General features: G+C 38.5%; 1 protein-coding gene across 15 annotated transcripts; it reads right to left on the bottom strand.

Annotated features, from left to right (window-relative positions):
* Positions 1–131,614: 131,614 nt before the first annotated feature.
* STAG2 (STAG2 cohesin complex component) lies at positions 131,615–271,738 on the bottom strand. Of its 15 annotated transcripts, XM_085007206.1 has the most exons (35): positions 269,433–269,583; positions 269,184–269,211; positions 223,675–223,818; positions 218,359–218,437; positions 212,814–212,978; positions 203,296–203,392; positions 198,485–198,561; positions 195,380–195,584; positions 191,609–191,760; positions 188,075–188,148; positions 186,821–186,944; positions 185,918–186,016; positions 185,743–185,822; positions 180,874–180,981; positions 178,559–178,670; positions 175,750–175,867; positions 175,249–175,352; positions 172,548–172,640; positions 172,323–172,412; positions 171,467–171,670; positions 169,647–169,717; positions 168,752–168,839; positions 168,581–168,661; positions 165,392–165,484; positions 162,441–162,615; positions 155,783–155,922; positions 153,921–154,022; positions 150,405–150,553; positions 148,941–149,069; positions 145,293–145,516; positions 142,546–142,735; positions 142,345–142,455; positions 138,928–139,054; positions 137,618–137,695; positions 131,615–133,544 (listed from the first exon to the last, which is right to left on the bottom strand). In XM_085007206.1, exons 3-35 carry the CDS (start codon positions 223,716–223,718, stop codon positions 133,521–133,523), a joined length of 3,807 nt encoding a protein of 1,268 aa, XP_084863332.1. In that variant the 5' UTR covers positions 223,719–223,818; positions 269,184–269,211; positions 269,433–269,583; the 3' UTR covers positions 131,615–133,520. The 15 variants fall into 15 exon arrangements, with proteins under 15 accessions (XP_084863332.1, XP_013841857.1, XP_005673941.1 ...); XM_013986403.3 differs by lacking the exons at positions 269,184–269,211; positions 269,433–269,583 and adding an exon at positions 271,673–271,738; XM_005673884.4 differs by lacking the exons at positions 269,184–269,211; positions 269,433–269,583 and adding an exon at positions 270,425–270,762.
* Between the last annotated feature and the right edge of the window lie 16,620 nt (positions 271,739–288,358).

Genomic DNA, 288,358 nt, shown 5'->3' with positions numbered 1-288,358 from the left:
CTGCCCCCAAATGTCAACAATGCGAAGGTTGAAAAACCCTTTCAACTTAATCTAAGAGATCAACTGAGTTGCCAGAGGTTCCAGAGAGATTTGATAGGATGGACAGCTGTTCACAGATCTGATCACTTTGACTATCTTGAAACTGCAGTTATGTATAAGACATTCATGCTCAACATACATGTACTGAGCACCTATATATAAGCCAGACTCTGGCCTGCCTCAAAGTATTCACAACCTAAGCTTCATATAAAACCATTCATTTATGTAATACATATGATGCACAAGATGCTATAAAGCCAACAAATTTGCTTCCTAGAAGTGTGAGGTTTTTGATCCTAGCTTTTTAAATTGTGGAAACACTGAGAAACTACTTTCTACATCTCCAATGTATTGTATTAGTATCATTTCAACATAATAAACCAACTTATTTAATTTGGCACCCCTCAGTTTACCCATTCCCACTCCTGTGGCTTAGTGCTCCAGGTCCCAGCTAATTATATAAGAGATTCCATCATGGGCTCTATAAACCTTAAATCCCATCTTTTTCTTTTTTTTCTTTCTTTTTTTTTTTTTTTTTGTCTTTTTGCTATTTGTTTGGGCCACTCCCGTGGCATATGGAGGTTCCCAGGCTAGGGGTCCAATCGGAGCTGTAGCCACTGGCCTACACCAGAGCCACAGCAAAGCGGGATCCGAGCCGCATCTGCGACCTACACCACAGGTCACGGCAACGCCGGATCGTTAACCCACTGAGCAAGGGCAGGGACCGAACCCGCAACCTCATGGTTCCTAGTCGGATTCGTTTACCACTGCGCCACAACGGGAACTCCAAATCCCATCTTTTTCAACTGAGTGATTCTTTCATTTCTTTTAAACAGAAAAGCCGTGCTTTCTCATGCCTTTTCTTATTCTTGTTGTGGTGGTTTTGTATGTTTTGAGCTATTTGGTATTTGTTTATTTAATGGCAAGAAGGGGAAATTCAATGGCAAGGAAGAACAAGGCATTATGTGAAAACCCAAACTGTTGACATAGGACATGTCGAAACCCACCTCTCCACCCACTGTGAAAGACAATTACATATATGGTCCCCAGGAAATGCAAGATGTTAACATCTACTACCTTCCCTTTGCCTAGCCCATGCCACATTTGTTTATGATTAAGAGGAAATTTTGACTGTCTAGGCCATACCCTAAGTGTTATTGCAAAGCAGGCAGTTGGTCCTGTTGAGATTTCTATCATTTATTTTACTGCTGCCATGGGAGATTAAAAATTAAATCATAATTTTAAATATTTTCATAAAGGTTAGGTAGGCATGTTTGATTTCTTTATTGCTCCATTGAATGTCAGAGGCTAGAGCATTCACAGCGGACTGACAGTGAAGAATGATGGTATTTATAAAACAAATGTCATTAAGTTTACCTTTGAAGAAGATGCATTCTTGACTTTACCTAGAAAATTATGCACAAATTAATTCCTATGATAAACTGGTTTTTTTCCACACTGAGATTGTTATACTCTGATTTAAAAACCGTGACAGCAAATATGTCTAAAGCGATGAATGATTCCCATTACAGGATTTCATTTAAGCTAGGCACATATGTAGGCAGGACCACAAAACCTCAGAAGGTTCCTGAATGGCTCTGACTTCCTCACACAGCTGAGGATAGCAGCAAGACCCTAAACAAGACTATAAAATTTTTCTTTAGGGCCCAGATCTCAGGTTTCTTTGCCCCCATAAGGAAAGGTAAAGTCAGCCAATACAAAACCTTGCCCTATGACAGAGCCAAAACATTCAGCAAAGCTGGTCACATGACATGAGGATGGGACTCTCAAGGAGAGAGAATCCAGGGAGAGAGTGTGGAGCCTTAAAATGGAAGCAAATTCGGGGGATAGTGTATGTATGTGCATATCTTTCCTGTAGGACTTCTCAGCACCTTTAATATCCTAATCTGCACTGTGACTCTCTAAGAAAAGGGACAGTTTATTCTGCAAACATATTTGGCCATTTATCAAGGTATGGTCACATCCTGTGGGTCCCTCTGGTTTCGTGGAACATGTTTGGGGAAATGTCACAGGAACATTATATCCAAAAGTCAGCAAGGCATCTGATAAAGTTCTTATTTTTGTGAATACTATAGAGTAATGAGAACTGGATGAAAACTCTCTTGTCAGATTGCCACATAAAATACAGGACACCAGATATTGCACAGCACATATTAAAAATGTATTCACTGTTTATCTGAAATTCAAAATTCAAATTTAATTAGGCATCCTGAGTTTTTTGTTTTGTTTGATTTTGTTAAATCTGACAACCCTACATTGATGAGGTTCGTGAGTCTCCTAAACAAATATATTTTTTTCTGTCTTTACGAGATACATTTCATCCTTAACCAGCAACTCATTGTTCTTCTACCATGAGGCACAGTCCAGAAAATTAGATTCTGCTCAACATTATAAATGTAGTCAACTGTTAATTTCCTGTATCTTCTGTTCTCTGCCAAGGTTATCCCTTTCACTCTATGAAAGAAATAAAAAAGGCTACCTGTAATTCCCAAGCCCTTCAAGTTTCACATCCAATTTTAAAATCACTAACTAGCCAGTTCAGTCTCTTGATTATATCATTTGTTCCATATGAATCAGCAAATGTAGATAGAGGTCAGTGAGCTTAACAATCTTGGCAGAATCTATTTTGTGGCTGTACATTCCAGGAAGAAGGAACGTTGTAGCGATCCTGCATTGCCCTCTATCCTCCTTATTCATTCATTGAACAAATAATAGCTCTTGATTACACAGAATGCAGCAGGTGCTATGCTAATCATTGTCTATTTACAAAGGCTAAACATGAGGGATGTGGTCCCTGCCTGCATAGAAGTTATAGTCTAGTGGGGAAGGAAGAGGGGAAAAATAAGTAATAAACCAGATTATTTCAGACAATGATAAGTTGCTTTGAAAGAAATTAGAGGAATAGAGGAATATGATACAGAGTGAATAGGCTGAGGAGATGCCAGCTACATTAGATGGGATGGTCAGGGTAGGCCTCTTTGAAGAAATAACATATGTATAACCTTAGGCATAAAGAACTAGAAGCTTAACATGCCAAGGACCCAAGGAAGAGCACTCCAAGCAGAACACAGGACATGATTCTTGTTCCCAGAGTTAGAAACAGGACCAGTGCTAATATGGCCTGGTAAATCCATCCTGTAACCTCCAAGATGTCAATCCTCAGCCCATGCTTGCTTGCACACTCTTTCCACTGAAGGACAGCAACTGAAAAGGCTGAGTGAAGGAAATAGTATTGAAAATAGGTCAGGAAGGAACAAAGAGGCAAATGGCATTTGGCCTCTGCTGCCGTTTAATACAGGAGAGAAAAAACAGAGGCAGTGGCTGGAAAACAGTATTTTTATCACATGTAGCCTTTATTTTCAAGGAAGTTCTGGAAGTTCTCACCTAAAACCTACTGTGATCTTTCAGATTCTCTTTCCCTGGCTTGTTCCTTGGGGACACTATGCAGCAGTGTTTTTTTGGACTCAGCACACTAACCAGATGATTTGGCTCTGAGGAACAGAATGAAAATGATTCTCAAATCATTTTGAGAACTTTCCCTCCCTAGACTAAGTAGCAAAACAGTAACTGGTCCTCAAGCCCATCTTGGGCTTGAGTTTTTTACATATATTTTTAAATGACTCCCAAATTACCTGCCTTCTGAGGTGACAGAATGATCAACTGTTTTATCATATTTTGGTGTGGTTTACTATGAAGTTGCTAAAAGTGAAGGCGGCGGCTAACTGAAAATTCAAGTGTCAAATACCACAAGTAAGAGATGCAGACTGACTAATGTAGGTTGTTTCAGGGTGGTATTTACAAAATGTAACACAGTGAACGTAGGCCAGATATGGAAAAGAAGATAAACTAAGATTAAGTGTTTTAATTATATACGAAAAATGCATCAAGTTACTTTAGCTTGCAGATGAGAGGAAAAGGTGTTATTACCAACAAAAGGTGCTTTTAGGGACATTTCGAATAGAAAAGGGGCACTTCAGGAACCTGGCTGGGTGTTTTCTAAGAACCCTTTTGGGGCAACAGCAACTTAGTGAATTTAACATTGCCTAACCATCAGCTTTATGATCCCAGGAGTCTGATTTTGTCAGCTCACCCAGAGTAAACTCAATTTTCCAGAAGTCTCAACTTTAGTTATTCAGTAGTGTTCATTAAGAGGCTTCTGTGTGCCAAACTCTGTTCTAGGCCCTAAGATGTAATAGTGAGTAATACTAATATTTACAAATCCCTTCTGATGGGTACATTCTTTTTTCAACTAGGTTAGTACACTTACAACCTAATTATCTCTGATTTCACTGATCTCCGAGGTCATACAAACTTAACGACCAAATATGAGCAATATCCCACTTAACTTCAGATAATCTCATCTTTTACCAAATTCCCCTCCCCAGGAATCTTTGAGAATCCCTACAGAATAGTTACACATTCCTTAGGTCTATCCTGGTTATCCAGCACAGCAGGTATTCAGTAAACCATTATTATATGCGTGAATGAATTTTGATAATTCCTTATATTTAGGTTTAAAAGCAATTTTGTGGTTCTTTCATCTTAATCACTTACTGTGTGCTCTGCAGAATATATGGCACTACGGGCAATAACTCCCCCTTCCTTCAAGGGGGTCAAATCTCTTTTGTGGGAAACAAATATACAACCCACAACACTTAGGGAGCTAAGAATCTGAGCAGTATAGCTAGTGTACATTGTAGAAGAACTTAGTGGGCATTTAGTTGCTAGGCGAAATGTCACATTTAGGAATGGGAGAGCCTAACATAGCAAGAGGAAAAGATAAGAATTTGGGTTGTGCATAGTGCCTCGAGTCCAATGGTAAGAAAGACCCATCTGGCTGGAGCAGGATGCATAGTAGAAAATAGATTTGGATAGGTCAGATGGGCCAAGTTAAATGTCAGCCTTTCAGTGCCAGATTCAGGACTTTGGGGTTCACTAGCAAATAGGGAAGAGTCATTTTTGAATGGCGTTTGTGCAGAGAGAAGCATAATGATATTGCTAGCATTGGTCTATTATGGTTGAAAGAGAGAACAGAGCTAAGTGTTTCAAACATTACTGATAAAAAGTGATACCACTGAGGGAAATGGGAAGATTTTTGTTTTTCCCCTAAAGGGATGAAACTTGTATAAATCTATAAAAAGAGATGCTGCACCAAGATTTGAGGTTAGAAAAAAATTCAGAATGCTGTTCCAAAAGAAGTTATTTTTGCAGGGAAAAGGAGGTAAATTGGTTGAAAGTCTCTAATCTCAGCTTGTGCTATTTCTAAGTCAACCTTGTCCTGATATGTCTTTCCCACTAATTCTGTTACGTTCAACAAGTACTAACTGAGCACCTAGTATACACTGATCTCTGTGTTAGGCATTTAGGTATAGGAAAAAAGCACAGAGCGTATAGCATTGTCCCAACCATCAGGAGGTGACAATCTGGTGGATAACACTTTTGTTACTGACTACCTGCTATGTGCCAGATTCCTTACTAAATGCTTTCCATGAATTCACATGAATTTAATACTTTCAACCACCCTGTAAGGCAAGTTTAGTACAGTCGGCCCTCCATATCAGTAGTTACCAAATCTGCAAATTCAGCCAATTTCAGATCCAAAATATTCGAGGGGGGGGGAATTCCAGAAAGTTTCAAAAAGCAAAACTTGAATTTACTGTGCTTCAGCAACTATTTACATAACATTTAAATTGTAATTACAGTTATTTATATAGCATTTACACTGCATTAGGTATTAGAAGTAATCTAGAGCTGATTTAAAGTATGCAGGAGGATATGGGTAGGTTATATGCAAATACTACATCATTTTATATAAAGGACTTGAGTATCTACAGATTTTGGTATCCCCAGGGGTTCTGGAACCAATCCTCCACAGGTACCAAGGGATAAACATATCTTCATTTTGTGGATGAAGGAACTAAGATTCAAAAAAAAAAAAAAAGATTAACCAAAAAATTGGTTAAATTGCTCGCCTTATGTCACAAAGTCCACAAACAATCAATGGAACCAGTATTCAAATTAAGGTCTGTCTAATGTTCTTGCTTTTAACTACTACTCCACTATCCAGGGCTTACATGCATAAAACAATTAAGGAACAATACCACTCGTCACTCCTCATTCCTCTTTATGGTCTTGTGTGCTTTGTGTGACTGGAGGCAGGTTCATAAGGAGAATGAGAGGTGCTGTGGAATATTATCTTGGAATAACCTTTCTAAGGACTAAAGGCGAATCAAGCTGGAATGGAGAGTCACAAAATTTCACTCTTGCCAGCCCTCAGTTTATTTCTCCCTCTGACTGCTGACCTACATTCATTCCCTAGGATCTTCCCAGCTTCTACTCTTTTGCCTTAACCCATCTTTAGACCTCCTATATGTGTAGCCTTTTAGTGGTCTACCTTGAGTCAAGGATAGAACACATAATACCCATAGGAGTGGGGGGTGGGTGGGGGGGAGGACATGTTTCTTACTTAAATATCAGTTATTTCAACCAGGCTCTTGATAAGCGATAGGGCACACAATTCAAGGTTATGTTCACTGTCAAGTGTCTGGAACAAGTAGGTTGTCTAGTTCAGAGGCCTCCAAATTTTTAACATGGTTTATAAAAAAGGGTGCCTACTCCAAATAAAAGTAAATATAAATTTATTTACAAATGGTATATACATACTACAACTATACAAATGTGTTGCATATGATATAAACCTACATAAAAATATGAATTAAAAGGATGAGAAAAGGATTTCCCATCATGGCTCAGCAGAAATGAATCCAACTAGGGATCATGAGGTTGCCAGTTCAATCCCTGGCCTCACTCAGTGGGTGAAGGATCCGACATTGCCATGAGCTGTGATGTAGGTCCCAGATCTGGCATTGCTGTGGCTGTCGCATAGGCCAGCAACTATAGCTCCGATTAGACCCCTAGCCTGGGAACCTCTATATGCTGCAAGTACGGCCCTCAAAAGACAAAAGACCAAAAAAAAAAAAAAAAAAAAAAAGAATGAGAAAAGACAAAATCAGTAGTATTTAAAATAAAACTTTAGGGGGAAGGGGCACGATAGGGATAAGGGAATTAAGAGGTACAAACTACTATGTATAAAATAAATAAGCCACAAAGATATATTGTACAGTACAGGAAATATAGCCAATATTTTGTAAAACTTTAAGTGTAATATAAACTACAAAATTTCTGAATCACTATTTGTACACATAAAACTAATATAACATTGTAGATCAACTATACCTCAATAAAAATAAATAAATACAAGACTATTTTTTATTAATGGTACAAAAATAATTTTGATTTTACTTAAAAGTTTTATTCAGCTTAATTTATTAAATAAGAGCAATATGGCAACACACTTCCTTAATTTGTCAAATCTCATAATATATCCATTTGAAGGACTGATTCTAAATTTAGGTTACTTCAACACTAGATTTTACTGGATATCTTGGTTAAAAAAGAGAGAATACAAAGATAGATCCAAACAGTAAAAGTACATCATTGTCTATGCTTAATTGAATCATCACAAAAGGATTTTTTAAAATTTCAGATTCTTTCCTCATATAGATTTCCCCATGCTTGTTACCCATTAATTTTGCATAGAGTAGTGTGTATGTGCCAATCTCAACTTCCCAGTCCATCCCTCATTTCCCTTTTGGTAATATTTTCCCTTTGGTAACCATAAGTTTGGTTTCGAAATCTTTGAGTATGTTCCTGTTTTGAGAATGGATATATATGTATATGTACGGCTGATTTACTTGGTTGTGTAGCTGAAACTAACACAACATTATAAATCAACTGTACTCCATAAAAATTTTTTTAATTTCATACTCCAATTATTCAAGGGTTTTTGTTGTAATTTGTCCAGCAGAATTTCTGCTTCCTAATGTTAATCAGTTATGCCTGCAAACTAATCAGCAGGTGTGATACCTTAATATTTTGAACAAATGGGGTCAAATTTTACTAAAATTCTTCATTTGGAAAAGTTTTAAAGAGGTAAGAAATATTTTTTCAATGCTTAGAAATCATGCAGATACCAGAGATTTTTCTTAGGTGACAAAGCAACAAAACCACATAAAAGACAGAAACATTTTCCAGTATCCATTTTTTAAAATACACTTTTTTTTAAAGCAGTTACTTTTCACTCGTTAAAATTCACCTTGAAGGGATAGATTAAGTCTTATATATACATATATAGTATCTTCTGGGTATCATACTATTGCCAACTACTTAGCAAGTAAAAGTCAGCAAATTTAGAATACTTATTTTTGATTAAAAGAAAAGAGTGTAACTTATCTCTAAGTTCAACAACTTTTAAAATCTTTTCCTCAAGATAACTAGTGAACCCTCTGGGTGGTACAAAATGTTTCCATAGTCATTCTCCCTACCAAGTATTCAAAAGATTTTATTATTTAAGATTCTATAAGCTATTGCCTTCTCCCTGCACAGGTAAACCATAGTATGTTGCAATATACTAAAAACAAGAACAAGTGAGGCACTGCTGAGAACCACTTTGAACTGTGAAACATTTATTCTTCCTTTGTGGTGCTGATGGGCATGTATGACACATCTAAACCAGAGATCCAAGTGAAGGGGCAGTGTCAATCCAAAGATTAAACTTTAGCACAGCTCAATTTTCTTTCTTTTTGAGATAAAAAGTCAATATAAATTTTAATGTTTTCCCCATAATCAAATAGATCATCTTGCCCACCCCCTGGGGGTCCATACATCTTCCACTTTGGAGACCATTGGCCTAGGTTACTGATTAAGGGCAAGCCATGAACTTTGAAGCCAAACAAGTAAGTGAGTGTTAGGGAGAGCAATTAAGAGAGTTGAGAAGCTCACATAGTGTCCTCAATCAAGGGAAAGCCTTCCTAGGTTGCTCAGAAGTGGGCTGAAGGAGTAGCTAAGACGAAATAGGAGTAGTGGCTAAACTTCATACTATCAAGGTGCTAAAACAATATTTCAATTCCATACTGTGAGACATTCTTGGGAAAGTACATTTCTGAGAAAGAAAAGCTAATAAAGAAATATCATATAGAATACGACATGTCTAAAATATAATTAGTAATAATTACTAACATTTCTAGTGCTCTCTATAGACTCAAAACAGTCTCCCATTTATTAACTTGTTTAATTACCACAAGCCTATCAGGTATATATAGTCTCATGCCCACTTTATAAGCAAGGAAACTGAGGCCTAGAGGGAAGAAGACTTTACTTGCCCAAGGTTGCACACCTACAAAATGGCAAAGCCAAGCTTAGGATTCAAGTCTTACTCCTCTTCCTTCTGCCCACAGCCTGACATGGCACCCAGCAGTGCCAATCTGGGGCCAGCAGCTCAATTCCAATAAAGAATTGATGAATTCCACTTCAGAAACTCTTCTACTGCTCCTTGGGTACTTGCCTTCAAGTCCTAAAGCAAATGCCTTATCCTAGATCCCTGACTTCTCAGACACTATTAAATCCCCTGAAAATGTCTACTTTGCCATCTGTATTCCTCAGACCTCCAAGGACCAGGAGCAACTCTAGAAGTGTACAAAAGCCACGTGCAGCATGGTATGTTTTCACCTATGATACATGTGAAAGTTTATTCCTTCCACCAGACTATAAAGGGTTTCAAAGTGGCCTGTGGTCCATTCATTGGGCTTACGCAATGGTTCCTCTTAGTTACCATCTGACATTCCCTAGGACAGGGAGGCAAAGCACAGAGTAGGAGTTACTGTAAAATTTTATCAACTATGACATATGTGGATAGAATAAAGGTGAAAATATTAAAATTCCTTTGGCTTTAGCACTTTGAAACTTAATGTAGCATCCTTCATAGAACTAATTTGTTCTTCAAGGTGGCTTATTAAGGGAAAAAGGAAATGTAATATTCCTAAGGGAATAATTTCCGTACAGATGAAGGTTAGCTAGTCTTTCCTTTAAAAAGTGTTAATACCTCAGCAAGGCACAAAGTAGCATGGCACTCATTTAGCAAATTTATACGCATGTACATATGAATACATATATTTGAAAAATAAACACACAGGAAAATCAGAGTAATCTTTTTTTTTTTTTTTTTTGCTTTTTAAGGCTGTACCCACGGCATATGGAGGTCCTAGGTTAGGGGTCAAATCGGAACTATAGCTGCTGGCCTGTGCCACAGGTACAGCAGTGCCAAATCCAAGCCACGTCTGCAACCTACACCACAGCTCATGGCAACACTGGATCCTTAACCCGCTGAGCAAGACCAGGGATCGAACCCACAACCTCATGGTTCCTAGTCTGATTCGTTTCTACTGCACCACAACTGGAACTCCCAGAGTAATCTTAATAATTAGAGAAGCTATAAAGCATGGCAGAAAGATATGAGTTAAACTGAAAGTGTGAACCTGGGCAAATTAACTCTCAGTCTCACTTTCCTAATCTTAAGTGGCAAAATAATAATTTCTACCCCTCTTAGATTATCAGGAGGACAAAATGAACTAATACATGTAAAATCCTAGGGACACTACCTGGCAATTAGCACTCAGTAAATGTTAGCTTTTTTAAAAATGATGAGGAGTTCCCGTCGTGGCACAGTGGTTAATGAATCTGGCTAGGAACCATGAGGTTTCAGGTTCAATCCCAGCCCTTGCTCAGTGGGTTAACGATCCGGCGTTGCCGTGAGCTGTGGTGTAGGTTGCAGACGCGGCTTGGATCCCGCATTGCTGTGGCTCTGGTGTAGGCCAGTGGCTACAGCTCCAATTCAAACTCTAACCTGGGAACCTCCACATGCCGTGGGAGCAGCCCAAGAAATGGCAAAAAGACAAAAAAATAAAAAATAAAAAATGATGATTATTAACTATTATTACTATCATTATTATAAAAGGATACCTAAAGATTCATTTCTTCTGGAGTGAACTGAGAAAAACCTATGTTGTCACTGCAGAAAGTTATTTAGCCTAGAGAAGACTTGAGGAGTATGGTCCAATAGTCCATAAAGGGATTCGATGGGGACAATGCTGAGAAATTATTCTCAATGAAAATGAAATGGTGATCAAGGAAAAATGGGAAAAATTCAAGAGAGACATGATTGGAAATAAAGTTTTTTGACCTCCCTGGAAATGGAATGGGCTGCTGGAAAAGCCAGTGAGGCCCCAACCCAGGATACCACCTAAAAGGTACAAACACCCATTCACCTGGCAGAAAGTAGGTCTCAGGTCCCAAGAATTCTATATGAATCTTTTATACAACAAATGCCCATCAGTTGTAGTGGGAAATTTCCATTATCAATCTATTGGGGAAACCATACCGGAACCCTGGCTTCTGCCTTTGACAAAGCCAATTCACATGACCACAGTAGTAGCTCTCTGCCCCAGCACCATTAAAGATCGTGATCCCCAGACACCTTCCCAGCACCATTATCACTTTCACCTTTAAATGTCATCGTCTGAAGAAATTAATGGGCACATTAAATTTTCCACCTGCAAATGAGCAAATCCAATTTTTTCAGATGACTCAAACTGAGAAGTAATCTGAATTTTCCATCTAACATTGAACACAGAAAAGCTAACACCACACCCACATGGGGTTTCGTTGATTTTTTTTTACCCCAAACTAATCTGAAAAGTACATTTCTTTCTGAATACAAAAGGCTCCATTGTAGAATTAACAAATGAGATGGGATTGTGAGATGATAAATTAACTATTTTGTGTCAAATAGGTGTCAATAAACATGGCGTTCCATTTGGCTCTAGATTTTAAGTTTAATAAAGCTCCTTCTTTGTAGGCCCAATGCTTCTTCTGTATTCTGAGGGTTAGATGACTCTAGACTGATTTTACTTGTACATGTCAAATAGTTAAATCCAACATTCATTGACATCCTTCCCTTCTTCATAGCTTCTTAGACTACATGTTCCTTCACTTTCAAGAGAAAAGGGAGTTTTATGTTTCCCAACTTAGGTAGGTTGGACTGGTTGCTAAAAATAGCTTGGAAAGAGGACCCAAAAGGCAATTTTGTTTTAAGAAGTAGAGTCAGTTTTCAGGATGTAAGCCTGGACCCATATCCTAGGGTGCAGGGTATAGAAAACACATTCAGAAAGCTTTGCTTGGAAAGAGTGGGGCATCTTGCACACATCACACACACCAGACAGTCCTAGCTTCTAACTTAAAGTATCTAGGTTATTTCTAGAGAGGTGACAACTTCTGTAACAGCTAATCTCTTCATTCACGTCATAGGCATCACACTCCTGACATTGCCCCCACTTTTTGTGGGGGCCAGCAGAAGAGTTTTTAAGAAAGCTCTTTGAGATGTTCAGGCCAGGGATGCTTCAGTGAGCCATCTTCTTGATCATTTCTTAGCAAAACCTCTGTGATCAACCTGATATCTCAGAGATTAAACCATTGCAGACACCAAACATACAGCCAATGAACTGAGAGATGTACATGTGCACTAAATACTACCATTCTAATCTGTAAGGGATCAGGTTTTTTTCTGTTTCTGTTTTTGTTTGTTTGTTTGTTTGTTTTTTGGCTGCTCTCTTGGCATGCAGAAGTTACTGGGCCACAGATTGAATTCATGACACACCTGTAACCCAGAGCCATAGCAGTGACAATGCCAGATCCTTAACCTGCTGAGCCATGAGGGAACTCCAGAGGTCAGCTTTTTGCAAACACACTGACTCCCAACATACACACACGTGTGCACAGATACACACACACACACACACACACCCTATCCCATGGGTCCTATTATTCCCTCTAGTTCTGCTAGGCTAATTGGATAAATCACTCCACAGCAAGTCTCTGATAACTGTTTCCAGCTTAATGTGTTGATGTCCCTCCCTATCAGCTCCCTATATTCTTAAAGGGGGCTACAAAAACATAATGGAAATTGTTTCTTTCTCTAATGGAAAGTTCAGGCCTTGGGGCTTGCCTGCAGGGGAAGAATTTGGCAAAGGAAGATCCTTTCCCCACACCCTACAAATCACGAGGCTTGGGTGACTGCCTACTCCCTCGACATAAAGCTGGCTCCAAGTCCAAACACACACATATGGTGTCCAGCTGCCTCTCACTTCAGAGTCAGAGACTTGGCCTTCCTCTTGTCTTCCCCAACCTACATTCCATCACCTCCCCATAGATCACTGATGGGAGCCATATGTTCAGAATTTACATGCACTGTATTCATAACGGAAAATTCTAGTCAGACTTCTGCAATAGATATCTGGATGTCAGCTTTGTTAAATTTCTCTGGACACAGAGCAAAGCCATTTGGCAGTCATATGTCTCTCCACGTCTTATAAAAGTAAAATAATAATTTTTTGTACTTAGGTAGACTTCCTTGACTGTAGAGTCTGAAGACTTTTGTAAATATTCTCACAAGCATGTGATTTCCTTTCATCTGTTTAGACCATTACATCACTTTCAGAGGCAAAACTTAACTCTTTACATTTCTAAATACATTCCAACCTGTCCTCACACAGAAAGATATATATACTTACAAGTAGTGTGTTATCCAGTTGCAGAACCCTATATCCAGCCTAGACAGATGTTTCCCCATCTTCTGATCTATGCCAATTTTGCACTTGCTTGTACAGTGTTTTACATGGTCCTCTAATTGCTTCCAATGTGTTAAGCTGATCTTACCAACCATATTGTAACATCCTTGCAGCCCTGCTCTACATATTATACTCTTTAAATAGCCTGCAGAACTTACCACAGTGGTGAACATCCGGTAGGCACTCTGGAGTAAATGAATGGTTGAATCAAATTCATCTTCTTAATGTAGTCTCTTAAAATACTGAGTAGAACATTTTAAAATAAAATCAAGGCATATGAGTAGGAAGAGAGTGTGACTGACTATAAAATGATAGCACAAGGAAGCTTTCTGGGGAGATGGTTTACATGCATCTATACATGTGCTAAAATTCACAAAACTGTGAGCTTTCCCAAAATTCAATATTACTGTATGGTAATTTTAAAAATTAAAAAGAAACTTTAAATCAAAGCAAAGTGAACACATTTCACTCAAAGTACTGTTTTCTCACTAATCTTAAAACATTCTAATCCTTGTTTCCTATCCAGAATTGAGTAAAATGTTTCTTTCAAATCACACACACACACCTTTTATAAATCAGGGACAGTCATCAGATAGGTTTCAGATACCACTGCTCATTAATAATCATCTGAATCATGCCAGAGTTTACACTATCCAAGCTGATCAAAGGAAACTGAAGTTCTAAGAAGTCTATTAAAGTGATAGAGCTTAGACTAGAAGTTATTCCAAATCCAGTGCTTTTTCACTGTGCCACAAAGATCGAATAATATAGGATTCCTCTGTTTATATGTTAACATCCTCCCTCATGCCACAAAGGATTTGAGGCAACTTATACATACTTATATATACTCTTATATATACAACACGTTACCTGTAAAAACTATACTAACTAAAAATCAAGACCAGGAGAAAAAAAGCAAAAAAGCCAGAAGGCAGAGTAGGACATAGATATTCAGGCTATAGAGTCCTACATGGTTAATAGAGTTGGAGCTTCAGATTTGGCTCTGAATATCCTGGCAGTCAAAGCAAAATGATCATGTTTCCACATGATCATTTACCAGATTTGTATTGTCCATGAGGAATAAAAGCATACCAGTTCCTCAGGATAAACAAAGTTTTTCCTGGCATTTAGTTCTAAAATTTCTCACGTGGGGGTGTCATATGGAGGACACTGGATAATAGTGTGGATAATAGCCTTCAACAACATCCTTAAAATATATTTAACTTCTTCTGCAAGATTCTTAAAAAAAAAAAAAAAATCCGTCCTGTAAAAAAGGTTCCTGGGTCAAACAAGTTATGACCTTAGCAAATTATCTGACCCCACTCTGAGCCTCAGTTTCCCCATCTGTGAAAATTTGGGGCTGGACTAGTTGAACTCCTAGTTCCCTACCAGCTCTGACATTGTTAGACACTATGACTTAATTAAATTTTGGCTTTCCACCAACCTATGTGATTCTTTCCAATCTATATTGCATGTGTATATGCATATATGCTGGATATATCTTCAATGGTCTAGGTCATTCCATTTCTCTTTTACACCCTCAAACAGGGACAACCTCAAGTGCAGACATTAAAAGACAGCTTGCAATCTGATACAATTATTTTATGATAAAAAGTCCTCCTCACAGCCCCCCAACACCACTCCCCCCAAAAAAACTCCAAAATAATAAAAGAATAATAAGCCCTGATGCCTGAAATTGTGCCATCCCTTGGCCAAAGGGTAGTCAAAAGAAAAAAAATTGACAAGCCACATACACTAGATACTTTTACACAGATTTTATCTCATCTATTCTTTTCATCAATCCTATGAATTAGATATTATTATCTCTATTAAGAAATAGGCTTGTGGTGGATTTGTATTCTGTCAACCTAGCTAAACTGGAACTGGGGTCTCTAGAATTCCCTTCTCTATTCCAAATAATTCCAATTTAGCCAGGGCCATGAGAGATATTTTGCATGAAAATTGAAAGGTGGCAGTGAAGTGGCGGCCATCATTTTCTTATGCCCAGATGGTGGGGGCAGGGCGCCAGGTGCTATTGCAGCCTAAGCATGCTGTCTCTTCTCTCCTGGCTCTTGTTTTTGGCATGGAGCAATGTCTGAGCTCCCAGCCATTATTAAACCTCCTCCTTCAGCTTCTCTGAATTTGGGGGCAACACCCATAGGCCACAACTCCTGCAGTTTCCATGGAATCTCCTCTTACTCAGGGGCCAGGTATGAGTTCGGTTCCATAGTGAAGTGCATCTCCTTCTCCTATAAGACACCCCCATCTTTGAATTTGGAGTCTTAAAGGCTGTGAGACATTAATGTGCGTTCCAGTTTGTTTCGTGGGTTCCAGCTGGGCCTTATAAGTTCTAGTTTGACCTTGCTCTCCTCTACTTCACATTCATCTTTCCTAACTGTCCAGCTGCCTTCAGGTCCAGCACCAGATGCAGAAGCAACAGCCTGATGTGAACTGTCTAACTAGCTCTGACAATTGTTTAAGGTCAAATCCCCATGATATGTCCTTTGTGTTATATCACTCCTAATGGTTCTGCTTCTCTAATTCAACACTGACTGATACAAGGCTCAATGAAGTAAAATTATTTGCCCAAAGTCATGAAACTGGGAGCAGAGTTATAAATTCAAATATGTTTATCTGACTCCAAAGCCCATGCTTAATTGCCTAGGTTTGGAATTTCCTATTACCTAAGTCCCGATGAGAACCAGTACTGATTTTCCCTTGGAGATAGTAAGCAACTGTACTCAGAACTCCAAACCCTCTATCCTGCTTTATTTTCTGCCATAGAACTTATTATTTAACATACTAGACACAGAACTACTATGTTTTGTTTATTGTTTGTCCAGTCTACTAAAATAAAGCTCTATGAGAGCAGAAATGTGTATTTTTTTTGTTCATTGATATATCTCCAGTACCTAGAAAAAATACTTTGTGCATAGCAGATGCTCAACTAATGTGTGGCTGAATGACTGAAACTATGTCATACCAGCCAATAGGGATAGCGCTTTGGGATAATAAGAAGCATTAAAGGAATCCAAACTTAGTCAAGAAAAGTGTTATTAGAAATGTTCTGGAGTTCCCGTCGTGGCGCAGTGGTTAACGAATCCAACTAGGAACCATGAGGTTGAGGGTTCGGTCCCTGCCTTTGCTCAGTGGGTTAACAATCCGGCGTTGCCATGAGCTATGGTATAGGTTGCAGACGTGGCTCGGATCCTGCGTTGCTGTCGCTCTGGCGTAGGCCAGTGGCTACAGCTCCGATTCGACCCCTAGCCTGGGAACCTCCATATGCCGCGGGAGCGGCCCAAAGAAATAGCAAAAAGGCCAAAAAAAAAAAAAAAAGAACAAAAAAAGAAATGTTCTGAGTGTCAATCTCTGTTAAAACAAAGCTACTGGTGAGAACAAAGCATTTTAATAATGTCAAGAACTCATAGCAACATAATGGAAAACCACCACTAATAACAACCCCAAAACCTAAACGAACATACTGTCCATGGTAACCTTCTCTGACACTAGCTCAGTTGTATAGTAAAGCTACATTTTGAAATATTCCTACTTGCCTGTTAGTCATCATGGACTTCCAGCCTTTACCTCCTTAGGAACCAATATCTAGAAAAGAGTAGGAAGAAGTATAGGCACAGAATCATAGACCGTCAGAGTTAAAGTACTTAAAAGATAATCTTTCCTTTTGCAGATGAGGAAACTGAAGCCCAGAGAGAAGTGACTTGCCTAAGGTCACACAGTGAGGTCTGGGTCCGGGTCTCCTGCCACCTTGAATCAAATTTCTACTGTACTGTGACTCTATAAGCAGCAAAAGGAGACTAATAGTGTCCACCTCAGAGTTTATTTGAGAATTAAATAATACATGAAAAACACTTAGCACAGTGCTTCACGTATAGTAAACATGTTAGTTACTTCTCCCTGCCAGACACGCACACCCCATAGCCCATCAGTATAAACCTTTCCTCTTCTCTCTTTCTGGGTCCCTTATACCTTACGCCATGTAAATAAGCTTTTCTATTTACTTTAACTCTCTTTTGTGATGACAATTCTGGAACCACTTTAAGAATCTACAGAACCCAAATAAAAATGCAAATATCAGAAACAGGGACAGTTATTTGCTGAATAAACAGATTCATAGCTGGGTTTCTTTAGCTAGCATATTCCACCGGCACATTTAAAATTGGAATTGTTCACCAAAAGTGCATTTACTGACTACCATTTCAGGATTAGGAGCAATGGCAGAGTTCCAGGCACACCTGCATTCATTTCAAGCCATCTGGAAAATTCCTGACGTCCTCATTTCCCTTAGTGTAAGTTTGACAGTTCCCATGCTGTTGTCTGCCCTCCAAAAGTTGATGAAAAGGAAAAGAAGTCACTTTTCAGGGGGTGGGGCAGTATACTCCAAAAAGGCTTTAGTAGAATCTCTACCAAATTTGGCATGTTGCTAGGTGCAAATAAATTGAGAAATGGTGGAATGACTGGCAGAATTGGGGAGAGTAATAATGAATTGCCACTGTTGCCTCAAATTTCATTCAGTAAACGACCACATCTTCCACCACCTCTTAAAGCTAACTCTGTGGAGCTAACTTCAAGATGGTACTACAAAGCTGAGTATGAGCCCCAGGACAGTGGAAAGTCTGTCCAGAAAACTATAGTGAGAGCATATATCTGTCTTATACTTTAAGGGCAAAACTGAATTCATGTTCTTATATCCAGTCATCTATCACTAATAATCTATCCTAAAAAACTGTCCTTCTCCATGTCTATCAAACATAAGTGCATCTCATCTTGTGTATGATCCTAAGGCCCTGTGACAGGCAAGAGGATCTAAAATTCTGAGCAGGCCCTGCTGTACTTCGGTGGCAGGGCAGAGGTAAAAAAGAAAGCTAGGCTCAAGTCCAACTCCTCGTCCATTCCAGGACCACACAAGCATAAAGCCATCACTAGAGCCTCCCAGACACCCCCAACAGAGACTACTGCTGCCATTTCCCATAACCTTTCTTTGGACTTGAGACTTGCTATGCAGTAAGCATCTAAGAGGACCAAAGGCAGGTAATAAAGTCAGCCAGTCACATTCTACCTATGGGCTAGCCTCCATCAACATTTGGTGTTCAGAAAATTTTAAAAGCATTCTTCACATGACCAAAATACCATAAAATAGATGCTTTGGTCATAGAGTAATACTTAAGAGATGTAGAGTCTCAAAGAGCTGGGTTAAATTTCGAGCTCTACCACTTACTGTCTGGGCACCCCTAAACAAATAATTTAATTACAGTTTCCTCATCTATAACATGGAGGTGATAACTATAATGCTACTTCACAGTGTTGCTGTGAGTGTTAAACAACATATGTTACAATGTCTGCCATTAACTTTATAACACTTCAGTATACACAGGGTGATATACATCTATGACAGTGAGTTTTGGCTTTACTTCTAGGGTCAGTCATTTGCCCACATCAGGGTACAAATGGGGGAAGGGAGCCAGAGTTATGCCAGAAAGGGCCACAATCTGGAGGTGATGACCACAAGTGCTTCTGTTACCTATATCTCAGACATAGAACCTGTACTTTGCTAATTAGCATAACAAATGTCAAAAATGTGTTTCCTTAAAGCCTGTTAACTTGCATGATAAATATTAAAAATGGACTCTAAGTGGTTAAAAAATATCTTAGAGATAATCCCACCCTTGCATAAACAGGATACAAGAATCTAGCAAAGCTTGTAACCTCTCTGTACCCTTAGCAGAAGACTTGAAAATTAATATCTAAAGAGCCCTATTCTAGCTATGGATTTAAAACCTTTTTATTGATTGCCTAATGTCTACTATAAGGCCACAAAAATCATACTTCTGTGAGGGGTATCACTGAATATAGAACAGGAGACTATAGAGATCCTCCCCAGAAGCAACTAATGACCTAGCAAAAACTGCCAAAATCAACTTTTAAAGAACTCTTGAACACAAAATTGAAAACTAACAAAAACCAGGGAAAGATTTTTTTAAAAGAAAGGGCTGCTTTGTGGTAATAGAGTGTAGTGTTATTTTAAATAACCCTCCCACCACCACCCCACATATCACACTGGCAGTGGCTGTGCAAACCACAGCCTGCACCTCTAATGCAGATTGCTAGTGCCAGAGGGAGCAATACAAACCTTATTCTCAAAAATTGGGTCCTAACCTGTATGGCATTTCTCTCAGAGTCCGAACTACCCTTTGTTTTGCCTAACACTGAGTTCCCAGTGCTAGGGTAGTTTATTGAACAAAAGCAGTCAAAAAAGGCACAGGTATTAGCTAAAGCAGTCTGTGGAAAGGAACAATATTTGCAACAAGAAATAGACCAAGAAATCTTGGAAGGAAGAGGTTGGGAAAGAATGTACATGTGGAAATAAGGACTTTAAATAGCTCTCATGTATACCAGGGAACTGAGAAATGCACACACATGCCCTATTTGGATGCACATTCAGAAAAGGCCAGAGAAGACCCTAAGCTTCAATCTCTAGCTACCCTTCAGGCTCTATACAAGTAGGAAGTAAAGACTAAGACTTGTAAACAGCCTGGTTAAGCACTGAAGTAATACCCCAACCCAGAACCAATCTACAAACACTAGAAAAATAGTCTTTTTCCTTTTTTCATTATTTTTTCCTCATCTTTTCTTGGCCATAGGCATTGAAGGTAATTCTGTCAAAACACCAACTGACCACTAAGCTAATAGAACAGAGGCTTCAGAGGCCACAAATAACAAAAATACAGACTTTACAAAGTAGTTTAGAAAAACCCACAACAGACAACAGCAACAAATTCTGGGCAGGATGGAAAATCTGGTTTCCAGAATTGCCACACTATATAATATTCAAAATGCCCAGTTTTCAACCAAAAAAAAAAAAAGGAATACAAAGATACAGGAAAGTATGGCCCATCCACAGAAAAAAAATTCCTTTGGAAGCCCAAATATTGGACTTACTAGACAAAGACTTTAAAGGAATTGTCAAATATGCTCAGAGATCTAAAGAAAACCAGTAGAAAAATGTCTCAACAAATAGAGAATATCAATGAGGAGATATAAATTATAAGAAACCAAGTAGAAACCGAAATGAAAAAGCCACTAGAGGGTTTGAGCAGCCGATTAAGGAAGAAGAAAGAATCAGCAAACTTAAAGATAGGCAAGTTGAGATTATTCAGTCAGAAAAGCAAGAAGTTAAAAGAGTAAAGAAAAATGAATAGAGCCTAAGAAGCCTGTGGACACCATCCAGTATGTACTAACATATGCATAAACAGATTCTCAGAAGAAAAGTAGAGACAGAAAGAAGCACAAAGAATATTGGACATAATGGACAAAAACTTCCCAAACTGAATGAAAAACATGAATCTGTATATCCAAAAAAAAGCATAATAAAGCTCAGTCATGGTAAATTCAAGGAGCTTCACACTAAGACACATAATAGTCAAATTATCAAAAGACAGAGAGAATCTTGAGAGAATCAAGAAAGAAGCAGCCCATCACATATGAGGGATCTTCAAAATATTAACAGCCAATTTCTCTTAAGAAACTATAGAGGAAGTAGGACAACATATTTAAAGTTTTACAAGAAAAACAAAGTAAACTAATAATTCTACATCTAGCAAAACTTTCCTTCCAAAATGAAGGTAAAATTAAGGTATTCCCAGGTAAATAAAAACTGAGGGAGCTCATCACCAATAAACCTGCCATACAAGAAATGTTAAAGTGAATCCTACAGAATGAGATGAAAGCACATTAGACAATAATCCAAAGATGTATGAAGAAATAAAGAAAAATACTAAAGGTAGCCACATAGGTAAATATAAAAGCCAGTGATATTGAATATATGATTTCTACCCCCTTTTTATCCTTTTATCATATTTTTGTCCCTATATGATTTAAAAGACAAATGTGTAAAATAATAAATACAAAGCTATGTATGCCCACACAATATATAAATATGTAATTCGTGAAAATAACACAATGCAGAGGCACAGAGATATAAAAGAGCAGTGTTTGTATTTTATTGATTTTATTAATACTAAATTAGTATTAACTAATTCAAATGATTTATAAAATTCAGATATTAATTATAATCTCCAGGGTAACCCCTAAGGAAAAATACTTTACAGCATACAGGGGGAAAAAGCTGAGAAGGGAATCAAAATTGTACTCTAGAAAAAAAAATTACTTAACCATAAAAGAAGGTAGTAATGGAGGAATTGAGGAGCAAGAAAGGTCTAACCCAACAACCAAAGGAGAAAAACAAAATGAAAAGAAAGGGCAAAGGATCTGAAAAGACTTTTCCCCAAGGATGATACACAAATGGCCAACAAGCACATGAGATGGTGTTCAACATAATTAATTATTAGTGAAGTGCAAATTAAAACCACAATGAGATACCACTTCACACCCATTATTATAAAATAAAATAAAAAACAGAGACTAACAATTGTTGGTGGGGATGTAGAGAAATGGGAACCCTCAGACATTGCTGATGGGAAAGTAAAATGTCATAGTCCAGTGGAAAGCAGTTTGGCAGTTTCTCAAAAAGTTAAACATAGAATTACCATGACCCAGCAGTTCCACTCCTATGTATATACCCCAAAGAATTGTAAACAGGTACTCAATCAAATACATGAACAAGAATGTTAATAGCTACACTATTCACAATAGCCAAAATATAGAAACGACCCAAAGGACCATATCAATGGGTTTTTAAATGTGGAATATATATACAGTAGAATATTACTCAGCCATGAAAATGAATGAAGTATTGACATATGTTACAATATGGATGAACCTTGAAAACATCATGCTAGGGAAAGAAGCCAGACATAAAAAGCCACATATTGCTTGATTCCATTTATATGAAATTTCCCAGAATAGGTATACCCATAGAGATAGTAAGTAGGTTAGTGATTTCCAGGGGTTAGGAAGAGGGGAAGGAGAAGGTGAGAGGGGAATTACTTCTTAATAGGTATAAGATTTTTTTTGAGGATGACGGAATGTTCTGGAACTAGTGCCAATGTTTACACAGTATCATAAATGCACTAAATGCCTCTAAATTGTACACTTTAAAATGATTAATGGTTAATTTTATGTTGTGTGAATTTTACCTCAACAAGAGGAATAATTTTTTGAAATCCTGCTTCTGAAATGTGGTTGTGCCTTCTTCCTATGACCTTTCTTAGGCATATTATGGTCAAAGCCTTTTAAATGACAGGAACATTAATTGCTGGGACATTATCAAGCTTACAGAACAGGTTGCATAAAATGTTTTGTCACTGCTATTAATGAATATTCATTTAATAAATGTTAACGTGTATGACAAAATTTCGTCCAAGACTTGCTCTCATTATAGCCTCATAGAGAGATTGTGAAAAAGTAAATAAGACCCTCACCCATCTCAGACTTAAACTTCTTTGACAGCTACCATTATCTCCAAACAAATAAACACAGATACAATTAAATTGACTAAGGCCAGTTTACAATACATGGTAATTGTTCAAGGAATGCTAATTGTTATTATATTTCAAAATGAATTTAATTATGACATTAAAACCTGCAAGAACAGTGGAGAGGGATGGGTGTGATTTACTTATAGCACAAATAGAATTCCTAAATAAACCACATATGTCTGACCAGACAAAGTAAAATCATATGGAGTACAGGTTTCCAAATCTGACCACTACCACCACACATGCACTACAATAAACACTGTAAAAAAGAGTTGGAAAGCCATAAAATACCTTTAGGCAATATTATAAATCTTATGCTTAATCACACAAGCAAATTTACCAACTCCCGGTGGTTAAAGAATATTCCCTCAAAGCCAGATTGTGTTTACACTCCATTTAAAATAATACATCCTGAATTTGTGTTAAGGCTTTTTCACTTTCTTAAGCATACTCACACAGCTAATCATCTTATTCTCTCCATATCAGTGTGAGATATATAAGGCAGGCATTATTCTTATTTTACTGTTGAGGAAACTGAGGCACAACAAAAGGGAGTAACTTGGCTAACAAAAGGGAGTAACTTGGCAGATCTTTTAATTCTCTGCTCAGAGCTTTTTTCAATTCAACTTCCAGTTATGTAAATTTAGGTTCAAACGGGTTCCATGCAAGGAGAATATCACAATTGAGACAAAGAACCAAGTGACAAAACAAAAGAAACCAAACAGTGTAAAAGCCACAGAGCAAAATACATGACATACTTTTCTCCAACAGAGTCACACTTTTCTTAATCCCCATTTGCAATATCATCTTGCAACAACTTTGGTAACACTGAGAGGCAACAGCCAAATAGAGATTCAAATGAGAAAAACATACCACCACCACTATACAACTACCCCACCCTACCGGAAGCCTTTACTGATATGATGAACGGACCACTGAATGCCAAGCACAGAGCCACAGCAAGTCAGGCTTCCATTTTGCCCCTAGAAACTAGGATGGAGATTCTTCCATCCAGATAAGATCCTGGCCTTGAAACTCAGTGACGGGAAGCAAGCATGAAAGCTGCTGACTGGAAGAGAGGTAGCAAAAAGGAAGTAATTCTGCCTGGAAGTTCCATCTCTGTAAGCTGCAGAGAGTTCTTTCCTCCCCACTCCTATAGTACTTTTAGTTTGTGCTACATAATACCTAAAATTGGCAGGCATGTTTGAAATACTTTTCATATTGGCTCAGTGTACAATAAGAGAATTCAGAAGGCATAAGAGAGAAGTGGTAAGCATGGTCCCTGCCCTTAAAAGAGCTTTACTATCAAGTTGGGGGGAAAAGATACTCACATCCATGAAATAATGAGACCAAGGTACAGGACATTAAATAATAAAGGGCAAAGTTACGTAGTAAAGAATAGGCAACATAAGAGGTCAGAAAAGAGACAAGGAGAAAAGGAACTCATTTTAATGCTAATAATAACCCTATAAAGTAGAAACTAGTATTATTCTCACTGTACAGATGAGGAAACTGTAACTCAGGTTATGCAAATTTCCCAGGATACATAGGTAGTAAATAGCAGAGTCAGAAGTTCAACCAAAAGTTGTTTGAATGTAAGAGGATTGAAATAAAAACAGAATGCTTCCTGGAGGAGTAGGGCTCGAATCAGGCCTTAAAAGATGGAGAGGGCTTGAAATTTGGTAACCATCAAAAGGCATCATGCAGAATCATCATGCAGAATCACATGATGAAGAGAGTATGGTAGGAATATGAGGCTACAGTGATATGCAGAATGACCCAAAAGAGTGCAAGACTGGAATCAGGAAACCAGTTAGGTAGCTGTTGCAGAAAGCAAGCATGCAATGCTTTAGGGCAGCCTAAACCAGAAGGGACAGTGATATGGTAAAATAAAATTAAAATGTTTCAGGGAAAAAAGAAAAAAAAAAACAAGGTGAGGTGACTTTAAAAACAGAGATAAAGGATGAATAAGAAGAGTCCAAGAATTTGAGCCTGATATACCCTGAGAATGCTGCTACCACATGATGTAAATAATGTCATCAGAAGGAAAAGCAGGCTGGAACGTTTGGTCTGGAACAAATTGAGATTGAGGTGCAGACCAAAAATCCAAGTAGAGATGCCAGGAGACAGTTGAAGAAATAGATCAGGAGCTCAGATCCAGAAGCATCAGTCTCCACATAAAAGTGCTAGTTGAAATCATGAGTGTTGATTAGTTACTGTGGCAGACAGACAGTGTGATCTGCCTACCACAAGCTGTTCCTCATTTCTACCTTACAGAATTCCAGTTTTGTCCTATAGCAGACACTTGTGTTCTTAATCGAGGCTAGATGCTGCTCTGCTCCAGAGAGAAAAATCAGAGGGAGTTATCCAGGCCGATGATTCTCAACCTTGGTTGCACAGGGGAGTCACCTGGGGAACTTTATGAACATTGATGCCTGTATCCTACAGTCAGAGATTCAAATTTAATTGCTCTAAATGTGCCTGGGCAAGGACTTCTAGAAAGCCCTCCAAGGTGATTCTCATGTAAAGCCTAAGTTGAGATCCACTTGGCTAAACCAATCATGGTAATTTCATTCCCCTTGCCAGTAATTGACTTAGGTAATTCTAACTTAAGAGAAGTTAGGTGGGGGTATGGAAGCCAGGTTTTCCTTTTTTTTCTTTTTCTTTTTTTATTATAGTTGATTTACAGTGTTGTGTCAATTTCTGCTGTACAGCATAGTAACATAGTCATATATATATATATATATATACGCATTCTTTTTCTCATACTATCTTCCATCATATTCTACCCCAAGAGAATGACTATAGATAGTTCCCTGTGCCCTACAACAGGACCTCATTGCTTATCTATTCTAAATGTAATAGTTTGTATCTACCAACTCCAAACTCCCAGTCCATCCTACTTCCTTCCCTCTCTCCTAGGCGACCACAGGTCTGCTCTCCCTATCTGTGATACCATAGTTTTTCTTATTCATAAAACTAAAGACGCTGCAGGAAACACCTTTTTTTTTTTTTTTTTTTTTTTTTTTTTGATGAACACCATCATTTCTACATGTGATGTGTGGAACTGATATGACCATCTTGCAATTCTGAAAGGGAAATGCTAAAGATAACAGATGAAAAGGTGGAAAATGCCTGCATTCTTAATGAGGTTCTTGAATTGACCAATTCAGGGATCTCTCTAGCTTTAGATATATTTTTATAAGAAATAATATTTGTCCTTATGGTTTTAGGTCATCTTGAGTTTTCTGTTACTTGCAGCTGAAAGCACCCCACTTGGAAACATATAGATTTTAGGGCCGCAACCATGGCATATGGAGGTTCCCAGGCTAGGGGTCGAATCGAAGCTACAGCCGCTGGCCTACACCACAGCAACACCAAATCCAAGCTGCATCTGCAACCTATACCACAGCTTATGGCAATGCCAGATCCTTAACCCACTGAGTGAGGCCAGGGATAGAACCTGCATCCTCATGGATGCTAGTCAGATTCATTTCTGCTGAGCCACGACGGGAACTCCTGCCATGGATTTCCATTAAAATATTTCACATACATTTCATAGTAAATATTGCACTATATCATGTTCATTGATTTCCTGTTTTCCCTAGTTTGAGTTCTCAGAAGACCAGGACTATGTCTAATATATTTCTGTATCCTCAGAGCACAATATAAGTCTCAAACATAAATATTTCAACATTAAAAATGTTTGACAGGAGTTTGGCTCAGCAGTATTGAACTCAACTAGTATCCGTGAACACACAGGTTCAATCCCTGGCCTCAATGAATGGGCTAAGGATCCGGTGTTGCTGTGAGCTGTGGTGTAGGTCACAAATGCAGCTCAGATCGGGCATTGCTGTGGCATAAGCCAGCAGCTACAGCTTCAATTCAACCACTAGCCTGGGAACTTCCATATGCCGCGGCTGTGGCCCTAAAAAGATAAATAAATAAATGTTAGATGGATGGAAGAAAGAGCGCATAAAGTAGAAGAGTGTGTCAATGACTCTGTCTTCAGGGGAATCCACAGTTAGAATGAAGAAAAGAGAACTGGGAAATAAAAGAGGTATGGTCAAGGAATGTAAGGAAAATTAGCATAGGACTTTCTCCCTGAAGCCAAAATATTTTTAAAATCAAAAAAGTTTGATGAGTCAGTGGGAACAATAAAAACATGGAAGTGAAGAAAAGGCTACTGAGATTTAGTAGGAGAAAGATGCCTGGGATCCTCTAGTATGTGTTTTCCCAAGCAGGCTCAAAGCCTCACGTGGAATTATTTCTCAACAACATGGAGTTCCTGTCATGACGCAGCAGAAAAGAACCCAACTAGGAACCACGATGTTGCAGGTTCAATCCCTGGCCTCACTCAGTGAGTTAAGGATCTGGCGTTGCCATGAGCTGTGGTGTAGGTTGCAGACATGGCTCGGATCCAGCATTGCTTTGGCATTGCTTTGACTGTGGTGTAGGCCGGCAGCTACAGCTCCGATTAGACCCCTAGCCTGAGAACCTCCATATGTTGTGGGTGCAGCCCTAGAAAAGACAAAAAGACAAAATAAAAAAAAAAGAAAACACAATCTAAATTGGCACAATCAGGTGCTTAAGCTGAAACTACTAAGTCAAAGTAGTGTTTAACAGAATCTCAGTAACTTCATCTTCAGTTTGGTTTCTGATGACATCATCAGCTTTGGGGACCCCATACCCAACAGAAACTAGATTAAAATCAAGAGTTATTACCATCATCATGCAATGTGTTAAAATATCCTTAGAGGAAGCAAAAAAGAGATCAAATTTTCTCTGCAGGAAAGTGAAGAACTGAGTGTCAATTTCTTCAAGCACAGAGCAGCACCTGTCACAAATATGTTGGGGTAGCATGAAAAGGTCACCTGCTTGCAGCCTTACTTTCTTGCTCACAAGTCAACAGGGGGTTTCCCAGCATGGTAACACTCTCATTTAAGACATTCTGGAGCCCTAATTTCCATTTCAAATGATAGGTTATCTCTACTTTCGATTAAACCAATAACTTTAACTCATTGCCATGGAATTCCTCTGCATGACTTTGGTCTCTGAGAATGGCATGTTTCTGGGAAGGAGTCTTGGGGAAAGTCCCCTTCTTCAGTGCACAAGCCCTATTCTTTTTCCATCCAGGAGCTTTGCCACTGCCCCTCAAGAAGAGAGCGTTAGATCTTGTAGTTCATTAAGTACTCTGAATTCTAGGAGATCTATAGGCTCCCATTCTAACCTGTTAAAACAGTTAGCTGAGAAATGTTAGAAACTCCCCAAATCCAATGAAGTTTGACCTTAGCATAGAATCCAAAGATTATGGGTGTATTAGCATGTTTAATACCGTAATCCAGTGTTTCCCATTGTTCCCTGTGATAGATAAAATAATGACACCCCACCCACCCAAAGAGATCTATATCCTAATCCCCAGAATTTATGAAGTGTTAGGTTACATGGCAAAAAGGACTTTGCATGTGTGATTAAGTTAAATATCTTGAGAAGATTACCCTGGATTATCTGGGTGGGTCCAGTGTAATCAGAAGACTCCTTATAAGAGTGAGGCAGGAGCATCAGAGTCAGAAAATGTGAGGACAGAGTAGAGGAGAGAAAAGAGGAAGGGGGGATTTAAAGATGCTATGCTGCTGACTTTGAAGATGGAGAAAGAATGTGGATGGCCTCTAGATGCTGGAGAAAGCAAAGAAAGAGAGTTTTCCCCAGCCTCCAGAAGGAACACAGCCCTGCTGACGCTTTGATTTTAGGGGTTCTAAACAACAGAACTCTAATAGATATTGTTGTTTCAAACCCCCAAGTTTATGCTGATGTGCTACAGCAATGGTAGGAAACCAATCTACTTGCCATCGTGATTTCTTTTGAACAATACAACGAAGTGGTCAAATAAATTTGTGGTCTCTCGCCTTCTTTTGGAAATTCACAGTGTACATTGGTTCACTAAAGGCTCTGAGAAGTGCTATGGAAAAGAAACCTATTTAAATTTAACCCATGTTGACCATGGAAAAAATTTTTAGCTGCAACCCATCGGTTATTCTGCAGAACAATGTTCCTTTCTCAGAATGCTGGTTTGAGGTAACTATCGCATGATGATTTGAGGCCGAAGGTAGATGTGTTAACCAAAGAAGAAATCTAGAAGGTGGTGAGTCAAAGAACAAGAAACTCTCAATTGTTGTTCAACTGGTCCAGGAAGGCTCATTCTCATAAACAAATAGGAGTACTTTGTCTTTGTTCTCTGATCTATCCCTCGAGTGGGGCTATCACAGATGGCAGAGATAATCCAAGGAATTCCCCCTTGTTCTCATTTCTTGTTCCCCAAACAACCTTCTACTATTACGAAGCTTCCCTTTCCAGTCTGACCTTACAGGCTGACATGCCAACTCCAGTCTGATTAACAGTTATCCGGGGAGTTCCTGTTGTGGCTCAGCAGGTTATGGACCTTACTAGCATCCATGAAGATGTGGTTTGATCCCTGGACTTGCTGTCCTTAGCCTGGAAACTTCCATATGCCATGAGTGCGGCCCTAAAAAGAAAAAAAAATATTTAAATTAAAAAAAAAAAAAAAAAAAACAGGAGTTCCCGTCGTGGCGTAGTGGTTAACGAATCCGACTAGGAACCATGAGGTTGCGGGTTCGGTCCCTGCCCTTGCTCAGTGGGTTAACGATCCAAGCATTGCCATGAGCTGTGGTGTAGGTTGCAGACGCGGCTCGGATCCCGCGTTGCTGTGGCTCTGGCGTAGGCCGGTGGCTACAGCTCCGATTCAACCCCTAGCCTGGGAACCTCCATATGCCGCTGGAGCGGCCCAAGAAATGGCAACAACAACAACAACAAAAGACAAAAAAAAAAAACAAACACCAGTTATCCATATCCTTGAAAATGAGTAAATTGGAATTCTGGCTTTGGATCTCTATTGCTTGCAATTTAGATTTGGTTACCATGAGTCCATCCCCAGATTACTGACCTCTAAGTATCTCTAACAAAATTCAGTTTCTCAGCTTAGCTAGTACCCTTTGAGGTCCTGTCTGAATTGCCAGACAGGCAGGCAATTTTTTTTTTTTGGCCACACCTTCAGTATATGGAAGTTCCCAGGCCAAGGACTGAATTCAAGCTGCAGCTTCGACCTACACCACAGCTGCAGCAATGCCAGATCCTTAACCCACTGTGACACAGCAGGAACTTCCAGGCCAATGTTCTTAATGACACCTCCACTCTGCCTCACTCATCTAATTACCATATCCCTATCTAGGCTAATTTCCTTGTCCATAACAGCTCTGTCGCCATGTCTAGGAAAAGCTCATTGAAAGTTCATTCAGGGGAGTTCTCATTGTGGCTCAGTGGGTTAAGAACCCAACTAGTATCCATGAGGATACAGGTTTGATCCCTGGCCTCATTCAGTGGGTTAAGGATCCAGCGTTACCACAAGCTGCGGCATAAGTCACAGATGCAGCTCCGATCTGGCATTGCTTTGGTTGTGGCATAGGCCAGCAGCTGGAACTCCGATTTGACTCCTAGCTCCATATGCCACAGGTGCAGCCCTAAAAAGATTCAGTCAACTGAGTTCACCTGCAGGGTGAGATCAAACAATATTGGATATGAACAGAAAAGGGCTACAGGAGCTGAGAACAGGGGCAACTTGGGACAGATATGACGATCCTCTCTTTGAACCAATGCAATGAGTATAAATGAAGCTACCACATCCATTATCTGTACTAGAGAGAGGCAGTCAGAGATGACAAATAGTACTATATACCAGTTCTGATCACTTGGTAGAAGGCATATGGGATGGTGAGTTAAGGTTTTGTGGACAGCTATTATCTTCCCAACACTTCAAGGACTTTTCCCTTCCCATCCTCTATCCACTACCTGTTCCTACAATGTGACTTGCAGCACTCTGTCCATGGTTTTATGTATCCCTCTTTTATGAATTACATTTGCTTAGCAAAAGTTTATCCCCAGAAGACTGAATCCAGGGCTGGACACCTAAGCCAAACTGAGCTAATAAATTCCCTCCTAGAGGATCTGTGAACTAAGAGAGAGAGATCAGTTTCTCTTTCTGGATGGTCAGATCCAAAACATGTGAAACTTGGGTGGCTATAGCTACCATATTTTTTTCCATATGGACTACAAAGAGAAAGCTGATCTAATGTAAGAGAGAAGAATGAAACACAGTATAAAGAGGTAGGGAAACAAATGGTAGAGAGAGAATCCAGATAGCATTTATCCCATAGTCCCTGTTCATCTCTGAAGTTCACTTACATTCACTTGGGAATTCCATACTAAAAAAAAAAAAAAAAAAAATCCCCTTTTTGTCTAATCTGTAAAATTGAGATAATAACTCTACCTTCTGTGGTTCATTTAAAAAAATCTATAAATTTTAAAATTTATAAAACTTTTAGAACACTGCCTGGCACATAGTAAATGCTAGATAAGGATTTAAGTTTTTCTGTCACTTGCAACCAAGAATGCCCTAATAACAGAAGGATCCAACAGGCATGCCCAGGCTCAATAGGAAAGAGGGCTGTGATCAAATAACAGTGTCTTTCATGAGAGCAAAAGAGAGAGGCAACTATATGTATGTATGTGTGTGTGTGTGTATATATATATGTATATATATATATATATATATATATTATGCATAAGTACATGCCACTTCCCCAACTCAGAATACAAATTTTAACATTTTTTTTAATGTTTAATTATTATGACTTGAGTTTTTTAGACAGTAAAGTCATCCTTTATTTGTAGTCCTTTAGAACACAGGGTATCAAATACACTCCCTGAGACACTATGTTTGGCCCTCTGTATCAGCGACTTCCACATCTGCAGATCCAACCAGCCACATATTGAAAATATTTGACTAAAAATTACAGAAAGTTCCAAAAATCAAAACTTGAAGTTGCCACATGCTGGCCACTGTTTACATAGCATTTACATTATATTTACAACCATTTACATAGCATATAAATTGTATTAGATATTATAAGTAATCTACAGATAATTTAAAGTATCGGGAGGATGTGCATAGGTTATATGCAAATACTGTGTCATTGTATATAAGGGACTTGAGCATATGAAATTTTTGTATCCATGGGGGTCCTGGAACCAATCCCCCATGGATACTGAGGGATGTATAAAACCTTGACTGCTGAGCCAGTCATATTCCATAAGAACAATGGGACATGGTTGCCCCAGACAAATGTTTCTAGATAAAGTAGGCCATGACACTTCCAACTTTTTTATACACATGCATCTTTGGTTTGCGGCTTAAACTTGCCCCCAGGAGGTGCTATGTTGAGGTAGATTTTATATCAGTGGCTTCAAAGACTCAGCAGAAATGTCTCCCAACTCCCCTTGTACCACAATACCCCCCAAAGCAGAGGCCAGCCACCTGGTCCTGTCTGCTTCTACCTTGATAGTGCTTTTTATCTCTGGAGTTTTGCTGTCCTATCCCAACTCCTGGAATGGGCCAGGGCCACCTGAGTCCATCCCAGTTATGTTGCAATAACTTTGGGCCTCAAATTGAAAAAGTCATGATCTCAGAGAGAAATTCAGGATCTCAGATAGAAGTCCTGCTGCCCCCCCCATTCTCTCCTAACAAGTGTCAGTATCCTATGACAATGGGCATGTTGTCATCCATAGTTTTGTAACTAAAGGGCCATTCTGGTGACTTGCCCAGAAGAAAGTAATAAAGTCCTAAAGTAATCAATGTGTTCACTAAAAATAGCTAGTAACCTCCAAATGGCAGCTTCCCAGCTTAGGAAATAAATAAGCAGAGCCTCTCTTCACCGGGACCAAGCATAAGTTTGCCATCCCTGGGTTAGAGAATGGAAAGACACTGGCACCTAGAGGAAGGAACAGAGGTGGAAGAGTTTAGGTAGAGTTCAAGAGTTTGATGTAGGTATAAACAAGACTGGAAGCAACACATCCAAACCACAATTTTGCTTACCATCCACTTAACAGTCAGGAGGGATTAGGCAGGAAGGTAACTGAGGGCAGCATGACTAGGTGCTCCTTGAAGGAGCACTGCTAGGGAGCCCACAGACTCTGCTGCGAGAGATCTGCAACGCTTCCTGCTTGCTCATTATCAGCTTGGCAGCAAGAGCTTCATTTCCACTGAATCTATGTATGGAGCTTGTGCTAGGGTGTGGTCCCCAGACCAGTGGCACCCAATCATCTGATGACTTGTTAGAAAGGCAAAGTCTGAGGAGGCACCTCAGAATCAGAAACTCTGGGGGTGGGGACCAGCAGTCTGGGTCTTAATCACCTCCAGGTGATTCTGGCACACATTCAAATGTGATAGCCACTGGCCTAGATCTATTTTAATCCATAAACTCTGTGCTCTGTGCTGGGGTGATGTTTGCCAGATTAAACACAGAACACCAAGTTTAAATTTGAATATCAGATAAACAACACTAGTTTTAGTGTAAATATGTCCAAAATATTGCATAGGATATATTTGTTTTATGTTTATAAAAGTACTTGTTGTATATCTAGATTTCAAATTACCTGGGCATTCTGTATTTTTATTTGCTAAATCTGTCAACTCTAGATGGGAAGACTTCAGGCAGGATGATGATGGCACAAGCCTAGCCCTTGAAGGAGAGCACCATTTGCCTCCTCAAAATATGCCTTTTTGGCACAAGGACTATTTTAGGCTGATTATTAAACAGCAGACACTGGGCAAGCTCTGAAAACTGAGAAGTTGCCCTTTTGTAAGAGATATTTACATTTAATAAGGGAAATCTCCATTTATAAGTGTGTCTCCCTCTCAATCATAAGAAGGGAAGAATGACTAAATCTCTAGAAACTCTTATCCATGGAGAAGGAAGGACTTAAATCTGCATAACAGCCATACCCTCATTTAGGACTTAAATCTGCATAACAGCCATACCCTCATTTACTGTGCTTTTCCTGATAGCCTCTCCTAACTGGCCTCCCTCCCCAACCAACATCTTTTTTCTTTACCTGGAGGTGGTATTTAAGGTGATGCCTTGGGCCCTTTCAAGGAGTTACTCGGTTTTCTTGGGTCTCTCTCATGTATACAGGAGGTACACGTGTTATTAAACTTTTTTTTCCTGTTAATTGTTTTTGATTGCAGGGTGTCTCCGCCAAGAACCTAGAGTAGAGGAAAAATGATTTCTTATACACACACACACACACACACACTCATACACACAACATACTCTCGCACCCTTGAGTCCCCCAGCTCAGCTGGGTGTGCAAAGCTTTGATATGAATCAGATTGCAGTCACAAAGAGCAAGCACTCCAGAGTGCAAAACTTAGATCCCGGGGAATTCTCAACAAGGGCAAGGGGTGGGGGGTGGAGTGGGAGGGAGGCTGTAGGATAAACCAGAAATTTTAGGAATTAGATTCAAGTTCACAGTTCAGACTTCAGAGATCCCAGCTTCTATGGTTTCTAGCAATGAGACTTGTAATTTTTCCCCCTGTCTTTGACCAAACTCCCATCTTGTACCCGTAAGTCACCTTTGTTTGAATTAGAAAAAGTCATCCTTTCTTTGAGTCGCCTGGGTGTGCAGCTTGGTACATGGATCCTGGGCTGGAGTTCAACCCCCATGGGGCCCCTCAGCTAAGCACAAGTTACACAACCCTTTGTGGCATCTCTGAGCCTACTGCCATTGTGACAGGTCCACCTATTTGTTGGCTAACTTGGATCTATTCCAATTGCTTACTTTCTGTCTGCTTTGTTTTGGGGTCCTGGCTTGGGGGGGGCAGCCTGCCCCCCACCACCCAAGGCTTGCTTTTCTAAAGCCATGTTTGTCAAAAGCATCCGTGTGCAAATTCCTTTGTTCATAATGGTGGCATTCAAGTTGAATTGTTCATAAAATTGTCTTGCTAAAGAAGCAGCTTTCTCTATATAAAAGGGGGCAAGAGAAATTGAAGGATCTGATTAGTTAATAAGAATTCTGAGTAGTGAAATTCTAAATTAGCATAAAACAATTTCTCGTGCAGAGCACGTGCAGCACCAGAGTAAAGAGAATTCTTTTCTTCCTCTTTTTTTTGTTAAAGCATTTTGTTCTAAAATAGAATAATCACAATAAGACATTCCAATGTGTGAATTATAGTATATTAAGTCATGACTAATTGCATTGATTTGCATTCAGCGTTTTTTAACATCTGTGTGGTAATTATCCTAATCCAATTTGTTATGCAGAATACAATCAATGTTATGTATGTTAGTGTTTAGGGCCCCGGCACAATTTCCTGTAATAAAACAGAATGAAATACAAAGGTAGCTCAGGTGGAAATACAGGCCCATCTTTTATAGATATCAAGCTCCCTTTCTAGATCTCGAAAATTAGCTGGGGGGTGGGGGCCAGCAGAGATCAAACAAATTTAATTAGCAATTTAAAAAGAGGCCCAAGAAAAAGAGAGAAAGAATACGTGCACGCAAGAGCAAGAGCAAGCTGTATTAAACCCTCAGGAAGAAGACTTTTTTCTAACAGGCTGTGGCTTTCAGAAGCTGCCAGAAATAATGTCCTGACCTCACTTGATAATGAGCCAATGAGACTGTGTTCTGCTGACATAGTGCTATTTCAGTAAGGACTGCATCTTACCTGAGAGTCAAGTGTTTAGCTTTAAACCTTTCATTTCTGTTCTTTTAGGAAAAAGATAGAAGTCTGCCTGATATCTCCCAGAAAGTCCTAGGAATCTGGGGCACAGTATTTGAGCTGACTTTAGGCAAAGCAAGCAGCTTTGTCTGTATAAGTTGTAGGGATACTAAAGAGCCTTTTCCCTCACCACCTCTGGACACACACACACCCTTGTGCTGCCCCCTCTCAGATGTCTGAATTTCCTACTTTGGGACATCCAGTTCTTCCACTTCAATCTGGCCCCTTTAAAAAATGCCATTCTGCCTCATCAAAAGTACAAACATTAGCGAGCAGTACTTAAGCAGCCTCTAAGAAAGAAGAGAGAGAAGGTCGGGGCACCAGACCTCAGAAGTCCGAGGGTACAGAGACTCTGAAGGGGTTAAAAAAACAAAAAAGCCTGAGAAGCAAAAGTGGCAGACATTACAATGTTCACTTACTTTGCTATTTTGCCAAATACACAAGTCCTGGTAGTCTCCAAATGCAAAGAGAACCCACGTCTATGGGGAGAGGGAGCAAAGTTGACATCGGATCCCCTCCAGCATCCCCAACTTCTCCCCACCCCCTTCCCAACAATCAATTCCATTCCCTTTCTAGCACCCTCTTGGTCAATTCGTAGTGTAAACCTGTGTGTCTCCAACCTGGCTGATAATGAGAGTCACCAGGAAAGCATGTGAAATATTTAGATGCCCCATCCCCTCATCAATTCAGATTTAATAGGTATAGGACCCAGGCATAGATAAGTGTTAAAGCTGCTCCCCAGGTGATTCTAACGGCACCTTCCCCCCACCACTTACATCAACTTAGGGTTCCCACCAGATGTGCCTGCCTGTGCAAATGAGGATCACACAGGGGTGTGGCAGATGCCAAACATAATGAGCAAAACTATGCCAACTAGGCCTGAAAGAGTTTCCCTCCTTGACTAAAATTTAGTCAGTCTCCAACAAGCCCTCTTTTCAACCAGGCCTCCTCTTTAGCCCTGTCCTTGGCCTGCCTTTGGCAAAGAATCCTAAGTCACCTTAGCAGAAAATTCCCCACCTGAAATATCTGATCACCCTTGATATCTGATCATGTTCCTCATCCCTCACCTTTGATGTCTAAGTCTTTGGCTTGCCTTTAGCAATAATCTTGGTAAGCCAGTTTAGCAATGTCTGTCTTAGTCAGATAGAGCCGCTGTGACAAATACGACAGACTAGATGGCTTAAACATTAATCTCTTATAATTTTGGATGCTGGAAAATCCAAGGTCAAGAGGCTGGCAGACTCAGTTCTTGAAGAGAACCCACTTCCTGGCTTGCAGATGGCTTCCTTCTCACTGTGTCCTCACATGGGAAAGGAAGAGAGAGAAGGGGACAGCGGGAGGGGGCTCTGGTGTCTCTTCCTCTTCTTATAGGGACACATCCCACAGTGAGGGCCTCACCCTCATGACCTCATCTAAACCTAATCACCTCCTAAAGGCCTCACCTCCAAATACTCTCACATTAGAGTTTAAGGCTACAATATATGAATTCGTGGGGGGAGGGGTGGCACAAACATTCAGTCCATAACATCTAATCAACTTCCTCTTAGTAATTTTGCACCCACTTGCCCCCCTCACCCTTCTCATTGGGCTATAAATCCCCACTTATCCTTGTTGTATTAAGAGTTGAATTGAGTTTTCCTCCCCTATTGCAATAGTCTTGCAGAAAATCTTCTTTACCATTTTGTCAAGCATCAGAATAACTTTTAATGGGCACTTAAGGGAAAAAACTACCTCTGCCAGACACCAGGACTCCATTTAGCTAACTAGTCTCTAGCTAGTCAAGGCCTTCTTCAGCCTACTAAACAGGAACCAATGGTTCTACCCAGGTGCTTAATATATAAAGAGAAAAGACTGCTAAGGATTGGCAGTCCTTGATGGGAATTTGATGGCAGTATCTGTGAACAAAGTTAGGAAATTCCCATCATTCAAACAAGCATTTACTCTAGGTCTTTCCCTGTGCTAGGAACTGGGGAATAAGACTAGGCCCCTTCGCTCTCATAAACACATAGTAAAGCAGGGAAGGGAGACAAGTAAACAGATAGTTACAGCACACATGAAGGCTATAACCAGCTTTTTGTAACCATTTGCTGGAAGGTGAGGAACCAGCTATCCCGATTAATTGGCACAAAATCTTCCTTTGATCACACTTCTGAGGTGATTCCTTCATCTTGTTTGCCTTGCAGAGCTGCTCCTGCTTCCTGCTTGTCTTTCTACAACAATATCCCAGAGCACACCTTTTCCCCAGGGTTTACTTCTAACCCCCCAGCACACTGACCTTCCATGGCTAACCTCTGCCTACAAAATGAAGCCCAAACTTGTCAACCTGCAGGCACCACATGGTCCTGAGAAGATGGTTTCTTCCCCCAAAGCAACAGCAGCCAGCAAGGCATGCTGGACATCTAGCTCATGAAGTTAGAAGACAGAACAGTGTAGAGCATTCCCTGGATTCTTGTGTCTCCTCTGTCTTCGCTGGACCTTGGTCAGTGGAGGGAAAATACTGGAGGAATTTTCTAACCCCAGAGAAAAAAGAGAGACTGGGCTCAAAAGTGGGGAGCTAAAGAACGAAAGTGGGCAGAAGAGAGCCTATAGAAGCTACTAGTACGTCAACTCCCGTAACTACCTCAACGCATAGTTGAGGAACACATCATGCCAGCTGTGATATCTCCCCTTCCCAGCAACCAAATTTCTCTACCTTCTCCCAAAAGTAGACAGCAGGATGGGCTACTAGAACCTTCAAGAAGCAGCAAGATAGCCAGATATTTCATTCAGGCACTGCTCAAACACTACCTTGCAAAGAAACCTTAAGGCCTCTCTTAGCCTCCATCTCTTCACCATTAAAATTGAGATGATACAGCCACCCTCCCTACTTCCTAGATAGCAGGTGAGAGTAAAGGCATTCCAAAGGCTCAAAAATGCTCTATCAGCTGCAGCCAGCCATTCAGGCATGAGGGCTTGTTATTACTATTCAGATGGGACTTGTCAGGCAATTTGAAAAAAAATTTAAGATTTATTTTTTTATTGGAGTTCCTGTTTTGGTGCAGTGGAAATGAGTCCAGCTAGTATCCATGAGGACACAGGTTCGACCCCTGGGCTCACTCAGTGGGTTGGGGATCTGGTGTTGCCATCAGCTGTGGTGTAGGTCGCAGGTGAGGCTCAGATCCCGCATTGTGTGGCTGTGGTGTAGGCTGGCAGTTCTAGCTCTGATTCAACCCTTACCCTAGGAACTTTCATCTGCCATGGGTGCGGCGCTAAAAAGCAAAAAAAAAAAAAAAAAAAACTTTTTTACTGTGGTAACATTATATATTTCATGTGCACATTATTTTTCTACTTCTGTATAACCTACAGCATACTCACCACCAAAAATTTTGTTTCCATGCATCACCACACAGTTGATCCCCTCTACCCATTTTGCCCTTGCCCTTCCTCTTCTGATAACCACTACTCTAGTCTCTGTATCTATGCCTTTGTTTTTGTTTTGTTTGACTTGTTTTATATTCCACATGTAAGTGAAATCATACAGTATTTTTCTCTCTAGGTCTGACATTTCACTTAGCCTTCTAGATCTATCCATGTTGTTGCAAATGGCAAGATCTCGTGGATTGTTTTTTTTCTTATAGCTGAGTAACGTTCCATTACATATATATACATCTTCTTTATCCATTCACCTGCCAATGGGCACTTAGGTTGTTTCTATGTCTTGACTATTGTAACTTATGCTGTGATAAACATAGAGGTGCATGTGTCTTTTTGAATTAGTGTTTTTGCATTCTTCAGATAAATGCCTGGGAGTAGAATCGCTGGATTGTATGGTAATTTTTTGAGGAATCTCCATGCTATGTTCCATACTGGCTGCACCAATTTACATTCCTGTCAATAGTGCATGATAATGCTTGTTGTTTCTTTCCTTGCAAGATTTTATAACAATACATATGAGGGCAACAGGTTGCTTCCAGTAATAGGAAGAAGGAGAGGGAGCAACACTGACTCAGGCATGGGCTCTCCAAGTCACCTCTCACCAAGGGGATGGGTACTTGGTGGGATAAATAGCCTCCGCCATCACCCTCCTCCACCTCTGGTCAATAAGGCAGCAAAGCACATGCTGTGTCAATTATACACTCCAAGACCTACCCACAAATAACCACTTGTTGGCCTCCTCATTCTTTCTGAAAACTTGTTGTTATCATTCTCAAAGTCCTGGTCTTGGCATGCTCTGAGAAACATCCATTTAGGAGAGGCATGGTGCAACCTCCTTGCAAACCTCCCTTCCAACAGAATTTGAACTTGCAGAGAGGACCACAGGCTAAAGAGAGTTGTAACTGAAATGTTTCTGGCATATTTGCAACTTTTCAGCAAACTACTCCCCATCCATTCCAAACCTCCCACCCTCATCTCAGGGCCCCAGAGGATGAATGGGCAACACTCTGCCGCACTGAGGTTGACATGTTGGCCAACAAGTAAACAGCACACTTTCACTTTGAAAGGGAGGAAGCATCGCAGAGTTCCTACTAGGTCCAGAGGGAAATTTATTTTAGAGGTGGAGGGGCATAGGATTTTGTCAGTTTCCCTATAGATAACCACCTACAAATAAGGAGGACCCTCCTTTGTTATACCTCAGAAAACCCACAAAAATATCCTTTGGTAATCACTGTCAGTCACTGGGCTGCTGGCCTTGGTCATGGGGAATGTTATGGTAGTGCCTATAAATCAGTGTAGCCAAGGAGAGCTGCTCTTATTTGGAAGCTCCTTTATTTTTTTCTCTTCCAGCAGACAGCACATAGGACTAATTTGATGAGGGCCAATGTCTAGAGACAGAAGTAGCAACAGGTTAACAGCCAATAACCCTAAGCCTATTTTCTTTCCCTGCCATGACTTGAGGCTTCCAGAGGGGTCTGCAGGCTTAACACCAAGTCCTGAGCAGAGTCTGTGGCTTTCCAAACATCAAAGCATCAGCCAAAATCTATGGTCAGGTGGGGCGGGTTGGGGCAGTGGTGGTGGGGGGAGCAGGATGAGTTAGCAGATTCGACTTAGGCCAGAGTTTTCAAAAGGGATGAAAATGCTCTCCTGTTCACCAATCAATCTTTAAAAAAGAGAATGGGGAGTTCCCATCGTGGCTCAGTGGTAACAAACCCGACTAGTATCCATGAGGATGAGGGTTCGATCCCTGGCCTCGCTCAGTGGATTAAGGATAGAGCATTGCTATGAGCTGCAGTGTAAGTCCCAAACACGGCTCAGATCCAGTGTTGCTGTGGCTCTGGTATAGGCCAGCAGCTGTAGCTCCGATTTGACCCCTAGCCTGGAAACCTCCATATGCTGTGGATGCGGCACAAAAAAGACCACAAAAAAAAAAAAAAAAAAAAAAAAAAAGCGGGGAGGGGGAATGGGACAGAACATTGGAAAGAAAGTTAAGTGGAAACAACCCAGGAGCAAAGGGAGCTGTGCTCAGGCTGTTCTCTGAGAGGGCCATACCAGATAAGTGCCTTCTAACCTTTTAAAAGCACAGAATCTAGCTGAGCACTACACAGTATAATTCTGTGATGGTGGCAAGGTGCTATAAATACACTATTCCATATGGTAGCCACTAGCCACATGTGGCTATTAAGCACTTAAAATGTGGCTGGCATGACTGAGAAACTGAATTTTAAATTGTATTTCCCTTTAATTCATTTAAATTTCTACTTAACTAGTTATGTGTGGCTAGTGGCCACCATATGGACCAGCGCAGGTCTAGAATTACCATACTTTCTGGGTTTAATTCCCAGATCTGCCTCTAATTAGCTGGGAGGCTTTGGCAAATTATTTAACATCTCTGTGCCTCAGTTTATTCTTCTATGAAATGGGAATAATAGGGATTCTCACAGGACTGTTGTGAGGATTTTTGGAATTAATATGTATAAAGTGATCAGAGACAAGTTTGGTGCATAAGTGCTATATATAATTTTTTTCCAATTAGACTCAGTAGAGCAACTTTCCCACAGCCACTGAAAGGCCTCTGCAGAGATAGAAGGACCCTTTTCTGCTACAGAGATAGCAGGTGGAATTCACATACTCTTCTTAAGCCAGACTTCAGAAGAGATGCAATTCAAATCATGGCCCTTCTCGTGAAAGCCTGGGAGCAGTGTGTGTGTGGTAGTGCTCAACCCTAGTCACTTGTCTGCAAGGAGCTCCTCATCATGGACACAGAGAATGCTCTTTGTCCCTCCAAGCTCATTGGTATCTGAGAATTTAGACAGATGTCACATTCATCAGTAGTGGGAGACAGTGAAGTGTAGCCATGGACATCTGAATTTGAGTCCCAGCCTAGCCATTAACTTGCAAGGTGAGGTTAGGCAAAGGACAGATCTTCTCTGAATCTCAGTTTCTACATCTGTAAATCAGGGGTATATTAATTCCCCTCTTCCAAGACAGGTGTGATGATTGAAGGAAATAATATAAGCAGAGCAATTAGCACAGTGCCTGGTAGCTGCTATTTTTATTATTCATCCCTGTATGCTGGATTGAGAACCGATCTAAAGTAAATAATTGAGTGAAGTTATTTCGCAATCCACCATCAACAATTATCTGAGCTCAGTTGGGGATAAGGAAGTCTACTTCCTATTGCCCAAAAGAGTGAAAATCAACTATAAAGCCGGGGCTAAAACCCAGTCCCACTGCCTCCTAGCCCCAGGCCAGGCAGCACCACAGGGCCCATTCCCAGGGTCTGCTAGCTACTAATTTCTAATGGTGTTATTGAGTGGGGTTTTTGGTTTGTTTTTGTTTGTTTGTTTGTTTGTTTGTCTGTCTTTTTTGCCTTTTCTAGGGCCGCACCTCAGCATATGGAGGTTCCCAGGCTAGGGGTCTAATCGGAGCTGTGGCTGCCGGCCTTCGCCAGAGCCACAGCAACACAGGATCCAAGCCGAGCCTGGGACCTACACTACAGTTCATGGCAACGCCGGGTCCTTAACCCACTGAGCAAGGTCAGGGATCGAACCCGCAACCTCATGGTTCCTAACTGGATTCGTTAGCCTCTGAGCCATGACGGGAACTCCGAGTGTTTTTTTTTTTTTTTTTTTTTCATCAAACAGTGTAGGAAACAGAAGTGCAAGTTACTTCATTAAAAGCACTCACACATAACTGGATACATTTACATATTAAGCAGGCAACTGAGACTCTAATCTTTCTATTTTATGTACAGATGTAATCATTACTCAGCATCAGAATGCTTGTTAAATACTCAAGGTACTATAGAGAACTCTCAAAACTTTGCTAAGTACAGGTGGCAATTTGAAAGTGCTCCCATTCGCAAGCAGGATGCAATCTCCCCTGGGCACCATGGTGACCATCTGTACAGGTGCTCCTGGAGCTCATTCAAGTTGACCCAAAGCATAGACAGAGATATGTAGACAGAAATATGAGTACAGGTCTGTTGGGTCCTGAGGTTTGATGTATCTGATAAGGTAACTATTACATACAGGGAACAGGTCTCTGTTTTGTGCATCATGTTGTTGGTTTGGAAATAGAGCAGAGAGGGGAGACAGAAAATTCCAGCACTCTGAGCAGCAGAGGGACTATGGACAGTCCAGCACCATCTGCACTTGTGGAAAGAAAGGTCAGTAATATAACTCAGTAGAAGAAAGGAAGGCAAACTGAGTGCCTCTGAGAAACTTCTTATTTCACTGTTGCCTCAGACTAGCTCTAAATTCAGCCTCTCTACTTGAAAAAATAACTCCAATTCAAAACCTAATCCACACAAATACCAAACCAGACAAAGGCATTATAAGAAAACTACAGACCACTATCTTTTGTGAACGCAGACCAAAAAATGCTCAGCAAATTATCAGCAAATTGAATTCAGCAATACATAAGAAAGATAATACCGCATGACCAAGTAAAGTTGATCCCAGAAATGCAAGATTGGTTAAATATTTGAAAATCAGTGTAATTTGCCATATCAAGAAAATGAAAAATAAAACTCACATAATCATCACAATTCATGCAGAAAAGGCATTTGACAAAATGCAGATCCATTCATGATAAAACAAACAAACAAGCAAAAAAACTTTCAGGAAACCAGGAACAGAAGGTAACATCCTCAACCTGATAAAAGGAATCTATGTAACCCCCACACCTAACATTACACTAAATGGTAAAAGACTGAAAGCATTCCTGTTAAGATCAGAAATAAGACAAGGATGTCTGCTCTTGCCACTTCTAATTTTTTTTTTTTTTTTTTGTCTTTTTTGCCATTTCTTGGGCCGCTCTCGCAGCATATGGAGGTTCCCAGGCTAGGGGTCAAAACAGAGCTGTAGCCCCAGGCCTACGCCAGAACCACAGCAACGTGGGATCTGAGCCGTGTCTGCGACCTACACCACAGCTCACGGCAACACTGGATCGTTAACCCACTGAGCAAGGGCAGGGATCGAACCCGCAATCTCATGGTTCCCAGTCGGGTTCATTAACCACTGCGCCACGATGGGAACTCCATGCTCTTGGCACTTCTATTCAACATTGTACTGGAGGTTCTAGCCAGGGAAATTAAGCAAGGAAAAAGAAATCAAAGACACAAAGATTGAAAAGGAAGAAATAATACGGCTTTATTTATTTTCTATTTTTTTGTCTTTTTAGGGACACACACACACACACACACACACACACCGCATATGGAGGTTCCCAGGTTAGGGTCTAATCGGACCTATAGCTGCCAGCCTACCCCAGAGCCACAGCAACGCGGGATCCGAGCCACGTCTGCAACCTACACCACAGCTCACGGCAACACCGGATCCTTAACCCAATGAGCGAGGCCAGGGATCCACCCGCAACCTCATGGTTCCTAGTCGGATTCGTTTCCATTGTGCCACAACGGAAACTCCTGGAAGTTGAAATTTAACAAGCAGGACAATTTTCAGTAGCATAACAAAAATGAAATAGTTAGGGATAAACCTAACAAAATATGAAACAAAGAAAATAAACAAATGGAGAGGCATATCGTGTTGATGAATTAGAAGATTCAATAGGGTTAAGATGTCATTTCTCTCGAAATGGGTCTATAGATTCAACACAATCTCAATCAAGATCCCAGCAGGCTTCTTTGGAGGGATTGACAAGCTGATTCTAAAATTTCTATGGGAGTTCCCGTCGTGGCGCAGTGGTTAACGAATCCGACTAGGAACCATGAGGTTGCGGGTTCGGTCCCTGCCCTTGCTCAGTGGGTTAACGATCCGCCGTTGCCGCGAGCTGTGGTGTAGGTTGCAGATGCGGCTCGGATCCCGCGTTGCTGTGGCTCTGGCGTAGGCCGGTGGCTACAGCTCCGATTCAACCCCTAGCCTGGGAACCTCCATATGCCGCGGGAGCGGCCCAAGAAATAGCAACAACAACAACAAAAGACAAAAAGACAAAAAAATAAAAAAATAAAATTTCTATGGAAACACAAAGGACATATAATAGCGAAAACAAGGATGGAGAGGGAGTTTAGGGTTGGTAGATGCAAACTATTACATTTAGAATGGATAAACAATAAGGTCCTACTGTATAGCACAGGGAAATATATCCAGTCTCTTGGGATAGAACATGATACAATATGAGAAAAAGAATGTGTGTGTGTGTGTGTGTGTGTGTGTGTGTGTGTGTGTGTGTGTGTGTGTGAGAGACTGGGTCATTTTGCTATATAGCAGAAATTGACAGAACAATGTAAATCAACTATACTCTAATAAAATTTTTAAAAAGAATTTAATTTTAAGGTTAAAAAAAGTCAAAACATATTTTTAAAGAATAAAGCTGGACGCACCAACATCAAATGCTTTCACTGACATGTGGAATCTGAAAAAAGGACAGAATGAACTTCTTTGCAGAACAGATGCTGACTCACAGACTCTGAAAAACTTATGGTCTCCAAAGGAGACTGTTCGGGGGGTTAGGGGGATGCGCTGGGGTTGTGGGATGGAAATCCTATAAAATTGGATTGTGATGATCATTGTACAACTATAAATGTAATAAATTCATTGAGTAATAAAAAAAAAAGAAAAAAAAAGAATAAAGCTGGATGTCCTATTCTCTTTGATTTCAAAACTTACTATGAATCTATAATAAGCAAGGCAGGACTTCCCGTCGTGGCACAGTGGTTAACGAATCCGACTAGGAACCATGAGGTTGCGGGTTCGGTCCCTGCCCTTGCTCAGTGGGTTAAGGATCTGGCATTACTGAGAGCTGTGGTATAGGTTGCAGACGCGGCTCAGATCCCGTGTTGCTGTGGCTCTGGCGTAGGCCAGTAGCTGCAGCTCCGACTCGACCCCTAGCCTGGGAACCTCCATGTGCCGTGGGAGCAGCCCAAAGAAATAGCAAAAAGACAAAAAAAAAAAAAAAAAAAAAAAAAGCAAGGCAATGTGGTATTGGCATAAAGAAAGACATAGATCAATGGAACAGAATAGAGGGCCTACAAGTAGACCGACCTATGTATGATCAGTTGAGTTCTGCAAAATTGCAAAAATAGTACACTGGAGGAAAGATAATTTTTCAACAAATGGCACTGGGTCATTTTGACATCTATGTGCCAAAAAAATGAACCTCGACCCTTACCTCATATAATTTACAAAAATTAGCTCAAAAAAGAGAGTTCTTATCGTGGCTGAGTGGTTAGCGAACCCAACTAGCATCCATGAGGAGGAGGGTTTGATCCCTGGCCTTGCTCAGTGGGTTAAGGACCCGGCGTTGCCATGAGCTGTGGTGTAGGTTGCAGACTTGGCTCGTATCCTGCATTGCTGTGGCTCTGGCATAGGCCGGCAGCTACAGCTCTGATTGGACCCCTAGCCTGGGACCCTCCATATGCTATAGGTGTGGCCCTAAAAAAACAAGAAGACCAAAAAAAAAAAAAAAAAAAAAGCTCAAAATGGATCATAGACCTAAATGTAAAAGCTGAACATATAAAGCTTCTAGAATAGGAGTTCCCGTTGTGGCACAGTGGTTAACGAATCTGACTAGGAACCATGAGGTTGCAGGTTCCATCCCTGGCCTTGCTCAGCGGGTTAAGTATCCAGCATTGCCGTGAGCTGTGGTGCAGGTCGCAGACACGGCTCAGATCCCACGTTGCTGTGGCTCTGGCGTAGGCCCTCAGCTATAGCTCCGCTTAGACCCCCTAGCCTGGGAACCCCCATATGCCATGGGAGCGGCCCTAGAGAAAGCAAAAAGACAAAAAAAAAAAAAAAAAAAAAAGCTTCTAGAATAAAACATTTTTTAAAAAGAATACTCTGTGACTTCTGGTTAGTCAAAGATTTCTTAGATATGGCCAAAGAAAGAACGAATAGAAGAAAAAAATTAATACATTGAGTTGTATCAAAATTATAAACTTCTGCTCTTCCAAAGACAGGCTTAGCAAATGAAAGGTGAGCCACTGAGTGGGTGAAAATATTTGCAAAACAAACATCTGATAAGGGACATATACCCAGACTATATAGAAAACTCAAAACTCAATCATAAGAACACAAAAAATCCAATTGAAAATTGGGCAAAATGCTTGAATAGATACTTCACCAAAGAAGAGGCACAGGTGGCAAATAAGCTCCTGACAGGACACTCAACATCTCATTAGGAAAATGCAAAGTCAAGTTACAGTGAGATAAAATACGCATCTATTAGAATCACTAAAATTGAAAAGACTGTCCAGGAGTTCCCACCATGGTGCAGTGGGCTAAGAACCTGACTGCAGTGGCTTGGGTCACTGCAGAGGTGCAGGTTTGATCCCGTGGCAGATGCAGTGGGTTAAAGGAGCTAGCATTGCCACAGCTGCAGTGGCATGTGTTGCAGCTGCGGCTCAGATTCAATTCCTGGCCCAGGAACATCCATATGCCACAGATGCGGCCATAAAATGAAAAAAAAAAAAAGAAAAAAAGATTGACCAAGTATTAGCAAGCATGCAGTGCAACTAGAAGGTTTATCTATTTCTAGTGGGAATTCAGAATGGTACAGCCACTTTGCAAACAGTTTGGCAGGGGTTTCTTTTTAGTGGTTGTTCAGGATACACTTAGCCTATGACCCAGCAACCAACTCCTAGTTACATACCCAAGAGAAACAAAGATACATATTCATGTAAAAACCTGTACATAAATATTCATAGCAGCTTTATTCATTATGCCTACAAGCTGGAAAAACCCAAATATCTATCAACTGATGGATTATATCATCGTGTGAAATATTACTAGGCAATAAAAATGAATGAATTAAAACATGGACCAATCTTGGAGTTCCCTGGTGGCCTAGCAGTTAAGGACTCAGCATTGTCACTGCTGCAGCTTGGGTTATTGCTGTGGCTCAGGTTTGTTCCTGGTCCAGGGACTTATGCATGATGCAGGTGTGGCAAGAAAAAAAAAGAAAAAACAAAACCACCATAGATGAATTCCGAAAGCATTAATGCTAAATAGAGGAGGTCAAACAAAGGCCTACATAATATATGATTCCATTTATACAACATTCTAGAAAAGGCAGAACTACGGAAATAGAAAATTTATCAGTAGTTGCTAAAGGGGTGGGTATAGGAGCAAGGGATTGACCGCAAAGGAACTTAGAGAACTTTTGGCAGGTAATGAAAATAGTCTATATCTTTATTGTGTTGGTGGGGACGCAACATTAGACATTTGTCAAAGGTCATTGAACAGTACTTTAGAAAGGAGAATTTTACTGTATTAAAATTATACCTCAATAAACCTCACTTTAAAAAACATGAATCAGGGATTCCCATTGTGGCTCAGTGGGTTAAGAATCCAACTAGCATCCATGAGGAGGTAGGTTTGATCCCTGGCCTTGTTCAGTTAAGCATCTGGAGTTGCCTCAAGCTGCGACCTAGGTTTCAGATGCGGTTAGGATCCGGTGTTGCTGTGGCTATGGCTTAGGCTGTGACAGCTGCAGTTCCAATTCAACCCTAGCCTTGGAACTTCCATATGCCACAGGTGCAGCTCTAAAAAACAAACAAAAATGAATCATATTGTAAGCCTATGGTGGAGAAAAGATCTACCAAGCTTGTTTTCCTTAGCTTGTCTTCCATCCTGAAGATAATACGTGTTTGAGGGGAATGTCTCACTCTTTCAAGAAGGATCTCCAGGGAATTCCCATCATGGCTCAGCGGTAACAAACCCAACTAATATCCGTGAGGACACTAATTGGATACCTGGCCTCGCTCAGTGGGTTAAGTATCTGGCATTGCTGTGAGCTGTGGCATAGGCCAGCAGCTACAGCTCTGATTTGACCGCTAGCCTGGGAACTTCCATATGCGGCTGATGCAACGGTAGAAAAGCTAAAATTGGGAGTTCCCACCCTGACGCAGTGGTTAACGAATCCGACCAGGAACCATGAGGTTGTAGGTTCTACCCCTGGCCTTGCTCAGTGGGTCAAGGATCCGGCGTTGCCGTGAACTGTGGTGTAGGTCGCAGACGCGGCTCGGATCCCGCGTTGCTGTGGCTCTGGCGTAGGCCGGTGGCTACAGCTCTGATTCGACCCCTAGCCTGGGAACCTCCATATGCCACAGGAGCGGCCCAAGAAATGGCAAAGAGATTAAAAAAAGAAAGAAAGAAAGAAAAAAGAAAAGCTAAAATTAATTAATTAAAGAAGTCCCTCCATCCTCGCCCTGCTTGCCAGAATGCCAACCTTGGGGAGTTTGCCTTTTGAGTGACAATTAGGCAAACACTATTTAGGGAAGGAGGAAAGGATGGAGGAGAGTCTGCTTCGCACAGTAGTTTAGGGCACAGGTTTTGACATCATACCGATGTGGGTTCAAATCCTAGCTTTGCTATTTCCAACTTGTGTGACTTTGTGTAACCCACTTAATGTCTCTGAGTGGGAGACAGAGTTTCTAAGACAGGAGCAGTAATACCAAGTTATCTCGCTGGGTACCTGAGAAGCTCAAATAAGTAATGTAAGCAAAAGTGCCTGGCACCCAGGTGTAACATAGTGATAGGGGAGAACATAAGAAATATTGTATATGAAAGTGCTTGATAAATGATAACCAATCTTATCCCTAAATCAAAAGATGATGTGGGGTAAAAGGAGAGCAGTCTGGCTGGTAGGAAAGATATGTGGGAGGGGTTGGTCCCTCCCACCCCAACCACATTGAACCCTGCTCTCCACTTGTGATATTTCCCTTTCAGGAGGTGACCTATATTCTGGAATTTCCAGGACAGCCACAGTTCTAGTCCATCCCCTCAGGGGACCACATGTCAGAGCTGGGGAAATAAGGGGGCTCTAGTTAGGGGACACATTCTTAGCCTCTCCCTCCTCCACTCTCTTCATTTCTCTTCTTTCCTCTCCTGCCCCATCAGTGGAGATTTGCTCAGACTTCTTTCACATGAAATCAAGCAGAATTAGGAAGGTAAATCTCCTGAGTGTGGCGGGAGGGAGGGAAAGCAACCAAAAAATCACCAGCTCTGTAAAATACATTCCAGCACCAAATAGAAATGGTTGAGAGGTCACCGCTCTTCTAGTTGTCTGTGACACCCCTCCTCTCCGCGCCCATGCCTTCTCGCGTCCTTCCTCCTCCTCTGCCCTCCCCTCCTCTTCTCCAGAGATGGCTCCGTTTGAAAAAAGCAACATTTGTCTCCCAGCTGATCAACTGGGACAGAGAGGAAGGCAAATGAATTATTTCGGTTCACCAGCAAGTGCGAGCTTGGGTTTTTAAGCACCCGCAAACCCCCCCCCCTTTTTTTAATTAATGAACAATCTGGCCCATTGCCGCTCCCGTAGGTATGCAAAATAGCTTCTTCATTTGAAATCCCTGTTGTTGAATGTACTCCATGGGGCACAATCACATTGCCGCCCCCTGTTTTGCATAAGAAACCGCTGTTTCCAAGATAAGAATCTTTTCATTTAGCCGTCATGAGCTCATCCTTTTTCCTGTGCATTGTGGCTCCAGCTCCTTTGAGTCAATACCCAAACAATGTCTGCTCTGCACGCTCGCTGGCTCTCCCACTCCCGCATCCTCCTGCCCCCAGCCCCTAAAGACAGAAGGCTGTGGCCCCCGGAAGCCTGCCTAGGCAGACAACCCAAGATCTTTTCAGGCCTCAGATGTCAAGAGGGCAAGAAAGAAGAAGATTCAAGACCTCTGAAAATCTTCCACTGGCTTCAAAGCAGCTCCTGGGAAAGAAACCCTGAATGGCATAGTGTGTGTGGCAGGGGGCGGACAGGCAGTGCCCTGGGATCATGAACTTAAAACAGCCTGGGAACTCTAAGGATGGGGAGTGAGGCACCCACAAATGTGCAAAGCTGCTCAACCACTCCTCCTCTGTCCCTGATCGTCAGACTGCATCCTGTCCCTGCCCTTTGGTGTGGAACAACCACGCCCACAGCAAAAACCACACAATGGCAGTGCACTCCAATTAGAAACTGGAAGGGGCCTCAGATTCTATAGAATCCAAACCCTCTCCTCTTTCTGCTTGTAGGTAAATTGAGGCCCCGACAGGGGAAGCAACTTGTGTAGTAACACTCAGATAAAGAGGTAGGTGCTCAAACTCCAGTTTTAATGCCATTTATTCCACCACACGTTATGCCTCTGGAGGGAATCAATAACATTTGTATACAAAGCGCTGAGGAAAAAGCTAAGATAGAAGATTAACTGAGATTACAGTAAAATACAAAGCCTATACAAACAGTAGGGGTTTTATTGTTAGCCTCCTCATTTGTAGGAGATCTTCTCAAAAGATCTAGGAGAATAACGAAATTTCACCTTTACCAGAGAGAAAGAATTCTGCAGAAGACCGTGAGTTTCTAGACAAAATATATGAAGTCACTTTATTTGGCAGAATGGGGCTGCACCATTGCATCCACTCAGCATTCATTATTTCCCCTTTAGGGAAAGGAAATGATGCGACAAAGACACTTTAATCAAACCAGAGATAACTAACACGTATCCAGAAGGAGGCCAGGTGCACTGAGGCCCACAAGAAATGGGGAAGACAAAGGCCACGCCTTCAGAGAGATTGAGAGGATGGAATGTTTTGTGTCTGCAATTTGCTCATAAATCCCTTCAGGGCAAAGCCCATGTATCCTTGGTAACTTCTAGCCTAGAGGAACTCACAGTAGGAGTCTAATCTATCTCTGCTGATTGGTTGGTTGACTAGGACAGACAAGACCTCCCGTGCTGGCTCTGAAGTGTTCCCAGCTTTTTCTTTTTCTTATGTTTGGTGGAGAGGAACCTTTATTACATTTCAAACAGTTTCCCGGAGCTCTGAGAAAGCTCCAGTGATTCCCAGTGTGTTTAGCCCTCTGTGGTCCTCAAGATGAGAGGGAGGCGGTTTCCTCCTAGGGAGTAATGTTTCAATGCCATGAAGGATATTGCTGAGAAAAAAATACCGCATGTGAAGGAAAGAGTTCCCTCACCTGCTCATCAGTTTTGGGGGAGCGGGGACGTTAATCTTCCATCGTAGATCTGAAAGGAGCACCAGAGCACAAGCTGGGAGATCTGGGTTCACATCTGAACTTGGCCCCTCACTGGTGTCAGGGAGGGGAAAATTTCCCCCTTCCCCTCCTGATTCTTTTAGTTTGGTTCTTTTGTGTAAAACACTCTAAATGACATAAAACAAATTAAAAAGAAAAAACAAATTTCATTTTGTGCATGTGGGGGCTCCATAAAACCATGAGGCCCATAGAAGAGTGAAGTAAAATAGGGTACATATATATGTCATCCTGGACTAACAAGAAGCAGGTAAGTGTCTGGGACTTCAAAGGGAAGGAGGGCAATTCACAAGACTATGAAAAAGAAGAAGTGTCTGTTAAAAATTTTTTTTAAAAAAGTGTGCTGGGCCATACAGAAACAAGAGGAGACACAGGAGAATTTTAACAGACTTTGCTAGGTTTCCCCCTGTCTACCACATCTAGTTCATATTATACTGTAGTTATCTATAGTGACAGTTCCCTTCCTAGAACAGGTCCACTATCTACATTCTTTCAGGCAGTTGGGGGAAGGTCCAAATTTCTTCTTAAGTCTTTTGGGCCTTGATTGTTTTCAGCTCAAAATAATCTGCATGCCAAAGTGTCACCTCTCGGGGTGGCCTGCCCTGAACCCCATTGCTAGCTGTGAGATTTTTGGCAAATCACCTCTCCTCTCTGGGCCTCAGTCTCCACATCAATAAAATGAGGGCCCTGACTAAACCAAAGTTTCTCAAACTGAGTTTTGGAAGTCTAAATCTTTTCAAATATGGGGATTTAGTGAAGGAGGGGGAATATATAATAAAAGAGGTACCTGGTGATACAAAGACAAGGAGTAGTACATCCAGACAAGGGAATATTGTTCAACACTAAAAATGAATGAACTGTCTAGCCATGAAAAGATATGGAGGAAACTTAAATGCCTATTAGTGAAAGAAGCCAATTGAAGACTACATACTGTATGATTCTAACTACATGACATTCTGGAAAAGGCAAAGCTATGGAGACAGTAAAAAGATTAGCGATCCTTGGAGGTGGGGGTGGAGACAGATGAACAGGTAGAGCACAGAGGACTTTTAGGACAGTGAAAATACTCTGATTGATACTGTAATGATAGATATATGTCATCATACATTTGACCAAAGTCAACTATGGACTCTGGGTGATGACGTGTCAACATACTCATCACTTGTAACAAATGTACTACTCTAGTGGGGGATATTGATAATGAAGGAGGTTATACATGTGTGGGGGCAGGGAGTATATGGGAAAATGTTGTATCTACTCAATCTTGTTGTAAACCTAAAACTGCTCCAAAAAACAAATGTTTTTCTTAAAAAAAGAAACACTGGACTGGATAAGTGTTTCTAATTATAACATTCCATGATTCTATGAAATCCAATTTTTCCTTCATGGGATCTGCTTTAAAAGGAACCAGGGTGTTTGCTATTTAAAAACAACACCACTTCCAGTTAATTTCTGCAGATTTAACACATGCACTTAGCTCCTTCCTGAGACCCTACCAAAAAAAGTCAGTAAAGGAATTAAAAGGCCAAACACCATGAGGACAAAGGAATCAGGAAGAGAAGCTACAACAGGCAAGACAACGCACACCCACCTACCCCCCACAAAATGTGGAAACTAGAAAATAGATAAATGACTAGCAACTGATTAGCAGACTTTAGAAAGCTGAAACCTAAAGAAGCTGTTTGTACTACAGACCCCAAAAGGCTCAGGAATTAAAAATACCAGGTATTTCTGAAAGTGAGAGTATGGCACTGAAATCTGCATGATTGATGGAACATCTTTATGAGAAGCAGATAGTTCCCAGGTCCCTCCACCACCTGAGTAAAGGATGAGACATTTAAATCAAACACAGCTAAGCCCAGGAAGATGCCATTGTGAAAATGTGGAGTAAGTTAAAGTCCACATTCTGATCATTGAGACCTGCAGTCCCTTTCCTTGGCTCAGTTCCCAAAATACTGGCAGCCAAGGTTTACACACTCCAAGTTGGGGACTGGAAGATTCTGCTCTGGGAAACCGACTGAACTGAGAGAAATAAAACAGAGATTCTACTGGAAAAGTAAGAAGGTTGTCAAAATTTTTAGAGTCTTTAAGATCATGGTAGAGTTTTTGGGGATTTTAGCCTAAGGGCCAGAAAGTCATCCAAGGGAACAGCAAGAGCAATTTTGTATTTTTAAATGATTAAAGGAGCTAGGGTGGATGTTCAAAGACAGAGGACTTTGGACCATGTAATGGCCAGTTTCAATCATGATAAAATACAATTGCTGCTTTCCCTTTCCATCTTTCCTTCCAAGCTTGGAGGAGTCAGTGGCAGTGAAGAGAGCTGTCATGTGGAGGCACATCAGTGATATAACTGCTGGTACCTGAGGCTATAAAGTGCTAGGGAGGGAGACAGGATGTTCTATATGGAAGGATGTCAGTATAAGGCCCAGTGCACCCAAGAACATGAGATGATAAGGGGGAGAAGAGGGAAGCCGCCCAGAAACACATGGGAGGTGTGCCCGTTGGTGCCCAAAGATATGAGTTGCTGAAGCAGTACAGGAAGTCACACAGAAGCCCATTGGTGATGTTCCTGCTAATATCTGAGAATGTGGAGTGCTGTTGATAGGGTGGGTGCAGGGGTAGCAAGTAGAGGAGAAATTCTTACTTGAAATTAGAGGTTTTGATATGAACCCATACTTTTTTAATGTCTATACTCAGATGGAGAAATAGTTATAGATGCATTTGTGTGTGTGTATGTGTTCTAGGCCCTCTTACAGACTAGCTCTGTCTTTAAGAGGCCCTAGAAGCAATGACAGCCCATTAACAATGAGCACACAAAGTACCCAGATCATGGTTTATATGTACCACCTTCCACCAAAGGATGTGCTCAAAGAATAATGAGAACATGTCAGAAGAATACAGATACTACCTTAAAAGGAGCTCGCAATAGTCAAATCTGGGACAATTTGAGCATCAAAATAAATAATGATAGTAACAGATTACAACCGATTATATAAAATTGGAATCCATGTAATATAAACAAAGGAATAAATAAATAAATGGGGAGTGGGGCAGACTGAATTTTACAAAGATGCCCCTCACCATATATTCTATCCTACATGCTGCTCTTACAATGCGCTGTTGATGATTTTCCCATTGAGTGGTAAATGCTACTTCTCCGCATCTTGAAACTGAGTGGATCCTTGTAACTTCTTCAATCCAAAGAGTACAATGAAACTGAAGCTGTGTGACTTCTGAGGTTGTGTCAGAAAAAGGTGAGGAACTTCCACCTCACTCTCTTGGGATGCCTGCTTTTGAATTTCAGTCACAATGCTGGGATGAAATCAAGCAGCTACCGAGAGAGGCCTCATGTAGTGGTTCAGACTGACCATCTGAGGTCCTAGCCAAAAGCACCAACTTGTCAGCCATGTGAGTGAACCACCTTGGAAGTGGATCCTCCAGACCCACTTGACTGCACTGGTTGATCCATCACCTTGCCCATATGCAGATTCATGAGCTAGATAAATGATTATTTTTTTAAGTTACTAAGTTTGAGACCATTTTGATACAAAGCAATAGATAGCTGTAACAGGGGAGAATCCCTTTTCTTATTTATTGCCAATTAATAAATGCACAAAGACTTATGGAAACAGAAAATCACTATTCAGCCACCAGGAGGGTAGTGGTTGATTCAGGAGGCTAAGGGTGGTTGGTGGAGGACTGACAAGGAACAGGCATTGGCATAATCTGGGAATATCCCCCCACAATATTCTAATTAGTTACAAAGTGAAAAAATGGTGTCTTTATGGTGGAGAAATCTGCAGACACCAACATGACCAGGTTTTGAAGGTTAACAGTATCAGTGACAGGGACAGGTTGGCCTTGTGTGCCCTCTGATGTGATGCAGTGAGAAGAGTATTCCTGCCAAGAAAATGGGGCCTGCATCTAGTCCCAAGGAAATATGTGGGTCATCCTACAAAAACGTAACACCAATAGTTTCTAAAGCCCCTAAGGACAGGAAAGGTAGGGGAAAACTAGGAACTATTTTAGTTTGGAGGAGGCTGAAAGCTATGACAGATCAAGGTAAACACATGTTCCAGGATGGAATCCTGGACCAGAAAGGAAAAAGAAACCTTGTTGAGGCAGTTGCCACAATTTTCATGGGGTCTGGGGATTGGAGAGGGAGAAAGAGAGCAAGCAAAAGACAAAAGCAGTGCATGTTAACACTTAGGAAACTAGATGAAAGGGATAAGGAAGTTCTTTGTACTGCAGTTGTAACTTTTCTGTAGGTTTGAAAATATTTCAAAATACATTATTTTTCAAAACCACACAATTGCTTATTTTACCAAACCATTTCAGATCAAAGTTTCATGGCTTGATTTCAACCTCTCAACCAATTCTATTCTTCAGGGCAAAGAGGTAAAGATATGGCATACCTAACCCCAAACCACAGGTATGCAAATCACGTTGCTAACCAGGCCCCAATTCATACTAATTCATCAACGTTTCCATGCCCAGTGCTGCATCAGCGCTCTCAAGTCCAACTGAGATAGCAGGGTTTGCACACTTCACTTCCAATGTCGCAGGTGCTCACTTCACAAAACAGGCCCACCCCCCGGATGTGATGCAACAAAGAGGTACTCCTTTGTGGTAATAGTCTATCTGTCATTTGTTAGTCTTTGGCAAACATTGGACACATCTCTTCAGTGTCCCTCTGATTAATTTTCTGCATTGCTCTTTCTCTGTCACCTCATTCTATGTTCCTGCTGCCCTGATGGATCAGGGAGGAGTTTTGAGGTTGCCCTTGTCAGTTAGCATCCTACAGGTAGGCCCTCCCCTGTCTTCCCTCCAAAGTGTCCCACCCCACAAATGCATGAGTTTTACAACAGGGAAAGCCAAGGAGCAAGTGACTATATGAAAGAAATCAGAGGATATAAATAACTAAAGAATACAGATCAAACTACAATGTATAAGTCATTAATTGTAAATTAGTGCAGGCTTCATAGCAGCATGATGGTAATATGTATTGAGGATCATGAAGATATTCATGTCTTGTGTCATGCGTGTTGATACAATAATCCTACTTTTAGAATTTTTCCCAGAAAGATTATTCAAAGATAAAAAGAGTATTGTTCGCAGTAATGAGAAGATGCAAATAATATGTGTGTTATATTCATGCATTCTTTCAACAAATACTGAGAACCTGCAATGAACCAAGTAACAGTAGAACAGTCATGTTTAAGTATTATGATAAACTGACACAATGAAATGTTACATAACTATCAAAATATTGAGTAGAAATACTCATAGGAAAATGTTCACAAAACTATGTAAAGAAAAATGAATTTTAATAAACACTATGTAAAACTGTGTAGACAGTGTAAATTATAACAAATCCAGAAACTTCATTAGATGCATATCTCATTTAAATGCTCACAGAAACCCTAGTATTATTGCCCCCATGGTACTGATCAGAAAACTGAGGCTCACAGAGATTATGAAAATACAATACTAGAATGTTAGTTCCGGAAACTAATATTTTTGTCTGTCTTATATCCCGTGTCTAGAACAGCACTTCGCATACAGCAGACACTCAATAAATAGCCCTTGACTGCCTGAAGTGACTAAACCATGACTTATAACCCAGTGTCCCTATGTAAGGCAACAATTTCATTCAAATAAGCTAAGCCCACTGGGATGATGGGAGAATGGGTTCTGAGATGGGTTTAGATAGCTTGTATCCTTCCTTGTGTTGCCAGGGCCTCACAGCTTGGCCCCTTCTTTCCTCTCTGCCTGCCCCCTGGCAGAGGTGCTAACAAGTAGCAGGACACAAGGAAGAAAGGGCCAGGGTCATCACTGACTGGACAGATTACCTATATCTTATCTATGAGTAATTAACGTCCAGTTTCCACAGTATAGATACAGCTATACTGATTTTTCACCAAATTTGAAGATTTTGTTTGAGATAGTGTGATTTAGAATACATTATATTGGAGTTCTCTGGTGGCCTAGCATTTAAGGATCTGACATTGTCACTGCTGTGGCTGGGGTCTCTGCTGTGGCATCCATTGGATCCCTGGCCTGGGCATTTTTCACATGTTGCAGGTGCTACCAAATAAAAAAAAGACATTGTATTGACAAAAAGAATTTTGGGGACCCTGGAGGACACCTTGGTTATTTTTTCCTTTCTTAGTGAGTTGTATGGCCCATCATTTTAAAGGTTTGTATGAGTTAAGAAATGAACACTTTATGAATTTTGCTAAAATGTTATGGATAAAGAGGACATTCCAAAATTTCATCATTTTTTCAAACCTATTAATTTTTATTTTTGCTTTTTCTCTTGAACACAAAGAAATTAAAATACCACAAAATTCACCCCAAAGGTTTTGAATAAATATTACTTTGCGTCACCAAGAGCATTTGTAAATGAGAATTTTGAGAGGAGATGGAAACCTAGTTTGAAAGGCCCACCCATGTAGGGGCCCAGTTGCAAAGATAAGCTCTTTCAAGAGCACAGGAAAGTGCAATGAGAAGAATGCCAGGTGGATGATCAGAAGAATCCTGTTCTTTCACAGGCAGTTGAAACCAAAGTCCAGTTCAAAGAAACACTTGGTTGCTGATCATTTGAGCTCCAAATGAATCATGCCAAGGAATCTACATCAGTTCTATGTCTGGAATCTAAAAGGAGAGCCTACATGTTCCAATGAAAAGGTCATGTCGGAGCCAATTTACTAAGCCCCCAAAGTTGCTAAAATCTTTAATAATGGAGCAGCATCCAGAATCCCAAGATCTTTAAGATAATATCAGAACTTAAATGTATATTTCCTTGGGGATGCAGTAGAGAGGAATCAGTATTTAACTCCCCCAAATCACCCCCTCATCTTTTAAATGCCTGAAATACTAAGGGAGTATCTTTTCCCTTCATGGCTATTTATAAATCACATGTGCAGATGCTTCAAATAATTGGCATTATTTTGTGATGAGCTGCTTCTCACATGGGCAACACTATGTAATGTGTTCCTGAGTGGTTAGCAACAGGGATCTACTCAAACCTGCACCAGAATATAATGATACACATGACCTCCAATGAAACTTCTTACAAAGTTAAAAATTATTACAGCTCTGAATTAATTATTTCAATTAGACAAAAGTATTACAATTCCAACATTCATGTTTTTATTGTTTCTATTAAACTTTATTTAATGATAGTTAATCATTAACTCTCAGCAAAGTGCTGGGAGTTTCCTAGAGTCGCTTTCTTTATTGGCATTTATAATGAAGGATTGTAGAATTAACCCTTGGTTCTCTCTCTTACTGACAAAAAGAGATCAGCTTATTAAGCACTTGGAAAGCCCCCACCCCCACTCGGTGACTAGCACCGTGCTTGGCAAATGGCAAATACTTAATAAATATCTGCTGAATGAATGAATGAATCACTTTTACCATATGAGTTGGGGTTTTTTGGTTGTGAATAAGACAGTCCAACTCTGGTTAACTTAGGGAAAAGTTTGTATTTGAGGGATACAAAGGAGCAAACGAGTTTAAGATTGTCAAACCCAGCTCTTCAGAAACCGGGGCAGAAACCAGGCAAGTCCAGAAGGTGTTGAGCAAGAACTGCTTACCGTTTCATCCAGCCTTTATCACTCCACGCATGAATCAAATTCAAGTGGGAAAAAAAATTCAAGTGGAAGCTTCTAATGGACCCAGTTTGAGTCCACGTCACTGCTCATGAGTTGGGAAAGGACAAGTTCTCTTAACATTCCTGCCAGACTTTATCCTGTACCTACAGAGAATTTCCCAAAATGCAGTTGGGGTCCTCTCACCAAAAGAAGGCCGAATGGATGGAGGAAAGAAAGGAGGAAGGAGAAAGGAATACAGTATTTTTCTAAGAGCTAATTAAGAAAGTACTTACAAAGAACGTACTTTTTAAGAAAAATTACTAAGTAACATTTTTAAGTATTGCCCTAGAGGTTAAGTATTGCCCTGAGACTCCCAGTGGGAGATAAGTCACAGACTCTGGAACAGAGAAATTAGTTTTAAGGGGATATTAAGGTGAGGGGGGCCTATTGCTATCCACTATTAATATAATGAGGAACTGAAAGGTTTTGTTGAAGAGTTGATAAAGTATAAAAAGTAGGCAGGTGACAATGACCTTCAGCATGTGCATTCTCAGTAGAGATACAGAGTAGACAAGAGGTTGTGGTCTGAAAGACCTAGTCCTAGTTTGTAACTCACTTAATGATCTTTATTTAGTAAGACTTAGCCACTTTTGGGCTTCAAATTCCCCCATCCCCAAAATGGGGTTAATAATACTTGCTTCCACCACTGTATTGTTCAGCGTTCACCAGAGAAACAGGACCAATAGAGTATGTGTGGAGAGAGACAGAGAGAGAAAGAGAGAGGATGAATGACACAGAGAGAGAATGATTATAAGGAACTGGCGCACACAATTACGGAGGCTGAAAGTCAGCAGGCTCAAAACCCAGCAAGAGTCAGTGTTTCAGTTTGAGTTCAAAGGCAGGAAAAAACAGATGTCCCAGCTCAAAAGCACTCAGGCAGGAGGATTTCCACCTTACTCACAGAAAGGTCAGCTTTTTTTTTGGTTCTAGTCTATTCTTTAATTGATTGGGTGAAGCCCACCCACGTTTAGGGAGAGAAATTTGTTTCTGTTTCTCTGGAGAATGCTGACTAATACGGATTTTGGTACTAAGAAGGAGGGCGCCTCTGTAACAACTATCTGAAAATTTGGAAGTGGTTCTGGAACTGGGTAATGGATAGAGAGGAGGAGTTTTGAGGTACAAACAAGAAAAAGCCTAGATTGCCTTAAAGAGACTGATGGCAGAAGTGTGAATGTTAAAGGCGATTCTGGAGAGAGCTCAGAAAAACAGGAGAGCTGAGAGAAAGCCTCTGTCTTCTTAGAGAATACATACATATTCACAAACAGAATGTTGGGAGAAATATTACTAAAGTTCATTGTGCTGAGGTCTCAGGAGGAGAATGAAACACTGGTTATTGGAAATTAGAAAAAAAGTGATCCCTGTTATAAAGTGGCAAAGAATTCGGCTATCTTGTGTCCTAGTGTTTTGTAGAAGACAGAATTTATGAACAATGAAACTGTCTATTTAACTGAGGAGATTTCTAAGCAAAATGTTGAAGGAAGGTGGGGCCTAGGTGCTCCTGAATGCTTATAGTAATATGTGAGAGGAGAAAAAGAAATTGAAGAAGTACAAAGAAATCAGAACTTAAAGGTTTGGAAAATTCTTACCCTTTTGATATTGAAAAAAAAAAAGGTGGGGGGGGGAGAGAGAGAGAGAAAGCATCTTCTGAGGAGCAAATGTCAGGCATGGCTGGACTATCACTCAGGAGAGGGGTGTAGGGATTAAACAAGCAGAAACACTGCCAGTTCCTACTGAAGGGGTAGGGATGCTAAAAAAGAAGGAAGGCTGTTGACGTTCTTGGGCTTTACAGGATGGGACCACAGAGCCCTCTGGCTGTGGATGTGTGTTAACCTTCCTGTCTAACGTGAAGAATGACTCTGAATGTGATTTAGAGATCATCAGGGCCACCATTCCCACCAGAGGCCCAGGGGACAGAGTAGATTCCTCCTCAGTTTTCGAGGGTGGGCCCACCTCTACAGTTTTAACAGACCAGGCTGCCACAACCCTGAGCAGAGCCACAGGGACCTGGACATTACCCAAAGCTCCAAGGGCAAGAGTGCCACCAAAGGCCAGAGGGATAGAACTGCAGAACCCAGTTGGTCTGGATGGCAGGACATCAAGCCAAAAAATAATTCTTTTCAAGCCTTAAAGTTAATGGAATTTGCTTTGCTAGATGGTTTTGGACTCACTTGGGACCTGCTTGCTTACCCCTTGCTTCCTTCCTATTTTTTCCCTCTTGGAATGGGAATGTCTAGTCTACACCTGTCCCAGTGTATTGAGGAAGCACATAACTTACCTGGTTTCACAGGTTCACAGCTGGAAAGGAATTTTGCCTCGGGATGACTCATACCTGAGCCTCACTCATATCTGATTTAAATTATATTTAGATAAGACTTTGGAATTTAGAGTTGACACAGGAATGAGTTAAGACTTTGGGGGCTATTGCGATGGGACAAATATATTTCACGTGTGAGAAGGATATGAATTAGGAGAGACCAGGCATGGGATATTATGGATTGACTGTGTCCCTCAAATTTATATGTTGCAGCCCTAACCCTGGGCATGGTTGTACCTAGCTAAGATGGGGCCTTTAAGGAAGTAATTAAAGTTAAATAAGCTCATAAAGATAGGGCCTTGATCTGATAGGATTAGTGTCCTTCTAAGAAGGAATACCAGAGAGTTCTCTCTCTCCTGTTCTCTTCCCATGCACACACCCAGGAAAGGCTGTGTGAGTACAAAGGAAGAAGGCAGCCATCTGCAATCCCAACGGAGAGTCCAAATCAGACATCAACCCTGCTGGCACCTGGATCTTGAATTTCCAGTCTCCATAATTATGAGAAAACAAACTTGTGTTATTTAAGCCACCAAGTCTATAGTATTTTGTTTTGGCAGCCCTCAAAGACAAATAAGCTCACCATAAAAATAGTTGAGGAGTTCCCCTTGTGGCGCAAAGGAAACAAATCCAACTAGTGTCCATGAGGACATAGGTTTGATCCCTGGCCTTGCTCAGTGGGTTGGGGATTCTGCATTGCTGTGGCTGTGGTGTAGGCCGGCAGCTGTAGCTCCAATTCAACCCCTAGCCTGGGAACTTCCATATGCTGCAGGTGCAGCCCTAAAAAGTAAAAAAATAAAATAAAAATAAAAATTGTTTAAGCAATCAAATAATTTAAGAGATACAAAAGCACCTTGTGGAGGAAATAGTTAAAATAACTGCATAGGTATAAATATCTTTATTTTTGTATGTCTATAATTCAGATAGAATGGGCTGCACTGACCCTCAATTGTTACAAAGGAATCTCTAAAAAACCTTAGTGTGAAAGACTACTACGTTTTCAAGGTTATTATCAAAATATGTACAGGGAACATTTCAAATCAGTGGGGAAAGCATGAATTATTCAATGAATTGTGTGGGACCATTTGGAAAAAAATAAAGTTAAACTCCTACTTTATGCTGAAGATATAAAAATTCTAGATACTTTTAAAACTTACATTTAAAAAAAGCTCAACAGCATTAGGAGGAAATGTTGAAAACATTTTTATAATCTTGGGATGGAAAATATCTTCTTAAGTTTCAATTTCTGAAGCCATAATGGAAAATAACATCATACTATGTAAAAATTTTCAAATTCTGTACAGCAAAAGGTAACACAAACAAATTTAATGGACAAGCAATGGACTGGGAGAAAATATTTGCAGCATATAAAACAAAGGATTACTATCCACCAAATATGGAGTTTCCACAAATTAATAAAATACCAACTATACAATAGAAATATAGTCAAAAGATATAAACAGGCAATTCTTTTTATTAGAGGGCTTTTAACACAGTCACAATGTTGTGCAAAAATCACCACTATGTAAATTCAAGAACATTTCATCATCCTAATAAGTAACCCATGCATACTAAGCAGATGTTCCCATTCCTCTCTACCCCAAGCCTCTGCAACCATTAATCTACATTCTACAGAAATCTACAATCTACATAAATTTACTTACTCTGAACATTTCACATAAATTAAATTATACAATGTGTGACCGCTTGTGTCTGGCTACTTTCACTTAGCATAATATTTTTAAGGTTCATCCACATTGCATCAAAAGTACATATATCACTTTTATGGATGAATAATATTCCATTGTATGGATATACCAATTTTTTTATCCATTCATAAGTTTATGGACATTTAGGTTGTTTCCACTTTTCAGGTACAATGAATAATGCTAATATTTGTGTACAAGTTTTTGTGTGAACATATACTTCTAATTCTCTCAAGTACATACCAAGGAGTGGAATTTCTGGGTCATTTGGTAGTGCTATGTTTAATTTACTGAGGAAATGACAATCCGTTTTTTGTCAGCAGCCGCACCATTCTACATTCCCACCAACAATGTATGAGGGTTCCCATTTTTCAACATCTTTGCTACAACTTGCTATTTTGTGGGTTGTTGTTTCTTTAATATAGATATCCTAGTGAGTATAAAGTAGTATTTCATTGTGGTTTTTTTGCATTCTCTTAAAAATTGATATTGAGGATCTGTTCATGTGCTTATTGTCTGTCTACATTCTTTGAAAAAACATATATATTTTTTGTTTTTAGGGCCATACCTGCAGCATATAGACACTAGTTGGGTTTGTTACCACTGAGCCGCAATGAGAACACCAAAAAAATATCTCTTTGCACATTTTAATTGGATTGTTCTGCTTTCTGTTGTTGAGTTGTAAGCGTTTTTTATATTCTGAATGCTTATCAGATATATGACTTCCAAATATTTTCTCTCATTTTATGGGTTGTCCTTTCACTTTCTTTATAGTATCCATTGAAGCATAGAAGTTCTTAATTTTTATGAAGTCCAACTTATCTATTTTTTCTTTTATTGTGTTTTGGTATCATATTCAAATAACCATTGCCTAATTCAAGGTCACAAAGATTTATACCCGTGTTTCTTTCTAAGTGTTTTACAACTCTCACATATAGGTCTTTGATCCATTTTGAGTTAATTTTTGTATATGCTTTAAGTTAGAGGTCCAACTTCATTCTTTTGTGTGTGGGTATCCAGTTGGTCCCAGAACCATTCATTGAAGACTATTTATTCCCCCATTGAACAGTTTTGGCACAGTTGTCAAAAATCGATTGACAGGAGTTCCCAGTTGTAGTGCAGTGGAAATGAATCCAGCTTGTATCCATGAAGATGCAGGTTTGCTCCCTGGCCTCATTCAGTGGCTTAAGGATCTGGCATTGCTGTGAGCTGTGGTGTAGGTCACAGACACAGCTCATATCCCACATTGCTGTGCCTGTGGTGTAGGCCTGCAATAGTGGCCTTGTTTCGACCCCTAGCCTGGGAACCTCCATATTCCATGAGTTTGGGCCTAAAAAGCAAAATAAAAATAAAAATAAATCAATTGACCCTAATGTATGGGTTTATTGCTGGAGATTCAATTCTATTCCTTTGGTCTCTATGTGTATACTTATGCCAGTATCACATTGTTATGATTACTGTAGCTTTGTAGTAAATTAGCTAAGTGTAAGCCCTCCAACATTATTCTTCTTTCTCAAGATTTCTCTGGCTCTTTGGGGTCTCTTGTAATTCCATATTAATTTTGGGTTTGATTTTTTTTTTTAACCTCTGCAAAAAAAACGCCATTGTTTTTTTGTTTGGTGGGGTTTTGTTTTGTTTTTTGTCTGCCCATAGCATGTGGAAGTTCCTGGGCCAGGGATCAAATCTGAGCTGCAGGTGTCACCTACACCCCAGCTGCCACAACACCAGATCCTTAACTCACTGTGCCATAGCCAGAACTCCACCATTGGGATTTTGATAGAGAATGCACTGAATCTGTAGATCACTTTAGGTAGTATTGCCATCTTAATAATACTAAATCTTCCAATCAGCAAACATAAGGTATCTTTCCATTAGGTCTTCTTTAATTTTTTTTCAGCAACCTTTTGTAATTTTCAGTGTATCTTCAACCTCCTTGGTTAAATCTATACCTAAGTATTTTATCCTTTTTGATGCTATTATAAATGGAATTATTTTCTTCATTTTCAGATTGTTCATTACTAGTATGTAGAAATAAGCAGATTTTTGTATGTTGATTTTGTACCTTGCATATTTGCTGAAATTTATTAATCCTAATAACTATATTGTGGATTCTTCAGGATTACCAAATATAAGGTCATATCATCTACAAATATAGTTTTACTTCTTCCTTTCCAACTTGGCTGATTTTTTTCTTGCCCAATTACCCTGGCTAGAAATTCCAGTACAATGTTGAATAGCAGTAGAAAAAGAGACATCCTTGTCTTCTTCCTGGTCCTAGAGGGCAAGTTCTCAGTCTTTCACCACTGAGTATGACATTGCTATAAGTTTTTCACTGATGCCTTTTAACATATTGAGAAAGCTCCTTTTTTTTTACTCCTAGTTTTCTGAGTGTTTTTCTCATGAAAAGTTGTTAGATTTTGTCAAATGCAGTAATTGAGATGACTTTTGTGGGATTTTATCCTCCATTCTATTAATACGAGAATATTAAGTAGAGAATATTAACTTTTTTAATGTGGCATATTAAATTTTTAAATATTCATATGTTGAAACCAGTCTTGCATACCTTGAATAAATCCCACTTGGTCAGGGAGTATAAAAAAATAATCCTTTTCATATGCTGTGGGAGCCAGTTTGCTAGTATTTTGCTGATGATTTTTATATCTATAGTCATAAGGGATAGTAGACTGTAGTCTTCTTTTCACTGGTATCTTTGTCTAGCTTTGGTATCAGAGTAATACTGGCCTCATAGAAGAAGTTAGGAAGTGTTCTCTACTGTTCTATATCTTGGAAGAGTTTGAGAAGGGTTGCTATTTTTTTAGTGACTTTTCTGAACTAGTTTTATAAGGTCTATATTTTTTGTCATGTGTGGCCACTGAATTCCTTCTTCCAAACACTTAGTGGTCAGCTAGTGATTTAACAGAGGATTCCTTAAATGCCTGGAACAACAACAAATCTCCGAGTCTTTGCAGAGGGGCTCTGTGTATGTTGTGGTGGGCCATCAACTCGCAGTCAGGCAGTTCACAACTCTGCCTGACCTTCACTCCCTGCTTCTGGAGCCTCGAGATGAGCCATAGGCGAGAGCGTACAGGCTTCTCAGATCTTTCGTGAGCAGGTGCACAGCCTTAGGCACACATGTGTCCTTCTAGATTCCCAGGAATACATAGAAGCTTTTCAAAGCTCTTTTCCTTCAAAGCATCTCATTTCCCAGCCTCTCCTTCCAAGCTTTCCAGTTTTCTCTTCTTTGCCAATACTGTTTTCCCTTGCCCCAGGGAGCAGCAGCTGAAAACATTTGCCTTTAAATATTTTCAACAAACATCCCCTGGGTAGCCACCTTAGCCCTGGGAAAGTTCCAAATTAGGTAAAATTTAGGCAAGCCTTTTGAGCTAATCCTCCAGGGAGACAACAGGTCAAAACATTAACTGTAATTCTTGGAGTACTGGGTGCTTGTATCAGGTACATGGGTCCTTGTCTTTAAGTCTGTGGCCAAACTTGGGGGTACGGAATGGTACCAGGGGAAGTTTAAATGCCACAAATTTCTCCTACGAGATTCAGATACAGTTTCTTTTTTTTTTTCTTCTTTTCTTTCCTTCTTTCTTTCTTTTTCTTTTTTTTTTTTTTTAGGGCCATATCTGCAATGGCATATGGAAGTTCCCAGGCTAGGGGTCAAATCAGCTGCAGGCCACAGCCACAGCCACAACAATGAGGGATCTGACCCACGTCTACGACCTACACCACAGCTCACTGCAACACTGGATCCCCACCCCACTGAGGGAGGCCAGATGGAACCCGCAGCCACATGGATATTAGTTTGATTCATTTCCAGTGCGCCACAATGGGAACTTTCAGATACAGTTTCTTGATTAAAATATTCCCCTGGTTGCTCTAAGTATTTGATTTGTTCTCAGGGTTCCAAAAAAGTTAATTCTGACAGTGTACACCAGTTTACTCATTGCTTTGCAGACGGATGGACTCTTGGAGTTCCCTATTCTGCCATTTCACTGATATTTCAGGCAATTTTGTTTTTTGTCCTTTTAGGGCCGCACCCACGGCATATGGAGGCTCCCAGGTTAGGGGTTCTATTGGAGCTGTAGCCACCGGCCTACACCAAAGCCACAGCAACGCAGCAAGCCATGTCTGCAACCCACACTATAGCTCACGGCAACACCAGATCCCTAACCCACAGAGGAAGACCAGGGATCAAACCTGAATCCTCATGGATGATGGTCGGGTCCGTTAACCACTGAGCCACAACAGAAACTCCTCAGGCAATTTTGTTGTTGTTGTTTGTTTGTTTGTCTTTTTGCCTTTTCTAGGGCTGCACCCACGGCCTATGGAGGTTCCCAGGCTAGGGGTCTAATTGGAGCTGCAGCTGCCAAGCCTACACCACAGCCACAGCAACGCGGGATCCGAACCGCGTCTGCAACCTACACCACAGCTCTCAGTAATGCCAGATCCTTAACCCACTGAGCAAGGGCAGGGATAGAACCCACAACTTCATGGTTCCTAGTCAGATTCATTAACCACTGCACCACAATGGGAACTCCTCAGGCAATTCTTAAGATGAAAAATAGGTGATCAATTGTCATGAAAAGCAGATGTTCAACCTCACTAGTTATTAGTGAAGTGCTGATTAAAATGAAATTATTTTTGGTCCAATAGTTAGCAAAAACCAAGACTGAGAATATCTAGTATTGACGACAATGTGTGAGGAAATAGGCCGTCACATGCTACTGGGAGTATAGGAAATAATAACTTTGAGTGTGTAATTGGGAATATCTCTCAAATTTTTCAATGTGAATTCCTTGTAACTCAGTAGCTATACTTAAGGAATTTAGCTTATGGAGATGTTTTTAGCAAGATTATAATTTATGAGGGTTTTTTTAGCAAGATTATAATCATAAAAATCTGAAGGCAAACAGGGTGCCCAATAGGGGACTGGTTAAGTAAATTATGGTACCACAAAACCTTGCAATATACACCCTGTGGTGACAGAAATTTGAACCTGACACCATTGGCAGTTGGCTTCTTCCTCTGCCCAAATCTCAGAGGAGAAGGCTTTATATTCTTGTGGTATAGTGGCAGGGGGTGAAGGTGTTTGGGACTTGAAGGGGAGAGCAAAATAGCCATGCATATGGAAATGGGGTGTTGAAGATGAATCTCTTGTCTCCAGTATTCTTCTGATTCGATATCCTCAGATTCAGCCCATGAAAGCAAGTAATAAACCAAGGTGTGTAGTATGATCCCGTTTGCCTAAGTGTAATTGTGTGTGTGTGTGTGTGTGTGTGTGTGTGTGTGTTGCATAATGTATATGTCTTTATGTATGTAAATCATTTTTTGACCATTCCTGTGGCATGTGCAAGTTCCTGGGCCAGGGATCAAACCCATGTCACAGCAGTCACTAGAGCTATTGCAGTGACAATGCCGGCTCCTTAACCCACTGAGCCACCAGGGAATTCCTAAATACATACTAAAAAGAACTGGATCAGGGAGTTCCCGTCGTGGCACAGTGGTTAACGAATCTGCTTAGGAACCATGAGGTTGCGGTTTCGATCCCTGGCCTTGCTCAGTGGGTTAAGGATCCGGCATTGCTGTGAGATGTGGTGTATGTTGCAGACTCGGCTCGGATCCCGTTGCTATGGCTGTGGTGTAGGCCAGTGGCTACAGCTCCAATTAGACCCCTAGCCTGGGAACCTCCATATGCTGTGGGAGTGGCCCTAGAAAAGGCAAAAAGACAAAAAAAAAAAAAAAAAAGACAAAAAAAAAAAAAGTAGAGCCTCTAGGCATGGCACTAGCCACTAGGAGCCACTATGCGTACATAGATATTTTATATATACGTAGGTTATTTGGGTTTGCTACAGAGATTTGACATTATATAATTGTGGGAACTGGTTCAGCAGTTTCTGGGGCTCTGTAAGGCTGTTGTCTTTGCATTGGATATTCTAGCTTGAAGTCCAAAGGGCAGGCAGTTTGCAAGGAAAGATGGACATAAAGTGTGAGAAGAGAAAGGTCACACGGAAACCCACAAGCACAAGCTAGAGGTCCTGAGGGCAGACCAAAACCTGAGTCTGTTCTTTCCACCTCCATTTTGGCAGTACAGATGTCCTGAGAAACACACACCTGTGCCAGGAGTGGAGATGCTGAAGAGGGATTTGTGGAAGATGGAGCAGTGGCAGGTCCAACATTTGCCTCAGCGCAACGAGATGAGTCAACAGACCAGCCACATGAATGAGCTGCAAAATGGCTGCCACTTCATTTCCACAGGTGTCACACAGGGAAGGGAATTCTGGGAAATTACCAGCCAAGTGAACTGCCCAGGAAGAACAGAGGTAGAGGCTGGGAACCAGGAAGGGCCAGATGGGTAGACTTTGGCCTAATAAATAGAATAGGAATAACTGTCAAACGCTTATCTGATAATCGTTTTGACTGTATCATAAGTCAGGAAGCTCATCATCCCTGGATGTGTTCAAGTAGAGATTTACAACCAAAATATTTGGAATACTGAAGATAGCTAGGAGCCATACTTTGTTTTTAGAGAAGTCACTCAAGTAGATGGACTGGAGGAGATGAGACTTAAGAAAGGGAGACTAGCTAAAAAGTTCTTTTAGTAACACAGGGGAAAGGTCATGAGAACTTGAACTGAGCAGCAATGGTGGAGATGGTGAGGGGAGAACAGACTTAGCAGGGGATTTGACATCAGACAGTGTACTCATTACCTATCACTACGGTAACAAACTATCACTAATTCAGTGGCTTAAAACAACAGAAATGTATTTTCTCACAGTTTTGGAGGTCAGAAGTCCAAAATGAGTCTCACAGATCTAAAATCGAAGCTTAGGCAGGGCTGATTCTTACTGAGGTTTACAGGGGAGGATCTGTTCCTTGCCTCTTTCAGCTTCTGATGGCTGCCAAGATTCCTTGCCTTATGACTGTGTCACTCCAGTCTCTGCCTCCAGTCACATGGCCTTCTCCTCTTCTGTGTCAAACTTCCCTCAGCCTCCCTCTTTTAAGTACACTGGTGATTATATCAGGCTCGCCTCGATGATTTTCCTCTCTAAACATTGTTAGTCACATCTGCAAATTCCCTTTCCCATACATGGTAACATTCTCAGGTTCCAGGGATTAGGATGTGGCTATCTTGTGGGAAGCAATTATTCACCTACCACAGGTAGTAAAAGAAGGAAAGCGACTGTAATTCTGGGGCCTCAAATCAGCCTGTCTCAGATCATGATAGAATTATTAACCTGAGTCAGAATATGAACAAGAAGTGGGGGTACAGAGTGTTACCTATGACATGAGGGATTGATGGGATATCCATATGGAGCTACCTAGAGAGGGGTAGGGTGAAAAAAACCTAGGAACTTTGGAAAAGTATCCAGGCTGCAGATAGAGATTTCAGAGCATCTACAGAGATATGTCAGATAAAGAGGATAAATCCTTTGGAGGCAGGAATTAGACACTTGTACTTCTATCCTCAGTGTATAGCATGGCATCTGACACATGGTTGATGCTCAACAAATGTTCACTGACTGAACAGATAAATGTAAGATTCCTAAGGAAGGAACAGGTAGAGAGTACGGACAGAGGAGTGAGCTTTGGATAGAAGGAGAAAGTTTTCTTCTTTGAAACAAGAGGAAATTAAAGGGGAAGAGGAGGCTACACAAAATAATTTTGAAATGGACAGGAATTCCCTTGTGGCAGAGTGGGTTAAGGATTTGGTGTTGTCACTACAGTGGTTTGGGTCGCTGCTGGGGCACCAATTCAATACCTGGCCTGGAAATTTCCACATGCTGTGGACCTGGCCAAATAATAATAATAAGAAGAAGAAATAAATAAAATGGACAAGATATATTGTAAGCTCTCACTCTGCACAATTTTGGGATTATCAAAATGGAAGGTGAAGTCACCAGTGAGAAATGTGACTGGGACTGGATTGAGGTGTGAGGAAAGTAAACTCTAAAATGTCAGAATTTGAAAGGACCTTGGAGAGTAGCCCATGGCCCTCATTTTCCACAGAGTAAAACTGAGGCTTAGAGAAAGGAATAAATTTGCTCAGATCACCAAACCAAATAGAGTTTGGGTCAATTCACACAATAAATCTGTATCAGATCCAGAGCCTATGCCACATGTGTGAAGTACAGTGGGGAACAAGGCAGACCTAGGCCCTGGCCTTTCTGAGTTTTTAGGACACAGTGGGTATGACACAAAAGTAAGCAGGGTGCTAGGTGCTATGGTGGGAAAAACAAGCTTAGGGCAACAGAGAGGAGGAAGCATGAAGCTCAACAAGAAACGAATAGTACAACTGGTGAGCTGTATTACCAGCTGGGCTGAGGGTAGACAATGTCTTGGCTGTTAACCCAGGTAGCAGTTTCATGACTTAAAATGATATTTATAATTCCAAGGAGGAGAAAACAAGGCAACTCCCAGGACTTTGACTCTGGTTTCAACATTCCTTTGTACTTGGCTCTTGTCTTCACGTTCCCTCAGCCAACCAGAGCCACAGGACCGGGAACACTTCAGTACATTGAGTGGTCACCTGGTGAACCAAATCCTATTCATTTGAGCAGACGAACAAATAGAAAAAAAAAAAAAAAAAAAAAAAAAAAAACCTTAGATGTTTTGTTCTACTTGTCCAAGGGCACCCAGGATTAAAGAAGTTGACAGAGCAGGGATTAGCTTCCTGAAGAAAATGAGGTTTGCAATGAGATTTGATGTCCACAACAGGCAAGATTAACGGAGGGGGCAGCCCACTTTGTTCCACTACTCTAATATGTCATCACATCTCTCTTAAGGCCAGTTGTGCTAGAAGCCAATAATAATTTAAGGCAATTATGTTCTGGAAAAGAACAAATTTCAGGTGAAATATATATATGTGTGTATATATATAAATATGTGTGTGTGTATATATACACACACACATATATATATATATATAAAACACTTATCTAGCTTGAAGTAAAACAATTACATTTCTACTACTTTCTTAATTAAATCCTCCCTTGCCCCTCATTTTACCTGTCTTTAGAAAATGCTTCTGCCCTCTCTAGGGTGCACCCTCTTACAAGAGTTCAACAAATCTCAGGGGTGCATATTCATTTCAAAGAGTCAGTCAGTGCTGGCTTCTGTCACTTTGAGGAAAGAAAGCTGGAAGCCTGCTCGGTCCACCTAGGAAATGTTTTCTTCAGCTGTTATCACTGTTGCTACAACATGGCATTGCTAGGAGTCCAGCAGTCCAACCCCATTCCTGGTGTCATGGTGGTTGAGGCTTTCTCTGGCACAGAAGCTTCTCTGGGTATCAGAGAGAGTAACAGAAGAAGTGTTATATTCGGCTGTGGGGAGATCATGCCACCATAGGCCTCAGCCTCAGAGCCTGTCAAGGCTGAGTAGTGAGTGGCAGGCCTCTACTTCATCCAGATGAAGAAACCAAAATACTCTGCAAATTTCTCTTGAGATGAGTTTAGTTTTCCAAGGAAGAGGTGGAAATGCTGGAGAGACTTCAGAACAAATACTAGGAGCCTTGAGAGAGGTTGAGAGAGCGACAATGCAAGGGGACACTCCTCTTCTGAAGGCCTAAACTGGCGAGATTCCCTTGTATCTCCTTGCAGAGAGCATCGTACCAATGGGCCTTGATACACTGGGTCCTGCCAGTGGATGAGAAGTGAGCAAGAACTTCTGCTCTTCTCAGGATTTGGGGAAATCAGATCAGGCTTGGGGGAGCCAGGGCCTCCAGGCCAGTCATCACCAGCTGCTACCAGCCCAGATGAGATTCTTTTCTTCTGAAAAGACCCTGCAGAACAGAATCTGGAACTTTGCCCTCCAGTCTTCACAGGAAGCCAGCACTAAGGACACTTCTGCTCCCCACTGCTCTACTGCTTGGTGTTGAGTTGCTTCACCACCAGGACAGGGATCTGAGGGAGGCTAGGGGGAGAGAGTGAGGAGGGTAAGTGCTGAGGGGAGCAGCTCCGGGTTCAGACTCAAATTTCTCTGTCTTCACAGATCACAGACTTAACATTGGTTTTATTACAACCTTTTAGTTGCATCCAAGTTAGCCACATGTGACTGCATGTGTGTTCTGCAAATTGTAGCATCATCATTATTTTGAAATACTGTGCTTGACGTGAAAAAGTTCAACTGGATTGGAAATCCATTTGTGTCATTACAAAATATTTCATCACAGTATTTATCAATGAGAGAAAATGAATAGCTGTTAGATTCTAAATTAATTTCAACTGTTGTAAATTTTAGAATGATCATAAAACACAGTTTAAACCATCTTTATCACCTACTTGTGAGAACAAAGTTTCTTGTCAATGGTGACCTTGAAGAATTCCAAGAGTCATCACTAAAATCTTGATAGGGAATTGTGTATATTCATTTCAAGCACGACAATGGATATAAAAATTATACTGAAAGAAGCTTCAAATTTTTCATAAAACATTTTTGAAAATATTTTACTTATAAGTTTGACATGAATATTTAATCTCTTCTTTAATATTTTATATTAATTGTTCTTATCATAACTATATGATATAAAGTAATGAATGTTGTCAATAAGCCCCATGTAGACACCCACCAATTCCCTCCTATTTACTCCCAGGTGCTATACAAAATTTATCACTTTCCATTTGTGCCATGATGTAAAAGAGTTGGGAGACCCTGAGATAAAGTCACATTAAGATAAGAAGAGAGTTGGAGTTCCCGTCGTGGCGCAGTGGTTAACGAATCCGACTAGGAACCATGAGGTTGCGGGTTCGGTCCCTGCCCTTGCTCAGCGGGTTAAGGATCTGGCATTGCCATGAGCTGTATAGGTTGCAGACGCGGCTCGGATCCCGCGTTGCTGTGGCTCTGGCGTAGGCCAGTGGCTACAGCTCCGATTCAACCCCTAGCCTGGGAACCTCCATATGCCGCGGGAGCGGCCCAAGAAATAGCAAAAAGACAAAAAAAAAGAAAAAAAAAGATAAGATGAGAGTTGTTTAAACCACTTTATTATTAATCAGGACTCACTTAGTTGTAAGTCATAGAGGTTCAACTCAAACTAGCCTGAGCCAAATAAGCAGTGAGGGTGGCAGAGGACCTTTATTGACTCAAGAACAAAAAGCGTTTGAATTGCAGGGATGAAGGGACACAAATTCGATTAGCTGGCTCTTGCTCACTATCTCTAGATCTCCATTTCTCTATTTCTCATTGCTGCTTCTCTTGGAATGTTTATTTTTCTACCTCCTACTGTCAGATTTTCTACACAAGGTAGGGAAGAAGGATTTAAATAGATCTGGGATTATATCTTTATAGCTGATGTCCTAATAGGATGACGAATTCCAGAGAAGGATTCTGATTAGTCCACTTTGGGTCAGGTGGTCACCCTTGACCAAGGGTACAGGATCTGTTAGCAAAAGAATATTCACCAAGGGAATCATGATTGTGACGGCCCTCAAATTTTTGTTTCACAGAATCTGCAGTGTAGTTCAGTATGCTTTTGGTATGGAAGAGACAGAATTGGAGGGTCTCTGGAAGGGAATTGTATCAGATTACAGATTACCTTCCAGAATTCCAGTTGTTATAGGGCTGAGGGGGCACTAGCCCTTCCTGGGCTAATTATTAGGCAAAGCCACCACATAGCTTCAGAGGGAAACTACATAGACAGACATTTCCTCTAGCACAACAGATTTTAACATCCCTGATCTCTCCACTGTTTGGAATCAAGGCCCTTGCTACACCTGGGTGTTATCAATTAGGATAAGCTAGGATCTGCTGGGGTAACGACCCTCAAATCTCAGTGGCTTAAAAGAACAAATATTGATTTCTCACTCATATTTCATGTCTTTCATGAGTTGGCAGGGGTCTCTGCTCATTACAATCACTCATGGACCCAGCATGATAGAAAGAGAAAGCTCCAGAGTCCTACCATTGGTAACTAAGCGTTCTGGTCTAGAAGTAACAAATCATTACCACTGTCTTAGTCAGCTTGGACTGCTATAACAAAATACCATAGACTGGATGGCTTAACAGACATTTGTTTTTAACAGTTCTAGAGGATGAGAAGTTCAAGACCAAGGTGCCACCCGATTTGGTTCCTGGTGAGAACCCTCTTCCTGTCTTGCAGAAGGCCTCCTTCTCACTATATCCTCACATAGGAGGGAAAGGTCATCTGTCTTGTCTTTTTCTTCTTCATTTTTTTAAATTCCTTGCTTTTCCCTTTTATATTTTTTCATGTCTCATGACCTAATTACCTCCCCGAGGCCCCACCTCCTAATATCATCACACTGGGGATTAGGGCTTTAATATACGAATTTTGAGGGGACACAAATATTCAGTACATAGCAACTACTCACAGCTTACATAGTTCCACCCAACCCTGAAAGAGGCCAAGAAGTGAAATCCTACCAAATGCCAAGGAGAACCAGAAAAACTTGGTTAATAGTACTAATGACTACAACATTGCTTTACAACTGTTGGAGAGTGGGTGATTGGCGCTTACCAAGAATAATGACATGAATAAGTAATGTCTCAGTATTCTTGTACCTGACCTTAGAAAAAGTCAATATGAAAAGTGCAAATTATTAAACCAGATCAAGTATGGCTTACTTATTCAAAGAGCATGAATTATATAGTTTACAAAAGGATTCAACTTAGAATCACCTTAAAACTTTGATCTTTTTCAACACATATAAATGTTTATTTAGAGATCATTTTCTAAAGAATTTTGCAACCCTTGTGTTGAAACTTGGGTTAACGCCTATCACAAACCTTTGATTTTTAACTGTATATTGTCCGTCTCAATGTTTTTAGGACATAACATATAAATGAATCCATAGGTTCTCTGGGGTGAGTTGTAAATGGTCCGTGGTTAGTCAAACTCAAAGAGAAGACTAAAAGGCACAGTAAAAGCAAAACTGCGACATTAATTACACAGAGGAAGAAATCCACAGCGATACAAAAGTAATCTCCTCCTCCAGATGTACAGCACTCCTTTTTCTTTCCAGAAGTGGCTGGTGGGATTTTCTAAGGAGACTCAGTAGATGACATGTTTACACATTAAAATGAATAACAAAGATCTGGGAAGAAACTTTATCCCCACAACAAAGTTGTTATAACAATAACCCAATATTAGCATATGGCCATGCCTTCACTCTAGAGGCCAGCCCACACCGCTATAAAACAAGAGCAAGAGCATGCTTCTGGCGGGGTTATCTTTGCCAATGAGTCTCAAAATCATTAGCAACCAACAGTCAGCCAAACTTTGCTACCTCTGGCAAGGCAAGATAAACAAAGCATTCGATTTCAATCAGCCCCTGGGGCTGCTGCTTATCTAGCAGTAAGCCCTGGGCCAGCAGAGTTGGAGACCTCCAAAAGCAGTAGAAAATTTGGCACCAGTCCTCATGGAATTGGCACTTCACTTGAGACAGATGTGATATTAAGAAAAATTGTATGAACCACCATGTTGTGCACCTGGAACTAACAATGTCATGGGTCAATTACACTTCGATTTTTAAAAAATCTCTGTAATGCAAGACGCAATGGCCATAACACTGAGGGCCCCAAAATGAAGAAGAAATGCTTTAGGCAGTATAAATAATTAAACTAGAAAGTGATTCTTGCACATATCTTTATGATAACATTTATTATATTGTGTTGAAATTGTTTAAAAAAATATAATTACAAGTATGAGAAAACAGCCTTCCACTATACAAGCAATACTACTGACCCGCCAGGAACATAAGCACCACCTCATCCTCCAACCCCTGAACTTGGCTGATTTGCTCAGCTTGTATCTGGAAGATTGTGCTGCATGTATGGGTTAAATTAAACAAGAAAATCAGTGGAACTCCATTCCTAGGAAAAATCAGCAATTTCTTTGGAGGCTGAGGTACCAGGAGAATCCTAACATCAGGAGTTACAGAATGTCTGACATTCATTTATTCCTTTACTTAGTAATTCATTCACAAAGGTTTATGAACACCCATTAATTGCTAAGCCATGAGTTGGACATTGGGACAAGACAGAGATGCTCTCTGCCCTTATGGAGCTCACATCCTGGCGAGGAAAACAAGTACACTGTCTTTTCTCTGGGGAATAGAGACAACCCACATGGCAGATGACCTTATCAGTGCTGACCAGAAAGTTCCAGACTGGGTAAGGAAGATTACATTTCTGGTGAAGGTCAAAACTGCAATTATGCTAGGTGTTAAATCTAGGTTTGGTATCATGGGCCTTATCACAAGTGACACCATTTTGAGCCTGGAGATTTTCTTTTTAACAAGGTATTGGAGAGACTTGCAAACCATGGAATCAGAGTTTGAACTTTATCCTAATGGCAGTAGTGGTTTTCCTAAAGACAAAGGGCTTCTTCCTCTCCATGGTGTGCCATGGCCATATACCTGACAGGCTTTTATTCTCTGGCTAAGAACTATATATTTCCACTTAATGTTTAATGACACAATAACTTGTAAAAAAGGTAAAGAGAGCCTCATTGTGCACCTCTGTGGTATAGACAATTCTTGCTCATTGATGTCCTCTCCTTCCAAGCATATAGGAAATTATACTTCTCCATCCATCATGAACTTGGTCAGGGCCATATGACAAGTTTGGCCAGCGGCTTCTGGGATGAACTGGCATGTATCACTTCTGGAATGGAGTATTTAATTACTTGTGCAAGACCCTCAAACTCTCCTTCTTCCCATGTTACATCAACCAAGTTTAAAACAAGTCTTAAGCAACAGATGTTTAAGAGGGTACAATTATTGGATGGCAAGGTCCCTACCAGTCTGGATGGTCTAGTTACCACATAAAGGTACAACTGTGTTAGAAAATCTCCCAGACCTACATTGGACATGAGGGACAAACAAATCTTTGTTGCATTAAGGGACTAACATTAGTAGTTACTTGTTATCATATCATAACCTAGAATATCCTCAACTAATTGTCCCTGCAAACTTGGAGGGACAGGAGGAGGTAGGTGGCAAGCCCTAACCAAATCGTCCATTCTTCTCCTCTGCCTACTCTGCCTACAAAGCAGCTGTCTCCCTCCATCCCTCTCTTTATCTTTTCTTTCCATCACACACACACACTTTCCCTCCACTTCCCATCTACACCCACTATACAAACTTCCTCAGGTTAAAACAAATTGTTCTAAAACTCAGTATTTTAAGATGCTTCTTTGAAACATCCTATACTTATATCAAATAAAAAATGAAAACCTGCTATATAACAGTGAGCACTAATTCTAAATTTAAAAACCAATAGAGAGCTCCTTCAAGTACCTTCCTCCTTATTCAAGAGATTCAGTATCTCTTTGATGTGTTGAAACACCTCAGCTTGGGCTTCTTAGCCAGTCAAAACACAAGACAAAAAATGGAAAGCTTAACACTTGACTCCCTTGTACTAAGGGCAGTCAACCAAAATCAACCAGATTGCACTTCTGGCACATACTGGAAGAATGGAAAAAGCATCCCTGGAATAAAATATTGCCACAGAGGTGCCTGTTCTTTTGTAAGCAAATGGTTGGCAAGACCTATTTAGCAACAAGCAGCTTTTATGAAAGGCAGCATTGTAGGTCATCAACTTTTGTTCCATTTAAACTATCCAAGGTTGGGAAGGCAAAAGATAGAGGAAAGAATCAGTTGGAATCTGCCTGTTAGGATGGAAAGTTAACAAGGTGCCTAGGATGAATTGTGAGCCGTAGGAATTTTTTGAAAATATTGGTGGATAAAAGTCAAAAAGGTGGTTATTTATAAAAATACAAGCACAAAGCTCAGGAAGTGGAAGTGTGAACTCATCTTTATTTCAAGCTACTTCTTTTGGGGAAGAGGTTGAGGAGATGCCTTGAATCGGCCCCTCAGCTCCGTACATGGAAGGTGACTAATGATGCTTTGTTCTTGAAGGAAACTGAAGAAACCTGAATGAAGATGTTTTTAGACAAATGAACTGAGTTCTGTTTGGTAATATAAATTGTTGCAGAAATCATTGGATGTAGTTGAACTAGCATTACCTTATGTTTCTGCAGTTTGTTTGTTTGTTTGTTTGTTTTGTTTTGTTTTTTGCCCTGGAGAATTGTCCTTTGCTTTATAACTACTGTTTATTCTTGTGGAAATAGGTCTTCTGTTTGAGTGATCACATATGGGAGATGAGAAATTGAGCCTGAAAGAACAGATGGGAATGGCATTCACCTTACAGAAGCGATAGAAAATAAAATGGGATGAAATTAAATGCTAGCTTCCTAATTCTGGTCATGGAGGGCTAGATCATTTGAACAACCTTCCTGCTAAAAACTCTGGCTATCATATAAAAATGACATCGTAAAAGCATAAAAGACCCAACAAGACAGTGCGGAATTACCAGGCCAATAGTAAAGGGAAAATACTCACTAGAGAGGTAAACAAGAACAAAAGCAACTTTTTTCCTGAGGGTTGTTGATAATCCCCCAAATTTTAAATTTTCACTTTGGAAACTCACAGAACAATTGGGAGAAGGACAGAGGTCGAAGCACAGAGCCTTCACAAACAAGAGACCTTCCCCAAAATAAGCTTGGACCCCAAAGTGCTACACACTCAGGGAAATGGTGAACCAGAATTGGAACAGTCTTTACATGGGATCATAGCCCGAATCTGGCTCTCGGGGCTATTCAGAGAATTTCAATCTTTGAACTAGACTTGAGGCATGCCATACTGCTGGTACCCCCCACAAGTGCCTAACAGAAGCAAATCCATATCCCCTTTGGAGGAAAACACCTTTACTCTTTTTTTTATTAACATATAGTTGATTTACAATGTTGTGTTAGTTTCTGGTATACAGTAAAGTGGTTCATTTATACACACACACACATACATATATATATATATATATATATATATATATATATATATATATTCTTTTTCAGATTCTTTTCCATTATAGGTTATCATAAGATATTGAGTATAGTACCCTGTGCTACACAGTAGGCCCTTGTATAGGGCCCTTGTTGGTTATCTATGTTATATATAGTAGTGTGAATATAATAGTGTGTAATCTCAAACTCCTAATTTATCTCCCTCCCACCTTTCCCCTTTGGGAAACAGAAGTTTGTTTCCTATGTCTGTGAGTCTATTTCTGTTTTGTAAATAATTCATTTGTATCATTTTTAAAGATTCTACATGTAAGTGATATCATATGGTATTTGTCTTTCTGACTTACTTAGTATGATAATCTCTAGGTCCATCCATGTTGCTGCAAATGGCATTATTTCATTCTTTTTTATAGCTGAGTAGTATTCTATTGTGTATTTATAGCACATCTTCTTTATCCAATCCTCTGTCGGTGGACATTAAGTTTGCTTCCATGTCATGGCTATTGTAAATAGTACTCCTATGAACATTGGTGTGAATGTATGTTTTTGAATTAGAGTTTTCTCTGGATATATACCCAGGAGTGGGATTGCTGGATCAAATGGTAACTCTATTTTTAGTTTTTTAAGGAATATCCATACTGTTTTCCATAGTGGCTGCACCAATTTACATTCCCACCAACAGAAAACATATTTACTCGATTTCAAATTAGTCTTACCAAAAAAATTTAATACAATGAGCAAGACGCAATCTAAGATGACCAAGTATACCATGAAACCAGACTCCAAAAACAAGAACCAGTAGAAATACAGAGTTCCCATTGTGGCACAGCAGAAACGAATCCAACTTGTATCTGAGGATGTGGGTTTGATCCCTGGAGTCACTCAGTGGGTTAAGGATCTGGCATTGCCATGAGTATGGTATAGGTCACAGACCCAGCTTGGATCCTGCATTGCTATGACTAAGGAGTAGGCCGGCAGGTGTAGCTCCAGTTCAACCCCTAGTCTGGGAACTTACATATGCCTCAGGTGCAGCCCTAAAAAAGCATAAAAACAAAAAAACAAAACAAAACAAAACAAAAAAAAAACTCATCAGTAAAATACACAAAAATGCAAAAAAAACATGATACTAAATAGACTGCAAAGAAGACACTTGTTAATAGCATGATAGCTGAAACAAGAAGGCAGAGCATCGTCTGGAAACATGCACATCATATGACTCAAATTTTTTACCACTCTTCGCATGTCCAGAAATGCCCCCAAAAGTGCCACAAGTACCGATTTGGGGGTTACAAATAAATTTTAGCAACTAAGTGAATTTGCAAATATGAGATCCACAAATAATGAGGATTGATTGTATTTAATTAGAATTCCAGAGAGAGGGGAGAAAAAGATTGGACAAAGACAATATACAGAAAAGTAATGTCTGGGAATTTTCCAGAACCTATGAAGGACAGCAATAAACAAATTGAAGAAACTCAATGATTCCCAAGCAGAATACATATAAAGAAACCGACTTCTTCACCCATCACAGACAGGAAAGTGAATGTATAATCCTGGGTTGGTTCATGGATTTTTAAAAAATGGATAAAGGATATTGAAATAATTGGGGAAATGTAAATGTGGACATAATATTTGGTGATAATATTGTACTAATATTAGCACCCTATAATAATTACTCTGTGGTTATACAGGGGGAATGTGTATGTTCTCAAGAGATACATATTGAAGAACTTAGGGGTAAAGAGTCATAACATCTGCAGTGTACTCTCAATTGGTTTGGTGTTAACAATGAAGAGAAGGAGAAAAGGAAGGAAAAGGAGGAGGGAGGAGGGAGGAAGTAAAGGGGGAGGAGGTAGAAGAAGAGAGAAGGAAAAGAACAAGGGAGAGAAAGATGAGAAGAGAGGACATGTAGCAAAAAATTAGTGAATCCAGGTAAAGACTATACAGGCTGTCAATTTCTCTGTAGGTTTGAAAATTTTCAAAATTAAAGGAAAAATCTGTACAAATAAGAAAAACAATAAAATAAAGCAAAAGTTTGGTTTTGAGTGAAAAAGGAAACACTAAGAAAGTAATGACACCATTCATTTTTTACATGTACTTTTTTCGGTAATTACAAGTTTAAAATTTGAGATTAAATAAAGATATTTTTAGACAAGCAAAACCTAAGAGAGTTTGCTACCAAGAGACTCACAACTAAAGGAAATGCTAAAAGACATACCTCAGGCAGAAAGAAAATTATTCTACTATAAAATCTGAGGTTTAGAAAGAAATGAAGAGGAAAAATTCAAATACATAGGTAAATTAGAGTCAATACTCACTATATAAAACAATACTACTGATTCTTATGGAGATTTGCAAAAATTAAATAATAACATTTGATATCATGATACATTTATCTCAATAAGAAAAACACAGGCTAACTTCAATAACAGAACCAAATATGCCATAGTTGGATATAGTCTGTGGTATAGTGAAGATCAAATATGAGTATTTGAATTTTTTAGAATATCAACTTGTTTAATGTATTATAAAAGGAAAAGCTAAAAAGAGAAAGTTTAAAATACAAAGTTTTGGGAGTTCTCATCTTGGTGCAGTGGAAACGAATCCAACTAGTAACCATGAGGTTGAGGGTTAGATCCCTGGCCTCACTCAGTGGGTTAAGGATCCAGCATTGCCATGAGCTATGGTGTAGGTTGCAGACACAGCTCAGATCTGGCGTTGCTGTGGCTACAGCTCCAATTTGACCCCTAGCCTGGGAACCTCCATATGTCGCAGGTGCGGCCCTAAAAGACAAAAAGAATTAATAAAATAAAATACAAAATAAAATAAAACAAAATAAAAATACGAAGTTTTTAGAATTAATGTCATGTGAAGCAAAATTCATTTTAAGCATGAGTCTCCAGAAAAGGCAAATATTTTTTTTAGATTTTTAAAACATTTTATTTTGATACAATCTCAGATTTATAAAAAAAAGGTTGCAAGAATACTAAAAAAGAATTCCCATATATCTTTCACCCAGATTCCCCAAATGTAGGTGTATTACCACATCTCTCTTTTTCTTTACACACACACAAAGATAACTAGAAAATTCCATATGCTTGGCAATTAGAAAATAGACTTTCAAACAACTCAAGGGTTAAAAAAAGGAAGAAAGAAATAATAAATTATAATAAAACAGGAAAATATATTAAATTGAATAGCAAGAATTCTAAGTATCAAATCTCGTGGGATTGTCTCGCCAACAAAATTAAACAGATGTTGATATTTTGCCTTATTTGCTTTACATCTTTATTTATAGTTTAATGTTTTCTTTGTAAGAATTAAAATATTACACATATCCCTTCACCTCCTTTCCTCCTCAGAGGTAACTACTATCTTGGAATTTGTGTACTTCTTTCCCATGACTGATTTGTACTTTTACTACAAATAAATACACTCATAAATAATAAATAACTTTATAATATCATTTTAACTTGTGGGAAATATTGCTTACAGTAAAGTTTTTTAGCCTTAAATATTAGAATGAAGCACATTAATTGCCAATACTTGATCATTTTCCTATAAAAGGACAATTTTATACAGCCTAGCCAAATATATATACTATACATATGTATATACACACACATATATTACATGAAAGGCTGAAAATCAATTAATTAAATACCAAAGTTCAGAAAAACGATAACAACAGAAAAATAAAGACTAGTAACATAGAAACTATATATAAAATAGGAAAAATCAACGGATCCGCAATTTTTGAAGTGATTAATAAAGTTGGCAAAATTTTGATGAGATTCCTCAAGGAAAAAAGAGAAGACATAAATAAGAAGACAAGATCAGAAATGAAAAGCAGATTCCATGTTATGTTAAAAAGACTTTTAAAAAATAAGACAAAAATTATTGAAACTGACTCAAGAAGAAGTAGAAAATCTGAACAGATCTACAACAAGTAAAGAAATTGAATCAATAATTAAATACCTTCCAATAAAGAAAAGCCCAGGACCAGATGTCTATACTGGTGAATCCTACCAAACACTTAAAAAAAAAAATAAGTAACATCAACACTTCTCAAACTCTCCTCAAAAAATAGAAGTGGAAAGAACACTTTCTAACTTATACTTGAAGCTGGCATTACCCCGACACCAAAGCCAGACAAGGACATTATAAGAAAACTACAGATGACTATTTATGAATACAAATGCAAAAATCCTCAAGAAAATACTAGCAGTCCAAATTCTGCAGCACATTAAAAGGATTATAAACCATGATCAGATAAGATTTATGCCACAAATGCAAGCATAGTTCAACATAAGAAAATCAATCAAGGTAGTAATACACCACATCAATAGAATGAAGGGAAAAAATCTACATGATCATCTCAATTGATACAGAAAAATAGTTTTAAAAATTTAACACCTCTCAGTATAAAACACTCAGAAAAATAGGAGTAGAAGGAACTTTCTCAACCTGATAAAAGGTATTTATAAAAAATTCACAGTTGACATCATAATGGTAAAAGACTGAAAGTGTTCCTCCAAAGTTCAGGCACAAGACAAAGATGCCTCTTTCTCCACTGCTATTCAACACCGTACTGGAAATTCTAGTCAGGTCAATTTGGCAAGAAAAAGAAAATGTATCCAAATTGGAAAGGAAAAAGAAAAAAACATTCACAGATGACATGATCATATATATATATACAGAAAACTGCTGACTACAGAAAAATCTACTTAAGCTAATAAATGAATGCAGCAAATTTGCAGAATACAAGAGCAACATCCAAAAATCAATTGTAATTCTATACACTAGCAATGAACAACCCAAAAAGAAAATTAAGAAAACATTTGCATTTATCATAGTATCCAAAAGAACAAAACACTTACGAATAAATTAAACCAAAGAGGCCAAAAACTGTGTACTGAAAACTGCTAAACATTGCTGAATTAAATTTTAAAAACATCCCTTATTTATGGATTGGAAGACAATATTGTTTAAGATGGCAATACCACCAAAAGAGATCTACAGGTTCAATGCAATCCATATAAAAATTTCAAAGGCCTTTCTTGAAGAAATGTAAAGGCCAATGCTCAAATTCATTTGGAATTGCAGGGGAGCTTGAATAGCCAAAACAGTCTTGAAAAGGACAATGTTGAAGGACTCATACTTCCTGATTTCAATACTTTCTACAAAGCTACAGTAATCAAAACGAATGCAGTGTTGTCTTAAGGATAGACATATAGGACAAATGGGATAGAACTGAGAGTACAGAAATAAACCTATATATCTACAGCCAACTGATTTTCAACAAAGGTGACAAAACCATTCAATGGAGAAAGAATAATTTCTTCATCAATTGGTGCTGAGACATCTGGATAAAATAGGAAAAATAATGAAGTTGGACCCCTAACTCACACCATGTACAAAAATGAACTCAAAATGGATCAATGATAAATATAAGAGCTAAAGTCTTAAAATTCTTATAAGGAAACATAAGAGTAAATCATGTTCATTGGCAATGGTTTCTTAAATATGACATGAAAAGCACAAGCAACAAAAGAAAAAATAGATATTTGGACTTCATTAAAATTAAAAACTTTGTGCTTCAAAGGATACCAGCAAAAAGAAAGTGAATAGAGACCTAAAGGATGAGAGATAAATATTTGCAGATCACACATCTGATAATGGTCTTGGATTCAGAATATATAAAGATCTCTTACAATTCAGCAATAACAAAAAGAAAAACAACCCAATTAAAAAATAGACGAAGTACTTGAATAGTCATTTGTCTTAATAAGATATATAAATGGCCAGCTAGCATATGAACTGATGCTCAACGTCTTCAGTCATCAGGGAAATGAATATAAAAACCATGATGAGATACCACTTCACACTCACTAGGATGGCTATTTAAAAGAAAAAAAAAACAGAAAGTAACAAGTGTTGGTGAGGATGTGGACAAATAGGAACCCTGATACATTGCTGATGATCACATAAAATGGTGTAGCTGCTATGAAAATCAGTTTGGTCGTTTCCAAGTCAGTTAAACATAGACATACCATATGACTCATCAATCTTCCTCCTAGGCATATGCCTAAGAGAAGTGAAACATTCATACAAAAACTTGTAAAAAGCCTTCCTAGTAGCATTTTATTCATAATAGCTAAAAACTAGAAACAACCCACATTTTCATTGACTGGTAACTGGATAAACACAATGTGGTATATCCATATAATGGAATATTTGTCAACAATATAAAGGAAGAACCATGAAGGGGGTCATTTGACATCATTCTTGGAATGCTGAAGTCTTCTTACATCTGATTCTGATTTCCTCTCCATCAAAGAATTTATGATAATTATAATTAAATAATGCCACTGTACAATTAAATAATACAGTCCTACAATTGTATTATTAATAACCATTTATCTACATGGTACAATGTAAGGTCTATAATGTCTTGTTTATCACATCACCTAGAATGGTGTAATGCCTATATTGAAGAATCAGTAAGATGTAACAAATTGTGAGGACATATTTATATAGTTACACTGTTTTTTAACAAATTTATGCATTTTATATTTTACTTATTTTCAGAGGTATATTATTTTTGTTATTCTTACCAGTTAAGCTATTCTTTTTATTATGCTATATAAAATATTTAATGGTATATAAGCTTTCTTTTTTATAAATTTTAGCTGCATAATATACACAATTTTAATATAATGCTAATTTTTAAAGAAAAAAAATTGAAATGTAATAGATAATACTAAATAGTAAAGATGAAAGCCATACAAAATGGGATAAAGTATAGAATAAATTTCCTATTTGTCTCAGCATATTTTCCATTCCACTTCTCCAGAGGGAGTCACATAATCTGTTTCTTAAGATTCATGATATAATAGTCTGTGTGAATGTAATTGTGTTTAAATATATGTATTTTATTCTGTAAAAAAAATAAAATTTCAAAAAAAAACATTATAAAGGAAGAAAGTACTGATACATGCCACAACATGGATGAATCTTGAATACATCATGCTAAGTGAAGGAAGCCAGACACAAAATGTTATATGTGAGTCCATTTATATGAAATGTCTAGAATAGGCAAATCTATAGATACAGAAACTAGACTAGTGTTTACCAGTGGCTTAGGGGAGAGAGGAATGGGAAATGACTAATTAATGGGTACAGGTATCTTTCTGGGGTGATGAAAATATTCTGGAGTTATATAATAGTGATGGTTGCACAATACTATGGCTATATTAAAAATCACTGAAATGGTATATTTTAAAATTATTAAAGTGATTAACTTTATCTCCATTTTTAAAAAATTCATAGGGCCATTAACTCTGATTATGCTAGACTTAACTATTGATTCAGTATGGTGTCTGACACCTAATATATCTTCAATAAACATTTATTGAATGAATGCTCAAATGAGTAAATGAATAAACAGAAATATCCATCAAGTATACTAAATTGGAATTTCCATTGAGGCAGAGATTTTTGTCTGTTCTGTGTGTTTTGTTCACTGCAGTATTTCCCAGTGCCTATAAAAGTGTCTAGCATGTGGTCAGTATGGAATACATATTTCCTAGAGGAATTGATAAAAGAGTTTTGCTGCTTTCTTATAGGGGTTATTGCCTGGGTGGGATCACAGTACCCTAGGGTCTGATCCTTACTTCCAGAGGTCTAGAAATTTGGCTCAGTCAGGGTACCAAGACTTGATCAGTCTCTGTAGAACTACTACACACTAATCAAACTGACAGGAAGTTCTTTTTGTAGTAGGGTGCCTAGTGAGAGGAGTAACTTGAACGAATTATTTTCTTAAATCAAAAAAACTGCCATCTTCTTCCCTGTAGAGGAGATAGAGAAAATTCTATTGGAACGTATTCATTCAGGGAGCATATCTAACTAAAGTATAATTGATTAACAATGTTGTGCCAATTTCTGCTGTACAGCAAAGAGATGCAAATAGGGAGAGTGTCTTGAAGAGCACCTCTCTCTCAAAGTAGAGGCATGGAGATAGCTATTACTCTGAGTAAAAGATAACAGGATCTTTTATATCCTCACAACATCTGTCTCCCAGGCAAGCAGAGCTGAGAAGGAGGCCATAGAGCAAAGAGCCTGCTGGGATGGAAGGGAATGAGAAAGGAACTGCTCACTTTCAGATTCTAAGTTAGGGAAAATCCGTCAAGTTAGACCCAACCACAAAGGCCCTTATCAAAACAGTGCCCTAATTTCTCCACCTCCAGGTCAACACAATTATCAATCTGTTCAATTTTTGTCAATCAATGAGATAAAAATCATCTCAATGTTGTATTAATTCCTAACTCTGATTACTAGTGAGGTTGAGCATTTTTATGTGTCTATTGGCCATTTGTTGTTTTTAAATGAATTGCTCGTTCATGTATGTTATGGAAATAAAACCACAGACTTGGAAATTTTGAAGTCTGGTTTTTGTCATGGATAAGCATGCAAGAAGAAATGAGAGGGACTGAGTGAGACCAGCCAGATTCCAGCAGCTATAACATCCTCAGATCTTAGTATATCAGTTCTATATTTCTTTTTAAATGAGGACAAAGCTCTATCACCGTATCTTTTCAGGTATTCTTTTGGGATCCACAGGAAAGGGAGGTCCTCGTGCTCATGAGTAAACATGTTGCAAAACATTTGAAAAACAGTTCAAGTATACATTTTGAAAACAAGGGCAGTCAAGATAAAGAAGGTAAAATATTCATCTGAACAGAAAGTTTCAGACACACATGTTTGAGAAGAAGGTGTTCCCGTCGTGGCTCACTGGTTAACGAACCTGACTAGCATCCATGAGGATGAGGGTTTGATCCCTGGCTTTGTTCAGTGGGTTAAGGATCTGGCGTTGCCCTGAGCTGTGGTGTAGGTCGCAGACACGGCTCAGATCTGGCATGGCTGTGGTGTAGGCCAGCAGCTACAGCTCCGATTTGACCCCTAGCCTATGAATCTCCATATGCCCTGGGTGCAGCCTTAAAAAAAAAAAAAGACAAAAGACATATTTGAGAAGAAAGTCAGTCTTTGTCCAGAAAAACAAAGGAGATTAAAGAAATAAAGTATTAGAGGATTTTTTGTTGAATTTTTAACATTAATAATACATGACAAAGTTATTTTATTATGGAGAGACTGATTCGGTTATCAACATCCATAGGTCATTTTCTTTTTTTATATGTATAATGATTTTTATTTTTTTCCATTATTGCTGGTTTACAGTGTTCTGTCAATTTTCTACTATACAGCATGGTGACCCAGTTACACATACATGTATACATTCTTTTTTCTCACATTATCATGCTCTATCATAAGTGCATAGGTCATTTTATAATTCTGGTGTTGGACTTTGGTTGATTTAAAAGAGTTCTTTATATATTAAGTAAATTTTACCTTTATCATAAACATTGTAAGGATTTTCTACAGATCATTGTTTTTAATTTCCCTGTGCTATTAGGAAGCTACAAATTTTTATGCAGCCAAATTTCTCAATGTTTTTGTTGTTTCTGAGTTTAGGATGCTACTTTAAAATATCTTCTTGGAGTTCCCATTGTGGCTCAACAGAAACGAATCTGACTAGCATCCATGAGTATGCAGGTTCAATCCCTGGCCTCACTCAGGGGGTTTAAGGATCTAGCATTGCCATGAACTTTGCAGATGTGGCTAGGATTTGGTGTTGCTGTGGCTGTGGCATAGGCCAGCAGCTATAGCTCTGATTTGATCCCTAGCCTGGGAACCTCCATATGCCGTGGGTGCAGCCCTAAAATTTAAAAAAAGACAAAAAAAATCTTCACCTCAAAATTATCAAAATGTTTACTTATGTTTTCTTCTAATATTTTTGTTTTAATGTTTAAATCTCTGCTCCATCTGGAATTTATTTTGTATAAGGAATGAGGTAAGGATCAGTTTTATCTTTTCCCAAAAGGCTAGCTAATTGTTCCAACACCATTTCCCGAAAAGTCCCTTCTTTCTATATTGGTTTGAAATGCTAATTGCATCATATAATTAATTTCCAAAGAGATTTGGGTCTGTTTCTGAACTCTTTACTCTGTCTAATGTATTAATTTTATTTTTTTTTTTTTTTTTTTTTTTTTTTTTTTGTCTTTTGCCTTTTTTTTTTTTTTTTTTTTTTTGTTGTTGTTGTTGTTGTTATTGTTGCTATTTCTTGGGCCGCTCCCGCGGCATATGGAGGTTCCCAGGCTAGGGGTCTAATCGGAGCTGTAGCCACCGGCCTGCGCCAGAGCCACAGCAACGCGGGATCCGAGCCGCGTCTGCAACCTACACCGCAGCTCACGGCAACGCCGGATCGTCAACCCACTGAGCAAGGGCAGGGATCGAACCCGCAACCTCATGGTTCCTAGTCGGATTCGTTAACCACTGCGCCACGACGGGAACGCCCCTAATGTATTAATTTTAAATGGAGTTTTATTTTTTCCAGTTGCCATTTTATTTCTGCTCACTACTCTGAATATTCCTTTCCTGCTATCATGGTTATCTCTAAGCCAGCCAGAAAACAACTTGGTAAGCATGAAATGAGAATAAAAAGAAAGACATGGTTCAGAGATATTTCATCCAAGCTCTGCATACCATCTCCGCCTAACAAGAGAAAACACCTCTCTAATGATCAGTGGAATACAAAGCCCCTTTGTGATCTAGCTCTTGTCCCTTCCCAGCATCATCTCTGGCTACTTTTCATCCTCTCTTCCCATCACCATTTGCCTAGAAGTTTCCAAAACTTCTTTTCATTTCACATCTTGTCTTGCACTTGCTATTCATTCTGTCTAAAAGCCCCTTTCTTCATTGTCCACCTGACAAATTCCTGTTCAATCCTTTTAAATCGTCACACATAGAAACTGTCAGGGCTCCTATGCCATGATGCTTGTCCCTTAAAAGAGTGAAGTCTTTGAGTCAGGGACTATCTTATTCATATTTGTATTTCCAGTGCCTGAAACAATGAGCACACAGATGTTCAACTAATGTTTGTTGAATGAAAAAGTTAATTTGAATCATGCCAATGTTCCTACTGTTATAAGTATTCTTATATTTCCCTCAATGGTTTGCATTCGGAGATCTTTCAGAAAAAGTTTACTCCAACCAATATATCACTCCTTCCCACCTCTTCCCATTGATCTAGTACACTCTACTGAACTGGGCTGGGTTGAGGATGAGGACAAAAGAGGAAAATGGTGGGAGGGGAAATGAGTATTCCCCTGAAAGCAGCAGAACCATATTAGACAACCTCAATGGAGGGTAACAGGATTCTAATTCCATAAGAGTTTTTCTGAATTCATTGCTTGAATACCATAAAACAAGGTATGCCATAAAGGCAACAGGATATCGATACTGTAATAGCAGGGTATTGAAATTGTAATTATGGAATTAAGTCAGATATGGTGTTTCTTTGATTGGACAAATATTTTAAAATAACTGAACTGATTACTTATACTGATAGGCACTTTATATTATAGTTTTGAAATTGGAGACAGTCTCTCTCATAAAATAATGCTCATTTAGGCCCAAAGCAACCTTTATTTGCATGAGCTGCATTTCTAAAAAATAAAATATTTATTAGCAAATGTCAGCTTTAAAGTCTTCTCAAAATTCTACTAAAAACCTGGCTGACATAGAAAAGTGCTTATGCATTCAAATCCCTTCTCTCCAAGGACCAGTCATTTTAATCTGGTTGATACACACGGTCCTTGGAGTCAATTGTATTATAAAATGACAAAGGTTGACTTGAATTCTGTCAAATTGTTCTCCAAGCGCTCTGTGTAATTTTTAAATCTCAATATTCACTTTAAATTTTTTCCTCTTGATTTATCAGCATACTGTCCACCATCTCCCACCACTAATCTTATAGAAACAAAATAAGGCGAGGCTATTACCAGGTGATGAAGACATGGTTGATTTGTGTTAAAACCAGCAGTGAAAACTCCATAATTCATTTTGTTTCTCTTAGACATATTTTTTAGAAGTGGAATATATAGACACTTCCTTAAAACCTAGTATATTTACTTTGCATGACCTTTTCTGATGGTATTTTCCCAGAATGATGGAAGAAATAGGAAGGTTTATCTGGATAAATTGCTTTGAACAAAGTCGATGTAGGAAATCTAGCCACTGAGTTATTTCCACCCTCTGACTATTTGTTTGGAACAACTGAGGAGGGATGAGCAGTAGCTTTGTATATTTCACTTTGGCAGAGCTGTTCAGCCTCCACCACTGATCTTATCAGCAGACATCAACTGGCAGGTGGCTAAGATGTCATGGAAGAGAAGGGAGGCAATGTGATATGGCAGTGGAAAGCCTCTCTCTAACATGGTACTCACAGTCTGTTTTTACTTTTTTTTTTTGTCTTTTTTTTTTTTTTAGGGCCGCACCCACGGCATATGGAAGTTCCCAGGCCAGGGTCAAATCAGAACCAGTCTATGCTACAGCTCACAGCAACACCAGGTCCTCAACCCACTGAGCGAGGCCAGGGATCAAACCTGCATCCTCATGGATACTAGTCGGGTTCATTACCACGAGCCACAATGGGAACTCCTGTTTTTACTTTCTATCTTGGTCTTTTAAAATGTGCTAGGTACATTGTCACAGAATAAATAGAACCATGACTTAAATTTACCATCCTTCCCCCATACAACATCTTTTATATGTGAAATTTGATTTCATTAAATTGAGAGATAGTCATACGAATCCTTGATGTCATCACCATATCTTACAACCAATACTATTGAAGACCATCTTGGCCAGGCCTGGTTAATAATAGCCGAAAGCAAGAACTCTAATAAGAAATTTCCTGGCATCAGGCCAACCAGAAAGCTGTTTTGGTGCAGGAGGAAGATGCAACACATATGACTGGCTCTTCTGATGGAATTAGAGTGTCTTGAGGCTCCTGTTTTCCTCAACATATTTCCTAATCCTGATCCTTCAGTCAACTAAAGATTTATTTACAGGAGTGTGCAAGAATGAGGAAAGTTGGTGTGAGTATAAGACTTTATAGGATTTTTAAAAGAAAACAGAGAACCTAATTTTGCCATTATGATTTTTACAGAAGCTTTCTGGGAACTGAAATTCTTAGGGGAGACTTCAGAACTCTTGGCAACAACTTGAACTAAGTGAGGCAACTTCTGGTGACCTCTCACCATGTCACACTATACCTCATCATTTACCTCCAGAGCCCCCACAGGGGTGATTGCCCATAGGCTGTACTCAAGATCTTTTCTGATTTCTCATTCAAGTTTATCAGCCTCTAGGATAAGATGAACAAATCTATGCTATGGTATTTAATGCTTGATGGTACAGTTTTCCAAAGAGCAGTTGCACCCAAATAGGGTACTCCAAATAGCATATGACTTTACAAAGGGAATTTGTGGAGCAGTGTCCATAAAAATGACCAGGGGAGAAGCTCCAATTGTAGCTAAGTGGATTAAGAACCCAACACAGTATCCATGAGGATTTGGGTTCGATCCCTGGGGCTCAGTGGGTTAAGGATCCGGTTTTGCCATGAGCTGTGGTGTAGGTTGAAGATAGATGCAGATCAGATCCAGCATCGCTGTGGTTGTGCCATAGGCTGGTAACTGCAAGTCTGATTCAACCCCTAGCCTGGGAATTTCCATATACCACAGGTGCAGCTCTAAAAAGAAAAAAAAAAAAGACCAGGGAGATGAGATTGTATATTTTGGTCCAACTATGGTGGGGCATGCCCCGGAGGTACTGGACTTAATTAGATCACTACAGCACACATTTTTTTCAAGCAACCTCCTTGTTGAGACACAGTAGTTGGACTTTTAACAATATGCCCTTCCGAACCCTCCTGCACTGTTGGTGGGAATGTAAACTGGTACAGCCACTATGGAGAACAGTTTGGAGATACCTTAGAAATCTATACATAGAACTTCCATATGACCCCGCAATCCCACTCTTGGGCATCTATCCGGACAAAACTCTACTTAAAAGAGACACGTGCACCCACATGTTCATTGCAGCACTATTCACAATAGCCAAGACATGGAAACAACCCAAATGTCCATCGACAGATGATTGGATTCCAAAGGTGTGGTATATATACACAATGGAATACTACTCAGACATAAAAAAGAACAACATAATGCCATTTGCAGCAACATGGATGGAACTAGAGAATCTCATACTGAGCGAAATGAGCCAGAAAGACAAAGACAAATACCATATGATATCACTTATAACTGGAATCTAATATCCAGCACAAATGAACATCTCCTCAGAAAAGAAAATCATGGACTTGGAGAAGAGACTTGTGGCTGCCTGATGGGAGGGGGAGGGAGTGGGAGGGATCGGGAGCTTGGGCTTATCAGACACAACTTAGAATAGATTTACAAGGAGATCCTGCTGAATAGCATTGAGAACTTTGTCTAGATACTCATGTTGCAACAGAACAAATGGTGGGGGAAAAAATGTAATTGTAAGGTATACATGTAAGGATAACCTGACCCCCTTGCTGTACAGTGGGAAAATAAAAAAATTATAAAAAAAAAAAACAATATGCCCTTCCATAGCCCCTTCGGTCTTCATACTATGCAAGATAACACAAACACCAGTATTCATTTGCACCATTAATAAAATAGACCTTGAATTAAAAGGTAAACAAAACATTTTAATTCTAAACATGAACTCTAATGGAACATAATCTATACTACTTCATATTTGATATTATAGTCCCTTGTGCTTTTGGTTTATTTTCTCATAGATACCTGTTCCTAGCTTGAGTGAGACCTGAGACCATATCTAATACTACTTTTCTACCCATGGTACTTAGCCAAACCTATGCACAGAGTAAACATTCAATATTCTTTGAGGAATGGAAGCAACATTTGATGCTTACCTCTAAGAGGATGTTCAATATCACATGGTTTGTGGACTTGTATATGTTTCACACAACAATCAAATCTCTTTCCTATCTGCATTGCTGCCATTTCCTATAGTAGATACTTTTGAGGTGTCTGCATAGCTCAAAAGCACTTCTTGTTTCTCTCAGTACTACTCCTCTACTTACATAGACAGGAAGGCATGTTTACACTCTATGACTCTGCCTCCATGGTTGCAGTTAATTAGACTGGGAGTTGTGCTTACCAGAGTTAGCCAATCAGATTTTCTCTCTGGGGAATTTTTCATTGGGCCTAGAGTCAGGCAGTCAATCTTGGTGTAGACAGAGGAGCCAAAAAAATCATTCTGCCAAGACACAGAAGCAAAATGAGAGGCCAAAAGAAAATATGCTTCTTGGGTTCCTTGCTGGCTTTCTGGTTCCCGCTTCTGATTTCCTCCTGAGATCCAGCTACATTCTTGCCTATAGATACCATGAGGCCTCCACCATTTCCTTTTCGTAAATGACAATTTATGGATTTTTTGCTTAAGTGGCCTTGAGATACTATTTACTATTTAAAACCAAATCTTACCCAATCCACCTTCCCTTATCCAAGTCTACCAAAAGGGAACAATTTTCATGCCTGGCATTAGAGAGCAGACTAGGTAGGTGGTGGAATGGCTTGTGACTTGTTACATAAGTAGGAACCATTTAGAAATCAAGGAAGTTGTGATCCAAGGCCCAGCCATCATTACAGACCCAGAGAACATGAGGAAGGCCTAGTCTCATTACCAAAGCATGCTTCTTGTATTATGTGGTTAAAAAAAAAAAAGTAGATGTGGTTTATAATCATGTTTGAAGCTATTTATTTTGTCTTTTGTCTTTTTAGGGCTGCACCCACAGCATATGGAGGTTTTCAGGCTAGGGGTCTAATCAGAGCTGTTGCTGCTGGCCTACACCACAGCCACAGCAACACCGGATCCTTAACCCACTGAGAGAGACCAGGGATCAAACCCGCAACTTCATGGTTCCTAGTCGGATTCGTTTCCACTGCACCACAATGGAAACTCCAAAGCTGTTTAATTTTTTAAATGCAGAATTTGACACTAGGAAACAACAAGCTAAGAAGAAAAAAAATGAGCCATCTCACTCAAAAGCTGGGGTTTAACTGCAGCTCACATCTATAGGGAAGAAGGGAATAAATATATCTGGTTTCCTATAACTCTCACCAAGGGTGGCAAAAATCAGTTCCATGTGAATTGAGTGTTGGTTAATGACTAAAGGGGAACCTGTGTCAGAGAATGTGTTTGTATTATACCAATCATTATTATTTCATTATAATATACATATTACTATTGAAATATTTTCCTTAAAATTTATACTAAGTACCCTGATGTGAATCTGCCAAATTCTTTTCCTTAATTGTATTCCATCACTTTACTTTCTAATCCATATCTGGAGCAGCCCTTTCATCCTTCTAACCTGACCTTCTCTGTTGGGTCTGTCTTGCCTGAGGGCAACACTTCTCTAACCAAAACCCAGCAACCTACTTTCAAATTGAAACCTTCTTTTTTTTTACACTCAGCTTTAGTTATTTTAAAATATTTTTTTAGTAATTTTAGATACGCAGAAAATTTGCAAATACAGAGAGTTCCCGTATACCTCCACCCAGTTTCCCCCAAGGTTAACCTTCTTTTTTTTTTTTTTACTAATGCCTTTATTTTTATTTATTTATTTATTTTTTGGTCTTTTTGCCATTTCTTGGGCCGCTCCCAGGCTAGGGGTCGAATCTGAGCTGTAGCTGCCAGCCTACGCCAGAGCCACGGCAACACAGGATCTGAGCCGCGTCTGCGACCTACACCACAGGTCAAGGCAACACCGGATCGTTAACCCACTGAGCAAGGGCAGGGACCGAACCCGCAACCTCATGGTTCCTAGTCGGATTCGTTAACCACTGAGCCACGACGGGAACTCCCAGGTTAACCTTCTTATATGACTATGGGACGCTTGTCGAAACCAACATTGGCACATTTCTGTTAACTAAACTCCAGACTTAGATTTCACCAGTTTTTTTCCACTACTGTCCTTTTTCTGTTCCAACTTCAAATCCGGGATACTGGATTGCATTCAGCAGACCTTCCTTTTTTTTTTTTTTTAAGGGCCGCCACATCCAAAGCATATGTTCCCTGGCTGGGGTCAAATCAGAGCTATAGCGGATGGCCTACACCACAGCCACAGCAGCGTGGGATTCAAGCCGCGTCTACAACTTACGCCACAGCTCATGGCAACAGTGGATCTATTAGCCCACTGAGCGAGGAGAGGGATGGAACCCACACCTCATGGATACAAGTCGGGCTCATTACCACTGAGCCACAAAGGGAACTCTAAGCAGGCCTTTGTTTTACTTCAAGCGGGCCTTCGTTTTAATCTGCAACAGACAACCAGGAGCTTGAGGGAGACCCATCTTTTGTTCAGGACACCCTTTGTGATAGAAAAGTGATTGTCGCTTTTTACGAAACTATAAAGACAATCCAAATGGAAAGTCTGCCTAGTAACACTGCTGGTTTCAGAGAATAACATCATTCCATTGGCTTTGCTTCCTCCCCTCTCCTGAGATCCTGCCTCAGCGACTTTCTCCAACATTTACTGTGGCTTCTTCCACCAAAGAGTGTTTTCCTTAAAACTTAACGATGTTCACACCCATACTTAGGTGAAAATAGAAATAGTGAGTAGACTCCAACAATCATTCAGTAACTCAAATGGTGCCCTACCTCTGCAGGCTTCTATTCTCTCTGGTTTTTCACATATCCTATCTCCTAGTCCAGTTCATTCATCTTTTTCTGGTATCTCTCTTTCCCCACTACAGGGGCACTCCCCACTTACTGTCCCCCCGCCACCCCGTTAATCTTAAAAGGACCCAGCTCACAAATGGAAGAGACTGGTATCTCTTGGGGCAGATATGGGGTGTGAAAGTGGAGATGAATGAGGTGGGATTTTAGGATGTTCCTTGGTGTGCTGCTATGGGTAAATCATCCCAGAACTTTTCCAAGTCACATAATCCAGAAAAGTTCTGGAGGAGAGAAATAAGTGAATATCAACTGCAGGGATGGACTGAAGTATTTGGCCAAAATCTCTCAGCTATGGCCTTACTTTTTTAAAGGCCAAATGTCTACCTCAATATCACTTTTGCCATCCCAGAACATGTGCAGAGTGGAATCATGTATGTTACTATCATTTATAATTAGTCTCCAAATGTCAGAAATATGAACATAGAATATCACCTGCATTTATTTTTAATATCAAAACATTTATTTTCAAACATAGGCAAGCATTGTAGATGTCAATTGGAGTGAAAAAAATCTCCCTAGGTGCTTTATATGTTGAAATTTCTCATTCATTTGAAGTATAAATGCATATTTATCATAGCAGGAGTAAAATGCTATGATATTTACTGATGATTATGAAAGCTTTTAATTTTATGTACAAAGATAATTATTAGAAATTTAAATAGGGAAATATATGAAGTCAATACCATTATTAAGAAAACATAAAGCGATCAAATAAATTTAAGAGCATCATGTTCTTTTCTGTTTGTTTGTTTTTTGTTTTTTTGCCATTTCTTGGGCCGCTCCCACGGCATATGGAGGTTCCCAGGCTAGGGGTTGAATCGGAGCTGTAGCCACCGGCCTACGCCAGAGCCACAGCAACGCGGGATCCGAGCCGCGTCTGCGACCCACACCACAGTTCATGGCAACACCAGACCCTTAACCCACTGATCAAACCCACAACCTCATGGTTCCTAGTCGGATTCGTTAACTACTGAGCCACGACGGGAACTCCAAGAGCATCATATTCTTTGAGCCAATAACTTTTATTTTATTTATTTATTCATTCATTCATTCATTCATTCATTTATTTTAGGGCCACAGTTGGGGCATTTGGAAGTTCCCAGGCTAGGGAACTTCAGAGCTGCAGCTGCTGGCCTATGCCATAGCGCCAACAACGCCAGATCTGAGCTGCTGCAACCTACACCACAGCTCAAGGCAATGCTGGATCCTTAACCTACTGAGTGGGGCCAGGGATCAAACCTGCATCCTCATGGATAGTATTCAGGTTCATTTCCACTGAGCCACAACAGGAACTCCAAGACAATAACTTTTGAATTAAATATAAGACAAAAACACAAATAAGATAACATATTCTAATCTTTGTAGGTTGCTTTTGTTTTAGCATTCATAACAGTAATATAGTCTTTAAGAACTCTATTTGATTTTTTAAATTTTTAATTATTTAACTATAATGAGTGTTTTAAGAAAAAGTCTTATTTGAAAATCATTCATAGCTTATGAGGCTGTAATAAAAGCTAAATGTCAACTTTTCCATCTCAAAATTTTATAAGGAAGAAAAACTTCAAAACCGTACACACCATCCATAATATATCATGTTCCATACAAATGTATTTAAGAATGTAATGACTATAAAGAGAAGAATGTATTAGAGACAAGTGAGATAGCAGAAGACTCATTCTAAATCAATTTTCAAAGTAAACTTTACGTTGCTTCCTCATAGTTTTAGGTCTATGGAGTTCAAAAAATCGAAACAAAATTTGTTGAAATGATACTTACTGCCAACCATTTTCAACAGTTGAAATGGAGGGGTTTTGAGATTTGCCCAAGCTTAAATTCCAGATACAAAGTTCCTCCTAGAAACTAGGTTACTGGAAAATATTTTTTCTGAATTACATTCTACTGTGCACAAAATGATTAGTCATACTATTAGATGTGCTAATTTTTTTTTTTTTTTGGTCTTTTTAGGGCCGCACACATGGCATATGGGAGTTCCCAGGCTAGGGGTTGAATAGGAGTCACAGCTGCCAGCCTATACCACAGCCACAGCAATGACAGATCTGAGCCACATCTGCAACCTACACCACAGCTTGTGGCAACACTGGATCCTTTAACCCACTGAGTAAGGCCAGAGATCGAACCAGCATCCTCATGGATACTAGTCAGGTTCGTAATCCACTGAGCCACACCATGAACTCCCCAACATCATTTATTGAATAGGCTATTATTTCTCTATCATATGTTCTTTGCTCCTCGGTCATAAATTAATTGTCCATATATATGTGGGTTTATTTCTGAGCTCTCAATTCTGTTTCATTGATCTATGTGTCTGTTTTTCTGTCAATACCATGCTGCAGCCACTATGGAAAACAGTATAGAGTGATTCCTCAAAAAATTAAGTATAGAACTATCATATGGTACAGCTATTCCACTTCTGGGAGTTTACCCAAAGAATACAAAAACACTAATTTGAAAAGATATATTAACCCTTATGTTCACTGCAGCATTATTTACAATAGCCAAGATATGGAAACAACCTAAATGCCTGTCGACAGATGAATGGATAAAGATGTTATATTAAAAAAGATGATAGCTTGCCATTTGCAACAACATGGTTGGACCTTGAGGTTATCATGCTAAGCGAAGTAAGTCAGAAAAAGACAAGTACTGTGCAATTTCACTCATATGGAAGAAAAACAAAACAAAGTAAGTCAACAAACCAAACTAAACAAAAACAAAGGCATAGATACAGAGAAGAGAGGAATGGGTGAGGGGAAGGGTGACATGGGTAAAAGGGGTTGACTATCTGGTGAGGGATAGAAACTAAACTCTTGGTAGTGAGCACACTGCAGTGTGTACAGAAGTTGAAATGTAATGTTATACACATGAAACATATGTTATAAACCAATAAAAAATAATAATTAATCAAATGGAAAAAAACACCAAGGGCAAAGTATCTAAAAGAAAAATATAAATGAAGGCAGCAATCTTAAAATGACATCTGAAAATATTAAGAAAGCAAAACTTCCAGTTTCCTGTCCAACATGAAAGAAGCTTCTAAGTTTCCACTAGGAGGGAAAAGAGTTCTTTTTCCGTATATAGAATCATATTCTATATTCCGTATATAGAATCATATTCTATACATTTGGGCTAAGGATTGGGAAGTTCAGGAGGAGGCTATAAAGCTGTTGAAGGTCTCGCTGAAAACATCTGTGAATTGTTTTGCCAACACATTCTTTTGCCAACACATTCTTTCATTCACTTATTCTCTCACTTAACAACTATTAGCTGAGCCCCTATTATGTGCCAGGCATTACATACCTTACTGAGTTTATGACAAACTTCAAGCAATAGTTTCTGGCCTAAAGGATCTCAGAGATTACTAACAGTACAGGTCCAATTTCCAGTCTAACATGTAAGGAACTTGGAAGTTGCCTCTCCATCCTAACAAATAAAGGGCTGAACAAACTGAAAAATCAACAACTCTTCCTAGATAAATGACAGAAATGATGTCACAGGGCAAACCACTGCTCACCACATGGGAGAGACCAAAAGATGAATGCAGGAGAATCACAACTTACCTGAGTAGAAACCTCCATGGGAACCAGTGCTGGGTAGGGAAACCGAAACTATAGTTGATGAATTGCTGGTGGCTCAGTTTGAACAAGTCTGAGTTTAAAACTGCAAGGGGGCCCAGCCATTTGGAGTCCCTGGGACTTTTGTGATTTTTACCTCCTGGATCTCTACCAACTTCTCACAGTGAACAACCTCCTCCTTGTTCCAGCAAGGGGAGGGGAAAAGGAAATAAGCCAGAGTATTCTGTTCTCCTTAACAAGTTCTGCCCTCAGGAGAAACTATTTAACCAAAGCCTAACTTGCTGAGGTTCTATCAGAGCCTGACTGACCTGGGAAGGAAAATACTCAAATACAGCCAGCTCTTCCACCTGGGAAAAGGGAAATAACTCCAGCCCACTCAAGCCATCCTGTCCCACCTAAAAGGGAGAAAAAAATTGAGAAGCACAGGTGAAATTCACAGTCCAGAGGGACAGGCTCACCTAAAGTCTGAGATCTGTTGACTGAAAAAAAAAAACACAACCTGAAAGTTGATAATTATGTTTTATTCAGCAGACTTTCTGGGGACTTAAGGCCAGAAGATAGCCCCTCTGAGGGACTTCTGTGGAAGAGGTAAGGGAGGAACCAGGATATTTAGGAGTTTTGCAATAAAAGCCAAGTAGTCAGAACATCAAAATATTACTGTTAATTAAGAAAAACAGACACCCCAATTTAATGAATTTAGTGTTTTTCTATATACAGGAAGATACAAGTATCTGGGGGTCACTGAAATTATTCCTTCGATATGCACCTTCATTATACAGGGCAAGAATCCTGCTTTTCTCCATCTTGAACCCCCCTCAGGGTTCACGGTCAGGGGCATAATAGCTAATGGATTGATGGCTTCAATATCTATTACCCATGACATTTTTCACAGAACTAGAACAAAAAATCCAAAAATTTATATGGAACCACAGAAGACCCAGAATTGCCAAAGCAATTCTGAGGCACAAAAACCAAGCAGGAGGCATAACTCTCCCAGACTTAAGGTACTATTACGAAGCCACAGTCATCAAGACAGTGTGGTACTGGTACCAAAACAGACAGACAGACCAATGGAACAGAATAGAGAACCCAGAAATAAACCCTGACATCTATGGTCCATTAATCTTTGACAAAGGAGGCAAGAGCATAAAATTGGGAAAAGACAGTCTTTTCAGTAAGTGGTACTGTGAAAACTGAACGGCCACATGTCAATTAATGAAATTGGAACACACCCTCACACCATGCACGAAAATAAACTCAAAATGAGTTAAAGACTTAAATATAAGACAAGACACCATCCAAATCCTGAAGGAGAATATAGGCAAAACATTCTCTGACATCAACCTTACGAATGTTTTCTCAGGTCAGTCTCCCAAAGCAACAGAAATAAAAGCAAAAATAAACCAATGGGACCTAATCAAACTGACAAGCTTTTGCACAGCAAAGGAACCCATAAGAAAAACAAAAAGACAACTTACAGAATGGGAGAAAATAGTTTCTCATGATGCAACTGACAAGGGCTTAATCTCTAGAATACACAAACAACTTATACAACTCAACAGCAAAAAAGCCAACAACCCAATCGAAAAATGGGCGAAAGACCTGAAAACAGAAATTTCTCCAAAGGAGATATACAGATGGTCAACAAGCACATGAAACAATGCTCAACATCACTGCGTATTAGAGAGATACAAATCAAAACTACTATGAGGTACCATCGCACACCTGTCAGAATGGCCATCATTAACAAGTCCACAAATAACAAATGCTGGAGAGGGTGTGGAGAAAAGGGAACTGTCCTGCACTGTTAGTGGGAATGTAAGTTGGTACAACCAGTATGGAAAACAGTATGGAGGTACCTCAGAAAACTATACATAGAACTACCATATGACGCAGCAATCCCACTCCTGGGCATATATCCGGACACAAGTTTCCTTGAAAAAGACACATGCGCCCCCATGTTCATTGCAGCACTATCCACAATAGTCAAGACATGGAAACAACCTAAATGTCCATCGATGGATGAATGGATTAAGAAGATGTGTATATATACACAATGGAATACTACTCAGCCATAAAAAAGAACAAAATAATACTATTTGCAGCAACATGGATGGAACTAGAGACTCTCATACTAAGTGAAGTAACTCAGAAAGAGAAGGACAAACACTATATGATATCACTTATATCTGGTATCCAGTATATGGCACAAATGAACCTTTCCACAGAAAAGAAAATCATAGACATGGAGAACAGACTTGGGGTTGCCAAAGGGGAGGGGGAGGGAATGAGATGGACTGGGTATTTGGGGTTAATAGATGCAAACTATTGCATTTGGAGTGGATAAACAATGAGATTCTGCTGTGTAGCACTGGGAACTATATCTAGTCACTTGTGATGGAACATGATGGGGGATAATGTAAGAAAAAGAATATGTATGTATGTATGTCTGGGTCACTTTGCTGTACAGTAGAAATTGACAGAACACTGTAAACCAACTATAATGTAAAAAAAAATCATAAAAAAGATTGGGTTAAAATTTAAAATTTACCGGGAGTTCCCGTTGTGGCAAAGTGGAAACAAATCCAACTAGGAACCATGAAGTTGTGGGTTCGCTCCCTGGCCTTGCTCAGTGGGTTAAGGATCTGGCGTTGCCGTGAGCTATGGTGTAGTTCACAGACGTGGCTTGGATCTGGCGTTGCCGTGGCTCTGGTGTAGGCCAGCAGCTGTAACTCTGATTAGACCCCTAGCCTGGGAACCTCCACATGCCTCAGGTGCGGCCCTTAAAAGACAAAAAAAAATATGTTATAATTTAAAATTAACAGAGAACTGATATCTTTATGGTGCTAAGCTATTCTATTCAGGAACAGGGGCATCTTTCCATTTGTTCAAGTCTACTTTGTGTCTTTCAGGAGTGTTTTAAAGTTTTCTCCATGTACATTTTGCATGTTTCTTGTTATTTCCAAGTATTTTATCCTCATTATTATGACTCGAAAGGGATTCTCTACCATTATCTTCTCTGATTATTGTCTGCGTATATGAAGGCTATTGATTTCTATATCTCAATTTTATATTCTGCTACCTTACTGGATAAAATGGTGTTGGAACACCTGGTTAACCATATGAAATAAAATTAACCTCAACCCTTATCTCACACTATGCACAAAATCAATCTGAGATGGATTATAGATCTAAAGCTCTAAAAGAAAACATAGGGGAATATCTTTGTTATTTGGTGGTAGGCAAAGGTTTCCCAGGACATAGATAACAATATATATCAAAGAAAAAATTGATTAAATAGACCTCATAAAAATTTAAAACTTGTGCTAATGAAATGGCATCATTAATATAATATACAGGCAAGTCATAGAGTGAGAGAAAATATAAACATATATCTGAAAAAGGACTAGTATCCAGGATATAGAAGAAAAAACTGACAACTCAATGAAATAAATACCCAATAAAATGGGCAAAAATTTGAATATACACTTTACAATGAAGGAAAGATAAATGAGAAATAAACCTATGAAAACAAGTTCTATTGTATTAGTCATGAGGGAAATGCAAACTAGAATAAGAATGAGATACCATTACACACTCAGCAGAATGGTGAAAATCAAAGCATGATGATCTAAAATATTGGCAAGGATATGGAGAAAATAGAACTTTGCTATTTTGTTTTGGAAAAAGGTCTGATAGCTTCTTAGGAAACTAAACATACACATACATACCCTATGATCCAGCAGTTCTCATGGGTGTTCACCCAAGAGACGTGGAAGCATATGTCTATAAAAAGATGTACAAGAATGTTCATAGCAGCTTTAGTTCTAATAGCCTCAAACTGGAAATAGCCCAAGTTCCAACAACAGGAAAATAGTTACATAAACCAAGGTATATTTATGTGATAAATATGACTCAGCAATAAAAAGGAATGGTGGATAAAATCATAGCAGTGGTTGTCTCTGGTATCTAGAGACAAGGATTGACTAGAAGGTGACACTTAGCAAACTGTATGTGTGATGGATAAGCTTTGTCCTGTGCAACTCAAACCCTTAGACTTAGGATTTGTGCATTTCCAAACTATTACATTTAGAATGGATAAGCAATGAGGTCCTACTGTACAGCAGAGAACTATATCCATTCTCTCAGGATAGAAGAGATGGATCATGCTGGAAGATAATATGAAAAAGAGAAATTGTATATATGTATGACTGGGTCACTTTGCTGTATAGGAGAAATTGGCACAACATTGTTAATCAACTATAATTTTTAAAAAAAGTGAACAGAAAGATTTGTGCATTTTGTTATTTATATTTTACCTAATAACAAAACCCATAAATAAACATTAACTCTAGTTAATATTTGTACTGAAGTGTATAGATGTGAAATGAACTACTGTCTTTAACTTATTTCAAAATACATCAAAAATACGATTAATTCATGGATGACATGGATATGTGTAATTAAAATGTTAGTTGTAGGAGTTCCTGGTGGCCTAGTTGGGTTAGGGATCCAGCATTGTCACTATAGCAGCTTGGATTGCTGCTGTGGTGTGGGCTCAATCCCTGGCCTGGAAGCTTCTGCATGTGCAGGCATGGCCGAAAAAATAATACTAGTTGTAGACTCCAGGTGGTGGGTATATGGGTGTTTACTGTAGAAATCTTTCAATTGCTGTGTTTGAAAATATCCATAGCAAAATGTTGAACAGGAATGAGGCCAGTGGAAGAAAGGGGGAGGGGGAAGGGAGGGGAGTAGAAGAGGGGGAGGGAAGAAAGAATCACTTATCCCTATCTTTTTTTTGCTTTTTTAAAAATTAATTTATTTTTTAGGGCGACTTGCAGCATATGGAGATTCCCAGGCTAGGGGTCAAATCAGATCTATAGCTGCCGGCCCACGCCATAGCCACAGCAATGCAGGACCCAAGCTGGGTCTGTGAACTGTACCACAGCTCCCAGAAATGCTGGATCCTTAACCCACTGAGCGAGGCCAGGGATCGAACCCACAACCTTATGGTTACTAGTCAGATTAGTTTCTGCTGCACCACAACGGAACTCCACCTACACCTAGCTTTATGGTAGGACTATGTTGCCCGTGGAAACAAGGAAGGCTAACAGTGTAAAGAGACTTAGTAGGTTCAGTGATCATACCCAGACAGTATTTGGTTTTGGAAGACCACTTAATTTACCATTGTTTAAAAAAATAGTTACAGTCTTAAGAACTTAATCAGCAAAACAAGAACACCACTGACAGACTATTCACTTCCTCTATGGCAGAACTCTTCAAACTTAAATCAATACAATATATTTCAATAAGGTTTTGCCTTATTAAATAATTGTTAGTGTGACATCATTGAGTGGCAGAGCTGGAAGGAACCTCAGAAATCTCTAATCCAATTCACCTCCTTCTACACAGAAGAAAGCATACCCAGGGAATAAAACAGCAAATTAAGAGCAAACCCATTTTCCAACTGCCTGTCTCCTGTTTTCCTCATTCTCAGGGATTTTCAAACATTTTAGAACTATCTTGTAAAATGAAATTGTACACGGAACCCCTATGTGTGAAATGGTTAAAAATAACAAGCGAGTTTTATAGGTAATTTAAATCTATATTGTGTGGTAGAAATTTAATTGAAGAACCTCTACTATTTCTAGGATGCCATTTTAGAAAATGTAGATAAAGGTAAGATGATTTTTTAATTTATGTCTTGGTAACTTACAATTTTACACCTCTGCCTTGAAGGCAGTTATTGACATTTGAGGATGTGCTTATGGTCCTCTTGCTCAACTGACTTCTAGTTTGCTTCCTCTCCATATTCAAGGCCCTGCTTCTGTTCAGCCATGACTTGCAGAGGCGGCTAAATGGCTACTAATGTTTATACTCTATGTTGTTCAAAAAAAAGATAATACAACAATATAAAAATAAGCAAGTAATCAGGACAAAAGGTAAAAATCAAGGTCCTGTATACCTGCTAGGAGGGGATGATAAATTTGTTTCTGAGCTTTCTAAAGGTGAACACCAAGAGTGAAAACATGGTTACAGGATTCACAGTGTCTCAAAGATCCAAACAAAACCAGCTTTTCAGATTAAGCCTATGTCTTAAGAATTCTTATAAATAGGATCCTGGGCAATGGATTTTACTTACTGTCAAAAATCTCAAATTTCTAGTATATGTCTCATCCATTGGTGTAAGTTATTAGTGTAATGCCATTAATTCTATTAGTGTAATTCATTAAAAGTAGTTCCACAGCAGCATTATTCACAATACCCAGAAAGTGAAAGTAATCCAAATTCCATCAACTGGTGAATGAAAGAACAAAACATGGTATATCCACAAATGGAATATTATTCATCCATAAAAAAGGATTGATGTAATGATACAAGATATAATATGGGTGAACTTTGAAAGTACTGTGCTTAGTAAAAGACTCTGGTCACAAAAGACCATGTATTGGATGATTTCATTATGAACTGTTTAGAAAAAAGATTAGTGGTTTGCTATAGACGACACTGGTGGTCAGTGGGGGGAAAGGGGTGTGGCTGCTAATGGGTATGGAATTTTGGGGGTAGGAGTGAAGAAAATGTTCCAAAGAATAACCATGCTGATGGTTATGCAACTCTGAATAAACCAAAAAAAAAAAATTGTATATTTTAAATAGGCAAGTTTTGTGTTATGTGAATTATACCTCAATTTTTAAAAAAGCACTTATGTGGGGACCAAAACAATGCAGTCCAGGGATACAGTTTTCTTTTATTCAAGGATACACTTCTATCCAGGGGTGAATTTTAGACCAGAGAAATGGGTGGACGTCATAGCCTTCAGGCAGTCCTCCATAAAATTTGATTTCTCTCAGCTGAGCTTTTGATAAGTTGAGCACCTGTGAGTTTAAGGGTATGCTGTCTGACATGTCCCTAGAGCACAACTATTCTGTGTTTGCCAACGTACAGAGCCATGTGTTTTAAAAGTCACCCTGAGTGAAAGATGAGCCAAACAAGAACCCATCCTGGAGGAGAAAGCCACTGTCCTTGCATGTGAAGGCTGCCCAAGGGAATATTCACTGTTAGGGCCAATATAACTCTCGAGAAGTAAGTTGGGATTTGCTTCAGCACACAGATGAATCAAATCCCCAAATTCTAAGCTAGAGAGCAACTCTATAGTAATTTTAGGCTGGAAAAAATTTAAAGTAGTAACCAAATCTGTCATGAAAAAGAACATCAGGAAAGATTTAGCTTTGAACAGTGTAACTTCCTGATGAACCAGCTACCCAAGAGAAACTAATTGTAAAATGTATGCTTATGTAAAGAAATGAATTGACTTACTGAATAAGGTTGTTAGTGCTGAACTTGATAAATGTTGGAAAATGTCTACCCAAAAGGATGATTTTGGTTTTCTAAAGGTTGGTTTGAAGCCCCTATTTATTACTGTCACTCTTAGTTTGTGGCAATAAAACCTCTGTATGTGGGAATGGATAAGCATCTATCTTATTTCAAAGTGGCATTAAGTTATGAAGGTACACCTAAACTGAGAAAGAGCTAGAACACATTCCCATTGGATGAGTCAGAAAATTTACAGCAGGTTAAGTGAAATACTCCTAGTGATCCTTTTTTTTTTTTTTTTTTTTAATCATGCCCATGGCCTGCTGATGTCCCCAAGCCAGGGACTGAACGCATGCCATAGTAGTGATCTGAGCCACAACATTGACAATGCCAGATCCTTAACTCACTGAGCCACCATGGAACTCCCCTCCTAGCAATTCTTATGTTCTTGTTTATTTGATGAGTGAATGGGCACTGAATATACATTTAGGCAAAACGCTAAATGGCCACATGATAAAATCCTGAAGCTAAGGCCAAAACTAAATAATACTATTATAGAGAAAAATTTTAGAATATGAGTAAATTCAAATTTTTAGTGAAAAATTATTTAAGGAGTTCCATGGTGGCCTAGTGGCTAAGGATTCTGAGTTGTCACTTCTGTGGCTCAGGTTTGATCCCTGGGCCCCGGGAACTTGTACATGCCACAGGCATGGCCAAAAAATTTATTTAAAATTTTTGTTTAAAAATTAGGTTTTCACATCTAAAAATTTTGACATTATAATGCAGGAACACTAATTATTCAGTGCTGTCAGTTTTGTGCACTGTTTGAAAAAAATGTTTTCTGAATATTTTTAATAGACTTTTTTTTAGAGTAGTTTTAGGTTCGCAGCGAAATTGAGTGGAAGACATAAGAGATTTCTCAGATACATTCTGACCCCTCACATACATAGCTTCCCCCATTTTCCACACTCTGCACCACAGTGGTATATTTTTTTTTTGTCTTTTTGCCATTTCTTGGGCCGCTCCCAAGGCATATAGAGGTTCCCAGGCTAGGGGTCGAATCGGAGCTGTAGCCCCCGGCCTATGCCAGAGCCACAGCCACAGCAACGCAGGATCCGAGCCGCGTCTGCAACCTACACCACAGCTCACAGCAACGCCGGATCGTTAACCCACTGAGCAAGGGCAGTGATTTAACTCACATCTTCATGGATACTAGTCAGGCTCGTTAACCACTGCGCCACAACGGGAACTCCATATTTTTAAAATCAATCAACCTATGATATACATGATTATCATCCAAAGTCCATAGTTTCCATTAGGGTTCACTCTTGGTGTCATACATTCCATGGGTTTGAACAAATGTATAGTAAAAAGTATCCATCATTAAAGTATCAAAGAGAGTATTTTCATTGCCCTAAAATTCCTCTGTGCTCTGCCTATTCATCCCTCACCCTGACCCCTGACCCCAGGCAACCACTGATTTTATTACTGTCTCCATAGTTTTGCCTTTTCCAGAGTGTCATATGGTTGAAATCACACAGTATGTAGCCTTTTTAAATTGGTTTCTTTCACTTAGTAATATGCACTTAAGTTTCTCCCATGTCTTCTTATGGCTTTACAGCTCCCTTCTTTTTATTTTTTTCCTTTTTTTAGGGCCACACTTGCGGCATACAGAAGTTCCCAGGCTAGGGGTCAAATTGAAACTGCAGCTGAAGCCTACCTCACAGCCACAGCAATGCCAGATCCGAGCCTCATCTGAGACCTATACCACAGCTGGAGGCAACACCAGATCCTTAACCCACTGAGCAGGTCAGGGATCAAATCTTCATCCTCAGGGACACTATATCTGATTCTTACCCTGCTGAGCCACAGTGGGAATTCCAGCTCATTTCTTTTTAGCACTAAATGATATTCCATTGTCTAGATGTACCAGTTTATAGATTCACCTACTAAAGGACATCTTGGTTGTTTCCAGTTTTGGAAATTATGAATACAGCTGCTATAAACATCTGCGTGCAGGTTTTTATGTGGACCTAAATTTTCAGCTTCTTTGGGTAAATACCAAGGAACATGACTACTGAATTATATTTTAAGAGTATGTTTAGTTTTTAAGAAACCACCAAACTTCCACTAGACCCCTAGCCTGGGAACCTCCATATGCCATGGGTGCAGTCCTAAAAAAGGCAAAAAGAACAACAACAACAAAAAAAGAGGTCAATGACTTAACAGTCACCTCACCAAAGAAGATATACAGATAAGCAAAGAAGCATATGAAAAGATGCTACACATCATACGTCATCAGGGAAATGCAAATTAAAATAACAACAAGAGCAGTTCCCTGGTGGCTCAGCCAGTTAAGGATCCAACATTGTCACTGCAGTGGCTTGGATAGCTGCTATGGCATAGGTTCAGTCTCTAGGCTGGGAACTTCCACAGGCCACATGCATGGCCAAAAATTAAAAAAAATAAAATAAAATAACAATGAGATACTACTACACATCTACTAGAATGGCCAAAATCCAGAACACAGACATCACCAATTGCTGACAAGCATATGGAAAACAAGAACTCTCAATCATTGCTGGTGGGAATGCAAAATGATATTCCTTTGACCAATTTTTTAAATTAGGTTTTTTATTTTCTTATTGTTTTAAGACTTCTTTGTTATTTTAGATAATAATTGCTTATCAGATACGTCTTGAAAATATTCTCTCAGTCTGTGAATTAACTTTTCATTCTCTTTACAGCATCTTTTGCAGAGCAGAAAAAATTATTTTAATGAGGTCCAGACCATTAATCCTTCCTTTTATGGATTGTGCCTTTGGTATTATATCTAAAAAGTCATTCAGGAGTTCCTGTTGTGGCACAGTAGAAACGAATCCAACTAGGAACTATGAGGTTGCAGGTTCGATCCCTGGCCTCGCTCAGCGGGTTAAGGATCTGGCATTGCCATGAGCTGTGGTGTAGGTCGTAGATGCAGCTTGGATCCAGCGTTGCTGTTGCTGTGGTGTAGGCCGGCAGCTGTAGCTCTGATTAGACATCTAGCCTGGGAACCTCCACATGCCGCAGGTATGGCTCTGAAAAAAAAAAAAAAAAAAAAAAAAAAGGCAAAAGTCATTCAAATTCAAGATCATCTAGATTTTCTCCTATGTTATATTCTAGGTGTTTTATAGCTTTACATTCTACATTTAGATCTGTGATCCATTTTGAGCTAGTTTCTTGAAAGATGTAAGGTCTATGTCTAAATTTTTTTTTTTTTTTGCATGTGGATGTCCAGTTGTCTTAGCACTATTTCTTGAAAACACTATCTGCTTCATTGTATTGCTTTTACCCCTTTTGCAAAGATCAGCCAACTATATAAATATGTGGATCTATTCCTGGGCTCTCTATTCTGTTCTCTTGATCTATTTGTCAATACCACACTGTCTTGATTATTTTATAGTAAGTCTTGAAGTTGGGTAATGTCAATTCTTCAACTTTGTTTTTCTCTTTCAATACTGTGTTGACTATTCTGGATCTTTTGCCTCTTCATGTAAACCTTAGAAGAGATTTGTTGATATCCTCAAAATAACCTGCTAGGGTTTTAATTGGGATTACTTTGAATCTGTAGATCAAGTTGGGAAGAACTGACATCTTGACAATATTGAGTCTTCCTATATATGAACATGGAATATATTTCCATTTATTTAGTTCTTTCATCAGAGTCTTGTAGTTTTCCTCATATAGATCTTATATCATATTTTGTTAGATTTATACCTAAGTTCTCTATTTTTTTTGGTGCGGTAATGTAAATGGTACTGCATTTTAAATTTCATATGCCACTTATTCATAGCTGCTGCATAGGAAAGCAGTTGACCACTTTTGTATACTAACCTTGTATACTTTAACCTTGCTATAAATTGCTTTTGTTTGTTTGTTTGTTTTGATTTTAGGGCCACACCTGCAGCATATGGAAATTCCCAGGCTAGGGCTTGGATCAAATGGGAGCTGTAGCTGCTGGCCTACACCACAGCTTTCAGTAATGCCAGATCCTTAACCCACTGAGCAAGGCCAAGGATGGAACCCATATCCTCATGGATACTAGTCAGATTTGTTACCACTGGGCCACGATAGGAACTCCTATAATTACTTATTAATTTCAGGAGTAGTTCTTCTTTTTTGGACTGTATATTCAGATTTTCTACATAGATGATCATGTCATCTGGAACAAAGACAATTTTATTTCTTCCTTCCCAGTCTGTATATCTATTATTTCCTTTTCTTGTCTTATTACATGTGCTAGGACTTCCAGTATGATGTTAAAAAAACAGTGGTGAAAGGGACATCTTACCTTGTTTCTGTTTTTAGCAAGGAAGCTCTTCTCATCATTTATGGGTTTTTTTGTAGATATTCTTTTTACAAAAGTTGAAGAAAATTCCCCTCTATTTTTTAGTTTACAGGGAGTTTTGTGGATTTTGTCAAATGCTTTTTATGCATCTTGATACGATCATGTGATTTTTCTTCTTTAGCTTGTTAACATAATGGGTTAAATAACTGATTTTTGGATGTTGAACCAGCTTTGCATACCCAGGATAAATCCCTCTTGGTCATGGTGTATAATTCTTTTTATGCATTGTTGAGTTTGATTTTCTAATATTTTGTTGAGAAATTTTGCATCTATGCTCATGAGAGACACTGGTCTATAGTTTTCTTTCTTTTTTTAATTTTCTTTATTTACTTGGCCACATCAGTGGCATGCAAAAGTTCCTGGGCCAGGGATCAAACCTGCACCACTGCAGTGACAATGCCAGATCCTTAACCTGCTGTGTCACAGGAGAACTGCAGTTTTCTTTTAATGTTTTTGTCTAGTTTTGTATTAGGGTAATGGTGGCCACACATAATGAATTAGGAAGAATTTCCTCAGCTTCTACCTTCTAGATTGTAGGGAATTGGTGTAATTTCTTTCTTAAATGTTTGGTAGAATTCATGTGGGCCTAGTGCTTTCTGTTCTGAAAGGTTATTAATTATTGGTTCAATTTCATTAATGGATATAGGCCTATTCAGATAATCTATTTCTTCCTAATGAATTTCAGTAGATTGTATCTTTCAAGGAATTGGTCCATTTCATCTGAGTTATCAAATTTGTCAGCATAAAGTTGTTGATAGTATGCCTTTATTATCTTTTTAATGACTACAGGATCTGCAGTGACATCACTTCTTTCATTTTAGATATTAGTAATTTGTGTCCTTTCTCTTTTTTTCTTAATTATCCCAGCTATAGACATCACTTTCATTGATTTTTTCAAAGAAACAGCTTTTGTTTTCAGTGATTTTCTCTATTGATTTCCTATTTTCAATTTCATTGATTTCTGCTCTAATTATTTTTTCCCCTTCTGCTAACTTTAGATTTAAATTGCTTTTCTTTTTCTAGTATCCTAAAGTGGAAGCTTGGATTACTGACTTTATATCTTTCTTCTTCTTCTTTTTTTTTTTTTTTTTTTTGTATTTTGCCATCTCTAGGATGGCTCCCGAGGCATATAGAGGTTCCCAGGCTAGGGGTCCAATTGGAGCTGTAGCCACCGGCCTATGCCAGAGCCACAGCAATGCCAGATCTGAGCCACATCTGTGACCTACACCACAGCTCACGGCAACGCCAGATCCTTAACCCACTGATCAAGGCCAGGGATCGAACCCGCAACTTCATGGTTCCTAGTTGGATTTATTAACCACTGAGCCACGATGGGAACTCCTCCTTCTTCTTTTCTAACATATGCTTTCAATGTTATAATCTTCCTTCTAAGCACTGTTTTCACTGCATCCTACAAACTTTGATAAGTTGTGTTTTCATTTTAATTTAGTTCAAAATATTTTCAAGTTTCTCTTAAGGCTTCTTCTTTGATCCATGTGTTATTTGGAAATGGGTTGTTTAATCATTAAGTATTTTGGAATTTTCCATCTATCTTGTTATTAATTTCTAGCTTAATTCCATTGTAGTCTGAAAACATACTTTGTATGATTTCTATTCTTTTAAATTTGTTAAGGTATGGGTTTTGGCCCAGAATGTGGTCTATCTTGGTGAATGTTCCCTGTGAGCTTGAGAATAATGTGTTCTGCTGTTGCTTGATGAAGTAGTCTATAGATGTCCACTATAGCTAATTGATGGTGTTATTGTGTTCAACTTTGTCCTTACTGATTTTCTGCCTGTTGGATCTATTTCTAATACAGGGGTGGTGATATCTCCAACTATTATAGTGGGTTCATCTATTTTTCCTTGCAGTTCTATCTGGTTTTGCCTCACATGGTTTGATGCTCTGTTGTTAAACACATATACATTAAGGATTTTTATGTCTTTTTGTAGAATTGACCCCTTTATCATTATGTAGTGCCCCTCTTTATTCCTGATAACTTCCCTTGGTCTGAAATCTTCTGTCTGAAATTAATATAGCTACTCCTTCTTTCTTTTGCTTAGTATTAGCATGGGATAGCTTTCTCTATCCATTTACTTTTAATCTATATGTGTCTTTATATTTAAAGTGGGTTTCTTGTAGACTACATATTTGGATTATATTTTTTGATGCACTCTGACAATTTCTGTCTTTTAATTATTGCAGTTAGACTCTTGATATTCAAAATGATTATTGATATATTTAGATTAATATCCACCATATTTGTTAGTTTTTTATTTGTTGTCCGTGTTCTTTGTCCCTATATTTGTCTTCTCTTTTTTGGCCTTTTGTGGTTTAAATTGGACATTTTGTATAATTTCATTTTCTCTCCTTTCTTAGAATATCAGTTATACTTTTATAAAAAACTTTTTAAAGTGGTTATCTTACAATTTGTGATATACATTTACAATTAATCCAAGTCCACTTCAAAATAAGACTATACTGCTTCACAGGTGGTACAATTATCTTATAACAAAATAATCCTAATACCTCTCTCGTGTCTTTTGTATCATTGCTGTCATTTTTTAACTTTTATATATATATATATATATGTACATATATATATATATATGCATGCCTCATTTTATTGTACTTCCTTTTGTTGCACTTCGTAGATATTGTATATTTTACAAACTGAAGGTTTGTGGCAACCCTTCATCAAGAAAATCTATTGTACCAATTATTTTTTTGTCTTTTTGCCTTTTCTAGGGCCACTCCCGTGGCATATGGAGATTCCCAGGCTAGGGGTCTAATCGGAGCTGTAGCCTCCCAGCCTACGCCAGAGCCACAGCAACGCAGGATTTGAGCCGCATCTGTGACCTACACCACAGCTCATGGCAACGCCAGAGCCTTAACCCACTGAGCAAGACCAGGGATTGAACCTGCAACCTCATGGTTCCTAGTTGGATTCATTAACCACTGAGCCACGATGGGAACTCCTACTGGTACCATTTTTACAACAGCATTTGTTCATTTTGTGTTTCTGTGTCACACTTCAGTAATTCTCCAATATTTCAAACTTTTTCCATATTATTATATTGTTATGATGATCTGTGGTCAGTGATTTTTGGTGTTACTACTATGAATTGCTGGAGGTTCAGATGATGGTTAGTTTTTTTGAGTTTTTTTTTTTTTGCTTTTTAGGACTGCACCCAAGGCATATGGAAGTTCCCAGGCTAGGGGTCAAATCGGAGCTACAGCTGCCGGCCTGCACCACAGCACAGCAACGCAGGATCCGAGCCACGTCTGCGACCTACACCACAACTCACAGCAACGTTGGATCCTTAACCCACTGAGTGAAGCCAGGGATCAAATCTGCAATCTCATGCTTCCTAGTCGGATTCGTTTCCTCTGAGCCATGATGGGAACTCCTGAGTGTTAGTATTTTTCAGTAAGGAATATTTTTTTGATAGGCAAGAAATAGATTTATTAGGATAGGATGCTTGTGAGAGATGCAAGCAGGCAGGCAAGGAGGCTCTGCCATGAATCATTTTTTAATTAAATTTTGTACATTGTTTTTTAGACATAATGCTATTACACACTTAATGGACTACGATATGGTGTAAACATAACTTTTATATGCACTAGAAAACAAACAAAAACTGTGTAACTACCTTTATGCAATATTTGCTTTATTGTGGGGGTCTGGAATTAAATGTGCAATATGTCCAAGGTATGCCTATATACACACACACATACACACACATATACAGAATTCTGGATTGGTATTTATTTTCTCTCAACTCTTTAAATATACTGTCTTTTTGCTTGCATGGCTTTTGAGAAAATGAATATAAATCTTAACATTTCTCCTCTATAGGTAAGGTGTTTTTTTTTCCCCTTTGATTTCTTTCAGGAGGTTTTTTAAAATGATTTTTTTTTCTATTATAGCTGGTTTACAATTTTCTACTGTACAGCAAAGTGACCCAGACATACATACATATATACATTCTTTTTTCTCACATTATCAATCTCCATCACAAGTGACTAGATATAGTTCCCAGTGCTACACAGCAGAATCTCATTGTTTATCCACTCCAAATGCAATAGTTTGCATCTATTAACCCCAAATACCCAGTCCATCTCATTCCCTCCCCCTCCCCTTTGGCAACCCCAAGTCTGTTCTCCATGTCTATGATTTTCTTTTCTGTGGAAAGGTTCATTTGTGCCATATACTGGATACCAGATATAAGTGATATCATATAGTGTTTGTCCTTCTCTTTCTGAGTTACTTCACTTAGTATGAGAGTCTCTAGTTCCATCCATGTTGCTGCAAATAGTATTATTTTGTTCTTTTTTATGGCTGAGTAGTATTCCATTGTGTATATATACACATCTTCTTAATCCATTCATCCATCGATGGACATTTAGGTTGTTTCCATGTCTTGACTATTGTGGATAGTGCTGCAATGAACATGGGGGCGCATGTGTCTTTTTCAAGGAAACTTGTGTCCGGATATATGCCCAGGAGTGGGATTGCTGCGTCATATGGTAGTTCTATGTATAGTTTTCTGAGGTACCTCCATACTGTTTTCCATACTGGTTGTACCAACTTACATTCCCACTAACAGTGCAGGACAGTTCCCTTTTCTCCACACCCTCTCCAGCATTTGTTATTTGTGGACTTGTTAATGATGGCCATTCTGACAGGTGTGCGATGGTACCTCATAGTAGTTTTGATTTGTATCTCTCTAATACGCAGTGATGTTGAGCATTGTTTCATGTGCTTGTTGACCATCTGTATATCTCCTTTGGAGAAATTTCTGTTTTCAGGTCTTTCGCCCATTTTTCGATTGGATTGTTGGCTTTTTTGCTGTTGAGTTGTATAAGTTGTTTGTGTATTCTAGAGATTAAGCCCTTGTCAGTTGCATCATGAGAAACTATTTTCTCCCATTCTGTAAGTTGTCTTTTTGTTTTTCTTATGGGTTCCTTTGCTGTGCAAAAGCCAATCTCAATAAAATACTAAAAAGCTTCTTTTGTTGTTTTAATGGAACTAGACAAGTTGATACTATCTATATAGAAAAACAAACATGCCCACAGAATGGGAGAAAATCTTTGCAAATGAATCAACTGACAAGGGATTAATCTCCAAAATTTATAAACACCTTCTGAAGCTCAATACCAAGAAAACAAATAACCCCATCAAAAAATGGGCAGAAGATCTAAACAGACAATTCTCCAAAGATGACATACAGATGGCCAAAAAACACATGAAAAGATGTTCAACATCACTCATTATTAGAGAAATGCAAATCAAAACCACTACGAGGTACCACCTTACACACTGGCCAGAATGGCCATCATCCAAAAGTCTACAAACAATAAGTGCTAGAGAGGTTGTGGAGAAAAAGGAACCCTAGTACACTGTTGGTGGGATTGTAAATTGGTGCGACCACTATGGAAAACAATATGGAGATTCCTCAGAAAACTAAACATAGAACTACCATTTGAGGGAGTCCCTGTCATGGTGCAGCGAAAATGAATCCGACTAGGAACCATGAGGTTGCAGGTTCAATCCCTGGCCTCCCTCAGTGGGTTAAGGATCCGGCGTTGCCATGAGCTGTGGTGTAGGTCGCAGATGAGACTCGGATCCTGCATTGCTGTCGCTCTGGCATAGGTTGGCAGCAACAGCTCCAATTAGACCCCTAGCCTGGGAACCTCCATATACTGCAGGTGCAGCCCTCAAAAGACCAAAAAAAAAAAAAAAATAACTACCATTTAATCCAGCAATCCCACTCCTGGGCATCTATCCACAGAAAACCATGACTCGCAAATACACATGTACTCTGATGTTCTTTGCAGCACTCTTTTCAATAGCCAAGACATGGAAACAACCTAAATGTCCATCAACAGAGGAATGGATCAAGAAGATGTGGTACATATATACACAATGGAATATTACTTGGCCATTAAAAGGAACAAAATAACGGCATTTTTAGCAACATGGATGACCCAGAAATTATCATGCTAAGTTAAGTCAGTCAGACAATGAGACACCAACATCAAATGCTATCACTTACATGTGGAATCTGAAAAAAGGACACAATGAACTTCTTTGCAAAACAGATACTAACTCACAGAACTTTGAAAAACTTATGGTTTCCAAAGGAGAGAGGTTGAGGGGTGGTGGGATGCTGGGGGTTTGGGATGGAAATGCTATATCATTGTTCAACTATAAATGTAATAAATCCATTGAGTAATATAAAAAAATAAAAATAAAGCGCTAAAAAAAAAGAAAAAAAAAAAGAAAAGCAGACATGCACCATGCTACTGAAAAGAAAATTACATATGGAGTATTAAAGCATATTATAAAGCCTTTATAAATAAAATAGTGTGGGACTGCTCACCCGAACAGACCATAAACCAGTGAAACAGAAAAAGATAAAGTTAGATTCATACTTCACACCAGACACAAGAATAAATTTCACATAGATCAAAGATCTGAAGAAATACATTAAACCACATAAGTTCTAGAAGAAAAATTTGGTGAATTCCTGTATGTCCTCAAGTGTAGGGAAAAGTTTTCTAACTATGACTCCAAAACCAGATGCAATAAAAGACTGATACATTTGACCACAAGAAATATCTTATAAGCAAAGTCAAATACAATGACTAATTGGAAGAATATATTTGCAAAATATATCACAGAGAAAGGGAAAATATCTCTACTATATAAAAAAACTCTCTTAGGAAGTTCCTTTGTGGCACAATGGGTTAAGAATCTGACGGTGCTGCAGTGGTGGTGCAGGCTCCGTCCCTGGACCAGGAAATTCCACAAGCTGTGGGTATGGCCAAAAAATTTTAAAAAGCTCTCTTAAATTGAGGGGAATACACCGAAAACTTGATTAAAAAAATAAGCAAAGGAGTTCCTTTCATGGCTCAGTGGTAAACAAACCAGACTAGGATCCATGAGGATGCAGGTTCAATCCCTCGCCTCGCTCAGTGGGTTAAGGATCCAGCACTGCTCTGAGCTGTGGTGTAGGTCATAGACGTGGCTCAGATCCCGTGTTGCCATGGCTGTGGCGTAGGCCGGCAGCTGCAGCTCTGGTTTGACTCCTAGCCAGGGAAATTCCATATGCCACAGGTGCGGCCCTAAAAAGCAAAAAAAAAAAAAAAAATTAAAAATAAAAAATAAGCAAAAGACACAGAGAGTTCTCTCTCTCACACACACAAGATATAAAAATGTCCCTTAAACAATAAAATGTTCACTCTCAAATAATAAAAATGCAAAATGAAAATATACTGAGATACCATTTCCTAGGTATCAGATTGGCAAAAATTAAAAGTAAGACAATTTTTCCATTGATTGATTGGTTTTTTTGCTGTTGAGTTGTATAAGTTGCTTATATATTCTAGAGATTAAGCCCTTGTCAGTTGCATCATTTGAAACTATTTTCTCCCATTCTGTAAGTTGTCTTTTTGTTTTCTTTTGGGTTTCCTTTGCTGTGCAAAAGCTTTTCAGTTTGATGAGGTCCCATGGGTTTATTTTTGCTCTAATTTCTATTGCTTTGGGAGACTGACCTGAGAAAATATTCATGATGTTGATGTCAGAGAGTGTTTTGCCTATGTTTTCTTCTAGGAGTTTGATGGTGTCCTGTCGTATATTTAAGTCTTTCAGCCATTTGGAGTTTATTTTTGTGCATGGTGTGAGGGTGTGTTCTAGTTTCATTGCTTTGCATGCAGCTGTCCAGGTTTCCCAGCAATGCTTGCTGAATAGACTTTCCTTTTCCCATTTTATGTTCTTGCCTCCCTTGTCAAAGATTAACTGACCATAGGTGTCAGGGTTAATTTCCGGATTCTCTATTCTGTTTCATTGGTCTGTCTGTCTGTTTTGATACCAGTACCACACTATGGAGAACAGTTTGGAGATACCTTAGAAATCTATACATAGACCTTCCATATGACCCCGCAATCCCACTCTTGGGCATCTATCCGGACAAAGCTCTACTTAAAAGAGACACATGCACCCGCATGTTCATTGCAGCACTATTCACAATAGCCAGGACATGGAAACAATCCAAATGTCCATCGACAGAGGATTGGATTCGGAAGATGTGGTATATATACACGATGGAATACTACTCAGCCATAAAAAAGGATGACATCATGCCATTTGCAGCAACATGGATGGAACTAGAGAATCTCATACTGAGTGAAATGAGCCAGAAAGACAAAGACAAATACCATATGATATCACTTATAACTGGTATCTAATATCCAGCACAAATGAACATCTCCTCAGAAAAGAAAATCATGGACTTGGAGAAGAGACTTGTGGTTGCCTGATGGGAGGGGGAGGGAGTGGGAGGGATCGGGAGCTTGGGCTTATCAGTCACAACCTAGAATAGATTTACAAGGAGATCCCGCTGAATAGCATTGAGAACTATGTCTAGATACTCATGTTGCAACAGAAGAAATGGTGGGGGAAAAATTGTAATTGTAATGTATACATGTAAGGATAACCTGACCCCCTTGCTGTACAGTGGGAAAATAAAATTAAAAAAAAAAAAAAGTAAGACAACACAGTCAGTTGGTGAAACTATAGAGAAAGAGGCATTCACACATATACATTCAGTACCATACACTGGTGGGAATGCAAATTGGTACATCCCTTCTGGAGGGGGAATTTAGCAATATTTAACAAGAACACACACGCATTTACCACTTGAACCAGGATTTCCAGTCCTAGGAATTTACTCTGAAGATATGCTTTCAATAATATAAAAATACACATACATACAATTATTCATTGTAGCATTTTTTGTGAATGCAAAACAATGCAAACAACCTGAGTGCCCATACATAGGAGAGTGGTTAAACTATAGTGTACCCACACAATGGAATATTATGTAACCACAGGAAGGAAGGAGAAAGAGTCTGTGAATGATATGAAGTGATTTCTAGGAAGTATTAAGTTTAAAAATGATAGGGCAAAAGAGTAAGAAAGAAGGGAAAATAAGAAAATATCCATGTATCTGCTTATTTTGCAAAAGTAAACCAGGAAACACAAACCAGAAACTTAAAAGACTGGTTACCTACACAGCGTGAATGGAAATAGGATGGAAAAAATGGTGGATGCAAGTAGGGCAGAAGGAATTAGGGGGTGAGTATATACCTCTACATGGTTTTGGCTTTTGGAATTATATTAATAATGTTTCATAAATTCAAAAATAAATAAAATAAACCTTGTGGCTTAGTGGTTAACGAACCCAACTAGTATCCATGAGGACGTGGGTTTGATCCCTGGCCTTACTCAGTGGGTTAGGGTTCCAGCATTGCCGTGAGCTGTGGTGTAGATCGCAGATATGGCTCGGATCCCTCATTGCTATGGCTGCTGTAGGCCAGCAGCTACAGCTCTGATTTAACCCCTAGCCTGGGAACCTCCATATGCCAAGGGTGCAGCCCTAAAAAGGCAAAAAAAAAAATAAATAAAATCAATAAGGATTGAGGATGCTTCCAAATGCAATATAAACAGAAGCAAATGAAGGTAATTGTATGTCAAATGAATAGCATAATCATGCTATGGTGGCAGTGGCAGGGGAGGAGGGTGGCAAAAACATACATATATAAGTATGCACATGATGTGTGTACATACATATATTTCCAAGCCTTGCTCTCTAAGAAGGCCTCTAGAAGCAATCACAACTTGGTACCAATGAACACATGTAGATCCCATATCCTGGCTTCTAAATACCATTTTTCAGTAAAAGAAACTGGGGTTTCTTGGAGAAATGTCTAATTCCAAGGCTGGGCAGGAAAAGTACAAAATGATCGCAAAAAGTAATGAAATGACCAAAGAATGAAGTGAACATGTCAAAAGACACAGGAGCCAGCTTGAAAGAACTGTCACTGGGAAAATCTGTGACAATTTGATCAACTAAATAATAATACGAATTATGACCATAGACTAAAACAAATATTCCTGAGTCCATACTGATATAAATAAAGAGTAATAATCAATTCAGGCAAGAAAGTTGATGAGTCACAGGATATTTACATACACTCAAAGTATCTCCCCACAGAATACTTATTCATCATGAAACAAAAAATAATAACTTCACAGTGGAGAAACCCAGGATCACCTCAACCAAGTAATAAAAGTTAAAATCAACATCATGTGCTTCCTGATATGATGTGCTGAGCATACAACTTCTGTAGTATTCCTGTCCAAAGTGCTCAGCCCAAATCCATCTAATCATGAGGAAATATTAGACAAGCCCCAAATTGAGGAACATTCCACAACATGACTGGCTTGTAGTCTTCAAAAATATCCATGTCATAAAAGACAAAGACTGGGGATGTTTCTGGATTTAAAGAGACATGACAATTCAATGCAATATGTCATCATGAATTAGTTCTTGGACCAGAGATTTTTATTCTCTTGATATAATGAACGTTAGTTAGACAGTAAGAAAAATTTGAATAAGCTCTGTAGATTAAATAATAGTGTTGTCAATGTTAGTTTCCTGATTTTGTTACTTGTACCATGGCTATGCAAGTGAATATCCTTGTATTTTAGGAAATACACATTACTTAGGGCTAAAAGGGCATCATATCTGCAACACAAAGTTTTATACCAAAAGAAAAAACTGTAAATGGTGATATGCCTGCTAAAAAAAAGTTTTGTAAAAAGTGACACAACTTCCCACTGTCAGCCCGGATAATCACACAGAAGAGTTTCATCCTAACCTGGAACAGCTAGCTTGGACTATAGAAGAGCAGGGGAAAAGCCTCTTTTATGTAGGCCACTGTATGTAAGCCATTGCTGGATCTTGTAACAGCAGCTTATCCTACACCAACTGATACACATCAGGTACCTTAAAGTGGGATGCTGACAAACAAACAAAATATTTGGCATTGCCCAATTCAGAGGTGGCTATGGAGGATAAAGGACAAGGAAAAACTTCCAGAAGGAGGATAAGGAAGACAAAGAATAAGGAAATCCCCTTCCAGAGAACAGAACCAGAATCCCCAACCAAACTGCCAGGGCAGGAAGTCTTCACAATTTCTGTCTAGAACGTCTCCTTATGTTTCCCATCCTTCTTTTTTCTGAATGTGAGCCATCATGGTTATTTTGTCCATGCCGCACCATTCTATATTGGGTGTTAGTGGTTGTCCATCTATATCTGGACTTGATGGAGAAAACTGAGCATAACACAGAGAAACTAAATTTTGAGTCGTACATAGCAACTGAATAGGACTTTGGATTGTTTCCCTTGGGGAATGGGAAGGGACGGCCAGAGGAGAAAGGTTGAGGCAGAGACTGCCAGTGGTCAGCTAAAATCTATTCTTCCCTTCGTCCTGGGCACATGGCTAGGCTACGTCTCCTAGCCCCATTGCATGTTGGGTGTGGCTATATAACAAAGTTCTCTCCAACTTTGGATACTTTTCTGTTCCAATGAAATGTGAACAGAAGCATTGGGTGCGATTTTCAGGCCTGGCCCATGAAAACCTCCCATGTGCAGTCGTCCATGATCTTTCCTCACCTTCCGTGGGCAAAAATGACAGTGATCAACCTTGGAAGCCCTGTGTTGAAGATGGCAGAGTTGTCTGCCATTAGCCTGTGTCTTTCAACAACCATATAGACAAAAAACACCTGCCAATTTGGAAGAGCCATCCTGAATTGCTACCAACAGGAGAAATTTTATGTATGAAGTCACTGAATTGCTACTGAGTCTCTTCTTACAACAGCTTAGCCTTCTGAAGTTAATACAGAGACTACTGGGGCTCTCAAAGCAGGCGGTTCTTAAGAAAAAGCTTTTGAAGGTGCCAAATCCTAAGACATGTCAGATAAACCTTTAAATGCTATGGAAGGGCCAGTTAAATGTGTCTACATGTATACTTAAACTTGGTATAAAGGACCCTGGTCCCAAGAGATTTAGAATCTGACCCAAACAGGTTTTGGCAGGTGTGAAATTGAGTGCCACGCTCTGCTCCAAGCTTAATCTTACTGCCCCATTCAAATTTCTCTCAACTCACTACCAAAGCCATTTCCAAAGGAGGAGATGAAGAAATTGGTTGCTTCACTAACAAGGAAAGCCAGGAAGTCACAGAGTAGTTTCCATGTGGCATAAGCTAGACCCTGACAGCTATGAAGTTTGGAGACTTCATGTAACAGTTACAAGTTCAATTACTACTGTACAGGTTTGGGAAAACCACATGGTAATAGCCTTCTCTCAGTTCCCTGAGAGATGGCTGCCGAAGAAAGGCATCCCCAGAACTTCAAAAGTGTGTGATTCTGAAACTGCCATCAATGAGTTAGCCTGGGGCATAGAGGGAGAGACTGTGACTTGGAGGAAACCAGGCTCTGTAGACAGGCAAGAGAATATTGGTAAGGAAATTTGGCAAAATGAAGGTCAGTGGGATGTGGAAGAATTGCATTGGGGTGGTAGGAATGAAGGCCTGATTGGAGAGCTTCCAAGAGAGAATGGAAGGGGCTCCCGTCGTGGCTCAGTGGAAACGAAACTGACTAGTATCCATGAGGATGCAGGTTTGATCCCTGGCCTCAATCAGCGGGTTAAGGATCCGGCGTTGCCGTGAGCTGTGTGTAGGTCGCAGATGCGGCTCTGATTCCACGTTGCAGTGCCTGTGGAATAGGCCAGCAGCTACAGCTCTGATTAGCCCCCTAGCCTGGGAGCCTCCATATGCCATGGGTGTGGCCCTAAAAAAATAAATTAAATTAAAAAAAAGAATGGAAGGAGAAGAAATCCAGAAGCAAAAAGAAAGAAATGGGGCAGTGGCTAAAGGGAGATGTTTGATCAAGGGAATGGTTTCTTTCCCTAGTTTTAAAGATGGGAGATGTTTGCATATTGCTAGGAATGATCCAACTGAGGAGAAAACTACTAATGCAGGGAAAGGGAGAGGGGGGAATTCAGTGACTTAGATACAGGAACAGTTTATTCACTGTAACAAAAGGAAATGCAGCATATATAAATACAGAGCAAGTAGGTGGGTATATTTAATACAAAGATGAAGAGAGGTGACCAAGAACATGCACTGTGGAGTCAGAGGACCCAAGTTCAAATCTAGACTCCATCACTTCTGAGTTATGTACACTTGAGCAAGTTGATTAACCTCTGCATTAAGTTTCCTTATCTGTAAAATGTGGGTAATATTAACCTGCAAGAAATTAACTACCTGTGAAGAAATCTGCTGCAAGAATTAACTACCAGTGAAACGCTTTGAATAGCTGTTCAGCACACAGTAAACACCCAATAAATATTGGCTGTTATTTCTTCAAAATTAGTTAGTTTTGCTATAAGTGCTATAAAATTATTTAAAATATAACTTGCCAAAGATTCACTGAACTCCTGCCTACCCTGAACTTAAGATGGAAGAGGTTAAAAAACAAAAAAAAAGGTAAAATAAAAAATAAATAAACTTACTGTAATTGACCATTTTATGTTTGCACTATCAGGCCCAAACTGACTTTGGGGAACTTAGTTCTCAGGAATTTAGTACAACCACACAACGATAAACTATTAAGTATTATTGTTCTCAATGGGTAGAATGAAGCCTAATGTGACTAATATCCATATTATACAAATCCATTTATCACAACTCATTTAAAGGTCTTGGTATTTGCCAGTTTTGAGAACATTGTACGTAACACTTTAGTGACCAAAGGTACAACTGCGAATGCCCTTTTTTTCTTAAAGCTGATGTGAGGTAGTGGGTAACCAACTATCCTCAGTTTTGCCCCACCCACCCCCAAGTGGTTACTAAATAGTTCTTACTTCTATGATGTCATTTTTAAAGAACTGAAGTATATGAATTTACGATGTTGTCCATGATGGTCATTTATGTTGTCCCCTTTGCCTGGAATTCTTGGCCTTGGTCACCCTGCCCCCATTTCACCTAGCCCACCTCTCAACTTTTAAAATTCAACTCAAGTAGCAACTTTATTCATAATAGGCAAAAAATGGAAACAAACCAGGTGTTCATCAACCACCGAATGAATAAACTGTTGATACACACAATATGGATATATCTCAAAAACACACTGAAAGAAACCTTGCACAGAAGCATACTATATGATTCCCTTCACATCTAGTTCTAAAACAGCCAAATTTTATCTATGGTGGAAAGAAACAGTTGTTGTCTCTACAGAGAAGGAATGGAAGCAGAGATTGACTGGTAAAGAGTATAAAGGCACTTTCTGGGTTGATGGTAAGACTCTATCTCTTCAATTGGGGTTTGAGTTAAAACAGCTGTAAGCATTTGTTAAAACCCAGAAAACATATACTTAGAGTTTGTGTATTTCATCATAGATAATTTTTAAACCAAAAACAGAAATGATAAATACTAAACTCCTAATGATAAATACTGAAATATTTAGGGGGTAGTGTAACCATGTTTGCAATTTATTTTTAAATACATAAAAAGATACATATTGATAGATATATGGTAGAATATGCAAAAAAAGTGTTCACTGTAAAATTCAATATTGTTGTGTAACATTTTTCATAGTAAAATGCTGAGAAGAAACTCAAGTACCAGCCTTAAAGGAAGCCTCCCAGAGCATACCGATTGCCTCAGCTCCGGGATCCCATAACAATACTGAACTTGCTCCATATAATTAGTTCTGCAACTGCATCACAACCCCCAACAGAAGTGTAAGCAATCTGAAATCAAAGTCTGTCTTACTGGTCTCAGCAGCTAGCACAAGGCTAGGCACATAGTAGACAAGTCATAAGATTTGTTGACCTGAAGTGATACTTAGGTGAACTTCACCTAACTTCCTACAACCAAAGACCTTGTGTGTTTTTGGCTTCTTTTTGCTTTGGGTACTCCCCGGCCAGGGATCGAACCTGCACCACAGCAGTGACACTGGAGGTTTTTGTTTTGTTTTGTTTTGTTTTGTTTGTCTTTTCTAGGGCCGCGCCAGCAGTATATGGAGATTCCCAGGCTAGGTGGTCTAATTGAACGACGGATCCTTAACCCACTGAGCAAGGCCAGGGATCAAACACACAACCTCATGGTTCCTACTCGGATTCGTTAACTACTGTGCCACGACGGGAACTCTGACACTGGATTCTTAACCCACTGAGCCAGGAAGGAGCACTTATTGGCTCATTTTCTTTTGCTGAATCACTACAGCCACTAGAATAACCTACCTGACCTAGAATTCATTCACGTGAATCCTTACAATTCCCTTTCTGGCAAGATATTGAACAAATCCCTTCTGGTTAATCCTACTCCTCTTCCCCAGTCTCTAAACTTTAAAAATGAATCAAAAACTACTGATTGGGTTCCTTTTTCTCCACACCCTCTCCAGCACTTATTGTTTATAGACTTTTGGATGGTCATTCTGGCTGGTGTAAGGTGGTACCTCAGAGTGGTTTTGATTTGCATTTCTCTAATAAGGAGTGATGTTGAACATCCTCTCTTGTGTTTTTTGGCCATTCACACGTTATCTTTGGAGAACTGTCTGTTGAGATCTTCTGCCCATTTTTTGATGGAGTTGTTTTTTTGGTGTTGCGCTGTAGGAGGTGTTTTTTGGAGATTAATCCCTTGTCAGTCAATTCATTTGCAAAGATTTTCTCCCATTCTGTGGGTTGTCTTTTCGTTTTGTTTAGGGTTTCCTTTGCTGTGCAGAAACGTTTAAGTCCAAGTCCCATTTGTTTATTTTTGTTTTTACTGTCATTACTCTAAGAGGTGGATCTGAGAAGATGTTGCAGTTGTTTATGTCAGAGTGTTTGGCCTGTTTTCCTCTAAGAGTTTTATAGTGCCTGGTCTTATATCTAGGTCTTTAACCCATTTTGAGTTTATGTTTGTGTATGGTGTTAGGGAGTGTTCTAAGTTCATTCTGTTACATGTGGCTGTCCAGTTTTCCCAGCACCTCTTATTGAACAAGCTGTCTTTTCTTCACTGTATATTGTTGCCTCCTTTGTCATAGATTAGTTGGCTGTAGGTGCATGGGTTGAATTCTGGGCTTTCTATCCTGTTCCACTGATTTGTATTTCTATCTTTGTGCCAGTACCATACACTTTTGATGACTGTTGCTTTGTAGTATAGTGTGAAGTCCGGGAGCCTGATTCCTCCAGCTCCATTTTTCTTTCTCAGGGTGGCTTTGGCTATTCTGGGTCTTTTGTGCTTCCAAACAAACTTTAAAGTGTTTTGTTCGAGTTCTGCGAGAACTGTCTACAAACACTAAGTGCTGGAGAGGGTGTGGAGAAAAAGGAACCCTAGTACACTGTTGATGGGATTGTATATTGGTGCAACCACTGTGGAAAATAGTATGGAGATGCCACAGAAAACTAAACATAGAACTACCATTTGATCCAGCAAATCCCACTCTTGGACATCTATCCAGAGAAAACCACAACTTGAAAAGATACATGTACTCCAATGTTCACTGCAGCACTATTTACAATAGCCAAGACATGGAAACAACCTATATGTCCACCAACAGAGAAGTGGATCAAGAAGATGTGGTACATAAACACAATGGAATATTACTCAGCCATTAAAAGGAATGAAATAATAGCATTTTTAGCAACATGGTTGGACCTAGAAATTATCATGTTAAGTGAAGTCAGTCAGACAATGAGACACTAACATCAAATACTATCATTGACATGTGGAATCTGAAAAAAGGACACAATGAACTTCTTTGCAAAACAGATACTGACTCACAGACTTTGAAAAATGTATGGTTTCCAAAGGAGACAATTTTGGGGGTGAGGAGATTCACTGGGGGTGTGGGATGGAAATGATATAAAATTGGATTGTGATAATCATTGTACAACTATAAATGTAATAAATCCATTGACTAATTTAAAAAAAGCTATCATGTAAAAAAAACAACAAAAACAAAAACAAACACTACTGATAGGCTCAGGGCTTAGATTTAATATATACTTTACAGAAGCCAGCTGGTTAGCATATTAAGGACTATGCTGATTCACACTACTCAGTTCTATAGCCAGCTGGACTCCTTGAAGATGCTCCATTTTCTCACCATGGCACAATGGATAATGTGCCATTTTATCTTTATGCAATTATCCACGTTATCCTTTTGTGTCAAATAGTCTCAGTGCTGTCAGGACTAACACAGGCAGACTGCCTGGACTTGAATGCCAACTCCATCACTTACTAGCCATGTAACTTTTGCACAAGGTGTTTTAATTTTTTGTGCCTCATTTTCCTCACTGCCTCCTGCTTTTGTTTTTTAAAAAGCCGAGGGGTGGGGAGAATATGGAATAATAATGTATTTTCACTGGTTGCCATCACTCTTAGTTAAGTTACTACATGTAAACCACTTTAAGCAGTGCCCAGCTATTAGTGATTGTTTATTATGTTCAGTTTTGCATCACCAGGCTTATAATATGATCCACAAATTAGCCTAAATGACCAATATGCTAGTGTTACATTGGTATGAATCATTTTTAAGAGTACAATGCAAATCTTACCACATTGAGGATTAAGAGTTTTCATTAAGAATTCAATTAGAATATTCTTTCTCAAATGTTGGCTTTCACTCACCTCCAAGCATCAGCCCCTTATCTAAGGGATGTTTTTCCACACACACAAACACACACACACACACAAACACACTCTCTCTCTCCCTTCTCTCCAGCTCAGCGCACCCTGCTAGTTTCCTTCCTAGCACGTATTACAGGTTTAATTATTTCATTTGAGTCTTTCCTTATTTGCTTGTCCCACTAGCTCTATGAAGGAGGGATGTTTTCTATCTTGTTAGATCTCTAACACATGCCTAATACATAATGGGCAATCAAATGTACACTGGATGAATAATGCAGATATCTTACAAAGCATTTGTCATACCAGATAAAAATTAAAGTAATAATGGTCACAGGTTTCTAAAGTAATATCCAATTAGGGATTTAGTCTCATTTAAAAATACACAAGATTTATTAAAAATATAAAATGGCAATGTTTTCTATAAATTATTCCCATCTAAACATGTAAAAATATGTGATAATAAGTACACTTTTTCTAAACCATTTATAGCCACCCTCCTCCTTCAATTACAAAAGATAAAACATACAACATACTGTAGGTTTATTTTTATTCAAAAAGTTACTGTCTCAAGACATAAATACAAATCAGAAAACAGTACAATTAGGACAATAGAATGTGGAGGACAACAGGTTAGAGTAATATATAAAACATTTTTAGCTGGTTGAAAACAAAGCTGTAAGAACTGCTTTCACAAAGAAGTACTCCTTTCGAGAGTGAGAAAAAAAAATCAACTTAGGTTTAAAAATCATATATACAGTCCTCTCAGCAGTTCTAGTAAATGCAGTGGTGTGAAAAACAACATAGGCAATACTTTTGCACATAACAATATTTGTTGATGGAAAAATCTGTTAGACAAGTTTGATTTTGTTATTAACCATGATTTAATAAAATAATTGTATTTTATCATGACCTTTTAGCTAACCTATGGTTTTTGGCTACCACAGCCCAATGCTTGTTGATTTCTGATTCTAAGAACTGAAAGCCTTTTGGTATTCACCCATCTGAAGATATTCCTGTATTGCAAGCATATTAAGGCATGGAATGATTAAAATAATATACCTCAAGAACTGAGAGACGACTGACAAAAGATAGATACACATGTAATATAAGTTAATATTTTGTTTTAAAAGATGTCTAGCTGCCTAAGCCTCGCAAAATGAGTTGATGTCAAAATGGCAAGTAGCCACTTTCTGTTTTAAACTAATTTATTTGTGAAAGGACATAAAATGAAGTTTAAAGCTTAGCTTTCAAAGAATATTATGGGTTATGAATTCTATTATCCCATCTAATTTACATACAGAGGAAATGTACTGTAACCTGTTAGAAGTATCTTTAACCTGAAGACTGCTTGCAAAGACAGATAGATAAAACAATATAAAATACAAATTTAAAAATCATTTTAAAGCATGAACATTCATGCTTTTCTATTTTTAAACATTGTTAAACTTTCAATATATTTCTGAAACCTCATAATTTTAAGTTGGAATTTAAAAGTAAGAAAAAACTAAACAAACTGCGCAATTATAAAATCAGCACCAATTTATATATATATATAGTTTTATTTAAAATTTAGATCCCTATTCCCACACTCTAATAAGCTGTATAATTTTTGTTTAGAATTTTTCTGCAAACATACTACAATAAGCTTCTTTTATTTGGAGACAAAATACAGTGGCACTACTGGAAGGAATATCACAACATTACATTTTTTATCTTAAAGGACAAGCAAACTTTCAGGGTTGATAATGGGATAAGCATGTTGGACACTGGTTACCTTCTGGCAGTTCACTGCATCTGGGTATTTCTGAAAAGTATAGAGAAGCTCTTGGATTTTAAAAATATCTTAAAATACATTTTAGATGAAAAAATTGTAAAAGTTCTGCTTATAAGTTTACTTTTCTCCACAATTACAATATTTAAAAGAAACCTTTGTTGATTGCTATTTTAAGCATTTAAATTTAGAATGCTAAAAACAATTCTATCTTATAATTTCAGGGTACGGGGATAAATTCATCCTTTACTTTGATTCTTGGATGTAAACAGAAATCCAGCAGAGGTCAGCATTACTTAGTACACCCAGTAAATAAATGTGAAAGGATTCATGTCTGTACCAAATGCCTCTTCAGATTGTTATATTTTCTTTTTTTAAAAAAAGCATGAAATAATTGATTCAAAAGCCAACTAACAGCGCATAAATAAAATATTTACTTTCTAAGAAAAACTGTAGCTTATCATCAAATTGTTTACTTGTCCTTTACTTTTTTCAGGCAAACAAAACTGCCCCTCAATGCACTTGATCTTGGTAAGCATAAGCACATCATATTCTCCTTAGAGAAAAATCTGTACAGAATTTCACTGTATCTACCACACTTTATTTTAAAATTTCCTCTTCCACTTAGAAAATGACTTCACCACAGATTTAATTGTGTACTGGTATTAAAACATTGACACCCCAAGAACCTAATGAGAGAAAGGGAAAAAAAAATCTCGTTAAAATTGTCATTCTTTTCTTCATAAAATATATTACATTAATACCTTGTAATACTAAGTTTAAAAACATGCTAAAAAATACTAAAAAACTCCCCTCTCTTCAGATATATAATTCTAAAATTATAATGAACATTACCATATAACATCAGACCTTAACTCACAAACATAAATAAAAGCAGAGATTATATCTCATTTTTGTGTTCATACAAACCTCTAACGCCTAGCAAATGCCCTGAACATTAGACATCCAACATTTGTTAAATGAACAAATGAATGTGCTTCTTGAACATATATACTTCTGTCACAGATTCATTAATAATGTCTGGCAAGGAGCTCCTGCTGTGGCACAGTGGGTTAAAAATTCAGCTGTAGCGGCTTAGGTCACTGCAGAGGCATGGGTTCGATCCCTGGCCCTGTGAAGTGGGTTAAAGGATCCAACAATACTGCACCACCCTGTGGCCCAGATTCAATCCCTGGCCTGGGAACTCCCATATGCTGCAGGTGTGGCCATAAAATTAAAAAAAAAAAAAAAGAAAAAAGAATGTCTGACAAACTTAGTCACCGGCACTATGAAGTGGCTAGTTTTTAAAAAGGCATTTGAACATGTAGATCAAAAATATCCAACAGCAATGTAAATATCTTTTAGTTGTATATACTAAAAATTAGGCTCTTTGATTAAAATTCCAGCACTTACTATGACAAGTAATATTTTAAAATACTGTAATGAGCTAGTTAAAAAAAAAAAAGGAAAACTGGTATTAAAACCAGAGGTAATGAGCAAAGATTGAGATTACAAAGCGCTCTTACTTGTAAATTAAATCTCACTTTAACAAAAGTCGTAGAGCTCAAGAATTGTTTTGATGTCAAGGAACTGCCTATTTTCTGGTATCTGACAGAAAATATCTGACTGCAGGCTCCTTGCAATAAATTATCAAGTAAGATAACAAGAGGAAGAGGATTAATGTATCCCATTTCTTACCTGTCACCCACCAAGACCACCACCACCACTACTCACCCCTTGTCCCCCCACCCTTCCAATAAGGTTCAGGGTTCTCCCTTTTTGGTTAAAGTCAGAGTTTAGGTGGTTAGAATGTTTCCACCAAAGAAGCCTAGGTAATAGGTGATATTTAAAAATCCCTTCTAGTCATAACACTCTGAGTAAAGGATGATCTAATGGTGAATGAAAGGATAAAATCTTAATTAGCAATTTTAGTGTAAAGTGTGGCATGAAGATGAACTCAAGGTTTTTTAAGCATATACTCTAAAAGTACTAATAGTAAGCTTTGGTATGCTGAGGCAATATTGGCCTACTAGTAGCACAAAACAACCACTGGTACAATGGGATAAACCAATGCTGATATTGTTTCCAAATAAGAAACTAACTAAATCATAAATCTAGAATCTTGTGTAGATGAAACCCAAAACTGATCTGTTCAGAGTTTTCGTATTACCACTTCTGATATCATGTTATGAAAAATATATTTAGGGCTTAGTTAGTAATAACCTAAAGTATTTATACTAGGATACTTTGGGTTACTTCACTTAAAATTAGAGAATCTTAGAACTGGGTATAAAAGGATTTAAAGTCCCAATTTAAGTACTGTATGGATGACTCATCACAGGCATGACTAAAAACAAGATATAAGCTATTACATAAAGGCAAATGTAGATTTTTATACTGAAAAATTTGTTATTCTATTTCTTATCATTGAGATGAGGTAAAGTTTAATATATATCTTAAAAGAAATTAGTATTAACTTTTAACTTTATATATGTGGTCCAAGATTTCTAAAGATACCTGAACTTTTAAAGATATTGAGCACTCAATTATGGGACTGCTGCCATCATGTGGTAATACTATAAAACTACAGGTATAGATGCATGTGTTCATTTTCCTAATTTTAGTAGAAGCAGCAAAACCACTATCCTCTTAGTTATTAACACAAGAAAATACCAAAACTGTCTATAAAAAACAAATAATTATTAGGTCCCTATCTTTGGCTTCACTCAGGTTATATATAGCTTTTGCTAAATGTTAAATGTCAAAAATATACACACTTTTACATTGCTATTCCACTATTTTAGTAACGTGAAGAGCACTTTTTTGCAAATCTAGTGACTAAGGAATGCCTAAAGCTTTCCTGATTTTTAGAGGAAACACATGAAGAAATAAGGAGATCTCTAACTGCCCATATCAATTTTGACTACAGTTAATCATTTCAATTTCTAAATTACTTTTCTTATTATTTCTTCCAAATAAGTTCTGGGAAGTACACAGTAGAGGCAGTATGAGATTTTTTAATCAGATCAAATTACTACACTGACATTAGAGTTGTATAACTCTGAATAAGTCACTGTATTTGCTTGGGTATAAAAGTGGGATCCCACCACCTTTCTTACAAGGTTGCTAACTTTTCAAACTGAATCATGCCTAGTATAGTGTCAGTCACATAAGCTTTCAAATACTAGCTTCCACCCTTTTTCACCTCTAAGTGATAGTCTAGGTGGACTAAAATACAAGCCCTTTGAGAGTAGGGGAAGTATCTTATTCATTTTTACACAAACTTCCAAGCCAATAAACTGCTGAACTAATGCATTTCATCACATCTGCTTGAAAAGATTCCCTTTATGTCTCATCACAATCACTTCCTTCATGTTTTATTTTACTAATTGGAAGATACATATTCCTAGATTATCAGGGAAACCACATACTTCAATACGTACTTAAACTACAGACTTACGGGCAGGCTTAGGTCACATATGCTACTCAAATTATGGTCCTATTAGAGATGCAGAATGTCAGGCCACACTTCAGACCTACTGAAGCACAATCTACATCTTAATAAGATCTCCAGATGATTCATATGCCCATTATAGACTGATAAACAGTGGTTTAAAGAATCCCAAGGTGGCTTATCCAAAGATTTCTACACCCGTTGCTCTAGGAAACAGTGTCTTTGGTTCAAATAACTGGCCTTATTAATGTGTTTACGTGAGTTGGTTTGTCAAAATTCTTCCAAAAGCTATCTGAAAGCAGATCATGAGATGAGAGAGGGCAAGGAGAGAGTGCCAGAAATAGGGGCACAGAAGGCAGGCCTCATACAATAATAATTTAAGGTAGTAGCTATTAAGAAGGAATATAATTGGGTAGACACTGAAAAGAGAGAGAGAAGTGCAATTAACTGATTTAGTAATTTGACAAAACTAAACACCTACTATGCTAGGCCAAACTCAAATAATAAAATCATCACTCCCTGGAGTTCAGTCCATTGAGCAAAACGTGACACCCTGTTTCACTACACCAATCTGGTAATCATCAAAATAGAAGTGTATACAAAGTGTTACGGGAATTGAAAATAAAGTATCTATCTAAAAAAGCTTAGGAAAAACTCCACAGGTAAAGGAAGAATTCACTAAGAGGAAAAAGAAAGGGGCAATTCTGACAGAGAGAAATGCTTATACAAAGTCAGGGAGCAGTGAAAGAGCAGTGTCTCTGACAGAACTACAAGATTTTGATCCAAGCATTCTTAGGGAGAATATGGCAAAAGGGACTGATAAAATTGACAATATCCAAAAATAAGCAATTATCTCAATCCCCTTCTTTTTATTACCAAAGCCTTTGTTCAAGTTCTATTTTTCACCATGCCTTAACATGATTATGACTATTATGATTATTATTCCTCTCACTCCTATCCAAGGAAATCTTTCTGAAACACAGTTCTGATCATGCCACTCCTCCAATCAAAATCCTTCAATAGGTAACTCAAGCCTACAGGAAAAGTCCCAATTCCTTAACATAACACTCAAGTCCCAGTTGGCCAGGGATTTAAAAGCACACTGAATCTGTTATCACCACTGCACAAGCCCTCCTAAGCCCTCCCTCTCAAATCCCTTCTGGCTGCTTCTTTTTTTTTTTATCCCATCTCCTGTTCAGTTGTTTTTATTCATCCTCAATGTACTGTCCCAGCTCTTCAACCTCAAACTTAGGGATTGCCTACTACTTTTGATTTAACAATCTTGAGGCATACTTAAATTAAACCTACTGATTCATCCATAATTGAAGCTGGATCAAAGAAATCAGGCTTCAGTTCTGTTCTCTCTCGTCTGTTCTTTGACGGAGGCTAAGAGGAAAAAAAGGAAGGAAGTTGATAATTGCCATATCTATAATAAGCCAAATAGTAACCAAAAAATTGAAATTATTAAGTGTTCACATGGCCTATGTAATTACAACTGTACCCTACAATACTACTTTAAATACTGTATATTCAAACTACAGAATGTTTAAAAATGCAAAGGCAATTCATTTGTGGAAAATTATTCTTAAAGGTGAAAACTGGAAAACCAATTTTTTAATTTTATTTTAAAAACGTCTCGGAATTCCTATTGTGGCTAAGCAGTAATGAACCTGACTGTTATCCATGAAGGCTCAGGTTTGATCCCTGGCCTCACTCAATGGGTTAAGGATCTGGCACTGCTGTGAGCTGTGGTGTAGGTTGCAGATGTGGCTTGGATCTGGCATTGCTGTGGCTGTGGTGTGGGCGAGCAGCTGTAGCTCTGATCCAACCCCCAGTCTGGGAACTTACATACTCTGCAGGTGTGGCCCTAAAAAGCAAAAAAAAAAAAAAAAAAAAAGTCTCCCTCAACTTGCTTTCCTCTAAAGGCACCAAATCATACTATTCTAAAGACAAGCCATATTTAATAATTTCTTCCCTTTAAGGAGAATACACCAAGATAAACTGAGAAATACGATCAGAAGGCCTGGCTTATAATAATAGGTCTGTTGTACTGCTTACTAGTTTTGTCTCCTTGGAAAGGCTGTGTAAGCTTCAACATCTTCAATCCCTCCAACCTACCTCACAGAGTTGAATGAGCTGAAACATGTAGAAGCATTTTGTATATGATAAAGCCCTAACTATATATATGTCACACATATATAAAATCATATATATGATGTAATTATTAAATAATATACCCTTATATATATTCAACTTCCAAGTTTAAGTATTTTACTTTATTATCTGATATGGAAATTGGTCTCATATTAATAATGTACTATTTTCATAACAGTAAATAAATGCCAAATTATAAAGTGATATTATGCTTAGTATACTATTAAGCAAGATATAGCCTTTAAATCCAAACATCCCCAAATTAATCTAAAAGTTTATCATCTTAAACCCTCACCAACCTCACCCTTTCTCAATCCCATCTCAAATATCTAAACTCCTGGCAACTATTTTACTTAATTTTGCAAAACTTACTTTTCATGGCAAGTATTTCTTTCCTATAATAAATATCCAACTTAACTTCCAAAAGATCTAAATTGAAAATCTTACAGAAATCATTGTCTTACCAAGTCTATATCCATGGTGTCGAAATCCATCCCCTCATTAAGATCTTCAATCCTCCCTTCTGAGGACATCATAACATCTTCAACTATTGGCTCTTCATCATCTTCCATTAGGCTTGTGCCACGCCGACTAGAGAAATACAAAACAAGGTCAAGATCAGAACCAAAGTTATGACTATTAATGTACTGGCAGCAACTATGTGGCTCTCTATATTCAAGAATAATGGAAAATGATGGAATTAAAGGTCAGGGAAAATGATTAGGCATTGATCATGTCATCAATGATGTCAAAACCCCAATGTCCACTCGTCTAAAAATGCTAAGGAGTCATGTTTATTCTACGTTACTTCGATACATTTAGCTTGATAGTTCTGACATCCTATATAAAAGTTCAATGAGAATTTCCCACATGGGAACAGATAAGATACCTCAAATCCTTTTTGAAAGTAGGCAGGATATAAATTAATAAACAAATATAAAACAGAGACCAAAGAAATGACACTTTCAGAATACATATATTTTCATTAATCTATAATGTTAATTTTAAAATCACTCATTCACTGACTCACTACCTAAAATGTACCAGGCACTCACTCATTTTTACACAATGCCTAATATGTGCCAGACTTCTATTGTGACCTACAGATGCAAAATAAAAGATGAGTAAGACATGGTTCCTGCCCTCAAGGAGCTCACATTCTACTATGGGAAACAGAGAAAATTAATTATGACAAAGTATGACAAATATTGCAAGAGAAATATGCATTAAGTGCTATAAAGATACACTGAAAGAAGAGATTAATTCTGCTTCAGGAAGAAATGAGCAACATTTATGCTGAAACTTGCACTCTGTGTCCTATGAAACTCAAAACTTAAGACATATATAGAAAAGTAAAATAAAAATTAAGACCAAAAATTTTGTTTATCACATAAAGAATAAACTCAAATTTCAAGTTCACAAATTAGCCCAGATCAGCATAATGGAATCAACATAACAGTGAAACTGAGAGTGACTTGTTCCCCAGTTTGGCTGACATTCCCTTCTTTTCTCATTCATTTAAAGGTTCCACCCCAAAAATCAATTATTTACTGAATGCTTGCTTACAATTTAAATAATACTATGTTGGATCTTAAAAGATAACAAGACATGATGTCTAATCCAGGCTACCTGGATAAAAACATTGACAATGGTCCACATTTCCTAGGAGTTCTGAATAGTAAATGACAATTTTACTATATATTTGGTGGAGCCAACTGTGAAAGAAATATGTGTGCTTTGGGGACTGTATGTTATAGAAAACCAGAAATCCATTCTGCACTTCATTTGGAGTATAAAGAAGATATATGTGTGGCATAAACTATAAAAAAGAGAGATAATTTGGAAGTATTTCCAGTTATAGGACAGATACCATTACAGAACAAATGATATAAAAAGAAAATATTCAAGGTCTCAGGCACGTGAGTACTTGACCACTTAGAGTACAAAAACTAAAAGAATCGTCTGCTAAGAATCATTTAACTATGTTAATTTCTTAGTCACCTGGGGAAGTTTATCTCTAAGAAGAATTAAAATGAATAACAAATACTGTATCTCTATGAGATGATGGATGTTCAGTAAACTTACTGTGGTCATCATTTCATGATATATGGAGATCAAATCATTACGCTGTACACCCAAAACTTATACAGTGTTGTATATTAATTATAGCATAAAAGTGGAAGAAAAAAACTTAATCAACCAATCTACATACAAAAGAATAATAATAAATGGTACTGAGTAAAAAGACATTGTGAAAGATCTTTTTAGGGGAGACATATGGACCAAAGAATTACATGGCAGAATTATGGGGTGTTTGGATTGGTGACTGGTTGGAAGCTAAGAAATCACTTACTGAATCCAGCATGAAGTAAGAGTATATACTAAAGAGACTGTGGCCACAGAAACAGAATAGGGGACAGAACCAAGGGACAGTATAGAGAATGAACATATTAGACATATTAGGATCAGAATCCACATATGTGATAAAGTATACATTGTCTGAAGAAGTTCTTAAGACCACTATAGATAACTAGAGTGAATTTAAATAGACTACTACTCCCATGGCAAATGAAAAGTAGTTAAAATTCTCATCATTTGAAAACCAACAAAATGAAATATAAATTTTAAAAAGGTAGCAATTACTATCTTCCAGCATTAAAATATATACATTGTTACAAATACAAAGCTTTCAAACTCAAAAACCTAAATAACTAGAATCATCAGATCCTCCTCCTTTGTACCAATCATCTGAAGACTGCTTATATGCCATTTCTTTTAGAGACTGAAGTTAATAAAAATTTATAAGACTCTCATACAGATTCCAGTAAAAACAAAGTATTTGAAAATTAAACTACATTTTTTTAGCATTGGACATTTATTCATTCAATGAACTTTTTTATGTGCCAAGTAATAACAGGAAATGAAAGTGATCCCCATTAAGAGGTACAAACTATTATGTATAAAACAAGCTACAAGGCTACACTGTACAGCACAGACTATATCAATATTTTATAACAACTATAAATGGAGCATAACCTTAAAAATTGTAACTTACATAATATTGTACATCAACTATACTTCAATTTAAAAGAAAGAAGGAGGTCCCTGCCCTTAAGGAGCTCACAGTCTAGAGAAAGGGACATATTCAAAACAAACTATAATACAATGTGGTAAGTGCTAAAGAAACAGAAATATACATAGCGTTAAGGGAGCATAGATGACACCTGAGCTTGTTCTTTTACAATGATTTTACCAGTTGCCAGGGAACAGGGTATGATACTAAGATGTAGGCAGGGGCCATATTTAGAAAGATCTTGCATGCCATGAGCTAAGGAGTTTGAATTGTATCTTGCAAGCAATGGGGAACCATAGAAAGGTTTTAAGGAAAAGAGTTAACATGATCAGATTTTTATTCTAGAATAGCAATTCTTGATGGCAGTATGAATGATGGAGTGGTGGTGGGGGGAGTGAGTGAAGGAGGTTGGTGAGAGGATAAATGGGAGATTTGAGGGAAGAAAACGAGTTAGAAAGCTAATATTCAGTTCAGGTGAGTGACAAGGGCCTGAACTAAGGTAGGGAATCAATTAAGACGTAACAAAACTGTATTTTTAGCTATAGCTCTGTGTACCAAAATAAACAAGGATTCATATTTAAACTTTTCCAACAGATCAACCTAAGATTGGTCCTGTAACTAACTAGTTAATATTTAACTTTAAAAGGATTTTTTATTCTGTTGGAAAGACCAATTTTTAGTTCCTTGATTGTTTCAGCTTAGTTACTTTAGAGAGTCTGCTGAAATTTTTAGATAAGGCACACATTAAAATATGTTAAAATGAATTAGTGAACTTCCTAGACTCAGACAATAAGGCACTCTCACTTACATGGCATGCTGAAGATTAGTTCGCAGTTTAACATAGCTCATTGCTGCTCTCTCCTGCTGTTGCCTTGCTTCCTCTTGTTGTCTTTGAGCTAACATCCATGTTACCTGCGTGCTTCAAGGAGAATTTTATTCTTCTTTTAACTTAACTTTTTTCTATGTAATTAATAAAGTTATAGTACAGAAAATGATCAAATGTACTTACTTATAATCAAGAGGAGTTTGATGATGTTCAGTCTGCATTGGATAGACACTCATGAAACTATCCTCAGGTCGTAATCTTTTGGGCTCTCTCATAATCGTTGAGGTGAGTTGTGGAGTCTGCATCATAACTGGGGTGTGCAGTGTTTGTTCTCTGCTTAGCCACATACTGTCACTACTACTGCTTTCTTCAGCTGAAAAAGAAAATTAACAGTGATGAAGTTTAGTCACTAATTTTGACTAAGTGTCTAATAGAACCTGTTCAAGTTAACAACATCTGGTTACCTTCCACATGCTGGTGCTTGGAACAGGGGGATACAAAGATATGTAAGGTGCAGTTCCTGCCACACCCTTCAGTCTAATCGTGGGAAAGAAAAACACAGGCAATTTAACACACTGTGGTAAGTGCTAAAAGAGAGGGAAGCACAGGTAGAATGGGAATCAGTGAGAGAGATCAATGAGATCAGAGTTCAGAAGTGACTTCTGATTACAGCAGATACTGTGTGGACTGTGAAGTTTCCTATGCAGGAGGAAGAACATAAGCAAAAGCACTGAGGCATGACTAAACAAACCAAACTAATCCGCTGATATTTGTCAATTTTTGACCTGCAAAAATCGTCAATTTCTTATGTTCAAACTAAGATTCTAATACTTCTGGAGCAGACGGCAAAAGGTAAGGCAAGAATCAATTTAGGGAGTTCCCGTCATGGCTCAGTGGTTAACGAATCTGACTAGGAACCATGAGGTTGCGGGTTCGATCCCTGGCCTTGCTCAGTGGGTTAAGGATCTGGCGTTGCCGTGAGCTGTGGTGTAGGTCACAGACGCAGCTCAGATCCTGCGTTGCTATGGCTCTGGCGTAGGCCAGCGGCTACAGCTCCAATTAGACCCCCAGCCTGGGAACCTCCATATGCCACGGGAGTGGCCCCAGAAAAGGCAAAAAAAAAAAAAAAAAAAAAAAAAATTTATACAAAGTCTTATAAGCTGTGCTAAGGTGACAGGAATTGCTGCTGAAGGTTTTATGGGAAGTGATGTGATGAGTTACATGTTTTAGACAAAGTAAGTGATAAGAGTGTGGAGAGTGGGCTTGAGAATATGAAGATTATCACGAAGACTACCACAACACTGTAAATCAATTACACTTCAATAAAACTTTAAAAGTTGGGGGAAAAAAAGGTGTTCCCACTGTGGTGCAATGAGATTGGTGTGCCTCTGCAGTGTCAGGATGCAGGTTCAATCCCTGACCCAACACAGTGGGCTAAAGGATCTGGCATTGCCACAGCTCTGAGATCCAAGATCACAACTGCTAGGATCACATCCCTGGCCCAGGAACTCAAGAGGCCTTGGGGTGGCAGAAAGAAAGAAAAAAAGAAAGAAGGGAAGGGAGGAAGGGATGGAGGGAGGAAGGAAGAAAGAAAGAAGAAGGAATATGAAGAATAGTGAGCAAACAGGCCACTTAGGAGGCTAACTGTGTAGACCAGGTAAGTCAGAGGTTCAGATGAGAAAAACTTCTTAAAATTTGTAGTGATATCCTGGGAACGCATCTTTTAATTTGATAACTATTTTCAAAAGAAGGAAAATTTATTTTAACTTTCTATAAACCATCAGTCCTAACTATTTTAACTAGTCAGAGATACTGTAAGATAGATTTCTCCCCAGACTGGAATATTGGGACTATATAACCAATCAAGTCTAAGATTGTATAAATGGTAAGCTTATGCATTTATATTAAAACAATCCATGGGACAATCAAGTTTTAAATACTAGTGGGTAATGATGTCCCATCACCTTGAATCTAGGCCCTGTGATTCTTTGATCAATAGAATATGATGGAAATTATGCTCAGTTTCTGGCCTTAAGAAAATGACAGCTTCCAAAGTCTTTGTCTCTTGGGACACTTGGTCTTAGAGCGTAGTCACACGCTGTAAGGAAGCCAAACAGCCACATAGAAAGGTCCACACATAACGTGTTCTTGGCAGACAATTCAGCTGAGGTCCCAGCTGACAGCCATCATCAGATATAGATATAAGTAAAGATGTCTCCATATGATTCCAGTCATCACCCTTTGAGCCTTCCTAGCTGAAGCATCAGATGTCATGTACCTGCCATGTCTTAAGTTTGGGGGGAGGGGGTAGTTTTTTACTCAGGAATAATAGCTGGAACAAATTTTACTAACTATACTAATTTGTTTATAAAGTTTCCAAAGGAGAGGAAAAAAGTCCCCAGGCCCATTTTGAACCAACCTTACAGTATTAAGAAGCTAAGAGATGCAAGTGTCATAATATATTCTTACCTCTAAGATTATAGATAACAACTTCTATTTCTATCGAGTTCTTTATGATTAATGATCTCGATAGAAATTTAAAAGTTGGAACCTCTCTGAATCTGTTGTTTCACTTAAACTCTTAGCTAACAATTGGCTCTAAAATACTGAGTCCATATTTCTGTGCATAGAGTATACAGTATGTAAACCAAGTGCTCTAGAGTGACAATGCTTGGCTGTGCTACTTAATATCTGTGTGACCTTCAGGTAAGTTACTTCTCTGTACTAGTTTTCTCACCTAAAAAATGAGAATGTACCTAAAGAGTTGTGAAAACCTAATTTATGTGTATACAATGCTTAAAACAGTACTTTCCACATAACTGGACACACTGTACAAAATATCATTTAATACACATCTCAAATTTTAAAATAAGGTGGCCCTTAATCAATTCAGTTGGTAAAGATATGAAGAGAATAAACTATACTCTTACTGAGTGCAAGCTGCATGCCTTCAACCACTTTCCGTTTTCCTGTAGATGGTTTTGATTTTTTACTTCGCACAGTTGACCCCCTACTGCTGATTCCACTAATGACTGACATGGTGTCATCATCACCACCAGCTAGCAAAGAATTTCGGTATGACATCAGCGGAAGCCATACATCTTCTCTTCGGAGTGACATCTGAAAGGTCATGAACTTTTCCAAGTAAACATACCTTAAAAAGGAGTGGAGATCATTAGCTTTGATATATTAAATTGCCATAGTTTTTTTCCTTTTTGCTTATTCCTAATAATCTTAAGGCTCATACACTACTTAGAACATACAATGATTTAATTAGAGCTAAATTAAAAAGTAAATTAGAATGAAACAAAATAATGGTTGATAGTCCACACTTGCTCAAAGCATACAAAATAAGTGAAGGATATTAGTGTTCTCTCTCTCAAGATGTCTCTATTCTATCCTAACTGTACAGGTCATTTGTTAGAACAGACCTGAGTCATACTTCTGCAAAGAGGATTGGATTAAAAAAAAAAAAAAATCACACAACTTGGGTCCTAGTCCCAGCTCTACCAACCCCTGGCTGTGTGAGCAAGGGCATATTACTTCACTACTCAATCTCAGCCTCAACAGTATACTGATGAGCATTTTTGTCTCTATCATGATTCTCACATTAAATAATTCACAGCATTTCAGTTTAGGATCTTTTGAGCATCTAAGTCCCAGACAATAGGGATAGATACAAAGGTGAATCAGATAAGGTCCCTACCTACAAAAAATGTTTCAATCTTACGGAAGCCTAATAGACTATCTATTGTTGGATTCAAGTATCACAAACACTCTATGGCTTATATATAATATGGCAATCAAAAATGAACTAATATTTGTGTGACTACTGTGTGCTAGATGTTTTCCTCTTGGGTTCTTTAGCTTTATTCCTAGAATCTTATGAGGGAAACATTCTCTCCATTTGACAGATAAGAACAGAATGGTTAAGAAAAGGTAATATACAAGTTCCCATTGTGGCTCAACAGTTAAGGAATCGACTTGTATCCATGAGAATGCAGGTTTGATCCCTCAGTGGGTTGAGGATCCAGCATTGCTGTGAGCTGTGGTGTAGGTCACAGACATATCCTGCATTGCTGTGGCTCTGGTGTAGGCCGGCAGCTGTAGCTCAAATTGGACCCCTAGCCTGGGAACCTCCACATGCTGCAGGTACGGCCCTAAAAAGACAAAAAAGAAAAAAAAGAAAAGTTAATATATCCATGGTCATAAAAATGAGAAAGCAGTGTAACTATGATTCAAATCCCAGGCTTCTGACAGAGTTCAGTGTTTATTATTTAAATTAAGTTTCAAATACATGAACAAAATTTTCATCAACTAAATGTAAACTGCAACCCAAATTTTGCTGTCATAATAACAGCTAATGCAAATAAATTCAGAACTACCAGTTTTGAACACTATTAAAGAGAAAGGATCTATCAGTTACAAACATACTGTTTGGTGCTGAAGAGTGGAGATTAGTATTCTGATCCAGAAACGGATAAATATGTGAGGTGCTAAATGTTAATTAACTTGATTATGGGAATCCTTCCACAATGTGTGTGTACGTATGTGTATATTAATTCATCATGTTGTACACTTTAAAGATACTACAGTTCTATTTGTCAATTATACCTCAATAAAGATGAAAAAAATTTTTAAGGATTTTAAAAGCAGATGAGTTGGACTGTGTGAATCTTATTTAAATCCTAATTAAATCAAATGAACTGTAAAAATAAAAGCCATTTATGACATCTGAGACTACTAGAAATTTGAACAATAAATGGGTTTTTAATAAAATTAAGGAACTCTTGTTTATTTCTTAAAAAATCTAACCATTTTGGCCACAGTATAGTATTCCATTGTTTATCTATCTATTGATCCCATTTTCTAGCTGACAGTTTGAGTATTTAGTCAAATTCTTTTAGAGTTCCTCTAGGATATCTACCTATGACTCGAATTACTAGACCATGAGGTAGGGCTAACCTTAAACTTTACTAAGTATTGCCAAATATTTCCACAAAATGATCCTGCATCAATGTACTCTGCCACTAGTAATATACAAAAGTCTCCACTGCTCCACATCCCTGGCAATACTTGGCACTATCAGATTTCTTAAATTTCTACTTATCCGCTAGGTGAGAAATGTTTTTTTATTACTTTTACTTGTATTTCTATAATTAATAGTCTCAATGCAATTTTTAACTGGGATAAATTCATATATAATAAAATGCACAGAAATTAAGAATAAAGTTGGATCAGTTTTACAAATGAATGCAACCACATAACCCATACATCTATAATTAAGATACAGGATGTTTCCATGACCCTAGAAAGAATACCCTGTATCCCCTTTCCCATTAAGTTTCTCCAGCCCCAGAAGTAACCATTACTGTGATTTCTATCACCATAGATTAATTTTGTCTGCTTTAGAATTTCATAAAATATCTACATAACCTTTAAATGCAAAATACTGGTGGACTTTCAGAAGACATTGTCTATACTATGAGTTATTCATATTCTTCTGTCCTTTTATACCTCAAAGCTTTGGGTTGGGGGTGGGATGGGGGTGAAAGAAGATCTTGAAACTTTAATTCCATTTGTTGGGCTCTCTTAGAATGTAAGCCACCATTTTAGGAGACACACCATAAAAATAACCTGTTTAAATGGTCTTTGAGGACAGGACTACTAGCGAAAGTACAAAGATAAAAGGGGAGGAGGGGTAGGAAGGGAGAGACACATTTCTACTTTTCAGTGTAATCACAACTCAGAACAGACCAATATGCTCCTGATGGATCAGTGATATTACTGTCTGTTAAATGCTCCTTCCTTGGTTATAAGCAAAGAACACAAATAAGAATACACGAAGCATTCCAGTTATACCCCTAAAGCCATAACTAACTGGTAAGGCACTCACAGAACTAAAATTATGTATTATGCATAAAACAGTTATAATCCTTAAATTATACAAATTACAAAGTTTTTAGTGCATTAATGCAATCTTACAAATCTAACATGAGAGACATACCAAGTACAACAATCTTTAAGAATTCCAAAACAGGAGTTCCCATCAAGGCACAGCAGAAACGTATCTGACTAGGAACCATGAGGTTGTAGGTTCAATTCCTGGCCTCGCTCAGTGGGTTAAGGATCCGGCGTTGCCAAGAGCTGTGGTGTAGGTCGCAGACGCAGCTCAGATCCTGCATTGCTGTGGCTCTGGTGTAGGCCAGTAGCTACAGCTCTGATTGGACCCCTAGCCTGGGAACCTCCCTATGCCGCGGGTTCGGCCCTAAAAAGTGGTTAACGAACCCGACTAGGATCCATGAGGAAGCAGGTTTGATCCCTGGCCTTGCTCAAGAGGGTCAGGGATCCATCGTTGCCGTGAGCTGTAGCGTAGGTCACAGACTCGGCTTGGATCCCGAGTTGCTATAACTGTGGCACAGGCTGGCAGCTGTAGCTCCGATTTGGCCCTTAACCTGGGAACCTCCATATGCCACAGGTGTGGCCCTAAAAAGAACAAAAAAAAAAAAAAATTCAAAATAAAAAAAATAAAGAATTCCAAAACAAAATTAAATAGAGTATTTCTAGCAAATACATACACTGTTCTTTTGTCTTGTCGGAGTAGTTTAGAAGAAAATTCACTGAGAATATCAAGAAATGCCAAATTCAAAGGTGGATGGCTCTCTCCTTGTGGATTAGGCTCTTTAAAAGCAAATTCTATGCCATCTCTGCAACAACAACAACAAAGACAAATGTAAATATATTTACATTTTATACCACTGTTACTTTCTTTAAAACACACATACACACAGCACAGCTGGTCTTTTATTTCAAACGTGGTTTGGTATATCTACATTCTTTCCTCAGTTCTCTGCGGAGAACCCAAATTCTTTCACATAATGATCAATAAATGTTCTGCATTTTTTAAGACCTAATGGAGATCTATAACACAGGGGATTAACTTATAATGATTAAAGACTCGTTTAAGAATAAAGTTTAAAAATTAAACTCTACTCAGGACCTATTTTAACTACATTTAACAACAAATACCTCTATTAATCAAGACAACAACCCAACATTACAGACTATCAAAATGATGACTAAAAAAAAAATCCAGATTAAACCAGGGAGGAAAGAAATAAGGATATTATATGAAGTAAATAATGTTATTACTTCTCAAAATAATTACTACATGTGTGGCCCTTAAGCATTAGCTAAAATTACCATCCAAAGTATTAAAAAGCATACAAAGAAATTTGAGACTTTTAGAGCAAAGTGAAAAGGAGAGAGTGAATTAAAGTTGAGGAAAGTATGGGACTAACTCAAAGAGCAGAATAATTTCTGAAGGGAGTCATTTAACACTTTCATAACTAAGTAAGCAACAGGAATTTTAGAAGACACAAATAAAAGAGGGCTTTCAATGAAACAAAGTTAAAGCCTCTTGATTTTTCCAAAGGCAAGCCTCTTTATTCACAATAAAGAGACAAAGGGCATTAATATCCATGTGTTTGTTATGTTAGAGCTCTAAAATACACTCATACTTAAAAGTAAAACTGATCACTAAATTATGTGCCTAAAATAAAATCAGATGATTTCCAGTTTTGATAAGGCAAAGGAAACATGCAGACAGAGTAAAGGTTGTGGCTCAGAACACAAGAAAAGATAGCTACAAAACAGAGAATACGACCAAAAACAGAAAACTTGAAAGAAAGGAATCACATCTCAAAAATTTCTCTACCTAGCAGTGAGATAATGTGACAAAAACTGTTAAAAGAGATTTTATAATACCTGATGAATATGTTGCTTTTCTTCACATAATTTATAAAAATTTTGTATGGTTTTAATTAAAGCAAAGACTTTGTATAAAAGAAAGATGTTTTAGTCCCAATTCATGTGTCAATGGAGACAGCACTACAACTGGTTCTTAAGAAAGGAGACATGTCATAGATTTGTAAATAAAGTAATAAAGATCAACTGAATTTGGTTATTCTGTTTAAGAGCAAGATACAAAAAACCTTCATGATTAACGAACAGGAGAGCTGAATAAAATATTTGGAAATTACTTGTGTAGCATAGCAATGGCTTCTCTTGTTTTTAACTGATCAAGTCCAAAAGTTAAAGCAAAACGTCGAGCAAGTTCTTTTATGCCGCTGAAAGTTGAGGATGATCTATCAAAATTATAGCCATTTTCCTGTATCATTTCATTAAAAAGCTGTTTGGAAAGAAATAAAGCACGTTAAATTTTTAAATAATTATGTATTATTAATACCTAATTTTAAAATACCACTTTTTTTTTTTTTTTTTGGGGGGGCCACACTCACGGCATGTTTCCAGGTCAGGGAATGAACCTGTGCCACAGCCAAATGCTGTACCTGCTGAGCCACCAGAACTCCCAAAATACAGTGTTGGTTTTTTTTTTTTTTTTGGTCTTTTGAGGGCCCCACCTGCAGTATATGGAGGTTCCCAGGCTAGGGGTCTAATCCAAGCTATAGCCGCCGGCCTACACCACAGCCACAGCAACGCCAGATCCTTAACCCACTGAGTGAGGCCAGGGATCGAACCCGAAATGTCATGGTTCCTAGTCAGATTTGTTTCCGCTGCACCACGATGGGAACTCCCAAAATACATTTTATATTTAAAATACATTTGATGTTCTATAAATGAGGCATTGCATTTATTCTAAAACATGGATTTTTAAAAGCATGATACAAATATGACGAAAATTGCAGCACTTATATATATACTCAGACTAGAGGTAGTTATTGACATTATAAACTCTTTAGATTAGTTTAGACAGAATTCTTTTCTGCTGGTATTATCTTCACATCAAGAAGTTTTATCATAAAGTGAGCGAAAAAAAAATAAAAATTTTCAACTATCAAAAGGTGAAAGTCTTCAACAGATAATGGCTACTACTTAAGAATACAATGCAGAGTTCCCTTGTGGCACAGCAGGTTAAGGATCCAGCATTGTCACTGCAGTGGCTGGAATCGTTGCTGTGGCCCAGAACTTTCACATGCTGCAGGTGTGGCCAAAAACAAACAAACAAAAAACCGATATACAGTACAACGAGTACTAATCTGCTGGGGACATAATTGAGGTATCCTCTTGGCAACCTGTAGTGAAAGTTTTAGAATTTTCATGCCCTACGACAAAAGCAATTGTAATGATCAGACTTTATCTGAAAGGAATGATAATAGTAATATATGTGTATAATACATTGGTACAAAAATGTTTGTTTCAGTGCTACTTATAAGGGCAAGAATTGTAAAAGACTTCTACATCAAGCAAGAGAGCTTGGTTACATTGTAGTTCCTCTATAAAATGGAATACTACACAGTCATTAAAAAATGCAGAGGGGAAGTTCCCGTCGTGGCGCAGTGGTTAACGAATCCGACTAGGAACCATGAGGTTGCGGGTTCGGTCCCTGCCCTTGCTCAGTGGGTTAACGATCCAGCGTTGCCGTGAGCTGTGGTGTAGGTTGCAGACGTGGCTTGGATCCCACGTTGCTGTGGCTCTGGCGTAGGCCGGTGGCTACAGCTCCGATTGGACCCCTAGCCTGGGAACCTCCATATGCCGCGGGAGCGGCCCAAGGAATAGCAAAAAGACAAAAAAAAAAAAAAAAAAATGCAGAGGAAAGTACTTAATGGCAGGAAAGTGTTCAGGATTTATTAATATGAAAAATTCAAGATTTCAAAATAGACCACACAGTATGATTTTTTTTTGTCTTTTGTCTTTATAGGGCCACACCCACAACATATGGAGGTTCCTGGGCTAGAGGTCTAATCAGAGCTACAGCTGCTGGCCTACACCACAGCCACAGTAATGTCAGAGCCTTAACCCACTGAGTGAGGCCAGGGGTCGAACCTGCAACCTCATGGTTCCCAGTCAGATTCGTTTCCCCTGCACCATGACAGGAACTCCAGAGCTTTTATATTTGTAAAATGAAATAAGATTTTACAGAGGCATAAAAACATTAGGAAGGCTATTATAAATAAAATGTGGAGTTCCCATTGTGGCTCGGTGGGTTAAGGACCTGAGGTCTTCATGAGGATGCAGGTTCAATCCCTGGCCTTGCTCAGTGGGTTAAGGACCTGACGCTGCCACAAGCTGTAATGTTAACTTGCAGATGTGGCTTAGATCCTGTGTTGCTATGGCTGTGGTGTAGACCACACCTGCAGCTCCAATTTGACCCCTAGCCTGAGAACTTCCATATGCTGTACCTAGCCATTTAAAAAAAAAAAAAAAAAAAAGAGTTCCCATCATGGTTCAGTGGAAATGAATCTGACTGGCATCCATGAGGACCCAGGTTTGATCCCTGGCCTCGTTCAGTGGGTTAAGGATCCAGCATTGCTCTGAGCTGTGGTGTAGGCCGAAGACGTGTCTCGGATCCTGTGTTGCTGTGGCTGTGGCCAGCAGCTACAGCTCTGATTCGACCCCTGGCCTAGGAACCTCCATATGCTGCAGGTGTGGCCCTAAAAAGACAAAAAGAAACAAACAAAAAAAATTTAAAACATTGCTAAGTGAAAAAAATTAAGGGTAAGTTGTATTTTTTTCTAGTTTTCCTAGAATATTTTCTAAACTTTCTATAGTGAACAGCTGTTATTTCACAGCAAAAGAAAAATTATTTAAATGCTGCCTTTAAATATGCTAAATTATATTAATTTGAATAAAGAAATTCCAGATATGCAAATGAAATTAATATTTTTTAAAACCTAGATTTCTAAAAAGCAAGAAAGTTTACCAAAGTGAAATGGGTTGGGTTATGTTTTACATGCATTTATTTGGACTCCAGAGGGAAAAGTATACTAAGCAAAATGATTTTTAATTAAACCTGCCCTGCCACTGCCAAAATGAAAATGACTGCTATACTTTGATCATAAGATTGATAAATGCTCATTAAAATACATGTGGAAATGTACAAAGAAAAAGGTAAAATTCACCTGAAACCTACCAAAGCAACATTTTGGTGATTGTTTTTTCGAAACAGATATAAAGATATGCACAAGTTTATATATTTTATTCTCAAACTGTACATTGCAGAGATCTTTACAAATTAATGAATACAGACCTACACTAATTTTAAGCGCTACACAATACCCACTGAAGAGATGTGCTACACAATATATTCATCTGATATCCTATCAGTGGACATTTGGATTATTTCAAATTTCTTGCCATTATAAACAATTTTGCCGTGTATATAATCTTGTACACCCATTTTTGCAAACTTGTCCTATTACTACTGTGGATAAATTTCTAAAAGTAGTATTGCTGACTTAAATGGCATACACATTATAAATTTTGAAATACATTGCTAAACTGCCTGCCAGGAATGTTGAACCAATATATATTGCTGACATACCTGTTTTTCCCATACATTAGGCAGCTGTAGGTTTTGCCAGTCTCAAAGCAAAAAATGATCTTACTTGCACAATATCTACTAGTGAGACTGAGTATCTGGCATTCCCACTTTTATGAACTGTCTATTGCACCCTTTGTCCAGTTTCTGACTGTTACCTTGAAAACTATTATGTGTTTATTATGTTAATCTAAAGCCAGTACTCTTCAAGTCTTACCTGTTGCAAACTGAGAATAAGGGTCTTTGCACACTGAATTTTGTCTATCTGCCTTGTTTTACTCATTGTTTCTTTGATGATATCTCCATAGTCATTATAATACTAGAAAAGAAATTTGAGCAAATTAGAGCTTTGTCTCTAAAAACTATTGGACAATAAAACTAATTTTAGGTTAGTCATTTAAGGAAATTACAAAAGTGAATTTGGTTAAAATTATGCCTTCAAAGACATAAAAGAATGTTACTGAAACTTTTTTAGCATTTCTAAACACATAATCCCTAACATCAGTAAATTCAGAAATATCAGTTATGATCACAGTAAGCTCCAGAGTTGGTTTTAAGGAGATATACCATATAACAATAAGTTATACAGGTTTTTCAGAAATAAATCAAAGGATAGAAACAAAGGACTTATGTTCTTTGTGAACTATTTAGACAACGAACATAATCACAGCTACTTTGATAACTTATTCACTGCTACTGGCATTTAGTTCATGTAGTTTCCAACTGTATTAATTTGACTTATACAAACTAATAGCCTGTTAACAACATTTAAAAGACAACTTATTTTTTGTGCGGTATTTATACATTATACATGAATTTTTCTTCTAATTTAAGATCTTATTTCAAAATGCACACATAAAGACCAGAAATAACAGGATAACCATGCCTCTATTTGACTAATAAAATTGACTTTAGTCTACAATGCCTAAGTCTGAAAGTTTAAAACTTGCAAAATGGTTTCAAAAATAACTTTAGGAGTTCCCGTCGTGGCGCAGTGGTTAACGAATCCGACTAGGAACCATGAGGTAGCGGGTTCGGTCCCTGCCCTTGCTCAGTGGGTTAACGATCCAGCGTTGCCGTGAGCTGTGGTGTAGGTTGCAGACGTGGCTCGGATCCCGTGTTGCTGTGGCTCTGGCGTAGGCCGGTGGCTACAGCTCCGATTAGACCCCTAGCCTGGGAACCTCCATATGCCGCGGGAGCGGCCCAAAGAAAGAGCAAAAAGACAAAAAAAAAAAAAAAAAAAAAAGAAAGAAAAACAAAAATAACTTTAGGTAAAAAAAAAAATCTAGCAAGCAGCATGCCAAATAACTTAAGTTTCAAAGTACTTTATAATGGTGCTAATGTTCCATCACATACAAAAGTATTCCAAAAAGAGAATTAACTAGGTTTTGAAAAAAATGTATCTATATTTTTTTGTGAAAGCAAAGGCTTAAAATTACATTTATAATTAGATTTTACTTTAAAAAAGGTAAATGTGGTTAAGATAATTACAGAAAATTATCTTACCACATGTAGTAACATTCGGTTAGTAAAATCAACAATATCCTTTCTACTACTTAAAAGTTAAAGAATCTTACATGTATTTATGGTAATTGTGAATAACTTATGGTGAATCAAATCAGAATTTTCAGAGCTTAAGGAACCTTAGCTATCACAATGACACAGATAAAGAAAGGCAGGACACAAAAGCTATTGAGTTACTCAAGGTCACAAGCTGCAGAGTAACTATATCATCTAGTTCTTCTGATTGCTAAAACATTTTTTTTTTTTTACGCTATATCAAGCAGGGGAGAGAGACACTACCCTGTTGTTTTAAACTAAATCACAAATGCAATTTCTACTAGTGACAGTTACTCTAAAGACAAGCTGCTTCCAGTATTCCAAATGCAAATGAACTCAATAAACCCAAAATGTTCATTAATGGAGGAGTAGAGGTATGAGAAAATGTTACTGAAAATGTTAAATATTTTAAAAGTGATTTCTTTTATACTAGAAAAGTAATTTACTATTAAAAATTCAATGGCAACCAAACATAAAAGTGATAGAAAAATATCTTGCTATCTATTTCTTCAACTTTACCTTCATATACTGCTTGAAGATATCTGCAGCTGTATTCATCTCCACCACAGTATATACAATTAACTTACAAAATGCTGCAAGTAAATTTCTCCTTTTGTGCAGAGCTTCAATTTTACTGGCTTCATCCTCCTGCTGACCATCTGGGAAAAAAGTTCCAAATATTAAAGAAAAAACTGAATAAAATAAAACTTATTATCACTCAATATAAAAAAAGACCAGGGCATTTATTCCAATTGACAAAATTTTTGTGATGTCAAGTAATAATCGGAAGGCTGATGAACATGGAACAGGAACAAGTGGACTGAATAAGAGGATTGATATTTAGTGAAGTCAGGCTAAGCTTGCCTAACACATTCATCTATTTCCATAATAGGATAGTTTGATGATAGACCTGTATATTCAATCTCTATTACTTAAGGCTCTTTCTTCCCTAGGGCCAGACAACCTAAGAAATTCTCCCATCCCTTCTAAAGATGACCCCACCCCACATCGAACCCAACTTCTATTGACAGATACTTCCTTTATATATATATTACAGATATTCAATTAGACTGGCCTAGAAACCATTCTGTCTTTTTAAGATAATTTCACATATTTTTGCTCTGATCCATTATGTGAGATCATGATACTCAGTTATCAAAGGGGCAAAATTATTTTGAAATTCATCATTGAGAAAACTGGACTACAGGCTCCTCCAAGTACTGCCGAAGGATTGTTTCTAATTACTTGAAACTGTGAATAAAATGTAATGAAGTCTTTTACATAAAAAGCTATGCGAACAATTTTCCTCTTGAAAAATTTTACAAATGAAATTACTTTTTTATCAAAAACATTCTGTATAGGAGTTCCCATCGAGAAATGAATCTGACTAGGAACCATGAGGTTGTGGATTCGATCCCTGACCTCACTCAGTGGGTTAAAGGATCCGGCGTTGCCATGAGCTGTGGTGTAGGTTGCAGACACGGCTTGGATCCTGCGTGGCTGTGGCTGAGGTGTAGGCTGGCATCTGTAGCTGTGATCGGACCCCTAGCCTGGGAACCTCCATATGCGACAGGTAAGGCCCTAAAAAGCAAAAATATTGTGTATAAAACAACAACTCTTTTATAACAAGTTTTTACCCTGTCTCTGAAAAGCCTCAATAATTGCTAATAAATTAAAACCAAATTTTGAGGATAGGAATTTAAGACAGACCATCTAAAAAGTTGTTATTACAATTACCTATTCCAGAAAGCCAAAGTGATCTGCTTAAAAACTTATACTGTTTATTTTTTAATGGTATATTGAACATATAAGCTAACTTTTCCTTTATGACTGTGATTATAATGGATTTCTTTCTTTCCTTTTTGTCTTTTTAGGGTATCACCTGTGGCATATGGAAGTTCCCAGGCTAGGGGTCAAAGTGGAGCTGCAGCTACTGGCCTACACCACAGCCACAGCAGTATGGAATCCGAGCCCCATCGGCAACTTGCACCACAGCTCACAACAATGTCAGATCCTTAACCCACTGAGCAAGGCCAGGGATCGAACCTGTATCCTCATGGATACTACTCAGATTTGTTTCTGCTGAGCCATGACAGAACTCCTATAAAGGATATCTATACAGTATTATTTCCAATCATTGTTCAGTACTGCTCTCAGGAACTGGAGGTATAAAGACTTACTCCCCCAAAAAACTGTATTACCCAGATATGAAGAATTTTTTTGAGCCTGATTTATAGTTTTCTTCACTTCTTATCAAAAATTAGCCACCTTTTCTCCTGTGGGGATTAAAGAATGTTAGAGAAGTCCTAACACAATGGGCCTTTTCAAATATGTCAGATGCCATTATTGTGTTGTCAGCAGCCCTAGGAACATTCCCTACTTTACTCTCCCCTTCGAATCTGATGTTGGTTAACAAATCAAATAGCCATGGGTCTATGGTACCAAAGATTAGATGAGTATGAAAAACAATGGAAACTATCCTATGTTGCTGATGGGAGGTTAAAAGACTAACACTACCTTGGAGAATAATCTGACAACACTTGGTCAAGTTTAAGATGCATACAGACCCTATAATCTAACAATTCCATTCTTAGATATACAGGCACAATGGTGATATTGCAGGTTTGATTCCAGACTACCACAATAAAGGGAATATCACAATGAGTCACATGAATTTTCTGGGGTCCCAGTTCATATAAAAGTTATGTTTACACTACACTGTAGTCTAAGTGCAATAGCATTACATCTAAAAAAAAAAAGTACCTATCTTAAATAAAAAAAAAAAAAAACTTCATTGCTAAAAAAATGGTAATCATCATCTAGGCTCTCATGAGAATTGGAGTAATAACATCAAAGATTACTGATCACACGGGAGTTCCCATCATGGCTTAGTGGTTAATGAATCCGACTAGGAACCATGAGGTTGCGGGTTCGATCCCTGCCCTTGCTCAGTGGGTTAATGATCCGGTGTTGCCGTGAGCTGTGGTGTAGGTGCAGACACAGCTCAGATCCTGCGTTGCTGTGGCTCTGGCATAGGCTGGTGGCTATAGCTCCAATTGGACCCCTAGCCTGGGAACCTCCATATGCTGTGGGAGCGGCCCTAGAAAAGGCAAAAAGACCAAAAAAAAAAGGATTACTGATCACAGTTCACCATGACAAATATAATGGAAAAGTTTGAAATGATGCAACTATTACGAAAATGAGTGACATAGAAACATGAAATGAACAAATGCTACTGGAAAAAAAGGCATCAAGAGACTTGCCTGATGCAGACTGTTACAAACCTTCGATTTGTAAAAACAAAACTAAAAAACTATGTCTATAAAGTACAATAAAAGGAGGTATGCTTGTATACTAGGAAAAGCACTTGCACATGCTCAAGGAGATAAGTAAAAGAACATTTCTGTGGAGTTCCCGTCGTGGCACAATGGAAACGAATCCGACTAGGAACCATGAAGTTGCTCTGTGGGTTAAGGATCCGGCGTTGCCGTGAGCTGTAGTGTAGGTTGCAGACACGGCTCGGATCTGGTGTTGCTGTGGCTCTGGCGTAGGCCAGCAGCAACAGCTCTGATTAGACCCCTAGCCTGGGAACCTCCATATGCTGTGGGTATGGCCCTATAAAGACAAAAAAAAAAAAATTCTGTAATACTATTTGTAATAGGTGACAAAAAAGGAAACAACCTGAATGTTCATCAATATGAAAATGGATAAAGTGTGGTTAATTCATATCACATGGTATTCAGCAATCAAGATGAATAAACTATAACCACATGCTGACACTGACAAATTTCAAAAATAATGTTAACTCAAAAAAGCAAGATGCAAAACAAAATGTTCAACATGATACCATTTATGTGGAAGCTAGAAGAGAAAATAAACTACATATTACTAAAAGATAAACAAATTCCTAGTAAAATAAAATTGAAATGCAAAAGCATGATAAACACCAAATTCAGGATAGCAGTTATCTCTAGGAAAAAAGAATACTGGAATTGTGGAAGGATACAAACAAGGGCTTCTTGTGCATCCATGTTTTACTCTTTTAAAAAGCAAATCTGAAACAAATAGAGCAAACTTTGACAAATGCTGGTGGTTGGTATATACAAATGTGTTATATTTTATTCTTTTCCATAGAATTGGAACACATTCTTTTTATTTATTTATTTTGGCCATGCCCACTGTATGTGAAAGTTTCCAAACCAGGGATTGAAGATGTGCCACAGCAGTGACAACACCAGATCCTTAACCTGCTAGGCCACCAGGGAACTCCTACTAAATACATTTCATTTTAAAAGTATAAAAAAAGAACAAAAATCCAAAGAGTTAAGACTGAGAAAAATTCCTGGAAGTTTCCAGAAAATTCAGAAGTACTGGAAAACTTATTCTCATTTCTACTTCCTATGGTCTAAATTAAAGTCAAGGTAGTTCCCAATTAAGAATAGGGTTATGGACCCTAACTGATTTTGTATCAGTTTTACAATGTAACTAAGCTTTCCTATAAAAGCCTTAAAAATTCCCACTCTTTTTTTTTTTTTTTTGGCCCGCACCCATAGCATATGGACGTTCCCAGGCCAGGGATCAATCCCATGCCGCAGTTGCAACCTGCGCCACAACTGCAGCAACACTTAACCCACTGCACCACCCAAGAACTTCCATAAAATCTCCTACTTATCTTTTAGGATTGATACTACATGTTAGTTTATTTCAAAGGTGTTTTGACTCCTACAGTTCAATCAGAACTTCCTCCACATGCCCACAAACCTTTGTACATGCCACTATTACTTATAAAATCACATTATAATCACTTGTTTTTAGATTAGTCTTTTTCACTTGAATTGAATTTTTTTAAGTGGCTGTATGAATGGCATTTGGGACAGGGACCAAATCCAAGCCACAAGCTGTGACCTACATTGAAGCAGCAGCAACACCAGATCCTGTGCCAGGCCAGAGATCAAACCTGCACCTCTGCAGTGACCTGATCCTCTGCAGTCGAATTAACCTACTGTGCCACAGAGGGAACTCCCGAATTGAATTCTTTTTTTTTTTTTTTGCCATTTCTTGGGCCACTCCCGCAGCATATGGAGGTTCCCAGGCTAGGGGTCTAATCGGAGCTGTAGCCGCCAGCCTACACCACAGCCACAGCAACGCGGGATCTGAGCTGCGTCTACGACCTACACCACAGCTCACGGCAACGCCGGATTCCTAACCCACTGAGCAAGGCCAGGGATCGAACCTGCAACCTCGTGGTTCCTAGTCGGATTCATTAACCACTGTGCCATGATGGGAACTCCCTGAATGGAATTCTTACAGAAAAAGACCATGTCTCATTTTTTCATATTCATAATAGCATCTTGTACACTGCCTAACCAATAAATTTCAAATGAATGTTAAAAATAAAGTGTAATCAAACCAGTATCTGAAAGTGAATGGTGGAAAATTCTAAATAGATAAATGTTAGTACATGAATTTTGACATCTATTTTGGCTACTTTTAAGTTTCTCGATTCTTTTCTGGTTAAAGTTTTTAATACTTGAGAACAAAGCTCTTTACTGATAAATAAGCTACAAGTCATGTCTGTAATTATATATAGTCATGACTCTGCTTTGTAGGAACATGTCAGTTTATGTATGGACATACTCATATTGATGTTATATTATCCTTCAAGTTTAACTTCAGATTGAAAACAAATCCAGAAAGAAGTCACCAAATACTGTCTATTTTTCCGTAATTTATTGTTTAAGTAAGGCATCTGTGTATGCAATTAGGATGCAAAGAGTAACTTAACACTAGGCAAGCTTGGTTTGATTATTTACCTGTGAACATTCCATACTGCTCCAGACTTTTACAGAGAAATCATGGTATAAAAGTATACAGCAGGGAGTTCCCTTCGTGGCTCAGTGGATAACAAACCCAACTAGGATCCATGAGGACATGGGTTCGATCCCTGGCCTCAGTAGGTTAGGGATCCGGCATTGCCATAAGCTGTATGGTGTGGGTCGCAGACGTGGCTCAGATCCCGCGTGGCTGTGGCTGTGGCTGTGGCGTAGGCTGGCAGCTGTAGCTCTGGTTTTACTCTTAGCCTGGGAACTTCCATATGCCGCAGGTGCGGCCAAAAAAGCAAAAAAAAAAAAAGGAGGAGTTCCCGTCATGGTGCAGTGGTTAACGAACCCGACTAGGAACCATGAGTTCTCGGGTTCCCTGGCCTTGTTCAGTGGGGTTAAGGATCTGGCGTTGCCGTGAGCTGTGGTGTAGGTTGCAGACGCAGCTTGGATCCCGAGTTGCTATGGCTGTAGCGTAGGCTGGCGGCTACAGCTCTGATTCGACCCCTAGCCTGGGAACCTCCATATGCCGCAGGAGCGGCCCTAGAAAAGGCAAAAAGACAAAAAAAAAAAAAAAAAAAAAAAAAAAAAAAAAAAAAAGTAGTAGTAGTATGCAACAAAAAGTTCATTTAAATAAACACTTTATTCTGCTCTAATTACCTAAATACTGGTATTACGAATGATCAGGAGAAAGGGAAGTAAATTTTATTGAGTACCTACCTACTACATGCCTTGTACTACATGTACTACATGTACACTCACTTTGCTCAGTTTAACTCATACAGTTCTGTAAAGTAGCTGCAAATTAGAAAAACAAGCTCACAGCTAGTGGGAAACAGATTTGATTCCAAAGCCCATGCTCTGTGACAATACCAGAAAGAAGTCACCAAATAGTTTACAATGTTATAAGATATGAACATAAATTGCACTGGAAAACATATCTGTGTTTTATGTTTTAAGAATAAAATATCAAACTAGTGTAGGAGTTCCCATCGTGGTGCAGTGGTTAACGAATCCGACTAGGAACCATGAGGTTGCGGGTTCAATCCCTGGCCTCGCTCAGTGGGTTAAGGATCCTGCATTGCCGTGAGCTGTGGTGCAGGTCACAGATGTGGCTTGGATCTGGCATTTCTGTGTCTCTGGCGTAGGCAGGCAGCTACAGCTCTAACTAGACCTCTAGCCTGGGACTCTCCATATGCCGCAGGTGCGGCCCTAAAAAGGACAAAAGACAAAAATAAACAAACTTTTAAAATTTAAAAAATAAAATATCAAACTAGTGTAATACTTTACATAGTTATTATTTAAATTTGATTTTATGGTAGATACACAGGTTAACAAAAAGACGGCAATAAAATTACCTGCACTATTATTATCATCATCCTGTTCAATGAAGACATGATCCAGAATAAAGCTGAGCAACTCAGACTGCAATGAAGAATCAGGGGTGTAAACTAATGGCTCTAACATGTCACGTCCTCCTGACATAATTTGATGGCTGAAGATCATCAAAATATCACATAGTATAGTGAAGGCCTATTTAGGGGGGAAAAAAGGGATAGCATGCCATAAACCAAAGTTTCTCACCAAGTGCCACAACTTAAGTAACATACATATTTAACATGGAAACAAAATCAAACTTTCTGTATTTGAAACTTTTAAGAAAAAACAATGTCCAGTATTTTCCTAAGATCTTAAGGGTAAAAAGTGTAATTTCTGTAATGATAACTACTGATATTTGCATCATGATTTACTAATAACTGCAAGATAATTTTACAAATATTCCTTTTTATTTTCTGCAACTTCAAGTGATTTGTGCAATATGTTAACATCATCAAAACATGCAATCAGGATTCAATCTCAGGTTTTTTGACTCCAAATCCCAAACTTTACACTGTAACACAATGTCTCATGGTATACATTCTCAAATATGAAATAATGTATAAAGCTGGTACCATTTTTTTCTTCTATGGAAGAAAACTTTACCAAGAAGATGAATATCTCCTAGAAGGTATCTTAGAAGAGAGATCATAAAATTTATGGTACTTTTTAAGCATTCTCATTGTCAATATGTGTGGTGATTAAATAGAAAAAGCATTACCAAGTGTAGGTCTATTTACTAATCATTAAGCAAATCTGATAGTATAATAAACATAAGGCTGAGTTTTATCTTGAGGAGTTTTACAAACACTCTGCCAGGAGTTTATTAAATAGAGTCAAACACTGGTAAAAGTAGTCAGAAGATAACTGGAAAAAATTATCTTTTGGGGAGGGGGTAAAGAAAATAAAATTTGGGGGTCACAAAGTCAACAGAAAATTACATTTAATGTTAAGACAGATTATAATATAGAACACAAAACAGACCTTAATAACTGCTTTGACTTTTTGGGACTAACCACATTTATTTTTTTTCTCTTTACGTTTTTATCTCCTTTTGGTCTCTTCCTCTCATTTTACTACTACAGTAATAATACATACCTATCAGGAAATTTAAGTTTACAAAAGCTTTTGCAACATACACACTAAGGATACAAGGTGATAAGCATGGTGACATTTACTAATTAGGTGAACCGGCAGGTCTTGTGAGCAGACCAGGACATTTTCCTGGAAGCTGTTAGAAAGACTAATACAAAAGCTACTTAAAGACCAAATAATTAATCCCCAAGGCCTGAACTATATATAAAGGACATTACACAGGATAACCTATAAGAGTTACCTGTTAACACTGTAAGAAATAAGGAATATTAAGCCGAATATTTTGGTGGCCTATGAAAATATATCAAAGTAATACTTGATGTATTAAGTTTGGATCAGTGTACATACTTCATTAAATCCTATTCTAAGACTTTAAACTCATTTTATTACATTCAGAAATTTTGTCCCTTTTATCTGAATGGCAAAGAAGAAATTAAAAGTTCTAAGTCCTTTATTGTTACAATTCAAAACTACATACTCAAAACTGGAGAAAATTCAGCAACATTGTAATTACAGCAATATACTTTATTCTTTTGAAAGAAAAATGAATTCAATAATTGGATCTTGACCATTCTAATATCTTATTATGTAATAATTTACATTATATAAATTACTATATGCCCAATCTCTTAGTATGGGAGAGATTAAAAGAAGTTGGAAATGATAAGAAAAAAGATACTAACTCAGGTATTGAATGTACACAAAAATTTTAACTATGAAAATGCAAATGTATCCCATTAAAATTAAGTTTGATATTCTTAAATGAAATAAAGACAAGTGACAAACAAAAAGATTGACTGCTTTCTTTTCTTGGTAGCTTGAAGAAATAATACACTCTAAAATGAAATAAACAGTACTGAACAGAACACAAGCTGCTAAAAAGAGTACTTAATATGACTACTGTGCTCTACCCCAATATACAAAAGCTAAGCAGGACAGGAGTTCCTGCTGTGGCACAGTGGGTTAAGAACCTGACTGTAGCAGGGTTGCTATGGAGGTGCAGGTTTGAACCCGGGCCTGGGTTGCTATGGAGGTGCAGGTTTGATCCCGGGCCTGGGAACTTCTATATGCCCTAGGTGTAGTAATAAAATTATTAAATTTCATTTTAAAAAGTTAACCAGGATAAAAATGGTCCCCCCCAAAAAAAACCCTTGAAATCGCAATCATTTTTTACTGTATCAGTATTAATATTTCTTATAAAAATGATTATGAAAACAACTTGCCCACAGAAGCATTTCAAAAGTATGTATCCAAAAAAGCTTAATCCTCTATTAGGAAATTAGAACTGAATAGGATCTTGGTCCCAGGATCAGAATTCATTTTACAGATGGGAAAACTACCTATGGCACCAGTTAACAATGTACTTTCAGAATGAGAAGGCTGGCAGTAATGGAATCAAGAGGGCATATGGTGTGGGAGGTAATACTTTGAAGACAGGGAAGTGGTTAAAATTTTTATTTCAAAGTGTACATTAAAAAAAAAAAAGTATACAATCAGGACAAGCAGCATCTGATAATACTCTCGAAGATAACAAAACTGAATGGACTTTTCCTCCCTGAGGCATACTTGTTATATTTGTTGCTTTCAGAATAACTTACTAATTGCATATACCTACTTGGTATACATGGATCTGTTTACCAAGAGTGGCATAAAGAAATAATAACATAGAATAACTACAATATGAGGGTAATTTATAATGCTCCATATGGAATTAATGTTAATGGAGAGATTTAAATTATTTCTAGTTTGCTCAATTTCAGTATAACTTAAATTTTCTGTATTAGTTCAGATTTTTGTTCAGGGTGGCAAACAAAAGACTGCTATCTATAGTAATTACCTGTTCCTTAACAGTAGTATTCACGTTGGTCAGGTAATGCTGACATATCTGACAGAATACCCTCATCTGTTTCTTTAAACGCAGCAAGTCCTCCTTGAAAAAATTTAACATGAACATTTAAATATACTGTATTAAAAACACATTTCATATTATTTAAGGTATTTTAAATTATATAAAACAGCACCATATATTTAACTATGCTAACTCTCCATGTATTAGATTTAAATTCTTCTTTATTATTTATCAGAAAGGAAAACAAAACCATTTTTATTTAAAATCTCAACAAATTGGTGCCTTAAAAACATCAACTATGGGAGTTCGCACTGTGGCTCAGCAGGTTAAGAACCCAATTAAAATCCATGAGAACTCTGGTTTGATCTCTGGCCTCGCTCAGTGGGTCAAGGTCCATAAGCTGCAGATGCGACTCAGATCTGGCATTGCTGAGGCTGTGGTGTAGGCCAGCAGCTACAGCTCCAATTTTGATACCTAGCCCAGGAACTTCCATATGTAGCAGGGGCAGCCCTTCCAAAAAAAAAACAAAGAAAAATATCAAGTGTATTAATGAATAAACACCCTAAGTGATTTGGATCCTTTAAAATAAGTAAACTAGAGTTCCCGTAGTGACTCAGTGGTAATGAACCCAACTGGTATCCATGAGGATGCCAGTTCAATCCGTGGCCCTGCTCAATGGATTAAGGATCCAGCGTTGTGAGCTGTAGTGTAGGGTCGCAGACGAGGCTGGGATCTGGCATTGCTATGGCTGTTGCATAGGCCAGCAGCTGTAGCTCCAATTCGACCCCCAGCCTGGGAACTTCCACGTGCCATGGTCATGGCCCTTATTAAAACAAAAGGGGTGGGAGGAGGAGAGAAAAAACTTACATGACTAAATATAGGTATCCATAAAAAGCCCCTACCTCAGATTTATGTTCCATCCTCACTTTGTAATTTGAAGGGTTGCCTACTAATGAATGGAATAAATTAATTGATAAAAAGGGACAGTATCTTTCATTTTTCATTTGTAGGATATTGATTATACTTTTTAAAAACAGAGAGGGACCAAAAAAAATAATTCTGTGGTATTACTCCACTTAAGAAAATAATTTGTTTCATAAACCTACACTTTAAAAATGAATCTTGTTCTTATATATTTTTCTAAATATTTACCAGCTAATTTAAAACCGAAAACTATTCTATAAAGATCATCCACACTAATTTATTTATGGCATAACCATCTCCTGATGCCAAATGGGAGAACATCAGCGAGAAATGAGAGAAAATATACATATTTGGTATATGTAATAGATAAGTTAAATAAAAACAGATATAATTTGGAGATGGGTCTGGTGAAGAAAACAAAGCTTTAGCATGCTTTTGTATATAATAACCTTCATTTTTACCTTTTTTCCTCTACTAAAAGTATTACCTTTTTTCCCCATGTTAATTCATTATTTTTGTCTTTTTAGGGCCGTACCCACAGCATATGGAGGTTCCCAGGCTAAGGGTTGAATCAGAGCTGCAGCCGCCAGCCTATACCACAGCCACAGCAACACAGGATCCAACCCACGTCTGCAATCTACAGCACAGCTCATGGCAATGCTGGATTGTGGCAACCCACTGAGCAAGGCCAGGGATCGAACCTGCGCCCTCATGGTTACTGCTCAGATTTGTTTCCACTGAGCCACAATGGGAACTCCCACCCCATGTTAATTTTTAACTCAATGCTTTTTATTTAGGGGGGTAATCGTATTTGCTCATACAGTCATTGTTGCTACTACAAGCTTGATATTGAGTTAAATCAACTTTTGGGGTGCTTGGCAAAAAGTCAACTATTTTAACAACAGTACTACACTGCTTTTTTAAGAGGTAAATATCCACTTGGTAGATATAATAGCATCTTGCACTTAAAAACCTAAAAAAAATTCTAAGACTATTCTGTGATTTTATCAAAACAAACTTATTGTCAAGAGGTCATTTTTTTTATTGTTGTTTTCTGTCTTTTTGCCTTTTTCAGGGCTGCACTTGCGGCATATCAGCATATGGAAGTTCCCAGGCTAGAGCTCAAATCAGAGCCGCATCTGTGACCTACACCACAGCTCACAGCAACGCCAGATCCTTAACCCACTGAGTGGGGCCAGGGATTGAACCTCTGTCCTTAATGGATACTAATCAGGTTTCCGCTGAGTCACAACGGGAACTACAAGAGGAGTCTTTTTTGAGGAAAATAACTGTGAACAACTAATCCTGTAACTTACAGAAATTGCTTAATATTTATAAAAACATGCCCAAATATTTAAGGCAAAAACTACCACAAGTAAGATGTTTAAGTTTCTAATTTATAAATGAAAATGGCAATACTGTTTAGTTCAATTACTAAACACATCAAAGATTACCATTACAGACAAAATTTTGAAGCTCCTATGACCTAGTATCTAGTACATTATACTCAACCAGAAAATGACTTTTATCATGAGTTTGGAACATGAGTAGAGAGATTCTGAGTACAAGATAAGGTGATCCCAACAATACCAAAGCATAAGATCTAGGACCAGGTGGCTTGTATCATTAATTTATATAACCCATTAGCCATAACTGCATGTTTCAAAGGCTAATAGCCTTGATTTACAAAATCTTTAGTTCTATATGTACTCAGCACTTTTGAGAATGATATGTAAATCCATAAATTAGGCCATTTTCATATTTATTTATTTATTTATTTTGCTTTTTTAGGGCTGCACCCACAGCATATGGAGGTTCCCAGGCTAGGGGTCAAATCAGAGCTATAGCTGCTGACCTATGTCACAGCCACAGCAACACCAGATTCGAACCGCATCTGCGACCTACAACACGGCTTACGGCAATGTGGGATCCTTAACCCACTGAGCGAGGCCAGGGATCGAACCTGCAACCTCATGGATCCTAGTTGTATTCATTTCCACTGCACCGCAGAGGGAACTCCATAATTATGCCACTTTCGAATGTGATTCTTTTCAACTTAAAATTACACCCAAAACAAAACATACTATTCTTTCACTGAATATACACCAAACTACAAATAACTATTTTTAAAGTACACATGCCTAAACAGTATATTAGAAATAACAAAGGCTTTACTGAAATAATTTGTCTTATAAAATGTTTAAGTTTGCTGAAAACAATATTTAGTAAAGATGCCACTGAACCACCACAAACCTTTGTAGAGCTGCTTTCAGTTATCTTCGCAAGCTGCCAAAGGATTACATAGTGAGTACACTGCAGTGCGTGAATAACAATCTGTAAAAAGAATCAAGAGAACAGAGTTAAAATTAAGTCACGAGTCTTCATTCTCAAAGTTAACTATGTAACTTGTAAATAAATAAAAACCTGCTCAGGCATGTCTCCATTTTCAATTCCGGTTTTCAATAGTTTGTAATTACAAGCAAACAAATCCCACTTTGAAAGATCATGGGCACTGTAAAAAAGAATTAAATTATATTAAGAAGTTAAGCTTCATCACATTTGGTTTTGGACTTGAGTGTTTCTGTTGTGGCTCAGCAGTAACGAACCCAACTAGTATCCATGAGGACGCAAATTCAATCCCTGACCTCACTCAGTGGGTTAAGGATCTGGCATTGCCACGAGCTATGGTGTAGGTCACAGACACGGCTTGATCCCACATTGCTGTGGCTATGATGTAGGCTGGCAGCTACAGCTCTGATTTGATCCCTAGCCTGGGAACTTCCATATATTGCAGGTGCAGCCCTAAAAAGCATAAAAAATAAAAAAATAAAAACCCAGAATATAGTAAAATTTTAAACATGTACTCACAAGAACTACAAAGAAACAGTGTAGTTTTTTAAAGTATGTTAGTTGATAATTTTTCATTCTCCAATTCAAAACATGACTCTAGGGAGTTCCCGACATGGCTCAGAGGAAAGGAATATAACTAGCATCCATGAGGACCCAGGTTCAATCCCTGGCCTCGCTCAGTGGATTAAGGAGCCAGCATTGCTGTGAGCTGTGGTATAGGTCGCAATTGAGGCTTGGATCCCAAGTTGCTGTGGCGTAGGCCAACAGATTTAGCTCTGATTTGACCCCTAGCCTGGGAACCCCACATGCCACTGGTGAGGAATTAAAAAAAAAAAAAAAAAGATTCTATCAAGTACTTTTTTCCCAAAAGCACAAGAAATTCATCAAAGAATTTGACATTATAATTCCAAAACAAGCACGCTCGTTCCGATTTCGCTAGTTTTAAGAGAAACTTTAAGATTGAACTTACTTATGAAAAGCAGTGATTCTCTTCAACGTTGACAATACCTGATATGCATCATCTTCATCAGGTTCTTCGCCCTACGAATGTTAAACATACCATGTTAAACATTAATAACCAAAAAAAGTGAAAAATATTAGGCTATTACATTGGTGTAACTTGAAGAAAAAAAAGAATAACCTAATTAAAAACCACAAATTAATTTGTTAGTCAAAATCTAGACCTGGTGAAATTTAAAGCAATATGGCCAGAGTAATGAGTCAACACAGTTTTCATGCCCAAGAGAGAAAAACTGAATGACATTCTCCCTTTCATAACCTTGAAATACATCTACTCTTTCACAATAACAAATGCATTAGAAAAATAAAGTTTCGAAAGTGTATTAGAGGACAAGAGATCATAAAACACAACACCTAAAGGACAAAATCTACTAAGTAAAACACAGTACTCAAGAAAGGTAGATCAGGATTCGTTTCCACTGTGCCAAGACAGGAACTCCAGGACTAGATAAGGTTTTAAATTAACCTGTCCTTTCTGGGTATGAACTTTCTAATACAGAGTAACTTACTGAAAATTTTATGAGTCTCACTACAAAAAACTAGTAATTTTTTAAAAATATCATCAAATGTATTGTAGTAAACCCCAGGTCTCTCAAAAATGCTTGTTAGAGTTCCCGTCATGGCTCAGTGGTTGACAAACCCAACTAGCATCCATGAGGACTCGGGTTTGATCCCTGGCCTCACTCAGTAGGTTAAGGATCTGGCATTGCCATGAGCTGTGGTGTAGGTCGCAGACATGGCTTGGATCCCGTGTTGCTGTAGCTGTGGCATAGGCTGGTGGCTAAGCTCCGATTCAACCTCTAGCTTGGGAACCTCCATATGCCATGAGTGTGGCCCTAAAAAGACCCCCCAAAAAAGGGTGTTTTTAAACTTTAATTTTTATACAAAGTAATTCAACTTAATGAACAAACCACTGCTTGATTTTAAATTAACCTGTCCTAATCAGAATCATATCCAGACAAGAGCAGAGGCATTAAAATTTTTAACTAAGAATGTTATCATTATACATCAGCATATTTGCACAAACCTCCAATTAAGCAATATGTAGATAGCATGAAATGATATACACAGAAATAAGAATGTTAAAGAAGTGACTTTTTAACAAAATAACTGGAAATTACAAAAGTCCCTATCATTTTTGCAGCACTGATACCAAAAGTGATGCAGAAATGGCTAAATGTAGATTTGAGTATCATGACTTTTTACTTTAATGCAAATAAATGAAACTGGACTTATTTCCAGAAAAGATAAAAAATCACAATAAAAATATAAGTGCATCTAAATACCACACTTAAGCCTTTTTGGAAATACAAGAGAAAAACAAAATACCAAAATCAATGGTGGCTATAATTTATTGTCTTTAGAATATCAAAGACCATAAAAAACTTCCAAAACATAAGGAAATATCCTACTTTTTGAGGTTACATGGATACCATCTAGCTCTATTTTTCTGTTCCATTAAAACCCTCTTCCCTAACAGCCTCTTGTTCAACTGAACCCTGGTAACTTCCCATATTATTCTTTAAGTTAAAAAAATGTGAAAGATGTTATATTCGCTTTCAGTTCTCTGAGTTTCAGATTCTTGCCACCTTCCTATTTTGGTGGAGGAATAACAGGATGACTCACAGGACAAAAAGTCTGAATGTCTTTTCTTCTTTTATTTTGAATGTCTTTTCAACATACTGCTAGGGACTATCAACAAAACTGATGAGTAAATTTGTTACTGAAGGGGAGGGGGGCCACAACTGACAAAATATTTGTAATATATACCTCTTGCAGAAAATCTTCAAGAAGCCGGTTAAATTTATCTGCCAATTCATCTATCAGCTGACTTCTTGAAATATCTACTCTGTTAAAAATTGTGAACTCTTCATTACAGAGTGCATGGTAAGTTTTAGAACATGCTTCCAAAACATCTGTATCTGTGTGCTTCTCCACAATATTCCGGATCTGTCGTAATAAGGCATCCAAATGCTGCAAAATCAAAGTTTTCTTCATTAAAACTAAGGTATATATAATAGGCATAAAATGACTACACAACCAGAGTGAAAAGCTTCAACTATAGTTTACAATCAGTAGGGCATATGTTTTAAGTTTTTCTAGTCATAGAAAATAAATGCATAGACCCACTGATACTTATTTCCCCAACATTAAAAGGAATTATACCATCTATCTCACAGGGCTTTGGTGAGATGTTAACACATATAAATACATATACTCCTGGAACATAATAAATGTATTCAACGGATATTAGCTACTTTCATTTTGTTATTGTCCAGTTACCCACCCTCAATCTTCATAAATGATCAGTGATACAATCACATAATGAATAGGAACACAGTATGGCTGTGGGCATGCGTCAAAGGGAAGCCTCACTGGAGTTCCCTGGTGGCTCAGCAGGTTAAGAATCCAGCAATGTCACTGCTGTGAATCAGGCTCAAGCCCTGGCCTGGGAACATTTCTCTAAATCCAACTTATCTAAAATATATTAAGACTAAGATATAGGTTTCCTTTTACATTCAAAGTTACAAAAACATATTTCAAAAAATTTACACATATGATAAGACAGGATGAAATAAATTAACAATTTTTCTCCAAGGTGTTTTATACACAGAAAACATCATACCTTTTCTAATCGACCAGTGGTATATATTTCCAAATCAAAGTACTGTGGCAACTGCAACAAGTTAGTCACTTTTTCAGCATCTACAGAGTACTTGAAATTAAAAAAATAATCATGTCAAAAACATCACAATAGTGGTAAGTAAGTATTATGATAAAACTCTGTGTGGCACTTCAAAACAAAACTTGTAATTTCTTAGGTATACACTTGACATTGACACAAACTTACTTTAGCTAATAACTGAGGAAGGGCCACAGCAAAAAGTTCAGTGATTTTTGTCCTGTCATCCAACTGGGTCTTCTTCTCCTTTGCCGTAAGCACCTTAAGTAAAACAACAGAGTTTGTAAGCAATTTATTATTAAGTCCATTAATACTATTAGGTACTGAAGTTTAAGATACAACAAAATAAGTAATAAAATAACATTTTAGGAGTTTCCATCATGGCTCAGCGGAAATGAATCTGAGTAGCATCCATGAGGACACAGGTTCGATCCCTGGCCTTGCTCAGTGGGTTAAGGGTCTGGCATTGCCATGAGCTGTGGTGTAGGTGGCAGACTTCGCTTGGATCCCACATTGCTGTGGATGTGGTGTAGGCCAGCAGCTACTACTCCAATTCGACCCCTAGCCCAGAAACCTCCATATGCCGCAGGTGCGGCCCTGAAAAGCAAAAAAAGACATTTTTTATTTATTTATTTATTTTTGTCTTTTTGCCTTTTCTAGAGCTGCTCCCACAGCATATGGAGGTTCCCAGGCTGGGGGTCGAATCAGAGCTGTAGACGCCAGCCTACACCAGAGCCACAGCAACGCAGGATCCGAGCCACATCTGCAACCTACACCACAGCTCACGGCAACGCCGGAGCCTTAACCCACTGAGCAAGGCCAGGGATCAAACCCACAACCTCACGGGTCCTAGTTGGATTCATTAACCACTGAGCCACAACGGGAACTCCAAGACATTTAAAATGATGGGAACAGTAGTTCTTGTCATGGCTCAGTGGTTAACGAACCTGACTGGCATCCATGAGGATGCAGGTTCGATCCTTGGCCTCACTCAGTGGGTTAAGGATCTGGCATTGTTATGGTGCAGGTCACAGACATGACTAGGATCCCACGTTGCTGTCGCCCTGTTGTAGGCTGTCAACTACAGCTCCAATTGGACCCTAGCCTGGGAACCTCCATACACCGTGGATGTGGCCCTAAAAAGACAGAAAGATGAAAGGAAGGAAGGAAGAAAGGAAGAAAGAAAGGAAGGAAGGAAGGAAGGAAGGAAGGAAGGAAGGAAACTAAAATTTCTACTATAAAACTTGAAAACCAGAATTGATAAAGAAAGTAACTTGCACATTATTACTAAAAATAACAAACACACAATAATTCTAGAAGCAAATTCTATACCTAGTTAGACTAACCAATTCTATCTTTGGATGAAAGGAGAAGCAGTTAGGAAATATAGTTTAGGAGTTTATATAATAATGGGATTGAGGAGTTCCCACAGTGGCAAAATAGGATCATAGCATCTTGGGAGCACTGGGACGTGGGTTTGATCCCCAGCCTGGCAAAGTGAGTTAAGGATCCAGCGTTGCTGCAGCTGCAACTTACATCAAGACTGCAGCTCAGATCTGATTCCTGGCCTGGGAGCTCCATATGCCATGGGGCGGCCAAAAAAAAAAAAAAAAGTAATAATAATAGGATTGAATAGCATTTCAGCTTACTGTAAGTTTTTCCATGATCCATGGTTATGAATTCAACATAGTAAGTCACTACCAGCAATTACAAAAACAAGGAAAAAAACAGCAAAAGAAAACAGAATGCATCACCTAAGTTTCAGAATTGTTTGATGAAAATCTACTTGAGTTTTACACAAGCACACACATACAGATGTATATTAGGTCATAACATAAAAATATGTTTGTGCTTCACAATCAAAGTTTGAAAGCCTGTGCAACTGCTGGTCTACAATACAAGCATGTTAAAATTTGCAATACTGAATTAAAATCTAATGGCAGGAAATATGAATTTCCTTCCATTTTAACAAATATTATCCTGGTTTTATCTCTAACTTGTATTAAAAGAAAAAGCAAGTCTATAAATAAACTAAAATGAATGCACCATTCTAATATGGTGCACAAGAATAACTAAATAGACATTTCTCCAAAGGAGACATATATATGACCAGGAGGCAAGGAAAAGATGCCCAACATCACTTATCATTAGAGAAATACAAATCAAAACTACAATGAGGTACCACCTCACACAAGTCAGAATGGCCATCACTAAAGTTGACAAACAATAAATGCTGCAGAGGGCATGGAGAAAAGGGAACTCTCCTACACTGTTGATGGGAATGTAAACTGGTACAGCCACTATGGAAAACAGTATAGAGGTTCTCCAGAAAACTAAATATAGAACTATCATATTATGGACTGGGAGTTTGGGGTTAGTAGATACAAACTATTACATTTAGAATGAATAAGAAATGAGGTCCTACTGTATAGCACAGGGAACTATATCCAATCTCCTGGGATAGACCATGATGGAAAAGAGAGTGTATGAGTGTGTGTGTGTGTGTGTGTGTGTGTGCATAAAACTGAGTTGTTCTGTTATACAGTAGAAATTGGCACAACACTATAAATTTTTTAAACAAATAAATAAATCAATAAAAATAAAGTGCTGCGTTATATCCAGTCTTGAAGGAAGGGACTGTCAGTGTCTCTCCTGTAATTAACTAACAAAGTATCCCATGGAAGAAATTGAGATTTCGAAAACTGCAAATGTTTTAAAATTTACTTCTAACACATATTTATAAGCAAAAATGATCTGAAAAAAATTTAAGATTCCAAAATTTGATTATATGGTTACAAATAAGAATTTTTTAAAAAGATATTTTAAAAAGAGAGATACAATTTAGAATACTAAAAATATGTCGGCATACCCTTTTTCCTGTCCCTCTCCCCACAGGAGGATGACATTCAGCTGCTTGTCTAATGGTACAAAGCATTATTTCAATCAGAGCACTCTCTTGTCTGTCCGTTAGTGCTGAAGGGGGAAAAAAAAAAAAAAACAGGAAGAGTTAACCTATTTCTTTTCCCTATATGCCACTTAAAATTATTACGTAAGTTACTTTTGCCTGTGATAGAATCTGACCTAATGTACCAAGAAAATCCCATTATTATATCACAAAAAGGATCACAGCAAGATAAACCTTTCTTAACATTACAAATCTGTACACCACTGCTCCACAGTTTTGAGAAATGAAATATGAACAGATAAAAAGGACTTCATCTTTCTACATAGCCTAATATTGATGTGTATGAAAAAATTACTCATGAAGACTTTGAGTCAATTATTTTAATGCTAAAAGATAAACAGAGCAATTAAAATCTATTTTCAAAATTATCTACATGACAAAAATGCCATAATTAAACATCCTTACCTTCCTCTCCACTAAGTGGCTCTTCCAGCAACAAGCTATTCATACATTCCCAGTCTTTTAGCAGCTCAGTAGCACAGTCCCACATGCTATCCACAAGGTATGCTGCGTGCTCATGTAACTAGAATTTAAAAAGCGTGATGTGCTCTTAGAAAAAGCATGCTAGCCTTAAAAGAATAGAAGTTCTGTTGGCACCATGTACAAATTCAAAGAGCTATGTGTTTTTGAGGTCAAATGGAAGAAAGGACAGAGAAGAATTGCCTGAGTTCGCTGTGTATAAATAAATAAACCCTGTTAGGTAGTAACATTTCTCAAAGTAATCATTAACATGAAATAATTTTTTGAAGAGATTATATGCATGTATATTTAGTATCTCAATATAGTCATCCCTCTGTATCCAAGGGGGATTGGTTCCAGGACTCCCCTCAGATTTTCTGAGGATATTTAAGTTCTTTACATAAAATGGTATGTTATTTTTTTTGCACAAAACCTATGCTCATCCTTCTGTATACTTTAAACCATTCCAGATTACTTTCAATACCAAACATAATGTAAATGCTATATAAATAGATGTCAATACACAGAAAATCAAGTTTGCTTTTTGGAACTTTCAATCCATGATTGGCTGACATCCCTGTGGGCTGAATCTGAAATGCAGAACCCATGGATATGAAGGGACAACCATATTATATGAATTAACTACTATCAATTATAAAATATACTATGAATTTACTGTAACTTAGGGAGTGATAAAAGTTACTTAAAATATAAAACAGGGGGTCACTTATCAATTCAATATATAAGCAAATCATTTTTGTTCCTTCTATGAAGCTTAAAGAGGCTCTACAGGAATTCCCTGGCAGCTCAGTGAGTTAAGGATCTGGCGTTGTCACTGCTGTGGATCAAGTCACTGCTGTGGTGCAGGTTTTGATACCTGACCCGGGAATCTCTGCATGCTGTGGGCATGGCCAAAAAATAAAATAAAATAAAATAAAAAGGCCCTACAGCTTCCCAACTTATTTTAGGGAATAAGCATTACCATGATACCAAAATCTGTCAACTTTATGGCTCAGTGGGTTAAAAACCCAACATCGTGTCCACAAGGATGCAGGTTCAATCCCTGGCCTCATTCAGTGGGTTAAGGATCCCGTGTTGCTGCCAAGAGCAGCATAGGTTGCACACGTGGCTCAGATGCAATGTTGCCATGGCTGTGGTATAGGCAGGCAGCTGCAGCTCTGATTTGACCTCTAGCCCAGAACATATGCTGCAGGTATGGCCATAAAAAGGAATAAAAATGTATATAATATGTGTGTGTATAAATACATACATATACATACATACATATATATATGTACACCGAAAGACCAACACCCTGCCTGAAAATAGAGGAAACAGTCTCAAAAAATTCGCAAAATGAAACCAACAATATATAAAAGGATAATGGATCATGACTAAGTGCGCGTTATCCTAGAAATGCAAGGTTGATTCAACATTTGGAAAAAACCAATCACTGTAATTCATCACAATAATGTAACAAAAGATAATCATCTCAAGGGATGAGGAAAAAGCATTGGGCAAAACTGAATATAAACTCATAATAAAACTTCTCAGCAAAAGAAGGGTCAAGAGGAAACATCCTCAATATGATAGGTAGCTATACAACATCTATAATTAACAACATAATTAATGTTGAAACACTGGATGCTTTTCACCTAAGATCAAAACAATCCAAAGATATCCATCCACTCTCACCACTTTTATTCAACATTCTATTGGATAATCTAGCCAGCACAATAAACCTAAGGAAAAAAATGGCATCAATGTAAGAAAGGAAAAAGTAAAATTATTATTATTTGACAATGATTTGATTGTATGTTACAGAAAATCCTAAGAATTTTACCTAAAACTTCTTTTTTAAATGCCACACCTGCGGCATATGGAAGTTCCCAGGCTGGGTAGGGGTCCAACTGGAGCTGCAGCTGCTGGCTTGTACCGCAGCCACAGCAATGCAAGATCCAAGCTGCGTCTATGACCTACACCACAGCCCATGGCAATGCCTTATCCTCAACCCACTGAGGGAGGACAGGGATTGAACCTGAATCCTCATGAAAACTAGTCGGATTTGTTACCACTGAGCCACAATAGCAACTCCTCTAAAATTTGGCAAAATTGCAGCTAAGAAGTCAATGTACAAAAACCAACTCTCTATATATTTCTATATAGAGAAACTATTAGAACATTTAATTAAAAAGCCCTAATACTGATTAAAACAATATACAAACACCAAAAATATATGTTGGGCCCCCTCAAATTATGGTGGACAGGTAGGTTTTCAACCTGAGGGAGACCTAAAAGAGCTGAATATAAAGTAAATATGTATCTACAACAGCAAAAATTGCAAGTACCAAATAATGAGAATTAAAAAAATGACAGGTCTATGTTAATGGTTTTACATAGATTATCTCATCAGTGTTACCGAAGAAGAAATTATTACCCACATTTTTATAAGGAAAACGGGTTTAGGATTAAGTAACCAAATCAAGGTTATACAAATAAAAAATAGAGTAGGCCAAACAGTAATCAGGTCTTTCTGACTCCAAAATTCATGCTCTTAGCATTACATATAATTCATACTATTTGAGTATCTTACTAAAGTAGAAAGGTTTTTTTTGGTGTGGAACTGGTAAACTCTATTCTACCCAACACTTACTATAATATTTGGAAGATTTCAAGACTTACATCATTTTAATCCTGTTTCCAAAAATGTACCAAAGTTATTCTGAACTTAAGTGTAAAATGAACGTCAACTAACCTCACTTTCCAGAAAGAAAAAAACCAATGTCTTAACAAGGTTGGCATTTGGACCTTGTCGTCCCCTTCTTTTCATCATTCCATCCTCCTCTGGATCACGACGACTGAAGAGCCTATGATCAATGCAAGATATTTATATATATATTTTTTGGCCCCACCTGCAGCATGTGGAACTTCCCAGGCCAGGGACTGAACCCGCGCCACAGCAGTGACCCAAGCCATTGCAGTGACAACGCCGGATCCTTAACCCTCAGTGACACAAGGGAAATCCAAGATATTTACTTTTAAAACAAAATTATTTCCTAATCAAAAAAAACCTGTCTAGATTCCATATTTAAGTATGTAATAAAGGAGTAAATGGGAACCAGGTAGGTACAATATCATCTAACATTATACCAAAGTAAATAACTGCTATAAACCTTTTCATTTCACACTTGAAGTTACCTCTATATCCAAGATTAACTTTTCAAGTTAATTGCATTTTGAAGTATTTCTTTTTAAAAAACTTTATTGCATTGTACACAACCATTTCTTTTCATAAAAGTATCATGAATAACTAATCTGTGGAGTTCCCATCGTGGCACAGTGGTTAACGAATCCGACTAGGAACCATGAGGTTGCGGGTTCGATCCCTGGCCTTGCTCAGTGGGTTAACGATCCAGCGTTGCCGTGAGCTGTGGTGTAGGTTGCAGACGCGGCTAGGATCCCGCGTTGCTGTGGCTCTGGCGTAGGCCGGTGGCTGCAGCTCCGATTCGACCCCTAGCCTGGGAACCTCCATATGCCGCAGGAGCAGCCCAAGAAATAGCAAAAAAAAAAAAAAAAGACAACAACAACAAAAAAAAACTAATCTGTACCATTTATACACATAAATCTATGATAAACATTCTTCTCTTTAAAAACGACATATGGTTGGAGTTCCCATCGTGGCTCAGTGGTTAACGAATCCGACTAGGAACCATGAGGTTGTGGGTTAGATCCCTGCCCTTGCTCAGTGGGTTAAGGATCCGGCGTTGCCATGAGCTGTGGTGTATGTAGGTCGCAGACGCGGCTCGGATCCTGCGTTGCTCTGGCTCTGGTGTAGGCTGACAGCTACAGCTCCGATTCGACCCCTAGCCTGGGAACCTCCATATGCCGCGGGAGCGGCCCAAGAAATGGCAAAAAGACCAAAAAAAAAAGAAGAAGAAGACATATGGTTGCCTTTTATCCTTCCTGCACAATTATCCCAAAGTTCAAACTTTGTGGCCTCTTTCTATGGATATCATGGTCATTCTTCCTTATAAACAAGAAAAAAGTTACCACTAGATGACAATGAATAGAAAACTATAATGAAAATGTTTTACATCATATGCTCTTTCTAATAAATGCTTTACCCCCAAATGAGCATTTTAATCAAATCTTACAAAATACAGTTTAGTCCGTGTGGTTCAAATTATTCTCTTTAAAAGCCATTACAGGAGTTCCCATTGTGGCTCAGCGGAAATGAACCAGACTAGTATCCACGGGGATGCGGGTTCAATCCCTGCCCCCGATCAGTGGGTCAGAGATCCGGTGTTGCCATGAGCTGCAGTGTAGGTTGCAGACACGGCTCAGATCTGGCGTTGCTGTGTCTGTGGTGTAGGCCGGCACCTACAGATCCCATTGGACCCCTAGCCTGGGAATTTCCATGTGCCGTACCAGCAGCCCTAAAAAAAAGCAAAGATAAAGAAAGAAAGAAAGAAAGAAAAGCCATTACATAACATTTTCTGAATATTTTTGGTGGGCAGATAATCATATTGCTATCTATACTACCTCATCTGAGACGTTAAATAGCAACATAAAAGTAAAGAAACTAAAGAACTCTGGGGTTCTATATCAAACTGTTACCAAGGTATTCTAAGTAAAACATTTTACTATTTTCAAAAATACTTTTTTGGAGTTCCCGTTGTGGCTCAGTGGTTAACAAATCCGACTAGGAACCGTGAGGTTGTGGGTTCAATCCCTGGCCTTGCTTAGTGGGTTAAGGATCCAGCATTGCTGTGAGCTGTGGTGTAGGTTGCAGACGTGGCTCGGATCCTGCGTTGCTGTGGCTCTGGCGTAGGCCGGTGGCTACAGCTGCAATTTGACCCCTAGCCTGGGAACCTCCATATGCAGCGGCAAAAAGACCAAAAAAAAAAAAAAAAATTTTTTAAGGGGGGTGGGGATAAGTAAAAATGGGCTTAAGATCTGTACTGAATAATCTGCAAATAAGTTATATTTATATATATTTTAATATGTAATAACAACAAATTATTGACATTAAATATGCTTCAAAAATCAGCAACAGAACTATAGCTTTACTTTTTGTAGAGAAATTCTCCAGCTGCTACTGCTACTGGCCGATGAGCTGAATAAACAAGATGATAGACATTTTCACAATCTTCTGCAGTAAGAACTTCTTCACTACTCCTGAAAAGACATAAGAAATAGCTATTTTAAAAATAATGCTGCAGGAGTTCCTATTGTGGTTCAGCGGGTTAAGAACCCGAGTAGAATCCATGAGGATGCAGGTTTGATGCCTGGCCTTGCTCAGTGGGTTAAGGACCCAGTGTTGCTGTGCGCTGTGGTGTAGGTCACAGACACAGCTTAGATCTTGCACTGCTGTGGCTGTGGTGTAGGCCAGCAACTGCAGCTCTGATTAAAACCCCTAGCATGGGAACTTCCATATGCAGCAGGTGCAGCCTTTAAAAAAAATTTGCAATTTTAAGCACACTATGTACAAAAATTAACACTCACATTAAAAAATAGTACAATTCACTTTTAAACTTTTTTTTTTTTACAAACTTTAAAAAATCTGTTTTAAGAAGAAATCAACCTTACTTGATGATCATTTATCAGTAAAAGCTTGGCCTGACAAAAGAGTTGAGTATTTTCTTAACATCTAAGATCAGTGGGAGGTAAAATTAGAGTGAATACCAAGGGTAAAGAAATATATGCTGAAGAGAAATAACAATGTGACAAGTATGTTAAAGGAACATGAAAACAATAGGTAGGAAAAAAGTGGTGGCATGCTAAGAGGTTAAGAGTTAGAAATCACAAAAAAAAAAAAAAAAAGAAAAAAAAAAGAGTTAGAAATCACAGACAACACTTTGCGTGTATTTCATAGTAATATTAAGAGGCAAATTGCAACATTAAGTTATTAACACCTCAGTTATCTCACAATGATGAATAACAATACTTCATTTACCATGAATATGCAAAACAACATATTAAGGCAACATAAATGGATTTTTACAAATAATTAAAATTTAAGTACCAAAGATATTTAATTACAATCACTGGAAAAATCTTACTAAAATGTAGTGCTCATTTTCCTGATCTTATTTTAAAAGAACAAAATAAATTTAACAAAATCTTGGTAAATCAAAGTCATTATCAGGCCCATCAGCCACAGTTCCCCAGGGTAAACATTGTTGAGGTTTTCCCTGGCAGAGGCTGCATTTTCAGTACAGGCCTCTGGCACCTCTTTTCCCCCAATACACTTTTAGTCTACTGTGAGATAAACTAAATTTTTATCATTATATGTAAATTAAAAATCATAGGACCATCATCAGAGGAAAAAGCTTAAGGATATAAGGATATTAAACAGTTGAGGAGCTCAGATCCTTCTTAGTTTTCTATTGTGCCCAAGGTTTCCAGAAGTCTAACGTCTAAGGAAATACTACCTTTTTTAAGAAAAATGAAACCAAAATGTTAAAAGTTTCAAAATCGTTTTAACTCTATGTATAATGCTTCATCATTTTTGGACAGACCACTTGTGTCGTTTTATAATTATATATAGAAAGAATTTATGTGTGTGTATGTATATATAGTATTGAATCGATTAAAGTATAGTAAATGTGTAGTAGTTCACTCATTGAAAATAAGTAAGGATAAGGAATGTACCTGACAAGTTTCAGTTATCTCACACACACATACCTGAAACAACAAAAATGGCTGTCTATTACCCTTCACTAAAATGCCAGAAACAAGAAAAGATGCCTACAGAGTATTACAGAGGAAGAGGGGGGGAGGAAGTTACAGAAATATGAGTACTATTGTATTATTTATTTCAGGATCTTTCAATATTTTTATAAAATATGTATATAATAGTTTATAATTTTTAAATCCAATTAAATATTAAAGAAAAATGCAATAGTTAAGAATGCTCAAAATCTCCCCTAGTTAAGCGAATTTTCAGAAAATGTCAGTGCTCCAAGAGTGGTCTTTTTAATGACTGCAACGTAGTCGATCACATATGAATGAGGTTAACCACCCCATCTCACAAGACTGCTGAATTAAATGAGATAACCCCTATAAGGTGCTTGTATTATCTTACATATGAACTTATTCTTCCTTTATTAATAATCACCTATGGAGTTCCTGCTGTGCTACAACTCAGTGGCATTTTGGGAGCACTGAAACGCAGGTTTGATCTCCAGCTCGGCACAGTGGGTTAAGGATGTGGCACCTCACCTACCACTCAGGCCTGATCCCTGGCCCGGGAACTCCATTTGCCATGGGAAGGCCAAAAAAAAAACAAACAAACAAACAAAAAAAAACAAAAAAAAACCAAAAAAAAACAAAAACAAAACTTATCTAAGGTATTTCCAAAATTCTATTATAGCTATATTAGAGACTGTGAGCATTTTAAATTTTGAAGAGATACTGCCAAGCTTTGGAAGAGTTTATACCAATTTATAGTCCCATCAATAATATATAAGGGTCTGTTTTTACATAGCCCTCACCAACATAGGGTATTACCAAACATATTCTGTATCTTTGTTAAATAGGTAATAAATGGTCTCATTTAATTTATTTTTTAATAAATGGTCTCATTTTATTTATTTTTTATTTTTTGGCTACACCCATAGCATGTGGAAGTTCCCAGGCCAGGGACAGAACCGGCACCACAGCAGTGACCCAAGCCACAGCAGTAACTAAACCAGGTCCTTAATCTGCTGCATCACAAGAGAACCCCTGGTCTCATTTTAATATACATAACTCTAAGTGTGGCTAAACACCTTTTCATATGTTTAATTTTTTTTTTCCTGTCGATGATCTGGTTCCTAACCTCTGAATCTTTTCCTATTGGGTTTCTGTTCTTTTTATTAATTTATTGAAAGTGACTCCTCTCCTATGATGCAAATATTCTGCCCAATCTGTCATTTGTCTTCTGAGTTTATATTTTATGTCATATACACATTTTAGTTTTTGTTTGTTTTTTAGGGCCGGAGTTGCAGCTTATGGAGGTTTCCAGGCTAAGGGTCGAGTGGGAGCTGTAGCTGGCCACAGCAATGCTGGATATGAGCCATGTCTGCAACCTACACCACAGCTCACAGCAACGCCGGATCCTTAACCTACTGGACGAGGCCAGGGATTGAACCTGAATCTTCATGGATGCTAGTCAGATTCGTTTCCACTGAGCCACAATGTTAACTCCCATTTTAGTTTTTTATGTAGTTAAAATCAGTAATTTTTAATGTCTAGGTTTTATGTCATGCTCAGAAAGATGTTGCTCAGGCAGTTTACATATAAAATAAAAACATGAGTTCCTATTGTGGCTCTGTGGTTAGCAAATCCTACTAGGAACCATGAGGTCGTGGGTTTGATCCCTGGCCTCACTCAGTGGGTTACGGATCCGGCATTGCAGTGACCTGTGGTGTAGGTTGCAGACGCGGCTCAGATCTGGCATTGCTGTGACTCTGGCATAGGCTGGCGGCTACAGCTCCAATTCGACCCCTAGCCTGGGAACCTCCATATGCCACGGGTGTGGCCCTAGAAAAGAAAAAAAAGACAAAAAATACAATAAAATAAAATGAAAATGTTTACTCCTCCCCATATTTTCATCTAGCACTTTAATGGTTTCATTTATTTACATTTAGATATTCTATCCACCTGGAAATCATTTCTATATAAGGAATAAAATATGAATCAATTTAATTTCCCCCCCCAAATAGAACCTAGTTGTAATAAAACCATTTATTTTCTGATAGGAAACCACATTTACCCTATACTAGGTTCCTGGATACATTTACATTTGTCTTTATTCTGTGCCACTAATTTCTGTCTATTCACATACCGGTACCAAAATTTAAAATTACTATGGTTTTACAATATGACTTAAAATCATACTGGGCAGTCGTCTCTCTTTTTCTTTAAATCAGAATGTTGCCAGCTACTTTTTTGTGATGAATTTTCCATATGAGCATGCTATGATTTAAAAAAAAAAAGCTGGAGTTCCCATCGTGGCTCAGTGGTTAGAGAATCCGACTAGGAACCATGAGGTTGCCGGTTCCATCCCTGGCCTCGCTCAGTGGGTTAAGGATCTGGCATTGCTGTGAGCTGTGGTATAGGTCGCAGACGTGGCTCAGATCCCACATTGCTGTGGCTCTGGTATAGGCCGGCAGCTACAGCTCCGACTAGATCCCTAGCCTGGGAACCTCCATATGCTATGGATGCGGCTCTAGAAAAGACAAAAAAAAATTTTTTTAAATAAATAAAAAGCTGTGAAATGAAATTGGGTCATGTTAACAATCTAAATATCCATTGATAGATGAATGAAAAAATCAACTGTGGTATACACATACAATGAAACATAATGAATCTCAAAAAAGAATGAAACTCTGATAAATAATATAATACCGATGAACTTTGAAGACATTATGCAAAGTGTAATAAGCCTAATACAAAAGGACAAATATTGAGGTAACTAAAATAACCAAATTCAGAGATAAAAAAGAGAACAGTGGTCACCAGGGGTTGGGGAGAGAGAGGAATGAGACAGTGTTTAACAGCTACAGGGTTTCAGCATGAGATGATAAAAAAAGTTCTGGAGACTGATAATGATGATGGCTGCACAACAACATGAATGTACTTAATGCCATCCATCTGTACACTTAAATATGTTTAAAACAGTAAATCGTATCTTATATATATTACCCACAACTTTTTTAAAAAGGAAATAATTGAACTGCATCACTCTTACACTTTAACATAATGGAATGTTTTAAATTCAGATTGTTTAATGAGAAGTTTCAGTAAATACTAATTTCTAAACGTGACAAAATATGATAAGCATATTTAGTATACTTGAGTGTTTAACTTTAAACTAGATAAATGTAAACCAAGTACTCTAATGTATTATGTAGATATCTAGTCATTATCAATACACAATAAATACATACTTACTGTAAAACAAGAGTGAGTAATTTTATTGCTTGTACTGCAACATCATATTCTTTGTCAAGGGTCATAGACACAATTCTATCCTAAGAACAAAGAATTAAAATATTCTTAAAGGGAAAGCAAGAGAAAAATACTTTCAAATAATTGGTAATTTCTAAATACTTAAAATAATACTAACCTTGAACCGACTGGTAAATAGCTCCAGTTTGGAGTTAAGTTCTTTGTTATAATAAAGCCCTTGTAGAGCAGTGAGACATTTGAGTCTTACCTCACCTTGCTGAAACAAGAGAAGAAAATACATTAAAACTTGGCGTATTTCCAACCTGAACATTCAAGATAATATACAATCTTTTATACTACTTTCAAATATGTTCTATACAATAGCATTTCTTCAGAAACTCTCATCTTTGATAATGCAAAAAGAATAATCAAAATATACATTTAAGAGTAAATAACTTTGGGGGTCACTATTTCTGTAAGTCAAATGGAAAGTTTTTGAAAATTTGTTCAGAGCAGTACTATTGTGAATGACGATAGTAACTTTTATTTCACAGTAAGTTTTCCTTTACAGAAGGTAATATTTGTAAAGGATATATACAAAGAACTTCAAGGCTAGTGAAGAGGCAGCATAAGAGAAAGGTAGATGAATACTAAAAATAAAAAATAAAGGTCAGATGCCAAATTGTAATTGATAATCTGGCTAAGATACATGGTTATCAAGAAGATCAAAATTTCTAGAACATTTTATATATATAGCACTTATATATTAACAAAGTTAAGAACTCCTACTGCTGTAAGAATTGGCTCAAATCGTCATCTACATGATCCTAATGATTCAGTACAGAAAAAGTGACTCAAGACTGAAGGCTAAATAAGAGGCCAGGATTCAAAGATTCAACAATCTAGGGGACTTTATTTGACACAGACCATATTTTCATGTAGCAGATAGAAGGGAGAGAAGCCTACAAGAATGCGCTCCCATTTATACTTACATTACATGCAGATAACTCACTATGAATGAGAGCTGAAGATAGCTATGCCAATGCGTACAAAGACAAGCAGCTTATAAGGTCTATCTTACCTTATCATGCATAGTCCAACCAACATATTTTAAATAACTGTCATTAAGAAAGGCATCACTATACATTTTCATCCAAATGCCAATTTCTTCAATACAAATAGCTCGGATTTCAGCTATTGCATCGCTACATGGAGGAAGGAAAATTATGCATATTAGTGCCAGATACCTCAAGGACTTGTGTTTCATTTAAGCAATGCCAAATATTTCATACCAAATATAAGTATAATACTATCTCAAGTATTATTGGATGTTTAAAAGAGAATTGAAACATGGCCTCTGAATGCCAAGAGCTTAGTCTAATTGTCAAAGCTATGGTCAAATATTATCACCGTATAAATATTTTAAGTTAAATAAAACTACCAACAAAATTTGATCCCCACCATGCCATAACCCAGCCTTTGCTCACACCTGCTGGACATGGCATGTACAGAAGACAGTAGGAATACCAGTCTGGTTAGAGCATAATTTTCCAGGTGAGAACCAGTTACACATAATACTGAGGCCAAGCTCAATTTGGATCTGAATGCCGGACTAAATTATTTTAATTTCATCCTGTAGGTACTGGTGAGTCACTCAAAGCTTTTGAACAGAGGAATAATGCAACAAAAGAACATTTTAAGTAAACTTCAATAATCTCTAGGCATGAGAATGATGAGGGAATAGACTAAGAGTAACGGTGACAACAGAAATAAAAAGGTTAAGAATGGATAAAAGGATATTACAAAGGAAGTATTAACCTGATTCAGCAACTGCTAAGTTGAGGAAATGACAGAGAAATTGAATAAAAATGCCACCAACATTTAAATAGGTTATAGCAGAAATGGTGATGAGATTGCCTGTTTCTTTTCTGTGTTCATTCAAAGTAAAGGAAACACCTCACTTAAATCTATCCAAATTTTCCCACTGATAATCAAATGGAAAAGGAAAGCATCAGGGATCAGTAAGTACAGTCTTTACTAACTTAATTTATCCAAAAGCAATGAAGTATTATGCACCTTGACTCCCAAGAACAGCAATAACTTCCATTTGCTGGGAATCTAAGTCGAGCATAACATTACTCCATTTTTTAGACAGGAAACAAAGTTCAGAGCAGTTAAAGAAGCTTGCCAAGAGTGTATCGATCGTGGAAGAGCTTAGATTCTAACTCTGATCTTACTTTAACCTTATTTCGACTAAATTTATACTACCTAAACCACTAAAATATTCAAACTTGAATAGAAAAAGAATTACATAGAAAAAACTGTCCTGACTTACCGGTATCTATGTACAAACACTCCCTTAAATATTGCATTCATCATATTTTCTATTTCATCTTGATTTTCTTGAAGCTGAAAAGAACACATCATTTCTTTATAATTGTAATGGAAGACAACCAAAAGAACATCTAAAAGTTGTTCTAAGCACAAATGCAGTTTTCTCCAGTGTTTTGGTGACTATATCCATCATTAATTCTACTAGATGAAAGTATCCACATAGAAAAATTAAGACCATTGCATATCAGGTAGTTAAAGTCCCTTGACCCTGGAATATCTGTACGTGGCTTTTAATGTTTAGCTGGTAGATTAATTTTTTTTTGTATGCTCACATACTACCATTGTGTAAAAGTTCCTACTCTAAGCACAGGGAACTATATTCATAATGGAAGATAATATAAGAAAGGGAATGTGCATATGTGTATGACTGGGTCACTTTGCTGTGAAGCAGAAGTTGGAACAACATTGTAAATCAACTATACTTTAATTTTAAAAAAACTGAGGTTCCTGATGTGGCGCAGCAGAAACAAATCCTCCTAGGAACCATGACGTTGCGGGTTCTATCCCTGGCCTTGATCAGTGGGTTAAGGATCCTGCATTGCTGTGGCTGTGGTGTAGGCTGGCAGCTGTAGCTCTGATTCAACCCCTAGCCTGGGAACCTCCACATGCTGCAGGTGTGGCCCTAAAAAGCAAAAACAAACTAACAAACAACAACCAAAAAAAACAAAAACTAAACAAACAAAAAAAAGCAAAGCAGTATTTATTCAGGTTCAACATGGCCTTGCAGAGCTGGCTGAAATTCTCAAACCAAATAATGCCAATAGAGTCCCATCTATGATAACAAACTTTGCAACCACATCTAAGTAATCTCCATCCTCAAAAGTGAGAGACAATGCACCTCCAATTAAAAATGATGGAAACAACTCTGATATCAAAAGTAACTCTAAATAGGAGTTCCCATTGTGGCTCAGCAGAAACCAGCCCAACTAGTATCCATGAGGATGCAGGTTCAATCCCTGGCCTCACTCAGTGGGTTAAGGAACCGGTGTTGCTGTGAGCTATGGTACAGGTTGCAGATACGGCTTGGATCTGGCATTGCCATGGCTGTGGCATAGGCCAGTGGCTACAGCTGCAATTCAACCCCTAGCCTAGGAACCTCCACATATGCCACAGTGTGGACTTAAAAAGACAAAAAAAAATTTAAAAATCTTTAGAAAAAATTTTTAAAGAAAAAAAAAGGAGTTCCCTCTGTGGTGCGGTGGGTTAAGAATCCGACTACAGCAGCTTGGGTCACTGCAGAAGCATTCTATCTCCATCCTGGTGCAGTGGGTTAAAGAATACAGCATTGCAGCAGCTGCAGCTCTGCCAGATAACTTTCATGTGCCGTGAATGTGGCCCAAAAAAAAGAAAAAAAGAAAATAAGTCAACTAGCGCCTAGTCAAAGAACAAAAGGGACTTGAGTTAAATAACTTGGCAAAAAAAAAAAAAAAATGTCTCCTTGCTAAATATTTTTGAGAGAAACAAGGCTCACTTGAAATAATCAAGTAAACATTTCGAATCTTGGTTGAATTATCTACTCTCATATATTTTCAATTAGGAGCTTAAGAATTACAAGAAAAACCTTTCAAAATTTAAACAACAATTAGCTTTTAGAATTATGTTGCGTATTTTTATAAAAAATTTCTTTTCATGAATATAATCTAACATTTCCCAGGAAACAAGAAAAAGCTCAAATAAACAACCTAACTTTATACCTAAAGCAACTAGAGAGAGAACAGACAAAACCCCAGGTTAGCAGAAGGAAAGAAATCATAAAGATCAGAGCAGAAATAAATGAAACAAAAATGAAGAAAACTACAGAAAAGATCAACGTAACATTTCCAAATAATGATAACAAAGGCATGCACTTGTATTCATTAGCACAGTCAAAGACACAGGTGGTCTTCCAACATGTTAAAAAACTTAACCTAGAAATATTATTTCGTGTTTGTGCAAGAATTTCAATCTCAAAACTCTTTTACCTATATTATCCACTCATTCTATATTCAGAATCTTAGAATTAAGACATAATTTCAAGGACTAAGACATGCATTATGTTCAGCTAATAAATCATCCAATAAAATTAACTAAATTAAGGGGCAAGAAGGTCAATTCTTCATTTCAAACTACAGTTGACCCTTGAACAACATGACGCCTGCAGGTGCCGACCCTCTGCAGTTGAAAGTCCAAAAATAACTTGGTTGGCCCTGTGTGTGTGGTTGTTCCTCTATATCCACAGTTTCTCCATGTGTGAGGTTCCACGACCGAAGAGTCAACCAACCGTGGGTATTGTAAGTAAGTACTATGATATTTACTACTGAAAAAATTCATGTATAAGTGCAGTTCAAACCTCTGTTGTTCAAGAGTTAACTGTATACGAAAAAGATGAGGAATTTAGGCATGGGGAAACATGGCAAGATTTTTCTAGCTTTTCTTGAGCAGGAGCATTAGAAGTTATTGGCTATCTCAGAATTAACTGACTTTAGCTATAAAAAGTCTATCCCCCCAAAAATGTCAAAACCAACTAAGTACCACTGCAGATATTTTAACTCAAGTGTACTACCAACTTTTTGTTTGTTTGTTTGTTTGTCTTTTTGCCTTTTCTAGGGCCGCTCCCATGGCATATGGAGGTGCCCAGGCTAGGGGTTGAATCGGAGCTGTAGCTGCTGGTCTATGCCAGAGCCACAGCAATGCGGGATCCGAGCTGCGTCTGCGACCTACACCACAGCTCATAGCAACGCCGGATCCGTAACCCACTGAGCAAGGCCAGGGACCGAACCCACAACCTCATGGTTCCTAGTCGGATTCGTTAACCACTGAGCCACGAAGGGAACTCCTATTACCATCATTTCTGAAACATCAGACTTTGCCTATTAGAAATAAAAATAAACATCCCCATATCAGATAGAAAAATATTAGAAAAATATTATATCACCATGGAAGGTGGAATTTCAATCAAAAATACATCAAAAGGTTTTATTTATTTTTACTTAGCATAAAACTGAAAAAATATTTTCCCCTTCAAAGTTGAATTTGGTGGTCAGTCATTAATGTTAACCAATAATTTCCTACACTACAAAAAAGAAACAAACAAAAAAGATTATGACACCATAAATAGTTTAAAAGTTATTTTTCAAATTGATTTCATCTAAGTGAAACCTCATTTCATCTTGATAATAAACTGAGGGAGGAAGTTAAGAAAGCTATTTTCATAGTAGAGATGAATAACACCAAAGCATAAAACAACCTGTCAGACTGGCTCAGGACTCCTTAACCCTTGAATTCTTAATCCCAGTCCACAGAAAGAAAATATACACAGAATGTATTGCTGGCATGGATAATCAACAAAAATAAGCTAGACATATAAATAACCTGAAACATGTTATTTATATTTTTCAAAAAATTTTATCTGATGAACTAGCAAAGTCATATCATAATTAATGGTAACCAAGTTGGTCACAAATTGATAGCTTAAAGATTTAAGACAAAAATTTACCTCTTTCCGCTTCTGCAGCAAAAGTTCTAGCCTCTCGTTGGCTCGTTTTCCAATCATTTTATTCCTTTCTGCCTCATATTGTCTTTGTGTATTATCCATATTAATGCTTAGATTTAGTGCCACATTTACCAAAGCTGTCATCAACTTCATAGCTATTTTTAAATGAAAAATGTTGAAATTAGTCTCACAGATGCAAAAATTTACAATTTAAGATCAAATTAAGAGAAATTAAAAACAAGATGGGCTGTTCCACTTCTAACAGAAAAGAAAATACAGCTGCTACAAATAACAACAGCAATAGTAAAAGAACAGCTAATGTGTTCTGAATATTTATTATATGTCAGTCAATTACCTATGTTAAATACTTTTCATGCATTATCTCCTAATCCTTATAAGAGCCCTCAAAGTTAGATATTATCCCCATTTCATTCATGGAGAACCTGAAGCTCAGGGAGATTAAGAAATCTGGAGTTCCCGTCGTGGCGCAGTGGTTAACGAATCTGACTAGGAACCATGAGGTTGAGGGTTCGTTCCCTGCCCTTGCTCAGTGGGTTAACGATCCGGCGTTGCCGTGAGCTGTGGTGTAGGTTGCAGACACGGCTTGGATCCCGCGTTGCTGTGGCTCTGGCGTAGGCCGGTGGCTACAGCTCCGATTCGACCCCTAGCCTGAGAACCTCCATATGCCGCAGGAGCGGCCCAAGAAATGGCAAAAAGACAAAAAGACAAAAAAAAAAAAAAAAAAGAAATCTCCTTCAGATTACACAGTTCATATATGTATTTAAACCAAGATTCAAAACTAGATAATGTGACTCTAGACTAGGCTCAAATCCCACTATTTTAATGGTATGTCCCTTACAACAATTTTTTTTCAGAGATCATGATTCACCTCCTAAATAAATTTTGATCCATACAGCAATCATTTGGGGGGGGTATGGAAGCATATGGAAGTTCCCAGGCTAGGGGTAGAATCAGAGCTACAGCTGCCAGCCTATGCACCACAACCACAGCAACACCAGATCTGAGCGGTGTCTGCGACCTACACCACAGCTCACAGCAATGCCAGATCCTTAACCCGCTAGCAGAGCCAGGGATCAAACCCACATCCTCACGGATACTAGTCGGGTTCGTTACCACTGAGCCCCAACGGGAACTCCTTAAGTGCTTTATCAAGTACAATGTATAGAAATGTTGGAGAGTCTTATCAGTATTTTATTTCCTTTCACTTTACTCTATTACGTATCATCATAAAGACAATGGTGAGATTAGGAAAAACAGATCTAGATAAAAAGTCAAAAGTACAAAGAGTAAAATATCACTCAATAAAGCGCTTTTCAGGAGTTCCCTGGTAGCACCGGGGGTTAAAGGACCTGACATCGCTGCTGTGGCTCAGGTCACTCGTCTGGCATGGGTTCTAACCCTGGCGTGGGAACTTCCCCATGTCGTAAGTGTGGCCAAAAATGTTTAAATAAAAAACAAAGCATTTTTCATCAGAGTTCCTCCAAATCTCCATCTTCTGTTATTGAACTCTTGCTCCTGAGACAAAACTCACTGCCTATGATTAGAAATTTATTAACTGAAGTATCTGATCATTTTATGCTTTTTTTTTTTTTGTCTTTTTGCCATTTTCTTGGGCCGCTCCCGCGGCATATGGAGGTTCCCAGGCTAGGGAGCCACAGCAATGCGGGATCCGAGCTGTGTCTACAACCTACACCACAGCTCGCAGCAACGCCAGATCCTTAACCCACTGAGCAAGGCCAGGCATCAAACACACAACCTCATAGTTCTTAGTCGGATTCGTTAACCACTGAGCCACAAAGGGAACTCCATTTTATGCTTTCTTTAGCTTAGTCCAGACTATTTCTCAGATTTGGTTCATTGCATGACATTACAATACAAAACTAAACCTAATTTGTGGCTAATGCCTCTCTTTAAGAGATTTTCAATCTTGCGCTCTGAGCTATTCCACATCCTCAGCAAACCAGTCTGACATTCTGATTTTAAATTATTCACCTTATGCCCTCAAACATGTTATAATTTAATCATTCAAGTTCTTAATACTAAAGTTACCTAAATTCATACAGCAAGATCACATTCACATTCTGTGACCTCAAATCTGAAAACAAAACCGACAGGGAAATTGTCTGTGTTTTATTTTTTTAAATAGAGGGTTTAGCAAAAGTACATCTTTAATCACAGCTTTCATTCTTTGGAGAAATACTCTAAAGGAAAACAATATTTCTTTGAGTTTTCCACTGTGGCACAACGGGACAGGCAGCTTCTTAGGAGCGCTGGGACTCAGGTTCAATCGCCAGTCCAGCACAGTGGGTTAAGGGGCCAGTACTGCTGCAGCTACAGCTTAAGCTACAACTACGGCTCAGATCTGACCCCTGGCCCGGGAACTGTATATGCAGTGCGGAGATCAAAAAAGAAAAAAATATTCCCACACTTAGAGAATGAAAATTTTTTCAGAAATCAAAATATTCTATCACTAAGGCTTAGAATACTTTATTTAACAATTAATGTCTAGTCAATTTAAACTCAAACCAAAAAGCACACATTCAGTAACAGTATATGAACGATTTTACCTTTGGCACAAAAGAGAAACCGGAAGATTTATCACTGTTCTAGAATTAATCATGTGAGCCTTAAAGTGTAACTCATTTCATTAAAATTTAAAGATCAAAGAATTTGACTCAGCCTATGTTACTCAGAAACACAAGAGAAATCAACTTTCTGTGGTTAAATAAGCATGATCCTGTCCGGACCATCATACCAGCAGGGAGTATAGATAGCAGAGACTATGCATAAAGGCCATTTAGAACTACATATCCAAAGTTTCAGTTTCCACAAATTTGCTGTCAATATTGTCTTTGATAAAACACATTCCAAGGACCCAACACCTCTTATCCTATCCACCTCTTCTCCCTTTCTACAGCATAGTAATGAGGTAGGTTAATCATAAGATTAATTATAGCATCCCTACACAGAATCAAAACTGAAAATACCATCCATTCTCAGTAATTCATGGGGTCAGGAGAAGAGGAGAGAATGTTCTCTTAGGGGTTACTTTACAAACAAAATTATCCACAGAAAAGAAACTCATGGACTTGGAGAACAGATTTGTGGTTGCCAAGGAGGAGGGAATGGGATGGACTGGGAGTCTGGGTTAAGAGATGCAAACTACTGCATTTTGCAACAGATCCTGGATAAGCAATGAGATCCTGCTGTATAGCACAGGGAACTATTTCGTCACTTGTTATGGAACATGATGGAGAATAATGTGATAAAAAGAATGTGTAGGAGTTCCCGTTGTGGCGCAGTGGTTAACGAATCCAACTAGGAACCATGAGGTTGCGGGTTCGGTCCCTGCCCTTGCTCAGTGGGTTAACGATCCATCGTTGCCGTGAGCTGTGGTGTAGGTTGCAGACGCGGCTCGGATCCCGCGTTGCTGTGGCTCTGGCGTAGGCTGGCAGCTCTACAGCTCCGATTAGACCCCTAGCCTGGGAACCTCCATATGCCGCAGGAGCGGCCCAAAGAAATAGCAAAAAAATAAATAAAAAAATAAAAAAATAAAAAGAATGTGTATACATGTGTGACTGGGTCACTTTGCTGTACAGTATAAATTGACAGAACACTGTAAATCAACTATAATGGAAAAAATAAAAATCATTTTAAAAATAAATAAATAAAATTAATTAATGTCACCATTATTTCAAATCATTCTCATCTCTAACCTAAGGAAATGCACAGAAAATATTTCTAAATACCAACCTGCCAGGGTGCTTGTATGTCGAAATGCTCTGACTTGTGAGTCAGACAATCCTGTAAGAAGTGAAATGACCGTATCCATCATGTACTCATCATATATGATACTATATTGACACTGCCGTACTAATACACCAATGAATTCACAAAAACTGGATTTGAACTTCTTCCACTGAGGACCAGCCATGGTAAGTGGATAATCTCCACTATCCTAAAACAGAAATTTTAAACAACAATTTCATTTAGAACTCATGACTTAATAAAATTTTACTTGTTTTTGAAATACCCTCAGCAGAAGCTGAAGAGATTCCTTTATCTCATCTTCTACAATAAGTCATCAAAGCAGGCAAAAGAATTATATGCAAAAGTACAGGTACCTTTGAACACCTCTGCTCTTTTATTTATAATCAAAATGGATAAAATGAATTCGCTTTAACCAATGAAAATATATACCAATTACTCAGGTTAAAAATAAAAAGCCTCTCCCATCACACAACACAGAACACTGATTAGAAATAAGTTTCTTTAAAAGAAAAGCAAACCCTGGGAGTTTGGGACAGATATGTTCTAAAATTAGGTTATGATGATGGTTGTACAACTATAAACACAATAAAATTTACTGAATTAAAAAAAGAAAAGCGAACCAAAATCAAACCAGTTATATTTTTAATGGATTCAGAATGATGAAATCATTCTCACCTAGTCTAATGGATTGATATATGACTTATAAATAATTAAAGCATTACAATGTATGTTGTCATTGGCTTCAAGACATCAAATAGCGCACATAAATAATGAGATAATTTTTTTTAATGGAAATGTAGCTAGTATGGGCCTGGAAAGACTGATAGTCAAGTATTCTTAAATATAAGATGGGGCAGTCGCCAATGAAGAAACACTGAGAGTCTCCACAAATCATTAAAAAACAAACAAGTGTTAAAAATGAAAGCAGGGGAGTTCTCTGATGGCCTAGTGGGTTGAGGCTCCTGCATTCTCACCGTTGTGGCTCTGGTTGCTGCTGTGCAGCATAGGTCCAATCCCTGGCCCAGGAATTCCCACATACTGACTGTATGGCAAAAAAGAAAAAAAAAAAAAACCCAAGAGAGAACCTAAAATAAATGTTACAACTCTCATAAAAAAAAAAATTAAAAAAATATTTAAAAAAAGGCAGAGAGGAGTCATGGCTCAGCAGTAACGGAACCTGACTAGTATCCATGAGGACGTGGGTTTGATCCCTGGCCTCACTAAGTGGGTTAAGGACCTGGCACTGCCATGAGCTGTGGTGTAGATCGCAGATGTGGCTCAGACCTAGTGTTGCTGTGGCTATGATGTAAACCAGCAGCTGTAGCTCCTATTCGAACCCTAGCCAGGGAACTTCCATATGCCGCAGGTGTAGCCCTAAAAAGCCAATAATAAATAAAAGCAAGGAGCTCCTGCGTAACGGGATTGGTGGTGTCTTAGGAGCACTCGTTAGCAGGTTTGATCCCCGGCCCAGCACAGGGGTTTAAGGATCTGGCATTGCCACAGCTGTGGCTTAGGTTGCGACTGCAGCTCAGATCTGAACCCTGCCCAAGGAGCTACATATGCCGTGGGGCGGCCAAAAATTTTTAAATTTTAAAAATTTAAAAATTAAAGCAGATACAGCAAAAATTGGCATAACATTGTAAATCAATTATACTTTAATTTAAAAATACCAAAAAATATAAGATATAAATAAATAAATAAAAAGAGAGACCAATACTATACAGAACCTCTAAAAGTTTCTGGGAGTTCCCGTCGTGGCGCAGTGGTTAACGAATCCCGACTAGGAACCATGAGGTTGCGGGTTCGGTCCCTGCCCTTGCTCACTGGGTTAACGATCCGGCGTTGCCGTGAGCTGTGGTGTAGGTTGCAGACGCGGCTCGGATCCCGAGTTGCTGTGGCTCTGGTGTAGGCCGGTGGCTACAGCTCCGATTCAACCCCTAGCCTGGGAACCTCCATATGCCGCAGGAGCAGCCCAAGAAATAGCAACAACAATAACAACAAAAAAAGACAAAAAAAAAAAAAAAAAAAAAAAAAGAGTTTCTGACAAAACTATCCTAGAAACTTAAGGTGATTTTATCACATTTTCTGATTGGCTCATTTGGTGCTGTATTGAAAGGTTATCACCTTAACTGTTGTTAGCAACTTGGTTTGCTGATATTTTCAAATCTTATTTCAGGATTCCTATCTCAAATAGCTGTTTAGAAGAAAGGTAAGTTCCCACTAAAACATTAGTATCAGAAGATTTAAATAATACCATTCCTCATGAATTACAGCTCGACTTAGAGACTGATTAACAGTACTTAGTGATCATCAAAGCCATTTTAATTCCTGTCTTTTAGAATGACATTTGAAAGCTCCTTCACTTGAGTAAGAAAAAAATGATGAAATAAAACTCAAATGAGACAAGGTTTAACTTATAAATTCATGGTGAAAAGTTTTAAAGAGTAAAACTACTGGTGCTGGAATACAGCTGTGAACAAAAAAACCAAAAATCTCTGCCCTGAAGGAGTTTATATTATAGTAAATCTAACTATGACTTTATTGCTAAGTATACTTCAAAGGCATTACTGTGAGAAAGAATCTACTGAAGTCTAAGCTATTATTTATTATGTATATGTATTGTTTTTATTACTGATATTTGAAACATGAAGATATTAAATGTATATATTCTTTTGCCTAAGCTACCACCTGGCTCCCTAAATATGTCCTTTTATGATATTCTAAAGTATATTCGTAGGCACTTAATTTTATTCTTCCTTGAAATTTTAATTTTTTAACAAATAAATACAGCTAACATTTATTAAGTTCTTACTATGTGCCAGGCATTGTAAAATGCTAAGAAATTTTTCATACATTATTGAATTCAATCTTTAAAACTGACTTATGAGTATTTTTAGCTCCATTTTACAGATGATGAACTGACACTAAGACAACTTGCCCAAGGAAGGTCACATAGCCATCATTTTATTGGATTGCTATTACCAAAGATCTTATCCACAACACTAACATTCACAACTTAAAACTTTGAAGGGCAAATCGAAAACAAGACGCATTAAAATCATCACAACAATTGAGGTAATAACTTACCTCATCAAACTCTTCAGTCATTTTTCGAATTATTTCAGAGTTCTGCATATGTCTAAACATTTCTGCTGTGACAACACCTGAAATTTTCAAGGATAAGAGGTTAATACATGGTAAATGAAAAAAAAAAAATGGAGACCTTCTAAGCCAGTCTCTCTAACACTAAAGTACTTCCGTATTACATGGTCTTTACCATGATACTCAACCCTATAAAGTACAAATGCCATTCTCAACATACACAAGGAAACAGCCTCACACTTCTGATAAACTATCATTTTCCTAACAAAATCAGCCTCAGCCATTTTCTACCTGACTTATTTCACTCATGCCTAAAATATATACACTAGCTTCTACCCTTTAATATAAAGCTTGTGTCATCAAGCGTGAGATAGCATCCAGGATTACATTTAAAACCTTAAGGGAGTTCCCATGATGGCTCAGTGGTAACAAACCCAATTAGTATCCATGAGGATGAAGGTTCGATCCCTGGCCTCGCTCAGTGGGTTAAGGATTCAGCATTGCCAGGAGCTGTAGTGTAGGTCGCAGATGTGGCTCGGATCCCACCTTGCTGTGGCTGTGGCATAGGCTGGCAGCTATAGCTCCAATTCAACCCCTAGCCTGGGAACTTCCATATGCCGCAGATGTGGCCTTAAAAAGATAAAAAAATTAAGATATAACCTTGAGGGTGAATCTAAAGATAATAAGGGAACAAGTAATAGGCAGGTTTCTTTATTAAGCACAACTATATGAAAGGCAACTACATCCCATCATCCCCTAAAAGGGCTTCAAATAAACTTTAAGCAGTAAGTTGTAGTTCCTGCCCATCCAAAAGCCTGTGATATAGTTGTAACCATAAACAAAGAAAAAGGAAGGAAGTGGGGAATAAAGTATTAATGGAGGTACATAATAAATGCCCTGATGAGTGGGAAAAGCCAAGAAAGGTTATAGCTCAGACAAAAAAAAAAATTCTCTAAGTAGTCATTTCACAGAAAAGGAATCTAATGAGGACACTTAGAGTTTTAAAGGAAGATGGGAGAGAACATAAAAAAGGATGCACATTAGAAGTAGTATAACTGAATCATTTTGCTGTACATCTGAAATTAACACAACATTGTAAATCAACTATATACTTCAATTTTAAAAAAAAGTAGTGGAGTTCCCACTGTGGTGCAGCAGAAACAAATCCGACTAGGAACCATGAGGTTGCGGGTTGGTTCCCTGACCTTGCTCAGTGGGTTAAGAATCTGGCGTTGCCATGAGCTGTGGTATAGGTTGCAGATGCGGCTTGGATCTCGTGTTGCTGTGGCTCTGGCTAAGGCCAGCAGCTATAGCTCCGATTAGACCCCTGGCCTGGGAACCTACAGGTGCCGTGGGTGCGGACCTCAAAAGACAAAAAAAAAAAAAAAAAAAAATTTAATTTAAAAAAGTAGTAAGAGTTAGCCATGTATAGATCAAATATCAGAAAAGGATTTCTAGAAAAAAATTATGAGTAAGAGACAATGCAGGAAGAAGACGTATGTGAATTTCCACCAACAGGGTGTCAAATTTTTTTTTAAAAAAGTAAAAACTGATTTTTCTAAACCATATTTCTAATGGTAGATTATTTATTCCTTGCCAGTCTTCTCACTATGAATATTATAAACAGGAGTTCCCATTGTGGTTCAGCAGATTAAAAACCCAATGTAGTCTCCGTGAGGATGCAGGTTCGATCCTGGCCTTGCTCAGTGGGTTAAGGATCCAGCATTGCTATAAGCTGTGGCGTAGGTTGCAGATGCAGGTGAGATCTGTGTTGCCATGGCCATGGTGTAGGCTGGCAGCTGCAGCTCCATTTTGACCCCAAGCCAGGGAAGTTCCAAATGCTGCAGGTGTGGCTGCAAAAGTAAAAAAATAAAAAGAATATTATAAATATAGTAACATCTAAAAAAAGAGTATTCAAGAATTCCCATTGTGGCTCAGTAGGTTAAGAACCCAACACGGTGTCTGTGAGGATGCGGTCTGAACCCTGGCCTTGCAGAAAGCTGCAGTATAGATCACAGGTGTGGCTCCGATCTGGCGTTGCTTTGCCTGTGGCATAAGCCAGCAGCTGCAGCTCCTATTTGACCCCTAGCCTGGGAATTTACTTCCATATGCTGCAGGTGTGGCCCAAAAAATGACCAAAAAAAAACATATATTCTGGTACAGGAAGATGAGATTTACTATAAAAATTAGATATAATTAACAGATTTATTTCAACTGACCAAATTATATTTTGTAGATTAGATGCATGCACGTGTGTGTGCACACATAAATTTAAAAACAATAGAATATCATCCTCTTTCCAATCCCAAATCTGAAAGGAACAACAGATACTTGAGCTCCTTCTGTATGGGTATGCTTTAAGACCTTCCAGTAGCATACCAAAGCCAAAAGAACAGGAACTAACATCCATCAAGCCTCCCATGCATCAGCCTCTTCAGCCCTGGTAACAGGCCTATAAGCAAGGTACTATACTCCTGGCTTTACAGATGAAGACACTGATGCTAAGACAAAGAGAAGTTTTTATGAGATATTCATCTACATTATACTGCCCAGCCTCAGGTTAGATCAATTTCTACTGGTACTGTGAAAGACTCCTTACTTACCACAACCATTAAAAAACCAAATGATAGTTTAAAAATATTAACAACTTTGTAGGAAAGCACCACATCCCTACCCAAAAAGAAGCACATTCTCAAAGACCTTTTGAAGGTTTTTAATTTTTATCTAGAGTCATGGATACATCTCCAGAACCTTCCCATGTTTTACACCCAGGTACAGTAAACTTTGTACTACTAAAGACAAGTAACTCAATCCCTAAAACAATTTCCATAAAACTAACATTTATATATATATAAATCTCAAAGCAACCATAATGTATAGATTTTGACAAACTTCTAAAGCTCCTCCTCTCATCTCATTTCTTAATTCTAAAATAAATATCAGTGTTTAAATGTACCTAAGTTTGATTGGGCAAGCTCCTGACCTAAAAACACACTGATGCCAAATAATGTTATCTGATACAGAGAAAATGCTCTATGGTTTTGTTTTAAAATTGAAATTGAGAAGCCTAATTAGGAACTAAAACTGATCAAACTATAGTGTAACAGGAAAGATAACTGTTATCAACTCATCAAATTATTTCTTGCACCTGTTCAGCTGTTCTGTAATCAACCTTCCATTTTCAAAGGACATGGCCCTTGATTACATAATACAACAGAGGTACTTGTATCCTTCTACTCTAGAAAGATGAACTGAATAAACAAAATAAAAATAATAGTAACATATGTCATTTTACAAAGAATTAATGTGGCTCATAATACTGTCATTACTACAACACTTTCTCTAAACAGATTGAGTAGAATTTTCCAATATTGATTTACAGCTACCTTTAAGAAGTCAAGCAAACTAGGCAATCTCTGTATTCTAAAGTTTAGACATTTTAAAAAATTTCTCAAAACTGACCACACTACCTAGAATAGATTTACAAGGAGATCCTGCTGAATAGCACTGAGAACTATGTCTAGATACTCATGTCTCAACAGAAGAAAGGGTGGGGGAAAAAACTGTAACTGCAATGTATACATCTAAGGATAACCTGACCCCCTTGCTGTACAGTGGGAAAATAAAAAAAATAAATTAATTAATTAATTAAAAAAAAAAAAAAACTGACCACACTAATGGCATTATTAAGACCACAGACTCGAGAAGCCTATCAGGCCTCACACATATAACATTTAATATGCAGGCTGCACTCAAAGTTGTGATCAACCTCAAATTAAAATGCATTAGCTTTTTATGTTACTTGTTTTCCAATTCCAACAACAGGATTTTTAAAAAAGTTTTGTAGAATTAAAGGAGTAGACATAAGTAAATTGTTTCTTGGGATCTTTTTTTCAGATTTGTTTAAATCAGTCATTTTTAGCATCTTTATTTATTTTTAAACAATCTTCTCTCCTCTTGACTCCTAATGCCTATGTTTTAGGTGCCATATTCATTTAAAAATATGTAATACCCTTAGAAACATTTGCCTATGCACCTTCTGAAATTTTAAGAATGGGCCAAGTGTTAGGGAGATACAGAATAGATCAGAAACAGCCGATGATCTTGACTGACTCCTACTAATCCAGATCAGGATGTATGACTCCCTAACATTCAAAATTTTGTCCCCCTAGCCAAATGTGTGTGCTAAATGTTTTGGTCCCAGGGAAGACATTTCTATATTTTATATTTTCCCTGCTCTTATTTCAAAATCTTTTAAAATAAAGTGTAAACATTTTAAATAAGATCCCACTCCCCACTCAGAGTTTTTCTACCTTTTAGGGAAAAAAAACCTAGAAATTTCACCAACACCTTACTTAACTTACTTAGTTACTTACTTACCTACTTACTTACTTACTTACTTTTATTCATGGCACTTTTTATTTCCCTAAACTTTACAATTCCCTGCCACTTGAACCTGTATCTCTTCATTATCTTCCTCCTCCCTTCTTAATCCATTTCTTTGTTCCTAAAACCAGATGCTGAAAGTGGGAAATATATCTAATAAAAGTAACATAACAATTATAAATTGCCAAGATTTTAGTTAAGTTTCATGTATGAATACAGCTGTCAAAAGATTTTCTCTCTTACTTTGTTCTTTGCTCTTTTTTTCCTTATATATATTCTGTATGGTTATAATGCAAATAATTCAATATCTTGGCATTATTTTCCATATAAAACGCTAATATATCTTTAGGTGAACCAAAAATGAAGAGATCATTTGAGAACATTCTGTTTCCAAAATAAATAAACCTTACCTTTACAGCCTGAACACTGAATAAAAAAGTTGATGAGGTCAAGAAGTGCTATATCTCGGTCATGCTTGTATGACTCTATCCAATCGTCTACCACGGACTAAAGTAGAGAGGAAGGAAAACCATTAGCTTTTTCTAAATTTCTAAGAATTAATTAAATCAGATTAAAGTGATTAAATTCAACATTAAGTAGTATAGTTACTTCACTAAATACATACTTGTAAGAGCTCCCATTGTGGTTCAGTGGTTAAAGAACCCAACTAGCCATCCACAAGGATGCAGGTTTGATCCCTGGCCTCATTCAGTGGGTTAAGGATCCAGCGTTGCCGTGAGCTATAGTGTAGGCCACAGACATGGCTCGGATCCCACATTGCTATGGCTGTGGCACAGGCCAGTGGCTACAGCCCTGATTTGACCCCTAGCCTGTGAACCTCCACATGCCACAAGTGCGGCCCTTAACAAAAAAACAAACAAACAAAAAAAAAAAACACAAAAAAAACTTGTACACTAAAATTGAGAGTTAAATCTTAACAATAAAATAGAATCAAATTCAGTTAATTCATCACCTGATAGTACATGATGATGATTCACCTTTTTTTTTTTTTTGCATTGAAAGGAATCCGAAAACTATGGGACCCAAGTCTGAACCGGAACTTCTTAGTAACATTATAGATCTCTTAGAAAATACTAAAATGTTTTTAATATAAAGAATACAATAAAGGAGTTCTCATCATGGCATAGTGGGTTAAGAATCTGACTGCATCAGCTCAGGTCACTGCAGAGGCTCAGGTTTGATCCCTGACCAGGTGCAGTGGGTTAAAAGGTCTGGCACTACCACAGCTGTTGGCATAGGTCGGCAGCTGCAACTCAGATTCAATCCCTGGGCAGGGAACTTCCATATGCCACAGGTATGGCCATAAACAAATGACAATAACAAAAAAGAATACAATAAAAACGATCACACGAAGGACAAAAAAATCTTAAAATATTTTTGAGCAGACTTCCCAGGTGGCTCAGTGTGTTAAGGATCTGGCAATGTGTCACGACTGTAGCTCAGATCACTGCTGAGGCACGGATTTGATCCCTGGCCCAGGGACTTCCACATGTCATGGGCAAGGCCAAAAAAAAAAAAAGATGGTTAAAATATTTGACTGAAATATCATACCATGTAATATTTTTCTTGGCCACACCCACAATATGCAGAAGTTCCTGGGCCAGAGATTCAACCCATAGCACAGCAGTAACAACACAGAATCCTTAACCTGCTGAGCCACCATGGAACGCCATACTATGTACATACACTGCAATGGATACAAACAATAAATGTTGGAGTGCTGGAGAGTGTGAAGAAATGGGAACCCTCTTACACTGCTGGTGGGAATGTAAACTGGTATAACCACTATGGAGAACAGTATGGAAGTTGCTCAGAAAACTACATATAGTACTACCACATGATCCAGCAATCCCACTCCTGGGCATATATCTGGAGAAAACAGTAATTCAAAAAGATACATGCATCCTAATGTTCATTGCAGTACTATTTACAATAGCCAAGACATAAAAGCAACCTAAATGTCCATCAACAGAGGACTGGATAAAGAAGATGTGGTACATATATACAATGGAATACTACTCAGCCATAAAAAATGAAATAATGTCATTTGCAGCAAAATGAACAGACCTAGAGATTATCATACTAAATGAAGTAATCTAAGACAGAAAAAGACAAAAACATATGATATCATCTGTATCATTTTCAAAATTATGTACCATAATTACATCAATCTAATTTTGAAAATGATACAAATGAGGGAGTTCCCGTCGTGGCACAGTGGTTAACGAATCCGACTAGGAACCATGAGGTTGCGGGTTCGGTCCCTGCCCTTGCTCACTGGGTTAACGATCCGGCGTTGCCGTGAGCTGTGGTGTAGGTTGCAGACGTGGCTTGGATCCCGCGTTGCTGTGGCTCTAGCGTAGGCCAGTGGCTACAGCTCCGATTGGACCCCTAGCCTGGGAACCTCTATATGCCGCGGGAGCGGCCCAAAAAATAGCAAAAAAGACAAAAAGAAAAAAAAAATGAGGAAGTTCCCTTGTGGCACAACAGGTTAAGGATCTGGCATTGCCACAGCAGGGGAGCAGTTCAATCCCTGGCCTGGGAACTTCCACATGCCACAGGTGGGGACAAAAAGAAAACAGATACAAATGAACTTACTTATAAAACAGATTCAGATTTCAAAATCAAACTTACAGTTACCAAAGGGGAAAGGTGGCAGCGGGGGTAGGGGGTGGGGATAAATTAGGAGTTTGGGATTAACATATACACACCATAATACATAAAATAGATAACAAACAAGAACCTACTGTATAGCACAGGGAAATCTACTCAATATTCTGTAATAACCTATATGGGAAAAGAATCTGAAAAAGAATGGATAAATATGTGTATATATATAACTGATTCACCTTGCTATACACCTGAAACTAATACAACATTGTAAATAGATTACACGCCAATTAATTTTAAAAAAAAACTGCAAAGGAATAATATTTTAAAAATTTTTTTAAAAAGAAGTGAATGCCTAAGTCAGGAAATGCAGAATAAAATAACACCTTTTCTCAACAGTGAGTACTAATAGTCCCACATTAATAAGAAAGGCAAATTGAAAGCTAAATAAATGTCAAAAGAAAGTAGGATAGTTCATAAATCTGGAAACTTATTACTGTTATATGACAATACCCTCCAAATTGATCTACAGACTCAATGCAATTCCCATCAAAATCCCACCTGGCTTCTTAACAGAAATTGTAAAGTTGATCCTAAAATCCTTAGGGTAATACAAGGGATCCAGAACAGTTAAAACAGTCTTGAAAAAAGAACAAATTTGGAGAATTCGCAGTTCATGATTTTAAAACTTATTACAAAGCTACGGCAATCAAGACAGTAAAGAGAGTACTGGCAAAAGGATAGACATGTACATTAATGGAATAAAACTGAGAGTCCAGAAATAAACCCTTAGATTGACGGTCATTTAATTTTTAACAAGGATGTCAAAGCAATTAACAAGAGAAAGACTAGTCTTTTCAACGAATGATGCTGGGACAACTGGATATCTGTATGCAAAAGAAAGAAGTTGGTGGACTTCCTGCTGTGGCTCAGTGTGCTGACTGCGAGGGCTGTGGGCTAAAGGACCTGGTGTTGCCGCAGCTGTGGCACTGGTTGGAGCTGGGGCTCAGATTCAATCCATGGCCTGGGAACTTCCATATGCTATAGGTGTGGCCATAAAATTTTTTTTAAGAAGAGAATGAAGTTGGACCCTATCTTACACCATATACACTATTTAACTGAAAATGGATCAAAGACCTAAATGTAAGAGCTAGAACTATAAAACACAATAAGTCAATCTTCATAACCATATGTTAAGCAAAACTTTCTTAAAAAAAAAAAACCTTTCTTATATATTAGACCAAAAAGAGAAGACACAAAAGAAAAAATAAATTTGACTTATTTAAAATTAAAACTTTGTTCTTCAAAAGACTACATCAAATAAGTGAAAGGACAACCCACAAATGGGAGAAAACATTTGCAAATCATATGTTTGATATGGGATATGTACCTACAAAATGTAAAGAACTACAACTCATTAATTTTAAAAAGCCAAATAACCTAATTAAAAATATGGACAAAGGATCTGAATAGACAGTTCTACACAGAAGATATATAAATGGCCATTAGCATATGCAAATGGGCAATTTTGCCATGAAGGATAATGGAAATCAAAACCACAGTAAGAGGAGTTCCTGTTGTGGATCATGGGTAACGAACCCAAATCAGTATCCATGAGGACATGGATTTGATCCTTGGCTTCACTCAGTGGGTTAAGGATCTGGCATTACCGTGAGCTACTGTACAGGTCGCAGATGCAGCTCAGATCTGGTGTGCCTGTGGCTGTGGGGTAGGCTGGCAGCTGCAGTTCCAATCTGCCCCCTAGCCTGGGAACTTCCATACACCAAGGCTGCAGCCCTAAAAAGACAAAACAAAACACAGTTAAAAAAAAAAACCCACTTTACTTAGGATGGCCATTTAAAAAAAGGCAATAACAAATGCTGGCAAGGATTTGAAGAAATGAAATGCTAATGTTATTAATGATGCTAATGTTTTTACACTGATGGTAAAAACATTAAATGGTGCTGTCACTTTGGAAAAACAGTTTGGCACCAACTCCTCAAAAGGTTAAAGTTACCAAATGATTCCACAACTCAACTTCTAGGTATATATTACCCAACAGGAATGAAAACATACATCCAAACAAAAACTTACACAATAATACTCATAAAAGTATTATTCACAATAGTCAAAAAGTGGAAACAAACCACAGGAGCATCAAGGGATGAATGGATAAACAAAATGTGGCATAGCTATACAATAGAACATTATTTGGCAATTAAAAAATGAAGTTACAATACATGGCACAACATGGATGCTCTTTCAAAACATTATGCCAAGTCAAATAAACCACTCAAAAAGGACCACATTATTTGCATGACCCCACTTATATGAAATGTCTAGAATAGGCAAATTTATAGAAAGTAGATCCATGCTTAGACCTGAGGGCAGGTGAGGAGAAAATGACTGCTAATGGGTACAAGGTTTCTTTCTAGGGTATTGAAAAAATTCCTCATGAGCACAAGGTTTCTTTCTGGGGTTGTAAAAAAATCCTAAAATTAGAATGTGGTAATGCCTGCACAACTCTGTGAATGCACTAAAAACCACTGAATTTACACTTCAAAAGGGTGATTTTATAGTTTATGAATTATATCCCAATAAAGCAATTTTTTAAAAAAATAGAACTAAAAACTAAAAACAGTACTATATTCCCTTGTGGAAAGAAGAGGAAACCACAAAATAGATAAAAACCATTTTTAAATAAACAAAATTTTTAAAATTAGGATGATAGGGGGCATAGTTTTTAGGCATTAGCATGCTGAGGCCCCCTTTGCCTAGCAAAGCAATAAATCTATCTTCTCTTTAATCACCCCTCCAAAATTAGGATAAATAACAGCTAATACTAAAAAATGAAGTCAGGAGGGAAAAATGTTTTAAGTTATATACAAATAAATATAGAATCTCGGTATGAACTGAATGAGTAAAATATGTACAATTTTATGTACAAAAAAGATAGTACTACACAAAAAAAGAAAAAGGAAATATTATCTAAGAATTACCTGCTTCAGAGACTGACTGGATATATTCTAAAATTCTAATTAATTTCTAGATTTCCGTTCTTTTCTATATTTTGTAGTAGCTTATGTTAACCAATTCAATTTATGAAAGAAATGTATTTAAGATGATTCCCAAGGATGATATGGGCAATAGATATCAAGGGAATATATCACAGGAGTATGGGAGGTTTTGGTTTTTTTGTTGTTGTTTTTGCCTTTCTGCCTTTTCTTGGGCCACTCCCGCGGCATATGGAGGTTCCAAGGCTAGGGGTCTAATCGGAGCTATAGCCGCCGGCCTACGCTAGAGCCACAGCAACCTGAGATCCAAGCCACCTCTATGACCTACACCACAGCTCACAGCAACACCGGATCGTTAACCCACTGAGCAAGGCCAGGGATCGAACCCCCAACCTCATGGTTCCTAGTTGGATTCGTTAACCACTGCGCCACGATGGGAACTCCAGGAGTATGGGAGTTTTAAAACATGGCCCCAAGTTGTTTCACACTGCTCCCCCCAAAAAAGGTGGGTCTAGAGTTCCTGATGCGGCATAGTATATGTTAAGGATCCAAAGTTGTCTCCACAGTGCCTCAGGCTGCTGCTGAGGTTTGGGTTCGATCCCCAGTCCAGCACAGTGGGTTAAGGATACAATGTTACCATAGCTGTGGCTCAGATTCCATCTCTGGCACAGAAACTTCCATATGCCACCAGTAGGGCCATAAAAAAAGAAGTAGGGTCTCTGTCCCCTTCTCTAGAACAAAGTGCAATAGAAATGATGCCTCCAAGATTGTCATAGAAGGCTATTCAATTTCAGCACTGGATTCTTGCAGCACTAGAAAACTAGACACTCGCTCCAAACCCAAAAGCCATACTATAAGAAACCAAAGCCACATGGAATGACCATTTCTAAGTATTCCAGGTAACAACATTTCCAGATGAGTCCAGTCTTCAAGTCACTCCTGACTAGGCATCAAACATGAATAAAGAAGCCTCCAAGTAGAGTTCTCACTTTGGCACAGTGAGTTAAGAATCTGACTGTAGCAGCTCAGAGGCATGGGTTTGATCCTCAGGCCAGTTCAGTGGGTTAAAGGATCTGGTATTGCTGCAGCTATGGCTCAGATTTGATTCCTGGCCCGGGAACTTTCATATGCTGCGGGTGCAGCCATTTAAAAATTTCTTTTAGGAGTTCCCGTCGTGGCGCAGTGGTTAACGAATCCGACTAGGAACCATGAGCTTGCGGGTTAGATCCCTGGCCTTGCTCAGTGGGTTAAGGATCCGGCATTGCCATGAGCTGTGGTGTAGGTTGCAGACGCGGCTGGGATCCCGCGTTGCTGTGGCTCTGGCGTAGGCCGGTGGCTGCAGCTCCGATTCGACCCCTAGCCTGGGAACCTCCATATGCCGTGGGAGCGGCCCAAGAAATGGCAAAAAAAAAAAAGACCAAAAAAAAAATTTTCTTTTAAAAGCCTCCAGATGATTATAGTCCCTGTTTTCATCACCTCCAGGCATTCAAGTTATCTCAGCTAAAACCCCAGCCGTCATGGCTGGAAGCACACAAGAGACATCCCTCTTTAGTTCTGTCTGATTTCTAGATCCACAGAATCACCAGGGATAACAAAATGGTGGCAACTCGAGCCACAGCAGCTGACAACACTGGATCCTTAACCCACTGTGCCACCAGAGGATTCCAAAATGGTTGTTTTACATCACTAAGTTTGGTATACCAAGTGCTACATTAGAAAGAGAAGAGTAAGAAATACATTCAAGGGGAGAAGAACATATCTCAAAAAAAAAAAAAAAAAGAAGAGTGATATTTCAATCTGTCAATCCTGTGTGATATGGACGGGAGGAAGTAAGAACTATTCCAGGCAAATAAATAATAAAAACAAAAGGAAGGGCAGAGAACATATGGTGGCTAGAAAACATCAAGTATGTCTTTAGGAAATCTGGGCTAGAACTTTTAGATAAGAAAGTACTCTTGAAAGTTTGTAAACGGGAGACTTCCTTGATTAAATCTGGTGTTAGAAAGATAACCCAAGTAGGAGTGTACAAAACAAACTGGAGGTGGAGAGATGATTCAGGGAAATCAATGGAGAGATACTGTGGATACTGTGCTTTTAAGAAGGAAAACGCATTTAGAAACAAAAAAAACAGGAGTTCCCGTCGTGGCGCAGTGGTTAACGAATTCCGACTAGGAACCATGAGGTTGCGGGTTCGGTCCCTGCCCTTGCTCAGTGGGTTAACGATCCGGCGTTGCTGTGCCTCTGGCGTAGGCCGGTGGCTACAGCTCCGATTCAACCCCTAGCCTGGGAACCTCCATATGCCGCGGGAGCGGCCCAAGAAATAGCAAACAACAACAACAACAACAAAAGACAAAAAGACAAAAGACAAAAAAAAAAGAAACAAAAAAACAAATGGCATAGAGGTACAATCTTAACATATGACAAATCATAAGCAACACAAAAATAAGGGAAGTGTTCATTCTTTAAACACTGAGATACCATTAAAAAATATATAAAGAAAAGCCACCACGTTTTCTATTAAAATTTTCTGATGTGCCAAAAAGTTAAAAAAAAAACCCTACAGACTAGATAAAAATAGAATAGCCTAATTACTTATGGATATAAGTTGATATTTCTGATGTTAACAAAAATAAAATATATCAGAAAAATATTAATGCATTTAACCACTTAGGACATTATAGAGAAAAAAAGTATAAATATAAAAAGGAAAGCAATGAAATGGTATAAAATGTGACAGAGATAATTTATACCTTTGATAAAGTTAACCCAAAGTGGGAACTAGAGAGAGGATAATTTTTTTAATCAGGGAATGACCAAATAAACCATAGTACAGTAATATAAGACATTATTATTTTTTCTAATATGTACACAAAATAATCATTCAAAACATTAAACAAGAAATAAAATACACATACTAATCATAACTACATAAAAGTAAACCATATATGGATAAATGACTGTGAGTTCGAATTTAAGAAAATATACTGCACTGTAAATTGATGATAGTTCAAAAGTTAACAATTCTTTTTCATTTTACATATAAAAAAAGGTTTTTATTAATTACGACTGATTTTTTTTTTTTTTTGCCTTTTTTAGGGCCGCACCCGTGGCATATGGCAGTTCCCAGGCTAGGGGCTGAATCAGAGCTGTAGCTGGCCTACACCACAGCCACAGCAACACCAGATCCGAGCTGTAACTGTGACCTACACCACAGCTTCAACACGGCAACACAAGATCCTTAACCCAGTGAGGGAGGCCAGGGATCAAACCTGAGTCTCTTCATGGATATTAGTTGGGTTCGTTACCACTAAGCCACAACCAGAACTCCTCCAATTGATTATTTTTTTAATGGCCGCACCTGCAGCATATGGAAGTTCTGGGCTAGTGGTTGAATCAGAGCTGCAGCTGCTGACCTACACCACAACTACTGGCAGCACCAGATCCTAGCTGCATCTGCAACCTATGCCGCAACTTATCGCAATGCTAGATCCTTAACCCACTGAGTGAAGTCAGGGATGGAACCCGCAACCTCACGGACACTGTGTCAGGTCCATAATCCACTGAGCCACAATGGCAACTCCCAATTGATATTTTAAAATTTATTTTAAAAACCACACATATTTAGATAAGTCCATATTTATAAACAAGATTTACACTTTAGTTATTCATTGATAACAAAATTTTAATGGCTAGCCCTCCCTATACCCATTTATGGGCATCTTTTTTGACTAATTCCATGAAGGAAAACAACTTTTCCCTATGGCTTTTATAAATGCCGAAATGCTTCTACTGTCATTTTAAAAAATTAGGATGACCTGACAAGGATATGACTCCAACTTTTTATTTTATTCTTCTGCTAAGCAACAGCACAAGTAATAAAATTTATAATAGGCAAAAGTGATCAAAATAATACACTAAAGTGAACAGTGCTTATATTAGATCACTCAACCAAGAATTCTCTATGGGCAAAGAACTTCATGTTCTAATAGCCACTATATAAATACAAAGGAAAACGAAACCTCAGTCAGGGTTTACATCAGCATATTTTTTTGACCAAGTAATTTTTTACCGTATGCCATTAAAAGAAAATAATGCAGCAGAAAAGACGCAGCTTAGAGATCTTACATCTGATTAGAAAGAGTCCCAGTTTCTGGCTATTTTGTAGGTTTTTTAATAAGCAGCATTATAATTTTTTCAAACAGAAACATCAGGGATATATTTTATATAACTCTCTAAAAGTTCAAAATGTATAAATGAACTGGGAAGAACAGAATAAACATTACCTGCATAGCACTCTTGCCCATTTTAACAACTTCAAACAACATCATGTTTTCCACTCCATTCTGTTGGTGATGACCATTCATTCGGTTTGGACCAGAAGGAGGTTTTCCTCCTCCATTTCCACCTTTGCCCTTTTCTCCTGGGCCTTTTTTGCCTTTTTTACAAGTCTGCATAAAAACACAAGTTAATCAGGTTATACCCTTATCCTTGAAGGTTCAAAATAAAGCTACAGCAGAAGCAGCTGATAGAGTGCCTAATTGTAACAAGCTTAAACCTAACAAAGTGGAGTGCCATACACATATATCATAATAAAATGTTATGGTTGTGACAGCCTCATTGTGGTATCGAGTTTTTCAACTAAACTACCATATACCTCATGTGACATTGCAGTTAGGAGCACAGTCTCTGCAAACTGACAGACTGCATGGGTCCAAATTTTTATTCCTGTCAGCTGAGTAATCTTTGGCAAATTACTCAACCACATTGTGCCTCAGAGAGAGCTTCTAATTTGTAAAGTGAGGATAAAACTGTGCTTAGTGCACAGGATTGTTACTCTAGGGTACAGACTGAAGTGGGCAGCAGGAATAACAAAATTCTATGAAATAAGTAACTTGTTCAACATTTTAACATGATGTCTACTGCTAGTCTTGTAAATCATTGTTGTGCCTTGACAAAAGAATTCCAAATAGTATGAATAGCTATATCAATCTCATTTTAATTCTGGCCCCTCCCTCAACACTTATTTATTATAAAAATTCACTATGGAGGGAACTATATCTAGTCACTTATGATGGAGCATGATAATGTGAGAAAAAAGAATGTATGTATGTATGTATGTGTGATTGGGACACCTTGCTTTTACAGTAGAAAATTGACAGAATGCTGTAAACCAGTTATAATCAAAAAAATAAAAATCATTATAAAAATATCAAAATTCAAAGCATAACTTTAAAAAATTCACTATAGAAATGAAAGTTGTCAATATTGGGGGTGATGACATCATAAATCAGTGAAAAGGTTGCCTACACGCCTCAGTTATAAAACACCTCCCCCAACTTAAAGTCCTCATTTCTAAAATGTCAGAGTTGTATTGCAATCTTTACAGATTAGATGATTTCTATTTTTATTTTCTCTTTGTCTTTTTAGGGCCACACCCACAGCATATGGAGGTTCCCAGGCTAGGGGTCCAATCTGAGCTGTAGCCGCTGGCCTGCGCCACAGCCATAGCAACACCAGATCCGATCCGCATCTGAAACCTACACCACACTCACAGCAAAGCCAGATCCTTAACCCACTGAGCAAGGCCAGGGATCAAACCTACGTCCTCATGGATGCTAGTCAGATTTGTTTCCACTGAGCCACGACAGGAACTCCTAGAATAGATAATTTCTAAGATCTCTTAGATGTATACATTCCTATGATCTAGCCCAAAAGTCAGCCAACTTTCTGTAAAGTATCAGATAGTAAATATTTTAGGATCCATGGACCATACTGTGTCTGTCACATATTCTTTATTTTTACAATTCTTTAAAAATGTAAAAATCATTCTTAACTCATGGGCAGTACAAAAACAGACCACAGCTGCAGATCCCTGATCTACAGCCTGGTCTACAAATTTATTTCTATTGATAGTTTGTATGTTTGTATACTTTGTTCCATAAAGGGCCCTTCCTCCTTCTTTAAGAATTCAAAACTCAGAGGTCCTGTTGTGGCACAGCAGAAACAAATCCATGAGGATGTGGGTTAAATCCCTGGCCTCATTCAGTGGGTCTGGGATCCAGCGTTGCCATGAGCTGTGGTGTAGGTTGCAGACGCGGCTCAGATCTGGTGTTGCTGTGGCTGTGGTGCAGGCCGGCAGCTGTAGTTCCAATTCAACCCCTAGGCCTGGGAACTTCCACATGCCTCCACTTGTGGTCTTAAAAGTAAAAAAAAAAAAAAAAAGAATTCAAAACTGGAGTTCCCTGGTGGTCTCGTGGTTAAGGATCTGGCATTGTAATTGCTATGGCTTAGGTCACTGCTGTGGCATGGATTTGATCCCTGGCCTGGGGAACTTGCGCATGCGAAGCAAAAAAAAAGAATTCAAAACTACCCTACTCTTAAAAAGTATTTCAAATCCCTTGCTAACAAATGAGATACTATTTGTTAATTTACATTGTTTTGTTAATGAGAATCAGTCTTTGTGAACCTAAGTCATTAATTCCTAATTGTAGAATGAAAGGCTTCCCAGTAAAAGAAATTACAGAGATAAGGGCGAAAGAAAAGATCAACCAACAGTAAAGAGTACACTAGAGGAAATCCTGACGGGGCTTATCGGAAACAAATCTGAATAGGAACCATGAGGTTTAAGGTTCGATCCCTGGCCTCGTGCAGTGAATTAAGGATCCAGCATTGCCATGAGCTGTGGTGCAGGTCGCAGACGCAGCTTGGATCTGGCGTTGCTGTGGCTCTGACATAGGCAGGCAGCAACAGCTCCAATTAGACCCCTAGCCTGGGAACCTCCATATGCCGTGGGTGTGGCCCTCAAAAAGACCAAAAAAAAAAAAAAAAAAAAAAAAAGAGTACACTAGAAAAGTATAAAATATCCCTGTTAAATAATGTGCAGCTATATATTTGCAATTTATCATATGCCTCAATATTCCCTGTTGGTATGAAAAACTAATTAGTACAATTAAAATGGTTCAATGGATATGAGGTATGAGGAAAAATATGGAAAGTGATAATACTGGGAAGTACAAGAGGTAAACATACTAACCTGGGTGTAATCTTATAGAGGGGAAAAATCCATTAAAAAAAAAGAAAAACATTATGAGGGAGTTCCCAGAGGCCTAGTGGTTGAAGATTCAGGGCTGTCAGTGCTGTGGCTCAGGGTTCCATCCCTGGACTGGGAATGGGAACTTATATATGCCACGGGCATAGCCAAAAAAGACTATGAGATAGTATACTACAGTGGATTAACAGCACCATCTTGCAACACATGTGGACTCAAATCCTTTAATCACTAAGCTTCTCTAGACCTCAATTTCCTATCTATAAAAAGGGAGTTTTCTAGTCTACAAGGTTGTTCAAATATTAAATAACATGTAAAATTATTAGCACAGTGCATTGAACATACATAGTATAAAGTCAAAACATTTTTATAATAAATTATTTTTTTAGGGCCGCACACGCAGCATATGGAGGTTCCCAGGCTAGGGATCTAATCAGAGCTACAGCTGCCAGCCTACGCCAGAGCCACAGCAACACAGAATCCAAGCCACATTTGCGACCTACACCACAGCTCACGGCAATGCGAGAACCTCACCCCACTGAGTGAGGCCAGGGATAGAGCCCACAACCTAATGGTTCCTGGTCAGATTTGTTTCCGCTGCCCCATGACAGGAACTCCAATAAATTCTTGATCTGACCTCTAACACCTAGCTCATTCAGCAGTGGTTATTCTATTTAGATGTCTTATCCCAATTTGTAAATTAAATCAAAGCCAAAAGTAGTTTCAATTTTGCAAAATGTATGCAGAACAAGAAGAAATGGTTTGTTTGTTTTTTTTATTACCCAATGGCATATGGAGTTCCCAGGCCAAGGATCAGATCCAAGCCACAGCTGCAACAACACTGGGTCCTTTAACCCACTGTGCCAGGCCAGGTATCAAACCTGAACCTGTGTCCCTGGTGCTACAGAGATGCCACGGATCCCATTCACCACAGCAGGAACTCCAAAAGAAATGATTTTCTAATGAATACCCATATACCACCCACTAGAAATATGGCTGTCTTTGGATAGTCACAAGTTAACATTTGTTTTAAGTTATTTGCTCACTCTCTCCCTCTCTCTCTCAAACTACTACCCTTTTTGTTTTGGCTGCACCCAACAATCCGAAGTTCATGGGCCAGGGATCAAACCCGAGCCACAGCAGTGACTGTTACCATAACAATGTCATCAGATCCTTATCCCGCTGAGCCACCAGGAAACTCCCTCAGAACTATTAAGGGACTATGAAATTATGAAACACATAGATTATGTGCACTCTAAAAAGATATTCCACGAGTTCCCATCGTGACTCAGTGGTAACAAACCCAACTAGTATCCATGAAGTCGTGGGTTTGATCCCTGGCCTCACTCAGTGGGTTGAGGATCCGGTGTTGCCTTGAGCTGTGGTGCAGGCTGCAGAAGCGGCTTGGATCCTGCATTGCTGTGGCTATGGTGTAGGCTGGCAGCTGTAGCTCCGATTCGAACCCTAGCTGAAAACTTCCATATACCACAGGTGGGGTCCTAAAAAGACAAAAAGAAAAAAAAAAGATATTCCAAAGACTCATTAAATAAATTATGTTCCATAAATAAAATGGGATACTATGACATAAAAATTACACACAGGAAAAATTCACTGATAGGAAAGCTGCTGACAACACACCTCCAAGTTTTAAAGGCAAATTAAAGAGTTTACATAGAGGGAGTTCCCGTCGTGGCGCAGTGGTTAACGAACCCGACTAGGAACCATGAGGTTGCGGGTTCGGTCCCTGCCCTTGCTCAGTGGGTTAACGATCCGGCGTTGCCGTGAGCTGTGGTGTAGGTTGCAGACGCGGCTCGGATCCCGCGTTGCTGTGGCTCTGGCATAGGCCGGTGGCTACAGCTCCGATTCGACCCCTAGCCTGGGAACCTCCATATGCCGCGGGAGCGGCCCAAGAAATAGCAACAACAACGACAAAAGACAAAAAAAAAAAAAAAAGAGTTTACATAGAATGATTCCATTTATGTAAAATTCTATGTGCATGTTTATACATAGGTGTGTTTATATATGTATATTCATCAAAATGTTAAATGTTTAAAATGTTAAGTTTTTGCTTTCTTCATTGTATATATCAGTATTATTTAGACTTGTTAAAGTAAATGTGTCATGAGAAAATATAAATCCAAAATTCACTTTGGCAAAAAAAAATGCTAAACAAAAACAAGTCATCTTTTGCACACTATATTTACACATGCACAGAGTCAATCAAATGTACTTTCCAAAACAGTAAAATGATTTAACCATTCACTAAGTTATCCACACCCCTCAGGCTACCCACTCATACTCTAAACTTGCATTCGACTAAGAACTTCACTTTCTTAGTTTTTATCCTTGACATTACTTATAGTCAGTGTCAGTCGTAACCCATTAGACTCAAATACTTGTAGGTTACATTTTTAGAGTGCTTTACAGTAAGAAATTTGTTTACACATGATTTGCTTTATATCAAACCACTCATGTGCAAACAAAAATAAAGCCAAACAGAATATTACATTTTGCTTAGCAAACTATGCTTTATAAAATAAACTACTAGAAGCAATGATGTATTAATTCTAACTTTAATAGTAGAAATAGAAAATCAAAAGGTATTTGGTCTATAAGTCAAATTTAATACATGTGTTAAAGGCTTACCATACCAATCAGAAAAAAATTAAGTATTTTTAAAAGACAACATCTGAGACATAACTAAACAACTATATATTATGTATACATTCATATGTATATTTATGGCCTTAAACCAAAATAGACACATATTCTGTACATACTTTTCCTTTGCCTTGCTTTTGGTTTTTTCCTTCAATGTCTTCAAAATCTGTGTCAGAAGAAAAATGTGTCTCTGACTCCCTATGACAAAAAGATAAGCAATTATTTAAAACCTTCCTAAGAAATGTGTACGGAACTTCTAATTTTCACTATATTTTCTAAAATAAATTTTGGTTAACTCATTATAAAATTCTATATCGGCATTAAATGTAATTAAGATGATTCTCAAAGCATCATATCATAGCACATTACCAAATATCTAAAATTACTTAACACAAAAACACAAACAGCTAAACTTTTTTATTTTGTTAATTTTTAACCAAAACATAAAAACGAAACCAGGAGCTCTCAAAATTTTAACTCAAGGAACTGTGGTGTTCTATTGAATGGCTGGTTTCATGTTCTGATTCAAAGAAAATGGTGTACAGGTACAACTGTATTTTAGTACTAGGTATAGGATAATTCTCTTTATTAGGGAATTTTAGAAATATTAAGGATCCTGGAGTTCCTATCATGGCTCAGCAGAAAAGAATCTAACATCCATGAGGATGCAGGTTCAATCCCTGGCCTTGCTCAGTGGGTTAAGGATCTGGCATTGTCATGACCTGTGGTGTAGGTCGCAGACACGGCTCAGATCCCATGTTGCTGTGGCTGTGGTACAGGCCAGCAGTTACAGCTCGAATTTGACCCCTAGCCTGGGAACTGCCATATGCCGCAGGTGCAGCCCTAAAAAGACAAAAAAAGAAAGAAAGAAAGAAATATTAAGGACCCTATGACCTCTCTTACATCACCCAAAAAATATTTATAAGCCTAAGTATAACTACTCAAAACATGTATTTCTTAAAATATATACATATAGGGAGTTCCCGTCGTGGCGCAGTGGTTAACGAATCCGACTAGGAACCATGAGGTTGCGGGTTCGGTCCCTGCCCTTGCTCACTGGGTTAACGATCCGGCATTGCCGTGAGCTGTGGTGTAGGTTGCAGACGCGGCTCGGATCCCGCGTTGCTGTGGCTCTGGCGTAGGCCGGTGGCTACAGCTCCGATTCAACCCCTAGCCTGGGAACCTCCATATGCCGCAGGAGCGGCCCAAGAAATAGCAACAACAACAACAAAAAAAAAAAAAAACAACAACAAAAAAGACAAAAGACAAAAAAAAAATATATATATATATATATATATACACATATAGAAACATTTTTTTCAAACTAAGCTATTTGAAATACAGTAAGGAAGTGTCTAATTGATCAAAATCCTTTATGAAGTAAAGAGGTAGTGAGTTATAGTCAAAAGAACTGGTTCAAGTACAGTACAAAGAAACTGTGATCTTGGAGTTCCCACTGTGGCACAACGGGATCAGCAGCGTCTTGGGAGCGCTGGGACTCAAGTTCAATCCCTGGCCCAGCACAGTGGGTTAAGGATCCAGTGTTGCCCTAGCTGCAGCTTAGGTTGCAACTACTGCTTGGATTCTGATCTCTGGCCAAAGAACTCCATATGCTGCAGGGCAACCAAAAAAAAGAAAAAGAAACAGTGATCTTAGACAACTGACAACCTCTCATTCTTCTCATCTATAAACAACGTTTATGCAGGAAAGAATGAAATCTCTAAAGTCTCTTCAATCTCTAAAATATAAATTTATAGTTCTAAGATTTTGTCCCTATTTTGGAGTAGGAGGGGTGCTTTGTATAATCTGGATCTTTTCACACATAAGGAAGAATAATTTAAATACACATGTGATGCTTCCAATATATGTAAACATGTATCCATCTAAATAGTAGTAATATACTCATACTTAAATACTTAAGGCGGAGTTCCCGTGGTGGCGCAGTGGTTAACGAATCCGACTAGGAACCATGAGGTTGTGGGTTCGGTCCCTGCCCTTGCTTAGTGGGTTAACGATCCGGCGTTGCCGTGAGCTGTGGTGTAGGTGGCAGACATGGCTCGGATCCCGCGTTGCTGTGGCTCTGGTGTAGGCCGGTGGCTACAGCTCCGATTCAACCCCTAGCCTGGGAACCTCCATATGCCGCGGGAGCGGCCCAAGAAATAGCAACAACAATAACAACAACAACAACAACAAAAAAAAAATACTTAAGGCAAGACATACTTGGTATTTGAGTCAATGGATTTTAGAATTGAACAATACACAAAGAAGATAAAGGTTTTACCATTTTAAATGTGTAAACCTATTATCAGTTTTGTATAAAATAAACAGAATCAAAAGCTGCCTTTCTAAAGCTAGTTTTCTCTAACTAGATTTCTTCTATTTCCATTTTTATTGCTATAATAACCAGTTGTCCAGAGGCTATGAGGCAGGAATACTTTATAAATCTGAAGTAATGGTTAAGGTGTTAGCAGGGGGAAAAAATTACTATTTGTAGCACTTATCTACAAAGTTATTTAAACAATGTATTGAAGACAGTGGCAATTCTAACTATGCCCTATAACGTTTTGAGGAGAGAGCCTGTAATAAACACCACTTCCCAGAGTTAATGCACCAAAAACTGAATGACTACTTAATATTATCCCTTAAACTCACGCCTGTTACATCTTAAGAAGATTGTTGTCATTAATAATCTTCTTACATACCTACATGGTCTTGCAAAAAAGGAAAATGTTTTTAAACATTGTGGTGTATAAGTAATACTTCTTTCTTCCCCATGACGAAAGGGACACTAGCTCTCTTATTAGAGCTCAGTGAATGCTCAAGTCTGCAATCACTAGTCTCTGCCAATATTCCAATGGCCACAAAGTAATCAAAGGCTCAATTACACTCTTAATCCTCATCTCCAGGCTATCCCAACTAAAAGAATGAGCCACTAGAGGTTTAATTACTATCTGGAAAATCTTCTGAAGAAAACTGAAGTGAGTAATCAGGGTAAGTCTAAAATATCTCCACAACCAGAGAAGAAATATTCTTGTGAGTCTTTCTCTGATGCTTTCCTCTATTTTTAGGATCAAAAGAAAAACAACAACAAAAATCTATCCTTGGAGCTCCCGTCATGGCTCAGTGGTTAACAAATCCGACTAGGAACCATGAGGTTGCAGGTTTGAACCCTGGCCTCGCTCAGTGGGTTAAGGATCTGGTGTTGCCCTGAGCTGTGTTGTAGGTCACAGATGTGGCTGTGGCGTAGGCCGGCAGCTACAGCTCCCATTAGACCCCTAGCCTGGGAACCTCCATATGTCGTGGGTGTGGCCCTAGAAAAGACAAAAAAAAAAATCTATCCTAGGTGAAATAACATATGCTAATATGTTTATGGAGCATACAGGGTTAACCTTTTAGTGGCTTGAAACTTCATGAGTCATCTATCACATGACTAAATCTTTCACTCCTTTTTCCCATTACCCTGATACCACCTCACATACCCAATCAAATGCTGTCTAGATCTCCACAACATCAAGTCCCTCTTATCTATTATCCTACTTCAGGGCCTAATTACACAAACCTTTTTAATTATCTCAAATGTAATAATGTATTAATTAATGTATCTGAGACATTTCATAAGATCTAATAGTCAAACCAAAAATTAACTTTTTTTTCCTCAGACTATCCCATATCCTCCCTCAAACAAAAAAGAAAAACAAGGAGTTCCCGTCGTGGCGCAGTGGTTAACGAATCCGACTAGGAACCACGAGGTTGCGGGTTCGGTCCCTGCCCTTGCTCAGTGGGTTAACAATCCGGCGTTGCCGTGAGCTATGGTGTAGGTCGCAGACTCGGCTCGGACCCTGAGTTGCTGTGGCTCTGGCATAGGCCGGCGGCTACAGCTCCGATTCAACCCCTAGCCTGGGAACCTCCATATGCCGCAGGAGCGGCCCCAGAAAAGGCAAAAAGACAAAAAAAAAATAAAAATAAAAAAAAATAAATAAAATAAATCAATAAATTAAAAAAAAAAAAAAAGAAAAACAAGAAATTTTCCTCCAGGAGTTCCTGTGCAGTGGGTTAATGATCCAGTGTCATTTTTAGAGCAGCTCGGGTTCGATCCTTCACTCAGGCAAGTGGGTTAAAAGCATTGCCTCAGCTGTGATGTAGATCACAGCTGTGGCTCGGATTCAAATCTCTGGCCCAATAACTCCCATATGCCACAAATGCAGCCAAAAATTTTTAATTCTTAATAAAAAATAATGAGGCAGTTCCCTTCGTGGCTCAGCGGTTAAAATAACAGGACACTAAAAATCATACTTTGAAATACTGGCAATGTCCCAATAGGCTCTTAAGAGTCTGAAAAATAACAAAATCATTTAAAAAGTGAAAATCAGAGTTCCCATCGTGGCTCAGTGGTTAACGAACCCAATTATATCCCTGGCCTCACTCAGTGAGTTAAGAATCCGGTGCTGCTGTGAGCTGTGGCATAGGTCTCAGTCGTGGCTAGGATCCTATGTTGCTATGGCTATGGCGTAGGCCGGCAGCTGCAGCTCTGATTTGACCCCTAGCCTGGGAACCTCCAAATGCCTTGGGTGTGGCCCCAAAAAGACAAAAGGCAAAAAAAAAAAAAAAAGTGAAAATCTATAAAACATCAAAAGTAGACACTGACTACCATTATGTACAATAATATCATTTTTCAAAATTTTTAGCAACCAGACTCCGTTTTAAAGTCAAGCCTTATAAGACTCTAATAACAAATTTAGTGTGGTTTATGTATGTATAAAGTTAAAGGGGTTCACAGGCAGTTTAAAGGTTCACTTTCATTTTGGCACCTCATAAAACTGGAGCTTAGTTGGTATAAAAACCACTACTGCATATAGTAGTTCAAATTCTTTCCTATATCTAACACCAAAGAGTAATTAGAATAAAAGTTGAATAAGTAGCTTTTAAGACGAAGGTAATGAAAATACCTATGTTAAAATCACCTTACAGACCAATGAGCATATAATTTGTTTCTGCTCTCCCCCTCCAAAAAAAAGGAGGGCATGTCCTACCCTCCTACATTTGTTTTAGCCTATCATTTGATTTTATAATAGAAATCTGATATTACATCCTAAATACTATTGCTTGGTATATATTTGATGAGAACACTTAACATTTTAAGAATTTCATGACATTCCATCCAAACATTGCTATTGTAAAACCAAGTATGGACTCAAAGAACTGAACAGCAGAAATAATAAGTTTTATAGTATCTAAATTAAAAAATAAATTTAAATATATTACAAAAAAGGCATAGACTTACTGTTACAGAGCCCAATAAACAATGATATAAACTGTTTAAGTATGCATGCTTATACTGAAACATAAGATCTTCTAAAGCAGAAATAACTTTAACTGAAGCTAACACATTTCCCATTTTGTGGAAAAGTATTTAGAAATTATCATAATATACTTACTGAAGAAGATTAAAATCAGTTGGTATTTCTGGAGCTGCTATCATTTCTTTATCATCTTCTGGAACGCCCCAATGTCAGAAATATACTCATATATTTACGTGGGTAAAATGATGGTTTGCTTCTTTCTTCTAAGACAGACAATTCCTTTAAAAGGAGAGGGGGAGGATGCCTTATTTATTGTAAACACACTAAAAATATTGGGAAAGAAGGAGTTCTCTTGTGGTGCAGTGGACCACAGCACTGTCCTTGCAGCAGCTTGCATTGCTGTGGCCTGGGTTCAATCCCTGGCCCAGGAACTTCTGCATGACACAGGCCAGCCAAAATATATAATATATATATATATATATATATATATATACATATATATATATATAAAATATGTATATATATATATATATATATATATATATATATGGAAGGGTATCTACCCGAAAACTAAATTTCCAAGTGCCTGCTAATGTGTTTTAAATAAGGAATTCTTTCGCTTGCTCTTGACTGCTTTTTCTAGATAGGGATTTGTTACAACTGTTGTAGCCCCACAATAGTAACAACAGATACAAAGAAAGAAGCCTCAATTACAACTATTTTTTTTAATTTGTTATGATTCTCTAGCCTGGCTTAAAAAGACAGATGCCCTAACTAGGAACAGAATATGACTCTTTTCCTCATCCTAAAATCTTTATGACAAGTTTACACCATAATACAAGATGCCTGAAAACTCTATAGCTTTCTGCTGATGATGTACAGTAATAGTTGAAAGGAGCTAAAAATAAATAAATAAATAAGACATAATTTTAAAACGCTTTAAAAATAAGTTCTTCTACCATAGAAGAAACATACAGTCCAAAGCCTGGCTTACTAATAGAGTACTTTATGATAATACCACCTGTGCTGAACAGGAAAGGAGGAATAATGTTAGCACTGATCTATTTCCTCAAAGAACTTACAATCAATTTAAATACCAATAAAGTCATATGGACAGCAGAATAATGTCATGTGTGACCAAAGTAAGTTTAAATCCGGCTATAGGAAGATGCAGTTCCTAAACAAGAGAGTGATTTAAAAGCAAATGACCAGTCTATAACGAAAAAGAAAAAACATGCTGGGCCTGAAGCTCTTATTATGTATAACTTTCTGCTATAATTTTATGCTTTTATTTCGAAGTAAGTCTCATACTTGGTGGCCACCTAAAGACTAAACATATCCAATTAATAATAAATGTTAAAATGTCACATACTGATGAACTTCTAATGATCTCTTCCAGCAGAGTAGACACAGAAGAAACTTATCAAATTTTCCATTAATTTTAAACCTCTAAAAAACATAAATGACTGCTAATATATAATCAATATACAAAAGTTCAAAACACTACATTTCCTTGCTCACTCTAATTAAGTTACTATGAATAGCAAAATAATGAAGAGGAGAAACAAGAATAACAAATACACAAATTAAGCCGTAATCAAGGATTATCTATACCACCACTCTGAGTTTATCTTTTTTCCGAAGAGTACTCATACTATAAAATCTTTATTTATTTATTTTGCTCTTTTTAGGGTCACACCTGTGGCATATGGACATTTCCAGACTAGAAGGTAAATCAGAGCTGTAGCAGCTAGGCTCCGCCACAGCCACAGTCACGCCTGATCCAAGTTACATACGAGATCTACACCACAGCTCATGGCAACACCAGATCCTTAACCCACCAAGTAAGACCAGGGATAGAACCTGCGTCTTCATGGTTACTACTCAGTTCATTTCCCCTGGGCCACAACGGAACTCCTAAAATCTTTATTTAGATATGACTGATAGTATGGTCTTCTCACACTAAATCATGGTCCCAGGATTGTTTCCCTCCAAAGCTACTGTTAATCTGGTTTTATTCTTAGTGCAACCTAAGGAATTATCTAAGTAGTACACCAGAGTTCTGAAACTTGCCATCACATGTAAGACACACTCCAGCCTCCCAAGAATCCAAACTTATTTTTAAAAGATAAACTATTTTTTAAGGGAGCTGGAAAGATATAGAGCTAGTAAGTCCTAATCAACACATCAGGTCATCTAGATGGCAAGATGGAAACAAAGCACTTGCTGTGTCTCTCTGCCTACCTGTTCCCTCTCCTAAGGATTTTATAAAACCAAACTTGGTACATTCCTTAAATATATAGCTTTTATGCAGACTTTAAAGTATTCTTTAAGTGTTTCTTTTAAGTATTTTTAAAGCAGACTCCAACGTATTCTCTTAAGTGGCATAAAGAATGAATCAGCTCTGAAAAGCCAAGAGCACTAAATATAAAATAGGTATTATGTGATACACATTCTTCCAAATAGCAAAAAATTAAATTCCAGTGTATAAGAAATCTTGCCAGGTCAAATTATGTTGCTCAGTATAAGGCTAGCTAACTTGTATTTGTAATTAGAAACCAAAGCAAACACAAAAGAAAAACAGAATTGATAAGGATGAGAATCTCCCAGGCAAGATGTCTGTATTTTAAAAAGAAATATCATACCAAGGTCTGATAGACTTATTAAAAACTACTGAACTATCCAACTGCCTATGCCAGTAAAACATCTGTTTTTAAAAGTTTCTAAATATTAAAAATCTACCCAACCAAGTATCTACCATGTGCCAAATGCAGTGGTAGGCACCAGTGAACAGGAGGCATTGCTCTCCTGTTCACTAGGCATACAGTGGTGAACAGGAGAGCAATGATCCTTGCTCTTACGAAACTACTTATAACAATAAATGTGAAAATATATTTATTTCTAGAAGACAACTACCTCTATTGTCATGTATTATTAAACATAATATTAAATTCTATGTATCTTGAGTTTTTACTATTATTATCATTCTCTAACCAATTTGCCACCAAAACAGTTCTTCATAGTTCAAAAAAAAATTATATATATTTAAGTTGCTTTGTTATTTATTTTTTGTTTATTTATTTATTTATTGTCTTTTTGCCTTTTCTAGGGCCGCTCCTGCAGCATATGGAGGCTCCCAGGCTAGGGGTCAAATCGGAGCTGTTGCCGTCGGCCTACGCCAGAGCCACAGTAACGCGGGATCCCAGCCACATCTGCAACCTACACCACAGCTCACGGCAATGCCGGATCCTTAACCCACTGAGCAAGGTCTGCAACCTCATGGTTCCTAGTCGGGATTAACCACTGTGCCAGCTGCTTTGTAATTTAAAGTGAGGGGGAAACAATGGGCAAGTTAGCATTTCTTTTTTCTTTTTTCTTTAAAACCGCAAATTTTACAGAGTTCCCCTCATGGCTCAGTGGAAACAAATCTGACTAGTGTTCATGAGGACTCAAGTTTGATCCCTGGCCTCACTCAGTGGGTAAAGGATCTGGGTTGCCTTGAGCTGTGGTGTAAGTTGCATATGTGGCTGTGGTATAGGCCGGCAGCTACAGCTCTGATTTGACCCCTAGCCTGTGAACCTCCATAGGGTGTGGCCCTAGAAAGACCCCCCCCCCAAAAAAAGGAATACAAATTTTAGGATGTTCTGGTGTGGTATAGTGGGTTAAGGATCCAGTGTTGCTGCAGCTGTGCCACAGGTGTAGCCAAATTAAAAAAAAAAAAAAGAATATAAACTTTGCCTGCAGGAAGAACTGAGCACTTTCCCTTTTTAAATGTCTACAGCTGTATATACATACAATTTGCTTCCCCCAAAGATTTTCATTAAAAAATTTACAAACGAGATTTTTAAATGTACTTTAATACCATTTGACCTAATTAGAAAACCCAAAACTTTAAGAGTATATAATGCTCAAATAAAAGTGTAAGTTTAATAATCAAACTCAACACCTCATTTCTGGACTACTGTAGGTTATTAATTTTTTAAGAAATATGCTCAAAGATCACAAGGTGGAGCTCTCACCTAGTATCAAGGAAAAAGTGAGATTTTTTTTAGCATTTGTACCAATTCTCTTTAACTACTATAAAAGGCTTAACATTCCAACAGTATTGGAGGATAAAGCATAGAAGTGAAATTTAATTCTCAATAACTATTTTCCTTTTGGGAAAAAAACATCCAATAACAACTAGCCTCTGCTTTTCCTTACTGAAAACTAAGCAAACGCATTTGTTGATAGGTTGAATAATATAAAGTAAAAGCACTTTCTTAAGTTCAAGTGTATAATAAATACACTGCTATTAAAGATTAAATGCATTCATATATAATTTTTGGATTAAAAAGTGATAGGTGATTATTTTAATTCTACACGTTCAAGTAAACACTCTCAGCAATACTGCTTTTGATATAAACAGAGATCTAAACGCTGAAACTTGATCACCATAACTTTTAAAGTTATCTATAATGAATATATGTTTAGGGCCTGTTAATCAGTTTAGATTCTCAAGCTAAATTAATTCAGTAACAAAAAATTTTGTTCTTCCATTTCTGAAAATCTATTGGATACCTACTACTGTAGCATATAAACACAAATACATATTAAATATATATAATTATGCTTGCATCCTTAACTCCCAATGACTTGATTAAAATTACCTCCAAAAAAGTGAAAATACACAAAAAACGACCAGTTTTTCTTTTTATAAAAGAAGGATTGTTTCAAAGTTTCTTTAATTCAATCCCAAGTGGTCTCAAGATAGAAAATAAAAAGCTGCAAAAGGCCCCTCAGAACCCATGTGTTATTGGGGTGTGAAGAGAGCACATACTATAGCTGATGTGTTTATTCTTTCCCTTAAACTGCAGAAATCTTCAACTGCTAAAAGCTAGCAAATTCAGCACATATATCACATGCCACCCCCTTATCTTACATTCTTCTATCTATAAGGATCTTATCTTGGAAATGTATATACCCTTCTAAAATGCCACCATCATTATCATACAAACACATAACAATAGGAACTACCTATGAGTTCCTATTGTGGCTCAGAGGGTTAAGGACCCAAAATTGTCTCTGTTTGCTTACAGGTTTAATCCCAGGCCTTGCTCAGTGGGGTAAGGATCCGGTGACACGGGTCACAGATCCAGCTCGGATCCAGTGTTGCTGCGTCTGTGGCACAGGCCACAGCTGCAGCTTCAATTCAACTCCTGGCCTGGAAATTTCCCCACGCTGCAGGTGCAGCCATTTAAAAAAAAAAAAAAAAAAAAAAAAGAATACAAATATAAATAACTGAGTCACTTTGCTGTAGAGCAGAGATTAACACAACATTGCAAATCAACTATACTACAATAAAATTTTTACAAAATAATGCGATCTACATTTCCAAACTATAGGAAAGGTCAAACACCTGCCCTTACAAACTTAGTTAACATACAGAAGGAAGGGGAAGCCAAAAGTAAAAGAAAAAAAAAACTTCCTAAAATAATTAAGAGACAAAGTGGACACACCTAATGCCACAACACTTCAAAAACAACTTTTCCTTTCAGGAAGAGGGGAGGAAGCAAGCTCGGGCAGCCTACACAGATTTGGCATCACTATACACTGCCAGAAACTAAAGCCAGATAGAACTAGAAACATCCACCTGTTCCCCTCCTATTTTTAAGTGTACGATAGTAGATGCTCAGCAATCTTCCTCATTTCCTTGTCTACCCACATTCCCCAATATTCTCCAAATGTGACTGAAGGCCTAACTACAATCAGGATCACATGGCCCAACTTACATACTCAGTTTGCCCTAGTTCTTGACCATCAGTTCTGATTTCTGCAGAAAAGCAAGCACATCATCATGAACTTCACAACAAATGAATGCTACCATTTGTGGGGGTTGGGGGGGAGCATGGAGTGGGGAAATAAGAAAAGGTTTCTGCCTTATTCCTGCAGACCCACTACTCTATCGTTCTGCACTCAGTTGTACCCTATGCCACTCTGCCTTGTTCTTGCTGTAATATATCTACCAGCTCCATCCCAAGAACTGGAATCCTGCCCCTAAACGTGAGTTTAGTCTCCCTGTGTCACTCTAGTTGCCCTAATCTAAATGTCACAATACTGTCCTCCTCTCATCTGTCTATCATACTGGCACTGACTGCTGCTAGATACTGGATACCTGATATATAGGGGATACATATCAGCTAATTCCAACTCTGCTAATTCCCCAGTTTGCCCTAACAAGCTGCAGTTGAGTAGATATTATCTGGCCCTATCACAAGATAAACATCAAAACAGGTAAATATTTGTTTTATCATATACTTTCACCTTAAAAAAATACCTCAGTCTTCAAGGTCAACAGCTAAATCATGAATCATTTTTAAAGTACTGTCAATTCTCACTCTCCATCCCACTTACACTTGAATATCATACTCTGCATTTACCTTTCTATACTAATTTACAGAAAATGACACAACATAACTTTCTGTATGTTAACACATGAGTAAACAGCAATAATTACTACTGGGTATAGTGGCTTTCAACATTTTGGAGGTGAGACCAAATTAGCTGGTATAAAGGAATACCTGGAACTGAAAACCAAATTTACAACAATAAGCTAATTTCTTGTGTTAATACTCATAAATGGTATACAGCATTATATAAACACAGAGCATTATTACCATCGAACCACTTCACACTGGGCATCACCAGCTCACTGGTAGATTTCAAGCAATAGCAAATTATCAAGGCAGATTTCCTAACAAAATAGATTAAGACCAGATAATCCTGCCCAGATTTCAAGGGAAATTTGAATTTTTATTTCATATATTCTCAGATTGATCACATCAAAAACGTTCACATTTATTTTTATTCAAGGCAGTAAAACATATCTAAATAAACCCTTGAGTTTTTATTAGTAATTCACATGAAAATGGAGATACAACTGCAGATACAATTCAGTTAATAAACAAGAAAACCAAAGTGTAAAATAAACCACTTTATAGATAATGGCAAATTTTCATCTAAAATTTAAAATTGCAAAAATAAAATTTAAGATAAAATAAAATTTAAAATTAAGCACAGTATTTTTTGTTCATTTTATTATGACAACAAATGCAATATACATGCTACATATTTTTTTTCACACCTTCCACTTCTGATTAGGTAACACCTTATTAAAACATCTAGCATTAACATCCACTCAATATAAACCACTCACCTTCCTACTAACATCTACAGTACGCAATTCATAGGCTTGAATTATATTCATATTCAAGTTTCAAAATCAAATACGTTTCCACAATGAAGTTTATGAATAAAGTATAGGTACTTCCTATTTCTTATTTCAAATCTAAAAGGTTGGTAATTCTACACAATGACAATGACATTCTGACATGAGTCACACATATGGTGTACTCCAAAATTTTAATTCTCTCGAAACTTAAGCTTTCCAATATAAAAACTAAAATATGTATATTACTTTAAAAAATTAAAGCCAGATGATGACATTAACAAAAAAAACTACACACCAATATCCCTGTTGAGCACTGATACAAAAATCCTCAACAAAATACTAGCAAATCAAATTCAACAGCACATTAAAAGTATTATACACCATGACCAAAGTAGGATTTATTCCTGAAATGTAGGGCTGGTTCAGCACATTAAAATCAATCACTGTAATTACCATATTAACAGAATGAAGGGCAAATACCCCTCATGATCAGCTCAACTGATGCTGAAAAAGTATTTGATAAATATAAAATTCAGCACTTTTTCATGATAAAAACACCAACAAACCAGACAATGACGGCAAGTTCCTCAACATAATGAACACTTATGAAAAGCCCACAGCTAATATCATACTGAATGGTAAAAGACTAAACATTTTCCCTCTAAGATCAGGAACAAGGGAATGATGCCCTCTCTCTCCACTTCTATTCAACATGGTATTGGAAATCCTATCCAAAACAATTAGGTAAGAAAAAGAAAGAGGGAGTTCCCATTATGGTGCAGTGGGTTAATGATCCAGCCTATCTCTGTGGCAGGGCAGTTTGATCTCTGGCCCAGCACAATGAGTTAAGGATCCTATGTTGCCACAACTGCTGTGTAGGTCACAGCTGTGGCTTAGATTCAATCTCTAGCCCAGGAACTTTCACATGCCATGGGTGCAGCAAAAAAAAAAAAAAAAAAAGACAAAAATAAACAAAAGCCATCCATATCAGAAGAAGTAAAATTATCTCTGTTCACAGATGATATATTCTTACACGTAGAAAACCCTAAAGATCTCACTCCCACAAAAAAAATACCTGTTAGAATAAACTAATTCAGCAAAGCTGCAGGATATAAAATCAACACACAAAAGTCAGTTGTGCTTCTATACACTAAAAATGAACAATCCAAAAAGGAAATCAAGAAAGCCATTCCATTTACAATAGCACCAAAAAGAGTATTTAGGAATAAACCTAACCAACAAGGTAGAAGGCTTATACACTTGAAAATTTTAAGGTACTGCTAAATGGGAGTTCCTGTCGTGGCTCAGTGGTTAACAAATCCGACTAGGAACCATGAGGTTACGGGTTCGATCCCTGGCCTCACTCAGTGGGTTAAGGATCTGGTGTTGCTGTGAGCTGTGGTGTAGGTTGCAGACGCGGCTCGGATCCTGCGTTGCAGTGGCTCTGGCGTAGGCCGGCAGCTACAGCTCAGATTGGACCCCTAGCCTGGGAACCTCCATATACCGTGGGAGCCGCCCAAGAAATGGCAAAAAGACAAAAAAAAAAAAAAAAAAGATACTGCTAAATGAAATTAAAGAAGACACAAATAAATGGAAAGACATTCCATGTCCAGGAATTGGAATGATTAATATTAAGATGTCCATACTACCTAAAGCAATATACAGATTCAAAGCAATCCCTATCAAAATCCCAAAAGCTTCTTTTTTTTTTTTGTAGAAACAAAAAATTAATCATAAAATTCAAGGGTCTCCAAATAACCAAAACAAATTAGAAAAAAAAAAGGGAACAAACTTGGATGAAACACTTCCTAACTTCAAAACATATGTACAATACTGGCACAAAGGTAGACATACAGAGCAATGAAATATAACAGAAAGACCAGAAACAAACACTTGAATACACATTCAAATGATTTTGGACAAAGGTGCCAAGACCATCCAATGGCATTTCTCTTCATAAAATGGTGCTGTGGAGTTCCCACCGTGGTTCAGCAGAAAGGAACCTGACTAGTGTCCATGAGGATGTGGGTTCGACCCCTGGCCCCCCTCAGTGGGTTAAGGATCCAGCGTTGCTGCAAGCTGCAGTGTAAGTCACAGACGCGGCTTGGATCTGGCATTGCAGTGGCTGTGGCGTAGGCTAGCAGCTGCAGCCCTGATTCAACCCCTAGCCTGGGAACTTTCATATGCCATGTGTGTGGCCCTAAAAAGGAAAAAAAAAAGGTATGCAAAAACTGGATATCCACAAGCAAAAGAAGGAAGTTGGATCATTCATTGTCTCATATCATACACAAAAATTAATTCAAAATGGATTAAAGATCTAAGTGTAGGGCCTAAAACTATAAAACTATAAGAAAACAGGGAAAAGCTTCATAACATTAGACTTGGCAATGATTTGGATAGGAAACCAAAAGCACATATAGACAAAGGAGACTACATCAAAACTTTTACACATGAAAGGATACAATCAACAAAGTGAAAAGGCAACCTACAGGAGAAAATACTTGCAAATCATATCTGTTAAGAGGTTAATATCTAGAACATACAAAAAATTCCTACAAGTCAACAGCAACAACAAAAAACAAATAATGCAAATAAGGTTAAGACAAACAACTTAAGTCAAAACCAAATAAAAACTACAATGAAATACCACTTCAGGGAGTTCCCACTGTAGCACAGAGGAAACAAATCCAACTAGAATCCATGAGGATGCAGGTTAGATCCCTGGCCTTGCTAGTGGGTTAAGGATCCGGCATTGCCATGAGCTGTGGTATAGGTCACAGATGTGGCTCAGAGTTGGCATGGCTGTGGCTGGCAGCTGTAGCTCCAATTTGACCCCTAGCCTGGGAACTTCCATATACCATGGGTGCAGCCCTAAAAGGCAAAAAAAAAAAAAAAAAAAAGAGAGAGAGAGAGAGAGAAAGGACACTTCAAACCCTCTGAAATGGCTAGACTAAAAAAGACCTAATAACAAGTGCCTGCAAGGATATGGAAAAACTTGAACACTTGTGCACTGTTGGTAGGACTTGCGCAAATGCTATGGAAAACAGTATGGAAGTACCTCAAAAATTTTTAAATAGAATTGCCATATAATCCAACAAATCTCTACTTCCAGGTATATATCCCAAACATTTGAAAGCTAGGTCTCCAATAAATGTCTGCACACCCACATTCATAGCAGCATGTTCACGATATCCAAGAGGTGGAAGCAGCCCACATGTCCATCAACTGCTCAAAGAATAAAAAGAATATGGCATATACATACAATGGAGTATTATTCATCCTTAAGAAGAAGTCCAACAAAAAAACAAAAAAACAAAAACAAACAAAAAAAAAAAGGAGTTCCCTTATGGCGCAGTGGTTAACGAATCCGACTAGGAACCATGAGGTTGCGGGTTAGGTCCCTGCCCTTGCTCAGTGGGTTAACGATCCGGCGTTGCCGTGAGCTGTGGTGTAGGTTGCAGACGAGGCTCGGATCCCGAGTTGCTGTGGCTCTGGGTCTGATTCGACCCCTAGCCTGGGAACCTCCATATGCCGCAGGGGCGGCCCAAGAAATAGGAAAAAGACAAAAAAAAAAAAAAAAGAAGTCCTGTCACATGCTACAACATGGATCAATCTTCAAGACATTATTGTAAATTAAATAAGCCAGTTAGTCACAAAAAAAACAAATACAGTATGATCCCATTTACATGAGATATTAAGGTATCAAATTCATAGAAACAGAAAGTAGAATGAATGGTGGTTACCAGTTTGGGGGCGGAGGAGGGACAGGAAGGGGGAGGTATTGTTTAATGAGTAGAGTTTCAGAATTGTAAGAGAAAAAGTTCTGGAGATCAGTTTCACAGCAATGTCATTTTACTTAACACTGCTGAACTTAATAATGGTTAAAACTATAAATTTTATATTTTTACCACAATAAAAAAAATATAACCCTTTCATTAAACAAGTTTCTCTTGTATCGAATAATCACAAGATTTTACCAATCACTTGAGAACACTTTCTATAGAAATGTAGTTTTATAAATTAAGATACTAGGAGTTCCCATCGTGGCACAGTGGTTAACGAATCCGACTAGGAACCATGAGGTTGTGGGTTCAATTCCTGGCCTTGCTCAGTGGGTTAAGGATCTGGCATTGCCGTGAGCTGTGGTGCAGGTTGCAGACGCGGCTGGGATCCCGCGTTGCTGTGGCTCTGGCATAGGCCGGTGGCTACAGCTCCAATTTGACCCCTAGCCTGGGAACCTCCATATGCCGCAGGAGCGGCCCTAGAAAAAGCAAAAAGACAAAAAAAAAAAAAAAGATACTGACAATTGATACCTACACTGAAAATACTTTGACAAACAGACTTTTTGGTATCCTATTTACAAGGTAAAAAGGAACTGTAGCTTGTCTTTATGACAAAGAAAACCTGACTTCAAAAAAAAAAAAAGAAAAGGAGGCATCCCCATCATGGCTCAGTGGTTAGCGAATCCGACTAGGAACCAGTAGTTGGTTGCAGGTTTGATCCCTGCCCTTGCTCAGTGGGTTAAGGATCCGGTGTTGCTGTGAGCTGTGGTGTAAGTCGAAGTTTCGGCTTGGATCTGGCGTTGCTGTGGCTCTGGTGTAGGCCGGCAGTTGTAGTTCCAATTCCACCCCTAGCCTGGGAACCTCCATATGCCGTGGGTGCGGCCCTAGAAAAGAAATAAATAAATAAATAAAAAATAAAAAATTTTAAAAAGGAGGAAGTGGAAGCACTTGGTTGTACAAAGCAAGCCAGTCTCAGCTATGTTTTTTAAGTTCGTCGCCATGAAAACTATCATTAAAACCATTTAATAAATGTTCAACATTTCTCTCCCTTGTTCAAAATCTGACGGTACAAGTCTTTGAGTTACCCACAAGAGAACAGAACACTATTTAAAGCAGGAAAAAAAAGCAACAAGAACCTTTCAGCACTTATTCAGGCAAGCTGCAGTCAAGGGTTACCATGCTGGAATAGCATCATGTGATGATACTAGGAATTAAGAGTTACTGATCCCTAAAATGTAGTGTGATTCCATTAAACTTGGACTAGGGTAATTATTAGCTTACATAATAAAGACAACCCAAAGAAGAGATATCGGAATTTACATATATGCAGTTAGATTAGTGATACTAAATATTATGAGGGGCCCTCATATTTTGCCCTGTAACCTATTCCATTTTCAGCACCTCTATACAGCTACACATCCACCTTAGAAGGCCATCCAATGGTGAAATGGGGAGAAAACAGACCAACTCTGAATCCATCCAAGATGACAGGAATTTTTAAACTTTCCTAGAGCAACTGATAACAAAAAACTACCTTATTTCTAAACCACCATGAATATATTAAAGCATCCTATAAAACATCCTCAAAAGGATTATCTAAATGTTAAGGAAGCAAAAATAATGATTCGGTAAACATTTAATATTAAGACCAATATATTATTAAAGCAAGTATATAACAGAACTAATATTTCTATGTGTCAAATACACTTCTGCAGCAGAGAACTTGAAACTACTATCTTAAGTTGGAGAGGTTTATGGTTACTATGCTTTTTTTTTTTTTTTGGCTTTTTGCCTTTTCTAGAGCCACTCCCATGGCATATGGAGGTTCCTACGCTAGGGGTATAATCGGAGCTGTAGCCACCGGTCTACGCCGGAGCCGAAGCAACTCGGATCCAAGTCTACACCACAGCTCACGGCAACACCGGATTCTCAACCCACTGAGTGAGGCCAGGGATAGAACCCTCAACCTCATGGTTCCTAGTCAGATTCGTTAACCACTGTGCCACAATGGGAATTCCACAGTTACTATGCTTTTAAGACAGTTTCTCGTACCAATGATTTATCTGCTAAGTCATTAGTTAGGAAAGAATTTCTGATTTCTCAACTAGAAAATTCTTGTACTCATCTATTCACAAAAAGGTTTCAGCCAAATAATGCAGCAAAATTTGAGAATAATATATATGAGGTTGGAGTTTTCTTGTGTGCAGACAGTTAAGAATCCGGCATCACTAAAGCAGCTCTGATTGCTACTGTGGCGTGGGTTTTATCCCTGGCCCAGGAACTTCCACATCCAAGGCTACAGCCAAAAAAAGTATTCTTTATATATATATATATATATATATATGAGATCCTTCATATGCAAGTATCTCCCATCTTATTTTATGATTATTATTACTTTAATAAAACTGCCCAAAATGGTCTTTTCATTATGAAAAGCAGTCTCTCTCTCTACCATCAGTGATTATGCTTGGTTTTCCTGATTAATAAACTCCAAATAAGAAAAAGGGAGTTCCCATTGTGGCTCAGCAGAAATGAGCCCAACTAGTATCCGTGAGGATGCAGGTTCAATCCCTGACCTCGCTCAGTGGGTCAGGGATCTGGCATTGCCTTGAGCTCTGGTATATAGGTCGCAGACACAGCTTCGATCTGGCATTGCTGTGGCTGTAAGCGGAGGCCGGCAGCTGTAGCTCCTATTCAACCCCTAGCCTAGGAACTTACATTAGCCAAAACTTTGGCCCTAAAATTTAAAAAAAAAAAAAAAGAAAGAAAGAAAAAAGAAAAAGTTTTCTCCTCCAACTGCTTCTTATAAATTACTCTGCTAATGTTTACCAAATATGCCACTCATGTTGTTTTACTTACAAGTTTTACTTCATTATGCCCCCCAACTCCACAGGTTAGTCCTGTACCACCTGCTTTGGCTAGCAATAACAATGAACTCTATGTTCAACTATATATTTCATCTGTCTCTTTTTCTGTCCAAAGTTACAGAACAACAAGTAGAGTTTCTCCATTGCTGAATTCGCTATATAATCATTAACATTTACTAGTGAACATACCTCACTACTAATTTATACTGATCTTACCTTGTAGATCATGAAATTGTTCAGGAGTCTATGTGGCAGATTCAACTTTCTCACCAAAAGAGATATCATCAACACAACTGACAATCTGTTAGGTCTGGCATTAAATATAAATGTTAACAACAAATTGTTTTGATCAGTATGATACTTGCAAGAAAGAACTGTGGAGTCCCCACTGTGCTGCAGTGGGTTAAGAATCTAACTGCGTTGGAGTTCCCGTCATGGCTCAGTGGTTAACGAACCTGATTAGCATCCATGAGGACTCAGGCTAGATCCCTGGCCTTGCTCAGTGGGTTAAGGGTCTGGCATTGCCGTGAGCTGTGGTGTAGGCTGCAGATGCAGCTCAGATCCCACATTGCTCTGGCTCTGGCATAGGCTGGCTACAGCTCCCATCTGAGCCCTAGTCTGGGAACCTTCAAAATGCCGCCAGTGCAGCCCTAAAAGACAAGGGAAAAAAAAAGAAAGGAAAAAAAAAAAAAAAAAAAGAACAGCCAAAACAATTTTGAAAAAGAACAAATTCGAAGGGCTCAGACTATATACTACATCAAGGCTTATTATAAAGCTATGGTAGTCAAGGCTTTGAGAATGGTGATTACGACAGATCAATGAAATAGAGACCTGACACAGACCCACACACATATGCTCATTTAGTTTTTGACAAAGGTACCAAGGCACTTCAATGAATAAAGATTTCTTTTCAAATGTATATTCGTATGTCAAAAAAATTCCTTAGGGAGTTCCTAACCTGGCCAAGTGGGTTAATGATCCGACCTATCTCTGGGGAGGCGCTGGTTCTATCCCTGGCCAGGCACAATGGGTTAAAGATCTAGCATTGCTGCAGCTGTAGTGTAGACTGAAGCTTCAGCTCAGATCTAATCCCTGGCTGGGCAACTTGCTATGCCACGGGGGCAAGCAAAAAAATAAAAAAATAAAAAATAAGTTTAAAAAAGGTCCTTAATCATTACCTTGTACCATATGCAAAAATTAAGTCAAAATGAATGCTAGATTCAAATGTAAAAACCTTAAATTATAAAATTAGGTGTCTTTATTTGTAACCACCAAGAGGTGGAAAGCAATCCAAATGCCTTCAACTGGTGAATGGATAAGCAAAAATTATGTTACAGCCATACAATAAAATACTACTGAGTAGTAAAAAAAGACCAAACTTCTGATATACACAAGCTGCCTGAATTTCAAATGCATTCTGCTAAGTGAAAGCAGCCAAACTCAGTAGGCTACTTATTGTGTGATTCTATTTATATAACAGTCTGGAAAAGCCAAAAAAAAAAAAAAAAAAAAAAAACAACAACCTACGGATGGAAAATGGATCAGTGGTTACCAGGGGCTGAGACTGGGGAGAAAGACTGACTACACCAAGGAGCATTGGAGGGGATTTGGCAGGGGGGTATTGAAACTCTAATATATCTTGGGGTGATGACGTTTACACAACTATATACATTTGCCAAAATTCACAGAACTGTACACTAAAAAGAGTGACTCGGACTTTATGTAAATGATATCTTAACAAAAAATTTTTAAATCTGTGTCCATCACTGCTATCCCCCCACCACCGCCCACCACCCAAATGCTTTCTTCCAATTAATTTCTTCAACATCTACACTGGAACACCAAAACTATCTGTTTTAGCCACATGAACAATATTTAATTCCATGTTGTTCTGGTCATTTTAGTCAATTAACAACACATAATCTGTCCCTCATACCAACTGGCACATAATTGAAGATTTTGGCCAAAAGCCACATGCATTTGTAATTTTAACAAATTCATCCTCCATACGCAAAGGTTATACCAATTTGGGTGTTTGGGGTTTTTGTTTGTTTATTTGGTCACACCCCCAGCATGCAGAAGTTCCTGGGCCAGAGATCTAACCTGCACCACACCAGCAGCCCAAGCCACTACAGTGACAATGCCAGATCCTTAACCTGCTGCACCACGAGAGAACACTCCAAGGTTATACCAATTTGCACTTCCACCAGCAACCAACCTATCTGTGGGTGGGTGTGTTTCTATATATCTAATAGTGCTGTCAAGACTTTTAAATTTTTGTCAATCTGGGAGTTCCCATCACGGTGCAGTAGAAACAAATCCAACTAGGAACCATGAGGTTGCGGGTTCGATCCCAGGCTTTTCTCAGTGGGTTAAAGATCCAGTGTTGCTCTGAGCTGTGGTGTAGGTCACAGACACGGCTTGGATCCTGCATTGCTGCACCTGTGGCGTAGGCCGGTAGCTGTAACTCCGATTCAACCCCTAGCCTAGGAACCTCCATATGCCGCGAGTGTGGCCCTAAAAGCAAAAAAAAAATTTGCCAATCTGCTAAAATGAAAAATGGTGATTCAGGGTACAGGTGAATCTCCCTATAAAAAATTTCATTTTAGAAACCAAACATAGATTTTTGATAAATCCCTGGTTATTCAAGACTCGTAAACCAGAAGATTTGGATATTCAGTATTTGTGATTAACTGAAATCTTGCTAATGAAAATCAGGAAGCATACAGATCTGGCTAAAAACGATACTTGTAGTTTTAATTCAATTTCCTTATGTTTAAGAGCCATTCTTATTAACTTTTCTATAAACTCTCTGCTGGTGTCATTTGCCCATATTCCTAAAAGGCTGATGATCTCTTTCTTGCTGACTTCAAAAAGCAAAACATTCTCTCCACTGCTTCCAAGGAGACAGACAGATCACTTCCTGCTATAATGGCATCTTTGCGCAACAGTTATTACATAAAAACCTACCATCTCTCCTAGCCTGACCTTGTCCATGAGGGCTTTATCTGTCTAGCCTGATCACCTCCTTATCTACTCCCATTGCCACATACAAAGGATGCTATTATCTTTTGCACTTAAGATTTCTCAGATCACCAACCCCTGGGCTAACTAGCTCCCTAACTCTCCAGGCTTCTTTGATGTACTACCCACCCCCCCCACCCCCCGCAAACACACATTTTTTGTGATTTGCATATTTTACCTATCTCCAAGTATGCTTTTTAAAAAAGGAATTCAGTTTAGAGAGAGCTTTTTTCTATTGTTATTTCTGTATTATACACAAGAAAAATGCCCTCATGCCATTGTGCTAAAACCAGAAGTCTTATGCAAATAATAAAATGGTTTCCATAACATATCATCAACTTCACCCAAATACTCTTAAGATTATTTTCTAAAAGGTTATTTTCTAAAAGATTCTTGCCCAAGGTCAAACAGCTAATAAGAGTTAAACTCTAGGTTTGAACCTGCCTTCCGCATATTTGCTTCACAAATAGATGGGTGTCTTTTGTTAATATAATCCACATATCAGCCCTTCAGAGCATAAATGAGATTATGTTCTTAAAGTCTTGTGAATCAGTCAATTTCAAATATGAGAGGTGCTAGTTTACCTCTAGTGTATTTACATAAATGTCTGAAACTATCACAGAGAAACCCCAGAAATATCTTACACACCTTATTCAATACATGCAATGAAAACAGTATTTTTTCCTTATACTTATGTACACAAAATGATCTCTCACAAAATCTTGAGAAGAAAATCCCCAACAGATGCACTTTACCAACAATCTTTTAATGTAAATAAGCATTTGCTGCCTGTAACTTTATATCCCTGAGGGGGAACAGTAGCTCCACCATCATACATATAGGTGATCATGTAAAAAATAATGGAAAATTCTATCTATAAAAGAGTGTTTCTCTTAAATTCCAGTGTACATATGAATCATATAAATACTTGCTTAAATGCAGGGTCACAGAACTCACAACTAGGGACTCATTCAGTAGATCTGTATAGAAGTCTCAGGCTATCTTTTATTATTCACAAATCCCCTATGTAGGTGGGTCCATATCCCACTTTAAGAAAAGCTGCTTTAAGTCATGGAGTCAGCAATTTCTGATATACAGGATGACCCAGTTTTAGAGACAAGAAGGCATGAGTAGCTAGAGAATAGAAACAAACACACTTCCCCCTTCCTGCCTTTGGGCCACTTAATCATCTGAACCTTATTCACTCAAATGTCAGAAACCCACAACTCAATGATATATTTCTCCCAGAATGTCCTTAAGAAACTTCTTATAGTCCGAGTCACCAGTACCAGTAGTCACACAACTCTTCTTTCCACAAGAAAGAAATGCATCTTTCCTAAAAGATACCACCCAAGTTTAAGCCAACCAGGATTGAAAATCTTCATGAAGTTTATTCCGCATAGACTTCAACTTGCCACTAGGATCTTCTTTAAAACTTTAAAACTTCTAACTTCTACAGAAAGAATAAGAGCTGCCACTTTCTAGAAATTCTGAAAAACCCAAGATAATTGTTTACTCAATTGTAAAAAAGTATTAGATAAAGAAAGCACATTTTTTAAACTATGAGTTTTAAAAAAATGCAAAATAGCCTCTTTGGACACTTGTTATATTTTAACACTAAGCCCCTTCACAACCCTGACCAGATCCTCCAAAGACCACAAACCAACACTTTTTTAAAAATATAAAACAGAACCTATGGCTGCAATTACAATGTTTGTCTCAGTACTCCAGGAAAGGTGCTCATTCCAATCTCTGCTTCTCCCCTCTACAACTATAACCGCCCCCTTCTATGCAACCCAGAATCACTTTTTAATGCCCAATTAAAATCCTATCTTCCAAGGTTAGCTCCTGGATTCCCTGCCTAGCTGTCATCCCAACTTTATCCCTAAATCCATTGCCTGGATGCCCCTTTCTGTTTACCTAGCATTTATTTCACGCTTTAAACAATAAATTCTAATAATAATAATTACCCTTATTCTAATAAATTATCTCTAGCCCCTAACTAATTTCTCCTTTCAGGTGCAATGCACTCACATTCAGATGCACAAAATTAAGGATTTCAATTCAAATACTACTAAGCACCTCTATACTAGCACTGTGATGGCCCTGATGATAAAACTAACAGGCACAATTTTCAAAATATAAATAAAAGGATAAAAATGAATAAAACATTAACTCCACTTAATGACCTTAGTGCTGAAGTCGATGGGGTGAAACATACAAATATATGTAACTTATTTTGAAATCCATCAAAAAAAAAAAAAAAAAGAAAAGAAAAAAGAAATGATGCAGTTCCTGTTGCGGCGCAGCGGAAACAAATATGACTAGGAACCATAAGGTTGTGGGTTCGATCCCTGGCCTCGCTCAGTGGGTTAAGTATCCAGCGTTGCCATGAGCTGTGGTGTAGGTCGCAGAGGCGACTTGGATCTGGCGTGGCTGTGGCTGTGACGACGATAGCTCTGATTAGACCCCTAGCCTGGGAACCTCCATGTGCCCTGAGTGCGGCCTTGAAAAAAAAAAAAAAAAAAAGGATGATCAATGGATAGAAGGGAGAGATGGTTAGATGGATATTTTACAAAGCAAATATAACAATAAAGGTAGAATGTAGGTGACAGGTATATTGGTGGTCACTATACAATTATGTATATTGGAAATTTTTCATAATAAAACGTTGGGGGGAATGAAGAGAACATAGTTGCTCCCCACCAGGAGCTTACAATACAGTGAAGGCGCCACACAATTATAATTGAGTACATTGAAAGTATGCTGGCATAAATATACACAGGAAGCCCCAGGGCACAGAGAAGTGGCTCTTAACTGGGAAAGGGGAGATCAGAAATGATTTCCAGGTGACCCCAATCTAAATCTAGAATGATATACATACACAGTTATGCTGGCAAGTGGGTGCAAGAGCATTCTAGGCATTGTAAACAGCCCAGGCAAAGAAACATGTAGACATCAAACATTGTGGTATATTAAGGGAACTAAAAGCAGTTGGATATTACTGCAGTGTATGGGGAGGGCGGGGACTGGTTTGGAATGCCCAAGTCAACTCCTTCTGAACCTCAATCATGACTTTCCCCTCTGCAAGGCACACTCACAGAAGTCTCCCAAATAATCACTACCTCCTTCTGTTCCTATACGCAAGCTTCCATCATTGCAATAATGATTCTGTATTTTCCTAATTACCTTTTATATTGACTGTTGACTCTTTGAAAAGGACATAAACTGCATTTTGTATATACAGTTCACTCTCAAAAGATACCATCATAATACATACACGGTTGACCCTTTAACAACACAGGTTTGAACTACACTTATATGCATATTTTTTCAATAAATACTTCAGTATTACATGATCTGCAGTTGGATGAATCTGTGGAAGCAGAAGCACAGATACAGAGGGCTGACCATTGTATTTAAACATACTCAGGTTTTGGTATCCACGGTGGGTCCTGAAACCAACTCCCCTTGGATACCAAGGGACAACTAACTGTATAGTAAAGTTCATTTTTTGACATCAAATATGCCCTCAATTACATCCCCATAAACTTCCCACAACAACAAAAATATGTCTGGGCTAACTTACCATAGAGAAATAACTACAGTACCACTTTTTCTGTTAAAAAAAAAAAAAAAAAACCACTAAATTAGGAGTTCCCACTGTGGCACAGAGGGTTAAGGATCTGGTGTTGTCTCTCTGGCTGCACAAGTTTAATCCCCAACCTGGCACAGTGAGTTAAAGATCTGGCATTGGCACAGGTGTGGAGCAGTTTGCAGCTATGGCTCTGATTCAACAGGGTGCAGCCATTAAGGAAAAAACACTAAATTATATGTATGCCCTATGCCCAGAAAAATTCTTTATTTTTAAAAGGCACGGGGATAATTAGATTGATAAATACAAAGTACACACTTCTAAATAATGTGCTGATAGTATAAAATGTACAGTATCAATAATACAAAATAATATCAAGTGAAAAGAACAAGTTACAGACCAATAGATAAGGATGATCCAATTTGTTGATTTTTAGAAAATTTCTAGAAGAAAATAATCAGCAGTGGTGTTACCTCTGAAAACTGAGAATGGAGGGACTGGAATTTCTCATTTTACACCCCTTTCGTGCTGGATTTTTTACCATTGGTAGGGATATTTTTCTTTTTGCATTTTAGGGCCGCACCCACAGCATATGGAAGTTCCCAGGCTAGGGACTAGGAGGTTGAATCAGAACTGTAGCTGCTGGCCTATGCCACAGCCACAGCCACGCAGGATCCTAGCCGCATCCACGACCTACACCACAGCTCACGGCAACTCTGGATCCTTAACCCACCGAGTAAAGCCAGGGATGGAACCTGCATCCTCATGGATCCTAGATGGTATCTTTAACTGCTGAGCCACAAAAGGAAGGAAACTCCCGGGACCATATATAAGGAAAAATAAAGTTCTTCCTTCTTTTGAGGTAGTTTGCAATGAACTAAACATTAAAAAAAAAAAATCCCTTGAAGACGCAAGGATCATGCTACAGAACGCAAGGACCATGCTACAAAACCCGAAAGTTTTCCAGATACTGATTCTGTAAAATACACAACAATCTAAAAAAGGCAAGCATTCCAAAGAATTACAGTACAAGGAACTCTCAATGGTATTACTTGCAGACATATTTCTGAAGATTCATTTAAAATAAATGAGAGAGACAGACACAAAGATATACACAAAAGATACAGAGAAACAATTTAACAATACCTTTAACCAGAACACAACTGGAAACAACTGAAAAAGCAGAATTCTGGTAAGTTTTCAAACCACCAAGAGCATCATAACCACTTACCCAGGCAAAATCTTTCTAACAAGCTTCTTTTAAAATCAGAATATAAATGAGAAATGCAGGATTCAATGGTGCACTATGTCTTGTAGTACTCACAGATGAATGGAAAAAGAGAAGGAATCAAAATAACACCTAAACCAGTCTTTTTTATGGAAGCAATGAAACAGAAAAGAACACTCATACCATAAAATATATCAACCATAAAATATATGAAGTAATTCAGAAGGCAGAGAGCAGCAGAGTATTTGCTTTGCTGATTGACGAGACAAGCTACACAAAAAGGAATGGGCACTGATTACAAAGGGTGGTTTCCCTCATAATACCACAACACAACATGTATCGGGGGTTAAAGCATGCTTCTTTCATGTCACTAAGAACTTCAAGATTCTCAAATAAATCCATTAAAACACAAAAGTAGTTATAGAGGTCTACTCATCATGGCTATCATGTTCGAAAACAACCTACAATTCCATGATAAAATGCAGTAAGTTGAATCATCATGTGTTCTGAGAGTTTACTAAAAGAATAAAAAGCCAATAACTGAGATTACTTAAGGTGTCCCCAAAGTATAAAAAACATTATACCAGACCAGGTCAAACCCCCTGAATGTTTTAAGAGCAATATCCTTCAGTGCACACTACAGAGGAAGCATATAACCTTAATTTCCATGAAATCACACAGGAAACTACCTTTAAAACACTCAGAAGAACCATATAGCATCCATTACCCTGATAAATCACTAATACTCATCTTTCTTCCCAGGCTTTGTCCATATGTGTGTGCATGAAGGTCTAGGTATAAAATTTTCAAAACTATAACTACAAAATGGATATAATTGTGCATAATTTTCATTTCTATATGCATTTCTACCATTTCTATAATATTCATAATAAACAACACTAAGTTTCATGAAATCCCACCACATAATATACTATATAACCTACTTATTGTTGGACACTAAGACTGACCCCAGTATTTCATTACAATAACTAACACTGCTTCCTGTGTATCTATTGTATGTTGAATTATTCCCTATTTTATCATTATTAGATCCATGTATATCAACATTTATTTTAGGGTCCTTGATTAGAGACAAGGTACACGCCTACAATTTTTAGCTATTTGTAAAGTGAGGAGATTTGCACCTAGCTTTTGCGTAGTTACTGCCTAAGGATTTAAAATGAGAGATTTAGGGGCGTTCCCACTGTGGCTCAGCTTGTTAACGAACCCGACTAGTATCCGTGAGGACATGGGTTCAATTCCCGGGCCTCTCTCAGTGGGTTGAGGATAGAGCATTGTCGTGAGCTGTGGGAATGGTCACAGATGTGGTTCAGATCCTGCGTGGCTGTGGCTGTGGCAGAGGTTGAACTACAGCTCTGATTCAACCCCTAGCCCGGGAACCTCCGTATGCCAAGGATGTGGCCCTAAAAAGGAAAAAAATTAAAATACAATAAAATGAGATTTAGCAAGCACCTAGCTTAGTGCCTGGCACTCAATAAGCATCAACAAGTAGTAGTCAGAATATTAAACCATTAACATCTAAAATCATAATAGTGGAGAGTCATGGCTCAGTGGTTAACAAACTCAACTACTAGTATCCATGAGGACTCGGGTTCAATCCCTGGCCTCGCTCAGTGGGTTAAGGATCCGGAGTTGCCATGAGCTGTGGTGTAGGTCCCAGACTCAGCTTGGATCCCTCATTGCTGTGGCTCTGGCATGGGAACAGCCCTAGCCTTGGAACCTCCATATGCCTCGGGTGCAGCCTTAAAAAGACAAAAGACAAAAAATAGTAATAATAAGATAATAGCTGTTCATAACAATTTGTATGAATGTTAAACAGTGTTAACACTACTGAGCACACTTCATGTGCTAGAAACTTAACTATCTTTGGTTATTTCGAGGTAGGTGATATTCTGTCCATTTTAAAGATAAGAAAGCAAAGACTTAGATAATTTCCACAAAGTCACAGAATTAATGAGAAGTCATAAGATTCCAACTTAAATCCACTTGGCTCTAAGGCTTATGTTCTTTCCACTATCTCAAGGTGCCTCAAAATACATTTAAATGTTTTTGGAAGCTATTCACCATTACAAGTATAGGCATGAATCAGATAACTATTAAGAAACCCAAATACCTTTGTTATCAGCCAGCCAATTCATCCAGTAGCATACACATCTCCAAAATCAAAGATGGGGAAGATTAGAAATGATACTAATCTAGTCTGAGGAGGAGACCTGGGTTGGAATCCTGGCACATCAGGTTTGTAATGTTAAAACATTTTTTATACATGGTTTAGTCTTTAAGGCTTCTTCCTGATCTAAAATTCTATGGTTCTAAAGGACATAGAACCAGAAACACAAGACCTACATTCTAGTGTTTATTTTACTATTCTAGTTTTGTGACCTTGGGCCATGTTGTTTGGCTCCTATGAAAGCCTAATTCCTCATTTGTAAAATAGCAAGAATACCACAAGGCCTTCCTCCCTAAAAGATTATTAGGAGAACCGAATGAAAGTGCTACATAAACTCTATACTGCATTAAAACTTATGATGGAATCATCACTAGTATTACATTTGACTAACACATATAATGAGTAGTACACTCAGAATTTGATATTAGGTAATGGGTTCAACATAGAACACAAGCAAGCATATCTCCCTTCCCCCAATCCTCCTACAAGATGGTAGCAAAAAGGCAACATAGTTTCTCACTCCCCTTTCTCACATACTTCAGACTTCTTAACATCTGCAACTTGTAAAAGAAACCTATGTTTGGAAATACACCGAATCAGATGCTTAAGGGTAAATTAAGCTTGTTTTGGAGGTTCCATCATGGTTTTGGAGTTCCCGTCTTGACTCAGTGGTTAACGAACCCAACTAGTATCCATGAGGACAAGGGTTCATTCCCCTGGTCTTGTTCAGTGGGTTAAGGATCCAGTGTAGCCATGAGCTGTGGTGTAGGTTATAGACATTGCTCAAATCTGGAGTTGATGTGGCTGTGGTGTAGGTTACAAACATGGCTCAGATCTGGAGTTGATGTGGCTGTGGTGTAAGCAGGCAGCTACAGCTCTGATTCAACCCCTAGCCTGGGAACTTCAATGTGCCATGTGGCCCTAAAAAGACAAAAAAAAAGCTTGCCTTAACTTGTAAAGATAAAATTGATAAGAAAATATGCTAATACTCATAGCTCAGATAATGAGCTCAAAGTTAACACACAGCAAAAGATTTACTTAATGTACTTTGGAGACTGATGTCTTCTTAGCCTTACATCTGATTCCTTGTATTCTACAATGTCACTGAAAGCCCCTCAAATCTTTTTCCCACTTCTCAAACTGATTTTAAAAATTAAAAAAACAAAAAACTTGGGAGTTTCCGTCGAGGCTCAGCAGAAACAAACCAGACTAGTATCCATGGGGATGCGGGTTCAATCCCTGGCCTCGCTCAGTGGGTTAAGGATCCACTGTTGCCATGAGCTGTGGTGTAGGTCACAGACGAGGCTCGGATCTGGGCATGGCTGTGGCTGTGGCATAGGCCAGTGGCTGCAGCTCCGATTCAACCCCTAGCCTGGCAACTTACATATGTCACAGGTGCAGCCCTAAAAATAAATTTTAAAAAATTTTAAAAACCCCTCTGAGCCATTTCTTAAGCTCAAAAGTTCAGTTATGGAGTTTCTGCTGTAGTATAACCAGATCCGTGGTATCTATGGAGCGCAGGGAAAAAAGTTTGATCCCGAGCCGGCCACAGTGGGTTAAGAATCCTGCACAGCCACAGCTGCAGCGTAGGATGCAACTGTGGCTTGGATCTGATCCCTGGCCCAGGAACTCCATATGCTGCGGGACAGCCAAAAAATGAAAGTTCAGTTACATTCACAACTAAGACTGAATTTATTTCTAAACATTTCAGTCAGTATCCAGATAAATTATTAAATAATTCATTCATTCAACAAGTATTTCTTGAGGACCTGTACTCAGTACACTGTTGGAGACACCAAAGTTATAGCATTAAAAAGTCAAGTCCCTGCTGCCATGATGCTTCAATTCCAGTAGGGGGAAGAGACCACAAAGAAATAAGAAAACACTAAGCAGTGGTAAAAGCTACCATGAAAATAAAACAAGGTGACTATGTTGAGGGGAACAGGAATCCATTCACTATATTTAAACATAATGTAAAATGCATGATCATTTTAACTAATAATAGGTTTTATGTTCCTAAATCCTAATCCAAAAACCGCTTGAAAATTAACTATTCTATATTTCCTCTTGCCCTGAACTTCTCTCCCCAGACCTGAAAATTCTTTTCACTACAAAGCTGCTAATGTATCTTTAATCACTCTAAAGTTAGACAGTCCAGAAAATTCTCAGATATCTAAAGGGTATCTTTTATCATTGATTTCACAATGCCTTGGCACTGACAAATTCTCAACAGGGGAAGTCTATGAGCTTCCTACCTGGATATAGTCTGCAGACTACTACAAGGCATAACCATAAATGCAATCATGTAATTATTTCTTTGAAAGAATGATGTCAAACAGCCAATTTCACTTTATCTATCCTGCTCATGACTAAAAATGATCATTACTATCAAGAAACAGACTGAAGTACTAATAAAAATTTAATTTCACTGTAGGCTTCATTGCTAAAAAGATTATACTGCAGTGAGAAAAAAAAAATCTGAGCTTTTCCTACCGATTCTCTCATACTCTATTTACAAAACACTTAAGCACAGCTCATCTGCAAAACTGTCCGCTGAATCCAACTTAACACTACTGGGCTAGACAAGTGGATGGATAGATTATTGAAGGCTTCCTAAGCAACTGTGTTTGTAAATTGAAATGAACTAACACTACAAATAAGGTGAACAGACATTACAAAATAATACACAAATCCAATTTAAAATAGATACATCTACTTAATACTAAAAACCATCCCTACCAGTAATTAACCAGAAACTACTGTATACTCATAATTAAAAGGCCCTCAAGTTAAGCTTAAGTGCTGTTTGTCACATTCAAAATACCTTGCTCAAAAATAAGGAGAAATGAAAAAAAAAAAAAAGAGAGTAATGTTCGTTCTAGCTAGCAATCAAAAAAACAAAAGAACCTGCAATACCACTGGCAATACTGCTTAAAATAACATCTCCAAAACGGGGATAATATGATTACCATATATGACAGCAATGGTGGAACTGTAAGGTGTACAGAACAACGGGAAAATAATACACCTTCAGTTATGAGAAGCTTCATAAAGCTCATACCGACTGACAGCATGATCCCACTGCTGGACTAGTTATAACTACATAGGGAGAAAAAAACTAAGTTCCTCATAGAAGCTGTGCCATCTAAAATAGAAGAGGAAAGAGACATGTACAGCAAGGAAAATAATTAGGTAGCTCATGGTATGGCACACACACACAAAAATGTGTATAGCTAAATTGGCTTCGATACCCAATTCCAATACTGTGTTGGGGGTGGGGGGGATTTCTCATACAGCACCAAGTAATTCTCCAGACACAAGCTGAGTGTTCTACAATTCAACTCAATTCTGACACTAATTATCCACCCGGAGACAGCATCACAGGTTTCCACAAGACTGCCCCAGCCCAACCCCACTTCAGAAGGCAGTTCCAGGTTGTTACCTGTACTTTTTACTGGCTATATAAATCAAAGGTTCATAATTGTGAATGAAAAATGTTGCCTGCCAGAAAGTTCTCATGTGGCACAATGTTGCCACAAGCTGCCCTGCAGGTCACAAATGCAGCACAGGTTCGATCCCTGGCCAGGGAAAACTTCCACATGCCAAGGAAGAAGCAAAAAAAAAAAAAAAAAAGTTGCCTGCCATATCAGCAAACAAAGGATGCTGCAGCCATCAAGCCATCCACCACTAGAGAAGCCCCCATGGTAAGCCCCTGAGGGAACTCAGGATGGAGGCAAAGGGCTGCAGTGCAGCTACCCAGCCTGACCCTAGATAGCCTATCAAAAGGAATGATCTCAATGAGTCAACTCTTGCATCTTCCAAGTACTAAATTTATTAACTTAAAAGGTCTGTTTTTTTTTTTTAATTAACAGTAATCTTTTGATGTTCCTACTCCCAGACTTTTGTTGCAGAAACTCCTATATAGCCTGGCTCTTCCCTTACAACTAGCTTCCAAGCACTCCCTCAGAGCGGAACAGGATTTAAGTTCTCAGAAATTTCGCCAAATAAAACATTATTCTCAACTTTTAGGCTATGCCTTTTCTTTCAGTTGAAACTAAGAACTCCTCCTTGGGGAAGTTCCTTTGTGCCGCAGTCGGTTAAGGATCGGTACTTGCCTCCGCTGCAACACAGGTAAAAACTACAGCACAGGTTCAATCCCTGGCCTGAGAACTTCCATATGCAGCGGTGGGGCCAAAAAAAACTCCTTGAGTTTGATTAATTTGCTATAGTGGCTCACAAAACTCGAGAAACATTTTACTGGTAGATCACCAGTTTATTATAAAAGGATAGAACTCAGGAACAGCCAGGTGAAAGAGATCTAGGGCAAGGTATGGGGAAATGGTGAGGGAGGATCTCCCAATCTCCAAATGTTCACAAAACCAGCTATGTGAACCCTTTCATTTTAGATTTTTATGGTGGCTTTATAATTGATTAAATCATTGGCCACTGATGATTACACTCTATATCCAGCCCCTCTCCGCTCCTCAAAGGGAAGTCCTGGGGGCTGAGTGAGGGCTGAGCGTTCTAACCCTCAAATCACACGGTTGGCTCCAACCAACCAGCCCCTACCCTAAGGTGCTTTCCAAAAGTTGCCAATTAGCATAACAAAAGATACCTCTATCTCTCTCAACACTTAAGAAATTCCAAGGTTTGGGGAGCTCTGTGCCAGAATGGAGACAAAGACCAAACATATACTACTTTTAAATCACAATATCACAACGTCACATCATATTCAAAAATATATCCTAGATTCATTTAATTTTTAAATGCAGGGAGAAAAAAAACAAGAGACTTCCATGTGGTGGTATTTGAGGGAGTGAGGTGCCACAGGGGATATTAGACTATGAAAAGGCATTTCATGTTTTGTTCTCTTTTTACTTTAACAATATATATGTTACTACATTCATATAGAATATACACGGGCTCTGTACTTGCCCTTTTGTAAAATTTGCCATACTTAAATTTGTAACTGCTTGTTTAATATATCTTTTTTTCCTACTAGACTGAGGGCAGGCCTGTCTTGTTACTGATATCCCCAGTGCTTAGCACAGTGCCTGCAACATACTAGACACTCTAACACTTGTGGGACAATTCTACTTCTGGGTATGTACACAAAAGAACTTTAGAGATTCAAACAGATATGTGTACACCATGTTCATGACAGCATTATTCTAAACAGCCAAAAGGTGGAAGCAACCCAAGTGTCCATCATGGATCAAAGAACAAATGTGTATATACAAAAATAGGGTATTATTCAGCCTTAAAAGGGAAGGAAATTCTGACATGTTACAACATAGATGAACCTTGAAAACATTACGCTAAGTGAAATAAGCCAGCCACAAAAGGACAAATATCTATGCCTCCTCCTACATGAGGTTCCTAGTCACATACCTAAGAACACAAAGCAGAACACTGGTTACCAGGAACTGTTTGAGGGCAAAGGATAGTTGTTTAATAGGTGAAATATTATCCCAAGAAGCAGAAAAGTAAGAAAACTGTATAAGATAATCACGTCTGACATTACCTCTACCCAAGATAGTTTTTCCACAAAACTTGAAAAATGAAGGAGTTACCTACACCCTTATTTCATATAAAAGTAGAGGAAAAAGAGAAAAAAAAAGTTTTCCTTTTCAAAATTCCAGCAAATCCAGTCATAATTTTCATAGCTATTTTGAAGAGGACATCAAATTGCAATATAATACCACTCACATATTTGAGTACAATCAATTCTTAGATTATCCACACTAATATAAATGCTCCCTAAAAAATAACACCAATAAAATTTTAGTTGACTCTTCAGAATGCAGATAAGTCAGATATGACCTTCGTTCTGCCAGACCACTTGCCAGCTTAGTCTGGTAACTTGGCACTCCTGACATCTTTTGGTTAGCTGGGTGTGGAAGAACCTAACTCACCAAAAGATGTCACAAACAATCTACATAAGGATAATCATTGATTGAATATCAGCTTTAAAGATAATTTCAACTTGACATAATTGAAACGAGTTTTTATTTTTTCTTTTTTGGCCACCCCACAGCATATGGAGTTCCCAGGCCAGAACAGAGCAACAGTCTCTACCTAAGCCACAGCTGAAGCAATGCTGGATCCTCAACCCACTGTGCCAGGGCAGGGATCGAACCTGTTCTGGCAGGGCTCCCAAGAAACTGCCGATCCCACTGATCCCATTGCGCCATGCGGGAACTCTGAAACAATTTTTACACTGTATACCATTTAGCAGCATCTCCCAGGTAGGAAAACATGCCATCTGGATTCTTTTCAAATTTGAGATGCTTATGAATTATATGCTACATTTCCTAGATTTTGTCCTATATCCCTAACCTTTCTATCAAAGGTCCTATTTCTTCCTTCTGTCCAATTAATAAGGTTTTCACTCCTGGCCCTCTGCTCCTCTTTATAACTTCTCCTCTCTAAAGAGGAATAGACACTACGCATAGGGATCCCTAAGGTCTAGCTCCTATACTTATATCTGCCGAACCCCATTTGCATTAATATCAGCTTAAGAATGAAGCACCTAAAAATACAATTTTGTCTTTCCTTTGAAAGTCAGCTACCTTTTTTTTGCTTTTTAGGGCTGCACCTGGGGCAAATGCAGGTTCCCAGGCCAGGGGTTGGATCGGAGCTGCAGGTGCTGGCCTAGGCCACAGCCACAGATCCGAGCCACATCTGCAACCTACACCACAGCTCACAGCAAAGCTGGATACTCAACCCACTGAGGGAGGCCAGGTATCAAACCCGCATCCTCATGGATACTAGCCGGACTGGTTACCACTGAGCCACAACAGGAACTCCCTCAGCTACCATTTAAATGCAAGAGCACAGTACAATATTACCACTGTTTTTCAACTACATAAATTATTGCAAGAAATTTTATGAGAAACAGAGATATGAATTCCAGGACATCCAAAAAGAATGATTTTATGTGCCATCAAAATATTAACTATAGGAGTTCCCGTCGTGGCTCAGTGGTTAACAAATCCGACTGGGAACCATGAGGTTGCGGGTTCAATCCCGGGCCTCACTCAGTGGGTTAAGGATCCAGTGTTGCCTTGAGCCATGGTGTAAGTTGCAGATGCAGCTTGGATCCCGTGTTGCTGTAGCTTTGGCATAGGTTGGCAGCTGTAGCTCCGATTCGTGCCCTAGCCTGGGAACCTCCATATGCCGAGGGAGTGGCCCTAGAAAAGGCAAAAAGACAAAAAAAAAAAAAATTAACTATAACAGGAGTTCCTGTTGTGGCTCAACAGTAACAAACCAAACTAGTAACTATGAGGATGGGGGTCTGATCCTGGCCTGGGTTAAGGATCCGCCATTGTGGTATAGGTCGCAGACGCAGCTTGGATCCTGCATTGCTGTGGCATAGGCTGGCACCTGCAGCTCCGATCCAACCCCTAGCCTGGGAACCTGCATTTGCCTCAGGTGCAGCCCTAAAAAGCGAAAAAAAAATTAAAATAATGATTTAAAGTTCCAATACATGGCAGTTTAATATATACATGTGTGTACGTACACATATGCTGTATATATTATTTTCCATTAAATTATGGCAAATTTAGGAATCCTCCTATATGAGGAAAACTAGCTCCGCACTGTACTCGTTGCAAATATAAGATAAATGGCCAATGAACAAATCTTTAAGCAGAATGAGGGATTGAAAGTTAAGATAGTAAGAAGCTGGAAAGCTGACCTCTACAAAGAGATAAAAAGGCTTCACAGAGCCTAAAAGCTGACCCGAGGGCACATACTCCTCCTGGAATTCAAGGTAATTCATGAGAATAGGCTTCTAAAAACTACAATGTGAGAGAACTACCTCCCCACTCTTATCACAAAACAGGCCCTAGCACAATCCTCAGCACTTCTCTGTTCCAGGAAATGCCCATCTTGGCCTATTAAGATTAAATCAGTTTAGGAGTTTCCTGTTGGCCTAGCAATTAAGGATTCAGGGTTGTCACTGCTGTGGCTCAGGTTCAATCCCTGGCCCAGGAACTTCTGCCTATCACAGGCGAGGCAAAAAAAAAAAAAAAAAGACTGGGAGTTCCATGTGGCTCAGCAATAACAAACCTGAGTAGCATCCATGAGGATTTAGGTTCGATCCCTGGCCTCACTCAGTGGGTTAAGGATCCGGCATTGCCATGAGCTGTTGCATAGGTCACAGACTCAACTCAGACCCCCATTGCTGTGGTGTAGGCTGGCAGCTGAAGCTCTGATTCAACCCCTAGCCTGGGAACTTCCATATGCCACGGGTGCAGCTCTAGAAAAGACAAAAAAAAAAAAAAAAAAAAAAAAAAAAAGGAGTCATTCAAGAAATAAAGCAGAGTAAGGAGAAAAGGGAGTGCTGGAGGCAAAGAATATTTTACATGACACAGCCTAGGAATACTTCACTAAAAGGCTAATTAAATTACTTGAGCAAAATGTCTTGAAGAAATAAGGAACCACACCAGACAGAGGAACCAGGAAATACAAAAGAAATACAAAGGCCATGAGTGAGAACGCATTTGGGCAAACTACTAAATTTCTTTAGGTCTCAGTTTTCTGTAAAATGGATAGAACAGCCCCTATACTATGTAAGATGTAAATGTAGTATATATTACATCAAGTATCTGACACACTGAAATTAATAAGTGAGAATATTAATTATCTGGAGGCCTATCATGCCAGCAGAACCCTCAACATATTGTCTGGAACACATAAAACACTCAGAAAAAATGTTTTCTAATTCCCCCGAACAGCATATAAAGCAGACAGGATTATACCCATTTTATAGCTAGGAAATCTAAGGATCAGAAATTTGCCCAATCCTCTGCTAACCTCTAAAATTCCTACTAGTATGAACCACCATAGTCCGCAATTACAGAAAGGACTTAAGAACTTCCCAGTGTGGCTCAGCGGGTTAAGAAATGACAGTGTCCATTTGGATGCGGGTATGATCCCTGGCCTCGCTCAGTGGGTTAAGGATCCAGTGCTGCCACAAGCTGTGGCGTAGGTTACAGAAGCAGCTTGGATCCGGTATTTCTGTACCTGTGGCGTAGGCCAGCAGCTGAAGCCCTGATTAGACTTCATCTGCCAAAGGTGCAGCCATAAAAAGGAAAAAAAGAATAAAAGAAAAAAAAAAGGACTTAAATGCACTGCCAGGATAAGGAAACCATTCACATTAATGTCAACAATTAACAGTATGGTAATGTAGTGCTAAGAACGTGGGACTATATAATCAGATTGCCTGGGTTCACATCAAGTCTCCACCACTTTTCTTTGGCAATTTTACCTTTCTGTTTTGCACCTGTTTTCTCAGCTGTGAACAGGAAATACTATCCCTCTCTCACAGAGTTGCTGGGAGGATAAAATGAGTTTTGTTTTGTCTTTTGTCTTTTTTAGGGCCACACCCGCAGCATGTGGAGGTTCCCAGGCTCAGGGTCTAATCGGAGCTACAGCTGCCAGCCTACACCACAGCCACAGCAACACCAGATCCAAGCCACTTCTGTGATCTACACCACGGCTCACGGCAACACCAGATCCTTAACCCACTGAGTGAGGGCAGGGATCGAACCCAAAATCTCATGGTTCCTAGTCAGGTTCGTTTCCACTGGTCCACAACGGGAACTCCAAATGGGTGTATTTTTGTAATCACTTCTATTTCAGTGCATCTCTATCTATCTCAGGGTTGCTGGGAGGATAAAATGGGTTTATTTTTGAAATCACTTCTATTTCAGCGCCTAGCATGTAGAATTATACAGTGTTATTAGTAATAGCATAAAAGTGAAAAAAGGAAATCACCATCAAAATATTTCTACTTTCCATGGAGAATTTTAGAAATTGTAAATTTACTGGAAATGGGAAAGGAACAGAAAAAGGATGCTGGAGAAAAATGAAAAACACAATACAAAAGTGGCATCATAATATTGCCTGGATTGAGACCAATTTACCTGAACAGACTGTTCTTGTAAGTATTATTGTGCTTTAGTAGGAACACTATTAGTGAAGACATAGGCCAACAATGCTTTGGATAACATTTTGTCTCATAGTTTAATTAATAAGAAGTCCAATTCCTTAAAAATAAATTCAAATGTTACTTTAATAAGGATTAAAACAAATTCAATATTAACAAACTTCATCCTCCCCTCACCCAACCCTCTTCTAGGTGTTACTTGATGCTTATTATAAAATACGAAAAATACCACATGTAACTTGAGATCGACAATAATTTATTCTCTATCAGCTCTTGGCAGAAAATAAGCCTTTCTCCTACCTATTTCCAAAAGTTTTCTGACTACTTTGAGAAATTTAACTTCTCAGTCTCATCAATTTTGGATTCTTGCCCACTCTTACTCTTTCCCCCGCAAAAAAGTTATCACAGCACAAGTCTATAAATCATCCCACTGGGAGGCAGTGTATTACCACGTAAAGAAGGTAAAGAAGTGTTCCAGAATTAGGCAGAACTGGATTCAAAAGTAGGCTCTGCTACTCTCTAGCTGAGTGAACTTGGGCAAGTCACTTTACCATTTTGAATCTCAGTAAATAAATATACTACCAACTACCTCACACATTTGTTTTAAGAAATAAAAAATTAAATGTTAGGGAGCCTTGCCATGTAGTAGATCATGTAAATGGTATCCTATGGATAGAAACTTAAAAAGTTTATCATTGGAGTTCCTGCTATGGTGCACCGGAATCGGTGACATCTTGGGAGCACTGGGATGCAGGTTCAATCCCCAGTCAGGCATCGCTGCAGCAGTGGCCTAGGTGGCAACTGCAGCTCAGATCTGATCCCTGGCCTGGGAACTCTGTATGCCGCGGGTGGCCAAAAATGAGGAAAAAAAAGTTTATCATTAATGTAAAGCCAACTAAAGGAAACTGACTACTTTTAATACACAACTCTTTAAGATGAGTTATTATTAATAATATCATTATAATGCAGGGTTATATATCTAGAAACCTTAAAGTTTTAATTACCATTTGAGAATCTGCATGATATATATTACATAATGAGACAAGTATTCAAAATTAGATATAAAAGGAGTTCCCGTCGTGGCGCAGTGGTTAACGAATCCGACTAGGAACCATGAGGTTGCGGGTTCGGTCCCTGCCCCTTGCTCAGTGGGTTAACGATCCGGCATTGCCGTGAGCTGTAGTGTAGGTTGCAGACGCGGCTCGGATCCCGCGTTGCTGTGGCTCTGGCGTAGGCCGGTGGCTACAGCTCCGATTCAACCCCTAGCCTGGGAATCTCCATATGCCGCGGGAGCGGCCCAAGAAATAGCAACAACAACAACAAAAAGACAAAAAAAAAATTGGATATAAAAATAATTCCTTGTCTGAAAAAGTTAATAATCTAGTTATAAGAGAAATCTGGATATTCACCAATACTGCACATATAAACACTATATATTTATACACACAAATAATTATCTCTCATGTTAGGCTTGCTATTTTTCTGCAGCAACCTAGATAACTCTTTCAGTCTAACTTCAAAGGTTTAGGAACTAATCCCCTACTATAGGATCTTTTCTAATATAATCCTGCATTGTCCAAATAATCCCTCTGAAATTTTTCAAGTATATTTAGAACACCCGAATATGAATGCAACTACTGAACATTCCTCAAAGAATAGTAGCACTTTATGCACTGATGTGTAATCAAAACTCAAGAAAAGTACATATGCTCAGAGCTGGAAAAATTCATTTGTCATTGACAAATTTGCTTTTTAAAAACACACCTTCAAGCTTCTGCTTCCCTGCCAACCATGGCTACCACCACTTCCTCAATTCTCCTGCCAGGAATAAAGTCTGAGGAATGTCTTTTGGCCTGAATGAGTGGTGGAAACAGGGAGGGACAGACATATCCCAAAGGAAAAATAGTATGGCTTTCCTAATATTTCCTACATTTTCTCTACTTCTTTAGCATAGAAGGGTAATTCTCAAAAGTTCATGTTCCTATCTTTAATACTACTTCTTAAAGAAAGAAGAAAAACACAAAAAATCTTTTTTAAGAGACTATTAAATATGCTCTTTCTTTGTAGTAACATTCTAATCATCATAAAGTTTGCAAGTTAGGTAACAAGGCAGCAGATTAGATACACTGATGAGTGTGGAAAAATTCTTGCCTTTGAAAAAAGAAAAAGGCTAGAAATCCAAGAAAAGAGGATATCATACAAATCCAATCCCGAAATGGAAATACTACTTTTTAGGGCAGCACTTGAAGCATATGGAAGTTCCCAGGCTAGGGGTCAAATAGGAGCTTTAGCTGCCAGCCAATGTATGCCACAGCCACGCCAGACCCAAGCCATGTCTGTGACCTAACCACAGCTCACGGCAACATCGGATCCTTAACCCACGGAGCAGGGCCAAGGATCAAACCCGAATCCTCATGGATACCAATCAGGTTTGTTTTCACTGAGCCATGACAGGAACTCCTGGAAACACTACTTTAAATATACCAAACCTGAGTTCCTGCTGTGTCACAGTGGGTTAAGAATCTGACTGCAGCAGCTTGGGTTGCTACGGAGGCACGGGTTCAATCCCAGCCAGCGCAATGAATTAAAAGGTCCAGTGTTGCTGCAGCTGTGGCTCCGATACAAACCCTGGCGAGGGAACTTCCATATGCCACAGGTGTGGCCATAAAATTTTAAAAAAATAATAAACATACCAAACCTACATGATATATATGTAGAGAATGAATTTAATGAGTATCATATAGTGCTACAAAGACATTTCAAGCTAACATTCCAACAAAGAATCCAAAGTCAAAAAGTAAAACACAGGCAAATATAAATTTAAATTCCTATTTAAAAGCAAACATTTAGAACTTGAAATAAAAAATCTCATGTAACAAAATGGTTGCTGATTTCCTATCTTTTTTTTCCCCTTTTACACAGAAGTCCAATATCATTTAGATGGTCTCAACTTTGGATAACAGTAACTGGTTATAGGGGATGATATCATGGGCTCTTTTAACTTGGTTTATTAACAACCATCAAAGACTGAACTAGTATTCCAATACATTAACAGTCCTCAATTGTTATTTTCCCTCAAAGCTTTCAAAGTAGTCTTAATTGAATACTTGTGACTAACCTTTTATTTTATTTTATTTTTTTGCTTTTTAGGTCTGCACCTGCAGCATATGAAGGTTCCCAGGCTAGGGGTCTAGTCAGAGCTACAGCTGCCAGCCTATGCCACAGCCACAGCAACATCAGATCCAAGCCGCGTCTGCAACCTACACGGCTCATGGCAACACTGGATCCTTAACCCACTCAGCAAGGCCAGGAATCGAACCCACAACCTCATGGTTCCTAGTCGGATTCATTTCCGCTGCACCATGACAGGAACTCCAACCTTTTTTTTTTTTTTAATGGCCACATGTGGCATATGTTCCCAGGCTAGAGGTCGAACTGGAGCTACAGCTGGGGCCTACAATACAGCAACACCGGATCAGAGTGGCATCTACTTCCCACACCACAGCTTTCAACAACATCAGATCCTTAACTCACTGGGCAAGGCCAGGGATCTAACCTGCATCTTCAGAGACAATGGCAGGTTCCTAACCCCCTGAGCCACCATGGGAACTCCAAATACTTGCAACTAATCTTAAATTAAGGACACTGCATCAAAACTGCATTGATTGGCTACTGGTTTTAGCCCAGTATTTTTTAATATACAGTAATCCCAGTGTTTTCCAAAGGAGTTAGTTATTTTTAACCCTTCTGGGTTAAACTGACAATGTTAAATGAGGGCAGAAATTATGTAGTTTATCATTGTATATCCCATCTCTGAAGGCGCTGTGATATCAGTACCAGCTGATATAACAATAGATGAACCCTTTTGAGAACCTGAAGAAATGCAGTTATACATCTTGTACATAATTTCAAAGGGTTCTCACACCTCCACACTATCCATGGGCCCCAGATTAAAACTCAACTGTAGCTTTTTAAAAAAACTAAACTATTAATTTCATACAATAAATCAAACCCACAACATAACCTTTTGTCTACCAGTCACTACGTGGCCCACAAATTCCTGCATCTGGTCAGAAAAGTAGCCCCTCCCTTCCAACTTCATAAAGACTTTAATAAGCTAAATAAATGACTTTAAGATTTGAATAGACTACTTAATAATCTCTCAGTTGTTTATAAGATAGTGACACCAACAAAACTTTTAAAAGTGAACTTACTAGCTAAGGGGAAAAAAAGCACACAAATTCCTCAATGAAGTACTAAAATAGACAACTATGAAAACAAAACTCAAAGTCCTCTTAAGATCAGCTCTATCACTCACTCCCACTAAAAGAAAAAAAGGGGGGAAAATTTTTAGTTTACAAAATAGTAAAATCTGCCATTTGCTGAAATCACTTGGGGGGCAGGGGTCACGAACATAAACAGGCTGGGAGTACAAAGCACCTACAAAGTCACCAAAAATAAAAAAGAACTATTAACTTTACAAAATGACTTTACTAAATTATGTTTCATAATCAGTTTATTTTCCACTGAGTCACTCACTAAGTACACCTTTTCCTTTCTTTTGTAATACTACTTCTTAGTCACAAAACTGTATCTCTTTCAGTTTTCTTCTCAGAAGAAATTTTCCATCAAAGTGCCCCCCATGAAATATCATACAATTCGCATTCCCTCCTAAGAAACCATAAAGGGAGTCTGAATATTGTAAGGAAAACAAACACAGATGTAAACAGTCAAATTAGTTATCTTGCAGTTTTCTGTTTTTATTTAGGGGGACCTCAAAAAAGTTGTTTTTCAACATTAAGACACATAATCACTCAAGTCTTAACTGTCTTGAAGAAATACTTGAAAAAAGACAACTGGCAATTCTACTGGGTTTTTAAAAACACTGTATCTTGTCTTTTACTACTGACCCCATACCAATAAAAACCCCTCCAAAAGAGTAACAATAAACAAACTCAAAGAATATGGCAGTTTAAATTATTTTAAATCCCTCTCATGCCCAAAGAAATCTCTATGGGGTTTTGAATCCCTTCCTACCATTTACTAATTGGACAAGTTATTTGGCCTCCCTATGCCTTGGTTTCCTCTTCTGAAAAAGGAGGAGGGGGTGTTAATTAGGGTCATCATATATCCCAGTTTCTCTGGGACAGTCCTAGTTTATACTATTATCCTAGCATGCTATCCAATTTGTGCCCCCTTTCACTCTCAAAAGTTTCCTGGTTTGAACAATAAAATTATATGGTCATCCTACCTCAGAGAGTTATGAAGACTAAATGAGCAAATACACATAAAACATTTATAAAAGTGTCTGGCACCTAGTAAGGCTAGTGTTAGTTACTGTTAATTTTAGTCACTGTCAAAGCCTTCTTATAAAAGGTTTTGAATAATATAATGAACAGAGCTCCTACAATATTGCTTTTTACAAATGATATTATGCATTTAACTTCCCGCATACAATACTCAATTTTTTTTTTTTTTGGCTACATCTATAGCATATAGAGGTTCTTGGCCCAGGGATGGAACCCACACGACAACTGCCAAGCTGGTGCAGTGGCAAAACAAGATCCTTAACCCGCAGAGCCACAAGAGAACTCAATTTTTTAAAACAACAAAACAGCTCCAAATGCTTGAAATCAACACTAATTTATCCCAGAGATGGCAATATTATCAACTGCATTCACATTTCATCAAACATAAGTTTTAGAAGTTATATTAGGGTTACTGATAGGAAAGTAACCATAAAAAGGAAAAACCTTGTTTAGTGCCAAAGCAAGTCCCTTAATATTCCTGCAGCCTTTCTCAACTGGGTTCATGTTATTAACCACAGAACTCAGAAAAATGAGTGACAATTTCTTGAATTCTCCCCAAGAACTGTACATAGCTAGTATCTTTCTAGATGCCCAGGAGAGGAACTAATTTATTATATACAATGGATGCTTTGGGACATACTTCTGTGATAGGGTCTTGGTATTCTTGAACTACAAAGGGGAAAATATGGATGAAAAGACTCAATATTGAACAAAGAGTCTGGGTACAAGACTGTATCACCTGGTAAAAATATTTCCTACAGAATGAAGCTTAAAGAAATCGCATAAAATATATAAATTTGACTCATGGCTGTGAAAAGCATTAATATTTTGTTTTACCTCATCTCCAGTAATTTATCTCAGGCCAAATATACAATATCTGGCATTCCTTCAGATAAGAAAAGTTCTAGTTATAGTTTATGAAAAGCAGGAGCAGGAAGAAGAGGAAAAGCAAACAAGGCTGAGACCAAGATTCTGATCACTGATGAACCAAATAATCCAGGGCAGCAATATTAACTATTACTGATAAAAAAAATAAGAAAATTTAATAAAGTGAAAAAATGAACAAGAATAGAAAGTAGAAACAGAGAAAATATTAACACTCGGAAGGAAAGAAAATATTTTCAGGGTACCATTAAATAACAAAAGAAAATCCCCCTACAGAACCAATGAGAGCAGAGAATTATAAAAGTCACCCACAATTTTTATTTCAAATCACTGGATCAACATGCTGAATGATTGGGGAACTATTCTCAGACACATTTAGCCTCCATTCTATATAGAGCTTAAATGATGAAAGAAGAAAATATCAGTGAAACCATTCTACCATAGTATGAACCCCCCAAAAATCAAGAATATAATTGAACATATTATCCCACAAACTTTTATATAATGAGCATACTCAAACAAAACCAAAGCTCAGATTCATTTCAACTATTTCAACTCTTAGTATAAAACACAATTTAGATCAGGCAGCAACTTATTTAACCCCGTGTAAAAAAAACCTGTATTTACCCTGTACTATACATGAAAAAAAGTCTTTACTCTGTAACAATGAAATGAGACATGCTTTCTGAGGATAAATATCCCAAGACCTAAACGAATTAAGAGAAACTACTGAACTTAACAAAAAAGTACAAAAGTTTTGAGGTCAGACTAATTTGGGTGTGAATTCAGGCTGTTCATTACTATCTTGTGAGAAGTCATTTATTCTCTAAGAGCCTCAATTTCCCCATCTGTAAAATGACACCCACCTATCTTGCAAGGTAGCTGAGAAGATTAAGCAACACACAAGTTAAAACATACAGTACAGGTATTGGCATTTAAAAGGCACTCAAATGGCAAATTAAGAGTTACTTAGAATATCTCAGGATTCAACAAGTCATAAGGTCAAATCCCATTACAACAAATGTTATCCATGCAAAAATGTAAACAGGACTTAGTTTTTCCCCCTCTAACAATGTTCCACAGAATTTGAAAAATATATTTTTATAAAGGAACTTTATCTTTGGTTTGTACATTAGATTATTCGGAGCTTATAGAAATCTCCCTAGTTTGTCTCACTGAGCCTAATCCTGCATTTTCCAATTAAAACAGACCATTGACACTACTCACCCTCCCCTTGTTTGAGGGGAGGGATGAGGCTTAAAATATTTTCAATAATCTCTTGACTAGACCTTGTTAAGACTTGTTTTCTTCTAGTTAGTACCAAGGATAGAACTACAGCAAGCATAGTTAAAAATACAGTTCAGGTAGCAGATTACCACAGCTGCTAAAGAGATTTTTTTAAAAAAATGCACATATACAAAAATTAAGACTCCACCAAGATATATCATTTACACTGACAAAATATAAAGTTTGGTTAAATTAAATACAAAGCAGGCAACTCAGGAGATTGAAAAAAAGAATCAGGCTGACAATTTTGTTTTCTCACCTATCTTTGCCAAAGAAAACATGCAATAACCACTGCTCATGATAGCCCAGAATACAGAGAATTATTATACAGGGACAGTACTGAACCACAAATTAAATTAAAAGTCCGAAATGTGTATCAAATGTAGAAATTAAATGTAAGGAAAATGTACATAACTTTTAAATGAATCTGTATCTTTAAAGTTTCCTCTTTACTCTCGAATAATTAATCATGTTTCGTTATATACTGACACCCATAGATAATTGGAACTATCCCTTGCCCTTGCTATGCTCCCCAACTCTCAAAATAGGTATATAATGCTCCACTACACAGTAGACTGTTGTGTTCAAGACTTTGAATAATCTAATAGTGATTTCAAAGCACTAACACAAGACCAGTTTTTTAATACGTGAGACAAAAAAGTAACATTAAAGATAAAAACCCTATCCCACTGAAATGTCGTAATAGATCATTGTATCCATCTAATGTAAATTTTAAGCTCAAAAGTTAACTTGCAACCATAAAAAAACTGGTTTTCTACTATAAAGAATCCAAAGCAAAAAGAATATGCTGTTCACTGTTTACTCCCTTTCCACACATGACTGTGGGCTGTATCAGTTAAACATGTAGAATATTAAGCACTACTAAACTGTCCAAGACATATTTTCACATCTAACTCTATACTCCCAAAGGATAATTTGGGCCTGAGCCTGTCCTCCACCCCACCCCATCCCACCCATTTTAATTCATAGGTTCTCAGGTGACCACCGATGTCATCAAGGTTGGAAAAAAAAAAAGCAATGAAAAAATGATGTATAATTTAATTTTATTAAAATATTGAGTGCTTGGTCTTTAAAAAAATCCCAACTAAATAGACTTTAAAGTTACCAAACTCATAATTTGTTGGTTTAGTAGTTTAGCTCTTGCCTTACCACGATAAAATAAATCTATAAGTCACAATTCTCATCATCTTTTAAGATTATTTGCATATAAGAATTCAAAATATATGTCTTTTCTTAACATCTCTGTATAGTTAAAATATTGAATATGAAATATACAAACAGGTTAATACTAACAATTATGAATTGTCTGTTCCCAGCCTAGAGTGAAATTTTTGCCTCAGTAATGAATGATTAGGGAACACACTTGGCCAAATATAAAAATTAAATATCCATTATTTTAGGGTTTTGACACTGGTTCAAAAAAAAAATCACATAAGGTGAAAATACCTGACACAGAACACCACAAAATTGCATAAAATAAGGCACTTACCTTCAAATAATTTACAAATTCCTCGTAGGAGCAATTTACAAATATGCTAATTAAGGAGACTGAGGATTTTAATGGCAATGCATTTTTACTTAACTGTAAGATGGATAATGGTTAATGTTCTTAATACAACACATTAATATTCTACATATCAACTTTTAACTATTTATAGCACCAGATGGTTAAAAGTGGGGGGATTTAACTCATTTTATATGTAAACATTCATTTTTCATATCAGACAAAAAAAAAAAGCCTACCCCACCCACACTGCCAGTCTCTGATACCTTAGAGTGCTATAGTTATTTCACAGTGGGAAAGAATACTAATAAGTACATTTCTTTTCCAATCCTCTTCTCTACCCATTCATTAAATACCAAATACTGAAACTGAATTCGACTCCTACCTCGATCTTCTTACCAAGAATGCTCCCTAGGGCACCCGAATCCCTTCCACTGTCTCTTATTCCAACTGCCAAAGCCCCTCCTATTAATAGTAAATCCCTTTCACACTGACTCACTGGAACTCCAACTTAATGAAATAGACACCAAGCAAAATTCAAAATTTGCGGAGTGGAATTTTCCTATTTTCAAAGAGAAACTAAAAGTGGAGCACAATCAGGCAAAGTTACAAACATTTAAGTCCAACCAATTTATAAGCACTTACTGTGCTTATAAATACTGATTCATTTTAAGTATTTTTTGAGTTTGTAAATCAGACATTGTGTGATTATTTAGAAGACCAAATCGCCCATGCAAGTAATATGTAAATATAAACTTAATAAGTCATTACACTAAAATTGCAAAACAATTTGAAATCTCCTTCAAAATTTCTTCTGTTTAATTACAGAAAAACGTTGGAGTACACACGAAAAGTACACAGAATAATAGTACAATGAGCTCTCCTGTCCTCATCACCCAGCAACTCAAGGCCACTTTTGTTTCATCTCTACCTCCCACCTCTCCCCCAATTATCTTCAGAAAAGAATTAAGAGGAAGACACTGTGCTCAGTTAAGTACGAGAAAAATCCAAAGATAACGAGAGTATCAAGGACTAGCAAAAAGTCAAAATCTAACAACTCCTTGTTCGGTGGTAATTTTTTTTAAGAATTCTTTTTAAAAAGGGAAAGATTCCATCTTTAGGAATTCTAATTAAGTCCATAAGGTCCAAAGGACATATTTAAAAATACATCCAAAAGGGTAAATAGGAATATGCAATGAAAATGAGCTTAAACACCTGCAATTAGCTTCCATTCACATAGTACCTTGACTCAAAAAGAGAAAAAAAAAAGACTATTTAACTTAATGTGTCACAAAATCACAATTCAACCACTTGAAAAACCTCTGAACACTTATGCCCTAACTGGTCCTTCTGATTCCTAATTATAGATTGATATCAACATGGAAAGAAAACCAGGCATTTTAACTTAAGCGGTTTAAAAATGTTCAAAATTAACCCCACCGTTCACTGGAAATACATGAAAGAAAGTCTAAACTACCTGAATTGTATGTCATTAAACAGAAATGCATTCACTTTCCGGGGCCGATTTTTTTTTTTTAATAAGTTCACATATACCCTTAAACACAACGCGCTAGGCTACAGATAGAATTAGGAGACCGCCTCCTGCTTTTGCTCCTAACCAATACGGAGAGAGAGAAGGTTGGCAAGAAAGTACTGCGAGGACAGTAACAAACACCAGCAGCTCCGGAGCAGGCCCTGCTAGAGCCAGGAATGACGCACTTCGGTAACCCGACTCTTTCTCCCCTCCACCCCCGCCCCCAGCAGCGGTGCTGACACCGCCAACAGCCCGGAGTAGAAAAAAAGACAACAGAAAAAAGGCAGAGGTTGGACCGCACCAGGTTTCATCAAGAAACCTCGATTATCCCTCTTTCGACACTAACCACTAGGACTAAACAGGAAAAGAAGCTTCGTGCTTAAGCAAGTCCCATCATGGTGGTTTAAGAGTCACTAAATTAAGCTGATAATGAGTCCAATCCACAGAGACAAATACAGGGTGTGGCTGCTGTGAAATACGGCGGTCCGTGGGAGAAAAGGGGTATGGAATTTACACTCCAGTGTGAGGGGAAGATGGGGCTTTACGGGGGGGGGGCCCCCGCGGGAGGTGTTGGGGGGGCAGCCCGCGCATTTTAAGGAACCATTTCAAACACGAGCTTTTGGTTTACTTAAATATACTCCTACAGATCAAAAGTTTCTAATACATATATCACGTAAATTGTAAATAACCACTTAACAAATACCATGACCCTCAATTTAAAAACTACATCCAAGAGAAGGGGGGGTTATAGGCAATAACATATAAAACATTTCTAGGCCACGGACGAGAAAGTCTCACAAGCCAGATAAACTACCAATGCAATATTAAAAATTAAAGCTGAACACTGCAGCACGAGAAAAAAAAATCACACGATAAAACCCATTACAGTTCAAGATTAAAAATAAAATGACATATACACCAAGAGGGAGCGGAAACTAAATGTCGAAAGTACAGCGGTTTATAAAAAAAACTAAAGGCAAAACAAGACATTCTCGCAACGGGGGAAAAATGGGGGGGGGCAGAAATCAACAATACATTTACGAATGTAGGCCAGAAGAAAATGGGAACGGGGCTCAAAGTTTTGCGGAACTACTTGATGCTGTTTCCCACACCTTCTCTCTCCCATGGCCCATTCGACCCTTTCCGTCCTGAAATCGCCGTCCACAGATCACCGGGTACATGAGAGAAGAAAAAAGAAAGTCAAGCCCAAGCAAGAATAAAAGTGTGGAGGGAAAAAGCAGAAGCTGCCTACCTGGGGCAAGGATCAGCTCACTTCGTGCCTTGAGAAAGACAGCGCGGGTGGGGGTGGAAACGAAAAGCAGCACTAAAACTAAAACAAAAGTGGCGCCAAAACCCCCCAACAAACAGCCTTCCACTCCCGCCCTTCCCCCCTCCTCCCATGCCAGGCAGGCAGGGCCCCCTTCGGGGCAAGGTCTGCACGCGGGGGCCAACAGTGCCGGCCCCAACCTATTTAGAAAATTGCTGCCCGAAGAAAACTGACCGAAGTCGGGCCTCGGAAGGGATGTAGAGATCGATGCCAATCGCTTTCCCCGGCAGTTCCCCCACCACGCGCTGGAGATGATGGGGCGGGGGAGAAGCAGAGGGGCCCGTCACATGAATGTTGTTCCCTCTCTAGGAAGGGAGGAAGAGAGGGAGGGAGAGGAGGGAGGGAGGAAAGGAAGGAGGGGAAGGGAGAAGGGAGGGGGCACGAGGGAGGGGTGTGATCAGAGTAGATTTTCCCTCGCCTCCCTCGGTCCGAGGCCCAAATATACACAAGCGAGCCTCCGCGCCTCCCCTCCCCCCTAGGTTCCCAGCACCACCATTTTGCTCTCTTCCTTCCCCTCGCCGCGATACCACGCTCTCCCCCACCCCGACCGCGGCCGCCCGGCTTTCCTCCCCCACTACGGCTCGCACCCCACCCCACCTCCAGTTCGGGCTCTCCCAGGCTTAAGAGCCTGCCGGAGAAAAGGCACCTAAACCTAACGCTAGACCGAGAAGCAGAGCCTCCATCTTGCGCTGCTCCGCGTTCTCCATTTTGGGCCACCCATGGGGGGGGGGGGTCTCCGTAGAGGCCCCGAGGGAGAGTGGGGCGAGGGAAAGAAGAGAAAACCTTCAGCGAGGGTAGTCGAAAAGAAGAGTCCTGCGATAGAAAGCCACTCTAGGAGTAGGAGGTAGGGAGGAAGGGGGGGCTGGAAGTTCCTTGGTAGTGTTGAGGGAGCTACTTGCGGGAACAGGGGAGAAAGAAGGGCCGGGGGTTACGCGGGGACGAGGAGCCTTCTCCCCGCCTTCACTTGGCCGCCCGCTCCCCAGCGGGCTCCACTGGGGGCAAAGGAAGAAGAGGGGAAATTAAACGGCAAGAGTGCCCAGTCTCTTTCCCTCCCAACTCCTCTCTCGCGCCCTATTTCAACGACACGCGCCTCACGGTGGGCCCCGCGCCCTCCGGGTGCCCCTCCAAACTTCTAGAAGCTTCGCCTCCGCCATTTTATAACTTACCTCCCCCCTCAGCGTACACAGAGGCAGCAACGAGACTGTTCGCCTCCCCCACTCCTCCTTCCTTCTTTCTCAGGCCGGGGGCTTCTTCACCCCTGGGCTGGTACAAGATATTTTTCCCTTCCTCTTCTTTACACCCTCGAATTCTACTCAGGGACGGAAGCTCCCGCGGTTCTAGAGCGGTGGGGGGTTTTGAAAGTGGCGGTCGGATCCGGCGGGTTTTTTTTTTTTTTTTTTCTCTCTCTCTCTCTCTCTTTTTTTTTTTTTTTTTTTTTTTTTTTTTTTTGGTGGCGCTTCGGGATTGTTTGGGGTGTTCGCTCTTCGGCGACTTGGAGGCGAATGGAACGCGCAGGCGCCATCTGTCGGCCGCGAACCGGCGCCCGGCTCCCGTTGGGAGGGAGCGTCATCTAGCGGCAGAGGGTCACCACTGCAACGCCTGGCCGCCAGCCCTCCCACCCAGCGTCCTCCTCCCAATGGCCAGCCAATCGGGGCCGACTGCCTCCCGGGTTCAGCGTCTCCGACACCGCCCCTCAACTAGGCGCCCGCAGGGGCGCGCCGCCGAGTGGGGTAAACAAGGTGCCGTGCCCGCGCCTGACTTACTCATGCGTTTAGCAGCGCTTCCGCCGCGCACCCGGTCGCGCCGCGCTTCCTCTTTCTTTATCAGGGGGTCGAGGGGAGGGCGGTAGGAATGTCCGCCGGAGCCTCGCGCCGTGGGAAATCGGAAGCTGGCCTCGCTGGGGACTCGTGCCCCGTGCCCCTCCGCCCCCCCGCGCAGCCCGAGGTGGCAGCCCGGTTGGGCATTATCCCTCGATGTCCCCTCTTGTGACACGCCCCAGCGAGGGGAGCCTCTGACCCTAGGTCCCAGACCGTCGTTTCACCGCGCCCTCTACCCCTTCCCTCCGAAAGAACTCAACTCGCGCAACTCTGGCACCTGATCCTAAGTGATTGGGGGGGTTCTTTTTGAGTTTTTGTTTTGCTTGCTTTTTGCTTCGGGTGTGGAAAGAAAGCGAACTGAGTCCCTCCCGGATAGACATGGCACTGGAAAAAAAATTTTTTTCTTTAGAAACACTAGTCCCGTTTCCCAGAAAATGTGCTCTCTCCCTCCAGGGTCTAGGAGACTAGGGAAACTGGGCTACTAGGCTAGGCCGGGCACTCGACCAATTTATTCCTCACTCTGGGGGCTGAGGGGGGAACGGGACGGAGCGAAGTGAAAAATCGAAATTTGGGAAGAGGGAGTCGAAGAGCACCTACCGGGTCTTTCCCGCCTCCTCCGTTTATCTGCGGTCTTCCTGGAAGTGTGGGCGGAGGCGGCCTCGCGACTTAGTTAAGAATTTTGGTTCCTTTTTATCCTGCCTCCTCACCCCTCCCCTTAGACGTTCGACAGGCGAAAGGGCACCTTAACGCTCCTTCGACTCCAGTTAACTCAAGTCTTTTTACTTATTTTTATTTTTTTGTTTGCTTCGAATCCATCGTCCGGCACCTTTGACCACCAAGAGATCTCTACGCGCTGGAGACATCAACTTGGGGAGGGCCAGTTACCCCCGATGCACCGCCTTTCCTAGGACAGGAAGAAGTGACCTATTGCAGTGTTTCCACTGCTGTTACACAGATTCATACAATAGTTCCCAGATTCATACAATTGTGTAGTTAGTAAGAGCTCTTCGTTAGTTTCTTTTTTTAAATTTTTAGTTAAGCTGTTCCTTTAATAATAGATTTCATTTAGAAGAAAAGGAATAAACGTATTTAATAACAAGACAGATTTTCCAAGTAAGAAAGAATGCAAGCCCCGTATAAATGGTGGAGAATTTACCCAATATCACTTCTAAAGCATTCCTAATGCAATATAATGGTTATTTTCAGTCCTTAAGCTATATTCCTTCCATGCCTGTCTTAGTTTCTCTCCTATCCTCTGTACTCACTAGTTTTGTTTCCTTTTTTTTCCTGCAACTTTTAAAAAAGTTAGTGTATTTAGTCAACTGAACAGTAAAAGTTAAACCGAAACATCTAAATACCAATAACAAGAAATAAAATCTGAAGACTTTTTTACTTATTGCTAACGCTTTGGGTTGTGGAATACTATTCAGAATAAATTTCCTTTTCTTTTATAGACCATCTTTGGTAGAATGTTATACAGTTTTTAATAGATTCAAGTTATAGAATGATGCAGCTAGAACATTAAATAAGGAGTAGTGGAAAATTTACAGTTATATAAGTTAATGCAAAATTCCACTTAAAGTAATAGAAAAATTGGGCTCTGTACCAAATCATTTTACATTAATTTAGTTCAGTTGTGCCAATTGATATTAAATGATTTCCTGTTTTAGTATTAGCTGAAAGTTACTGATTTTCTGCTCTAAACATTGCATGGTGCTAATAGTTTTTCATCTATTTTATAAATTTCTATTCTCAGCTGATTTCTATGTAGCATTTGAGACTTTAAACAATTTTATACTTTGAACGTAACTGAAAATTTCCTGTTTAGTAAACTTTTATTTTGTAAAAAACACCATAGAAGATTAATAACTATGTAACATCAGAAGTTTTATAGCAAATATATTACCAATGTTAGCTCTCTTTTTTCTAGAGTTCGCTCAAAAGTTATTAAGTCTTCAATATGTGCAGATCACAATGCTGTGCGCCCCAGTCCTGTCCCCAAGAGTGGAATTTATTTCATAAGGTACTGAAGATAAAGAATACACCCTTAGAATTTGAGGACAAAGTGAGAAAATACCATCAAATGAAATATGTAACATGTAAAATAAACTTTATTTGTAGAAATTCCAGCATTTTTAGCAACATGGATGGACCTAGAAATTATCACACTAAGTGAAGTCAGTCATACAATGAGACACCAACATCAAATGCTTTCACTGACATGTGGAATCTGAAAAAAGGACAGAATGAACTTCTTTGCAGAACAGATACTGATTCACAGACTTTGAAAAACTTAAGGTCTCCAAAGGAGACAGTTCGGGGGTGGGGGATGCGCTGGGGTTGTGGGATGGAAATCCTATAAAATTGGATTGTGATGATCATTGTACAACTATAAGTAATAAATTCATTGAGTAATAACAAAAATATGTAAATACATTTAATTATTTGTGGTACGTGCTTCATGAGATAATGCAGCAGAAGCTTTTGGTGCCTGATAAGAAATACTGAAAAAGCTGAATAGTTAGAATATTTGATATTGTGTAAGGGGTATCCATTTGATGCAAAAATATTTTGGTCAGAAATAAACACCCCAGGGAGTTCCCATCGTGGCTCAGTAGTCATCGAATCCGACTAGGAACCATGAGGTTGCAGGTTCGGTCCCTGGCCTTGCTCAGTGGGTTAAGGATCCGGCGTTGCCGTGAGCTGTGGTGTAGGTTGCAGACGTGGCTCGGATCCCACGTTGCTGTGGCTGTGGTGTAGGCCAGTGGCTACAGCTCCGATTGGACCCCTGGCCTGGGAACCTCCATATGCCACGGAAGCGGCCCCAGAAAAGGCAAAAAGACAAAAAAAATAAAAAAACAAAAAAACTCACCACAGTCTGAATAAAGCATACCACAGTTTTCTTTGCTCTGACTCCATGCAAATAAAGCAAGCTTCTGATTATAATTAGGTTTTCTAGATAGTCTCCTTCTCTACACAGCATACATATAAATTCTGTATTTTCTAACACCATTCTAAATGTGACCTAAAATCCGGAAGCCTAAAGATGAAGTTTGAGTCTACAGAAATTTAAAATTATATATACCAAAATACCATAAACAAAGTCAAAGATGAACTATAAGTTATGAGGAAATATTTCCTACATGAATGAAAAAAGCTAATTTCCTTAATACAGAAAGAACTCTCACAAATCAAGATAAAAATATTCTAGGTTGTTCCTGGTGGTCTAGTGGCTAAGATTCAGCACTTTCACCACTGCAGCCCAGATTCAGTCCCTGGTCAAGGAACTCAGATGCCACTCAAGCCACTGCATGGGTGGTGACAAAAAAAATTTTAAAAACCTCCAATAAAAAACTGGAAAAGGACATAAACGGCCAACTTAATGGATAAGAAATGCAGATGGCTAATAAATATATAAAACATATAAAACAGTGCTCAACTTCACCACTAAGACATGGAAATTAAATACCACTTCTGCCAGAGGTTTTTTGTTTGGTTGTTGTGGGGTTTGTTTCTGGTTTTGTTTTTAGGGCTGCACCTGCGACAAATGGAAGTTCCCAGGCTGGGGTCCAATTGGAGCTACAGCTGCCAGCCATGGCCACAGCCACAGCCACAGCCAAGCCAGATCCAAGCTGTGTCTGCGACCTACACCACAGCTCATGGCAACACAGGATGCTTAACCCACTAAGCAAGGTCAGAGGTTGAAACTGAATCCTCATGATTATTAGTCAGGTTTGTAACCTGCAGAGCTGCAATGGGAACTCCCAGATTGGCAGAGAGTTAATTTATTTATTTTCTTTTTTGACTGCCCCACAGCATATGGAGTTCCCAGGCCAGGGATCAGATCTGAGCCATAGTTGTAACCAAAGCCGCAGCTGTGGCAACTCAGGATCCCCAACCCACTGTGTGGGCTGAGGATCAAACCTGTGTCCCAGCGCTCCCAAGATGCCACCGATCCCCTTGTGCCACAGCAGGAACTCCACTGGCAGAGATTTCAAATTCTGATAATAATTTTGGTGAATAATTAAGAATTCTCATATACCATTGGTGGAGATGTAAATTGTTAAAAAAAAAACTTATGTAAAATGTAAAACTGGCCCAGCTTTTCCATTTCTAGGAATCTATTATACAGATAACCTCATACAATTTACACAAAGATATACATAGAAAGTCTATCATTATAGCTTTGTAATAAAGAGAAACTGACAACTATAGAAATGGCGCCCTTAGGGGACTGGTTAAGGAAATTATAATACATCCATACAGTGAGGTTCTATGCCCAACATTAAAGCAATTGGGTATATTTTTATCTATTGATACACAAATATGTCTAGGATAGGTCAAGTGGGGGAAAAAAATCAAGTTGCAAATAGCTGTATAGTGTGATCCCATTTGTGAATATGTTTATTTACAAACATATATATGTTATATACACCTAAAACATGCTTGAAGAATATACAGGAAACCTAATGAAAGTTGCCTCTCAGGGAAGAGATGGTGCAGAGTTCCAGGGCTTGTAATTCTACTTTTCATTTTATACATTGCTACTTTATTTTATATACATATATATATATATATATATATATATATATATATATTTTTACAGTGATCATGTATTATTTTGGTAATTTTAAAGATTTTTTTTTTGGTCTTTTTAGGGCTGCACCCTCAGTATTTGGAGGTTCCCAGGCTAGGGGTCCAATCAGAGCTGTAGCTGCCGGCCTGTGCCACAGCCACAGCAATGCCAGATCTGAGGTGAGTCTGCAACCTACACCACAGCTCACAGCAACACCAGATCCTTAACCCACTGAGTGAGGCCAGGGATCAAACCTGTGTCCTCATGGATGCTAGTCAGATTCGTTTCTGCTGAGCCACGATGGGAACTGCCAGTAATTTTTAAGATCTTATTCTAGTTACTCCAGAAAACAGTTTAGCATTTTCTTATGAAGTGAAGCATATACTTACCCTGTGGCCCAACAATCTTACTCCTGGACCATTTATCCCAGATAAATGAAAACTTATGGTTACACAAAAACCTGTACATAAATGGTCTTGACAAAGTTGCTTGTAATAGCCAAAATCAGGAAACAACTCAAATATCCATAAACTGGTGAATAGTTAAAAAAATATATATGTATCTGTATAGAATGGAATACTACTCAGCAATGAAAAGGAATTGTTGATAACATGCAGCAACTTGGATGGATCTCAAGAGCATCATGCTTAGTGGAAAAAGCCAATTTCAAAGAGTCACACACTGGGAGTTCCCATTGTGGCTCAGTGGAAACGAGTCTGACTAGTATCCATGAGGATGCAGGTTTGATCCCTGGCCTCAATCTGTGGGTTAGGGATCTGGTGTTGCTGAGAGCTGTGGTGTAGATCACAGATGCAGCTCGGATCCCGCGTTGCTGCGGTTGTGGCTTAGGCCAGCAGCTACAGCTCAGATTGGACCCCTAGCCTGGGAACCTCCATATGCTGTGGGTGTGGTCCTAAAAAGACAACAAAATAAAAAAAAATTCTTTAATAATAGATGAAATTTCTCATTCACAAATTAGCTTTTTTGTGAACTCAGGTGTAATGACTTAATTTCTGGAATCCTTATCATCACTCTTCTGTGAACTTATTAAGGGCCTGATACTTCAGTACTCAGGAGAAGACCATAGACTGTAGCACCAACAGGAACTAGACATACCAATAAGCCTTAGCTAAAATGAATAGCTGGTACTTACTAAGACATCACAAATACCATATTACTGAATTTGCTGATTTTTTTTACTTTGAATAACAGAATATTTCTAGTATATACAGGAGTTCCTGTCGTGGCTCAGCGGGTTATGAACCTGCAGATGCAGGTTCAATCCTTGGCCTCATTCAGTGGGTTAAAGGATCTGACATTGCTGTGGCTGTGGCCTAGACCAGCAGCTGCAGCTCCAATTCATCCTCTAGCCTGGGAACTTCCATATGCCACAAGTGCGACCCTAAAAAAGAAGGGAAAAAAAAAAAAACCCGTATCTACATACAAAATATTCGGTGTCTCGCATCCAACCCCTCCTACTTCTGGTCTGAGCCATAATAATAGCCCTATGTCCAATTTCTTTTACATCCAATTCATTTCTGATTAGACTACTACTTTACTGTCTTATTTTTATGTTTACTTACTTGCTGCCTTCTTACTCCCTTACTTGCTTTAACTTATTCACTTACATACTCTCTTATTGGCTCAGTTGGCCTACAACAGTGCTCCTCAAACGTTAATGTGCTTGTTGTTTCCTGGTGACTTAGCAGTTAAAGATTTGGCATTGTCACAGCTGTGGCTCAGGGTTAAATTGCTGCCCAGGAAGTTCCTTGTGCTGTGGGCAAGGCCAAAGATAGATAGATAGATAGATAGATAGATAGATAGATAGATAAATAACCTGGGAATCTTGCTAAAATGAAAATTCTGATACAGTAAGCCTGAGGTGAGGGTGGAACCTCAAATTTTGCATTTCTTTTCTTTCTCTCTCTCTCTCTCTCTTTTTTTTTTTTTTTTTTTGCTAGATTCTGCATTTCTGACAAACTCACAGTTATATCTAGCCCACACTGCTGGTCTAAAGTCCACACTTTGGGTGTGAGGGCCTGAGGAGCAAAGTACAAACTCTTTAGGGTAGCTTTTAGTGCCTTCCACAGTCTTATCCAAATTTCATCACTTGTAACTGTGAACTTTGCTGGGGCAATGTCTGTACAGTTCACTCTTTTATCCCCAGCACTTAGGACAGAGCCTGAAACAAGATAGGTGCTCCTAAAATATTTGTTGGATGATTAAAGGAATGAATGAATGAATGAACTAATGGGAACTCCTCATATGCCATACATTTTAATCAAACTAAAATTACTTTCCATTTTCCTAGTACTTTCCCACCTCTGTACCTTTGCTCACACTATTCTCCTTTCCCAAGATTTGCCCCATTCAAATTCTCTTCATCCTTGGAAGTGCCTATTGTGGTTCAGCAGTAACAAACCCGACCAGTATCCATGAGGATGCAGGTTCCATTCCTGGCCCCCTCAGTGTGTTAAGGATCCAGCGCTGCCATGAGCTGTGGTGTCTGTTGCAGACGTGGCTTAGATCTGGTGTGGCTGTGGCAGTGGCACAGACTGGCAGCTACAGCTCCGATTCGACCTCTAGCCTGGGAACTTCCCTATGATGCAGGTGTAGCCCCTAAAAAGCAAAAAAAAAAAAAAAAAAAAAAAAAATTCTCTTCATCCTTAAATGCCCAGTTGAAAATGAGAAAATCTCCATAAAGCCTTCCTCAATGTCCCAATATGGACATAATCTCTCTCATTTTGTTTTTTGTTTTTGTTTTTTTTTGTTTGTTTGTTTGTTTTGTCTTTTTGCTATTTCTTGGGCCGCTCCTGCGGCATATGGAGATTCCCAGGCTAGGGGTCTAATCGGAGCCGCAGCCACCAGCCTACACCAGAGCCACAGCAACTCGGGATCCGAGCCGCGTCTGCAACCTGCACCACAGCTCAGGGCAACGCCGGATCGTTAACCCACTGAGCAAGGGCAGGGACCGAACCTGCAACCTCATGGTTCCTAGTCGGATTCATTAACCACTGCGCCACGACGGGAACTCCTCTCTCATTTTGAAAGGCTTCTCCCTACCAGATTGAAGGCTTATAAATAATAATAACATTATTCATGTTTTGTTCATATTTGCTATAACCACCATGCCTTGCACAAATACTAGCACATAATAGAAAATCAACGTTTATTTAATTGAAATGGGAGAATAAAGAATTATCTAGATCAACACTATGTATTAGAACTTTTATTTGTGCTGTCCAGTACAGTAGTTGCAAGTAGCTACTAACTACTCGAAATGTGGCTAGTATAAGTGAGGAGCTGAATTTTTAATTTTGATTAATTTAAATGTAAATATAAATAGCCACATGTGGCTAGTGGCTGTGTATTGGACAGTGGCTATCTAAATAATTCCAGTTACAATTGTTCTTCATTCAACAGTATTTACTGAGTGCCCCCATGTGCGAGACACAAAATAGGCTAGGAGCTGATACAAACATGAATAATTCATGGTCCTTGACCTCAAAGAGTTTGCAACCTATTAAGAAAAGATAGGATCAAAATAAATCCAATCAAGTGTTATAGGTGCAATTACAGAAGATTGACAAAGTAGAATCTGTATATAAAGGTGACTGTGGGCAGGAGTCAGAAGAGGGTTTGTAAGCAAGGTAAGATTAGATTCATCTAGCAAAAGGAATAAGGGTGAACAAAAGCATGGAAAGTCAAAACAGAGAGACCCCACCCCCTCCTGGAACTACAAGTAGTATGTTTGAGTTATACCCAAGAATTGGAAGGAAGAGAGTTGTATTAAAAGGAGAGCTGGAGGGAGTTTCTGTTGTGGCGCAGTGGAAATGAATCTGACTAGTACCCATGAGGACGCAGGTTCTATCCCTGGCCTCACTCAGTGGGTTAAGGATCCAATGTTGCCATGAGCTGTGGTGTAGTACCCAGTAACAGCTTGGATCTGGCATTGCTGTGGCTGAGGCATAGGCCAACTGCTGTAGCTCCAATTCGACCCCTAGCCTGGGAACCACCATATGCTGCAGGTGCGGCCCTAAAAACCAAGGAAAAAAAAAAGAGAGCTGGAGAAGTTTGTGCTGGAGTTTTAGGTAGGAGCCCAATCCCAGAGGGTCCTTCGAATGCCTTGCTAAGGAAGGAGCCTGGTATCCCATAGGCAATGGGGAGCCATGTAAGCCATATGCTCCTTTTGACTTTTTGTTTTTGTTTTAGGGCCGCAGGTATGGCATATGGAAGTTCCCAGGCTAAGGGTTGAATTGCAGCTGCAACTGCTGACCTATGCCACTGCCACAGCAATGCCAGATCTGAGCCCCGTCTGTGACCTACATACACCACAGCTCACCGAATCCTTTTTTTTTTTTTTTTTGTCTTTTTGCCTTTTCTAGGGCCTCTCCTGCGGCATACAGAGGTTCCCAGGAGTTGAATCGGAGCTGTAGCCACCAGCCTACGCCAGAGCCACAGCAACGCGGGATCTGAGCCACGTCTGCGACCTACACCACAACTCACGGCAATGCCAGATCCTTAACCCACTGAGCAAGGTCAGGGATCGAACCGGCAACCTCATGGTTCCTAGTCAGATTCGTTAACCACTGAGCCACGATGGGAGCTCCAGCTCACCAGATCTTTAACCCAATGAGCAAGGCCAGAGATTGAACCTGAGCTGTCATGGCTATTAGTTGGGTTCGTTTCTGCTGAGCCACAATGGGAACTCCTCATTTTGACATTTTAGAAAGGTGTCTCTGGAATATGGATTAGAAAGGGTTAGACAGTCTGAGAGGTGATGGGGCTTGGAGTAAGCAGTGGCATTGAAAATGTATGTAGTTAAGGTTTAGATAGGGTATACATGCTTTTTGGCTTGAAATATTATAATAATTACAGTGAACATCTTTGTTTTTTGTCTATGTAATAATCCATTCGATTTTCCTCTTTTTTCTTTGCTTTTTTTTCTTTTTCTTTTTTCTTTTTTTTAAATATATATATATAGAGAGACACAGCCTTTGCTGAATAGCCAGATCTCCATGGAAGCATAGTCGAAACTTGGTATGAATATCTGGAAATTTCAAGGAAAATACTACCTTCTGCTTAAATCATTTGAGAAATACTAGCCAAAATAGCATCATTCCTATCAGCTGGTAATTCTTTCATCATTTAATACTGGCACTGGTCCTAGTTATTTGTATTAAGTAGCTAAACATGTCATAGGATTTGTTTATGTAGACAGATGACATGTGCATTATTTTTTGAGTGCTAACATTTAACGAACAACAACAAAAAAGACTTATCAAGGCACAGGCAGACCTATCAGTTCAAACTCATGGATTATTTTAAAAGTCCTATTGTGATGCTAGCTTTTTCAATATGTTTAAGAGACATTTATCATTTCAAACCCATACACATTTAATGGTTACATTACTCTTCATCTTGTTTGTTGCCATTTTGGAACTGTTGCTGGGTATTCGTTTTTTATAGAAATAGAAATAGTTTTTGGAAGCAGAGCATTGTTGTTAGCAGAATAATACACGCGCACACACACACACTCCGAATAAACATTTTTAGGTATTTCCCTATATTGCTGAAAGTGATTTGGTTAAAATTAGCATGCCCAGAACCTCCAGTAAGACTCTCTTTCCTTGGCAAGATTATAATGCCAAGGTCATATTAATAACTAAGAGGGACACTAACATTAATAATAACAAAGACTACTCCTTGAATTTAAGTGCAGTATTTCTTGTTAGTAACTACCAATATTAAGTAGAATTCAAACACTAGAACCACTGTCAGCATTTGATGTCTATCATTGGTAGCAAGTTTACTGTTACATGCTGATAGCACTTCTAATGTTAGACACTAGAAATTAATGCTAGAACTGCTTGTGGAAAGATTAAGAGGTGTGAAGAAAGGATGAACGAAGATTTGCAAAGTGGAAGAGGGCTAGAGATAGACCCCAAAATATAGACAATAGTGGATTAGATTCTGAACCAAACCTTTTTTTTCCTTTTTAAAGCTATAAAGGGCGTTATTGGGCAGTTGGCAACATTCGAATAAGGTATAGTAGAGTATAATTTTCTTTTCTTTTTTCTTTTTTTTGTCTTTTTGCCTTTTCTAGGGCCGCACCCTCGGCATGTGGAGGTTCCCAGGCCAGGGGTCTAATCGGAGCTACAGCTGCCAAGCTTACGCCAGAGCCACAGCAATGCGGCATCCGAGCCGCGTCTGCAACCTAGACCACAGCTCACGGCAATGCCGGATCCTTAACCCACTGAGGAAGGCCAGGGATCGAACCCGCAACCTCATGGTTCTCAGTCAGATTTGTTAACCACTGAGCTATGATGGGAACTCCCGAGTATAATTTTCTATCAATGCTAATTTCCTAATTTTGATAATTGTATTGTAGCTACTTAAGTAGATGCCTTTATTCTTTTTTTTCCTGATATTTCATTTTATATTTATTTTTTACATAGCCATTTGCTTTCTTTATATTTTTAATTTTTATTTTATATTGGAGTACAGTTGATTTATAATGTTATGTTAGTTTCAGGTGTACAGCAAAGTGATTCAGTTATACATATACATACATCCACTCTTTTTCAAATTCTTTTCCTATGTAGTAGGTTACTACAGAATATTGAGTAGAGTTCCCCGTGCTATAAAAGTAGGTCCTTATTGATTATCTATGTCATATATAGTGAGGATGTCTTTAGTCTTAAGACATACACACTGGAGTATTTAAAGATAAAAGGGGCATTACATCAGCAACTTATACTCAAATTGTTAAGAAAGGTAAATATATTCTTTATATACACATTATACATTATGGTAGTGTGCTTGAATCTGCCAGCACAGGCTCACAAGAGCTGATTATGTACATGTCTTCCCAACTCCAGCTGGTGAGCTCACATCTGGAGCCTGAAATAAGCCATGGTGACATTACTTACACTATGAACATCAGCAACTTCTATAGATCAGGGCTATTTTTTCCCCTTGAGAACCATTTGTTAAAACATATCTGCCAGGGGAATTTCCATTGTGGTGCAGTGGGTTAAGAATACGACTGCGGTGGCTTGGATTGCTGTGGAGGCACAGGTTCGATCCCTGACCCTGGCACAGTGGGTTAAAGGATCTGGAGTTGCCACAGATGTGGTGTAGGTCACAGCTGTGGCTCAGATTCAATCCCCGGCTGGGGAGCTTCCATACACTGAGGGTGCGATCATAAATAAAAAAATAAAATAAAAAAACATATTTTCCAGGGATCAAACTCAGATAATATCCAAATTCATTAAAATTTTCTGTTATTATTGTATTTTTGGTCACTCCTGCAGCATGTAGAAGTTCGAAGGCCAGGGATTGAACCCATGCTACAGCAGCAACCTGAGCCACTGCAGTGACAATAGCAGATCCTTAACCTGCTGCGCCACAAGAGAACTTTGACATTATCTTAGTTTTGTAGTAATTTATTGTACACTGTAAACTAGAAGCAATCACATATCTAGCAATAGGAATCAATTTAGTTACGTCCAAACACTGCTTGCCTCTCATGCATCGGAATTCTTCCCAGGACTTTGTGAAGCTTCATATTCTCCCTAAGGTCTCTCTTGAATACCACATTCCATATTGGTTCTTTCCTTACAGTTCGTAGAACTGCATGCAAGATACACAGAAGAGCATCCAGACTAATCCCTTCATTTTGCAGAGGAGAAACAGAAGATCAAGAGATTAACATGCCCAGTATAACACAACATCCAGTTATGGAGTTTGGAGTTTAGAGCAACACCCTCATCCTCTCATCCCCAAGCCCTGAGCTATTCCTCTACACAACTAAGGCACACACTGGCCGGTCTTCTGCTTCCTGGCCAAACTTAATATGCTTACTCCCTCTATGAATAGGAACATCTATTTAGCCCAGTATGTGCTCAATAAATAAAATTTGGTACTCAGTAAAGACTCCATACATCCATTAGTTTGGAATGCTTTCCACATATTCTTTTTTTTCCCCAAAGACGTTTTTTGATTTATTTATGAAGCAATAAATCTTGACAAGTATTTTTTCCTTTCTTGTCTTTTTAGGGCCACTCCCTTGGCATATGGAGGTTCCCAGGCTAGGGATCAAATCGGAGCTACAGCTGCCAGCCTACACCAGAGCCACAGAAATGCCAGATCCGAGCCGGGTCTGCGACCTACACCACAGCTCATGGCAGTGCCGGATCCTTAACCCACTGAGTGAGGCCAGGGATCAAACCTGCAACATCATGGTTCCTAGTAGGATTTGTTTCCGCTGCACCACTACGGGAACTCCTGACAAGTATTTTTTTAGAGCTGTAAATGAAGAACTGGCTACCAACAATGGAAGTAGATGACTTGTTTCCCAGGGGGTGGGACATCCAAATGTCTAGGTGCCAAATTATAAAATGAGATCAGCCTTGGAGTCTTTACTGAGGTTTTATCCTTTCAGATTTAAATACAGTTTATAGAACACTTTGAGAATCAATTTAAAGTCACTTTACAGGGCAAAACATTATCGCCATTTAGATATTCTTAAAGGAGAAGTATATTAATTAGCAACACAGTAAATGTAAAACTAATGGCTATCAGAAGTTGTTTGTCCCTATTTTTATTTTTTAATTTCTGTTTGTTTTTTATTGTTTTTGTTTCTATTATTTAAAAAACAACATTTTCTTATATCTTCAGAAAGAGAAAATGATAAAATTCGAATAAATTTTCAGAAAGACTGCCAGATGAAACTTAATGAGGTTAGTAGTCTAAGATCCCAATCATCAGAGACTTTTAACTGGAGTCTTTATTCTTTTATGAGTTGTTGAAACATTCTTAAGGTTTACAGCCTACCATTCAGCAAGTTAAGACCAATAAAACACCCACTTGACCAATTCAGTCGTTTCCCAGGAAGAAATAACAAAACAGTCCTAGTCTGAAAAGACTTTCATTAGTTACAACTGTTGTGACATAGACCTCAAAACCTTTGAAGTACAGTGATCAGATTTTTTTTCTTTTGGCCACACCCACAGTGTGCAGAAGTTCCCAGGCCAGGGATAGAATCCATGCCACAGCAGTGACCCAAGCTGCAGCGGTGAAAAGGCCAGATCCTTAACCTGCTGTGACACCAGGGAACTCTCCAGATGATTTTATACATGGTATAAAAATAGTATGCTGTTTGTTTGGAAGTCAGGTTCTATCCTTCAGTTTGCAGATAGCACTATGTTAAAAATAAAAGGTAGGGGTTCCCTTTAAGACTCAGAGGAAAACGACTAGTATCCATGAGTACACAGGTTCAATACCTGGTCTCTCTCAATGTGTTAAGGATCCAGCATTGCTGTAGCTGTGGTGTTGGCTGGCAGCTGCAGCTCTGATTGGACCCCTAGCCTGGGAATTTCCATATGCCCTAGATGCGGCCCTGAAAAGCAAAATAATAATAATAATAATAATAATAAATGAGACCAGTATTTGCTGTCGTGATATCATTATTCATTCCTAGGCCAGGTATCAAACCTTTGCCACTGCTGTAACTAGAGACATAGCAGTGACAACGCAGGATCCTCAATCTTCTGAGCCATAAGGGAACTCCCCAAATTGTGATTTGAGTGCTCAAAGGATAGCTGCAAAGGTTTAGAAAGTTACAAGGACTATTGATTTTGAAGACACTGGAATGAATAAAATGCATAGTTCCTTTGCCTGTAAAAATGAAATCAAGGCCATATTTCCTAAAAATGTATCTTTCTAGAAATAGTTAATTAAGATGAAGAAATCTAGAGAAATTCATATATGTGCACAAGATGACATGTACAAGGATGTCCATTGCTGTACTTTTTATAATGGAAATAATTTAAATTTCCATCACAGAAGAGTAGATAGAAGTTGCAGCAGTGTCTCAATGGGTTAAAGATCAGCTTGTTGCTGTGGAGGGGCAGGCTTGATCCCTGGTCTGGCACAGTGGGTTAAGGATCCGGCGTTGCTGCAACTGTGGTGTAAGTTGCAGCTCTGACTTGGATTCGATCCCTGACCCAGGAACTTCCATATGCCTTGGGAGTGGCCGAAAAAAAAAAAAAGATATATTGCAGTATATTCATATGATGGAATACTATGCAGTGGTGAAAATGAACTAATGCCACGTCTATCAACATGGATAAATCTCAAAAATATTATGTTGGAGTTCCCATCGTGGCGCAGTGGTTAATGAATCTGACTAGGAACCATGAGGTTGAGGGTTCGATTCCTGCCCTTGCTCAGTGGGTTAAGGATCTGGCGTTGCTGTGAGCTGTGGTGTAGGTCACAGGCTTGGCTTGGATCCCGCGTTGCTGTGGCTCTGGTGGAGGCTGGCAGCTACAGCTCCGATTAGACCCCTAGCCCGGGAACCTCCATACGCTGCGGGAGCGGCCAAAGAAACAGCAAAAAGACAAAAAAAAAAATATTATGTTAAGAAAAGGAAGGTGCAAAATAATAGCTAACACATCATGCTTAGTTTATTATGTTCTAAGTACTTTGTATGTATCAACTTATTTAATCTTTAAAATAACCTTATATTGTAGGTATTATTATGAATTTCCATTTTTCCATGAGAAAGATGAGGCACAGAGAAATTCAGTAATTTGTCCAAGGTCACACGGCTGGTAACATGTACAGCAGATATTCTAGACTACCTCTGGCTCCAATGTTTGTGCTCTTATTCAGTGCACTGTTCTATCTTTACTACTGATTGTATGATACCATTTAATAAAGCTTAAAATATTCAAAATGATATTCTATACTTTTTATGGACAGACACATATGTGGTAAATCTGTAAAGTCTGATTTCTTTAAAAAAGAGATCTTCAGTAAATATGGGAAAATTTTAAGATTTGTCAATGCTAGGTGGTGAGTACAATGAAGCTTATTACTCTCTATATCTTTCTGTATTTGTAAAACATTTCATAATTTTCAAAACAGAAGTTTTGTTTTGTCTTTTATTTTACGGCCACACCCGTGGCATATGGAGGTTCCCAGGATAGGGGTCCAATCGGAGCTGTCCGCCGGCCTACGCCACAGCCACAGCCACAGCCACAGCAACGCGGGATCCGAGCCACGTCTGCACCCTACACCACAGCTCATGGCAACGCCGGATCCTTAACCCACTGAGCAAGGCCAGGAATTTAACCTACCTCATGGTTCTTAGTCGGGTTCGTTACAGCTGAGTCACAACAGAAACTCCCCAAAACAGAAGTTTTTAAAAGAAGAAATGAAAGAGTTCTCTTGTTTTTTTTTTGTTTGTTTGTTTTTTGTCTTTTTTAGGGCCGCTCCCCCAGCACATGGAGGTTCCCAGGATAGGGGTCGAATCGGAGCTGTAGCCACCGGCCTACGCCAGAGCCACAGCAACGCGGGATCCTTAACGCCACAGCTCACAGCAACGCCAGATCCTTAACCCACTGAGCAAGGCCAGGGACTGAACCCGCAACCTCATGGTTCCTAGTCAGGTTCGTTAACCACTGCTCCACGAAGGAAACTCTGAAAGAGTTCTCTTGTGATGCAGCAGATTAAGGATCTAGTGTTGTCACTGCAGTGATTTTGGTCACTGCTGTGGCACAGGTTTGATCCCTGCCCAGGAACTTCCATATGTTGCAGGCACCGCCAAAAAAAAAAAAAAAAAAAGAAGAAGAAATGAAAATGAAAGTATATTATAAAGCCAGTAGATGTGTCCTGGATCTCCAATGTAGTAAGCAATTCTGATTGTAATTTTAAATATGTATACAAATAATGCAAAATCAAGATAATGTGAAATTCGGAAACTTTCACTTCAGTTGAAATGAACTTGGATATTTAATAAAAGCTCAATGATACAATATAAAAAAATTAGTCTCTACAGATAAAAGTAATGAAAACTTCGCAATAAAATATTATTAGTGGAGTTCCCACTGTGGCACAGTGGGTTAAGAATCTGACTTCAACTCTGGTGCCTAGGGTCCCTGCGGAGGCACAGGTTTGATCCCCACACTGGCACAGTGGGTTTAAGTAGCCAGCATTGCCTCAGCTGTGGTGTAGACTGCAGCTGTGACTGGGATTCAATCCCTAGCCTGGGAACTTCCATATGCTGTGGGTGTGGCCAAAAAATTTTTTTAATTAAAAAAAATACTATTAGCATACATTCATATAAGCACAACATATACAGTCCAAATTCAAACCAGAAGTCCACAGAACCGTTTTGGAATGCAGTATTTTTGTTTATATATTTAAATTACATTGTTTAAAGAAAGTTGTACTTAATTAGGGGGAAGGAAGAATTCTGAAAACAGCTTTCAGAAGTATCTTGATAAAAGATCAGGTTTGAAAAGATGCATAATTCTATCTGAATAATAGGACATTTGATTTGTGCAACAACTAATCCCACATTTTTAATTTAAAGGTCAAGCCATTGATTTGGAGCAAGGCAGCCGGGAAGAGAGACTATTCTATTTCCCTTGTTTATAGACACTCAAGTAGTTACATGAGAACTCCCAAGATCTAAGATGCAGTAGCTTTTTCTTAATTTGATGGAAAGGGGGTTTCTATTTTTGTTAACAACAGAAACATATTTATTCCTATTTTCCCCCTTTTTAGTAAAGCAGAAGACCCCACAGATTTCATGTCAATATATCTTCCCCTGGAAACACAGTCAAGAGAGTTAAGAGCAGATATTTTATAAATATTCATGTAATTTTTCCCCCTTTTAATTTTTTTCTGCCTTCCTC

Source organism: Sus scrofa, chromosome X (genome assembly GCF_054392235.1).
Source record: "Sus scrofa isolate SSC_HxYL_T2T_F1_AM1 chromosome X, Sscrofa_HxYL_maternal_Yorkshire_Landrace_v2.0, whole genome shotgun sequence".
NCBI lineage: Eukaryota > Metazoa > Chordata > Mammalia > Artiodactyla > Suidae > Sus > Sus scrofa.
This window is presented reverse-complemented; position numbering and strand designations above follow the sequence as displayed.

What these genes read in the sequence shown, in the direction of transcription:
- STAG2 (XM_013986403.3), bottom strand. Translation starts at nt 223,718, where the DNA reads ATGATAGCAGCTCCAGAAATACCAACTGATTTTAATCTTCTTCA. An exon ending in AAAAGCAAGGCAAAGGAAAA is followed by an intron (nt 212,979 to 218,358) that starts GTATGTACAGAA and finishes GTTTTTATGCAG; the next exon opens with ACTTGTAAAAAAGGCAAAAA. An exon ending in TCAGTGTTCAGGCTGTAAAG is followed by an intron (nt 198,562 to 203,295) that starts GTAAGGTTTATT and finishes TGAAAATTTCAG; the next exon opens with GTGTTGTCACAGCAGAAATG.